General features: G+C 42.8%; 1 protein-coding gene across 12 annotated transcripts; it reads left to right on the top strand.

The window, feature by feature from the left end:
* Window positions 1–56,116: 56,116 nt before the first annotated feature.
* col13a1 (collagen, type XIII, alpha 1) lies at window positions 56,117–284,043 on the top strand. 12 transcript variants are annotated; one of them, XM_078530917.1, is made up of 40 exons: window positions 56,117–56,787; window positions 57,398–57,467; window positions 147,752–147,796; window positions 150,303–150,310; window positions 150,691–150,717; window positions 151,373–151,408; window positions 156,556–156,582; window positions 165,449–165,499; window positions 176,067–176,102; window positions 178,965–178,991; window positions 180,052–180,078; window positions 180,922–180,948; window positions 181,060–181,086; window positions 183,715–183,741; window positions 186,505–186,531; window positions 195,525–195,590; window positions 195,809–195,916; window positions 197,024–197,068; window positions 198,843–198,869; window positions 209,075–209,137; window positions 230,815–230,847; window positions 230,966–231,001; window positions 236,502–236,546; window positions 238,648–238,734; window positions 240,233–240,259; window positions 240,509–240,586; window positions 243,362–243,406; window positions 244,159–244,203; window positions 244,332–244,466; window positions 249,342–249,440; window positions 251,107–251,133; window positions 253,536–253,586; window positions 254,221–254,247; window positions 255,484–255,546; window positions 260,645–260,680; window positions 265,650–265,703; window positions 269,052–269,087; window positions 272,165–272,251; window positions 278,351–278,389; window positions 279,778–284,043. In XM_078530917.1, the coding sequence occupies exons 1-40, from the start codon at window positions 56,494–56,496 to the stop codon at window positions 279,778–279,780; spliced, it is 2,118 nt and encodes a 705-aa protein (XP_078387043.1). In that variant the 5' UTR covers window positions 56,117–56,493; the 3' UTR covers window positions 279,781–284,043. The 12 variants fall into 12 exon arrangements, with proteins under 12 accessions (XP_078387043.1, XP_078387041.1, XP_078387039.1 ...); XM_078530906.1 differs by lacking the exons at window positions 56,117–56,787; window positions 57,398–57,467; window positions 147,752–147,796; window positions 150,303–150,310; window positions 195,525–195,590 and adding exons at window positions 194,451–194,507; window positions 215,887–215,949; window positions 216,387–216,413; window positions 229,721–229,765 and having other exon boundaries at window positions 150,436–150,717; XM_078530904.1 differs by lacking the exons at window positions 56,117–56,787; window positions 57,398–57,467; window positions 147,752–147,796; window positions 150,303–150,310 and adding exons at window positions 215,887–215,949; window positions 216,387–216,413; window positions 229,721–229,765 and having other exon boundaries at window positions 150,437–150,717.
* The last annotated feature ends 4,315 nt before the right edge of the window (window positions 284,044–288,358 follow it).

The raw sequence follows: 288,358 nt of genomic DNA, 5'->3' as shown, positions 1-288,358 counted from the left end.
ACAATGGCACCTAAGAGTGATGAGTATGATCTGGTTGGATATAAAACCACATGTTCATCTCAATCTCGCTATATTTGTCAGCTTATACTGTGCCATTCTGATTTTTCCATTTGCCACTCCAGCCTTCTCTGAGTGAGGTGTTAAATGTGGACAGTTCTGTAACATGAACTCCCATCCATTTGGAACTGGCTTGAGGTTCCACAAACTCATTTCATCCCTTTTTGGCTTTCACAGGCAAAATTTTCAGCCCATCAGTCTGTGTTGGATTCAGAATTTGACAAAGTGAAAGAAAAGCGTGCTCACCCACTGAACTGCCAGTCTTGCTTTTGCATTTCATTGAATAATTTGATGGTAACTTCAAATTTAGAAGTCATAAAGTAACAACTGTGCAGAGTTTAAGAAGACTAAAAGCTGCTACACTTACAATCTGGAGCTCCCTCCCTAAACCGTATGTCTAGCAACTCTCCTCAGAACTTATCACTTTGACCAGTCCTTCTAATTCTTTCCAACTATTATTGAAGTGACAATTTCTATCTGTATAGACCATAAGACCATAAGATGTAGGAGCATAAGTAGGCTATTCGGCCCATTGAGTCTGTTCTGTCATTCAATGAGATCATGGCTGATCTGATAATCCTCAACTCCACTTTCCTGTCTTTTCCCCATAACCCTTGATTCCCTTACTGATTAAAAATCTGTCTATCTCAGCCTTCCCTCATAAGAAAATCCCTCCATAACAGGATCAACATAGTGAACTTTCTCTGGACTGCCTCCAATGCTAGTATATCTTTCCTTAGATAAGGGGACCAAAATTGTTCACAGTTTTCTCGGCATGGTCTAATTAGTGCCTTGTATAGTTTTAGCAAGACTTCCCTATTTTTATACTCCATTCCCTTTGACATAAAGGCCAACATTCTGGGCAGGATTTTATGCATCGGCGAGAACTCCTGATGTCACTGTGCCCCATTTAAATTTTCAGGAAGGCGGGGGTGCAGCGAAATTGGCTGTGTGCCCGCCGACCTGTCAATGGTCAATTGAGGCCATTGACAGATTCAGTTATGTAATTAAAGGACCTGCCCGTCGAACCTTGAGGTTGGCGGGCAGGCCAAGAGCCCCGGCGCGAACTAGAAAAAGCGTGAAACCTCATCCACAGGCGGAATGTGGTTTCATGTAGTTTTTTAAAATGTTTAATAAAGTTTTTGGGAAAATTATGGACATGTCCCAACTCATGTGACATTGTCACATGAGGGGACATGTTAGGGAAATTTTACAATTCTATTTTTAGGTTTTTAACATTTTGAGCCGATCTCCCTGAGGCTGCACTTAGCCTCAGGGAGATGAGTGCGCTCTTTCGTGTGCATGTGCGAAAGAGCGCACTCTCAATTTTGGGATCCCCCGCCCCTGTCTGCACAGGGTGCGCATAGCACTTCTGTGCAGACATCACACTGGGTGGGCCTTAATTGGCCCGCCCACGTAAAATGGCGCCGCACCTCTGATCGGGGGCATCGGGGGCACCAATTGGAAGCGCGTCTATGCGCGCCCACCCATCAACATCCCCCCGACCGGGGGGGGAAATTCAGCCCTCCATTTGCCTTCCCTATTACTTGTTGAACTTGTATGTTAGCTTTTTGGGATTCATGCACAAGGACTCCCAAATTCCTCTGCACTGCAGCCTTCTGCAGCCTCTCTCCAGTTAATATTCAGTTCCTCTATTCTTCCTGCCAAAATGCATAACCTTACATTTTCCCACATTATAATCCATCTGCCAAGTTTTTGCCCACTCACTTAAATGTCTATATTCCTCTGCAGGCTCCTTGTGTCATCCTCACCACTTGCCTTCCTACCTATTTTTGTGTCATCTGCAAACTTGGCGATAGTACATTCACTTTCCTCATCTAAGTCATTAATATATATTGTAAATAATTGTGGCTCCAGCACTGATCCCTGTGGCACTCCACTAGTTACAGGTTGCCGCCCTGAAAATGCCCCCTTTATCCCAACTCTCTGTCTTCTATTAGTTAGCCAATCCTCTATCCATGCTAATATACCAATCTCAATACCATGGGCTCTTATCTTATTAAGCAGCTTCATGTGTGGTACCTTATCAAACGCCTGTTGGGATCCAAGTATATTATATCTACTGGTTCCCCTTTATCTATCCTGCTTGTTACCACCTCAAAGAATTCTAATAAATTTGTTAGGCATGATATCCCCTTTATGAAGCTACACTGACTCTGCTTGATTAGGTTACATATTTCTAAATGCTAGTACATCCTTTATAATAGACTCTAACATTTTCCCAATGACAGATGTTAAGCTAACTGGCCTATAGTTACCTGTTTTTTGTCTCCCTCCATTTTTGAATAAGGGTGTTACATTGGCCGTTCTCCAATCCTCTGGAACTTTCCCAGAATCTAAGGATTCTTGGAAGATTACTACCAGTCCATCCACTATCTCTGTAGCTACTTCCTTTAATATCCTAGGATGCAACCCATCAGGTCCAAGAGACTTATCAGCCTTTAGCCCTGTTAGTTTCCCTAGTACTTTTTCTTGAGTGATAGTTATTGTATTTATTTCCTCCCCCCAACTTTTGCCCCTTGATTATTTAGTATTTTTGGAATGCTATTAGTATCTTCTACCATGAAGACTGAAGCAAAGTATTTATTCAACTCCTCTGCCATTTCCTGGTAAAACATCTTAAGACATCTACATTATAGGCATTATATGTATACAAGCTGTAGTTGGCCTGGCAGGTCACTAAGAATGGCATATACCTTGATTGAGTCATTGATGCATACCTCAGGCATGATTTAGTTGTTTGCAAAAATAGATTTCACTTTTCTGAATCTGCAAGACATGAGATGGACCAGAATCTTAAGACATGTTGTTCATGAACATTGATCCTGTTAATGTCCTGTCCTGCAGTCTTTCCTCATCAGATTTTCTTAGTTTTGTCTTTTTACTCTCCACAACTTCTCTTCCCTCCTTGTTCAGGTGCAGGAATTACGAACATCTAACCCTCAGGACTACAAATTGACAGCATTGTTGTGTTGAGGGTATTTCTAAGGTTTCTTGGTTTAGAGAGGGAGCATTAATCTATGCAACCAATCTCCCGGCACTTAGAGGGAAAGCTCTTTAGAAACAGCCAGCAAAGGATTTTGCTGTCAACTCTCACTTGTCAGTAGTTACTCAATGTTAAACTTCAATGAAGTTAGCACCAAGCTGCAGACATATACACTCATTTGCACATCATCTGATAGTTGCTGCTGTCTCTCATTCTCTCCTGCTAATTTGATTTCATGGTTCCTCCTAACTTAGAATTTAATGATATATTTAAGGCTTTGCATCATAAATGCTTTTCTTCAAATCAGGATAAATAAAAGTGAAAGCATTTCACAATGTACTAAGCTTCTCACAAATAAAAACCCATGAGTTAATTTTTTGCCAGAGTACATCAGTGTATTGAAATCATGGTGCGCACTTTACCACCAATAAATGTCAGAAAGCAGGGAGAGTAAAGGTCACCAGTACCATTATTATTCATGGATAATGAATAAAACATTGGGTAATAAATATAAATTGGACAGGTAGGCTGCAAAACAGCCTAATTGAGGAGTTCAACTGATGTGGTTACATTCTCACCAATATCAAGTGTATATAAAGTGACAGTTTCTGCTCAAACCATTCAACCGCAGATACAGATAATGTATCTGAAGGTATAAGGTTACTTAAATAAAAGTAAAATACTGCAGATGCTAGAAATCTGAAACAAAAACAAAAATTGCTGGAAAAACTCAGCAGGTCTGACAGCATCTGTGGAGAGAAAGACAGAGTTAACTGTCTCTGATACGTAACCGATACAGACTCGAAACGTTAACTTTGTCTTTCTCTCCACAGATGTTGTCAGGCCTGCTGAATTTTTCCAGCAATTTTTGTTTTTGTTGTGTAAGATTACTTGCTGCTTGAACTCAGGGATTTCAAGTTGGATTTTCTCTGGTTTCGCTGATCCCAGCATTCAGTGGAATTCAAGGCAATTAATCGGCAACTTTTAAAAGGAAACTCATACAGCCCGTCTCTGATTAAAAACTATAGTTTAGTAGTGTGACCTCTATGCTACTGATACATTTATTTTAATGGAATCATTCCGTTCATATCCCTGTCAGGTTTCCAAGCAATCAGATAACCACACAGGCAGTCTATTTGTTGGAGAAAGTTTATTCTCCAATTATCTCTGGTTTGTGGCTTGACATTCATATCAAATCCATCCATTTTGTTTTGCATGTCATTTTGAATGCCTCGCTGCAGAACAGTCCCTGGTACTGCTGGCTTACAATATTTGGCAGGGTAAAAGGATATGTTCAAAAGGGATGCACAGAAAAGCATCATGCCAAAAGCAGGAGGAGGAGTGGTTGAAGAAATCTGAAAGAAGTAAAAAAATAAATAAGAGAGATTAAAGTGTGTAAGGTACAGATAAAGAAGGAAGGAGTATCATCCTAAATGTGAGACATGCACATCCCTTCTTCTGCACACGCTCAGAATTGCGGACCTTATCTTTTTATCGGGCCTTATTCTCCATATTTCACTTTGTATTATCTTCATATTTGACTTCCTTTCAACACTAAAAACATAAAAGAAAGTCACCCAACAATTCCATAATTTCTTTCAGTTGTGTGCTCTGATTGATTATGTGGTAAATGTGGTTTTAATTGCAGATTATCATTGCAGTCTTTTTAAATAGAAATACTAAAGCAGTTGATGCAATCACCAAATACATGATTATGCTGTTTTATGTGGAATCAGTACCAGATTAAGATACAAATCTGTAGCCAGAGACAGAGTTAAGATTCTGTAGTGCAGGCTGATTGTCACTTTGAAACGATACAATATTGTTTCTGCCCTCTATCTTTTTTTAAGAGTCTTTTAATCATATTTTCAAGCTCTTATGTTTCCATATATTTTAAGAAACCATTGTACAATTTGATTACACAGTGTTTTCAGGACAACTACGTTGGTACAATAATGTTTCTTGTCACAGTTGCATTTGAATTTGAAGCAATGTGGGTTTTAATGATTGAAGCAATTAAACTTCTCCACCTCTTTTTCCTCATTAAAATCCATTCCTTTGACCAAGCTTTTGGTCACCTCCCTAATATCCATTTATGTCAGATTACACCTCTTTGAAGTACCTCTACACTGAAGACATTATACCAGTGGAAGTTAATCTTGTCATTGCTCTTAGAGATTCATTAGGGTCAAGAAACTGGCAAGGATGTATCCTGCTTGTTTGGGGACCTCTGGTTTGGACTTGCTTTCCTTGGTTGCCTATGGGTGAGAGGTGATTGCTGATCCATTTCCTGCTCCTGATGGGGGCGTTAGGAGTGGGGGTTGAGGTGAAGAATTTTATGCCAAATGAATTTTCACCACTGAGCTTTAGACTGCAAGGTATTTCTGTTGCTACATTCAAAGGCCTAAGATCAGCCATTGGGATAGATATGTTTTTGGAACCTGATGCCTGGTAGCCCAGGTGGAATTTGGGATCTGCATCAATTGTGAACATCAGATTCTCGTTTCCTCTGGTCGTTCCTAATAACCGATTATTTTGCTTCCATAAGTCAAAAACACCATGATCATCTTCAGCTATAGATGCTCCTCATTCCATATGGTGAGGGCAGTCAATTCATTAAACCTGTGCAGCTGATTACAATTAAATGAGTGTGGATTTTGATTTGGAATGACCAGACTATGGGCGGAATCATTCCAGAATTGCACTAAGTGCTGTAGCAGGCATGAAAAATGACATTTTACCTGCTGGCCACAATGGTGGGTTTTTGTGCCATATCGTCCACTTCCCAGACTCCTTCAACAGTACCTTCCAAACCCATGACCACCACCATCCAGGGCAAGGGCAGCAGATAGATGGGAACACCACCACCTGGAAGTTCCCCTCCAAGTCATTCACCATCCTGACTTGGAAATACATCGGCCGTTCCTTCACTGTCACTGGGTCAAAATCCTGGAACTCCCTCGCTAACAGCACTGTGGGTGTACCTACACCACATGGATTGCAGCAGTTCAAGAAGGCAGCTCACCACCACCTCCTCAAGGGCAACTAGGGATGGGCAATAAATGCTGGCCCAGCCAGCGAAGCCCACATCCCATGAATGAATAATAAAAAAAAATTTTAAAAACACAGCCACAGGAAATATGCTGTCTCACTGGCAGGCAGCCTCTGAATCGCCCGCCATGTCATTACCACACCGTTTCCTCACTCCGGGTGCCATATCTAAACAGCAGCCCAGGACTGCTCCAGTGAAGACATGACCCTAAAAGCCAAGAAGATTTCAGTGACCCGTCACTGGAATGCCTTTTTGAGGCCCGCCGTGATGTTCTCCGCCCCCACTCTGGCCGCAGGAGGTCCAGCAATCTCATCACTCCAGCTTGGGAGGCGATGGCAGTGGTGGTCAGTGCCAATGCTGCACAGAAGAGGTTGGCCATCCAGTGCAGAAAGAAGATGAATGATCTCATCTGTGTCACCAGGGTAAGACAACCATCTCATCACTCTAAACTCACACACTCACAAGGCCATCACACAGTCACTAGCATCTCACTCACTGCCAGCCCAAGAGACATCACCACTCACTCTCTCTCACTCACCCTCACATCTCCATTTGGCCTCATTTCCTTTGGAGACTGACTCCTCAGCCCTCAACATCTTGAGGCTACTTGTACAGATCAACGTGTGTCCCCACACACACCCTGGAATACCCCTCTTCCCCAGTACAGCCCTCGCCCTGCAGCGTCTTCCCTTGCCTGAGGCCACTTCTCTCCCTTCCCCAAGCAAACCCTAGCCCTGCAGCCTTTGAAAAGCCTGGCGCTGATGACCATGAGTGCTGCCCGAAGCAAGGTAGACAAACAAACCTCGAAGTCCTGAGCGAAGTGCAGTTCGCCAGGTGCACATCACTTATGTTCAGCTGTGGAACACGTCGGCACACAATCATGCCAACATATCTGGATAATCCAGCCTGGGGGGCATTTCATTAATATTTGATAGGATGTAAAGCAATTTGGGACATTGTGGGGTCATGAAAGGTGTTAAGTCATGCAAAGCTTTTCTTTCTTCAAATCTGAACAAATTGACGTTCATCAATTCAAACTCAACAGCTAGCATTTTACATTAGAAACATGATAATAATTCAAAAATTTGGAATAACATGGATTAGATCAGAATAGTCCTCTATACCTGTCAGTGTAAGATCTGAAATGAAAACCTAGTTGGATGTATCTGTGGAATAACACTGTATGTCTATAATTTGTATTACTGCATTAGACAACCTCTGCATCATTACAAAATTGTCCTTTCATTGTTTTGAACTCTTTCTGCATAGCATACGCTTTATTGATATATGGGTACATGATGTAATGGGGCATCAGGAAGTTAGAAAAACCACAACATTTTCTGGCAGCAAATTATAGAATAACAAAGGAATGTACCATTATTAGATGTTTCCTCACATTTGAATGCCCTCACACAGAAAAGCCACATGCTAAAGTTGTCACCAACTGGTGTGTGTAAAATCTTGATGTACTCCTACCTTTCAGGTTTTTGATTTGTTGCTTCCCGAGCCTGACTTAAAAAAAGAAACCAGTGGAAATGTGTGCAGAGCTTACATAGTTCAGGATTTTGTTATAGAATTCCGTGAGCATACTATTTTCCCTCCACAACCAAGACACCTCAAATGTCTGCCTCTTTGCAAATGTCTGGTGTTATTTCCCAAACAACGGTGCAACTATCATAAGTTTCTGCTACTTCTACCTTTCTGTACTTACAGAGAATAGAGAAAATGATTTCCAGGGTGTGCATGTTTCACTTTCTGTCATGGAACAATTTTATAGTTTACAAATTAACAAGGGACAGACTGTAAAGTGGTATGTAAGCTGAGGGAAAATTGTCACAAATCCATGGTTATTTTAAGACTTAAGCAGAAGCTTTTCCTTAACTGGGCAAAGTTTTATACAATGCCTTGAAGTCCCACACCCAAAAGAGGACTAAAACAGATCACAAACAAGCTCACTAAAATTATTCCAAGAATATCCATGTGGAGCCAAATATTTTTGACTTAAATCAATCCTTTGATTTTTAGCATTTTACCTGGCATTGGTTCAAAGAACCAACTTGGACTTCTCAAACCCTATAGTTACTATGCACGATGCTTTGACTGGATTTTGCCTTCTGGTTGTGCAAGTGCCATGTTAAGCAGTCATACAGCACAAAGAAAATCCATATAGAAATGCTTATATGGTTACAGCATTTTGCTAAGTAGCACAGAATACAGACGAGCTCAGTTGGCAGCGGTCTATATTATTTGCCCCTAAATGCCATTTTGACAATTAATATTGTTAGTCTGATAATACTCAGTTGTGCTCCTTTGCAGGATGCAAATATTTTTCTTATTCTGTTTCATACAACAACAACTTGTATTTATATCACACTTTTAGTGTAAGAAAATGTTCCAAGGTGTTTTACCGGAATGTTAGCAAACAAATTTAACACCAAGTCATATGAGGAGATGTTAGAAAAGGTGACCAAAAGCTTGTTCAAAGAAGTAGATTTTAGGAACTTCTTCAAGAAGGAAAGAGAGGTAAAGAGGCAGAGAGATTTATAGAGAGAATTACAAAGCTCAGTGTCCAGGCAGCTGAAGGTGCAGCCACCAGTCATGAAATGATTGAAATCTTGTATTGTTTTAGTGTTAAAATCAATGGAAATCTTTCACAGACTATTAATGGGGAAGTAAAAACATATTAACATATGAATTAGGAGCAGGAGAAGGCCCTCGGCCCCTCAAGCCTGCTCTGCCATTCAATAAGACCATGGCTGATCTGATTTTAACCTCAACCCCACATTCCTGCCTACCCCCTATAACCTTTCACCCCCCTTTTTAATCAATAATCTATCTAGCTCTGCCTTATAAGTATTCAAAGACTCTGCATCGCGGCCTTTTGAGGAAAGAATTCCAAAGACTAATGACCCTCTGAGAGAAAAAATTCTCCTCATCTCTGTCTTAAATCGGCAACCCCTTATCTTTAAACAGTGACCCCTAGTTCTAGATTCTCCCTCAAGAGGAAACACCCTCTCCACATCCACCCTGTTAAGACCCCTTAGGATCTTAAAAGTTTCAATCAAGTCACCTCTTACTCTTCTAAACTCCAATGGATCCTGTCCAACCTTTCTTCTTTAGACAACCCACCCATTCCTGGTATTAGTCTCGTAAACTTTCTCTGAACTGCTTTTAACACGTTTACAACTTTCCTTAAATAAGGGACCAGTACTGTGCAAAGCACTCCAGATGTGGTCTCACCAGTGCCCTGTACAACTGAAGCATAATTTTCCTACTGTTGTAATCGATTTCCCTCACAATAAATGATAACATTCCATTAGCTTTCCTAATTACCTGCTGTACCTGCATACTAGCCTTTTGTGATTAATGCACTAGGACACCCAAGTCCCTCTGAATCTCAGAGCCCTGCAATCTCTCACCATTTAGATAATAAGCTTTGTTTTTAATCATTGGAGAGACCAAACGCAAACTGGGCGACCGTTTTGCGGAACATCTGCGGTCTGTCCGCAAGAAAGACTCAAACCTCCCTGTCGCTTGCCATTTTAACACTCCACCCTGTTCTCTTGCCCACATGTCTGTCCTTGGCTTGCTGCATTGTTCCAGTGAAGCCCAACACAAACTGGAGGAACAGCACCTCATCTTCCGACTAGGCACTTTACAGCCTTCCGGGCTGAATATTGAATTCAACAACTTTAGATCTTAAACTCCCCCTCCCCCCATCCCCACCCCATTTCTCTCCCCCCCCACCCCCCGCTTTTTTTTCAATAATTTATATAGATTCTTCTTTCCCCACCTATTTCCATTATTTTTAAATCTAAAACTAAAACCTTGTTAGTCTTTCCACCCCACCCCCACTAGAGCTGTACTTTGAATATCCTGTCTTCCATTCTTAATTAGCACTTTTCTTAGACAAATGTCACCACCTTCAACACCTCTTTGACCCTTTTGTCTGTGACATCTTTTGATTATCTGCTCATCTCCACAATCACCACACCCTCAATGTCTCTCTCCCCACCCCCCCTCCCCCCCCCCCACCCACCTTAAACCAGTTTATATTTCTCCCTTCTTCTAACTATGCTTCAGTTCTGCCGAAGGGCCATGAAGGCTCGAAACGTTAACTGATTTCTTCTCCGCCAATGCTGCCAGACCTGCTGAGTTTTTCCAGGTAATTCTGTTTTTGTTTTGTTTTTAATCTTCCTGCCAAAATGGACAATTTCACATTTGCCCACATTATACTCCATTTTAGCCTGTCTTAATCAGTCGTAGATTATCAACTGTACACCATTCCAAGAAATAACTTGCTTTTAGATGGTACTTTTCGTGTTCCCAGGATATCCCAAAACGCTTTATAGTAAATTACTTTTTGAGGTGAAGTCAATGTTACTACATAGTCAAACACGGCAGATAATTGGCACACAGCAAAGTCTGAAAGACAGCAGTCAGATTGGCATATGATTAATCTATTGTTGGGATCCTTACACCCATCTAAAGAGACACACAGGACCTCAGTTTAAAATCTCATTGGAAATTTTAATTTTTAATCTAACAATGCAGCACTTCTCCTTTACTGGACTAACGTGCCAGCATGGATTATGTGCTTGAGTATAGAAGGTTAAGGGGTGATCTAATTGAGGTGTTTAAAGTGCACAAAGGTTTTATATATTAGATACAGAACAAGTATTTCCTCCGGTGGAAGGGGCCATAATCTTAAACTTAGAAGCAGAAGTGAAATCAGGAGGCAATGTTTCACATGCAGGGTAGTAGAAATATGAAATATGTTCCCTAAAAGGCTGTGAATGCTGGGACAATTGGACTTTCAATACTAAGATAGATTATTTTAGGTAAATGTATCAAGGGTTATGAAGCAAATACTGGTAAATGGAGTTGAAGTATAGATCTGCCAGTACCTAATTTAATAGCGGAGCAGCCGAGGGGCTGAATGGCTCCTCATGTATCTAATGTTTCTAATATTCAAGAGTGGTGTTTGAATCTTCTAACCTAGAGGCCCAAGATCTGCTCTGGGGCCAATCTGACTTTTTAATTCTCATATTTGGGACTTTCAACCTGAAAGTTACTTCAGAAGTAGAGCTGTAGTTACAGCTCAGCCACTATTCTGCATGTATGACACAACAGGAGGCAGGGCATGTGATATAAATTAAGACATTGGTGCTTTAAGGGTGGCTCATTGTTAGTATTCTTGCTACCGAGTTAGAAGGTCTGGGGTTCAAGCCCCATTACAGGTCTTGCTTTTAGGACCAATAAATTTGGTTTCATTTACATAATTGGCCTATGTTTTCCATTAAGAATAATAGTCAAGATGCCAGCACTCATGGGGGAGAATTTTTAGCTAGGCGTGCGCACGCACAACCAAGTGTAAAATAACATCAGGTGAGCGTCCCGACGTCACTGCGCACTCGCGCCTGCCAACTATTAAAAGGTCTATTAAGGCCATTAAAAAGTTTATTCAACAAAACTTTTCACTGCCCGTCCAACCTTACGGTTGACGGGCAGGCAAAAAGGCCAAGCGGCTTTTGCATTTTTTAGGAAACCTCATCCACGGGTGGGATGAAGTTTCCAACGGCAAATAAAAATAAAATCAGAATTTAAAAATTGAATTAATAACATGTCCCTGCTCATGTGACAGAGTCACATGAGGGGACATGTTTCATAACATTTTTAAAAGCTTTATTTTTTATTTTGAAAAATGTTCATCTCCCTAAGGCAGCTCCCTGTGCCTCAGGGAGATTTTTAAGTGGGCACCCATGCGTACGCACAAAATCACGCTCACCCTCCTCCTCCAACCCCCATACAGGCAGCACTGAGCGTTGCCGCTTGCGTTTCATGCTGGGCGGGCCTTAATTGGCCCATCAGTGTGAAATCACAGTCCGGCCCCGATCATGGGCAATGGTCAGCTTCCCGGGTGCCCTCACCCACCCCCACCGAGCCCGCCCAACAAGAGAAAAATCCTCCCCATGGCTTTAAGGAGTAACTCAGCAGCAATGTCCAGTGACCTCTTATGCGCAATTAAGCACAAAAATCTAGGCAGTTGCTATCTGAGTTAACCTGTTTCCAGGAACTGCGCTCTAATGATATCTCCCCAAGGGTCTCGGCACTGAAACACATGGGAATGCTGAAGTTGTAGAATTATAAAATACACCAACTTAACACATCAGCAAAGGTCAGGGCTTCACCATTCAAGTGTAGGTGAATTTTTAACAAACTTGTAAGTCTTGTTACCGCCAAACATCCTCTCTAGCCCTGAAAAATTTACCTTTGCAAGTGTGGAGTTCTATTCCTTCAGATTTTAATTGAACTTTCTGTCTCTTTCATCGCACTCTCTTAATCCTATCTTTCTTTTCTTCTCTTTATTTTGCTTTCTGTAGATGATCCTATAATGAATGAAATATTCCAGCTTACACTTCCTGGTTTAGACTCTGTAGGCTGGATTTTCATTTGTGGGTCCTGACCCCACCATCGGGAGGAAATGCAAGTCAGGACCCAAAGAGCAATTTTTGAGGAGACAACTAATTAAGGACAGACAGCAGGCCCCCAAGGCTGGAGGGTCAACCCAAGGCCCGACAGCACTGAGATGAGCAGCCCCATCATCACAGGGGATCCCTCCACTGGATGACTGGCAGCTGCAGGCTTGGCCCTGTGGCTATGGCAGGTGTGTGAATGAGTGGGGATTTACTAGCTGGATAGAATGCTGTCCCCTCTCAGTCTGCCATCCGGAGGCCGCCTCCATCCATCGGCTGTGTTTTGGTCTGAGTAGAGGGCCTGCATGTCAGCTTGTGCAGAGTGGCCTTAGTAGGCCCTTTAATTGGCCTAATTGGCTACCTACCACTTGTGGTGAGTAGCCATCACAATCCACCCTTGCCCCCCCACCCCCACCTTGATCCTGTTGGTGGTGGGAAATTGGGGACCCACATGCCTCAGGTCCCACCCCTGCAGCCAAATGTGTTTCGGTGAATATTCTTCAATCTGATTGGATAAGGAGACAGCCATTTATTACCCTGATAACACAGGTCCTAGACCCCCTGTATGAGGTGCCAGGTTGTTTTGTTTCTCCAATCACAGCAAGGCCCAGTTCAAAATTCCATAGAAAGTGTAATGAACGGTGAGCACCACTCATTCATCACTGGCTGCAAAATCTGGGCCATTGAGATTTTCTTTAGCAACCTCTAATATTTCAAAGAAGCAACAAATAGATTTTTAAGGACTCTGGTCCCATCAATTGCCAGAGTTCTTTGTTAGCAAACTAGTGTTTGTCTGTCCTGAAAACACACCCACAGATAGTGCCAGAGGGGAGATGTTGAAAGTAATTGCCATGGATAATCAGGGCCAAAGGTAACTCATTGGGTAAGTTTGGACATTGAAAGCCTATTAGCCTATTTGATTTTCTTCAACTCGAGTACCAATTATATGGTCTTCCTATTACAGCATCTAACCGTTTCTTAAATGAGACCAATATCCTGGCCTCAATCATCCCCTGGCAAGCACCCAAAGGTTTATCTAAAAATAAGCCTTTGTACTCAAAGGATTGTTTTTAAGTTGAGTTTTCATTTTTAAAAATTGTGTGATCTTCACATCAATTAAAAAATAAAGTTGTACCATTTCATCCTTTGCTGTTCTGGGTTGTTCCCCAAATTAAAAACATCTGGAGGTAACATTCAGCCTTCCAGCAACATTGTCACAAATGAGAAGATTGTATCCCATTTCTCCGAGGCCCTTTTATAATATTTTACCAAATATCACTTGATTTGGCATGCAATCCTCAAAGCAGTTAAGTCTCCTTAAGAGAGGATCTAGAAAGCATCTCCCAAAGAACAAAATCCCCAGCTTCTTACAGCCCAGATCCTAAGAGCTGCTTTTAGCTTCGATTTTCAGGCTGTGCAACTGAGGCAAACCAGAGAATCCAACTAAACTGAATTCACATTCCACATGTATCCTTTGCTTCAACCTGTCTTTCTCTTCCAGGTAATAATAAAAGCAAAAAAACTGTCAATGCTAGAGATCTGAAATAAAAACAGAAAATGCTGGAAAAACTCAGCAGGTCTGGCAGCATCTGCGCAGAAAACAACAGTTAACGTTTCGAGTCCAATATGACTCTTCTTCAGAACAGATACTCTTCAGATACTGTGCAGTCTTTGTGCTTCTTAAGTTTTTAATCCAGCTTTAATTCGTAATCTTCCATTTTGAGGAAACTATAACAAAATTGTTAGCACGCACATCACTTTCCATATGCCCATCTGTCCATTTTAAATACACTTGTCTGGGTGCCTCAGTTACAAGTTCTGCAATTTTGTTTCTTATTTTATGTAGCATTTGATAGGATACCAACTTACCATGTTCTACAATGCATAAGTTTAGCTCTATAATTCAATTATAATTTAGATCACCTAGTGTGCATGATGTCATACACATCTACAAAGAGAGGAGGGAAATACTTTGATGCAGACATTCTAGTTAAAAAGGAGTGCGAAGTATTAGATACAATAAGCAAAATGAGAGAGGAAGTCCGGGAGGGACTGACATCCTTGAAGGTGAATAAATCACCAGGGCCGGATGGATTGTATCCCAGGCTATTAAAGGAAGCCTGGGAGAAAATAACAAATGCTCTGAAGATCATTTTCCAATCCTCACTAGATACAGGCGAGGTACCGAGGATTGGGGGTCTGTGAACATTGTACCATTATTTAAAAAGGGTGCGTGGGGTAGGCCAGAAAATTATAGGCTGGTCAGTCTGACTTTGGTGGTGGGCAAATTATTGGAATCAGTTCAGATTCACAGAGAGCGGACCTGCTTGCGAAAGGGAGCAGCAGTCAGAGATTAAAAACCAGCAGCAGAGAGCCCCTTCAACCTGTTGTACCTGACAGAGCCAAAGTGTGATGTCACAGGAAAACAGGTAGGTGATTGATGGGTATCTCTTCCATGTCTCTTTTGATTGGCCAAGTGGTTTAAATCAGGAGACATTATTACAGCTGAAGAGTACAGTTAAGAAATTCACTTATAAAATATTTAACATCCAAATTAATTAATTAAATAGAATAGAGATGGCTGGGCAGGCGATATGTTGCTACTGTAGTATGTGGGAGCTGGTGGATGCCGGTGCAATCCACGATGACCACATCTGCAGCAAGTGTTGGCTGCTCAAGGAACTTCGGCTCAGAGTTGATGAGCTGGAGTCCGAGCTGCGGACACTGCGACACATCAGGGAGGGGGAGCGTTGCCTGGACACTGTGTTTCAGGAGACAGTCACACCCCTTAGATTAGTTACATTAAATTTGTCAGGGACAGGAGGGTGTGACTGTGAGTGAGGCAGGTATGGGGATCCAGAATTTTGCTTTGGAGGAGCCTCAGCTGGTGCCCTTGTCCAACAGGTATGAGGTTCTTGCTCCCGGTGTGGACGAGAGCACAGACTGCAGGGAGGATGAGCAAACTGACCACAGCAACATGGAACAGAGCGCCATTCAAGTGGGGGGAGAAAAGAGAAATGTCATAGTAATTGGGGATAACATAGTTAGGGAATAGATACTGTTCTTTCCAGCAACGACAGATAGTTCCGAAGGCTGTGTTGCCTATCTGGTGCCAAGGTTAAGGATATCTCTTCTGGACTGGAGAGGAACTTGGTGTGGGAGGGGAAGGATCGAGTTGTCATGCTCCATGTAGTTACCAACGGCATAGGCAGGACTAGGAAAGGGGTTATGCTGAGGGACCACGAGCAGCTCGGGGCTAAATTAAAAAGCAGAACCACAAATGTAATAATCTCTGGATTACCACCTGAGCCACAAGTAAATTGGCGTAGGGCAGATAAGATTAGAGGGGTAAATGCGTGGTTCAAAGATTGGTATGGGAGAAATGTGTTCCGATTCATGGGGCACTGGCACCAGTCCTGGGGAAGGAGAGAGCTGTTCCGTTGGGACAGGCTTCATTCAAACCATGCTGGGACCAGTGTCCTAGCGAATCCTATAACTAGGGTTGTGGATAGGATTTTAAACTAATTAGTTGGGGGGAGGGTTCAATTGAAAGGAAATTTTAAAAATCAAAAAGAAACAAGAGAGCAGAGGTGCAGGGTAGTGAAGAGGTGACCGATAATCAAAGTGTGACAGGAAGGGGCAGAAAATATAAGCAGAGGAGTGCAGCAGAAATTAGAACCAGAATGAATGATATGGTAAAAAGTCAAATCTGAAGGCTCTTTATCTGAATGCACGCAGCATTTGTAACAAGATAGATGAATTGATGGTACAGATAGAAACAAATGGATATGACTTGATAGCTATTACAGCGACGTGGTTGCAGGGTGACCAAGACTGGGAACTCGATATTCAAGGGTATTCGACGTTCCAGAAAAATAGGCAAAAAGGAAAAGGAGGTGGGGTAGCTTTGTTAATAAAGGAAGGTATCAGTGCAGTGGTGAATAGTGATATAGGTGCAACAGATCGTGATGTGGAACCAGTTTGTGTAGAATAAGGAATAGCATAGGGAAGAAGTCATGGTTGGGAGTCGTCCATAGGTCCCCAAAGAATTGCCTCACTGTAGGACAAAGTATAAACCAGGAAATAATGGAGGTGCGTAAGAAGGGCGCTACAATTGTCATGGGTGATTTAAATCTGCATATTGACTGGGCAAATCAGATTGGCAGGGGTAACATGGAAGACGAATTTGTAGAGTGCATCAGGGATTGCTTCTTAGAGCAATACATTGCAGGACCTACTGGGAACAGGCTATTTTATATCTAGCAATGTGTAATAAGGTGGGATTAATAAGAGATCTTGTAGTTAAGGATCCTCTAGGGGGTAGCGATCGCAACATGGTAGAATTTCAAATTCACTTTGAGGGCGAGCAACTTGGGTCTCAAACCAATGTCCTCAACTTAAATAAGGGAAATTACAGAGGTATGAAGAAAGAGCTGTCTAGAGCGGGATTTTCTGTACCCGCCCACCACTGGGATCTTCCAGTCCCGCCACAAGCCAATGGACTTCTGGCTGGGGCGCCGCCTCACCCACAGCGGGGCTGGAAAATCCCGGCCCTAAAGCGGGCTGGGAAAATAAACTAAGGGGAAGGCCAGTGGGTGAGCAGTGGCAGACGTTTAAGCAGATATTTCTTAACGCTCAGCAAAAATTTATCCCGGTCAAAAAGAAGGACTTGAGGAGAAGGATTAACCACCCATGGTTAACATAGGGGGTCAAGGAGGGTATCCAGTCAAAAACTAAGACATACAAAGCAGCAAAAACTAGTGGTAGGCCAGAGGATTGGGAATTTTTTAAGAACCAGCGGCGAATGACTAAAAAGCTAACAAAGAGGGAGAAAATTGATTATGAAAGTAAATTTGCAAGACATAAATAAACAAACAGCAAGAGTTTCTACAGGTATATAAAAAGAGAGAGACCTTTGGAGGATGCGACTGGAGAATTGATAATGGGGAACAGGGAAATGGCAGATAATTTAAACCAATATTTTGCATCGGTCTTCACGGTGTAGGATACTATAAACATCCTAAAGATATCAGATAAGCAAGGAGCTAATGGGAGGAAAGAACTTGTAACAGTCTCTATCACGAGGGACAAAGTATTTGAGAAACTAATGGGACTAAAGGCAGACATGTCGCCAGGACCTGATGGCCTCCATCCAAGGGTTTTAAAGGATGTGGCAGCAGAGACAGTGGAGGCATTGGTCAAAATATTCCAGAACTCACTGGATTCCAGGAGGGTTCCAACGGGTTGGAAATTTGCTAATGTGATGCCCCTGTTCAAGAAGGGAGGGAGACAAAATGCAGGAAACTATAGGCCAGTCAGCCTAACATCTGTTGTTGGGAAAATGCTAGAATCTATTATTATGGAAGAAATAGCAGGACATTTAGAAAAGCTTAACACAATCAAATAGAGTCAACATGGTTTTGTGAAAGGGAAATCATGTTTGACAAATTTGCTAGAGTTCTTTGAGGATATAGCAAGAAGAGTTGATAAAAGGGAGTCGGTAGATGTAGTGTATTTGGATTTCCAGAAGGCATTCGATAAGGTGCCACATAAAAGGTCATTGCACAAGATAGAAACTCACGATACTGAGGGTAATGTATTAGCATGGATTGAGGATTGGTTAACACAGAGAAGACAGAGAGTCAGGATTAATGGGTCTTTTTCAGGTTGGAAAGACGCAACTAGTGGAGTGCCACAAAGATCAGTCCTAGGGCCTCAATTATTTACTATCTATATTAATGACTTGGAGGAGGGGGCAGAGTGTAATTAATCCAAATTTGCTGATGATACAAAAATAGGTGGGAGGGCATGTTGTGATGAGGACATAAGGAATCTGCAAGTGGATATATACAGGTTGAGTGAGTGGGCAAAAACTTGGCAGATGGAGTTTAATGTAGGAAAGTGTGAGGTCATGCACTTTGGTAGGAAAAATCAAAAGGCAGACTGTTGCCTAAATGGAGAGAGACTCCAAAAAAGTGCAGCACAGAGGGATCTGGGTGTTCTTGTGCATGAAACACAAAAAGTTAGCATGCGGGTGCAGCAAGTAATTAAGAAGGCAAATGGAATTTTGGCCTGTATTGCTCAGGGGTTGGAGTTTAAAAATAGGGAAATCTTGTTACAGCTGTACAGGGTGTTGGTTTAGCCGCACCTGGAGTGCTGTGTACAGTTTTTGTCCCCGTATTTGAGAAACGTTATACTGGCATTGGGGGCAGTTCAAAAGAGATTCACTAGGCTGATTCCTGGGATGAAAGGGTTGACTTATCAAGAATGGCTAATAAGGTTAGGCCTTTATCCATTAGAATTTAGAAGAATGATGGATGATCTTATTGAAACGTACAAGATTCTGAGGGAGCTTGACAGGGTAGATGTTGGGAAGATGTTTCCACTAGTGGGGGAACCTTGAACTAGGGGACATTGTTACAGAATAAGGGGACACTCATTTAAAACTGAGATGCAAAGGAATTTCTTCTCTTAGAGGGTAGTGAATGTCTGGAATTCTCTACCCCAGAGAGTTGTGGAGGCTAAGTTACTGGAAGTGTTTAAAGAGGAGGTAGGTAGATTTTAAAAATATCGGGGAATTGAGGGCTATGAGGAGCTGTCACGAAAGAGGAGTTGAGGCCTGGGGCAGATCAGCCATGATCTTATTGAATAGCGGGGCAGGCTTGAGGGGCCAAATGGCCTAACCCTGCTTCTATTTCTTATGTTCTTATGAGAGACAGGATGAACTGTCACTTAAAAAAGCATAGATTGATCAGGCATAGTCAGCACAGTTTTTTTGGGAGAAGATTGCATCCTGCTAACTTAATGGAATTTTTTGAGGGAGTAACAAGGAGGATTGATGAGGGTAGTGCAGTGGATATTGTCTCCATGGATTTTAGTAAGGCATTTGACAAGGTCCCACATGGCAGCCTGGTCAGAAAAGTGAAATCACATGGGATACAGGGGATGGCGGCAATTGGATCCAAAATTGGCCCAGTGCCAGGAAACAAAGGGTCATGGTCGATGGATGTTTTTGCGAATGGAGAGTGGTTTCCAGTGGCGTTCCACAGGGCTCATTGTTGGGGCCCTTGCTGTTTGTCATATCTATTAATGATTTGGACTTAAATCAATGGTTTGGTTGAGTGGGTGGATAAGTGGCAAATTGAATTCAATCCGGAAAAGGGTGAGGTAATGCGTTTGGGGAGGGCAAACAAAGTAAGGGAATACTCAGTAAATGGGAGGTTATTGAGAGGGGTTGAGGAAGCGAGAGACCTTGGAGTGCATGTCCACAGGTTCCTGAAGGTGGCAGGACAGGTGGATTAGGCAGTAAAGAAATATGGAATGCTTTCCTTCATTGGACTGGAGATTGAATACAAAAGCAGGGATGTGATGCTGGAACTGTATAAAACACTGGTTAGACCACAGCTGGAATTTTGTGTACGGCTCCGGTCACCACATTACAGGAATGACATAATTGCTCTGGAGAGAGTACAGAGGAGATTTACAAGAATGTTGCCAGGGCTTGAAAATTGCAGCTATAAGGAAAGATTGGATAGGCTACGGTTGTTTTCCTTAGAACAGAGGAGGCTGAGGGGTGACCTAATTGAGGTGCACAAAATTATGAGGGGCCTAGATAGTGTAGACAGGAAAGACCTGATTCCCCCAGCTGAGGGATCAAATACTAGGATGCATATGATTAAGGTGATTGGTAGAAGGATCAGAGAGGACATGATTTTTTTTTCACCCAGAGATTGGTGGGCATCTGGAATTCACTGCCTGAATTGGTGATTGAGACTGAAATGCTCAACTCATTTAAAAGGTACCTGGATCTGCACCTGAAGTGCTGTAACCTGCAAGGCTACTGACCAGGGACTGGAAAGTGGGATTAAAATGAGCAACTAGTTTCTTTTAGTCCTCTTTTTTGGCCAGCACAGACACAATTGGGCTGAATGGCCTCTTTCTGTGCCATAACTTTTCTATGGTTCTATGGTCACTCCATAAAGCAGATGACAGAGAAGTCAGGTTGATTCATTGGTGAAATGTACCAAGCAAAATATTAAGATGTAGAATGTGTTTTTTTTCACTAAATGTCTTTTCTCCTACCAAATTAGCCACATGCAAACTATTATCAAATTTGTTCCAGCCCATCAGTAATGTGAGCTCAGACAGAATTTCTGCCAAAGTCATTGAGTAACCTAAGGCCTTGTGAAAAGCATTTAAAGATGGTTTCATTTATTTGTTCTTATTTTTTGCTTGTTTTACTCCCCAAAAAAGGTAATTTTTTGGTTCTTCTGTGATACCCAGCTTCTAGATGCTGTTTTCCAACTCCTTCCAACCTCCTTTTCAGAGAGGCTTAGAATTAACATGAGCTAACTCTTATCAGCTTGATTCGCTTTGTTCCACAGCTTCACCTTCTAACTGATGAGAGCTTCTGCTTTGCTTTATAATAATTTAATCTTTTGTGTCGCTTTCTCATTTCTGGCATTTGCTCTAAACAATTGCTGTGTGTGTGCAGTCAATATGTTGAGAAAAAAGTATAAAATGAGTTGAGTCCATTTAGACCATCCAATTGGCCTTCCCCATTGATGTGCAATCTATTTTGTCCTGGGCATTATACAAACCATTTAATCTTTTGACAGAAAGCAGAAGATCTTTCCAATAGAAATTGAAGTGGGTAGCTATGAGGGCACAGCTATTGGAACATAGGAACAGGAGGAGACCATTCAGCCCCTCAAGCCTGTTTCAACATTTAATTTGATTATAGCTCATCTATATATTAACTCTATCTACCCGCCTCCACTACTCTTGCCTAACAAAGTCTATCTATTACAATAATAAATTTTTCAATTGACTTAGCCTTTCGGGAGAGAATTCCATATTTCCACTACCTGTTGTGTAAAAAAAAGAGCCTCCTGACATTATCTTTGAATTGCCTAGCTTTCATTTTAAGGTTATGCCCTTTGTTTTGGACTCTCCTACCAGAGGAAATCATTTCTTCACATCTATCTTATCAATTCCTTTGAACATCTTAAACATTCAGTTAGATCACCCCTTCATTGTGTATATTCGTGGGAATTCAACATAGTCCATACAACTTTAACCATTTCAGCCCTGGTATCATTCTGGTAACAATATGATATAAACAGCATCATGCTCATGTCACAGCATCTAAAGTGTGCACCAGTGGATTAAAGGAGGAAAAGGGGAAAGTAAATGCAGGAAACGGCTCTCCCACATATTCATCGATGCAGCAATTGGGCCTCCGTATTCAACAACAGAACCCTATGTACCAAACACCTGACTATGAGTGAATGGGGAGACTGAAGTCACTCTCCCGAAACAGGAACAGTGAAAACAGGTTGTGCCTTTAGTTGCTTTTTCAACAGGTCAAGGCCGGTTCAGTAACTGCTTCAGAGAGCTATGACCAAATTAAAACTACAGTGGGGTCACTCAAAAAATATGTGTAATATGTGAATTTACTATTTTGTTTTTGCTTTGACCAGACTGTTGGTAGTTTTCTATCTTTTGATGTGAATCAGGTTGAAAAGATATTGCCAATCAATCCTCATGATGAAATGGTCATCAGTCTAGACTTGTACCTCTGAGAACCATGAAACTGACTCATCACACCATACATGCATTAGAGATGTATATATTTGCAATAGCTTGAAAGTTGTGATAAAATTCATCAGTACATGCAAGGCAAGAGGTTCATGTTTGTATTGTGCTTTTTTAATGATATTGGTATTGCCTGCATGAAATCAGGAGGCATTGGTCTCTTGGGAAATGAACAGTTATACTGATAATGGAATCAGTCTGTGTGCATGCATATATGTGAGTTTATATGCATGTATCTGTATGTCTCTGTGTGCGCGATTTGCGCATGTCTGTGTGTTGATGTGTATGCGGGGTTTATGTATGCACGTGTATGTTTGTGTGCAGTATGTATGTGTTCATGTAGGTGTTTGTATGCGTGTGGTTTGTGTGTGATGTATGTATGTGTACATGTTTGCGGTATGTGGTATCTTGCATGTTGGTTTCTGTATCAGCCCAATAGAAGCGTGAAAATCTGATAAGCATCTTTGTGTTAATTGTTGAGTCTGCTATTCTTACAAATGTATTCCTTCAGGAAATCTCATGCAATCTCATAGCGTCATTCATGCATTACTTTTGATCACTTGCCAACATCCTTATCAATCATGTGGCCCCAAATCTTTTCTTTGCCAGTTCCTAACATCACTGTATTTAAATATTCTAGATACCAGAAAAATAACATGAAATATATAAAAAGTTTTAGAACTTTACACATAGAAGTTCACAACATTTATATTCAGATGTCTTCCCCTCTCTTTTCTAATCCTTGGGAATGGATTCTTTTTACCTCCCTAGAACGGATAAAATCTTCCGTAAAAAATACAATGTTTTACAGTGACGGTAATACGGTTGACCAGATTTCACCCTGGCCAAATCAGTTAAAACAATGTTTATGTGTTGCAAAATTCAACGCCTTTAATGCCTCAGTCTAATGTCCTGCAACATATTATATATCCACAATCCACAGCGACAGGACTGCAGTCAGGGTGGCCGCATGTGGAGAATCAATCCTTGGATTCTGATTGCCAAAATGATTCCATATGGATGAATGTTTCTGATTTCTTTTGTTTGATAACTTTTTTCTGTAAATCTCCCCCAAAAATGAATCCTTTGCCCATCTTTTATTTTCATCGAATCTGTCATTTTCTATAATGACTAGATTTTCTATCATGCTCAGTGAAAAGGGGGTGCAGATTTCTATCTTAATTGCTAATAAAACAGAGATTACATCGATGTATAACTTCATAGGGTTCAAAAGTGGACCCTTTTTTTAGTGACATGGCTACAATAGTAGATATAGATGAGAAAAATGGGAGGAGGCTCGAGGGGGAGCATAAACACCAACATAGACTGGGTGGGCCGAATGGCTGTTTTAGTGCCGAATATCCTGTGTAATCCTATGTTAACACCGACAGATCTCCTCTGGCATTACTTGTGTTATCACAGAATCACAGAATCTTTACAGTGAAGAAGGAGGCCATTTGGCCCATCGAGTCTGCACTGGCTCCCTGAAATGGCATTCTACCTCGTCCCAATCTCCTACTTCATCCCTATAATTTTGAACATTTTTTTTCAGATAGCAATCCAATTCCCTTTTGAATACTTCAATTGAATCTGCCTCCACCACCCTCTCAGGAAGTTCGTTCCAGGCCCCAACCATCCTCTGGGTGAAAAAAATTTTCCTCACATCACTTTTACCCATCACCTGGAAGTTCCCCTCCAAGCCATTCACCATCCTGACATGGAAGTTTAACACTGTTAATTCACTGTCACTGGGTAAAAATCCTGGAACTCCCTCCCTACCAGCACTGTGGGTGTACCTACACCACATGAATTGCAGTGGTTCAAGAAGGCAGCTCACCACCACTTTTTCAAGGGGAAATTAGGGATGGGCAATAAATGCTGGCCTAGCCAGTGACACCCACATCCTGTAAATGATTAAAAAAAAAACCCCCGTCCAAACCCCGAGGATCTATCAAGTCTCCTCTCAGCGTTCTTTTCTCCAAGGAAAACAATCCCAACCTCTCCAATCTATCCTCATAGCTACAGTTCTTTATCGCTGGAATCATTCTTGTGAATCTCCTCTGTACTCTCCCCAATGCCTTCACGTCCTTCCACAAGTGTGGCGCTCAGAACTGGATGCAGTACTCCAGATGAGGCCTAACTAGTGTCTTATACAAGTTCAACATGACCTCCTTAATCTTGTACTCAATGCCCCTATTAATAAAGCCTAAGGTACTATATGCTTTATTAACTGCTCTCTCAACATGCCCTGCCATCTTCAATGACATATGTACATAAACACCGAGGTCCCTCTGTTCCTGCACCGCCGTTAGAGTTTCTCCCTTTATTTTATGCTGTTTCTCCATATTCTTCCTTCCAAAATGAATCACCTGCATTGAGTTTCATCTGCCACTTGTCTGCCCAATTCACCAACATGTCTATGTCCTTTTGAAGTTCAAGACTATCCTCATCATAGTTGACAAGGTTTCCAATCATTGCATCATCTGCAATTTTGAAATCATCTCCTGCACACCACAGTCTAAGTCATTCATGTATGTCAGAAAGAGCAAGGAACACTGACCCCTGGGGAATTCCACTACAAACATTCCTCCAATCTGAAAAACAACCATTTATCACTACTCTCTGTTTCCTGTCACTCAGCTAATTTCTTATCCGAGTGCCTACTTCCACTTTTATTCCATGAACTAGAATTTTGCTCACAAGTCTGTTGTGTGGCACTGTATCAAATGCCTTTTGAAAATCCATATACAGCACATCAACAGCATTGCCCTTATCAACCTTCTCTGTTACCTCCTCAAAAAACTCCAACAAGTTAGTTAAACATGATTTTCCCTTAATGAATCCATGCTGGCTTTCCTTAATTACCCTGCACTTGTCTAAGTGACTATTGATTTTGTCCCGAACTATAGTTTTAGAGGTTTCACTACCACTGAAGTCAAACTGATTAGTCTGTAGTTGCCAGGTTTACCCTTACACCTCTTTTTGAATAAGGGTGTAATATTCACAGTTCTCCAGTTCTCTGGCACCACCCCTGTGTCTAAGGAAGACTGGCAGATTATCACGAGTGCCTCTGCAATTTCCACTCTTCACTTCCCTCAGTACCCTTGGATGCATCTCATCCAGTCCCGGTACCTTAACAATTTTAAATAAAGATAGCCTTTCTAAAACCTTCTCCTTCTCAATTACAAATTCTTCTAATGTACCAATTACGTGCTCTCTCACCTCAGCCTGGGCAGCATCTTCTTCCTTTGTAAATGCAGATACAAAGTGCTCGCTTAATACCTCCGCTCTTTCTCCTGCCTCCATATGCAAGTCCCCTTTTCTATCCCTAATCTTTTTTTTTATTATTCATTCATGGGGATGAGGGCTTTGCTGGCTGGGCCAGCATTTATCGCCCGTCCCTAGTTGCCCTTGAGAAGGTGGTGGTGAGCTGCCTTCTTGAATCGCCGCAGTCCGTGTGGTGTAGGTACACCCACAGTGCTGTTAGGAAGGGAATTCCAGGATTTTGACCCAGTGACAGTGAAGGAACAGCCGATATATTTCCTAGCCAGGATGGTGAGTGACTTGGAGGGGAACTTCCAGGTGGCGGTGTTCCCATGTGTCTGCTGCCCTTGTCCTTCTAGATGGTAGTGATTGTGGGTTTGGAAGGTGCTGTCGAAGGAGCCTTGGTGAATTCCTGCATTTCATCTTGTAGATGGTACACACTGCTGCTACTGGTTGTCAGTGGTGGAAGGAGTGAATGTTTGTGGATGTGGTGCCAATCAAGCGGGCTGCTTTGTCCTGGAAAGTGTCAAGTTCCTTATTGTGAAAGCTGCACTCATCCAGGCAAGTGGGGAGCATTCCATCACACTCCTGACGTGTGCATTGTAGATGGTAAACAGGCTTTGGAGAGTCAGGAGATGAGTTACTTATTGCATGATTCCTAGCCTCTGATCTGCTCTTGTAGCTACAGTATTTATATGGCAATCCAGATCAGTTTCTGGTCAATGGTAACACCCAGGATGTTGATATTGGGGGATTCAGTGATGGTAATGCCATTGACTATGAAGGGGCGATGGTTGGATTTTCTCTTGTTGGAGATGATCATTGCCTGACACTTGTGTGGCACGAATGTTACTTCCCACTTGTCAGCCCAAGCGTCGATATTATCCAGGTCTTGCTGCATTTGGACATGGACTGCTTCAGTATCTGGGAAGTCGTGAATGGTGTTGAACATTGTGCAATCATCAGTGAACATCCCCACTTCTGACCTTATGATGGAAGGAAGGTTATTGATGAAGCAGCTGAAGATGGTTGGACCAAGGACACTACCCTGAGGAACTCCTGCAGTGATGTCCTGGAACTGAGATGACAGACCTTCAACAACCACAACCATCTTCCTTTGTGCTAGGTATGACTCCAGCCAGTGGAGAGTTTTCACCCTGATTCCCATTGACTCGTTTTGCTGCGGTTCCTTGATGCCACACTCGGTCAAATGCGGCCTTGATGTCAGGGGCAGTCACTATCACCTCACCTCTGGAGTTCAGCTCTTTTGACATGTTTGAAGCAAGGCTGTAATGAGGTCAGGAGCTCAATGGCCCTGGCGGAACCCAAACTGGGCATCAGTGAGCAGGTTATCACTAAGCAAGTGCTGCTTGATAGCACTGTTCGTAACCACTTCCATTACTTTACTGGTAATCGAGAGTAGACTGATGGGCGGTAATTGGCCAGGTTGGATTTGTCCTGCTTCTTGTGCACAGGACGTACCTGGGCAATTTTCCATGTAGCCGGATAGATGCCAGTGTTGTAGCTGTACTGGAACAGCTTGGCAAGTTCTGGAGCACAGGTCTTCAGTACTATTGCTGGAATATTGTCAGGACTCATAGCCTTCGCATTATCCAGTGCCTTCAGCTGTTTCTTGATATCATGTGGAGTGAATCGAATTGGCTGAAGACTGGCATCTGTGATGCTGGGGACCTCTGGAGGAGGCCAAGATGGATCATCCACTCAGCACTTCTGGCTGAAGATTGTAGACCATAAAACAATAAGATATAGGGGCAGAAGTAGGCCATTTGGCCCATGAAGTCTACTCTGCCATTCAATAAGATCATGGCTGATCCGATAGTCCTCAATTCCACTTTCCTGCCTTTTCCCCATAACCCTTGACTCCCTTACTGATTAAAAATCTGTTTATCTCAGCCTTGAATATACTTAACAACCCAGCTTCTACAGCCCTCTGCAGTAAAGAATTCCACAGATTAACTACCCTCTGAGAGAAGAAATTCCTCCTCATCTCTTACTTAAATGGGTGACCCCTTACTCTGAGATTATGCTCTCTGGTTCTAGACTCTCCCACAAGGGGAAACAACCTCTCAGCATCTACCCTGTCAAGCCCCCTAAGAATCTTATATATTTCAATAAGGTCACCTCTCATTCTTCTAAACTCCAATGAGTACAGGCCCAACCGACTCAACCTCTCCTCATAAGAAAAACCCTCCAAACCCAGGATCAACCGAGTAACCTTCTCTGGACTGCCTCCAACGCCAGTATATCTTTCCTTAGAGAAGGGGACCAATACTGTTCACAGTATTTTAGGTGTGGTCTAACTAGTGCCTTGTATAGTTTTAGCAAGACTTCCCTATTTTTATACTCCATTTCCTTTGAAATGAAGGCCAACATTCCATTTGCCTTCCCTATTACCTGTTGAACTTGTATGTTAGCTTTTTGGGATTCATGAACAAGGATTCTCAAATCCTTCTGTGCTGCAGCCTTTTGCAGTCTTTCTCCATTTAAATAATATTCAGCTGCTCTATTCTTCCTGCCAAAATGCATAACCTCACATTTTCCCACATTATATTCCATCTGCCATGTTTTGGTCCACTCACTTATCCCTCTGTAGACATTTTGTGTCATCCTCACTGCTTGCCTTCCCACCTATTTTTATGTCATCCGCAAACTTGGCGATAGTACATTCACTTCCTTCATCTAAGTCATTAATATATATTGTAAATAATTGTGGCCCCGGCGCTGATCCTTGTGGCACTCCACTAGTTACAGGTTGCCATCCTGAAAATGCCCCCCTTATCCCAACTTTCTGTTTTCTATTAGTTATCCAATCCTCTATCCATTCTAATATACTACCCCCAGTACCATGGGCTCTTAACTTATTAAGTGGCTTCATGTGTGGTAACTTATCAAACGCCTTTTGGCTTCAGTCTTATCTTTTGCACTGATGTGCTGGGCTACTCCATTATTGAGGATGGGAATATTTGGGGAGCCTCCTCCTCCAGTGAGTTGTTTAATTGTCCACCAGCATTCACGACTGGATGTGGCAGGACTGCAGACCTTACGTCTGATCCGTTGGTTGCGGGATCGCTTAACTCTGTCTTTCACTTGTTGCTTATGCTGTTTGGCACGGAAGTAGCCCTGTGTTATAGCTTCACCAGGTTGACACCTCATTTTTAGGTATGCCTAGTGCTGCTCTTGGCATGCCCTCCTGCACTCTTCATTGAACCAGGTCTGATCCCCTGGCTTGATGGTAATGGTAGAGTGGGGGATATGCTGGGCCATGAGGTTACAGATTGTGTTCGAGTACAATTCTGCTGCTGCTGATGGCCCACAGCGCCTCATGGATGCCCAGTCGAGTTGCTAGATCTGTTCAAAATCTATCCCTTTTAGCACAGTGGTATGCCACACCGCACGATGGAGGATATCCTCAATGAGAAGGCGGGACTTTGTCTCCACAACAACTGTGCAGTGGTCACTCCTACCGATGGTGTCATGGACAGATGTATCTGTGGCAAGCAGGTTGGTGAGGATGAGGTCAAGTATGTTTTTCCCTCTTGTTGGTTCCCTCACCACCTGCCGCAGCCCCAGTCTAGCAGCTATGTCATTTAGGGCTCGGCCAGCTCGGTCAGTGGTGGTGCTACCGAGCCACCCTTGGTGATGGACATTGAAGTCCCCCACCCAGAGTACATTCTGTACTCTTATCACCCTCAGTGCTTCCTCCAACTGGTGTTCAACATGGAGGAGCACTGACTCATCAGCTGAGGGAGGGCGGTACATGGTAATCAGCAGGAAGTTTCCTTGCTCATGTTTGACCTGATGCCATGAGACTTCATGGAGTCTGGAGTCGATGTTGAGGATTCCCAGGCCAATCCCTCTGGACTGTATACCACTGTGTCGCCACCCCTGCTGGGTATGTCCTGTCTCTGGATTACTAATTCCAACGACAATGCCACTACGCCATCGCCTCCCCGCAATCAGCCCTGCTTTTTCTTTTCCCACCCTTTTATTATTTATGTGCTTATAGAAGACCTTGGTATTCCCTTTTATATTTGCTGCCAGCCTCATTTCTAATAGGTTTTTTCACTTCCCCTCTGGTCCTTCTATATTCAGCCTGATTCTCCATTGTATTTTCTTCTTGACATCTGTCGTATCCGCTGGAGTTTAGAAGAGTAAGAGGCGACTTGATGGAAACATAGAGGGTGGAATCGTCCCCTCCCGCCAGTGTGGGGTTTATGGCAGGCAGGGGTGGACAATATGGTGGGAGGGGAAACATCAGTTTCCCGATAGCTAGAAATGACGGTGGGTACTTGCTGTCCCAGCCTTTATTGCGGGATAATGACAGGTCGCCATTGCCACCAAAAGCGGGATTATTGGCAGGGTTCAAACAATCACCCGACTGGAATTGTCCCCCTCCATCTGATAGCCTGGCCGACCAGTGGGAGTTCAGGCCGGCCCGAAACATGACCGGACCAATGTGCACACACATGTTGGGTCTTCCCGGATGGACAGCTGGAGCAGTTACAAGGTGCATGGCGATCGGATTGGGGGACAGGAGTGTTCATGGAGCACAGGGAGGGGAGGAGAGGGCAGACATAGTTGGGGCGGGTGAGGATGCCGGTGCGGGGGGTGTGATGTAAGCATGAAGCTTTGCCGGGGTCTCGGTTGGAGCGTTGGGGGAAGGGACCGGAGAGCAGTGCAAGGGCTGTGCAGGCATCGGGGACAGTGGGGGCATAGGGGAGCAGCAGGGGATGTTGCGGAGGAGGGGAACAGGGATTAGTGTGGAGGTGGGGCAGCCAGGGTTAGTGTGCCCACAGGCATTCAAACGAACAGGAGAAATAAAAATCAAGCGAAGCTCCATTAAGTGCAACTTTAAACACATTTACTAGCGTTTGACAACAATACAATGATAATGCACCTGTGCCACCAGAGTGAACTCAGAATTTCTTAATTTTCCTCACCCTACCACAACATCTCAGTGCTTCCCTGACATCCGCAGCAGAGGTGGAGGCAGCCTGCTGACCCCTATGCCCTCTTGTCTCTGATGGGTTTGACAGGTGGCCTCTGGAGGCTCGAGGCTTGGAGGGCTCTGGCTTTCTTTGGGTCTCCTGCTCTGGGGCAGGTGCACCCTCAGCAGTCCCAGAGGCTGGAGCTGATAGGGTCACAGACAGAGGGGACTTGGCATGGCTGGATACTATTGGAGAGTCCTGATTGGAGGTCCCGAGGTGTCCACTTTACATCCCTCCTCCATTTGGGTGCCTGAGGGCCCCTCCCTGACTCCTTGAGGAAAAGGGGCACCTGGAGGGAGGTTTATGTGCCCCATGACCCTTTCACGTAGCCACTGTAATAGCTCGCCCATGGTTACAGCAATGGAGAGCAGGTCTGCGCACATCTCCAGCAGAAACTGGGCATCCTACTGGACCAGGTTCTCTATGGCATCCGCCATCCTCCCCATGGAGACCTCAATGTTCATACATTTCAATGCCGCTACATCAGAGGGCAGGCAGACGGACTCCTCCGTCTCACGTACCACTCTGTTGGGCACCTCTGACACCTCTGCCTGATGTTCCCTGCCTCTCGCTGCATCTCCAGCATCTTGTCCAGGACCTCTCCCAGAGGCTCATCATCAGACTTGGACTTAGCAGATGCCTTTTCCCCAGCAGTCCTCCGAGTGCCGATGACCTTGGCTGTCCCTGCCTCCTCCTGCTGCAGACACATGACCATGGCAGTGACCACCATAGTGTAAGCCTAAACTAGTCCAATAACCCACCAAGGTGTGTGCCACTGGGCTGGCAGAGGGTGCAGGTGACTTGCTGTGACAGGTCTACATGGAGAAATTGTGATAGTCATTATCGTCCTCAGTCCCCTGTGGGCTGGGGCTGTGCTCAGGATGGGGGTCTGGCCTCACCCCTTTCCCCCTGTAATGGAAGGGAGAGCGAATGATTAGCTGTATGGGCAGCCTCCGACATTGCACACAGCCTCAGCCTCAGGTTTTGATGAGCCAAAGTTAAGCATACTTCCTCATTGGATGGCTGGGGAGGCTGACCTCGCTGTCGCCACAGGAATGGTCACAGTCCTTCCCTGCCAGTACTTTGTGAGGGGGGCGGAGATTGGGCATGGCCCCCTCCCATCTTCTCTCTTTCTCACGCCTGTTGTGCGCTAACTTGTCCTGTGTAACGAAAAGAGATGGTTAGTGAGCATTTGTGATGCAGGTGACATTTTGCATGCTGCCAGTCTCCCTGGGGCTGCCTGCGCCACTTCTGAACCGGCCACCGGGTTGGCAGTGGACCTGGCGGACAGCATGCCCCCCACCCCCGCCCCCTCCCACCCCTTCTCAGAGCTTCCCTTTCATGCCAGGCGGGCCTTAACTGGCCCATCAATGTGAGATCACATTCCAGCCCCGATCGCGGGTGTCAGTCAGCTTCCCGACTGCCCCCGCCTGACCCCGCCCGCCAAGGGCAAAACTCTGCCCTATGTTCACATGTAACACTTGAGATAGAAGGGGTGACTTGAACTTGAGCTGCAAAACAGGCGAAGAGCATGGCCATCACCTGTCCATTGTTATCACCATGATGCCTGAACCATATTAAGACTAGGGCCTAATTTACAAGCACATCACCTAAACCAAGGTTTTAAATAGCCACAATTACAACAAAATCCTATTTGATGCACTTTGTCAAATGGGCAAAATAGGCTAGATTTCTTCATAAGAAGATTACCAACAGTAATTAATAAAATCAATTAAAATTTGTTGAGGTAAAAATTCTTACTAAGCATTCGGCTTTCTTAAAACCAAATTAGATTGGAACTTGTCTTTTCATAAGTTAATTATCAATATGTTATTGATCTTTTTTAAAACCTCTCCAATTGGATTAATAAAACAATGTCATCTCTATTGTGTTTACTGATGGAAGGATTGCTCTCAATCCTTTTGTTGTCCTTCATATTTTTAGATTCTAAGTTGAGAAAAGGTTCCTGGGAGTGGAAATGTTTGAGAAAAGTCCAGAGATTGTGCAGTTTGGTCCTCACTTGTGTTCTGATACCTCACCGAAACCAGGTAACAGCTTTATAATCATGACCGCACAAAGATTTATCCAATGAGGGTTGTAAGATGTAAGTGTGCAATGAGGATGTATTTCATATAAATCGAATCAGCTCAAAGAAGTTATCCCACCATCAGTACAATGCTCAGATCCCTGACATCCCTACCGCATGGATTCAAGTGCTCTTTGTGATTTTGTGCATGTAAATCTAGTTTGTCTCCCATTCCACATTTAAGTTCCCCGTTTAACCTACACTATCTATATTGCATGCTGTTTATCTTCGTTTGCACCAAAATAATGCAATGCTTCTACAAATGTTTCTAAATAACATTGGTTGATGGCTGTGATTTTCCAAGATATTTTTGTATTAACACTCAGCAGAATCCTGCTCTGCAATTATCTCGGTTTACTAAATCAGCTACACCTTCATTGTGTTTAATGGAACACCCTCTCACTGTCTAGGTGGAGAGTAAAATTGCACTCTGGCAACATTTTGTTCCTGAAAAAAGGCCTCCTCTAATAGGTATGTGCCTTATATTGATTATTCTACTCATCTCTCCGTGTGTTTGTTTATATTGTGTGGTGAACATTTTCATAGTAAAAAAGGTCTTGGAAAACCCTAAAACCATCAGCACAATAATATATGGCTTTATTGGTCACACTTCCAAAACTCAGCACTGCTTTCCCTCTGAAATTTCAATCAGTAACTAATATACACAGTACCACCCTGATCAATGGCAGAAGGGGGCAGGGGGAGGATATGTGGCCACCTCTCCATTGATTGTCATTGTTATATGCAGAAATAATTTCAAACAATGATATACCTTTCCATCATATCTGAACAAATTTAATGAAAGGTAACATTCATTTTGATGCAAAGATGCAAAATTACTGTTGGGAATATTCTTGACAGGACATCAAAGTTGCAAACTACAATTTTCGAAATGCCATTTAGTGCAATTCCAATGCATTTGGGAGAACTTTTAAGTGCTTTTCATGTTCAGAGAGTTAAGATCCTTAAGACCACCAAAGAAGAAATATTTAATGTGGACCTTGCCACCTTCAGTTGTTCAAGTTTTGTAGCTTTTAATAAAGGAGCACAAACAATTCCTGGACCTGACAGAGTTTGAGATGAATGCCCTCTTATCTCTAGCCCTGTGTTTCAAGCAGCTATCCCATCGAAGTGTCTGCAGACATTTGTTTTCTTCTTTGATGAATAAAATGCATTAGTTCATTCTGATCTCCAGAGTGTCCCAGTACCACATCAATTAAATGGATATTTGTTTCGCATTGCTATGACTATATAGGACCAGAGCTTGAAGTCACCTTCCACATGATAAACGAGGATATATCAGATCCTCATCACTGTTCTTTAATGGAACACTTCACCTCACAAGAGAGATAATGCTTGTTGTTTGGGAGAAAGCCATAATTTGACCCTAACCCTTGCTCCCCACACTTGCCCCAAAATTCAGTGATTGGCTCTGTGCTTATGAACCACCCATAATTGTCTGCACTCCCACTCCGCTCATGGAAGATGAATTTGTGTAGGCGATGTGGGAACACTGAGAGGGAGAGAAGGGAATGTAGCAGAATTAATAGGTTAACCTGATCCTCTAAGTCTATTTTTCTCTCACGGAGGAATCTCAAATCCACACATGGTTACCTTTGTCTGTTCCTCCCACCTTAGGAAGGACATATTGGCCATGGAGGGAGTGCGATGTAGATTTACCAGAATGATCTCTGAACTCCACGGGTTAAATTACGAGAAGAGATTACACAAACTAGGGTTGCATTTCCTGCAATTTAGAAGGTTAAAGGGTGATTTGATCAAAGTTTTTAAGATATTAAGCGGAATCGATAGGGCAGTTGGAGTGAAACTATTTCCGCTGGTTGGAAAGTTTAGAACTAGGGAATGGATTAGAGACAGATCTTTCAGGAGTGAAAATAGCAAAACAGTTCTATATGCAAATGAAGGTAGAAGTTTGCATCTTTCTTCCCAAAATAGCAGCTGATGTGAGGCCAATTATTAATTTAAAATCTAAGATTGAGAGCGGTGGATATATGGAGTTAGGTCACAGATCAGCTATGGTCTCATTGAATGGCGGGACAGGCTTATGACTTGCTCCTGTTTCCATTCTTTTTCTATTTGGCTCCTTTTTGATATTTTTTTTTTGGGAACCACATGTTTGGTTTTGCTTTGTCAGTTGTCATAAATGTCCCCTCTGTATCCTGCAGTAACAACAGCAACAGTCATATTGTTGTCAAACTAGATCAAACAACATTCAATATTACATTTCCATGTAGCAAATGTGTTCAAAATAATTATATCAGTATGAGGAGGCCCATATTTCTACTGGGGATATCCAGTTTATGGAGTCACTGAGATACTTTGTAGTGTTCACTTGTATAGCAATCATTGATGTTTATGTTGATTAAAAATGGGCATGGTGCCAATTATCTCTGTATACACTGTAGCTAAAAACAATGGATAACATTGTTTAAATAAGAAGTCTTTGTTTTATTTATAAAAGAACTGGATGAGCCAGAAATGTTCAAACTCATGCCAAACATATATTTTTTATTTTAGTAATTATATGTTGCATGAGAAGCTTTTAACTTTACATTTTCAAATTGTTGTTTGCACCCACAGCAAAATATTACTCTCTAATGTTTGCAGTGAGATTACTTTCCTGAGATCAGTAACTATTATTAGTTACCGGTTATCACTCTGTGCTGCCATTCACAGAGAAAAGTAATAAATAAATTGAAGCGGTGGTGATTTTACGGTAAAATTACATAATATATATGATTTTAAATATAGGCCGCTCCACCAGAGCAAATGCAATGGAGGGGAACCAGAGCCCCAGGTAAGAGCACCTTTCTAACTATCAGGGACAGGGAGTGGTGCAGGATTTCCAAGGCAAAATGGCTCCCAAACCATTCAGCCTAAGGTCACATGGCCCAAAGGGGGACAAATTAAACTTTTTGGAGTCTTGTTTCCATCAGGAGCCATTTTCTCCCCAACCGAGGTCATCCATTGATATTCTTCTGGGAATAATCTTAGTCTAAGTATGATTCTGAGTCTTTCAAAATGGTCTTGAAGGGACTCCTGCCAGTTCTCAGCTGGAATCCTCTGGAAAACCTGAGAACAGCATCCCTCCCCCTCCCCCTCCCCTTCCCCTTCCTGCACCCCAGATTGTTCCTTCTTGACTTATGGGCCAGGATATTGAGGTCAGTGAGTGGGGGGCGGGGCCCGCTCACCAACATGTAAAATGACGCGGAATGACGTCAGGCGGAATTCCCAGAGTCATCCCGCGTCATTTCAATTTTCAGGTCGGTGGGGACGCAGCCAAATCAGCTGTGCGCCCGCCGATCTGTCAACGGCCGATTGAGGCCATTTAAAAAGTAATTGCAGTAGTTAAAGGACCTGCCCATCCAACCTTAAGGCTGGCGGGCAGGCCAGGAGCCCTTGCGGGAATTAGAAAAAGCGTGAAAACCTCATCCACAGGCGGGATGAGGTTTCATGTAGGGTTTTAAAAATTTAATAAAAGTTTGAATGAAAGTGATGGACATGTCTCAACTCATGTGACAGTGTCACATGAGGGGACACGTCAGGGAAATTTTAATTTTGTGCATTAACCATTTTTGAATTTGGCGCCGATCTCCCTCAGGCAGCGCTTAGCCTCAGGGAGATGAGTGCGCTCTTTCGTCACTATGGGCGGGCCTTAATTGGCCCCGGAGCATAAAATGGCAGCGCGCCCCCAATTGGGGGCACCAATCGGAGGCGCGCCTGCACGCGCCCATTCCTGCACTTCCCCACCCAACGGGAGGAAAATTCTTCCCCATGGGGGAACCTTCCCCAAACTGGAATCTAAAGGTACACCCTGAGCCAGGGACAATCCCACCCTAACTGAACTCTGGCCTAAAATCTGGGACTCCCACCTAGTCTCTCCATCCTCTCCGGCCCCAGGAATTTAGAAACCATGGTTTGTAAATACATAATGGATCTGTACATGGGGAAATTGGAGAATACATTTAACAATGAGGTTATATCACTGTGGCAGAATACTTTAAGGATTGTTGGGAATAAAGGGAATGATGGTTAAAAAAATAAAGGTGTAAAGCAAAAAATTAGAGTAAACTGTGGAGGGGAAGTATTTATACATTGAAATGATACATTTAAAGGATTTTATATAATTGTACTGACTTGAGAATAAAAGACAGAATTTAATGTGAAATAATATATAAGTAAGAATGTCTGTAAGATAATATTGGATGTATAAGTAATTGAATTCCTTCAGGTCATGTTTGCTAATATGCCTTTTGTTTTAATAAATGCAGCTATATCCCAGGGAAGGTTTCAAACCATACTTCAACTCCTTGTTATACCTCACCGTTGGCCTAAATTTCCCTTCTGACTGTTCAACAGCAGAGTGGTATTGTTTATAAACTTCTTTGATTTAACCCCTACTTCCAAAAAGATGGAACAGTAGCAACAAGTTCAAATGGGTTAGTATGTCCTTATTTACATATCACTTTTGCACTTTGATTTAAAACCTCTTTCTACAGACTCACAATTTACTGAGTGCAAAATCATTTGTTGTCTCTTATACTGTGGGCCAATGGAAGCTATCACATAAATATAAAGTCTTGTCAATCTGAACATTCAGATGTATGACAGGCTAGAGAAGAATTAGTGCTCTGTTTAATCCCCAAACTAATCAATTAGATAAACAGTTGTGGTCAGTGACCAACCAGACAAAGTAAGAATCTAAAAAACAGGCAGCGTGTCTGTATGTGATGTGGATTTGGCCATCGGGGAAATCTTTTAGAAAGGAACTCCCTTCTCAGGATAACTAAAAGTGAATCTGTCAATGAAGAGCTTCAGGGATGGACTGTTTCATCAACTGGAACTTCAGTTGTAGAATTAACTTATTTAGTGTTTAGATTAATTTATCTAGCATGGATTCATCCCTCACTGCAATGAATGCAATAGGTTTTGATAAATCATAAAGGATATTATCACAGTCCAGTGTAATATAGTACGCATGTATATTACACGTATATTACACTTCATAGCTAGCCGATGACTGCAACCACTAGCATCACACGTCCTGTATCAAAAACCTTCTCTCTTATGTGCTGTACTTTGCATATTACCTGCTGTGGAAAGTTGATTTGGTTAGAGACTCTTCTTGACCAGGAGTATTTAATTCATTTGAAACTGCAATTAAAAAGTTGCCTTTGCATGGAGTCACAGAGCTCCCTGATATAACGATGAAAGACATTGTGCTTTGCACTGCAGCATTTCTTTGAATATATTTCTCCTATTAATGCTGGTCTGTACCAGCTGGAGACACAGCGTATAGAATAACAACTCATACAGGCGGAATAATCCTGTTTAAACCTCAATGAAATTAAAACAAAATGAAGTGAGCATGGCTGAAAACAATATCATAGTTGTATTAAAGTGGGCCACCTGATGTTCACCGATGACTCAGTGGAGAAGAAATTGGACCTCATTGTGCTCATTATGGAGATAAAAAAGGTCAACTTCATAGGGCTATAAGCCATGCTCCAAGGATGCCTGAAAGAAGTCCACCCCATATAGATCAGGAGATTTTTCAGGTGTCCCTGGCCCTCCTGTTTCCTGGTGCTGGCTCTCTTCCATAAAGTGCTGAGAGGGTTAATGACTCCATTCTGAGATTGGTCTGCCCTAAAAGAAGCAGGCACTGCACCTGCTGCACTCTGCTTTCTTAGCACCAGATATCACAGCTGAAAAGAAAAGACAAACTTTCTATGGAGCCAGGAGGAATAGTAATACTTGTCCTGGTCGCACAGCAATTGTGAAGGTCACTGCTGGCGTGTGCTCAGTTCTTTACCACTCTCCTCCCCATCCCCTGGCCCCAATGCTTAGCTGTGATGGCTGCCGATGTATACTCAGACCCTGTCCAATCCATCCGACTCACAGCTCCCCTCTCCACAGCACTTTTCTGTGGTCATGGCTGGCCTGTGCTTGGTGTACTGTGCACCCCGCCTTGTCCTTCACCTTCCTCCATCCCACCACTCTACCTCCCCTGCTAGCCAGGTAGATAGTCCAATTTGGCTCTATCAACACAGATTGTTGGCAGTAAAGGCCCAATTATTCAGATCGAGCCTCAGTCCAAAATCTTTGCATGCCAGGATGCCCCCTACACCCACTGGTGCAGCAAAGGAGTGGGATACGGAAGAGTCAGAGTGACAGAGAGTTCAGAGAGGAGTGCTAGACTGGATAGGAAGATCGGACCGGTGGATGTCCTGAAGAGATTTAAACACAACAATGAGAATTTTGCATTTGAAGCATTGAGGAGCAAGTAGCCAATGTAGGGCAGTAAAGACAGGTGAGCTGGACTTGGTGCAGGATAGAATATAGGAAGCAGAGTTTTAGATGAGTTAAAGTTTACGTGGGTGGTGATTGGGAGGACAGACAAGATTGAAGGTGATAAATGCAAATTGAGGGTTTCAGCAGCACAGGCAGCAGCTGAGGCTGGTAATGGTAGGGAGGTGTCAGTAGCTGGTCTTGATTGAAAGTATATAGGTCGGAAGCTCAGTGTGGGTTGAATGACAAGTTGTAGACAATCCTATTTGATCACTCCAAGGTTATTCCGGTCAGATAAACTGGATGTGGCACTAATTTTCATTATGAATCAATTAATTTAAACAATTACTGAGGAGCATTTGTCTTTCAAATGGAAATGAATGAAGAGCTGAAGGATACTCCCACAGGATATAAAGGCAGTCAGTGTTATTTCAATCAGCAGTAAGGAATTCTTGCACAAACCAGCACTAAAAGCACATTTAGGAGAATAAAATACAAGCCAAACAGAATAATACAGGAAGGACCTACTAATTTCTGTAGCAGATACTGGCAAGAAAAGCAGGCCAGAACTATACTGAAGGAAAGGCATAATGAGAAACACTTTGAATATTCAGACTCTATTCACTTTCACCCACCCACAGCACTGCTCAGACATCCTGCTGTAAAATAACAAGAGCTGAGTCAGTGCTGGGTGGTTATTAGTATACTGTTGAAATAGTTACAAAACAACCAACCTGTGTGTTTTACCAACGTGTCACAATAGCTGTGCCAGCACAAAAACGCTACAAGGAAATGAATGACTGAGAATGATGTGGGATTCATTCAGAACTGTTCACACCCGACATGCCCTGGCTTCTTATCACAAGTCTTCATCTCACCTTTTGTGTAAAGACAGAGGTTCATTCAGGCAGCAATCAGAAATGTTGACACAAACTAAATCCAAGAACCATGTCAGGAATACTGTAGTAATAATGCACCCACCGTTACCATCACCTGTCAATTAGGAAGGCTCACTGCACAGATCCTCATTATGCCAGTATGCTGTTGGCAAATATTTTGATATGAATTCACCAACAACAATTTGACTTGAAGCAGTCCCTTAGGGTGGAATCATCCCCGATTTGCATTAAGTGCAGTAGCGGGAGGGAAAAGGATGTTTTACCCGTTGGCCACAATGACAGCTTTCCGCGCCATATTGCCCCATGGCGGGTGCATCACGCCTCATTAGTAACGCATTCAGTGGGCACACGCCGGCATGCTGGTGGGCAGGCTCAGATTTGCCTGGCACACCATGACCTCAGCACTTCTTTGCTCTGGGCGCCATATTTAAAGTGCACCCTACTTCATGTCTTCAGACCAGGACTGCTCCAGGCGATAGGTGGATCCAAATGCAAAGAAGACAGCAGCCCTCAAAGTTAGTAACGCCTCTCTGGGACGCCTGCTGAATGCAGGGGAAGGCCACAGCATTGTCCTCTACTGCCGCTCTAGCCGAAGGAGGTCCACCAGTGTCACCAATCTGGCCTGGGAGGCGATGGCAGCGGTGGTCAGTGCCACCGGAGCATAAAGGAGGTCAGCCATCCAGTGCAGGAAGAGGATGAATGATCTCATCCGTTCTGCCAGGGTAAGTCAACCACCTCATCACTCTCAACTCACACACTCACAAACCCATCATACTTCCATGGGGATCTCACACCTCAAGGGACAACACCACTAACTTTCACACACACCCTCACATCTCCATCAGGCTCATATCCTCTCCACTCACCACACAAACATTCCACGCAGTGCTTTGCGTCCTGCTCACACTCTCTCCATCTGTTTTCATGCAGAAGAAGCTGGCGCACAACAGCAGGGAGAGGTCCCAGACCTGCGGTGGACAGGTCCCAGACTGGGTGCAGGGGGGTGGTGGGTGGGGGTGGGGGCCACATTAGACCATGTGGAGTGTGCCATCACGCTGACTGGTGAGGACATGGACCGTGCCTGCGGTGACGGTGAGGTCGGTGGCGAACACCCACGTAAGGATCCTGTACCACACCTTCCTTTTCTCAACACAACTGTGAGTGCTCTCTCTCCTGGTTTTAACTCTGCTGTCATGCACTAATTATCTCTACTTTGGTTCACAGCGATCTCTACCAAGTGACCGACACCCTCAGCCAGCCAGTCCCTCAGCTCCATCCAACGTCCTCAGCTGCAGCCAAGAGGACACCTCCTCCATTGAAGAGCTGGAAATAATCAGCCTGGAAGACCTGTCACAGCGCTTACCCTCACCCTCCACCAGCGCGGAGACACACACCTCAGTGGGACCTAGAGCAGGCTCAGGCTCACAATCTGGTGGTTACCGCATGGGCACCTGTCTTGCAGCAGCAGAAAGCAGGTTCAGCCGAGTTCCTCGGCACTCAGAGGACTGCTGGAGAAAAGGCATCTGTGACGTCTGAGTCAGATGACAAACCTCTGGATTCGGCATTCCAAATTATAGTGGAGTTAGCAGAAGCTGGGGGAAAATCATGCAGAGCTGTTAGAAGCCCTCAACAGAGTGCGCGTGAGTCAGAGGAGTGCATCCGCCTGCTCCCTGGCGAAGTGGTGCCCAAATGTGTGCGTATGGAGGTCCCAATGGGAGGGAGGGTGGACGCCATGGAGACCTTGGTCCAGCAGAATGCAGGGATGCACGCAGACCTACACTTCATTGCAGTAGCCATGTGTGAGTTCCAGGAGTGCAAGAGGGAAAAGGGTCAACTTGACGTCCCTCCAGGTACTCCGTCCCCTCAAGGTGTCAGGGCCTCAGGCATCCAAAGGGAGGAGGAGTGGCAGCTGGACACCCCAGGTCATCCACTCAGGAATCTCAGAAGCTGCCCTCTTCCTCCGAGTTGTTAATATGGCAATCACCTTGTTAAAACCAATTGCTAGCTAAACGGGTGATGGGCATTGATTATCCCATCTAAATAGAATAAAAAGATACAGCTGGAACACTTCGTGTGGAAGCTACTTGGGAAGTCAGTAGCGCTGAGGAATTGTCTTGAAAATAAACCAGCTTGATCCAAAAGACAAGCCTGGATTAATTCTTCCACCACAATCTCTTATTGTGAGTAACACGAGTCCCCTTTGCCTGTGACCCCCTCAACCTTATCCTCTGTCACTGCAGAGGGAGCAGCTGGCCCACAGTAGGATAGCCAATGCAAGCTGGGGCTCTCAGGGCCTCAGCTGTCCAGAAGACCCAGGCTGCAGTCATCAGAGGCAACAGAGTCAACCACTGCACAGGCTGACTCCACCCCTGCTGCGGATGTCAGAACAACATCTGGAAGAAGTGGTAGACCTCAAAGTTAAGAATTTCTGATTACAAGTGGTTGCACGGGTGAACACATTTTGTCACTTTACAATCTGAAAATATATCCACTTTCACCGAGTAACGTGTAATGGTGTCTTTCAGCTTCACTTACAGGCCTCCCCCTGCATCCCCCCCACCTCCGGCTAGCAGTTCAGCTGCATGCAGCCAGACCATGAGTGATTCTGGGGGAAGAAATGTGTTTGGGGCAGGGCCTTTCGGAGCCTTGTGCAAGCATTCTGCCACGCACGCAGAACCTTCCTCCTTCACACTCCTCTCAATGTCCTGAGCATTTTCAATGCTGCCGGCTGGGGTTCTCTTTCAGTTGTTCATCTGACCTGCATCTCCACCCACCCACTGATCACACCCCCATGCAGCACCTATGCCCGCCCAACACCAGTGTCCGTTCATTTTCAATTTGAAATCATAGTTTCTTCTCAGCTCCCCTATCCTTTCCCCTCCCCCAGTCACCCATGTACTTTCCCCCATCACTATTGACTCCCTGGAATCGCTTTCCACCTCCCCACCATCACCTACCAACCCGAACCCTTGTCTTTCCAGGATGTCCAGGTGAACATGCACATTCCCTACCTTCCTGAGAATCCCACCCCCATCCACATCGATCTCCCTCCCACCCACAGGATCCATGTCTACCTCCGAGTCCCCACCAACCACCCTTGCCGTCCCTTCTACCGCTACCAACACAACATCACCCTCCCACCCTTATGACTCGCTTTGCCCCCTCTCATACTTACCATTCCCTCCCGACATGCCCACCCTCAGTTCATTCCCCAGGAAGCAGCCAATGACTCCACAGACCTCTCCCTTGTATGTTCACCCAGGCATTCCCCCCCCTTACTCCCTCCTCCCCCAAGACTCCTTCCCCCCACCTCCAAACTCCTTCCTCCCCCCGCACTCCTAACCTCACCCCACCCCCACCCCCGATACCAAATCCACCCCCCCACTACCCCCCCCCCCCCCCCCCCCCCCCCACACCGGTATCACCTTACTCTCCCACTCACAGCTGGACCTTCCTCTCCCCACCCCCCGCCCCCTCCGAAGATCACCCACAGCAGCCCATGGCCAAGACCATGATGTCCCGAAGCAGACCCCAGACATCAACAAAGACATCCCACCCAAGAGCTGCTTTGTGGCAGAGCGATGTCCATGAGGATCCACCCAGCACGCGATGCATGTGTTCCTCCAGGCTCCAGTAGCTGTCGGGCTCCAGTAACTTCTGCTCCTCGGATATCCGCGAGGCCCTAACGGTAAATCCCGACTTCTGCACCTCACACTTGTCAAGATGTATTCTGGGCCGGTGTGGTTTCCTGATGTTGGCGGTAAATTTGATGAGGGGGGATGATTCCAGTGAGCAGGCAAGATGATGAGATGCAAATGCATTGAAATTAGGTTTCTAACATTGGACGGCGGGAAAGGCCATTGGTGGGCGGAGTGGTCGATCGCAAACTGGTTTCACTATGGCGCAAAACCAACTTTTGGCCTTTTCGCCATATTGTCCAATCACACCCACCATGACGCCCGACGCCATCAGAGGTGGAAAATTCTGGTCTTAGCTTCCTCTTTCAACCCAGTGTCCCAGAAACAAGCGTGTTCACGTGAGAGCCATTGGTACTGTCTGCCGTCATAGGTTGCAGCACATGACCATTTGCTGAAAAGAGAGTAATGTACTTAAAATAATTCCATTGGTCAGTATAGGGTACATTCAGTAATCCTGCAGTCCCAACAGCAAGGCTGCACCTTAAGGAAGCATGGGTCAGGAGTATGGCAACAACATTGCTGGTTTGAGATTTCTTCAGCACCCCCTTGTAAATCCTATTGGATTACATGCAGGGGATGTGCCTGTAATGTGCTAGTCTCATTAAGGCCCCGGAAACAATGGCAATGAAGTGCTGAATTATAATACAGCAAGTGCCTGAGTAATGCTCCAGCTGCTGCAGGGGAGGGAGCCACAGGGAACATGCTGGTTCCTCTCTCTTAAAGTGGACATCTATTTTGTGCTGTTCTATGCTGTACTGCCAAATCTGAACTTGCTCACAGTGAATGCTTCTCTAGGTTAGTCATTGTGTGCTGTATCAGAGCTTGAGGCTCAATTAACTCTGTTTGCTGTGTTTCCAACATTGTAACGGAGACCACATGGGGAACTTTAAGCTGGAGCAGTGAATCGGTTTGGAAGTGGACAGCCGGTTAAAAGGGCTGAAATTAACGGCATATCGGGAAGCTGGGAGAAACCCGCCAATTTTCACCTTTAACTTTGGAGCATTGGGCTGTGAGAGGGAAAACCCTTTGGGAGAGGTGAGTTGCCAATTATAATCCATAGAGTGCTCCTTTAAACTGTTGTGATCTTGGATTTGAACTTTAACTATGTGCGCAGCTTTCCTGAGCTCCATGGCACTCGCCAGTGAAATCAAGGTGAGAGGATTGCGGGATTTGAGAGGGCTGAACAAATGATGGCCAAAAAGTACTCAGACATCACATTTACTTCCTTGTGCAAGTGAAAAGCTGTTGCTCACAGGTCCTGAGAGTGTGTTTTCACTGCTTTGAAGGTGATTTCCAAACTTTCTAGGTCATTTCTACAACTTTGGAATTTAGTGCCTCTGATCTACACTTCCCAGCTGTCAAACATCAGTGTAGCTTGGGTGCCACTAAGGCAGTTTTAGCTTGAACCTCAGATGAGGAGTAAGATCAGCAGAAACAGCAGCAGCAGGAGGCGCACTAGCAACAACAGGAGCAGCAACTTTCTCTTCAGCCAGCTACCACTCCACGGGAGAAAGGGGATGAGGGCAAAGCTCCAGTGCACAAGGCGTGATATATCCCCAACACAGGGATTACAGGCAGAAGATCGGCTTCCTGCACATGTCTGAGCACCAGTGCCTCAGAGGCTTAGGGTGGCATGTCAGGTGGTTGCTGACTTTGTAGCCTCTTGGATGAAGACCTCCTGCCAAGTGAACTAGCTGGGCATGCATTGCCGGTGGTCGTCAAAGTCACCATGGCCCTTACTTTCTTCACCTCTGTCTCTTTCCAGGGATCAGCAGGAGCTATTTGCAGAATCTTGAAATCTGCTGCTCACAAATGCATCTCACAGATGGCTGATGCTAGCCAAGGCTGGGACCTATGTGCACTTTGAAACTACTGAGACCAGTCGGAATGGGAAAGCCCTCAGCTTTTGGGTTCTGACTGGCTTCCCACAGATCCAGGGAGACATTGACTGTCCACATGTGGCAATCAAGGCACCTCCATATCACCCTGGAGTCTTCATCAATCACAAGGGCTTTCAGTCCATCAATTTGCAACTTGTGTGCAACCACAAAATGACCATCATTTTTGTTTTGCAAGATTCCTAGAGAGCTGCAATGATGCATTCATCATGCCCCCAGTCCAATGTCCCTGAACTCTTCACCGCTCAAAGCAGATTTAGCAGATGGTTCCTTGGAAAATTGATGACATCCATTCAGAGCTCCGACAATGATGCCCGAGAGAGAGAGAGAGACAACCAAAGTCACCTGACCATGCATGCTGTCATAGAGCAAGCATTCAGGATTCTCAGGATGCGTTTTAGGTGCCTGGACAGATCTGGGGGCACCATTCGGCGGACACCTGGACAATCTTTCAAGTTTCATCCTAGCAGGAATCCTTTAAATATTTCAGCTGAAACTGACTCATGTGGGTTGTCCTCACACCTCCTCGTTCTCATTGGTCGGAAAACCTGGAAGTCAAATGCAAATGCAGCAACTGCATTAAAAAGCTACTGATTAATGTGGTTCTGAAGCTTCCAGGTTCCCCAAGCACTCACAGCCTCCTCCGCCACTGCTTCTGCTGGTGCTGCTTCTTTCTTCCCTTCTCTTCCTCTCTTTTTTTCTCTCATTATCTTACTCTTGCTTTCTTTGTTTCTTTTTCTGACCATGAATGTGCAGCTGCTCAATGACCAGATGCAGACTCGTGTACATTATTGCCTAATGCCCTGAGCAAGCTAACCACTGCGTTGTAACGTGTGGTCAGCTCATTGTGCTACAGACACGAGCTTTCCCAAAAATCCCTCTGTGCTCGGGTCACATTCTCCCCCTGTATATTTGTAGAGGAGATTTTTTTGATTATTCAGAATTTAAATATGTGGTCAGAGGTTCACTGCTGTGGTCCTGTCTCTATTTGTTGAACAAAAGGGAAAAAACTGCCTGTAGTATCTTAAGTTTACTTTGAAGAAATTGAAACTAAATCTGCTTCAGCATCACAGACTTGTGGGGCACATTCAACTACAACTTGTTTCTATATAACACTTTTAGCTTAGTAAAACATTGCAAGGCACTTCACAAGAGCATAATCAGACAACAGTTCCCATTGAGGCAAAATACATTAGGACAGGTGCTCAGACAAAGAAGTAGGTTTTAAGCCAAGTCTTAAAGGAATTGAAAAAGGCAGAGAAGGAAATAGATTTGGGGAGGGAATTCCAGACTTTAGGGCCCAGACAGGGAGAGATGGTGGCATGGTGGTAATATCACCAGGCTGGTAATCCAGAGGCCCAGGCTGATGCTCTGGGGACATGGGTTCAAATCTGACCATGACAGCTGATGGAATTTAAATTCCATTAATAAAATCTGGAATTGAAAAGCTAGTCTCAGTAATAGTGATCATGAAACTGTCATTGATTGTAGTTAAAAACCCATCTGGTTCATTAATGCCCCTTTAGGGAAGGAAATCTGCCATCCTTTGTATGATCTACATGTGACTCCAGATACACAGAAATGTGGTTGACTTTAAATGCCCTCTGAAAAAGCCAAGCAAACCAGTCAGCCCAAGGGCAATTAGGGATGGGCAATAAATGGTGACCTTGCCAGTGGTATCCACATCCCGTGAAAAAATAAATTAAATAAAGACAGCTGAAGGCACAGCTGCCAGTGATGGAGTGAAGGAAGTGAGGGATAAGCAAGAAGCCAGAACAGGAGAAAAGCAGAAATCTCAAAGAGATATTGGGATGGAGGAGAATATAGAGGTAGGGAAGGGTGAGGTCTTGGAGGGATTTGAAAACAAAGATAGGGATTTTAAATTGGAAGCATTGCTGGACCAGGAGCCAGTGGAGGTCAGTGAGCACAGGGGTGATCAGTGAACAGGACTTGGTGCAAATTAGAATACGAGCAGTGAAGTTTTGGATAATTCTTGTATGATGCTGTAACTCTGAAAGCAAATGATGTGGAAGTCAGTCACACACGCCTGGAGGAGAGGGAAAGTGAGAGGTCCAAGCTGCTTTTATACACTGAACTGGTTCGCTTTGGCAAAAGTTCATTAAAGAAGGGTAGAGAAAGGAAGAAGGTGCAAAATGTGCCAAGATAAATAAATAGATCAGGTTAGAGAGGAAGCATTTTCTGCTAAGATTCTGTTCCTAAAAATCTGTAACAACCATAAATCTAATCAGTTGAGTTATTCATTCAATCAGCAAAAATTCCACACTGTCAAATATAGTCATGGAAAATTCTGCTGTCATCACGATAAACTGCCATCTCTAGACATGCGAGTGTGTGTGAGAAGGTGTCACACTGTATATCGGAGGGCAATGATAAAATTGTCTGTAGTCTGCAGACTTAGGATTTCTGTTGCTTCCTCAGATAGTGCAGCTATCAAGCTTTCATTTACACACGTCAGTGCCCATTTAGTGCGGTTATGTACAAATTCTCTCAAGACCTGCAGAATGTCTAGCATTACCTTATGAATCACACTAATAAATTAACACTTTAGATGCCCTGAGGTGACAGTTTTATGCTTGGAATCAATGTTATATGTGAGTGAGTGATATTCAACAGAAATTATTCTTCTCCCACTACTAAATAATAATAACTTTCAAATGAAAATATTTCAAATGTTCAACAACAACAGCTTATATCTATATATAGTACCTTTATCAAAGTAATACATCCCAAGGCAGTTCACAGTATTATCAAATAAAATATGACACCGAGACACATAAGAAGATCTTCAGTCAGAGGAAGTTTTTAAGGAGTGCCTTACAAGAGGAAAACAAAGTAGAGAAATGGAAAGATGTATGGAGGGAATTCTAGAGCTTATGGCCTAGGCAACTGAAAGATGGGCCACCAATGGCAGGGCGATTAAACTGGTGGAGGGGTACACATGTGGCCAGAATTAGATGAGCGCAGATATCTCAGAGGACTGTGGAGCTAAGAGATTGCAGAGATAGGGAGGAGTGAGGCTATGGGGGGGATTTGTAAAGAAGAATGAGATTTTTAAAATCAAGATATGGCTTGACCAGGAGCCAATGTAGGTCAGTGAGCACAGGGGTGGTAAGTGAACGGGCCTTGGTGCAAGTTAGGATGTGAGCAACAGAGCTTTGGATGGCCTCAGAAAGGTGCTGAGGTAGTTGTCAGCACACGTGTGAAAACTAATCCTGTGCTTTTGGATAACGTTGCCAAGGGGCAGAGTGTAAATGAGAAATAGGATGGGGCAAAAGACAGGTATTTGGGGGACATCAGAGATAACAGTAAGGGAGGAGGAAGAGAAGCCATTGCAAGTGATACTCTGGCTCCAGTTAGAAAGATAAGAATGGAACCAGGTCAGAGCATCCCACCCAGCTGGATGACTGGAGAGGTTCATTTATGATGTCTTTTTATATGTCACTGAGTTTTGATATCTCAATCACAAAATAGGTATAAGGAAAATGGATATCTTGAAATCATATTAAACTGAGTACTGAAATCAATTGCAGGTGGATTTAAAGGACTTCTATCTTTATTTGCTGCTATATCACTTTGCATAATATTATGTGAAAACTCTAAATATAGTTTATAGTCTGCTCCACATTTTCCTTTTAATTCACTTCTTGAAGTTCTTAGTTGCCACGATTCTATTGGTTTCCAGTTCTCATGTCCAATGGATATTCTTTATGTATAAGCCGAAGCTCTCAGTGTTGGTATGCTGGTCAATCATTAAAGGCATCATAATTATTGAATTTAATTCCCTCACTCTCACATTGTCTTTACAAAGTCTTCCCCAGCAAGGGCTTTGCTTCTCAATCATTAGCTCTCTGTGATTAGGAATTCATAAGCAATTTTTGTTATATTACAGCTTATGTGTGGAATGTGTGAAGTGTGAAGAACTGGTGCACCAGAATGCAGAGAGCTTACTTTTAAAAATATTGTTTTACACTATTCAAATACATTGTAACCTCAAGAGTTCCTTTGTTTCATTGTCCAAAGTTAATATTAGTCTACACTGATACCATTAGTGAAATAAATGACGTCAGCAATTTTATCTAAAACTTTTGTAGTTTCCTTCCTCTTAAAAGTACATCATTCTATAAACAGTCAATTTCATGTCCCCTCTTCTGAATGTTATGGTATGGAAATACATTCAAATGCAGTATCCCTTGCTTCATTCCTGACTGCATTAGTACAGCTGAATATTTTAATTGTTAATCAGTGTTGTTCAGACATGTAGATTCAATAAACCCTTTTGCACAATAATAAAGATGGGATATTCGGGCTGGTGTTAGATTAGGCCTATATTCTCTGGAGTTTAGGACAATAAGAGGTGATCTCACTGAAATGTATACAATTGACAGGTATATGCTGAGAGGCCATCTCTTTCAGCTGGAAAGTTTAGAACACAGAGTCATAATTTCACGATAAGGGGTCGACCATTTAGGACTTAGATAAGAAGAAATTTATTCACTCAGGGGATTGTGCATCTTTGGGATTCTCTGCCAGAGAAGGCTGCAGATGCTTAATCTTTGAGTATATTGAGAACTGAGATCAATATTATTTTAGACACTAAGGGGATCAAGGGTAGGAAAATGAAGTTGAGGTAGAAAATCTTATTGAAAGAACAGGTTTGAGTCGCTGCAAAGCCTACTCCTACTCCTATTTCTTATGTTCTTATGTTAACCCGTACAACTACAAAAAGCTTCAAATATGTCAGGGAGCCTGAACAGATCCAGTAATAAGTTTAAGCATTGCGATACATTGATCTCAACTTTATGACGGGGCCCCAAACTGAATCTTTGCATGGGGAACCTTGAACATATTCAAAAATATTGAACCCGCTTTTCCAGATATGAGATATAAAGGCAGCCAAATAAGATATCAGTGACCAAACATCAATATGATGCATGGAACTAAAATGGAGGAGGTTGAAGCTTGTTAGGAGTGCAGCTTGGGTATAATGCAGGATATTTGCTTTTTGTTCTATTTTCTTTCAAAGTTAAGTAGATTTCTTGACCAGCGATGAGTTACACAGCAGGTAGTCCCAATAAAATTTCTTCTAACCTTCTCCTTACCAGATTGAAGACAGTCACTACTTTGATGGACTAGTGTATTCTTCAGCTGACAAAACAAAAATAAATCAAAACATATAATTGGTCATACTCACCTTCTCTGCACAACAGAGAATTTGCTGTTGCTTTCAGTAAAAACCCAAAGCAATCATTATAGCAAGCTTGGCTACATTTTTACAGTTGTAAAGGAAAAACTTGTGTATACAGTGAACATAGGCAATGTCCATTTGTGCAGAGTGCACAAGACCAAAATTAGCACCACATTCTGTGTCAATCTGTTAATTAAATTCTGTTTACAACAGGCTAATTGTGTGATCATAAACCACACTATAGTTGGAGACCTTTTTGGGTTGGGTGGAGGGATGGTAGAAAATTAGTTATAACTCATTTTAATCCAAGGCTATGTGATTTTTTTTGATGAGCTGATTATGTGAACTAGTTTGACTGAGTTGTTTGACACTGGACTTGGCCTCTGCTTAGAAGCTTTGAATTTTTTTAACCCCAATGTTGAATGGATTCCAACACATAAAGCGTTAACCAATCAAGCACAACCAACACTACATTAACAAGGAAAATATACAAAATAATTTATGTATTGTCTCTTCATGAGTTACATTTTCTTCTTAATATTTCCATTGGGCATCAGGATGTTTTATAGCATGTGTAAAGTTATAGAAGTAACACTGAGCTGAACAGAAATATATGGATAATGCTTTCCTCAGACTTAAGTGTAACCAAATCATAATTCTTACCATTTTGAGCATTCCTCCCATAAGTATCAAGTTGAAAGGCGAATAACAAACAGAGAGAAGAGAAACAAGATTCTCATTAAGGGCTTGTTAACAGCTGTTGAAATCAGATGGAGGCAAACTTGTTCTACAACCCTCAGGGGAGAATTAAACCAAAAAGATTAATATATGTTTCTAGTTGAACCTGGCATTCATTTCCAAATGGAGGGCAAGCAGTCCACGTACCAATACAACACTGGTACAAACTCTGTTGTTCATTTGGATGCAGTATGGGTACAAACTGAGATTCTGCTCTTACTATAACACCTGCTGTACCCACATCCGATAGGCCTTGAATTTATGTCAGTTATTTGGACTTGAGTTTATGTCAAAATACTTGACTTAGGATTCATTTCAGTGAGCATTTCATTGATAACATTAGCAAATTGATCCATTACAAGTTAGCTTATCTTCAGCATGGCAATATTGTCACAGTATACAACTTTGATCAATGAAGCGAAGGGAACAACTCCCCGTAGTAATTGAAAATCATGTTTGAGCTGTTTGAATGTCAGAAATCTCATTTACATGGTGTAAAAGATTTTTCTGTATTTAATGAGTTAACAGTCATACACCAGCACAGCTAGGAAAATAATTACTAAAAGAAAAGCAATCTTACCAGATATGTTCTTAAGAAAGGTCTTCAAACTCCATAATGTTTAATCTCTGCTCTGCCATACGTTACCCTCTTCACACACAGGAATAGAAATAATCAGTGAGCAGTTCATTGCTACAGGCTGTTAAATATTTGTATCATCCTGGCTGTTATTATACAAATAGCTATCAACAGAATAAACATAAGCTATAATCATGATGCAGAATATGAAACATTGTTTTCTGTGCTTTTCAGTGTAATGAGTTGCCTTTGAATAGCTTTTGAATTTACAGTTCCTGTACGAAGACTATCTTAGGCCTTTTGCTAACTGTCTGGTATCATGGAGTATGAAAAGGGTTGGAAAAAATAGAACTTTGGTACATCCATCCAGCTCCATTATTAAGAAAATATCATATCCCATGATATTTTTCATATCCATCTACAAGAAGTTATCCAACTGCTTCATGAATTTGTTAATACGATCAGCTCCTATTGTCTCTCTTTGTGACTCATTCCATACATGAACCTCTCTCTGCATAAATCTAAATCTAAACTATCTGTTCATCCTTCCCTTGTTAAGTTTGAGGCTGTGCCCTCTTGTTTTAGAATCTGTGACTTTTGAAACACAGTTACTTACCTTATCTATTATCTTTAGGATTTTAAATATATCCTAATTAAATAGGTAGTTGTTTCTTTGGGCCAAGGGATGTCTGAAAGTCAAGTCTTTCTGCTAGGATTTACATAACCTGTGCAAGTTTTTAAATGGGTAACTTGTTATAAAATGGAAGCAGAGTATTCATTCTCAGATTCTCTCACCATGCTCTTGTGAGGCCAATCACAAAGCACAGTTGTTGATAGTTCTACAGAAACTTGGACCCAATCCCTACTCCTACTTCATGACCATGAGTTGCCCTTCAGGTGAAAATCAGAATGGAATAGAATTAAGATTTTCGAAGATTTTAATATAAAATATTCATGTGTATTTGCTCGAGCTTCAGGAGTTAAAATAAAACCAGATATCACATGGTACAATAAAACTCGATTATACAAGCTTGCTCTTTACCATGATACTGAGGGCCTGTTCTCAATCTTCCACAATCCCTATGGTCCAAAAAAAGTCACAATAAGTTCAAGAATTCCATCCTACTGGGAATATGCATCAGCTGCTTCTTGTTGCCATTGTGTCCTTAGACATCGTCTATGATGCTGCAATGCTACTGCACTATTGTAAATAAATAACAAAAAAAATGTCTTCTCCGCCGATGCTGCCAGACCTGCTGAGTTTTTCCAGGTATTTCTGTTTTTGTTTTGGATTTCCAGCATCTGCAGTTTTTTTTTTAAATTTTTTTTTTAACATGTTAACTTCTGCAGAGTATCAATTTGTCTATAGTGTTGTGGAGTGACATAATTCAGAAACTTTGCAATGCACTCATGGAGTTAGATGTTTATGATCTATTTGTGAGTCTCCAAATAGAATTAGGACTATTGATTCTGGCATGAATGCTAATTGGGAAAGGGAGTACAAGTCTGACTGATGTTGCACTAATGTATTTTTATCATCAGTATTCTTTTCCCATATCATATTAAGATAAGAATGGTTTGCTCCCAGTCATAGACTTTAATGGAAGCTGTGAACAAGATGAAAGATACCCCTGGAATGTTCAAGCATTGTCATACTACAGGTACTGACCTCATACTGGTAAGCGTATAGAGCAATGTGACCCAAGTTCTACTGCCAACTCCTATATTATTTTCTTTCTAGGAAGAACAGAACTCTGCACATATTTTCTTCTGCATGTGCAGAGTATTCTACTCACCAAGAAGAAAACAGTATCAGAGGACTAAACAGTGATAAATGTGACTCCACTGATCAACATGGGAGACTGTGCTAAGCCAGAAAGTTATAGGTCTTTTTAGTTCTGTTCTTACTTAACATCCAGGAGTCCATAAATATAGGATAAAGTTGGACTTGGACAAACATAAGTTGATCAGTATGGCTTTCTGAAAAGTAAGTTGAGCTTCACCAACATTTTAGAATTGTTTGACGATCTAACAGGGAGGTTAGATAAAAAAACCTTTAATTTATAATTTATGTTGATCTTCAGAAAGCATTTGGTACCACACAGAAACTTTGAGCACATGAAACTAAAGGAAATGTAGCCATAGACAGAGGGATATAATTGAACGAAAGAAGGGAAAGAACAGAATAAGACAAGCAGTATGATTGAAAAGATGTGCGGAGTGGCATATCAGAGTTCTATGCTGAAATCCATTGTATTTACAATTTACCTAAAGGACCTGTGCTTGGACTTTGGGGAAATAGTGAATATTGACTAAGGTTGTGGAAAAACTGTAGCACAATTTAGAAAGATGGGCAATAGATGCTAATAGATGTTCAATGCACAAAAAAATGATAAGTAAGAATATGAAAGAAAGCATACTTTAAATGGTAAAATTTTAAATGGAGCTAAGCAGAAGAATGGAATATAGACTACTAACAGTGGTAGCTCAAATAGTCAAGGTCATAAAATAAGACAGCAGAATCCTCAGTTTCATAACTAGAGGTGTTGAATCCAAAAGTTTGAATCTGTACAAGAGGCTAGTTAGGCCATAGTTTGAGTACTGGGTCCAGTTTTGGGCACCAGGTTTAAATTGAGATTAAGGGATTACCTGATTGAGATCTTCAAAGATTAGGAAGATTATGGTAAGGCAAATAGTGATAGATTGTTTCCACTGGTCAACCAGATAGCTAATAGGGACCTGAAATTTAAAATAAACCCAAAAACTATTAAATGACAAGAGTAGGGGAAAAAAATCTTCACATGAAGGCTGGTTATAATTTTCCACCACAATCCATTGCTGAAGCAGAGTCTGTTTGTTATTTTAATAGGGAATAAGATAGTGGCCTAAAAATTGAATATTAAACAGCACAGGGAGCAAGCTGGAGAGTGGGATTAGACAAGATAACTCATGCAGAAAAATAATGTAGACACTTGGGGGGGAAGGAGTTGAGGGTGCGGGGATGGGGCAAATGGCAGAAATAATGTGCTGTAATGTTCCATGGACATGATTGTTCCCAGGTGGTCCAATGGAGCGGCTCTGAGCTTGTTTGCTGATAACAGTCTCACATTTCTTCCCTAAGGAGCTTGAGGTGCCTTCACTGCCCAAAACACTGCAGAGTACACCACTGTGGCGTAACAAGCTTATTAGGGTTAATCTTTCAATTGGTCAATTAATAAGAAGCTCTCGGGAGCTGATGCCTACCGAAAGTACGCACAGGATACTGACAAAAAAATATAAATCAGGCCAGTACTTGTTTCAGTGCTGAAATCCAAGCAATGCCAACTTGGCGTCCACCCCTTCTATATCACCCTCCAATGTACACTGTATAAATGAACATAGAAAAAGGCAATCATTCAGATAAAGTCAGAGCTGCTGAGAAGTGTAAGTGGAAACACCTCCTCTACCTGTGCCCTAACAAACAATTTTAAAGACCTCTGTTGGGTTACCTCTCAGCCTTTTCTAGAGAAAGGAGCCCCAGCCTTTTCTAATAGCTGAAAGCTTTCCTTGGGATTATCCATTAAGCAGCCACTGTCCAGTAAAATCTCCGGGTGGTAGGAAGGCTATGCCAGGGGGACTGGGTTAAATAAAAAACAACCACCGCAAATAAATCTGAGCTGAAGAAAACCACCAACACACACAACCAGTTGTGGAAACAAGGTGCGGATAGCAAACAGAATTAATTTGGGTCACTTGCAGGCAAAACGTTAGGAAGCACTGCAATTTCCAGCATTTGGAGACTGTTATTCATTGGTGTCGAGTGAGCAGTCTGTTTCGGTCCATGTGTGAATTCGGGAGCTGCCAAATGGCTACGTTTCATCTTTGTGTGATATGGTCATGAGTGACAGTGTCGAAAGGGGTCGGGCGAAGCTGCGGCACTTTTAACGTTGGTTTCAGTTCCCTAAGTAAAGTGCTGCTGGTGTGTGTGTGTGTGTCCCAGTATTGCCTGTCTCTTATCCTTGTAACTCGGATTATAACGGTCCGTTTGACCCAGTGGGCTACATGTTCAGGAGCAGACTGCAGCATTTGAAATTTCTGCCCCGTGCTTGTTGGCCCTTTAAAAAGAAACTCTTCACAGCAGTTTAAAAATAATCGGATGTGTTTGGTGGGAGGAGGAGGGAAGGTGCACGTCACTCACGATCAAAGTGGAGATTCCGACCTGAAACCCGCCCTGTCACGTTGAAAAATAAATAAATTATGTTAAGCAGACGTATGGCTGGAAATAGCATTGATAAACCAGAGCAGTGAAGGACTGTGCTAGGTTCCCGTTAAGACTGGGGATGGTTTCATTGCTGACCCGTAACTACCATCTGTGTGGATCAGGCTGAGTGCACAGAGTTACTGTTCTTAGCAAGAGTTGTGGGAGACCTCAGACTTCAACTTTTCTGCTTCATTTCCAGTGTGTATCCAAGTGAACAACCGCGGCCGACGGGGAATCTATAAAGTTAGCCACTGTTTTTTTTTTTCCGTAGTTGTTTTCGGAGACATTTGCACGGCCAATTCCCCTGGATCAGCTCCCATGAGTTGAGGATTTTTACGGCGAGTCTCGGCTCCATAAGGCTGCGTGCGAGTTGAGCGACTATGGAAGGTTCTCCGAAGTCGACACGGGAGGCGAGTCGCCCGGCTTTCCGAAGGACCTGTAATGCATCTCAGATGTTCCAGCGCTGGCGACACTGTCCAGACATCTCTGGGGTCGTGTGCTGTCTCCTGTCAATTGTGTCTCTCGGGTTTTGCATTCTGGTGCATTACAGGACTTCAGATCTGCAAACTCGCGTCTCACATTTGGAGGCAGAAAGGCAGGCTTTCTCAACCCGGTTCTCAATGGACCAAATGGAACCGGCTATTTTTAACAGAGTAGATCAACTCCTGGACGAGGTTGGTGCAGTGACTGCCTTGCAAGAGTGTTAAAACTCCGAAACTGCAAGTATTCCTTGCAAGCTATCATTTATCATTGCATCGCATTGTTAGTGTGATTGCAAATTGTATATTTAATTACAGCTCGTAAATAAAAGATAATCTTTTCCGCCAAACCCTGAAGCGAAGTTAAACAAATACTTAGGTTTCCAGCAACTTGGTCCAAAACACATGCCCAACTATTTATTGCAAATACGCAAAAAAAAGAATTGCCTGGGCTTTTATTGTATCACAGTTGGCATCGGCTTAAAGAATATCGCACTGAAGCATTTCCACCTTCTGCCAAAAACACTTTCACTCCCTCCCCCCACCCCACCCCCCCAAAAAAAACCACTTTCTTAAATATATTGAGAGTACAGTGAAGCTCCCAGCCGCTGGGATTTTAAAGATCTGCTTATTTACAGCAACAAAATGCTAGCAGAACAATGATAGTTTAGTGACAGTTTTAACCGCTGTATGAAATTGCTATTCAGGTTATTTATTTGAGTGGCTGGTGGGGTTGCGGGGTGGGGGGGTTATTTGCTGCAAAACAGTGCGTGCAAAGCTCCAACTAGTATTTGTCTGATTCCAGAAACTGAAGGCACGTTTACCCAAGATTCGAGTGGTTCGCAGTGTTCCTGGTGGCTGTGTGTGTCCCCCAGGTAAGTGCTGACCAGGCATCCCACTTCCAATCAGCATCTCACCAGTAGCAGAGGGTCCCCTCCAAGGGGGTGAACTGAAGCACCCAGCGTTGTATCAGTGACACATTTATTACAATGAGGGTGAGGGAGGGCAGTACAGTCAGTTTCGAAGCTCCAGTTAAAGGTTTGGTGGTGAACTTTGGCTAAGGGGCGGCAAGCCCCTTTGAGGATCTCAATCAAATATTTGCACATCTTCCCAATTCCATCTATCATCAGCACACTGATGGATGAGGATAACCTTTTCACTGTGGCGTGGTAATAATATATTGCCAGAGAAAGTTGGGATAGATCCCTAATTGAATAATCACCTCCACATATATCACCAAATGCAAATGTTGCAAAGGCGCGACAGAAAAGACGAGAATATTTCGAAAAGCTGCAATAGCACCGAGAGGGTTAACATTTGATGTGGTGTAGGGTGTCTAGAGTTGGATTTAAGATTATAGTTGCGGAAAAGATTAAAGCGTTGGTTGCTGGCACGGTTGGAAATGCTATTCTAGCCCTCTTGCGACAGCAATCTATAAAATCTACCGCTGAAGCTATCTGTTACCTTACAGTAATTATCATCATTATATCAGCCGGACTTGCTGCACACAAAAGTACTCCCATTTTCACTGCTTTTACATCATATCTAATATGAAACACGATGGATTGTTTTTAATGGTCCATGTCATTGGAAGCAGAAAGTAAATTCTTATAAAACACAGAATGGAGGATTGCACTAACCACCCTCGTCCCTTCTTAATTTGTAAAGAAAACTTTAATTTGTAGTTTCCCAGAGAAGGTAGGGATAGGGATAGGCAATAAATGCTGGCCTAGCCAGCGACACCCACATCCCTTGAATGAATAAAAAGATGTCGTTAAGTATTTGCGCAGATGAATAGATTCACATTGCTGCTGCCTTCTTCCTCAAATCAGTTCTCCAGCTGGCTGCATGTGTTGCCGCTCAGGTCCTAAAGCCAGGCCTCCTCCTGTCTGGATGGGGCCCGAGGTGGTTCTCGACCGTAATGCCTGCAGGCGGCCTGGCCCGCTGCCTTCCAGAGGCCATCAGGGATCTGTTGGGAGATTGAGTGAGGAAGTAGACCAGGACTGGGATAATTCCAGAGTGTAAAGCAAGTCTCCCTCTCACTTCCCAAATAACTTCACATATTGGATTACTTTGAGGTATAACACAGTTTAAGTAGGCAAACTTCAAGAGTACTGGTTACAAATTAAAGACTTGCACTCCTACACATTAAAACAGCGACTTTTCGAAAGTACTTCATTGACTGTAAAGCACTTTGGGACATCCTGTAGTCCTGAAAGGCTACAGAAAGGCTATAGAAATGCAAGTCTTATCTTTTCCAGTAGTCGTCTGAACTTTTCTATTTTAAAATATCAGATTTAGGGTCTGTGAGTATGAGATGGCCAATAATAAATCCAAAATGAAATTGAGGAGAAACTTTCTTTATCCAGAGAGTGGTGATAATATGGTTTAGGTGAATAATAAAGGAAAGTTGGATAAGTACATGAGGGAGAAAGGAATAGAAGGTTATATGAGGTAAGGTGGGAGGAGGCTCCGGTGGACAAATGACCTGTTTTTGTGCTGTAAAAATCTGTCATTTAAAATAACGATGAAGGTTTGTAGACAGTAAAGGAAACATTTCCCGGGGCTGCAGAGAGGTGTGTGTTTTGGCGATGTATTATTAGATCATTAATTCTTTTCTAGAACAGTTCCCAATATGGGCTGGAATTTTACGGCCCGATCGCAGCAAGCAGCGAGCCATTCTAAACTCCATTGACTTCGGCAGGAATGTAAAATCCCGCTGGTCTAACTCTCCGTCCTTGGTAGGGATTTGAAACTACGCAATATCGGAAATATAGGTCATGTCTGATACAGTCTGAAAAGAAAGATGGGTTAACAGGTCATGGGACCAGCTTCTCAGAGATGGACAGAGAAAGTTGCTGAGACTGTTAAGAACATAAGAAATGGGAGCAGGACTAGACCACATGGCCCATTGAGCCTGCTCCGCCATTCAGTTCGATCATGGCTGATCTTGGGCTTCCACTCCATTTTTCTGCTCACTCCCTGAGATCTGTCTATCCCAGCCTTAAATGTATTCAACGATGGAGCATCCACAACCCTCTGGGGTAGAGAATTTCAAAGATTCACAACCCTTTGAGTGAAGAAATTTCTCCTCATCTCTGTCCTAAATGATCAGCCCCTTATCCTGAGACTGTGCCCCTGTGTTTTTGTTTCCATTGTTCGGGGAATCTATCTCTCAGCGTCCACCTTACCAAGCCCCTTCAGAATTTTGTAGGTTTCAGTGAGATCGCCTCTTGCTCTTCTAAACTCCAGAGAATATAATCCCAATTTATTCAGCCTCTCATAATAGGACAACACCCTCATCTCAAGGACCAATCTAGTGAACATTTGCTGTACCGCCTCCAATGCAAGTATATCCTTTCTTAAATATGGAGATCAAAGTTGCACACAGTACTTCAGATGTAGTCTCATCAAAACCATTTACAACCGATGCAAGATTTCTTTATTTCTGTACTCCAATCCCCTTGCAATAAAGGCCAACATGCCATTTGCCTTCCTATTTGCTTGCTGCACCTGCATGCTAACCTTTTGCATTCCTCATATAAGCACACTCAAGTCTCTTTGAACAACAACACTTACAAGTTTCTCACCTTTAAGAAATGTTCTGCTTTTTTATTCTTATGACCAAAGTGAATAACTTCACATTTCCCTAAATTATACTCCTTCTGTCATCTTGTTGCCCACTCACCGATCCTGTCTATATCTCTTTGCAGCCCCTCTGTGTCCTCCCCACAGCTTACCTTTCCACCTAGCTTGGTATCATCAGCAAACTTAGATACATTACTCTGTCTCTTCATCTAAATCGTCAATATAGATTGTAAATAGCTGAGGCCCCAGCACTGATCCTTGCGACACTCCACTATTCACTGCCTGCCAACTTGAAAAAGCCCTGTTTTTGCCCACTCTGTTTTCTATCCATTAACCATCCTCTATCCATGCTAATATATTACTCCCAACTCCATGAGCCCTTATTTTTCCTATTAACCTTTTGTGTGGCATCTTATTGAATGCCTTAGGTATACTCCTTCTATTGGTTCCCCTTTATCTACCCTACTAGTTACATACCCAAAAAAGTTTAATAAATTTGTCAACAGGATTTCCCTTTAGTAACACCATGCTGTCTTGTTCTAATCACACTATGCTTTTCTAAGTGCATTGTGAAGACTTCCTTAATATTAGATTCCAGCAGTTTCCCAACAACTGATGTTAGGCTAAATGGCCTGTAGTTCACTGCTTTCTCTCTCCCTCCTTTTTTGAAAAGAGGTGTAACATTTGCTAATTTCCAATCTAGTAGGACTGTTCTCGAATCTAAGGAATTTTGGAAGATCATAGTTAACATATCCATCATCTCTGCAGGTATCTCTTTTAGAACCCTAGGGTGTAGGCCATCAGGTCCTGGGAATTTGTTGGATTCTAGTCCCTTAAGTTTCACCAATATTTTATCTCTGCTGATATTAATTTCCCTAATTTCTTCACTCTTTTTAGCCCCTGGGTTATTATCTATTTCTGGTATGGAACTTGTGTTTCTACTGTGAAGACAGACACAAAATATTTGTTGAATGCCTCCATCAAATTCCTCATTCTCCATGATAATTTCTCCTGTCTCTGCTTCTAAGGGACCAACGTTTACTTTAGCTACCCTCTTCCTTTTTATATACTTATATAAGCTCTTACAATCTGTTTTATATTTTGGCTAGTTTACTCTCATATTCTACTTTTTCCCTTTTTATCAACTTTTTAGTGGTCTTGCTGAAAAAAGAGGCACGTCGAATCTTTTCATCTTGCACTCATCAGGACACTTTGCAAGAATCCCAATATAAGAGTACTAAGTATATTAGTATTCTTGTCCTGATGGGTGCAAGACAGAAAGCTTAGACATGTCTCTTTTGTCAGCAATACTCAAGTTCTGTACTACCAAAAAGACAATTTTTGGTGGTCCTTTGCTGGTTACTAAAACACTTTTGTGTTCGTGAAACTGAGCCATGAAACTGAGTTCAAGGAAAAGAGAACAACAAATGAAAATGAAATATACTGCTAGGTGATCTTCACTTACAGTCCTCACCTCTCTCCTTTAGCTTAGATCAGTCCTTGCTCTTTGCAGTGTTAGTGAAGAGTTTCTACCCACAGTGTTTAAACCTCCTTTTCCTCCAGGTGCTACCTGACTTGCCGTATATTTACAGCTCTTCTGTGTTTATGCTTTAGATTTGTATATTTTATCTCCTCAATGGTACTTTTTAAAAAAAGCATAGGAACAAAGTTGAGTTATTGGCTGTGTGTCATTCGAGAGTTGTGCTTTTCTGTATTGAAAGATTAAAATGTAAATTTACTAATATTTTGCCTGAAAAACACATGTTGACTGCGCTGATAAGGACCTCAGCAATAATTTTGTTTTGATACAGTTTATACAGTCCATTAGGTACACATCTGGGTTTTATTTTAATTTTTCCACCCACATTTGGATCTTGTGGAAGTAAGTATCATTGATGTCAGAAAAAATTACTTTAAACCCAGACCACATGACCACAGCCACTGATTGAATGAATACATGTGTGACCCAAGCGGTGGTTGTTGTGTTCACCCACAAGAAGTGAATTGGGAAGCAACAATTGCATTCTAAATCTACAGTGACAGATAAAGTAGACTTCTTCGGCAAGAGAAGTTGTAAAGCTGGTAAAATTGGCTTGTCTCAAGATTCACTATCTGCAGTAGAAAGCTGAAACCTGATGTATATCTGTATTATGATGGGGTGGTTTGGCAGATAGCTGATTGGAACTGAGTTAAATATTTATACCATACTAGAAATCTGGTTAGCCTTAGAGGAAGAAATTATTTTATTGCCCATCAGTCCTGTATGCAAATGTTCAACTTAATAAAATTAAAATTAATTACAAATATATCCTGTAATAATAATGTATAAGAAATGTATATTACTTTAAGTCCATTGCTAACATATTACACATTATGACATTTAATTTCTCTAAAGTTTTAACCATTGGAAAAATCTGTTTTCCTGTAGTGGATCTGGCAGAGTAAAGGCTGTAAATAATTCTCCTGTCAACAGCCAACTCACTTATTTTATAGGTGTTTAGTTTATTACATGGAAACTGGCCTGTAGCTTGGTTCTGTCAGGCAATGAAGGCCACTCGTTTACCTACATATTTCAGCATCATTTTAAACCAGTCCTAGTGATAACGATGCTCGAACCCAATTATCTGGGCACAGGATTCTAGTACAGCTGACTTTATTTGATCCCACTATTCTGGAATTAAGCTGGATATGTGAAGATTTTCCAGATTGGTCATGAGCTGCATTTGGAATTCCTCTCTTTGGTCGCACTTCTACCTAACTATATACCGCTGTGCTGGATCTACACAGCTTCACACTGAAAACAAACAAACTACTCAAAGTGCTGTGGATTCAGGAAGATTGAAATAAAATAGAAAATGCAGGAAATACTCAGCAGGCCTACAGCATCTGTGAAGAGAGAAACGGAGTTAATGGGCGGAACTGTCCCTGATTTGCACTAAGTGCGGTAGCAGGTGGGAAAAGAACGTTTTACCCGCTGGCTGCAATGGTGGCTTTTCACGCCATATCGTCCCAATCCCACCTCATTAATCGTGCATTCCTGGGAAACATGCCCTTTCCATGGTGGGCGGGCTCTCATTTGCCCACCACGCCATCACGTCGCCGCTTCATCATGGCAGGCGCCATATTTAAAGTGCAGCCATGCGCACACCTCTCAGTTCTTCCAGCCCAGGACTGCTGCACAGAAGAAGTGGTCCTAAAAGGCAAGAAGACTGCAGCCCTGCGATTCAGTAATACATCCCTGGAATGCCTTTTCGAGGCTGTGGAGACCCACCGTGTTGTCCTCTACCCCAGCCCTGGCTGCAGGAGATCCAGCAATCTCACCACTCTGGCTTGGTAGGCGATGGCACAGAAGAGGTTGGCCATCCAATGCAGTAAAAGGATGAATGATCTCATCTGTGCCACCAGGGTAAGGCAACCATCCCATTATTCTAATCTCACACACTCAAGCCCATCACACATCAGTAGCATCTCACTCACTGCCAATTCAAGGGACATCACCGCTCACACTCTCACACACAACCTCACATCTCCATCTGGCCTCGTCTCCTCTGGAGGCTGCCTCCTCAGCCCTCACCATCTTGAGGCCACTTGCACAGATCAACTTGTTCCCCCACACACACCGTGGGATACCCCGTTCCCCAGTACAGCCCTCACCCTGCAGCCTCTTCCCTTGCCTGAGACCATTTCTTCCACTTCCCAAGCAAGCCCTGGCCCTGCAGCCATTGAAAAGCCACCCCCGCCTTATGGCTGGTCTGGTAGGTAGAGACCTGCCCATGAGCCCCGCTAAAATGGGTGCTGCCTGCGAAGCCTGGCGCTGATGACTGCGAGTGCTGCCCGAAACAAGGTAGGCAAACAAACCTCGAAGTCCCGAGCAAATTGCAGCCCGCCAGGTGCACGTCGCGTATGTTCAGTCGTGAAACACATCAGCGTGATTGCTCGGACGATCCAGCGTGGGGGGTATGATTCCGGCAAGCTAGGCTTATAATGATATGGAGATGTATTATAATGGATTTCCAATGGTGGAAAATGCAGCCTGCCATTGATGGGCAGAGCAGATGATTTCAAACTGGTTCCGTAGCGTCATGAAATTGATTTTTGGATTCTCGCCATATTGTCCGTTCACACCGCCAAACACGCCTGCTGCCAATGGGCACGGAAGATTCCATTCAATGTCATAGGTCACTGAACCCAGTGTTCAGACAAAGAGCCACAGACCTAAACTCCGTTTCTCTCTCCACAGTTGCTTTCATACCTGCTGAATGTTTCCAGCATTTCTGTTTTTAAACCAGTGAGGACGTCACATTACCATCACAATACATTGTCAAAAAATTCTGCAACAAGCTCATATTCTAGAATAGCCAACATAACAGTCTCAGTCATACATATTTGTCAGAATTTTCAGTAGGCAATGCCTTGTGTGAGTACTTGTCCCTCTTGAAGTTTATTTAGTTGTTTGTGCTTCAACTTATGTCGGCATTGTCTTCATTCAATGCTTACAGTATTGCTGCACCATATGCGTGAAACCAGAATGTGGGGACTCACGACTATTTCCAGCCCTATATTATATTGGACAATGAAGGTACCACCATATGAGATCCTACAGCTACCTTTACTCATCAATAGTGGATTTATTGCACTTGCCTCTAATGGGAACAGCACTGTTAGGAAAGGTGCTGTCAGTGTGAATTATTTGAAGACTAAAGACAACCTCTGATTTTACTTTAAAATATAAACTGTCCTAAAGTCAGTTGATGCTGAGCTGATGGACAGACTACTTGCTTATCGTCAAGAAAAGATAACCTACTTTGTTTCTGATTGGCTAAGGAATTTTTTAAGGATTGCACTGTAATGGTGGAAACTTATTAGATACAGTAGGTTACATTTGGTTGTAAACACATAATGAATATGCTTCTTCCTTGTTTTCAAATTAAACTTGTGAATGATGACATTATGATTAACTTGTGTATATTTTGGAAACCGGGTATTGCTACACAAGAGCATAAAAATCCTCAACTTTCAGAATCCCAGAACTCTTTTTAAAATGTTCGTATACTTCTAAGAATCAACCAAGGCAGTTCTGCACCAAAAGATATCGCTTCAGAGAAATCTGTATACATGATTTCAACAGTTCAGAGTATTGAGAATTTCCGGTGGCACTCCTGAGAATTCAGGTCAAGAGTCTCTTGTAAGTTCTCAAGTTACCAGAAGCTCTTATCCAATTTTATCAGATTGTACTCACGAAGCAAAATCTTCTATGTTGATTTAAAATGCATAAAGAATTCCACAGTGATTGAAAAAAATGGCTGGTATGAATGGATATCACTATTAGCTAGTGCAAAAAAAAAATCTTATGAGGGTTTGTGTTACCTGGTCTCAACGGTAAGTTGGGTGTAAAGTGACTTTGGTTGTGACTGTTTTTCTCATGCTTTCAGTGTTTGTATAGAATGTCTCTTATTACCATGTGAGTGGCATATATCTAAGAAAATAATGAATTACTTTGCATTGCTTGAATGATTGGTTGAGCTAACAAGCTTAGAGTAATTAACTGCAGAAGTTGTGCCATGAGTCAGGTGTTATGGATTTAAGACCTACTCCAGGGTCGTGAGCACATAGTCTAGTTGGAAACTTCAGTGTAATAATGAGTAAGGGTGTGGGGCTAAACCAAAGCCCTGTCTGTATTTTCAAGTAGCTGTTAAAGATCCCACGGCACTATTTGAAGAAGAGCAAGGGAGTTGCCCTGTTGTCTGATCAACATTTATTCCTCAAGCAACATAATAATTAATTGGCTGTGAAGCACTTTGAGATGTTCAGAGGCAACTGTATAAATTTGAATCCTTTGTTATTAAATGAAGAATGAACAAGACCTTTAATATTGTGCCTTTCAAAGGTTGTAGACCTTAAGAATCTGGAACTGATTAAATCTGGGCTGAAATGGACACAGTCCAATTATGTTCTGTTACTAAATATAATAAATAACTCATTTCATTTCAATGCTCCTCCTTGCCCTGGAACTGCTTTTCTCTTTAACATCGAATTTCCAAAGTTCTTCTGCATTTTCTGAGTCTGCCCATACGGTCCTTGTCTCCCTTACGTCTTTCCTTTCTGCACTCATCCCCTAAATCACTGCTTGTTCTGACTTTCAATATTAGCCACGGCATCTGACTAGACCAGCTTGGCACTGAAGAGTTTTACTTGGATGTTTGCAACTAATGAGAGGAAAGCAGTTGGATGCAAAGTGCAGGGAAGAGTGTTAGCAGCTGAATAAATGATCAGATCAAGATGGGGAGGGATTAGGTACTGGTGTCCACACAGAAACAATTGCATTGCAAGTGTTCTTGATTGTATTCTTGGACATCTGTTGGTAGTATGTTTAACCCAAAACATGCACACATAAAATATATTTTCTTATGTGGTGTGTACATCGTCCCCCTTTCGTTCCTTGTTTTACTTCCCCGTTGAGTCACAGGAAGCCGAAACAACATTTGAGATACAAGTCAATATAGTGCCACATGCAGTGCTTGCTGTGCACTCCTTCAGTTGCAAGAGCAGTTGTGTTCATAAAAAGGATGAAAAGCAGTTGACATTTTGTTCTTTTTCTTTGAAAAGATCTAGCATAATTTCTTGCGCAAATCTTGCATATTTCCTGTATTTTAAAATGGTACAATCTCTATAGATTTTGTTCTGATGTGGCCTCCATATGCAGTTCCGTCTGTATTTGAAAACAATACTGAAGGTTGGATCCGGTGGGTGTGATCTGATAAAATTGGATAGAAAGTTCAGGTAACTCAAGAGTCTACTAGAGTTTAAAACTCTTGGCCCAGTGTTATGACCAATGTAATTGGTAAAACTGACTTATTTAAAAATCCCAGAGGGAAACTTTAAACAACTGTCATAACCTATAATTGTAAGTGTTATGTTTGAGGTGCGACTCTGAATTCAGGAATCAGACCACCAGTTCCCGCGGTTTTACATTAAACTAAATGAAACATTTTATTAATTTACACAGGTTAAAATATACTATATACATTCATAGCTTCATGACACCCAGGCAAGTTGTATTAATGACCAATGGAAAAATATTCTACAAAGTGTCCCATATCTGTGCTGAGTTAACCTGGTCAGCAATGCAGTGTGGACACAGCAGTTTGTCTCTGTCTCCGTTGACTAGGCGGGAAATAAATAATAATAATAAAATAATAGTGAAAGTAGGGAGCTGGATACATTTTCCCTCAACTATCTTTTTTTGGCCTGTGTATTTTTTGTCCAGTTCACACTGGCCATATGGTGACTGATCAAGCAGCGGTAAGCTGTAACATGTGCATGCGGCAATGTTTCACAGGTTGTAGCTGACTTTATCAGGATAGCAGCTGATGGAAGTTCATCTTGACTGTTCTAATCCCATCTCCACCCCTGTCACCCATCCAGTTTCCAAGCTGTGCCTTCTTGGCTCTATTCTACAAAGCTCTGATCTGTTGGGGTCTGCAGCAATGACCCCTTACAACGAACTTTTGACACATCCACTTTAAGCTAGGTCAGGTAGTGTCAAAATCTTCAAGTTAGTGCCTGTCCCTTTGGTGGGTTAAAGGGATTGTTACATTTCAGGCATCCACCTCAGCTAAAGTAACACAATGTAGGAGAATGGCACGATGTTTCAGTGATTATGCATGAAGGACAATTGGAACAAACATCGATAAACTGACTGCAGTGAAAACTTCCTATAAAATGTTCTTTAAGAATTAGGATGCTTCTAAAATATGCACCCTTTAAGCTTGTATACTTATTTCTGAATCAGAATAACTTTAAACTATTTTAAGAAAGTAAAATTAAAATTTTTTTTTGAAATTTGTTTCAAAATTATTTTTGTAGTTTTATTGCAGCTAGATTTTGCAATGCTAAAGATGTATAACTCAAAAATTACTTGGCAAAAACCCCAATAAAGACTTAAGTGTAGAAATTAGTTGGCATATTAACACATGAACACTCAGCTTATTAGTATGTCTGCTATTTTTAATGGAAGTGAACACGTCTGTTAAAATAGGAAATACAAGTATCATATGAACATGTTATGCATTCACATCCTATTTATGGCAAATAGTAATTTCTAAGCTTTTAAAACCTGATTTAATCAAATTTGCAAAAGCTTTTTCTTAAAAATAATTGTATTTCTTTGCAGTAACAGTATTTTCTCAAACAGACATTTATCTCCCAGCTTGGTTTGATTCTAGAAACAGAAGAAAACTTGAAACATATGATCTACAGTTTGCTTTTAAAACCCCTGGATCTAAATCCCCGTGTAGTGGTGCCATGATAAATATATTCAAGTCTAAATACTGAGAAAATACATGAACTGCCTCTAAATCTTGACTCTTTTAAACAGTGTAGTATGCTGGTTACTACAGATTGATTTGTTTGCTACATAACCAAAACTGATTACTACATGGAGGTGAAGACATTAGAATATTACATTTTCCCCTGAAAGTAGTGCTTTAGGGCTCAGTTTCAGGAATTCATTGACCTCCGCTGTTCGTGCCAGTTCTCTTGACATGATTGACAGGGATTCAGGGTAAGGAGCAGAGGTTAGTGGTGTTTGTAAATAAGGTCTCCACTTTCTAAGATAATAGTGCTGGGAAGAAAGTTTTCCTTAAAACTGTGGAATCCCTTTTGCCGCATTTTAGGAAAAGATTATTTTTGAAAGCAACTTCTCTTGCAGAAAATGGAAAGGAGTGGATAAGGATGGGTGAAGAGGGATTCTTTCAAATGGAAAAGGCAGAGACACCATATAGACTCACTGAGCAACTGCAGAGAGAGAATGGCAAGGAGTGGGGGAGGAAAAAAGAGTATGACCCTATTCGAGCAGCGTGGAAAAAAGATGAAATAGCAATGGAAAGGAAGTATCATCAGGGAACACCCTGTTAAAATAGGAGAGAGAGAAACCCCATGAGCTCTTGAAAAATTATAAATTTGCTTATAAAGATTGGTTTTATGATTTTTTTTATCTTTGTCCAAGCATTTTGTTACTCCTTGTAACCTAATATGCTTTTTTGGCTCAGCAACTGTTTTCCTCATGTCTTTGCAAAGTGCCTTGGGACATATTTCTGTGTTAAAAGTGCTGTGTCGTATTTTCTATTAAAAAAAGTGCACAAGGGAAATCTTCCCACCCCGAACATGAGCACTGAAGATCAGACTAGTGTGTAAATTCATGCAGGTTCTTACCTCATCCTACAGGTCTGTGTCGTCCTCAGAAGGTTACGGCTTAGCATCAATAACAGTTATTGTATGTTGTGTTTAATTTGCTGAATGGATTCCCACCAGAGTACATTGTCCTTGGCAGTTAGCTATAAAGCTGTTAACTTGAAAGTTATAAAGGTGTCATAAAATTTGTTACAGATACTATTGGACACTCAAAGTAATTCCTGTAACACAAGGGACAGTAGCTTGATGATAGTGGTTCTGTTGCATTTTTTGCTTTCAATTAGAACATGTTTTGAGCTTCACATGCATTGGTCACCATTCTGCATCCTACATATGTGAATTAAGAAGCAATAGTGAACTAATTTTGTCCCAAAGGGTCACTCCTGAAGCTGTTGCAGGGAGCGTTTCAGATTAGAGGCATAATAAATAACCATATGGACTGACCCACCTGTTTTCAGTAATCTATCAAGTGTGCAGTAGGCTCCTATCCTTTTAACAAGGACCTGTCAGTGACATGCCGCCAATACCAACTAGTACCAGTCATATGTATTGATGGTGATTGAATGGTGATGCTATCAATATTCAGGGCACCTGTTAGACATCACTCACCTAACAGATGCCATTAGCATTATTGTCATTCTTTTTGGTATTTTCAGTGCTTCATGGTATGCAATGCCACAGCAGTAAATAAAATGGTGTGCTCGTCTTCACAGGACAAAGTAGCCACGTTAACCATTTAGTCTTTAAATAGATGTCTAACGTAAGGTAAACCAACTATAATAATCAACAACAAAAAGCGTTGTTTTGTTGCTCGTTTCCTTTCCTTTTCCCGAACCAGTCTTACAGGTTGCTTCAGGCATCTAGTTTTGCATCAGAAGCACAGAGACATCTTTGGTTAAACACACTGGTATTCATTGATGCCCTTAAAATGGATAAGTTGAGTGTGGTACAGTGCTGCAAAGGTGATGGTACAGCTCAGGGGGCACTAACTTTACAGTGCAAGGAAAGAAAAGGAAGCAAATCCTGCACTCCTGATCCCACTACCTCGTGGGATGAGCTGCCGCATGTGCCCAAAGATGTGCAGGTTGAGCATCTGCCTCCTCAGCCACATGAAGATCTATGGCAGAAACTCACGACCCTGAGCAGACATCATCCTCAAATCGAGGAACGGCTGATGATGACAGTGAGAAGTGCGAGACCTCTGGAGGAGGCAGTCTTACGCTGCTTTGCCTTGACACTGCATAGTTCCCAGTGTAGTGACAAGCTTAGCATTCGGTCCACTTCAGCACTTCATAAACTTAAGGATACCTTACTGAAAAGTTCTGGGAAAGTGGTGCTCAGAGACACACATGTTAAGATTCACAGCTTGGGACTGAGGCTATGAAAGCATCTGTAAGCACATATGTACAGAGGTCCTATCTGGCTGTCAGAGTCAGATTTTCAGTCAGACATATAAATAAGGCTGAGGATTAACACGGTAGTTAACAATTTAAAATAATGGCCCTCAATACTCAGTAGGTGCTGATGTCATAAGGTGTTTAAATGTAAATTTATAATGGAAAAAATGTTTCCCCCTGTGTCATATTCTCAAAATAAAGACAATCTTGTTGTACTGGATTGTGGGGACATTTCTGAAATAATGTAAAATAGGATCTTATAAACTGGAGAGATCATACAACCGCTCCATTGGTTGCCCCCTCCATTCTTTCAGATGTTATCTTAAAGCTTTCCTCCTGCAGTTGTTGGCAAAATCCACTAATTCCATTTGCCTTCTTCGATCTCAGTTCATAGCTGTTATTTTTCACAATTTAAACTAATGGTATATTTTTTTGATGTGCAAAATCCCTTGCCAATGTAAGAAGTTGATTGGCTCATAGACCTTCCCCTTCCTCAACTTTAAATATGATCAAGAGAGGCTTTGTAGGATAATATTGCATACTTAGGGCAGGATTTTGACCTCGGCGTGTGAGTGCGCGTCCAACATGCTCGAGTGTGAAATAGCACACGATAGCATCGGGCAAGCGTCCCAACATCATCGCGCACTTGCATGATACTTTGGGTTGGCGGGCGGATGAGAGAGTCGGCAGCACGTCTGCTGACAATTAAGAGGCCTATTAAGGCCATTAAAGCAGCCATTGATGGTGATTTTTCACTGCCCGTCCAATGTTTTGGTTGCTGGGCAGGCGAATCGGCCAGGCGGCCTTTGCATTTTTGAGGAAACCTCATCCACGGGTGGGATGAGGTTTCTGTGATTAATTTTAAAAAAAGATTAAAACATCTTGAAAAAAATTTCATCTTAAAGTATGTTGAGGTGTCTCATTCTGACACGTGGACATTTTCTCCCAATTTTAAAGTCTGCTTTTATTGATTTTAAATTCATCAGCTCTCTGAGGCAGCTCTCTGCAGGGTGCTTTCCTTACGCGCTTCCCCGTGCCCATGCTGACTTCATGCTTGCCCTCCTCCCACCCCCACTCCGGCAGCGCTGAGCCTTTCAGCGCGCCTCTCACGCTGGCTGGCTGTTAATTGGCCAACCAGTGTAAAATCACAGTCGGGGACCAATCACAGTCGGGGGCCGATCGCGGTCGGGGGCCGATCACGGTCGGGGACCGATCACGGTCGGGGGCCGATCACGGTCGGGGGCCGATCACGGTCGGGGGCCGATCACGGTCGGGGGCCGATCGCGGTCGGGGACCGTTCGCGGTCGGGGGCCGATCACGGTCAGGAACCGATCACGGTCGGGGGCCGATCATGGTCGGGGACCGATTATGGTTGGGGGCCGATCGCGGTCGGGGGGCTGATCACGGTCGGGAACCAATCACGGTCGGGGGCCGATCGCGGTCGGGGGGCTGATCACGGTCGGGGACCAATTACGGTCGGGGGCCGATCGCGGTCGGGGGGGGCTGATCGCAGTCGGGGGGCTGATCACGGTCGGGGACCGATTACGGTCGGGGGCCGATTGCGGTCGGGGGCCGATTGCGGTCGGGGGCCGATTGCGGTCGGGGGGCTGATCGTGGTCGGCAGTCCGTTGCCCAGCCGCTCCTGGGCCCGCCGGCCCGAAAATTCTTCCATTAGATTTTTTATTATACGTTTAATATTTTAATAGCTGTTTACATAAAATACCAGGAAATGTTCTATTTGTAGCTAGGTTGATGAGGAAAGTTGACAAATAGATAACTTGCAAGATCCCTTGGGAGATGGAGTGGATTGGCTAAAATTCTTAATTGAGTGGATCTCTTATGGTCTGATTGGCCTTGCACATTTCTTGCTCAATGTCCTTTAGCTATCTGCTTTGACATTGGGACAAGTCGTACCTTAGGGGATCCTCAAGGCCATCAGATTTCTGTCAGTCAGGATCCAGCATCCCCATAAGGACAAGTTCTAACAAGTTCTGATTTTTGATGACTTACTAGAAAGTTGCCTCTGTTGCTGGATATTAACAAACATTTTAATGAAAAGTAGTGCTGTCTCCCTTTAGGCAGCTAATACTGTCTTTTGGAAGTTAGGGCCAGGTATGAGTGTGTACCCAAATTGCAGCGGTAATTTGTGAATGTATCCCTATTTACAGTGGACCTTGGGAGTGTGCCAGTGTTCATACAGAAAAGATATAAACCATTGCCTTAAGCCAAACTCTCAAACACCTGTAGAGATGATGCACCCTTTTCCAAGAAAGATTTATTGCTCCTTGGTTTCGATTCTATCAAATTTATCTGCAGAGGTCTAAAATAAACAAAACATAAATATCTTTTGTAGTTTAATATATGCTGTATATTTGCATGAGAAACAGAACATCTTTGAACTTCCTGGGAATTGTTATTTTGCATTTCAGCTAATAAAGGCAGGGTGGGTTTCGATGATGGCTGTATTGCTGTAGGGCACAAATTATAAATGGGCACCCATTCAAATATTTTACCTAAAAAATCATCAATTACCCCGATTCAGTTGTTTGACAATATAACAGCTAGCTATGCTTAAGCTTTTTCAGGCTGGTGAATTTCTTCTAAAACTATTACTGTTTTGCAATACAAACATTACTCTTTGTGGTTCTATTAAAGTGTGTACCTTATTCTCTGATAATATTGCTGTGAAACGAAATGTTATTGATCCCAGTAAGTTCTATTTTCAAATGTATGCTTGCATCTTTGGTATTCCTAATGTCTTGTGTGTGGAGTTCAGTAAAAGGAAGCATAGGCACAGACATCACTTACTCCTACTTGTGGGGATTATGTTGCTACAGTGTAATTCCTCATTCGATCTATACCTCCTACCTAGTAATGTGTGTACTTTTTAAAAAGGTGATTGTTATCCACTTTGTGTAAGCTCAACAAGTAGTGCATCTATTACAGAAGATTCAGCAGTGCTATTTCTCGAAGTGGTGCCATTTAGGCTGCACAAAACTAGCGCCAGAGAGGAGGGGAATGGTGATGTTGGGTGGGTCTGTGGTGATGGGGGGAAGTTGGTGGGGGAAGGGGGAGGGTGGAATGTGGTGGAGTGAGTTTGAAAGGTGATGTGCACCATCAAGCTGACCTTGACCACGCAGTACGTCAGTCAGTGAGACCCCTCGAGGTGGGAGGAGGGTCTTTTCAGGTGGGTGGAGTTCACGGTCAGCACATGTGGCTGACTAAAGGCTCCCTAATAATTATGAGGCGACTGGATGTCAAAGATACTCACTTGTGTTCTGCTCTCTGTGGTGAAGGCCACATTGCAGCAGGTTTGTTCCCGACTGACAGGTCTCATATCATCAAGATCTCCGCAAGGTGTGGAGCTACTGTTCACTCTGGGCCATTTACCATCAACTGCAGTTAGAGACAGGGATGGAGGGAGAGAGGGAGGTGGATGCCTCCAAGGGGCATGGCTGGTGGAGGGCAGCCAACTTGAATCTCCAAACCTCCATCCTCCCGGGTTAATGGCCATGGCTGACAAGAGGTTTGTTTTTCTATTCTGCGAAGGTAGTGGTCTCTCCCTATAGAGTCATGAGGGTAGTGGAGACAAGCGGAAAAGTCTCTGCGTGAGGCTTCTTGGATGTGGCTCTCATCACCCTGGTCAAAGAGCAATGTCTCCATACGTATTCATGTATGAACAGGAGGATTATCTATCTCTGGTTTTCCAGGATGTCCTTTACCTGGAAAGGGGGCGTGGAGTTGTCTTGTTGAGACAGAGGCCAGGTGAAGGCTTAGCACTTGTCTTTTTGCCTTGAGATGGAAGGAAACCTATAAAGGACAGAATGACTTAATGTATCACTTCAATTCATACACACATCCACTGAGGCGTCAATGCTGCAGGCTGCAAGCAACCCTGCTTTGGTAATGGCTCTCATCCATTTGAGGAGAAGGAGGGCTTATCGCAGATTGGCACAGGGCCAGGAAGAGCAAAGGCCTGGGCAGCAAGAGGCAGCGGGGTCTCTATAAGGTCAAGAGGCTAGCAAATGTGGACCACTGCAATGGCAAACATTGGCCCGACCATGGGTGTGTCACCAGCCACGTTCTTATCTAGGGGTGAGTGAAAGGCAGTGCTGGAGGCAGCCCTGTATGTCCCGGGATGTGGTTGCTCACATCCCTTAGCTTCTCCAGTACGAGCTCTGGCCACAAGAACTCTGGAGGAGTAATGTGGGGTTCCCGGCGTGCAGTAAGTGAAAGTGTCCAGGTGCCCTTTAAATGTGGCGCCAGGACCTTTGACCCCATAAGGTAACAGTGGGGCAGGTGCTGTCCTGCTTACCCTGCCACGCGATTGGCTGAGCTCCTGGCTAATGCATAATTAATGAGCTGAAAAGTGGAAGATTGCATATACTCACCTGCCCGGCCACCCAGCAGGAATCAAGCCAACTTTCCTGTCCACTACCAGACTTAGGCCGAAATCGTCTGGTCCTGCTGGCATCGGGGGCCATGGCGGGCGTGAGCAGACAATATGGCGAGAAGGCCAAAAATCAGTTTTATGCTGTTGTGAAACCAGTTTGTGATTGTCCCCTCCATCGTCAATGACGGGCCATGTTTCCCGCTGTTGCACTTTGAGAACCTAATTTCAATACTTATCATCTCATTATAAGCCGTGCTCACCATAATCATACCCCCCACACTGGATCATCTGGGCACTCCGACGTGTTTCACAACTGAACGTACACGACATGCACCTGGTGAGCTGCACTTCACTCGGGACTTCGAGGTTTGTTTGCCCACCTTGCTTCGGGCAGCACTTGAGGTCACCAGTGCCAGGCTTTGCAGCAGGCAGCACCACATCACTTTTAGGGAGGCTCACGGGCAGGTCTCTACCTACCAGATCAGCCATAAAGTGGACATGGTTTTTCAATGGCTATAGGCCTCCGGCTTGCTTGGGGAAGGGGGAGAAGTGGCCTCAGGCAAGGGAAGAGGCTGCAGGGCGAGGGCTGTACTGGGGAAGGAGGGTATCCCAGGGTGTGTGTGTGGGGGCACACGTTGATCAGTGCAAGTGGCCTCAAGATGGTGAGGGCTGAGGAGGCAGTCTCCAGAGGAGATGAGGCCAGATGGAGATGTGAGGGTGAGTGAGAGAGAGTGAGTGATGATGTCCCTTGAGCTGGCAGTGAGTGAGATGCCAGTGAATGTGTGATGGTCTTGTGAGTGTGTGAGTTTAGAGTGATGAGATGGTTGTCTTACCCTGGGGGCACAGATGAGATCATTCATCCTCTTTCCGCACTGGATGGCCAACCTCTTTTGTGCAGCGTTGGTACTGACCACCACTGCCACCGCCTCCCAAGCTGGAGCGGTGAGATTGCTGGACCTCCTGCAACCAGAGTGGGGGTGGAGGATATCACCAAAGGCCTCCAAAAGGCATCCCAGCGATGGGTCTGGAACTCTTCTTGGCTTTTAGGGCCATGTCTTCACTGGAGCAGTCCTGGGCTGCAAGCATTGAGAACTGTGTGTGCGGCTGCAGTTTAGATATGGCACCCGGAGTGAGGAAACGGTGTGGTAACGGTGTGGCAGGCGATTCAGAGGCCGCCCGCTAGCAAGTTTCCCGTGGCTGCATAATTAATGAGGCAGGAAGTAGCCGATAGGGCGGGAAAACCCGCCAATGTGGCCGGCAGGTAAAACGTCACTTTTCACACCCGCTGCCACACAGTGCAAATCTGGGACAATTCTGCCCTGGTCACCAGAATGGAAAATTCCGCCCCTTGTCTCAGTAGATTCTTCAGGCTGATTGGTTAACAAGACGCACCGTTCCTTATCTTGTCCACACAGGCCCCATATCTCCTGTAGAGGGCACTGCGCAGTTTTGGCCCTTTAATCACAGCAATTTCCAGTGCAAATCCCAGCCTGCAAACAAGTGCAGTTGGAATGAACGGCAAGCGCCATTTGTTCATCACTGATCACAAAATCCAGGCCACCGTGTTGATGTAACCTGAATCTGAGGGCTGACCTGGCCTGACCACAGAGTGAAGTGGAGTGAGATTCCTGGGAGAAGGGAATTTCACTCCATTTTGCTTTGGGATTAATTTGGGTTTACATCTAATTTACAGCGTAAATTCAGTACTGGTGTAAAAAAGCAAAACTGATCCTTGTCAGCACTAAACTTGCGCTGTAAACGTGCCCTTCCCATTGCTTGTGTGTCTTTGTGCACTTGCAGGCACGTGTATGCATTTGTACAAAATTAATTTGGAATTGCATTAATCTATCCAGAGATTTAAAATGCATTAAATTGCATCTTTGCACTTAGTATTTGCCTTGCCAATACCATTGTTGAAAATAACTGGATTATGTGTGGTGCCTTCTAATTGTCAAGAGAGATGCTGCTTGAATATGGTAATACGTACTCTGATTTGAAGGAAAACATGAGTATTTCCAGACCATACTTGGCATAAAGTAAAATTCACAACAGGGAGTTTTCAGAGGCTTGCGGTAAGATTAGTCTCTTGTTCAGATCACAACATTTTGAGGTTGTGGAAACTGGCAGACATGATGAATTTTTCAGTGAGATTTATCTATCCTGCTGTAACCTAAAGTTTTATTATCTAAAGATCTGAGGAAGTTATGAAAACTCGTGAAGCATATGATCAAACTTTTTATTTCTGTTTGTAAATTTCATTTACAGCCAGGTTATATTGATTGTGAAATGGACAACAGCAAGGTCAGAAAAAGTTCTAGCGATCATGAGCAATCTTTTTATAACTTACAGGTACAAACAGTGCACACTGCTTAAATTCAGCTTGTTTGTGTGTGCCTGTGTTAGATGCAGGATGTCCTAATCCTTTAATGAAGGTTGGTGTCCCCTGTACTTTTTCCTTCTGTACAATTTTCTCAATTGTCTATTTCATCTTTGTGTTTTTGATTCTAGGTGGCTCTAGGAACAAAAGGAGGCCCTTCAGCCCCTTGAATCTATTCTGCCATTCCAGCAAATCATGGCCGAACTGTATCTGAACTCCATCCTCCTGTCCATATTGGTTCCATATCCCTAATACTTATACCTCACAAAAAATATTTATCTTAGTTTTGAAATTTGACCTCCAGCTTCAACAGCTTTTTTGGGGGGGAGAAGTTCAGATTTCCACTACCCTTTTTTGCTTCTTGGCTTTACTATTGAATGTCTTGGGTCTAATTTTAAGATGATGCCCACTTGCCCGGCATTCCAAACCAGAAGAAATTGTTTCCCTGCATCTACCCCTTTCTCAAATTAAACACTTTGATTAGATCACCCCATCAACCATCTATACTCAGGAGAATACAAGCCAAGAATATGCAACTACTCCCTGGCATCATTCTGATGTACCCACTTAAATGCTAATATATCTTTGCAGAGTTTCAGTTCCCAATAATAAATGCAGTACTTCAGATGGGGTCTGACATAGATCTGTACAGCTGAAGTGTCTCTTCTTCACTTTCGAATTCCAATCCTGTTGAGATAACAACCGACATTCCATCAGTCTTTTAAATTACTTTTTTTAACCTGTCACCTAGCTTTTTGTGATTTCTATACTTGGACACCAAAATCCCTTTGTTCTTGTACAGTTCCTAGTTGTTCGCCATTAAGAAATTTCCTTCTCAGTTCAGTCCTCTCACACGTCCCCTCCTTGAACTCCATCTGCCATTGTTTTGCCCACTTGCTTAATTTGTCTAATTTGTCTATGTCCTTTTGTAACTTCCTGCCCCCATCAACTGCAGTGCTCTAAAGAAATAAAAATATCACTGCAATAATAAAAAATAATATATTTGGAAAGAACTGCCATTGAAAATACGTAGTCAGTATTAAAAAGCATTTCATAGTTTCCATGTTTTTAAAGCATTCCATCATCAGAACAACACTCTACTGAAACACGTTATCATATTACATGCGCATACCATTACTGTGACAGACAATGTATGACTGTCTTAGTCACTCTTACTCGGCAAGCACAAAGAAAACGTCTTTTTAAATTAGATACCAGATTTAAATTCAAAGAGCAGCCACATTTCTACTTTGAGATTTAATGCAAACCCTGCCTTGTCCAACAATAGCATACCATCTGACTGTGATCCTATATCAATTGAAATGCAAAAGATATGGGGAGTATCAGAACAGAAATGTCAGTTTATCTTACACAGATGTGCATACAAAATGCAGCAACCCAAGGTTAATTGGATTTTCAGTTGCCACTTTCAGTGCTGAATAACTGGGGCTTATTCTTAAACAAATTACCCGGCTGCTGAGAGTGGATTTCCAAATATGGTAATGGATGGGAGTGAGCTGGAGTTTTGTCATCTCCCATCCCTCAAGCTCTTTTTGTGGTTTTCGCAAAATCAGGAATTGATAACAATTAAACATGTAATTTTTATACTTCATCTTCTTTACCCTTTCCCATGCGTGGGTTGGCATTTCTTATACGTTTATAAAGATTTCATGGAATTGGCAGCTAAAGCACTGTTGATTTCCAGAAACAGAAGTATGAACCATGGAAGAAAAACTATCTAAACGCATGGCATCCAGATTTAACCTTTTCTTCATTTTCCTTTATAAAGATCCACCAACACAGCAAAAAGGTGCCTGTTAAAAATAAAATGCTTGCATTTCTCTAGCGCCTTTCACAGCCTTAGAGCATTCTAAAGTTCTTCACAGCCAATAAAGTACTCTTATAATCACTATGTGCAATATCTCATCTTACCCTAAAGATAGCATTCCTCCCGTACTGCATTAAATTGTTAGCAAGATTATGTGCTCATACCGCTGGAGCAGGACTTGAACAAACAACCTTCAGTTTTAGAGCATTACCCACTCAGCTAAGACTGACGTGATCATTGGAACCAGCTGAGCTTCAGATTCTAAAACTGCAGTGATCTCAAAAATGACCAATTTATGTGCTATTTGGGAAGTTGGGCCAGGATCTTTAGGTCAGAGGGGGGCGGGGCCTGCTCGCCAATGTGTAAAATGACGCGGGATGATGTTGGGCGGAACTCCCGCGTCATTTCAATTTTCAATCAGCGGGGGTGCAGCCGAATCAGCTGTGTGCCCGCCAACCTGTCAACGGCCTTTTGAGGCCATTTAAAAAGTAATTGAGATAATTAATGGACCTTCCCGTCCAACCTTAAGGTTGGCAGGCAGGCCGGGAGCCCTGGCGGGCTTCAGAAAAAGCATGAAACCTCATCCACGGGCGGGATGAGGTTTCATGAGGGTTTTTTAAATTTTAATAAATGTATGCTTTAGAGTGATGGACATGTCCCAACTCATGTGACAGTGTCACATGAGGGGACATGTCAGGGAAATTTTGTTTTTGCCACTTCACCATTTTTAAGTTTGGTGCCGATCTCCCTGAGGCAGCGCTTAGCCTCAGGGAGATGAATGCGCTCTTCTGCGCACATGCATGAAAGAGCCCACTCCTGGCTGAGGGATTACCACCCCACCCCCCACCTGCACAGGAAGCGCATAGCGCTTCCTGGCGGACGTCATGCTGGGAGGGCCCTAATTGGCGGTATGGTGCTGATCGGAGGCACGCGCACCTGCGCTCGCTCCTGCACTTCCTCCCCCCAACGGTGGGGATAATTCTTCCCTTGGTTGTTTTTCACAGTTTCTTTCTTTCTCAGTTTCAGTGACATGTGTTTTATTCACATGTTTATGACTGGCTGTTCCAATTGGTTATTCCAATATTGTGCCCGCATCCATAGGCAGATATCCATCCACACACTGACGCTCCCTCTGACTTGTGAAAGATCAATTTTATTTTGCTGGTGACTTAAATGAGAGGTGGTCTCATGCAAACATCCAAAATTCTTACAGGGCTTAACAGGGTAAGATACAGGAAGGTTGGTTTCCTTGGCTGGGAAGGGGGTCTGGAAGCAGAGGACACAGTGTCAGAATAAGAGGCAGGCCATTTAGGACTGAGATGAGGAGGAATTTCTTCACTCAGAGCATGGTGAATCTTTGCAATTCTCTACCCCAGCGGGCTCTGGAGGTTCTGTCACCAGACAGAGATTGATAGATTTCTACATATTAAAAGCATCAAGGGATACAGGGATAGTGCAGGAAAATGCTGTTGAAAGTAGAAGATCGGCCATGATCTCATTGAATGGCAGAGCAGGCTCGAAGGGCTGAATGGCCACTCCTGCTCCTATTTCTTATGTTCTCATGAAAAATTGTGCTAAAACAGAGCACCAGACATATTCAGCTCGCACAGTTTTATGGCTCACTGTGTGCTATTCGTACTTGGGGCAGAATTTTCCCGTTGGTGAGCAAGGGGCGGGGCCTGCTTGCCGACGCGTAAAATGACGCAGGGTGATGTCGGGGGGAACCGTCATCCTGCCCCATTTAAATTTTCAGGAAGGTGGGGGCACAGCCAAATCAGCTGTGCACCCGCCGACCTGTCAATGGCCAATTGAGGACATTGACAGGATCATTGAAACAATTAAAGGACCTGCTCGTCCAACCTTAAGGTTGGCAGGTCGGCCAGGAGCCCCGGCAGCAAATAGAGAAAACATGAAACCTCATCCACCGGCGGGATGAGGTTTCATGTAGGGTTTTAAAAAGTTTAATAAAGTTTTAGTGTAATTTATGAACCTGTCCCATCTCGTGTGACACTGTCACATGAGGGGGACATGTTAAGGATTTTGTTTCTATTTTTAATGTTTTTAAAAGTGTCAGCGATCTCCCTGAGGCAGCACTTAGCACTCTTGCGTTTGGGGAATCCCCCCCGCCTGCACAGGAAGTGCTTAGCGCTTCCCGCCGGATGTCACGCTGGGTGGGCCTTAATTGGCCCGCACACATAAAATGGCGGTGGGGCCCGTTTCTCCGGCGGGGATTGGCTCCCCGCCCGCCGGAGATTGGGCCCGCCCGCCCGCCCAGCAGGCAGAAAATTCTGCCCTTGGTTTCTATGTCATACTCATGTAGTAAGTAGCAGTCCCTTTGAAAAGAAATACAACTCTGAATAGCAGTCAGGCTCCTTGACACTATAATCAATGCTGTCTGAGGAGAGGAAATACAACTTGTCAGTTTACCTGGAGTCAGGCCGATGGGAACTGGCACACATTTTCTGTAATAGGAGCCTGCCAGCCTTTCTGCGGTACATATCTGTCATAGCGATTGCCTGGCTAGTTTATGACATATGAATGTGGGAGACTGGGTGGAAGGGAGGGGAAGAGAGTGTGGAATGCCTTTTAGGCAACCAGTGTTAACCTTGACATCTCTGATGACAGGAAAAGAGTTGGCTTCTGTCCTTCCTTCGCGATTAGTTTTCATGGCAGGTGCCAGACGATTGCCTTACTGAGGATGTGCTGTGCATGTTGGGGAAGCAGCCTGGAATGAAGCAGGGGATTTGCAGACCACAGCATATGCTAAAGGCATTGCAATTTCATAACTAAAGGCCTTGCTCATTCCACTTGATAAGGATCACTCTTTCTGATGCATATCCAAAACTGTGTTTGCAGCCCACACTTGTTAATGTTTAGATTACAGCCTGTTAGTAGCCAAGTTTATCCAGTGCCATTGCAGTTTACATGTTTTCAAAATCACTGTGTTAATAAATATATAACTAGGCCTTTAAATGCCAATATCTAACAAGAGACTTTGCATCATTTTCACTTTATATCTAAGGTTTTGTGCGTTATGACAAGTGCCTCCACATGGACACATCTTAAGTTTATTTTGAAGAAGGGTCTGAAGGCTCTGAAGAAGGGTCATACGAACTTGAAAGGTTAACTCTGTTTCTCTCTCCACAAATGCTGCCAGACCTGCTGAGGTTTTCCAGCATTTTCTGATTTTGATTATTTTCACTTGATTTGTAAGTTTCACATGTTGTGGAAGATAAACTACTGGGATCAAATAGCTTGAGGGAGAGAGAGAGAGAGCGAGAGCGAGAGAGAGCGAGCTTTTGGCACAACATCAGATGGTGTTTGCAAAATAAACAGCTATCATGAAAGCAGCTGAGGCACAGAGCATCCTCTATCCAAAGCTTTGTCTGTGTGAAACTCTATAGCCATTCGCTTTATAGAGAGGATCAATCGAAAAATACCTACTGTTAAAAACATGGCAAATCAAATTTATCCTGCGCTGATGGGAATTCAATATACTCTTAAAAAAGCTGGAGGTTATGTACGAGTTAATCCCACTCTTTACCTAAGTGACATTATCATAACAGATTTTGATTTTTTTTAGGTTGCCATCTTAAAATTCCCCCCTTGGAAAAGACTGAAGTGCTCCAATAGAAGGTGCTGATAATAACTTGTCAAGTGGGCTTGTGAATATAAGAATGCACCTTGTAATAAGTGTTCCCACTTTAGTTCTCCAGTTGTTGGCATTTCTCTAACTGGGCAGCTGAAGGAGGAATCGAGTCCCTGTTATAAGCGAGGCCTTAATACAATTTTACATTTGACCCCAGTGAGCCCTGCAGTGAGAAATTTTGATAACCAGGGGCAGAATTTTATGACCCGCGGGCGTAAAATTGCACAAGATGACATCGGGCGAGCGTCCTGACATCATCGCGCACTTGTTATTTCGCTCGGCAGGCGCGCGCTAAAGTCAGAAGCGTGCCCTCCGACAATTAAGAGGGCAATTCAGCCCATTAATGGCGAATTGTCTCCCATTTTCCGTGGCCTGTCTGACCTTACGGTTGGCGAACCGGCGAATCGGCCAGGCGGACTTTGCATTTTTCATCAAACCTCATCCAAGGGCAGGATGGAATTTTCATTATGAAATAAAATAAAAATAAACATCTGTGGACGGCATTTTTATTCGGTATATTTTAAGGTGCTTGATTGTGATACAGGGACATTTTTTGGCAGCTTTTTAAACCTTTATTTAACCATTTGAAGGCCTGCAGCTCCCTGAGGCTTCCCCCCACCCCAGCAGCGCTGAGCTTTTCAGAGCACGTTTGACGCTCGCTGCCCGTTAATCAGCCAGCCAGCGTGAAATCGCGGCCGGGGGCTGATCGCAGTCGGCAGTCCATTTCCCGACCGGCCCCGGGCCCACTGATCACACGCGTCTGCCAAGGGTAAAATTCAGGCCCAGGGTTCCAATAGTTTTAGAGTTGTTTGGCATTTTTATAGACTGAGATTATTCTTATTGCAAAATAGTTATAATTCCCAAACACTGGTCTGCAAATAATATAAACGGAAGTAACTTACATTTGCTGTGTACTTTAGACACTCCCACTAAAGATACAACTGGGGTAATCTCACAGTCAGTAAAATAAACAGAAATGACTTCTAGTCTGTGTGGAGGTACAGAAACCACTAGTTAAACACCAGAGTCAATGAACCCCATTTCGACAGTGATATGTTCTTGAAATGGTCTTAAAAATGTAGCTAAAACAGTCTGTAATGTACAATCAACCTTTTAACAATAGCCAGTGACCACTGAAATAGGGCTGCCCATCCATTTATACTGGTGAGTTTGTGCCAGAGTGAATTTGATATGGACTCCACTCTGGAGTGGCATTTCAGTATGCTACATTCTCACACCTCTTCCCACTGCCTTCCTTATGTAGTATTTACCTACTGATACAAAAATGTGTTCCCTATTATTGTGTCCATTATCATATGACACTGGACTCAAGTCAGTGTAAACACTGTTCTGGTCTGACAACATAAGAAGCATTTGATCTGTGTACAAGTTTTGAAGCGTCAATGGATGCCATATTTTGGTTTATTCCTCTCCTAATGTGTAGACAGAGGGAGTGAGATTAGGGCTAAGTACAGCTGGCCATGTGTCGGCATGTGCAGATGTGTGTGTCTGTAACTGACACTGATCCACGTGAAACCAGCAATCCCAGGCTCACGGTCAGCAGGCAGTGAGACAAAGGAAGTGTAAAACAGGACAGCTTTGTCACTAATTGATGTTTTGTCAATTACTTTTTCATTGAAGGATTTGTCAAGAAGTTAACAAATTAATCTGGAATTTCTTCACAACTAATGTGCAGGCAAAGCCATAAAATCCGATCCCCTGTTTAGTCACGGAACTTGCTTGATTTTTTTTGGCCCCTTCTAACACAAGCAACTATTTTAGTCCAATTTTAATGATGAGAATTTGTTGACCAGTTTTGAATGAATGCAGAGCCCCTTAATCCCACTCAGGTCCTTTCTCCTGTAGATCCCACTAAGGTTTTCTGGGTCTCTGCTCCTTTCCCCCTCTCCTCCTGTGAACAAAGGATGTAAATTAAGTGCAAAAATAGTGAGAATTGATTGCCTGCTGTAGGGAAAGGTCTCATAGGTTCACTATTTATAGCGAAATGGCAACTGTGAAAAGAATGTGTTTATGATTTTGCTACAGAAATCTATGAAGGAGCCATTCCCACTCTATACTTTGTTGTGTTCAAATTTAATCTCTGACTATATTGTAAAAACTGAGGAGTGTCTTTTTTTTGTGATGGAGGGGGTGTTGGTCAGAGAGAATTCACCAAATTGAGAGAAAATCATTTTTTTCTCAATAGCCTTTTTATCTTTGTAACCTCCTCCGATTGTACAGCCCCCACCCCTGCACTCTCCATTTCTCCGTCTCTGGTCTCTAGTTCATTCCCCTCTCAGTTCACCCCCTTGTTGGTAACTGTGCCTTCAGTTCTTATTTCTGGTTTTGACTTCTTTGCTTCTTCCCCTTCCTATTCATTGACTTTGACGAGTGTCGCCACTCTCCTTTTCTCCCTATCTCCTCCTCTCTCCCCCTTCCTTTAAGGTGCAATCAGCTAACTGGACACAAATTGGAGATTGTATCTGGGACCTTCCTGCTCTGTAAGCTTAAACTGCGCATTGCGTTAAGCAGCTGAATCACCAGGGATGTCTCAGGAAACATTTTCCTGAAGATGCTTAAGGACCCTTGTCTTAAAAAAGGAAAGACTTCTATAGCACAATCTCACGACATCCCAAAATGCTTCACAGGTAATGAAGTACTTACGAAATGTAACCATTGTTGTAATATATGAAATGCAACAGTCAATTTTGTGCAGCAAGATCCCACAAAGAGCAATGAGATAATGACCAGATAATTTTTCTTAGTAAGTTGGGTGAGGGATAAATATCATCCTGGACACTGGGGAGAATTCTGTGTCTATTCTTATCAAAATAGTGCAATGGGAACTTTCGCATCCATGTGAGAGGGCAAACAACATCTTATCCAGAAGATGGCATCTTTGACAGTGCCACGCTCCCTCAGTACTGCGCTGGGAGTGTCAGCCTACATTCTGTAAAATTTGTGGATTTCATGCAGAAGATTTTTAAGGATTTATCGTTACAGTTTAGTCAAACCTTTTCTGATAGGGTTTGACTAATGCATGAGCTTTGTCAATACTAAGTGATTGCTAATACTGAGGGAAGTGTTAGGAAATAGAATACCTGAGAAATTCATGCAAGGACTTCAGAGCATCTTTCAGAGGGTGAGAGAAAGAGAATACAAAGAAAGGTGCTGTAGGTCTAAGGGTTGGGCATTTGTGTTTGGCTGAAGTGTCCCGTGCAAGTTGCTCATTATTTCTACCACCAAATGGGCAGAGGAATTTTCAATTCACAGGTGTTTCTCATTACTGCTTATTTGACAGTGTTTGTACTTCATGTGTCAGCCCTGTAATTTTATACAGCTTATGGCCTTTGAGGTAGGTAAAGACGAGTCTTGCCTACATATTTATTCTTGCTTTTTAAACAAAGGATGGTTTGGCAGATTTCATCTTTCCAGTAAGCTGTCAAAATTTGCTTTGTTCCAAAAAAAAGATTTATCTTCAGGTATAATGGTCGCAATTTCACATTTTAGTTCAACGCTAGTTCATTGACACACACGATGTCTGCAGGCCAGAGTGTGCAGGCTGCAGACTCACACAGTGACACTATAATACCTCACTAAAAAAACACGAATACTTACTTTGTTCAGAGATAAAATGGTGAGGACCCTGATTGTCGTTTCCCACACTTTTGGAGGAATCGTCCCAGATTTGCACCAAGTGCGGTAATGGGCGGGTAAAATGGCGTTTTACCCACTAGCCACAATGGCGGGTTTTCACGCCGTATCGTTCCAGACCCACAGCATTATTTATGCATTCCCGGGAAGCACACCCTTTCCATGGCGGGCGGGCTCCCATTCGCCAGCCACGCCATCACCTCGCCGCTTCAGCACACCGGGCGCCATATTTAAAGTCCAGCCACATGCACACATCTCAGTGCTTCCAGCCCACTGCTGCATGGAAGACGCCCACAAAAGGCAAAAATACTGCAGCCCCCAGGTTTAGCAACGTGTCACTGGAACGCCTTTTGGATGCCATGGAGGCCCACTGCGATGTCCTCTACCCCCGCTCTAGCCACAGGATGGGCAGCGGTGTGACCAACCAGGCTTGGGAGGCAGTGACAGCTGCGGTCAGCGCCAATGCCCTTCAAAAGAGGACAGCCACCCAATGCCGCAAGAGGATGAATGCTCTCCTCCGTTCCACCAGGGTAAGTCACTCTTCTCACAATCTCAACTCACACACTCACAAACCCATCACACATTCACAGGGATCTCACTCATTGCCAATTCATGGGACATCACCATTCACTCTCTCACACACACCTTCATTATCCTCATCCCGTCCATGGGACCACTCACCACCCACACAGGCCAGGCATACTTATCATCTGGCCTGGCAGATGTCCTGCTTACACGCTCTCCATCTCTATCCATGCAGGACAAGCTGGCACACAACAAGATGGAGAGGTCACAGACCGGTGGCAGAATGCCCGAAATCAAGGTCCTCACAGACTTTGAAAACAGAGCCATCCAGCTGGCCGGCGAGGATCTGGACCGTTCCTGTGCTGACGGTGAGGTCGGTGCTGCTCAACCAAGTGAGGATCCAGCAGCGCAACATCCATCAGACAACCACGCCGTGAGTGATGTGTCCTCTTTCACAGGCCACTGCCATGCACTAATTTTCTCTCCTTGCTTCCACAGGCACATCTGGTAAACAGCCGACGGAGTCTCTGACCCAGGGCCTCCAAGCAAACCCCGAAGAAGCCACTGAAGATGAATTTGAAGGCACCCTCCCTGAAGTCCCATCACAGTGCTCACCTACACCCTCCACCAGCGCAGAGACACACACCTCGATTGGACCTATAGAATTAGAATAGCCTCGGGATCACAATCTGGGGAGCACATCGCACTTTCTGATCCACAGCAGACAGAGGCAGGGACTTCCCTTGCATCTGGCACTCGGAGGACTGCTGGAGGCCAGAGATTTGCTGAGCCCAAGTCAGATGATGAGCCTTTGGACTCGGTCATGTCACAGTTGCTGGAGCTGCAAAGGCAAGCTCAGGAACATCAGGAAGGGAAGTCCACTGCACTCCTCACATTGCAAGGCACGATGGGGGAGTCTGTCCGCCTTCAGGCTGAGGTGATAGCGCCGGCATTGCCAATGCACCGAGGTCAACACAGGTAGGATGGCGGCTGCCATGGAGACCTTGGTACAGGACTTCGCTCCTGCACTGCTGCACGGGCTCAACTCCACCGCTGATGCCATAGTTGGCCTCCAACAGTGTGTACAACAGTGTGAGGGGTGCTGGGCAGTTCGACCTCACTGCAGCTACCCCTTCTCCTCAAAGAGTCAGCCAGGGGCCCTCAGGCACCCATAGGAAGGAGGATCATCACGCATCCCATGCAACAAGGTGACTCTGGGAGTGTCCGGCCCATCCAAATCCCCTCTTCCTGTGACCCCAGCAGCTCCAGCTCCACAGGCTGAGGAGGGAGCCACTGCCACACAGCAGGACCCTGAAAGCAGGCTGGGGCCCTCCAGGTCTCGGCCCTCCAGAGGATGCCCGCCAACGTCATCACAGACAGGGCATCGCAGTCAGCAGGCTGCCTCCACCTCCAGTGTGGATGTCCGAGGAGCACCAAAACATAGCGGCAGGGTTAGGAAAGTTAAGAAAATCTAGCTGCTGGGCATGGGTGTCATTCACTTGTACATACTGTTCACTGTTGTCAATAAACTCCCAAGAATGTCTCCCTGCCTATGGCTCCTTGTTCTGATGAGCAGTATTCGTGTCACTCAGATGTGAAACCTTTCTGCACAAGATAAAGGCAGGTGTCTCAGTCCAGGGCCTCTTCCCTGTGCTTTGTGCAGCCTTCAGACCAAAGTGATGGTCCAGTCTCACACTCCCTGGACACATTACTGATGCCTGCACCTCGATGGTACTCGTCATTGCTGCCAGAATGTAGTGGGCAGGCGCCAGAGAGCTCCATCATTCTCTCTGTTTGCTCTCAGCACCTTTAAAGGTGGGGCTGGTCCCCCATCTCATCAGTATCTCTGACCAGTGACGCTGTGCTCCTGAAGGGCTCAGGTGCTGAAGGCTGACAAAGGATCAGATGCTTCTAAATTTTCATGGCTGTATCTCCATGATATGACCCTGATCACCAAGTGCAAGCGAGCTGCCCTCGGCCAGACAGGAGTCAGACATTCTCAGAGGCTATGTGAAGATCTGTGGAGTGTCCTCACTGCATGTGTCATAATCTTCCTCCAATCAAGCAACTATTAGGGCCTCCACTGTGTCTCCATGACAGGAGCATTCTCACAGAGGGTATTCGCGCTGCCATAAGCCAGACTGGAGTCAAATGTTCACAGATGCAATGTGAGGATCTATGGTGTCTCCTCACTGCATGTCTTCATCATCCTCCACAAATCTAGCAACTGTGAGGGCCTCCTGAGCACACCCACATTGTCTGGCCAGTGCAAGGGCCTCACCCCAATCATTGTCACCTTCGAGGACCTCCTCACCCTCATCCCTGTCGGCGTTCTCTTCATCTGAGAAGACCTCCAGCTCCTCCATCTCCTCCTCAGCCAGTTCCTCTCCCCGTTGCAGTGCCAGGTTGTAAAGGGCGCAGCAGACGACGATGATGCGTGACACCCTCTGTGGACTGTATTGCAGGCTCCACCAGCCTGATCCAGGCACCGGAACCTCATTTTCAGCATCCCGATGGTCTGCTCCACCAAATTGCGAGTTGCAGCATGAGCCTCATTATACCATCTCTCTGCTGCAGTCTGAGGCCATCGCATGGGTGTCATCAGCCACGGCCTCTGCGGGTAGCCCTTGTCCCCGAGGAGCCAAACCTGCAGCTTCTGTGGACCCTGGAAGATGTCAGGGATCTGTGACCAACTGAGAATGTAGGAGTCGTGGACACTCCCTGGAAACCGTGCGCACACCTGCAGGATGTGTTTGTGGTGGTCACACACCAGCTGCACATTCAGCAAATGGAATCCCTTGTGGTTGATGTAGTTGACCGTGTGTAGCGATGGAGATCTGAGCGCCATGTGAGTGCAGTCAATCGCACTCTGCACCTGTGGGAAACCTGAGATCTTCGCAAATCCAATCGATCTTGCATCCTGGCTTTCCTGATCCTGGGCAAAATGCATAAAGTTGTGTGCCCTCGCAAAGGTGGTATCCGTGACCTCATGGATGCATTTTTGGATGGAGGCTTGTGGTATCCCACAGAGGGCACCTGTGGAGCCTTGAAAGGAGCCACTGGCGTAGAAATTGAGCACCACGGTCTCTTCATGGCCACTGACAGTGGATGCCCTCCATGTCCCCATGGCACCAAATCCTGCAGCAGGTGGCAGATGTGACTGACCAGTTCCCTAGACATGCGCTGTCTTTGGCAACATTGGTTTTCGGTCATCTGCAGGAATGAAAGGCAGTGCATATAGACCCTGGGTGTCACTAAGCACCGACCAGCGATGGCTCACAGTACCTCTTCAGCAGCATGTGCAGGAGCTCCAACTTCCCTTTCTTCCTGAAGGTGCTGCTCCTCCATCTGCGCAGCCAGGAGCCTCAGTCACTCTCTTCTCAGTCGTCTCTGCTCTCTGTACACCATGAGGCATCCAGCTAGTTCACCAGGCTCCATGATCCTGATGTACTCTTCCTGCAGGATGAAAGAAAGAGGTACGTCGATTAGCTTGGGTATACTAAGAACCTGTCCTGGTTCATGTGAAGGCCCCTTAAAGCATCATGGAGAGTGCTGGCCACCACTTTGAATGGCCAGAGGTTAGTGCGCTGCTTGGCTGCCTGAAACCCCACCCACCTCCGCCCCACTCCACCTGACCGATTGGCGACAGCTTTGCACTGCATGCTGTGCTCTCAGCTCAGGGGCAGGCATTCTCCTAACCCACACTGCAAGGCTGCACTGTTAGCTTGAACCGTGGGGAACACTGGTCCAAACCGGGCTGATGACATTGTGAGGGGCTGTGAGTGTCCTCACCAGTGACTGCTCCATGGCCCAGCTTCAGAGAGGAGATTGTACAATGTGCCCAGTCGTCCAACTGTTCTGCAGTCCAATAAAACGCTCATTGGTTTGCAGTCTGTGCTTGAGGGGTGAAAAGCTTGGTGGCACTTTGATGCCTCTGTGTTGTTTGAGTGGGCAGGGAAGCCAGAGGCCCGACTCCAATCATATCAATGGCTGCGCCTGAACAGTCTCAGCTGCAGAGGGACGGTCACTTTGTATAAGGTGTCCCTAATGTGTGGCCGCTTCCCTCGCCCGCTCTGCCCCCTCAACCTGAATGCTTGTGCACTACATTCAACCTGAGGGCAGCCCTTGCCCACCCACCCACCCAACTCCCTGAAGGTTGAAGTCCAACAGGCGACCCGGGTCAGCGCTGTGCAACATTACTGTGTACTCACCTCCGAGTTCCCCTCAACATGCAGCCTGCCAAGTGCACGTCTTTCATATGCTGTTGTGAAACACGTCGGCGTGCTTTCCCACCGACGTGGGTGGACGATCCAGCCTGGGGGACCTGGGGGGTGCGGGGGGGTTGCAATTCCGGCGAGCAGGCCTAACAATAATATGCAGATGTGTGACAGTGAGGTTCCTGACGACCAATGGTGGGACATGCAGCCTGCCATCGGTGGGCTGAGCGGACAATCGCAAACTGGTTTCACACCATCATGAAACTGATCGCGCTATATTGTCCGCTCACGCCACCGAGCACACCCGACACCAGCAGGCACAGAAAATCCCGGCCTTTGTGTCGTTGGTTTTCCACGTTCGCACAACAAAGTGTCCATTGCAGTCGATTCCTGACAAACTCTGAACAAATCTAAATTGTCAAGACAAATACTTTCAGCACCAGTAAGGGATAGTGTAACACCCAGGAAAGGGCAAATAACTGACTGATTGAATGTGGTGTGTGTGGGATTCAATGCCTATCCGAAATTGAAGTTGATTTTTTTAGGCATTGTTGTCAGCACTGTTGATCAGTAAACCTGTGAATAGGACTGGTTATATCTCGAAGCATTTGACAATACCTGCAGAAATACTAATTACCTCCTTTGGCCAGTAATACTAACACTGATGTGTAAGGAAATGCTTCTTTTGTTCTATGCCTGGACGATGAGGTAGAACCTTTTCCTCATTGGAAAGTTGGTGCCCATCAATTCTGCCTGGTCTCAAGTTCTGTTTGTGATAATTAATTAATTATTGTCTGCTCCACATGAATTTAAGGTAAACATTAACACTGTGCTTTCTAGCTGTTTGCCTCCCTCCCAAATTTGATATTGTCTAATCCCAGTCATCCTAGGAGTGCAAATTCTGAACTGTTTTCAGTTCAAAGAGGTGAACAGCTGGTTCTGAGCAACATTCTGCTCAATTCAAGAACGTACCTGATCTTTTATTCTACTTTTATTCAACTTCAGCTAATTACTTACTCTCTACAAAACTTAGATTTGCTCATCAAATTCCCAGAATATCAGTATTGTTTAGTTTGTATTAGAAGTATGTCTTTTTGTGTGTGTTCCTATGTGTGTGTGTGTCTGTCTGTGTTTGTGTGTGTGTGTGTATCTGTGTGTCTCTGTGTATATCTCTGTGTGTATGACTATGTGTGTCCCTGTGTATGTTTTTGTGTGTGTGTGCATCTGTGTGCCTCTGTGTGTGTGTGTCTGCTTTTCTGTGTGTCTCTGTGTGTGTCTCTGTGTATGTTTCTGTGTGTGTGTCTCTGTGTATGTGTCTGTGTGTGTATCTTTGTGCATGTGCTTCTGTGTGTCTCTGTGTGTATCTATGTGTGTGTGTGTCTGCGTTTCTGTGTCTGTGTCTCTGTGTATGTTTCTGTGTGTATGTCTCTGTGTGTCTCTGTGTATGTGTGTGTGTGTGTGTGTGTATCCCTGTGTGTGTTTCTGTGTGTCTCTATGTTTTTCTGTGTGTCACTGTGTCTGTGCATATTTGTTAATGTATATATCTGCGTGTATGTCTTTGTCTGTGGCTGTGTGTATATTTCTATGTATGTTTGTGTGTGTGTGTCTCTGTGTATGTATCTATGTGTGTCTCTGTGTATGTTTGTGTATATCTCTATGTGTCCATCTCTGTATGTGTATTTTTATGTGTCTATGCGTGCATGACTCTATAAGTGTTTCTGTGTATGTGTGTCACTATGTGTGTCACTATGTGTCTCTGTGTGGATGTCTGTGTGTGTGGGTGTGTGTGTCTATATGTCCCTGAATGTGTCTGTGTGTGTGTCTCTATGTGAATGTCTGTGTGGGTGTATGTGTCTCTGTGTAAGTTTGTGTGTGTGTCTCTGTGACTCAGTGTATGTCTTTGTGTATGTTTCTGTGTATGTGTGAGTGTGTATCCCTGTGTATGGGTGTTTCAGTATTTCTGTATAACTTGCTCTTAGAGTTGAAGTTGTTGAACATGCAGGCTAGCAAGATCCCAGTTTCAATGCTGAATTAGCTGATATGAGGTGTAGCACGAACATAGGGGAGAACTTTTCCTATGGCAGGCAGGCTGGGCGGGAGCGGGCGGGGGCAGGTGCAGAGCCGATCGCCGCCTGCAATTGGCTGCGTGCCGCCATTTTATGCGGGTGGGCCAATTAAGGTCCGCCCAGCGTGATGCACGGCCAGTAGCGCTCAGCGCTACCTGTGCGGGTGCGGGGGGAAGAAGGAGAGTCGGGACCTGCGCTCTTTCGCACATGCGCGTGAAAGAGCGCAGCAATCTCCCTGAGGCATGGAGCTGCCTCAGGGAGATTGAATTAACCACAACAATTCTATTAAATGATGTTAAAATTTATTCAAACATGTGCCCTCGTGTGACAGTGTCACATGAGTTGGGACATGTTTGTAAAGGTGGGGAAATGATATTATTGATTTTATAAAAGTTTCAGGAAACGACATCCTGTCCGTAGATGAGGTTTCCTGAAAAACATGAAGGCCGCTTGGGCTTTTCGGTTGTCCACCAGCCTTAAGGTTGGACGGGCAGCGTTCTTAACTAGTTTAATCACATTTTTAATGGCCTTATTAGGCTGTTGACATTTCAGCGGGCATGCAGCCAACTCCGGTGCGCGCCCGCCGAACGAAATATCGAGATGATGCGCCCCGTCACACGCCCGATGTCATCGCGCATCATTTTATGTGTTGGCGTGTCGGCCCAGCCCCACATGCCGACCGGAAGATTCAGCCCATAGTGTCTTTGGGTTAGCAATAGAGAAGCCGTACTCTTGGCCAACTGCACGGTGATTCCACCTGGAGAGTAGAAATTAGGAGGGGATTGGCTAAGGCTCCCCAGTCAGCTGGAAATCAGGCACTGCCCGAGATCATAATGGACATTTGGGTAAATTGCTAGAAGGTAATTATGTGGAATTGTACCTCAGCCAATTCTAGATGAATTGAGTTTGTTTCACTTTATGAGCATCCATTTTACACTCGTTCTTACCACAGACTAAAATCCTCATCCAGCCCCTAAAAATGATTGAATGAGCTTCCAACTCCAAGTGAGGACATTTCAGTCTCTGGTCACATACTAACTTAAATGTCCAACCTCAGTGAATGACCATTTTTGTGACCACTTATTTTTGATTTTGGTGATGGAAAGGTCAACTACTTAAGTTTTACTGATTTATCCATGGAGCTTGAAAGTGTATTTCTGTATAAATTTCTGCAATCATTAAAAAGACTCAGCTGTTATATTGCATTGGAACTACGTCCTCCATCACTTTCTTTCCACATGCTATTTTATGAGTATTTCAGGCCATATAGGTCAAAGGCCTGCATTTCATCCACTGTTTATATTTGTTGCATGTAATTGCCACTTTATATCCTTAATTGTGTGAACTTATTCATGAGTTTCTCTAACATGTGTTCCTTTTATAATCGTTTCATTCAGCTTGTCTAAACACTGGCCCCTGGCTGGATATTGTTTGGGTTGGTATGGGATTAGGTTAAATACACAAGGAATCATCTATTTTCAAAGTAATGCTGTGCTCTCAGAGATTGTTGCAGTGAAAGGTGATCTTATCTACATCCAACTGTGCAGCACTAGCAAGAATTTCATTTGAGGATCTTGTCACCAACTTTGCTGCATTGATTTCCTATGATCAATGTAATATGGTCATGAAGACATAGGTTTCATGATTTGTTGGGCAGAGGTAGCAATATGTCCTGTACAGCTTACTTTCTGGAATAGGCGAGTATTAATTGCATGCATGATAATTGTGTTTCTGGAACCATATCTGAGTTAGATAGCTGCAGCTATATACTGTTACTTAGAATTATGTAGAATGTACAGCAGAGAAACAGGCCATTAAAACCAAATGATCCATACTGGCGTTTATGTTCCACACATGCCTCTTCTTACTCCTTATCCTCTTAGCCTATCCGTCCATTCCTTTCTCGCTCATGCATATCTAGCTTAACCTTAAAATACATGTATGCTGTTCACCTCAGCTACTCCTCATGGCAGTGAGCTCCATATTCTAACCACTCTCTGGGTAGATAAGTCTCTCCTGAATTTCCTTCTGGACTTGTCACTCACAGAGTTACAGAATCACAGTGCAGAAGAGGCCCTTCGGCCCATCAAGTCTGCACCGAAACGTGAGAAACACCTGACCTACCTACCTAATCCCATTTACCAGCACTTGGCCCATAGCCTTGAATGTTATGAGTAGGACTTGTGTAGGCATGGCTATTGCATGTAGCAGGTACAGGTCATTTATCAGGTGATGGAAAAAAATGCACGTTTCCTTTCTGCACAGTTAACAACAGTAACCTTACAGAAGGAGGCTAGATTCAGAAAAGACCTTTTAAGCAATTATTGAAACAAAAACCTAGGAAGTTAGAATTTCAGTGCACCAGAAAGTATATTCAGAGATTTTTTTATTTTACTGTTTATTCTTTTGCAATCAGCTTTATTTATTTATATAACATATTAATTAGGTGTCCAGAAGAAGACATTTATTTGGGCTGCATATGAAAAGGAAATTGTGTTTTTCCTGATTGCACCACACTGCCCAGTTTTGTGCTGAATGTGTATTTTTATTTTGCAAAACGTTTCAAACATTATTAATGCAGCATTTTGACATTGTGATGTAAATGGTGATCCAGGCCCAATTAAGTTTAACTTTCTCAGACCATAGAACATTACTGGGTTTTAATTTTCCTATGGGAAGTTGATCTTTTTACCTTAGGTTACATGCCACTGCTCCTTTTACAAAGTAAGATACTATCTTTCTGAGTCAAGATATATGGGCTGCACAAATTCTGCTTCATTCATGGTATAATCCATGAATTTTTGAAGAAGAAAATTGGCGGTCTCCCTGGTATAAGGAGAATTTTTAGATTGTACCTCTTAAACGAGAAATGTGATGACTGATAGAACCATTTAATACATTAATAACATTTATACTAACTATGTATGTGGGCCATGGCAAGTTGTTTCACCTTGTCCAGAGCAGTAGAACCATTAAAAGTTGTCTTTCCTACCTACTTAAAAAACAGCATTTATGTGGGTTTTCATTTTTAATATTTGAAAAAAAAAAGAGAAATTTGATAAGGAAAACGCTACATGATTTTTTTTGGAGAATTGGTGCCAGTAACAATTGTGCATCATTTCTTTCCAAAGGAAATCCTTCTATCTAATGTGTTTGGAGGATAAAGAGGACCAATAGAGCGATGCCAGGGTCTTGAGGCTCTTAGCCATCACTGGTACCTCCACACCAACATCTGCAGACAAAGGTAACCAAATCTCACTTTGAGATGTCTGTTGCAGACAGGAGCTCCTATTCTCAAAGCAAGCTATGAAGATATGTGAATACATTACTGACCACAACATCGAACATTTCCTCAGAGGCAGCCCAATATGTCATGTCCCTGATTGGTTGCACCCATATCATATCACCTATTTGACAATGACCGTTGCAAACCACCTTCACAGGAGAGGCAGATGCAGAGCTGTGCCATCTACTAGTAGGTGAGTTGCAGATACCAGGCTTGCACAGCCCATGTCAGTACTGTCCAGCTGTGGCATCCCACCCAGCTCCACTTCCATGAGACCTGCTGCGATGCCAATGCATAAGGATTAAGAAAAGGCCACTCTCCTCTTGACTATCAAATGCAGTAGCATCTCCATACTTTTGCAGTCTTTGAGCCAGTTACCATGTGTTAGGCTACGCTGGCACTTGCCAGCAAACTCATCCCTGCATGCTCATTTTTGCCCTTCCCATCATTTTTGCCATGCTACTTCTTATTCCTTTCCTCTTTCAACTTAGGTTGCTAATTTCCAACTTTTTGTCACCCAAGTCTTTTGCTTCCCTTTAATTGTTCCCACAATGGGAATGATTGGAGGGGTGATGGCGTAAGGGTATTGTTGCTGGACTCTAGTAATCCTAGAGTAATTCTCTGGGGACCTGGGTTCAAATCCTGCCACAGCAGATGGTGGGAATTTGAATTCAATAAAAATCTGGAATTAAAAAGTCTAAAGATGACCATAAGCTATTGTTGTACAAACCCATTCGGTTCATGAACGTCCTTTATGGGAGGAAATCTGCTATCTTTACCTGGTCTGGCCTACATGTGACTCCAGACTCTTAGAAATGTGGTTGACTCTTAACTGTCCTCGGAACAAGGGCAATGAGGGATGGGCAATAAATGCTGGCCTAGCCAGTGATGCCCACATCCCACGAATGATTTTTTAAAAAACCCTTTACATTCCAGCACATATGATTTTCCATCCTCCACCATTGTTGTGCTCCCTACACCATACATGTCTGTAGCTGATGAACTAACCTTGAGATCTTGGGTTCCCATTTGAATCCGTCTAAAGCCCACTTTAACCATTTGGGTCTACACTGCGCTCATACTGAAAACTCTGGAATGCCGTGTTGGGATATCATCATCTGTAGCCCTTTTTGACCACCTGAGAGGCTAACAACCTTAGGGTACCAAATGGAGGTCTTAGCATCAATATCCATGGAAAACAGTTGTGACCTTTGTGTGTGAAAAGTAATGTTTGGTGCTTCAATATTGCTATACCAATTTATATTCAACCCTTTAGCTTTATCTGCACGTCAATTTTCTTTGAGATTTTATGACCATCGGAGGCTTTTTTCAATTAAAATTAAATCTGTTTCAAATACCGCTGCCCTTACATATAGGAGCATTTCACATCTGATGTCCAGATTTTTTGTGGGAATAAATATGCTGAATTGCCTTTTTTCTAATGCCAAATGCCTCCCTATTGAAAAGCAAATTCATTTTTGTCTGTGAGCTTGGGTTTAGTGAGGCGCTGGGGCCTTTATTACTTTGCTACACTTAGTGAACAAAGCACAACGTCCCCAATGAGAGAGTGGTAGGATTCCCAACTCTGTTGGATGTAAAACAAAAATGAAAATACTTGGAAAAAACTCAGCAGGTCTGACAGCATCTACGGAGAGGAACACAGTTAACGTTTCGAGTCCGAATTACTCAAGAGTCATACGCGCTCGAAACGTTAACTGTTTTCCACTCCGCAGATGCTGCCAGACCTGCTGAGTTTTTCCAGGTATTTTTATTTATGGTTTGGATTTCCAGCATCCACAGTTTTTTGCTTTTATCTGTTGGATGTATTCCTGATTTCCTGCATCCAACTTCTCTACCTGGTCAAACAGCTTTCTTCGCCCCTCATCTCCAATATTATATAACTAATGAACAAAAGTATTCAAAGAAAATTAGGCAAAAAACACCCATTTTTAAATTAAGGCCACTATGATTTTTCTGCTGGGTTGCTCACAGCAGTGACCAGGAGATTAATCCTTAATTTTTGGAGTCTGCAGAAGGATTGGCAGCTTTGTGTATGTTGGAGCTGCTGCAAGAATGCAGACTTGGTGCTTTCATGTGCAACATAATTTTACTAGAAAATGCTGGATTCTAGTTGGGCCCCAAATTGTCATAATGGTTATATGAAGTGTGATTGGCCTTTGTCTTTTGCAATGAGACCAATTGCAATGTCACAGGTAACTAATCAGAAAGCTGCAGAATAACCATCAGTACTTGAGCTCATCCAAAACTTTGCACCAAGTTTTAATCACCCATCGCCCTGGTTCTCGCTAATGTACATTGGCACCTGGTCTAGCAATGCCTCAATTTTAAAATTCTCATCCCTGTTTTCACGACCTCACCCTTCCCCATTTCTGTAAGCTCCAGCAAGTCGTGTCAGCTGTGGATCAGTTGGTAGCGCTCTTCCCTCTGAGTCACAAGCTTCCAGGCTCAAGTCCCACTCCAGGGCTTAAGCACAAAAAATCATAGCTGACACTCCAGTGCAGTACTGAAGGGAGTGCTGCACTGTTGGAGGTGCTGCCTTTCACATGAGGTGTTAAATTGAAGTTCTTGTCTGCCTGGAGTTATCCCTGGGCCAGGGTTTTACAGCCCCGCTGCAGCGTGTCTCCCCCTGGCGGATGCAGTGAGCCATTTAAATCTCCATTTAATTCAGCAGCACCGTAATATCCTGCCTGGCCCTGGTGTCCTGACCAATATTTATCTCTCAGTCAACATCACTGAAAAAAAGCAAATGATCTGGTCATTATCACATTGCTGTCAGTGGGAGCTTGCTGTGTGCAAATTGGCTGCCAGGCTTCCTACATTACAACAAGGAGCTTTTAAACTACTTTACAACAATGATTACACTTGAAAAAGTACTTCACTGGCTGTAAAGTGCTTTGAGAAATGCAAGTCTTTGTTTTTTTCCTTTTTCGAGCTCTAGAACCCTCCGAGATCTCTGCATTCTTCCAATTCGAGCATCCCTGATTTTAATCACTCCACCATTGGTGGCTGTGCCTTCAGCTGCCTAGGCCCTAAGCTCTTAGACACTCCTTAAAACTAACATCTTTGACCAAACTTTTGGCTTTCTAGTATCACCTATAATGCTGCGGTGAAGCATCTTGATATGATTTACCATGTTAGAGGTGCTATATAAATCCAAGTTTTGTTTGTTCAGAACAAAGGAAAATAGACACAAAAGCTTCAATTCCCCACTGGAAATCCAACTAATTTTGGGTGGAATTTGTGAGGGAGGAAAAATTAGACAGGAGGCGAATAAAAGATTCACAACACACATCATTTGATATTACTTCAGACCGTGCTTACTAGAAAGAAATTTGCCAAATATTTTTCATGTGACCCTGGCAGAAAGTAAGACCTATATTTATACCACACCCTGCACAACTGCAGGACTTCCCAAGATAAAGGCAAAATACTGCAGATGCTGGAAATCTGAAACAAAAACAAAAAATGCTGGAAAAACTCAGCAGGTCTAACAGCATCTGTGGAGAAAAAGACAGCTAACGTTTCGAGTCCGTATGACTCTTCTTCAGACCTTTTTAGCTCTGAAGAAGAGTCATATGGACTCGAAACACTGACTTTCTCTCCACAGATGCTGTTAGACCTGCAGGACTTCCCAATGTGCTTTACAACTACTGAAGTGCTTTTGAAGTGTAGCCATTGTTGTCATGTAGTTTAATGACTCCTTGTGAGATTTGATAAAAGCAAGTGTGTTGTCCTGTTGGACCTGGGCTTGTTTTAAATTTTAAGGTAGATTCCATTCACTGTTTTTTAAACTTAAATCAAACCAGTCGCTAGTTTACTGGCTCACTGATAAGTGAAGCTTCCTTTGATAGAAGTGTGAATTACAGTGTGCACTTCAAATTGATTTAGCCAGCTAACTTGATACATCCTGTCATTTGGAACTGGGTAGGTGGCACATCAGCAGGTGTTTGCATCCCTGGGCAGCAGTCACAAATTGTTTAGTCAGGTAAGCTCCCAGATAATGTGACTTATGGCATCTAATGAGGCATTTTCCCTAATAACTGGATCAAAACTACTGATGTCTCCAATCTGTAAATAAATGAATTTATTTATGTGAAAGCAGCTTTACAGAAATATTGGGTAAATTTATGATATTTGTAGTCGCTAATGAGGGATTTCAGGAGAAACTTCTTTATTTACCCAGAGAGAGGTGAGAATGTGGAATTTGCTACCACAGGGAGTGGTTGAGATGCATGGCAAAGATGCATTTAAAACAGGAGAGAGAAAGGAGTCGAAGGATATGTTGATAGAGTTAGATGAAAGGGGTGGGGGAGGAGGCTCGAGTGGAGCATAAACACCACCAGAAAGTAGTTGGGTCAAATGGCTTATTTCTGTCTATAGACTCAATGTAAATTTTAAGCTGACTCATCAGATGGAAATCCCATGGGAACAGGGGGGGAACACTGGTTCCCTCCCCAATATTATCTCACACTGACTTCAGTGGAGAGTATCATCGGGCAGGGTGTAAAACCAGTGTTACCCGAAGGCTAAGTTAAAATTGCCCCAAGTTTGGAAATGTGTCTCGTAGCAGAGCAGAAATATTGCTTTGATTGCAATTGATCAGAAGTCTCTTCTTCGAAGGGAAATTTGGCTTCATGATGTGGAACTTTATGCTGCCAGTAAAAGCTTCAAAGATAATGAGGTCTGAAAGGTTCCAAGCTTAAATATAAGATTCCAAGGAGCTTAAGGGTGTGAGTAAGTGTATTTAAGGGAAACTTCTTTTATAAGTGACAAGGGATTGAATACTTCCCAGAACAATCGCTGGAACAGGGTCATGCTAACCCCTTGTTGCTTTCTAAAGGGTGCAACAGCAACTTGCTCCTTAACTGGACATTTTAACTGTCTGCATTTTGAAATATTAACTGGTTTTGTTGCTTTTAGAAGTTTAAGCCTGACTTGTAATTTTCCCACGTTCAAACTTATGGGAAATATGACTGAGGTATGAGCAAAATGCTGTGTACTATAGCTCTGTTCATGTAACAGATGGATAGCAGCTCCACCTCGCCCTCAGAGCTGAGCACAGATAGCAATGTGGTGAAGTAACATGACCAGACTGGTATCCCTTATTGTTTAAATACTTGGCCACTTTTAAAAGTAGGATTCTGGAGAGATTCCAAGCCCTGCTTCTACAGACTATTGAGCTTCACAGTCTCTCCATTTCCTTTACAGAGAACGTGAAGCACCATTAAATTTCAAATTAAATCTGGGCCAGAATTGTAAACACTAGGACTGAGCTTCTGTAGAATGTTTTTGCGAAGGTCCCACTATCAAATCAGCAGTGAGCCAAGAAATCTGTGTGCTGTATTCTATTAATCTCTTAAATATCATGTTCAAATATGGAAGGTCAGAAACTTTCTCACTCTAACTTCAGTGTTTACAAAATAAGGCTTGTACTTGAATCTAAATCTATTCAATGCCTAGTAATAAGTTTTCGTTGTGCAGTTGTGCTCCACACTTGCATCTTTGAAAAGTAGCTTAGGGTGTTGCAGTAGTGTAAAATATGAGGGATAATTACAGCCAAACATTTGTCACGGTTCAGCATTTGATGTAGGATCATTTTGTGATGGTAGTTTCTCACTACTTTAGCTCCACGCCAGTTTGCAATTTATATGAAGCCCACTTTTTAACTGCGATTTACAAGTTTGAAAAGAGTGCAGGTGCTCTTTTGGATTGCCTTTAGCCAGCTAATGTAGCAATGTGACAAGGAGCAATGGCCTAGGTGCTACACAGCCTCCTAAGTCCCCAAAATGGAGGGCAGGAAGCAATATCAGTATCATTTCAGTGTTTGCAAAAATAAGGCTTGTGTAAAATGTTGCACTTGCATCGAAATGTGTTGTATGGTGAGTAATCAGTTTTCTAACATTTGCAATGAGGTGTTTGGTCCAATATCCAGAGCTCCATGGACCTCTCTGTTGGCATGGACCCTGCGTGTTGTGGCAAGGGGAGGGCAACATCTAAAGATGGGTGCTCCTGAATTTCTAGGCATTTCTCTGTGCACTGTGGAATGTCCTATATTCCTATATTTCCATTCTGTGAATTTAGGAATGTAGGGCCTCTCACAAAGCACCAGGTACAAATCCTCTGCGCTTTGATGATTCTGCATAAACTCCTGTAGTATTTTGACATGGTCTGATCTGATTTATTTGCAACCTCTGACTTATTTCCAGTTATTATTTGTGTATGAAGCAGTATTGTAGGTGGCTGCAACCTAAAAGATATAAAAGCAGTTTATAAGTGGAAAATCTGCAGTTGGATACAACTTGCATCATTCATCCCATTCCATGTTAACCTGGGACCTACCTCTCCATGCAGAAAAGGCATCTTCCATTCAAGGAGAAAGGAAGATATAAAGGAATACTTAGTGTATGGAGTACCAATCCATCCTTAAAAATGTCTTTGTGCACTTGAGTAGTGCTCTGATCTTCACCTGCTCCCAGACAACGTATGTCAGGAAGGTGTTACAATGTTCCAATGTAACTTGAGCCTCATTTACCTGTCAGGGGTGGCTACTTTACCCATTGAGCCAGGACCACTCTATCTGCATTTTTTACAGCAGTAATTATCATCTTTTGCACACTTCCTGTCAGTACTGTAGCTCAGGCATATGTCAAAGTAACATGTGGAGAATCTGAAGTTGGGATGTTTTACAGGGCTGGGTGGACAAATAAGGTAGTAATTAATTAATTACGATTGGATTTTTTACTTTTCCTTTGACACCAGCTTCTCATTGTGTCAGTTTTTCAAAATGAGGGTAAAAGAGGAAAAGTTCTACATTACAGCAGAAATTCAAAAAACCTAATTCCTTATTGGAAAGGGGCGTTTTATATATAGAAATAAGACAAACATTTGATTTTATGCTGTGTACAGAATGCTTCTGTTCCATGCAGCGCAATGAGAAATAAGTTTTGTACACGGGTGTGCCAGATTTCAGCTTATTTTACATGACAGCTGACATAATTTTAAATGGACTGAAGTGACAGGAGAACGAGGTGGTGCCAGACAAAAAAGGGAGATGGTAATGTTTACTTTTTCCCTTTCTGCAATGAATAGGCTTTCTATTTTGTTGTGAACACATCTAAGTACAATAATTTTTCTTTTGTGTACCTGTCACCTTCAGTGGAAGCACATGGTTGTAGGCAGGACTGGGGAGTGACAGCAGAACAATAGGGGAGGTCAGTTCACTGAAAGCAGAGATCATCGGGGCACGAGCTAATTTTGTAGTCACTACTGGAAACACATCCTCCAACAGTTACGTTTTCTTTTTGTTTCCTAGTGTTTGTGGTGCGCTGGTAAACATTTGTGCAGGGGATTGAGTCGGCTGCATGTTCCAGGAATGGAATGTAACTAATTAGAAAAGTTTTTAAACATTTCAGCAATCAGTTTGTGGTGAATATATGTGAGATTGCAGGATTGAATGGAATAACCCAATAAGAACGTTTATACAAAGTGGTGAAGTAATTAATTTAATGCTAACAAATTAATTTCTTTTTACCATTGTTTTTACAAATTGCATTGTGCATTGGCAAAAGGTGGCATATTTGATTTATTATTGTTCCAGTTTGAGGGGTTTGTTGGATAGCTGTCTTTGATAGTCAACAAACTAATCATTGAAGCCTGTGAGAACTAAAACTGCTGACACTTAAGCCAATAATTTAAAAAAACTGTAAATGAGCTTTTTCCCCCCTCTTGAGAATCCGACCAGCAAAGACATTTGTTGCCCAGGTAAATCGAACAGCATGATCTTGACAGTGGTACAAACTAATATACAGTTGTATGCTCCTATATTATGCAGATATGATGGCCATTGCTATGTGATGCACAATATATAATATGTACAATTTGCACACTGCTATACAATGCAGGTTACAACAAATTGCATTTATATAGCACCTTCAATGTAGTACAAGGTTGACACTGAGCCAAAGAAAGAAGTTGCATTTATATGGAACCTTGCACGACTCAAGACATACCAAAGAGTTTGACAACCAATGACTACATTTTAAAGTAATTACTGTTGTAATGTAGGAAAGAAGGAAACATTAGGACATGTGACCAAAAACTTGATCAAAGGGATAGGTTTTAAGCAGCGTCTTAAAGAAGGGGAGAGGTAGAGAGATGAACAGGGTGAGAATTACACAGCTTAGGCTCTAGATAGCCCTAATAATATGCAATGTGCACTGTATAATGATATAATATGCAGCATAGTACAAAATGTGCCTTGCTATACAATGCGCTGTTACGTAATGACATATTACTATTCAATGCAACTACAAGTGCTAAACTTTAACGCTACATGGTTCTTGCAAGTCAGTTGTTACTTTTGGTCAGTAAAACTATTAGAACTTGGGTTTAGAACTGTATGCTTTGCAAGCATCTGGCTCCCATTTGGTCACTCCTAGACCTTTGATGAATCTCTGGCTGTGTGTACTGCAGTGGGGGATGGGATATGTTTGGAGGTAGGAGAGGTTGATCCAACCTATAGCTCCAATATCACTATGACCCCTGAATTCTAGTAACCTGGCTATCCAGTCCTACTTGTATGGGTGGGCCTGATTGAATTTTGTGGGCCGAGAGGTTTGGAAAGGACTGATTTTAGGACTGTTATTGGTTCTCTCCACACTGGCTCCATGTAATGCAAAAACCAAAGATCTGATTGTATCTACAACTTTAGATATCTGTAATGGGAAATCCACGCTCCCCAGGAAGACACAGTTAGGCACCCTTGCTGTACCTCAATGGTTTGGTGTTTATTAAAAGATATTGGGAATTAGGGGATGCAACGGTACTGGGAGGCAACTGAGCATCATTCAGGAATTCTCTATACGATAAAGTTTTGCAGACTTTGATGTGCAATATTTACCTAGAAGCTAGCTGCAGACAACTAATACTAATGGCAGTAGAATAGTCTGCTCAGATTCAGCTCATTCTTCTTGACCAGCTGGAGGGAACTTGTTGACTTCTGACATAGGGGAGAAATTAGATAGTTGTGCATGTGAGGCCCAGCAGGCACATTGTTAGAGGCCTAGGGGTGGGGAAGGGAAACTGCAGCGGTTCAACAAGGCAGCTCACCACCACCTACTCAAGGGCAATTAGGGATGGGCAAAACATGTTGGCCTAGCCAGCGAAGCCCAGATCCCATGAATGAATAAAACATTTCTAGTGTTCTGCTGTGCTTCAAAATGAAGCCAGCAAACAAATATCACATGCAAACCAAACTCTTTTCCTTCAGATTGAGAAGGAAGCTTGCTTTTTTGAGTTGAATAATTTGGCAACATGAGGTACTTTACATCATGAAATTGAGAGAGAGAGAATTGAATGATAATTTTTTTTTAAATTGGAAGAACTCCTCAATGATGTTTTGGCCAAAGCACTTCCCTAGAACATCAGTTTGCCTAAATGAATAAAGTAAAAGGGAGGGAGTGCTTTGGGGAAAAAAATGAATTTTGTGGCCTTTCCATTTTCATTTCTGTTCCTGATAGCAAGCTGTGGAAAAGCACTGCTGTTATTGTTCCAGAACTGGCTTTTTCGATGTGGGAGGATGGAAGAGAACTGCAGCTGTGTGTCCTCGCCCACCTGTGGCCTGACGCAGTTTCCAGGGGCTTGTGTTTGCCACGATAACTATCTCACAGCCTGTGTGGAAGGAGCCAGCTCTGACTGGATCTGGATTTACTATCTTAATGCTTTTAATTAGAACTGATTTCATTTCATTAAAGTGCAGTGTTCAAGAACAATTGGAATCATTTGGCAGAAATGTATTTGTTTCAAACTCAACAAAAGATGTGGTTTTCTGCTGCTTGGAAACAATGACCGAGAAATTTGAATTGCCCTGAAAACAGCTACAAAGACAACAGGAGTGACTGGCTCTGTGTGCCAATCTGTGCCAGGCTGGGGCCCGAGCCATATTCAATTTTAGTTAAATATCACTAGCAAGCTAGGAGGGCCAAATGGGTAACTCTCTGAAGTTCGCTGGTATTGGGGATGGGCTGGGGGAAGGGGTGAAACCGGGTGACTCTTAGCTCGGCCGGCAGGTCCGTTCTGGGGCACGTAGGGGCTGTGGGCGGTGATCCTAGCAGTGGAGGGGGGGCTTTGAATGCACCAGCAATGGTCCATTGAAATTCTCCGAGTTCGGGAAGTGTCTACCTGCTTCACCAGGGGCCAGAAAAATAAAACCTGAACATTTCCAGGGCCAGTTTTTGAGCAGGCACCTTTAATGACCGCTGGGTTAAGTTGCTGAACATCTGGTGCAGCCAATCGGAATGTGCATGGTGCAAGCTCCACCCATTTGTAACTGAATTTTGTATTCAGGTCCTACAACCAGCATGTTTCCAATTTGGATAATTAAGAAACCTAATAGCTGCTTCAGGGCTCCCTATAGGACCTGTTTGAAGATGGCGTCTAATGAAATTCCACCATTGCGCAGGTACACAGATTGCAATGTGAAATTCAGAACCCTAACATCAATTTTATTCCAGAAAAATGATGGGTTTTTTAGTTGAATTTCTCCTCGAATGATTTATGTAAAATTTCCAGATCTTTGATCTAAGCTGTATCTAAATTAAAAATAAGTTGCAACATGGGTAACTTCCATATGCCTTTTTTGGATCAGTATTAATTCCATATCACAAGTTGTATTGTGTTCTCCCACTCCCTCCTTCTTGCACCTTCTGGTCTTTATAAATGTACAACCTGCTCGGTGATTGATTTAAAGCTGGCTAGTTTTAATCTCAAAAACAAATACTTTACTAAACCATTTTAAGGCACAAGGGAGCTTAAACCTACTTCACATTGAATGTATTTCAGATTCTGTATTATTTCAATAAAATTGCTTGGAGTACAACCAAGTGTTAAATTATTTTAAATCTAAAGTTTTACCCAGTTCAGTTTATGAGTCATTGTGTCTGTTGCATTTCAGAACCAGCAAGTGCTTAATGGTGCTTTAAGTTGCTCTCAAGAAAACTTTGTAAAATCTTATTTGAGTGAGAATGGAAGATATGCAGCCATGTGTGATACTGCAGGTGGCTTTGTGCTGTTCTCCAGTCCAGACAGAATGGTCCTTGTTCTTCAGTGAGCACTCCAATGGAAACATGTGTCACAAGGGAGGCCTATCACTGAATCACACAACATAGATAAAATTGTGGTTTATCTTCCCTTGATCAGGATGTAAATGCGCTACATCCTTTTGTCACAATAGAATGAAAAGTAATTGTGAAAGATTCTTTTATAAATTGCTCTCTTGCTGCAGCACAGGTAACTTGCTATAAACAGCATATATATTCCAAATCCTATGTAATGGACTGAAATTGAACATTTGAAGTTATCAGGCTTAAGGCGGGGGTAGATAGCCCACAGGTTACACATTGACAGCTGCCTTAGCTATCCCCTTCATTGAGGTTGAAACGTAGTTGGTAAAAAGGCCTCTTACCTATTGGGAGAGATAATGATTTGAATCATTGTGCTATGTCTATCTCCTTTCCTCTCCCCTCCACTCCTGCTCCCCCACCGGAGACATGACCTTTTAGTTTGCAGAAAAGTTCCACAAGACATGCAGATAGTGTTAGCTGTAGGCTGTCTCATCAAGCCTTGCATTGACTAATTGATTATGGCACTCGCCATCCTCTCTCGCTCTTGGCTGTCATGTTCCGATTTGTCAATTCTTTCCCAACAAAGTAGAGCTGTTTGCTCAGACAATACTGAGTTAAGAATAAACGAGAACTCATATGGTCATATCGCTGCAAGCAGAGGTAAATGAGCCCACAGCTGACACTGTGCATTTAGATAAGCCACTTTGCCAGCCCCCAGCCAGAAATTTCAGGTCTCCTTGCGGGCGCAGAGAGATGCACAATGATGAACAAAATCATGGCTCCTCACATCTTCTGAAATGAGGAGGTCCTTTGCTGCAGATTTGATGTTGTGATGCTTGAGGTAGGCAACATTCCAGGGCATTGCTCATGGTTGGTTAGTCGCCCTGGCTCATTGATGGATGTTGCAGTGGTTACAGGCTAGGATTCTTCCCGTTCGATAACTCTGTAAGCCAATGTTGTAACTAGTAAGCAGGCAGCTTACTAGCACACTTTGCTGGTGAGCTGCACAGATTTAATTACCCAGATTCCAGTTGTGCCTCAGCAAACTCTTTGGAGAAGGTTGGGGGTGTGGAGGGCTTCCTGAGACTTCACTTATGTCAAGCTGTGTCTTCAAGCTGGCACCTTCCGTTCCCCCTCTGTAAACTTGAGTTTATCCAAAACTCTGCCCAATCGCCCATCACCCCTGTGCTCGCTGACCTATGTCAGCTCACGTTCCAGCAACATTTCGATTTTTAAAAAATTCTCATCCTTGTTTTCAAATCCCTCCATGGTTTCAGCCCTCCCTATCTCTGTAATCTCCTCTAGCTGTACAACCATCTGAGATCTCTGCACTCCTCCAATTCTGGCCTCCAGCACGCCCCCGATATTAATCGCTCCACCATTGGCTGCTCTGCCTTTAGCTGCCAGGCTCTGAGCTCAGAAATTCCTACCCTAAGCCCCTCCACCTCTCCGCCTCTCTCTCCTTCTTTAAGATACTCCTTAAAACACACCTTTTTGACCAATCTTTTGGTCACCTATGCTAATATCTCCTTGTGTATCTCAGGGTTAAATTTTATTTGCTAAGTGCTCCTTCGAAGCACCTTGGGGCATTTTATTATATTGAGGGTGCTATATAAATGAAATTGTTGTTGAATCTAAATCATTTGAGTTATCGCTATTCTCATTATTTGCACTGTTTATCTGATCCCTTGAAAATATACCCCCAGAAGCCCCCTGCCCTAACAGTGCCTGCTACCCAAAGGAAAACATTTTGTTGACTTATCCCACTGCATAATATGTTGTGTACAATTAAGTCAACAAATACAGGAAAATGCAGATGGGCAGAAACCTGACAACCTTGCAAATCTCCTCGGAAGCTGTTAGCAGAATCCACAGGATTGAGGCACCCCAGTTAGAATAGCTGAGCCCCTTTGTGCAGTCCACATCAGGGAAACTGAAACTCTTGTTTATATTGAACTCGCAATAGTTTTAGCTCAGACTCTTAATCAGTGATGGGTTTCTGAATGTCAGATAAGTGTCTGATTAAAAATAGTCATGAATAGCAAGTGACTTTTATTTGTTATTATTAAAATCATACAGCACAGAGGGAGCCTTTCGGCCCATCACACCTGTGCTGGCTCTTTGTAAGAGCTATCCAATTAATCTCACTTTCTTGCGCTTTCTTGATAGCTCTACAAATTTCTCTTTTTCAATATCTATTTCAATATCCTTGAATGTTATTAGTGAACCTGCTGCAAAGTCTCTATTAGGCAGTACATTCCAGATCAGAACAACTTGCTAGGTGGAAAAAAGCCCCTCTTATCTCCCCTCTCCATGATTTTTTTCCAAGTAGAGCTGTTGAAAATTGGATGAGCGTTACTGAGGCGATGCTGATGTTCAAAATTCACTTAGAAACAAATTGGTGGACATTTTAACCCCAGGCATCTGGCTGAAACTGGGCAGGTGAGCTGTTAAAATCTCCCAGGTTGAGGGTTGAATAATACAGGGTGGGAGCGGACCTCTCCCCCCACACCCCCTCCACTGCAACCCCCATCCCTCAACCCAACCTCCCCAACACCTCCCTCCACCTCCTCCCCCCTCCTCCCTCCCCAACCATCCCCCAGGCAGCAGCACAGCAAGGAGTGAGATTGACCTGACAGCCTGGCTTCAAAGGCCGGAACTCTCAGCCTGAACGCTCTGGTTTTTCTATAAGCCGCTGTGTCATGTCCTAAGGTCTGGCTGCTCAGCGTGGGTGACGAGGGCTCCGTTTAAAACAGGCTTGTCCAACCTTTTCACTTTTGGTGGGGGGGCCACATTTCCATTTTTTTCTCCCTCAAGGGGCCGACGAGCAAATTTCGGAAAGGTGAGGTTCGGCACAACTTTAAACTGAATTTCAAAAATAAGTTGAGGTACTAAGAAGCAATTGCTGAGCAAAAATAAAGCGATGTCTTAGCCATAAGATGTTAAGTTAAAAAGGAGTAATTAATAAAAAAGACCAGAGTGTGAAAGTGTGTGTCCAGCTCACTCACTCACCCTCACCCACTGTGAGAGGGTGTGTATGTGTTGGTGTGTGGTGGTGAGGGTAAGTGAGAAACCTGAGACTGGGAGTAAGGTAGACTCACTCCCCCACCCCCCAAGTACGCTCACTCACTCCCCGAGCCCCCGAAGCACACTTACTCACTCCCACGCACACACACACACACACGCGCGCACACTCCCTCACTCTCCCACACACACATGCGCACACTCTCACTCCCACACACACACGCACACTCTCTCACTCCCACACACACACGCACACTCTCTCACTCCCACACACACATGCGCACACTCTCACTCCCACACACACACGCACACTCTCTCACTCCCACACACACACGCACACATTCTCTCACTCCCACACACGCGCGCACACTCTCACTCTCCCACACACACACGCACACTCTCTCACTCCCACACACACACACGCGCACACACTCTCTCACTCCCACACACACACGCGCGCACACACTCTCTCACTCCCACACGCGCACACTCTCACTCCCACACACACACGCACACTCTCTCACTCCCACACACACACACGCACACTCTCTCACTCACACACACACACACTCTCTCACTCCCACACACACACACACACACTCTCTCACTCCCACACACACACACACACGCGCACACACTCTCTCACTCCCACACACACACACACACTCTCTCACTCCCACACACACACGCACACACACACTCACTCCCACACACACATACACGCGCGCACACACTCTCTCACTCTCCCACACACACACACGCACACTCTCTCACTCCCACACACACACACGCACACTCTCTCACTCCCACAAACACACACACGCACACTCTCTCACTCCCACACACACACACACACTCTCTCACTCCCACACACACACACACACACTCTCTCTCACTCTCCCACACACACACACGCACACTCTCACTCCCACACACACATGCGCACACACTCTCTCACTCCCACACACGTGTGCACACTCTCTCACTCCCCCACACACACACACACACACACACACACACACATGCACATTCTCTCTCACACACACACACACGCGCGGCAGTCAGTCTCTTTGCCTTGCCTCCCGTTCCCCCACTCGACCTGGGACTCCGCAGCATCCCTGCCCTCTGGGCCCCGCTCCCCAGCCCTGGTTGGAGGTGCCTGGGCGGCACTCCGGTGCACTCCAGCAGCACTGCCTCACTGGTGGAGCTGACCTGCCTTGCAGCTACGGGGTAGCTAAACGAGGGCTAAGTGGGACTTCCACCTGTAGAAACATGCTCTGGGAGGTTTCTTAGCTAAACAAAACAAACTTTATTTACACAAGAACTTCCGTGACTGCTTCCAGCCAGCCAATCAGCCAGCCCCTCGTTTAGCCACTTTTTCCTTGGAAACCCCGCCTTAGAATTTATTCCCCCATGCTAGCCACACATTGGTTGAACAAACCACGTGAACTGACCTTAAAGTGACAGTCACCACCACACCATCTCTCACTGGGGAAGAAGTCACGCCATCTGGAGCTGCCAGCCAATCTGTTGGCTGGCAGCTCCATCAGCCCTGGCAGCGCCAAGAGCACATCTTAACAGCTACTGGGACTGCAGGAGAAGGAGGAAGTGGGCCCATGAATTCCCGGAGTAGGAGAGTCCGAGGTCTTGTCAGGGAGGGTCTTGAGAGGGGGGGCAGTGTTGGGGGGAGGGTGTGGGTTTAAGGCTGCGGGTGGGTAGGAAGGAAGGGGGGTTTCAATATTAGGTTCGATCTTAATTAACCAGCAAGGATTCCCAGAGTTAAAATCCAGACCACAGTTTCAGGTAGGACATGCCGGGAAAAAAGAGAAAAGCTGAGCTTCTCAGATAATATGGGATTTTTTTTTGAATATATTTTACTGTTATCTAGTTCTTTTGCCCAAATCCTACATGAAAATTCCTCAGGCCCACACACACCAAAGTTAATTTGTTGTTCATTCCTCTGCTGTCCTTGGGAACAGGTCCCGTGTGCTGATAGTTTCACCCACTTTTGACCTGCTGAAATGTGTTAACCATCAGATTGGACAAAAGAGGGTCTGTAAGCCTGCAAATGTCATTCTGCTCTGTGTGATGGATACCTGCACCATGTCTTTTAGCATTAGCACTAAAACACGGGTTCGGTTTCCAGTGATGAGGTCTCAGATGGATCTTTTCAAAGAGTCTCTTGGAATGGTCAGTTTAAGTGGTTAGTAATCAAGCTGCAATAGACGTAATTGTGCAAATGACTGTTATGATCACTGACTGCTCTGAGTGTATGGCCTTTGGTGCGATTACTAGTTTGTGCTTTAGTATTAAGTACTCATGCAGACTATCTTATAAGTCACTGCACAGTCTACAGCTGATAATTCAATGTAATGTTTGCACTAAAAAAAAAAGAAAATTCTAATAATTTGTATTAAATAGTGTAACAGGCACAGCAAAGTGAGAATTTAGCACTGAAGTTAAATTATTAGATCGTTTGAATTAAACAGCTTTGATTGAAGAGGACTGGATTATACAGTGAGAGGCATACATCGTCTCTGACTTCACAAATACTGGTACTCATTTATCCTTTAAATAAATGGTTAAAAAAAAGTAACCTTTGATATACTTTGCTCATATCTCAGAATCACACTTAGCAGAGAAACCTTTGTGAATTACAAGATAAGACTGCAGCTACACTGCAACTTTTACATTGCTATGAATTAGGTTTCACATGGGCAGTGTTAACAGTGTTGGTATTACTCGAAGCTTATAGCATATAGAAGGAGAAATGAAACCTTTTGTAGCGACGAGTCTGGGTTACAGGCTGCAGCTTTCTGTTGATTTACATATGGATAATGTCATAGCAGGATTTGTATTGAATGTGATTTGCCTTGTCAGGATAATGCTGGAATCTCTGAAAACACAATCCAGCAAGATACAGTTGGTTTCTTTCCTCGCACCTCAACTATACGGACAAGTCTAGGAACTCCTGAATCTCAAAGCTGAGTCAATCACAGCAATGTGGTTGACTCTTAAATGCCCTCTGAACAAGGGCAGTTAGGGATAGGCAATAAATGCTGGCCCAGCCAGCAACACCCACATCTCCTGAATGAATACAAAAATACAACATAAAGGCAGTATAACTCCAGTGTGGCTATTGCGGAGAATTGAAGATAATCCACTCTGTCAATGCAGTTCAACCGCACCCTCACTTTAAGAAAATTATAGAGTTGGTCAATATTATAAGTTCAAAAAGCAGAGTTTCATTCAAAGTGTTACTGAAAAACACTTGTATTTTGCATATCAAAGATCAAAAATTTGGCTTCTCAAAACTCACTGTCTGATATCACATTCTGTGGCTAATATATATTTCCCTAATTTGGAACAGGTTGGTGGGGTTACTGTGGGTAGAAGACCCATTGACTAGGGTTCATAAATCCATCACAATCAAATGGAGAGGATACAGTGACATTGTTAGAAATTTGGGCAGGGAAAGGACCTGGTGATAGGCGGCAGTGGGCAAAGTGAGTGATAGTGAATAGACAGCCCATAAACAAAGACCCAGCGATCTCACATGGAGCTACACATCTCCTTTTCTTTTAATTTAAAAGTGATAATGGCATTGTAAAGTTTTGCTGACATGAGGAACATGAAGCAAAATTTTCCAGGTGTGGAACTGCTTGAAGTTATTTCATCTTTTGGCTATTTCTTTTTATTTCCCCATTGTTAGCAGTTTTTAAAGAACAGCCAATTTATTCCACACTATAGATATTGAAATAACAACACTTCTGTTCTTAATATTAGTTGATGTATTTCTGTTGTATGGGAACTAAAATACATCAGCGATTAAATTAAAACAAAATTTGTATGTGTACTTAAAGTAGGCATTTTCTAAGAGTTTTATGATTGATATATAGTCTTGGATAAATATTTGTGGTCTCGATGTTTGTGCAGCTTGTCAAGCTATAGAAAGCTTTTGCAGTAAGATGCTTGTCAGAATTACAGTCACAGGTTAAATATAAAGCTTGTTAACAGTGCTACTGTTTGTATTTTGAAGATTTGCTTATCATTGTATTTACAATTTACAACATTGATATATAATGTACTTATCTTCTCTTTTTAATGCAATGTGTGCTTTTTTTCCCCATATTGGCTGAGAAATGGATTGAAAAATCCTGACAAGGGGACCACGTCTCACCCTATTGTAGCTAACGTGACGACAGTTTATAAGCTGCACTGAACTTAAAATACATATCTGGAGATAATTAAGAGGCTTGTAATAGAATGCTGGAACATACGAGCATAAAAAATAGGAGCATGTGTAGGCCATACGGCCCCTCAGGCCTGCACCACTATTCAATAAGATCATGGCTACTCTTATGCCTCAACTCCATTTTTCTGACCTATCTCCATATCCTTTGATTCCCTTAGAACTCAAACAGAAATCAATCTCAGTCTTGAATAAACTCAGCAACTGAACATCCACACTTCTCTGGGCTTCACAACCCTCTGAGTGAAGAAATTTCTCCTCATCTCAGCCCTAAATGGCTGATCCCTTATCCTGAGGCTGTGCCCTCGAGAACTGAGCTCTCCAGTCTATAGCTGTTTGTGTGCTGCTGTTCACGTCACAATGTAAGCCAGCTGGGTTCCAGAGCACCAGCACACAAAACAAACCAAGCAGATCTGTAAAATGTAAATACGGTGTAAGGCGAAGAGGTCAGGTAGCTGTCGAGCATTCCAGGATATTAGTAACATGGTATGTATACTTGTAAAAGTTAAGAGGGGCATTATTTGTTTTGTTTTTTGTGTCTGTTATCAGGCATGTTTTGTCATGGTTGCAGATCCAAGGCCATTACTATTTGTTTCCCTCTCTTTACCCCTCTTGGGTCCCCTTCTCTATTCCTCACCCCACCCCTGTTGCTCAGTCATGCGATTTTTCATTTCTGTTTTGGACAGTTTACACCCCCGCCAAAAGAAAAACCATGCAAACTAATTACTATTCCTCTGCCTTCCTACTCTCCTGGTACGCTAGACTGTATCCCTCTTGAAGAGGCCCATAGATACCCCCATACCGGCATATCTCTGTTGGCCCATTAAAAGACTCAACACTGACTCCTCCGAAGCTACATACACAACTGCCCCATCCTCCCCTCTTACTGACCTTCCCATCCAGCACACGTTTTGGGGGCTAACCTCACTAAACTCCTTCTCATCTGCCTCACTTCACCCACCATTTCCCCCTTTGACTCTGCCAGTAATCAATCGCTCCCCCTCTGCATTTCTCTTCAGAATGCCCACTCCCTCATGAAGAAAGCCCCAGCCAACTGTGACCTTATTGAGGATGATTGCACTGACACCATAGTTTTGTCTGAAAGTTGCCAACACCTTGCCCATTAGCAAAACCACCCCCCTTCCCCCCCTACCCACCCTAGCTATACTTACACACGAATATACAAGTTAAGAGCAGGGGTAGGCCACTCAACTCTTCGAGCCTTCTCCACCATTCAACAAGATCATGGCTGATCTGAGTGTAGATTCCTGCCTACCCCAGGTAATCCTTCGCCCCCTTGTCTATCAAGAATCTTCCTCTGCTTTGAAAACATTCAAAGACTCTGCTTCCACTGCCTATTGAGGAAGGGAGTTCCAAAGACTCACTACCCTCTGAGAGAAAAAAATCTTTTTTCATCTCTGCCTTAAATGGGCAAACCCATATTTTTAAACAGTGACCCCTAGTTCTAGATTCTCCCACAAGAGGAAACATCCTCTCCACATCTATTCCGTCAAGACCCCTCAGGATCTTATCTGTTTCAATCAAGTCGCCTCTTACTCTTCTAAACCCCAGTGGATACAAGCCTAACCTGTCCAATCTTTCCTCATACCCCATTCCTGGTATCAGTCTGGTAAGCCTTGTCTGAACTGCTTCTAACACACTTACTTGCATCCTTCCTTAAATAAGGAGACCAGTACTGTACACAATACTCCAGATATGGTCTCACCAGTGTCCTGTACAACTGAACCATAACCTCCCTACTTTAATATTCAATTCTCCTCACAATAAATGATAACATTCTATGAGCTTTCCTAATTACTTGCTGTGCCTGCATACTAGCCTTTTGTGATTCATGCACTAGGACACCCAGATCCTTCTCCACCTGCCCCATCCAAACTGCGAGATCATGATCTGGCCCTTATCATCAAGTTACACCTTGATCTCCTCCCCTACTCTCTGGTTCCTTCCCCCCTTTGACCATCTTGTCTTGTTTCATCCTTCGGATCTATCTTTTAAAATCCTCATTGTCCACCGACGCACCAAACTCTATGTGCATTGAGAAATCCTCTCTCCTTTGCTGCCTCAACCTCGGTACAGAGTGACCTGATGCTCAGTGATTTCAGTCTTCATTTCAGCTCCCCTCACCCCCTTTCTAATTTCACTGCCTTCCTTTCCTCCCTAAGCCTTATCCATCTATAGGGATTTCAAGAGAAGGTGGAGTTTCCAATATGTTAACTTGACCATGAAATCTTAGAACCATAGAACCATAGAAAAGTTACAGCACAGGAGGCCATTTGGCCCATCTTGTCCATGCCAGCCCAAGGACTCCCAGGTGCCCTTTCTAATCCCACCTTCCTGCACCCGGCCCATAGCCCTGCAGTTTACAGCACTTTAGGTGCAGATCCAGGTACTTTTTAAAAGAGTTTAGAGTTTCTACCTCTACCACCAACTTGGGCAGCGAATTCCAGACACCCACTACCCTCTGCATAAAAAAGTTCTTCCTCATGTCCCCCCTACACCTTCTGCCACTTATCTTGAATCTATGTTCCATGGTTCTAGAATTCTCCACCAAGGGAAACAATTTTATCCTGTCCACTCTATCTATTCCCCTCATAATTTTGTACACCTCAATCAAGTCACTTCTCAGCCTTCTTGGTTCTAAGGAAAATAACTCCAACCTATCCAATCTCTCTTCGTAGCTACACTTTTCTAACCCTGGCAACATTCCTGTAAACCTCCTCTGCACTCTCTCCAGATTTTCTTCTGATTACTGCATTATTTGCTGCTCTTGAGCAATCATGTCATGAACTGTATTATGGGATATTGTGTGAACTCATGTTCTGCTTGAACCGACACAGGAGAAGCTTGTAGTTTGAATTCAGTCAGTCAACATTTGGAATTTTCTGTTATGTTTACAATGATGCCAACAGGAACACAGTGTGAAAATCTTAGTACACCGTGCACAGAACCAGTTTGGTAAGGTGTGAATATTAAATGCGGATAAAGGGTGAACATAGGAACGAGAGAAGGTCATTAGCCCCACCAGCCTGTTTGGTGAGATTCAACGCGATCACTGCTTATCTGTAAAGAACCTGGGCAAACCTTCACAGCTGAACTTGCTGCCTGACTATTGGCCACTGTATCTGGGCAACGTCATAGAGCCCAGGAGGCCTTTTGGCTCATCTCTGCTGGCTCTGAGTCATCCAATTAGTTCCCACTGCACTGTTTGTTCCCCACAGCGCTGCATTTTTTTATTTTTAGATATATCTATCTGCTTCTCTTTTCAAATTAGTAGTGTTTTTTTTGAAGTGTCAAAGAAAGTTGGTTCTGGGCCAAGTTTTAATTTCATCATGGATTTGGTAGATGGAAAACCATTTTAACAGTTTGATCTTGGTCCAGCTTTGGTGGAAAAACATTTTTCTCCTTTGTTTTATTTTCACTCTTGTCCCTTTAGATGTTTAGCCTCTGCTTTCTGTAAATGACTGGTGTATTCAGTAACTGGATGGTCAGATACAAAAGAATGGTCAGGCATAATTTGCTTAAGTTTCTTTGCCTGCGAGATGCATGTGACCTTGGCTCAGTACTCTTCCATCAGAAGTAAACTGAGATCTGAAGCTTGCCTTCAGTGAAACTCAAATAGAAATCGTGTCCAAAAATGTAATCAACTTTTTGTTTTGTTTAGCAAGCTTTCAAGATCCAACTCTTTCTTCATATGTGGCACAAGATCCAATGTGCAAATTGTAGGGCCTCTTGAATCATTATTATCTCTCACAGGTAAAATGTGGACTGTAAATATATAGAACAGCAAAATCATATAAGCCCAGAGTGCCTGGCACCAGTCCAACAACGTAGCCCTGGCTGAGTGAAAATCAGATGAGCAAACTATCCATTTATCCACTACTTCTTGTTACAGCACCATTTTAATTTATGATCATTATTACTGGCTCAAGATTACTTTGGATCGCCAACTAATAGTTCATCTGCAGAAATGAACAATCTACCAGTTGATTTGCCAGTTAAAACCTAATTGAATTCAATGTTTTTTCACTTTAACTGTTCAACTTATTGATCTCTTTTGAGTTTGGAAATGCTGCATAGATTATTACTTAGGAATTTTGGTTCTTGAAGATGTGAATGTACAGAGTTTTGATTTGTAAACTTAAGTATATATTCAACACTGAAACATAATGACAGGATCAAGCTGTACTATAATAATTACTTTACACATGAGGGTTATTGAGTTTCTTCCATCTGAGAAACATAATATCTTAGTGCTAAGGAATAGAAAAGGGGTAATTTAGAACAGTAGAAAAGGAAGATTTATATAACACATTTCATGACTTTGGGATTTTCCAAAGTGCTTTACAACCAATGAAGTGTCATCATTCTTATAATAGAAGAAACAGGGCAGCCAATTTGTGGTCAACAAGCTCCCACAAACAGAGATGTGATAAATGATCAGATAATTAGTTTTATTGATATTAGATAAGATATGATTAAGGAGAACAGTCCAACTTGAAATAATGCCATGGGTTCTTGTCCATCTATCCGAGAGGGCAGACAGAGCCTCGGTTTAATGTCTCATCTGAAACACGGCAGTTCCAACAGTGCAGCACTCCCTCAGTTACCGTAGTGGAGGGTGGAATCTTCCATTTTCAGCAGGTGTCTCGATCGCTGCCTGAAAAATCGTAAGGCACCCACGCTGACTCTTAGGAGGAAAGCCCACTATATCTTCTGCCCATCAGGCTCTTAAGAGGACAGCAGCAGGCCTTCCTCCTGACTGAGGACCCTGGATATGATGTCCCGCCCACCTAGAGGTGCCAGCCAATCAGGCGCCAGCAGTGCCATGGAGGAGGCTGTGGCACCTACTGGAACAACAGCAGCACCCCCACCAACTCCCATAGTCCCAGGATCACAGAACAACCCAGGAAAATGATAATTGCTGTTGGGTGGTGTTGGGTCATGGGGAGAGGGGTTCCATAGGGGTCAGCAGCAAGGTAACTGTCAGCGGCCAGCCCCCCTCGAGGGGTTAGAGTCCACAGGTTGAGGGGACCCCTCCCTCCAGCTGACACGTGGCCCCCACAGTTTTACTAATTGTGCAGCCTTGAGTCAGTAGTAGTTTTTGTTCTCCAAGCTCAAACATGTCATGATACATTTCATGACACACTGATGTACAAGATTTATTTAAATGCTGTTCATTTGTTGGCATTATTGTACCATTTTATAAATAGACATAAAAACTAAATGAGTACATTATTCTAATGACATTTCTCCTCTGTTCATTCTTGTTTTTATATATATGCTGGCTACATATCTTGCAAAGGCACCTGTTTCTCTTTCAATCAATTCGAATAGACAAAAACCACATTAGTTTTTCGATTGTTTGAAAACTTCTTTAAAATCTGATTTTTTTCAGTCAACCGAGTGATTAGTTTTGGGGGTTTGACTGGCAGAGTGACAGATCAAACTTCCCATTTACTTTTTTGTTACTCGGCATTGCAAACCACAAGACACGGTGGAGGTCGGAAGATCGACTGAAGTGGGTTATTTTAGTAATGTTTGGGGGAGGGGTGTATTGAAATGGATTAACAGACGGAGACAGAGTCATAAACCTAGGGCTGAGTCAGCAAATGTTAACTCAACTCCCTTACAGTGTCAACCTCAGTAACACTTGCTATCAGCACTTACTGATTAAAGAGAAATGCTTTGGCTGTTAGAAGGGGACAAATCAGAAGGGACAAATGTTGGCTACAGTTCTTTGTAACTTTTGGTTTTGTAGTGGATCTCAATTTATTAAAAATATCTCTCCTAACGAGCCATGGTAATCCAACTAATTCTGCCTGTTACCCCCCAGTCCCTCGAGTATAAACTAGAAAGCCTAACCTGTCCATAGAGCATTCCTTCGTCAGCTACTTCAACACGGGCGCTTGTTTAAATTGGGTTAGCATTTCTGCTCAAAGAGTACATCGAGCAGTGTCCTCTTAACTCCGTTCTCTTATATCGCTAACAGTAATTTCAAGGTTTATAACTCTTCTTGATATGTGATGAAAGACTGAAACACTGGTCCTCAATAAAATAACTTCATTTGCAAGCAAGCTGACAGCAGCTCCATATTATTGCTGAAAAGATAGTAACAGAGAATTTGGCTGTATTTCTGAAATGTGTCCATTTATCATTTTACATATAAATAGAACATCTTTGAAAGGTTGTTTGCTTGGAAATATAGCCGAAATAAATGTATGTGTAAATATCACTTGCAAGTTAGCTTCTGTAAGCTTTAAAAGTCTCTTTTGTGGAATTTTAAAAGAGGACATGGCAATTTAATTTTGTTTTTTTGCCAAAAGTTTCATGTGACAAAGCCGTTTACATTGTTTACGAGTTCCTGCGGCTTATCTGGCAAAGCAACGATTGACAAGTTAGTGAATTCCATCCAGAATTCATTCCCATAATCCAGGCTAATGCTTCAGTACAGTGCTGAAGAAGGTCCGCGTTGTCAGACATGCCATATTTTGGAAGAAATGTTCAGGGCGATGTAAAATTACTCAAAATAATATCATTTGAAGAGCAAGGATTGGCCTGGCCAACATTCTCCCCTCAATCTACATCACTAAGAAAATTAATTAGTTGGTTATTCATCTTGTCTGTTGGGATCTTGCTGTGTGCCATTGGTCCATGAGGCTACTCTGCGTGGCAGCAACTCTTCAACCTTCAAGAGTAATTCAGTGGTTGGGATTTATGCCGTTTTGTTTAAGGAGAATACCTCTCACAAGTACAAACAGCAAAATGGTATTTTTGTGATCATTCCAATTGTGTGTTTTGAAACCTTTTGCCTGGCAGTGGTGTGGCTGCATGTCCCCCTCCCAGGCTATTTCTAGTTGGGGGTGGTGGGGCTGGGTGGCAAAATGATCTGTAACTCCTTTTCCCGATAAGATGTATTTTGGCGAGGGTGAGCGGGGCCAAAGCAAAATTTGCTTTAGATTTCTGTGAGCTGTTTTTACTTATGCATGTCCATTATAGACAAGCTAGCTTAAAAAGATGTTGAAATTTAGTCAGTGGAAAAAAAACAAAAACGATATTCCATCAGACCCTAGTGGGTTTTAGTCCGACTTTATTTGGAACTTTAACTCTGTACTTTAAGCATAATTTTGCATTAATTTTGGAGAGAGACTTTAGAGTCTTTTCAGCATTCATTGGTCAACTGCCTGGATATTTTGATGCCTGTCTACCATTTCCTTTTGCTGAGATGTGAGAACACTTTAGGGACACTTAGCTTCATGTGCTGCAACAAAGCTTCAGCATGAGGGTCAGAGGAATGTTTAAAAGTTATTTTGGTTACCCTGGTCATGCCAAATACATTTTTCATTGGAGGCAGTGTGTACTTGAACCAGGCTGAGCTACAAGCTGAAATATCTCTGGTGGCAGGAGGTACTTTGCATATAAAAATGTGAACTTCCACATCTGTATGTATAGGTTTGAGAGGAAAGTGGGTGAAAAAGTGTGATTTGGTTATTAGGTTACAAACAAATGTTCACCATTCTGAAAGTTTCAGTAACACTGGCAACTTCCAACAAGGGCATGGGCTAAATTAGGTGAAAGTTCACAAACTGAAGACGTTTCAGTAACCAGCAAGTGGTTTGGAACAGAAATGTTCAATCAGGACTCATATTTGCCAGAGGTTGCTTTACAGAGCCTTCCCATTTGAACTTCATTCAACACCTTGGATTGTTACAAAAAATTGAATCATATTTTTTTATTGGTACAGACTTGGAAGGATTGCTAAATTTTGAAGGTGTGAGTAATCTGAATTAAGAGTTGCTGCTAAATACTGGTTTCCATCTGATGATGGTGAAACTGCCTTACTCTTGGTCTCAATAACAGTTTTAAACCATTGTCCCATGATGCTATCAAATACTGACTACTGAGACTAAAAAATGCTGACCACATTGATTGGAACACATTAACCAAATTTACTGCTAATTGTAATTCTTTGCAATTGTTCAGATTATAAAAGGAGTTTTGATGATGAGATTTTCTTTAACTTCATAACTAAACGTACATTATAGTTAAAAACATTCATCCGTGGACATGTAAACAAGAATCTGTTTTGCAGTTCTTGTGAGAACTTATACCTCTTGATTTGGATTGCAGCCACGTTACTTTAAACTCAGCAGTAGGCCCATAAAATCTACCCCATTGCAGAGATTTAAACTCATCATCCAGGCTGACATTTCAGTGAAGCACTGAGGGAGTGCTGCACTATCAGAGGTGCTGTTGTTTTGATGAGACGTTAAATCAAGGCTCTGTCTGCCTTCTCAGATAGATATAAAAGATCCAATAGTATTATTCGGCCAAAGAGCAGGGGATTTCTCCAAATGTTCCGGTCAAAATTCTTCAATCAACATCTATTAAAACAGGTTATTTGGTGACATCTTATTCCTGTTTGAGGCTCCTTGCTGCTGTAATTGCTCTAAATTGTAGTCATGACTACATTTAAAAAATGCTTAATTGGCTGTAAAGCAATTTGTTCTTCCTTGAAGCTATGAAAGGCACTATATAAAGCAAGTTCTTTATTTCTCCTTGGTCCATTCTAGTTTTATGTACAACCTTCATGGTCTTCACTAAAACATACTGATTACACCTTCATAAATTGGAGACCTCCCAGAAACAGCATCCATTGTAGTGGTAATCTTTGTTCTGTGGTTTGACAAGTGTCAGCTAACTCCTCAATTGAATGACAATAGCAGGTGTAGAGAGGATAAAAATGCCTCTGAGTTGTATTATTATCATTGAATTGTGAGGTTTAAGTGTGGAGTTGATTAATCTCACCCTGAGACTCGGAGTTTCTTGATACCTTTTAACCCCTTTCCTGTTACTTTAGTGTACACGAGCAGTTGGTGGTAATTGTGTGTGTTAAATATGTTACAAACTGGTGTAATGGGATCAGGCTTCTTGGTGAGACTCTTACTTGGATCAGGAGATCTTTGACTCTGGAGCCCGGTTTCATACCCTACTGAAGTTGCAGAGAGCAATTTTACATCGATCTTATTGAGGCCCAGGTAATGAAGCAGGAAAAGTAAATGACTTGAAGGCAGAACAAGTGGGCCATAATCAATTAGATTCACATTGGAAACAGATGAAGTAAAAGGACGAGTTCAAGATAAAGGATTGGAAATCAGCCAATTTCAAGGGGGATGAAAGGGAAACTAGCACACATTAATTGGCTTGGGAAAAAGACAGATGAAACAGCAGACAGATATTTAAATGCAAGATGGGTAAGTTACAGTTGAATCCATTCCTACTCAGTAAATGGGATTTGCCAAATACAAAAGCTCCACAAATAGAGAGGTTAAAGTAAAAATGATCCTGAAAAATAGGCATCATTTCCACTGGTTGTTGAATTGGTACCAAAGAGGCTCAGACTCCGAATTATCACCAGAATGAACAGGATAGTTTTGGGGAAATTATTTCTCAGGAGGACTATTCCATCATGCCATAACTAAATGCCACAAGCAACTGTTGAGGTAGACACCTGCACATTTACAAGAATAAGTATTTTATATTCTTTCTTTACAAAGAATAAAGTGATAGCACAGGGAAATGGATTAGAATGGATAGTATGGGTTAGAATGGCCTTGCACAGCACTGTAGACTTCTGATATTTTCCGGGATTCTTGTAAGAATTGTCAATTTATAAGCAACTTAGACCAGCCTTGTTGGGTCTCCCAGCAGGGGGACAGACCGTGTGTGGCAACTCAGTCTGCTGGGGCAGCTGTCTTTGTTTTGAGTGGGGATTAGCAACTAGGAAGGAGAAAGATGCCATTCCTTACTCAAACAGACCAACTGTCCACTGATGGCCCATCACAGATGTTAGCAGAGATTTGTGACCAGCCAGGAAGTTACCCCATCCATTAAAAGGTAGAATTTCCCTTTTGAAGCAGGAAAATCTGAAAGCAAATATTTCCAACACTCCTTTTGGATCATTTTTCTTGATAATGAGAGAACTTGCATTAATAAAATGCTTATTGATTATCCCAAAGCACCTCACACTTGATCAATGGCCCTAAAGTGCAATGGCTGTTATTATGTAGGCAAACACAGCAACTAATTTATGTATAGCAAATTCCAGAACAGTAAATGAGATGAATAACCAGTTAAAATTGTTCCAGGTGGCGTTGGTTGAAGAAATAATGTTGGCTGGGTCATCCTTATATGCATTGAGTAATTCCATGGATTGCGGTCCACCCTCAGACAGAGAGCCTCAGGTTAATGGCTTCTCACAAGCCTGGCACTTTAGAAGGTTAAGTGGTGATTTCATTAAGGGTTTTAGGACTTTTGAAAGGAATTGATAGGGTAAGTGGAGAGAAACTTTTTCTGCTGGTGAGGGAGTCTAGGACAAGCGTGCCTAACCTTCAAATCAGAGCCAGACCATTCAGGAGAAAAGCTGGGAAACATTTCTTCATGCAAACGGGGTAGAAATGTAGAACTCTCTTCCCAAAAAAAACAACTGATGCTAGATGAGTTAATCATTTTATATCTGATATTTGTAAGCAAAGGGTATATAAGGATATGAAGCCAAGGCAGGTAGATGGAGTTAAGATATAGGTCAGCTATAATCTCGTTGAATAGCAGAACAGGCTCAGGACTGAATGGCCTCCTCCTGTTCCCATGTTCCTATTTGTCAACAGTGTAATACATCAGAATCTCAGGGCTGAATTTTACTGAGGGCTGGGGGTTGCTCTGCTCACCTACCTCGGAAGAAAAGTCTGTAGAAAACTGACCGACTTTAAAGAAAGGCTGCCTTGTGGCGATATCACATTGTGGGGTGGCCTTAACAAGCTGAGGGTTGGACTTCTGCCTCTCAGTCAAAGGAAGTCCTGCCCATGAGAGCTGCCGGCCAATCTAATCGGCCCGCAGCTCTTGCAGTCTCAGCTGGCCACCTGACATATTTTATGTGCCCACCCCACTGAAACCACATCTGGGGGCAGGGTTAGGGGGGGCATAAAATCCAGCTCTCAGTCCAGATTGAATCTTGGCGTGTGCCTTGAATCCATAACTTTCTGACTTAGATCAATTCTGAACCCAACACTTGTAAAGTGAGATGAGTTTAAAGAAACAGTCAGAGCATTCTGATGTAACTATGCAGGATCAGGGGAAAGAACTGTTGTGTTTTTTTTTGACTGAAGTGGGTGTTGTGACTAAGAATGCCAAAATTTCTGATAGTGCTATCGCTATTGTCCATGACTTAGAACAGATGTACAAAGAACTGGGCAAAGCTAAATTAGGTAAACTGTTAAAAGACTAAGGGCAGAATTCTCCCATGCCCCCGTCGGCGGGATCGATGGCGGGCAGGGAGGGAGAATTCGGTGGGAGGTCCAAAAATCTGTTCCGTGCCAACGTGAAGTAACAGCGGGATCTTCCAATGCTGCCCGCTATGGTCGATTGCGATTCCTGCTGGAGGCTGGTGTGAAACCGATTTGCATCCCACTAATGGGATGCAGATGAAGGCCTGACCGGAATCACCTCCCCCCACGTCCAATTCCCCATGACGCCAGAGGGAAAACACCAACGTGGCATGCAAAAGTCGGGATTTACTGTAAGGGCCTTGGTCAGCTCACGGACATCCGTCAACAAGATGGAGGCCTCCAGCTATCGGAACCTGGAGCGTCACGTGGAATACAGGGTGGGCGGAACTTCATCCATGTGGCTCTTCCACAAAGCAGCTTCCAGAAGGTGGGAGCTCTCCATGCAGCAACCTCGCTCAGATTTCAGACCTTCTTCCAGGGACTTCATCACGTGATCGGATCCTCGAGCTGCATTTGGAAAGCAGCGGGAGGTATTGCTGGGTAACGAGGCACTGTTGTGGGCGGATAGGTTAAAGAAGGCTAGGAGATCACTGAAGATGTGGTAGGGGTGGTGGAGGCCTAGAGGGGGACAGAGGCATTTGGGGGTGCTGGAAAAGGGATTATAGGGGTGTAGCAAGGTGGCACAGGGAACAGAGGGGATAGGTGGGAAGGGCTGTGTTGGTTCCTGGGCTGGGGGTGGGGGTGGGGTTTATGTCCAGGTGTGAAGGGGGATGGTTATGTCCAGGTGTGAAGGGGCTTGGGGGTGTGTCCAGGTGTGAAGGGGCTTGGGGCGGTGTCCAGGTGTGAAGGGGCTCACGGGGAAGGGGTTAGTGGAGTCAACTGTTGACCTCTGGGGAGTGAACTCAGGGTAGGCATGGTACAAGGGAATGGTGAGGGTTAAAGGGGGCAGAGGGAACCGGTCGGATGGCAGGGTGAGGGTGCGATGGTGTTGTGTGAGGGGTCGTTGATGGGGATGCATAGATATACACGGACTTGGGGTTGGGCAGGACAATGTTTACAAGGGTGGGATTCTTAGAGAGGAAGGGAACGTGGACATTGCCAAAGCAAAAGGGAGTGGGTTGGAGGGTAACAGTGGGGAGGTCGAAGGTAATGCCAGGGGAGTCAATGGTAAAGGGGGAAAGGGCGTGGGTGACTTGGGGAGGGGAAATGGTGCTGGAGCACAGGAAGAATGCCACAACCACCATGCTGGTCTGGTCGAAGCTAAGCAGAGCTTCTTATTGGAGGTCCCGAGATGCTGCGTGGGACATGGGTCAGTGGGTGGGTGGAGATGCAGGTCATCTCAGTTGGACAGCTGAAAGGGAACCCCAGTAGGCAGTATTGACTATGCCAGGGACCTGGGACATGACTCTTTGATGGATGAAGGTCAGTGTGTGCTGGAGAGTGCTTGCACATGGCTCTCAAAAGCCTTGCCTCTTACCCTTCTCCCTGTGGACTCACTCAGAAGGCCGGGTCTCTGCAGGAGAGGCGGGGGTGGGGGGTGGCCTTTGTTAAGCCTTAAAAACCACACTAAAATAAGACAGTCGACATTATTGCACTGAAAGTGATTATATTTACACAACTTAGAATTGTGACAATCATTTGTTCACCTGTGCAACCAATTGTGGTCAAAGTTTCTTTATTTTTCGTAGCTTACTACTCCTTCACGATTCTCCCCAATATCCGCAGGGGGGCGGAGACAGCCTGCTGACTAGTTGGCCCTGTTGCCTTGGATGACTTTGGCAGCCATCCTCTGGAGAGCTGAGCCTGGAAGGCCCAAGCTTCCTTTGGCTGTCCTCCTGTGGGCCAGCTACTCTCTCTGTGGTCACAGAGGATGAGGCTGAAGGGGTCACAGGCAAAGGGAATTCGGAAGGTCCGGACAATGTCTGAGATCCCTGAGTAGATGACCCAGGAGTGCCCAGCTGCCACTCCTCCTCCTTTAGGGCACCTGAGTGCCTTGGCCTGACTCCTTGAGGAGAAGGGCACCAGGAGGGAGGTCGAGGTGCCACGTTTCCCTCTCCCACATGCCAACTGCAAAAGCTTCCCCATAGCTACCATGGTGGAGTGCAGGTCTGCGCACATCTCCAGCAGGATCTGTTGGACTGGTAACCCCATGCAATCTGACATCCTCCCCATGAAGACCTCGATGCGCGCAGAGGTCGGCAACACTTCATCAGAGAGCAGGCGGACGGACTTCTCCAACTTGCATGCCACTCTGTTGAGGGCCTCAAATTCCTCTGCCTGATGTTCTCTTACCTCTTGGTGACTTTCCATCATTAGCTGGAAGGCCGATTCCAGCGGCCCGTCAGTGGACCTTGCAGATGCCTCTTTCCCAGCTGTCCTCTGAGTGCCGATGAGCTCAGCTGACCCTGCCTCCTCCTGCTGTGGACACGTGTCCTTGCAATGACCACCAGATTGTGAGACCCTTCCTATGCTAGGGCTCATACCCACCGAGGTGTGTAGTGTCTGGGCTGGTGGAGGGTGCAGGTGTCTGCTGTGATGCCTCTACAGGTGCACATCTCTCTTCCTGTCCTCTGTCCTGGCTCCTCTCCGGGATAGGGCTCCTGCTGAGGCCTGACAGGGAGTCCTTAGTCTTGGACCTTGGCATCTTCCTGGTGCCACTTGTAAGTGAAAGAGGAGAGCGTGAGTGACAGGAGGGGCTACCTTCAACATGGAGGCAAACTTGGCCCTCAGGCTTCTATACCATACATGGATCCTTACTGGATGGAGGACAAAGTTCAAGCTCCCCATTGCCAAATGCCCAGTCCTGCTCCTTGCCTGCCAGCTGGGCTGCCCTCTCTTCAAATTCTGTGAGAGCCCTCAGATGTGGGCCTCGCCCCCAGTCTTCTCCCATTCTCGCTGTTTGTGCCTCAACTTCTCCTGCTCAAAGATAACAAAGATGGGTTTGAGAGGAATTGTATGCTGCATCTATTTGCACATTGCAGTTTCACGTCCATTTCTCATATTTCCACGCCTTGAGGTAGCCCACTGGATTGTGTGGGCATGGCAATACTGCTTTGCGAGTTATCCAGAAGGGTTGTGGGCTAGTTCTCTCCAGAGTGCTGAGCCTATCCACGTGCAAGCAGAAGGCTCAGAGAGCTATTTGATTTGCAGAGGTTGCTGGTGCGCTCTGCACCTGAGCCCATTCCCCCCTATCACACAGCATTGATCTCTGTAGGTGGAAGTGTGTAGGAGGCACAGTGGTCACTCTGCCGCAGAGTGGATGCACTGCAGTGGGGCTATGAGGCACGACTATGCCATTGCCACTGAGACCCTGGCACCCTGACATATTGGTCTCATTGTGGTTAATGCGAGCAGCTGAACTTTTACTTACCCTGTTGTTGTATGGCTGATCTGCCCTAGAGAGCCTGGGCACTTACAGCATCAGCCACCTGCACCCATGCAGGGTTAGTTTCCCTGCTCAGCCTTCTCCTCCGATCGGCTGGGTAGAGTACCTCCCTTCTGACATTGACAGGGATGAGGCGGGGACACAGGGAGGCGTCACTGAACTTGGGCACTGGACCTTCACCTCCCTTTCCAGATATCTCAGTGGGTAGTAGTGACAGTGAGGATCTCCAGGCGTCTTTTAAATTTGGCGCCCAGATATGATGGCGGGGAATCCAGCCCGCTCCTCCACGCTAGGCGATGGCAAACCGCCGACTGTATAATTAGTGACATTGCAAGATTCAGTGGGATTTCCCAGCGGCATGCACAGTTGGGAACACTCCCCGTCCCCACGACGGGACTTAGACCCGGACGGGAGAATCCCATCCGAAGTATTATTCAAATGGCAAAATTTAATATTATATAGTGTAAATGAGGATGCTGAGCTCGTTTCAGACCTGCACTCCCAAATTTGTTTGTCTAAACTGGAGCTTTCGATTTCCAGGCTTGAGAAGAATGGGACTGTTGGAGGCCACTTTAAAAAAAGCCAGGAAACTTCCAAAACATTGTCTTTTTTGTGTGGAGTGAGAAGGAGGAGAGGTCCCTCTGGCTCTTCAAAGCAATGACAGGCGAGTCTGGCCCACCCCTCGACATCCACCCACCCCCACCAACCCCAATCACCTCCCTACCCCACACTGATCACTTGCCTGTCCCGGATCACCTCCCCATCCCCTCCAGATAACAAGCACACCCCCCCAGACCCCAGTTCTTTGTCCCAGCACACTGTCGCCAAACACTGCTGGACTCGTGCCTGGAATGGGGAGCTGACAGATTTCGGCTCCAATGAATTTTAAATCCACTTTTAATTTCTTACTGATTTATATCATTTGTACCTAAAACTGTTGTGAAGAAGCTATCGGATAGCTTCTTCCTTTTCTAATTCTTGGCTTTTGATATTTTCAAGGAGATGGTGAAACCCATTCCACCATCACCACCAACTACCATCCCCCACAACCCCCACCGCAACTGTAAGGCCTGCACATCTGAACTTGTTCTCACATCTATACAAATGGCATTTTAAGTTGAGAGGCAGGCTAAATTGGTTTGATGTTCTGAAACTGTTATAAATAAGCACTATTTTATCTGATAACCTGTCAGTGCCATTTATACATGCTGGTTGTGTTTGTGTTTTTTAATTTTTTCATACAATCCCTTCAAGCTCTAAGTAAACCTAAACATATAATTTGCTTTACAGTTTTACACCTGTACATTTGAAGGGCTCACACAAGCCATCACTGAGTGTAAAAGTTAATTACATTTTTTATATTTGAACATTTGCACCACTGTTCCCTGAAATGGAGAGGATTGCGAAACTACAGTAAATAAAACCTTAGGAAAGTAATATGTTCTCAGGATGTGGGCAATGAGCTGCTGGCAAGGATACAATTATTGTCCATTTATTATTAGGGAACTGCAGAGAGGGAATTGACAGTTAACCATGCAGTGTGGGCTTAGAGTCATGCTTAGAGACAGACGAGGTAATGGTGACAAGTTGCTTTCTCAAAGGACATGAGTGAACCAGTTGTCTTTTACAGTAAGCCAGGAGTTATCATGGTGGTTTCTTTTTTCAAAGTCCCAGACTATTAATTACCAGATTTGTCAAATTCAATTTCACAGTAGTAACATTTAAACTGTCAGCCTCTGGCTTTGTCAGCCCAGTTATATAGACACTATAATGCTTCTGTACTGTACTTGAAGAGCATTATACCTCACGATTTGTACTTGACACTTAGCTTAGAAATAAAGCCCAAAGTGTGCTGGAGCTGACAATTGGTTTTTATTTTGGGTTTTTATTTTGAAACTCAGTTGCATTCAGAGACAGTGGCCCTGTGCTGAAATATCTTGAATTTTATTTTTCAAAGTTTGCAATGTGGAAATCTTTAGATTTTACTTTTAAAAGACAGGTTAATGTCATGGCAACAAACCAGGTCTGGCGTCACATCTATAACCAAACTATCAACCTGTCCTTTCTCTCTTTAGGTGCTTAGAAACCAGCATTGTGCCCGCAGCATTTTGCATTTTTATTTCAGATTTGCAGCAGCATTTCCTGTATATTCTCTAGATTTCCTTTCTAAAGAATCATGCAGTTCCAGAGCAGGATTCATAGATGCTATTCTTGTGCTGAAGAAGCAATTTTAGAAGCTGAGTTCTTATACAATCCGTTCATCATCCTTCACCCGCAATCCAGGAAGGAAACCTCTATATTGACGCATATTTTCACATCGCGCAGCAGCATTTCTTTCAATAGCGGACTTTCAGTAGTGGACTTGTCAGGCTGTTGGCCATTGTGTGCAGTGGCATCATTTACACTGTCCAGCTGGAATTCTGATTCTCCTGACCAGCCTAGGAGAGAATGTAAAAAGCTCGGCTGCCAACAGCTACATTCACAGTGTTTTGACAGGATGCACGGCACCTCTGGTATTCCCAACATTGGAATGAATTTGAGGGAAGTATAAGAAGTATCCAGGGTTGGGATTGTGGGTGAAGTGGTGCATGGTGTGAATGGTCCTGTTGTCCTTTATCAGACCGGTTTAATGTCACATTAGAGTTATATTCCAGATGGTCTCAACATAATGCAGTGTGGGATTACATGAAGTTCATACTGTTTGTCTGCTGAGTCAGGTTTGCCTTATTACAGACTGACTCAGCTTGGAACCGATGCTGAGGTTACACCCAGGGATCATTTGTGCACCCGACTTTTACAAAACCTTCCTTTGTCTCCAGGTGAACTTGCACACTGTTGTGGAAACCCAATCATTGATATTGTGTACAAATTTTTAAAATTCATTCTCAAGAGTAGAGCATCACTGGCTGGGCCAGCATTTAATGCTCATCTCTAATTGCCCTTGAGAAGGTGGTGGTGAGTCACTTTCTTGGCTGCTGCAATCCCTGTGGAGTAGGTACACCCACAGTGCTGTTAGGGAGGGGAATTCCAGGATTTTGACCCAGCGATGATGAAGGGTATCATAATGATGCTTTTCCACGATCTAATGCAAATTCTAATTTTGATGATTCAGTACAAAATAGAGAGTTGTATTATTTCTGAAATTTATTTGCCAATTTTGATGAACCAAAGAACCCTTGTGTAATTTTAAAACTAAATGTTCCTGATGTGATTTTTCTGACAGTCTCTTATAAATTGAGAAAGGAGTTCCAGAGTTGTGGATATGATGGAAGTGTTAGTCATGCAGTGTGTGTCTGCAGAATGTCTGGTGCATCGTAGAGGGCTTGGTATATTTGGGGGAACTTCCACTAATACTCAAGCTGGACGTGACCACAGACTTGTAACTGATATGAAAACCAGAAACTTATCTTCCATAAGTAAAATAACGTGGATGCTGGATATCTGAAATAAAAATAGAAAATGATGGAAATACTCAGCAGGTCAGGCAGCACCTGTGGAGAGAGAAACAGAGGGATGAATTTTATGGAGGGAGGGAACGTATTGCTTGCCCCCCGCCCGCCAGTAGAAAAGTTGGTCTTGAGCCAACTGATTTTTAAAAAAAGGCTGCCCTGCCGAGATAACATGCTGGGGTCAGCCTTAACAAGCTGAGTGTGGGACTTCCACCCCTCATGGAAAGGAAATCCAGCCCTTGAGAGCTGCCAGCAGCTGAATATTCTCAGCAGTGCCAGAACTCAGTAGCGGTTGCTGCTGGGAGTACAAGGAAGCCCACGAAGAAAGAATGGATGCGGGACTTACAAGTAAGTGCAGGTTGTTTGGTTGGGGAGAGATCGGGGGTCGCTAGGGAGAAGGGTGGGGCATCGGGTTCTGGAGGCCTGGGGGAAGGCACAAAAAGGGGGGAACCATCATTGGGTACAGGGCACTTCCCAAAGATGGTACCCCCTTCCTTCACACCTTTGAGCCCAAGGTCGTGAAAGAGCGAGCTGACTTCCTTTGTTCTACTTTCCCCTCCCCACCATATTATTGGGGCGGAGGAGAAATGAGGCCCTTAACAGACCATTAATTGGCCAGTTGAAGGCCTCAATAGGCCTAAGGGTAAGCAGGCTGGCTGATGCCTTACCCGCCCACTATATTATGGGGAACAGCCTGGGGGTGGGCGGGAAGACAGTGGGCTAGCCACCTGTTCTATTTTAAGTGCCACCCCACCTACAAAAATGCCAATGGGAGGGGGGGTGGGGTGGGGGCTGTAAAAATCCCTCCAGAGTTAATGTTTCAGTCACTGTTGTGATGAAAGGTGGTCAACCTGAAATGTTAATTTTGCTTTTATTTTCACAATTGCTGTCTTACCTGCTGAGTATTTCCAGTACTTTTTGTTTTTATTTTCCAATCTTTGCATTCTAGTATTTTGCAATTGCTTAACATGATGCCCAGAGCTGCCCTTTAATCACCTTCAAGTCTTCTCATGTCATTTACTGCAGTCTCGCTCTGATATCAGTAACTCCTATCCTCGGAGCTGCTTGGGAAATTACTTCCATGTTGGATGCAGCCTGAGGCAGCGCATGGTTTGCATTGTTCTTCTGTAACATTAAATCCATCTATTGCTACATATTCATCCACTAAACCATTTAGGACTTTTGTTTCCTGTGGTAACACATGAACACGGTTGGCTAGAGTTGGGGGTGGTTAGTTGGGGGTAGGTGTTGTAGATGTAGAATTGGTCTCAGGCAGGAGATGCAAAACAGGTAGAGTCCCATTCACTGACTCTAATATGACATGTCCAGCATTCAGTTGTGTTGATGTCAGTGGCTGATGGGATCCCTAAGTTTAACTCTCCAACCCATGTCTAATTTAACCCCCAGGAACTTCATATTAAAGTTGATTTGATAATGCTGTAGAATTGCACCTCATTCTTCCATTATTTATAATGGAAATGCAAGTATATGTTCACATTATTCTGCATGAATAAGAATTTTTTAGATATCTACACACACCATGGATTTGTCAACAGATATATGTATGTGAGGCCTGTCACACTGGTGCCACAGTGGATGCTGTTTTACACTTAAGGCATGTTGTGACAGTGTGCAAAGCGACATTACACCTAACTTGTGCCATAATCAGATTTACAAGATATATCTCAGTTACGAAGGAGAATATTCCATTTTCTGGCACTGCTGGTTTGATGTGTCCAATAACGTAAAGAAAGAGGTGTCCCCAGTTGGCTTATTAAAAGTTCAAAGCAAGGTAATAAAATAAAACTGTATGGTGCTGTAACTATTACTGCAATGATCTGCTCGTAATAGTCCCCTGTGGCACCACTCATTTCTCTACACTTTTTATTGGCACAGCAAGTCGTTCCCACTTTGTTTAGTGCTAACTGTGCATGTTCTGCATACCATGTTGTCTCACGCATCTCTTGTCTGCTGTATCTAGTGTGGTTTTTCGTGACCTTGTTCTAAATTTAAAGTGTCTGGTTCAAGGTAACTAGGTTGACTTACATGTTCCTGTTCCCATCTGGAGCCTAAGTATGAACAGTCCATGTTTGACAGTCCGACTAATGACAGATACCAAAAAATAATAGATTGTTTCTGCACTGCTTTAATTCAAAGACCAGCATAATGTTGCCCATTATAAGCACAGTTAGTGAACTTTTTGCCCACATTTGTAATTTCATCTAATGATCATCCTTATACAAATTTTCACTCTCCATGCTTCTTAGAAATATGTCTGGCTTCACATGCAGATAAGTTATTTACAAAAGCACTTGGGCTGTTGGTAATGAACAACATTAGATATAACCATTAGATGAAATATCCTAGTCAATGCTAAGACCAGAAGAAGCTGTAATTTTCAGAAAGTGCAGGGTACTTAAGAAACTTGAATATGTAATTCAACATTAAACCATCATTTTGTATAATTTAGGTTGCCTAAATACTCATGTTCTATTCTTAATTAGGGATAATATGCTCACTTACCAGGACTTGTCCTTAAAGTATTTTAGTTTGCAGGATCTAAAAATGTGCTTCCTAAACTAACATTTAAAGGGTTAATACTACATATTTTTTTTACTAGCTTATATTTTTCAATTTGGAAGTTTGAGGGATGACTTGATTGCAGTTTTTAGGATTTGGAAAGGAATTGAAAGGGTGGAAATAGAGAAACTTTTTCTGCTGGTGGGAGAGTCTAGGACAAGGGGACATAACCTTAAACTCAGAGCCAGGCCATTCAGGAGAGAAGTTAGGAAACACTTCTTCACACAAAGGGTGGGAAAAGTGTGCAACTCCCTCCCACACAAAACAGAAGATGCTAGCTCAATTAATAAATTTAGATCAGAGATCGATAAATTTTTGCTAGACAAAAAAAAAAAGGATATGGAGCCAAGATATATGGATGGAGTTAGAATACAGATAAGCCATGATCTCATTGAATGGTATAATAGGCTGAAAGAGCTGAATAGCCTTCTCAGTTTCAGTGTTCTTAATATTCCTTTTCACTCTACCATTACCATCAAGCCAAGGAAACAAACCTGGTTCAATTAAGAGTGTAGGAAGGCATGCCAGGAGCACCACCAGGCATACCTAAAAAAAGAGGTGTCAATCTGGTGAAGCTACAGCACAGGACTATTTGCATGCCAAAAGGCGTAAGCACGATGCAATAGACAGAATTAAGCGATCCCACAACCAAATGATCAGATCTAAGCTCTGCAGCCCTGCCACATCCGGTCATGAATGGTGGTGGACAATTAAACAGCTAACAGGAGGAGGAGGTTCCACAAATATCCCCATCCTCAGTCATGGGGAGCCTAGCACATCAGTGCAAAAGAAAAGGCTGCTGCATTTGCCACTGTCTTCAGCCAGAAGTGCCGAGTGGATGATCCATCATGGCTTCCTCCTGAGGTTCCCAGCATCACAGAGGCCAATCTTTTGCCAATTTGATTCACTCTTCATGTTATCAAGAAGCAGATGAAAGCACAGGATACTTCAAAGGCTACGGGCCCTGACAATATTTCAGCAATAGTATTGAAGACTTGTGCTCCAGAGCTTCCCTAGTTAAGCTGTTCCAAGACAGCTGCAACACTGGCATCTACATGACAATGCGGAAAAGTACCCAAGTATGTCCTGTTCACAAAAAGCAGGACAAAACAAATCCGGCCAATTATAGTCCCATCAGCTCCTTTTTATCATCATCAAAGTGATGGAAGAGGTCGTCAACAGTGTTATCAAGCGGCACTTACTTAGCAATAACCTGCTCACTGACGCTCTTTGGGTTTGGGTTCCGCCAGGGTCACTCAGCTCCTTACCTCATTACAGCCTTGCTGCAAACATGGACAAAAGAGCTGAACTCCAGAGGTGAGGTGAGAGTGACTGCCCTTGACATCAAGGCCGCATTTGACCGAGTGTGGCATCAAGGAGCCCTAGCAAAACTGGAGTCGATGGGAATCGGGCAAAACTGTCTGCCGATTGAGACATACCTAGCACAAAGGAAGATGTTTGTGGTTGTTGGAGGCTAATCATCTCAGTTCCAGGATACCACTGCAAGAGTTCCTCAGGGTAGTGTCCTAGGCTCAACCATTTTCAGCTGCTTCACTAATGACCTTCCCACGTTCCTAATGTCAGAAGTGGGAATGTTTGCTGTTGATTGCACAATGTTGTATGCCATTTGCAACTCCTGAGAAGCTGAAGCAGTCTGTGTCCATATGCAGCAAGACTTGGATAACATTTAGGCTTGGGCTGAAAAGTGGCGAGCAACATTCATGCCACACAAGCGCTAGGCAGTGACCATCTCCAACAAGAGAGAATTTAATCATCCCCCTTGACATTCAATGGCATTACCATCACTGAATCCCCCACTATCAACACCCTGGGGGTTACCATTGACCAGAAACTGAACTGGAACAACCATATAAGTACAAGAACAGATCAGAGAGTGGGAATTCTGCAGTAACTCACCTCCTAACTCCCCAAAGCTTGCCCACCATTTAAAAGTCAGGAGTGTGATGGAATACTCTCCACTTGCCTGAATGAGTGCAGCTCAAACTCAAAAAGCTTGGCACCATCCAGGACAAAGCAGTCCTTAAACATTCACCCCCTCCACCAATGACATACAGTGACAGCAATGTGTACCATCTACAAGGTGCACTACAGCAATCCACCAGTGCTCCTTTGACAGCTCGTCCAGCCACATGATCTACCACCTAGATGAACAAGGGCAGCAGGCGGATGGGAACACCACCTGCAAGTTCCCCTCCAAGTTACACACCATCCTGACTTGGGACTATATTGCTATTCCTTCATTTTGCTGGATCAAAATCCTGGAACTCGCTTCCTAAAAGCATTATGGGTGTACCTACACCACATGGACTGCACTAGTTCAAGAAGATGGTTCACCACCACTTTCTCAAGGGTAATTATAGATGGGTGACCAATGTTGGCCTTGCCAGCGATACCGACATTCCATGAAAGAATAAAAACTTCCGATGGGCAATTAACCTGCACCCGCAATGATCCAGTACTCTGATTTAAATCAGAAACTTCGGGTGGTTCTGACTCTCTTAGCAGAACAGTTAGCCAGGAAAAGTTAGAATGAAAACCACTTCTAACTCTTGGGTAACTGTGGTACCAACCCCCTTCTACTTTTAGGAATAATACGTGCCATCTCCTTCCTAAGAAAGGAAATTAAGCAACGCTATAAATACCTCTAAAATCCTCAATCCCCTTCTCAACCCCTTTTAAGGTATCAGTTGACCCTGAGTCAAATACATTCTCTGTAAGTCTATCCCACATGTCTATTATCCAATAGGGAATTTTCTACCTATGCTCGAGGCTTTTGAATTTTGTACTCATGTTCTTTATTCAGGACTCAGTCCAAGTTAAGTTGCTTGCTTTTTTTGGTGCTATCTGCTCTTTTTTGGATGTTATATAATTTTACAATTTTATATTAGAGTTGAAGCACACGCAGTGAATGTAAGCACAGTTTCTGATTTATATAGTGGAAGTAAAACCTAAAATTGATTCTTAATTGTTAGTTACTCAAAAGAAAGCCTGACAATGGAGTTCAGAACAATGTAATACTGGCTCTTCAAGTGGCTTCAAACTTTATCCATCTCTACCTAGCCCATTCCCACCCAATAAGGTTTTCAAGTTTAGAGTTGTGGTTTTAAGGTATTTCATATTCAAGTTGCATCATATTAAGTACAGTTTTGGTTTTTCATAATTATGGTGTCTTTAGTAGGTGCATTACCCATGTTCCAAGCTTCACAACACATTGTGCCCTCAAGGGATTACTGAGTTCTTGTGTACATAATATGATAGGGATCAAAATTCATTTTGACTTTTTGTGATATTTTATTGAAACTGTAGAGTAACCTTGTGTGAGATATGGTTTGGCAGTGAAACAGTTCTGGCATTGTATTAATTCTACCAAAGTACCTGCACAAAGCACATGTTCATCGCAAATACTTTGGTTAGAATAAGGGCATACGATTACGTAATATTGTATTCTTGTGATCCCTGCAGGTCCAATTTGATGACCTGAGTGAAGCAATGGATTGTGTGTGCCCGGGATAATACAATGAAGTAGCTGTTTCTTACAGAGATAAGAGTACTGAAGTCATGGTGCAAGAACCAGTAGAAATGAACAACAGTCATGCAGTTTTTAAGGTCAAAAATAAGAGAGAGAATGTCACTTAGTGTTAAACATTCAATTGCTTTTGGGATACTTTGAGCAGTGTGCTTTAATGGGCTGTGACACTTGAATTGATATTGATTCACTTACTAGAATCTCTGGTGCTTTCACCAATGTCAATATCATAAATTTCAGATTCTTACAGATTCTTCATTAAGAACGCTTTTACCACTCTAAGGTAACACTCAGCAGGTACCAGTGTTCTCAAGGTGGGTGTTCCCCCCTCCAGTAGCTACACAAGCCAAGCATCTGAATGCAGTGTTTTCCTTTGGTCTTTTTGATGTCACTGAACCATTTTCTGACATCCTGTTGGGCTCCCTTATTACGAAAGATCTCATTTGACCTCACAGAAACCTCCATTGTATGCTTTTCTCTGGGGTTTGGGGATCATGGTGGTCCTGAAAGTGGAGGGCCACCTTTTCAGACCTCCTCCGTGATCAAATTGACTTTCACTTCAGGAAATATTCCCTTTCTGTTGATGTGCAGTAAATTATGTGTATTCTTGGTTCACTGCTGTTTTAGCTTGATTAAACCAATCATCAAAAAATATACATTTGATTCAGCATTTTATGTGGAATTTGCCTTGAATATGTGCACACTTAACATTTCTCCCCTTCCTTCATCGCAGCATCAAATTTCATATTTAGTTTATTTTAGTGAAACCTCTATCCAATTATGAGGTTAGTTTTGGAACTTATTTAGGATGCTCTTTTCTGTAGTTGATTCTTGCAAAAAGTTTAGGTTTTGACCTAATTGATATAAAATCCAGTTAGATTAATAAATAAGGTAGTGTTAAAATTAACTTCTTGCTCACAATTTCATGCTGTTAGCAGAAATATTTTTCTGTGTTTAAATCAAAATTAGCGTCTTTAAAATTAAAATTTCGTTTCTGGTAGTTCTGTGAATCAGCCCAAATGAGAAATGAGATCTTGTTACTTAGCTGATAAAATCATGGAATTTCTCTGAAGTTGTCTGAAAGAACTATCCACCTAGCTCCAAATCCCTTTCCTTGTCCCCTTTAAACATGATTTTTCCCTTATGATTCAAAGGAAAATATTCTTATGTTGTTCAGATTATCTGCAGGGGTATTGAAATCTGAAAATCTTGCACCGTAAGACATATCCAGTAATGTTTTAACTACATCTTGCGCTTACTGTAGTGCAGTACTGAGGGTGTGCTGTTCTGTTGGAGGTGCCCCATAACTGAGGGCTAGTCTGCCCTCTCAGGTGACTGTGAAAGATGTTTTCTGATATTTCCACTCTGCAATGCCTGCAACCTATAACTGACCACTCTAATTTGTTTCAAAATAATGGAAATGCTATTCTCCATAACAGGTGAACATGTATGTAATGGTGACCGTGCATTATATCTTATATAGCTACTTCAACCTCTGGTAACTGCTATGTTAGTATTTGTGGCTTGTAATAGTTATGTTCAAGTTAGTGTTGTTGGGCTCTCAGTAACTGAGGATCATCCACTCTATTTTTCCCAAAATAACATCAGCAGTTGAACTGGCAAGTTTTTATTAATAGGTACTGCTTGACATGATGGGTGCCATCACTGTTACACTTTTTCCGTTAATAGTTCCTGAAACAATTGAAATATATTCATACATACAGAGACGAGACCCTTGTTTGATTATGTTCATGCTCTACATGAGCTTTCCTTCATCTCATATTATCACTATAGCCTCCATCTTGTGTTCGCATAGCTTCCCCTTTAATGTATCTATGCTGTTTGTCTCAATTACTCCATCTGGTAGAGAGTACCACATTCTCACCACTCTCTGGTCCACTAGTTCTGGTCTCCCCCACATCTGCTCTACATCTACCCTTGCAAACCCCTTCATAATTTTAAGGATCCTTATTAGGTTACTCCTCACATTTTTCTGGAGAAAGGAGCTTTGGTCTGTTCAATCTTTCCTGATAGTTATAGCCTCTCAGTCCTGAGAAATCTTTTTTGCATCTTCTCCATCTGTTATTATGGATTTGTCTTGGGATTCTTTGGTTTCTTACTGTAGAAGAGATCATGCTGGAGGTAATGGTCTTTCATTCAAAATACCTTTATATACATCACTATTTACAAGGATATAGAACATCAGGACATAGCTACAGCTCCTCTCCAAAACATCTTGTCTCAGTGAGTGACATCATTATGACATTGCTCCTTATGCACATGCTCAGTAGCTATTATTAGAGTTAACCCTTTACACTCCAGTGCCTCAATAACATTTCAATGGGAAGTCTTCTGCTGAGTCTGAGAATTCTTTGGCCTGTTGCTGTTGCGGTTCCTGCCTTGGCTTGATAGTTGAATATCTTTAAGTGCCTTTGCTACATGTTCAATTGTTTGTGGTGATTATGTTCAACAGCCATTCAGGCCCCTGCCCTTTTGGGACCAGTTCCAGTTCTTACTCAGCACCTGACCAAAGCCTCCTCCACAGCCAAGGCCAACTTGGATATTTCCACCTCTTCACGCTATAGTTGTTATTTTCTAGTGGCTCATTTCCCACTAAGTGAGTTAAAGGGTCAAGTTCCTAATTTCCTGTTTGTTCAGGTGCTAACCTGTGATTATTGTTACTGTGCAGTAATTGGTTGCCATTGGTAAATTAATTTGTGGTTCTTAGCTAGGCTGAAGTGAATGCACTTTAAGCTGCAGAAATGCTTACGGTATCTTAACCTTTGCCAATTTGAAAATAGCCCCATATATTACTGAACAAATTTTATACAGTAACCTTTTACTACTGAAATGTTGCTGTAAGCTCATAAGATTTTTTTTCCACAGAAAATCCTTTTCAGACATAACCTCTCTCATTTTTCAGTGAGGGGTGTAAAACCTTTCTGATGTGGTGTAGGATGTTCCCTATGTGTGTACGCAATGCATAAAAAAGCTGTTAATTTCATTGTGAAGAATGCATTTCCAATTTTGCCACACGTAGCATGCAGAGGAAATCCCCTCCTCTATTGTAAAAACAGAATGAAGTTACACATCTGCTATTTGTTTCAACAGGATTTTTCATGCAATTTTGTATCCTGGGTATTCAGGAATTTTCCGTGACACTACTGATGATTGCAAACACAGCTCCTGGTATTTTAACCCACAGAAAGCTTTGACCACCTTGACTTATAGAACTAGTCTACTAAATATTCATGAATAACATAGCAGAAATGTTGGAAAGTGATGATTTATTTAGAGCACCATTGTCTATTACATGGCCCAGGACTAACTTTGGCCCACAAATTCGCTTTGTCTGGCCATTAATCATTCAGTTGTGACTCAGTTGGTAGCACTGTCACTTCGGAATCACAAGGTTCTGAGTTGTTCAAGTCAAACTCTAGGGCTTCAGCAAGTATCAAGGCTGATACTGACGGTGTTGGAGGTGCTGCCTATTGGATGGGATGTTGAGTGGAATTTTCCATTCCCGCAAGCAATGGGAATCGTGGTGGGCAGGGGCACGTCATTTAGTGAGAGGCAAAGCATCTGTTTCCCAACGGCGGGATACACTGTTGAAATTTTGTTCTCCCGACTTTCAAGGAGGGTTAAAAGTGGTCGAGTTTCCTGATGAACAATGCCGGGAACCCAATTTGCATACATTAGCATCTCATGCATGTGTATTAGAGGGTGAAGTTGGTGGTGTTGACAGTGTTGTCCTGGGGGGAGAGCTCAGGGTACTGGTGATGGGAGGGAAAAGTCACAGTCAGAGGGAGGAGTGGGATGCAGTAGAGTGACAAGTCCAGGGTGAGAGTCTGGTAGGTGAAGGTCCCATCGGGTGGGTCGCAGAGGGGGACAAGACAGGGGGCCCGGATAACGGGAGGGGGCAGGATCAGGGTGGGCATGGGGACAGTAACAGGTATCGGCTCTGAGGGGAGGAAAGGCATGTGGAGGTGGACCGTGATGGAACCCAGGATAATGGGAGGAGGTTCAAGGGTGACAGAGAGGAGGGGAATGGTGATATTGGGTGGGTTCATGGTGATGGGGGGAAGTTGGTGGGTGACGGGGAGGGTGGAAGGCGGTGGAGTGAGTTTGAAAGGTGATGCGCACCATTTTTCCAAGCAGTTTAGTCAGTCAGTGAGACCCCTCGAGGTGGGAGGAGGGTCTTTGCGGGTGGGTGGAGTTGATGGCCAGCCTGTTAAACCGAGGCCCCTCTGCCTGCTCGGCTGGATGTAAAAGATCCCATGGCACTGTTTTGAAGAGGAGGGGAGTTAACTCTGGTGTCCTGGTCAATATTTGTCCCTCAATCAACATCACAAAAGCAGATTATTTGGTCATGTTCATATTGCTGCAGGTAGGAGTTTGCTGTGTGCAAATCGACAGCTGCATTTCCTACATTACAACAGGGACTGCGTTTCAAAACATACTTAAGTGGCTATAAAGTGCTTTGAGATGTCCAGCGCTCAGAAAAAGTGCCATATGAATGCAAGTCTTTTTTAATTTTTCTATATTTTTGGGAAGCTTGTGCACAAAGCTGATTTAGACTTTAGGGCAACTTCAGTTCCTTAAAGGCCCTAGGCCTGGAGGACTGGAATAGGTTTCTCCTGATTGGTGGATTTAGTCTAATTAGTGAGCAATCTTTTTTCCATCAGTCAGGATTCAATCTTTTCCCAGTTTTTCAGATCCAAGATGTTTAAAGCGTTAAGCCTGAATTTTTTTAGTTTTCACATTTTTAAAGAGGAAGGAGGGAAGACATGAGTATTTATTACATAGGTTAGGGATTTGAATGTGCGTGGGCCTTTGATATTTTGTCTGTGGTGTTTGATATTGTCTATGGAAGGGTTTTGATATTTTTGTATGCAACAGGCTGGGATGGTTTGTCGATGGAGGTTCGGACATGTATGTAGGGGATTAAATATTTGTGTACAGTGTTTGGATGGTTCATGTACAAGGTTTTAAATGTTTTTATGGGGGGGTCTTGGATTTTTGGGTATAAGATGGGTGTTTAAATTTTGTGCATTTTTGTGTATCATGTTTCTATGTAAACATCTACAGACCACTTTCTCGTTGTGACTTGCTACAGTTCCATTGGGTTGGGACAATCCTACTTTAAAGGGACAGTGGAGATAAAATTTGGGAAGGGAAGTTGGGTGGAGTAACTGATCCACTCCCACTCATTATGCATCCCGCCAATGTTGAATTTTCCCCTTGGTGAAAGTGCTTGGCAACTTTTTTCTTTGTGGAGGGAGTAGACTGATGCATTCTTTACATGACACTGATATCATGGGGTAGATTTTCATCTTTATTGCCTGAACGTTAAGCATGGACTGACTAGAGTGCAGAGAGGAAAATTTGAGGGGGGGAGGATTGTGTAACATAAGGGAAGGAGAATAAAGAATGTCCTTTTTCCAGGAATGAAGGCACACTAATTTCCAGGCCTTTAACACATCCCTTCCTAATTATTGAGTGGAAAATTAACACATCTTACTGGAAAAATATGATGTTTAGAGTATAGGATTATACCTAAATAATTATCTGAAATGTCAGGGGTATCTTAAAATTTATTAATCCACTATTTACTGTTGCAGGTATTTAAGTCTTATCCAGGAGAAGAGTTTGTCAGAAAACTTTTCTTATACAATATTAGTCTGGAGAAGAATTGTTCAGCCCCCGCTATTTATTCTTAACTGTGAATTTGTATTCATTCCTGTTGCTGACGATTGTGATACATTCAGTTTGACAGATGCTGTGTAGTGATGATGGAATTTCTTGAAACACCTTGTGAAAATATTTGTATCCAACACTTGAGCCTTGTGAAAACACTTTTGCTGCGTTTAGAAATGGGACAGATCAGTCTGTCAATTGTTACATTCCAGCAGTAAGACCAGACTGATTGAACTATTACATGCTCTGAAAACCATGAATGAACTGTTCATTATGTGGCCAAGTCATGGTTCATTGGACGTGCAATTCATACTTAGGTCATGTCAAGATGTGACCACATTAAAATTGCTAGCATTTAGCCAAAACTTGAAGGAATGTTTTATTGCAGTAGATACCTAACACTGTGAATGGTGATTTATTCATAGGAATAATAGAAGCCTATAAAATAAATAACACTTGCACTTTTCTAAAATAAATATTTGCTTAGCACCTCGAATTCAGTAATGCTGACAATGTTCACTGAATGATATGCACACAATCTAGGCGATGGTGATATTTGTTTCTGATAGGTTCCAGGTCCGGGTCAACCCTTAGCACAGGTTTTTGTAACAATCAATGCATGTGATTATTTTATAAGAGTGTGTGTGTATTTAAATGAGTACTTAAGGGTACCTTTAGAGTGCTGCACTTTGTTTCAATTAAATGCTGCTTTCATTTGCACTCAATTTGAAGGCAGCAAGATTTCTATTAATTACTGTTTGATGTGCTTGGGGGAGGCAATGTTTTGTATGCAACATTGAAAGATGCAGGTTTTAAAGATCCAAGATACTTTGAAAATGTAGATTACTTGTTTCTATTTCAAAATCAGGAGTATTTTTAAAGCTTATAATATAAAACTTCATTTATCTGAGAATAGGCCCACATCCAGACGGGTCATTCAATAACCCAAGGAAAGCATGGCCAGGATATTTCCTCTGTCGGGTGGGCTGGGAAGGCGGGTGCAGAGCCGATCACTGCCCGCGATCTGCTGCACGCCGCCATTTCACGCTGGGCGGGCCAATTAAGGCCCGCCCAGCGTAATACATGGCCAGTAGTGCTCAGCGCTACCTGTGCGGGCAGGGAGGAGGAGGGAGAGTCGGTGCGAAAGAGCGCAGCAATCTCCCTGAAACATGGAGCTGCCTCGGGGAGACTGAATGGATAACAAAACAGTTTAATAAATGATGTAAAATTTATTTAAACATGTCCCCTCACGTGACAGTGTCACACGAGTTGGGACATGTTTGTAAAGGTGGGAAAAATTATTTATTTATTTTATAAAAGCTTCAGGAAACCTCATCCCGCCCGTGGATGAGGTTTCCTGAAAAACGCAAAGGCTGCTTGGGCTTTTCGCCCGCCGCCAGCCTTAGGGTTGGACGGGCAGCGTTCTTAACAACTTTAATCAATCTCTTAATGGCCTTAATTGGCCGTTGACATTTCGGTGGGCTCACAGCCGACTCCGGCGTGCACCCGCCAAACGAAATATTGCGAAGGCGCGCGATGATGTCGGGACGCACAGCTGAGGTCATCGCGCGCTGTTTTACATGTCAGGCCCGCCCCTGCATGCCGACCGGAAAATTCAGCCCCATGAGTTAACTAGACACACTGAATCATTATATGTGGAAATGTGAAAGATAGATACATTCTTGTTGGTATTAAGAGCTCAAAGGCTCATAGTTTTAGAAGAGCTTTATGCATCTGCATTTAAACTTATGAGTTAGATCAGCATTAAAATCTAGTGCCCCATACCAAGGGCAACATTTTCCCCCCCCCATCGGGGGGGATGTGCGGGCGTGGGTGTGGGTGGGCGGGCAGGATCGGCGCGCCGCCATTTTACGTGGGCGGGCCAATTAAGGCCCGCCCAGCATGACGTCCACCAGGAAGCGCTATGCACTCCCTGTGCGGGCAGGGTTGTATTCCCTGAGCCGGGAGTGTGCTTTTTCACACATGCACGCGAAAGAGCGCACAGATCTCCCGGAGGCTAAGTGCTGCTTCGGGGAGATTGGTTCAGGTTTGAAACTTCAAATAAAGATGAGAAAAAAATTTCACTGCCATGTCCCCTCATGTGAGTTGGGACATGCCCATAACTTTTATTTTGAAATATCCTAAGATTTTCAAATCACTCACGAAACCTCATCCCGCCCACGGATGAGGTTTTCATGCTTTTTCAGAAGCCCGCCAGGGCTCCCGGCCTGCCCGCCAACCTTAAGGTTGGACGGGCTAGTCCATTAATGATTTCAATTAGTTTTTTAATGGCCGTAATAGGCCGTTGACAGGTGCCGCGGGGTGACATTGTGACACAAGCCTGACATCGCCCCGCGTCATTTTGCGCATCGGCGAGCGGGCCCCACTCCCCCGCTCATCGAACAGAAGATTCTGCCCCAAGTGACAAACAAGAAGATCTTTAAATGCAGTGGATTCTTAATTAAACTTTGTTTAAACCTTGACTCCAATTTGTGTTTTGATTGTCATATTAATAAATAGGATGTGGTACATGCATGCACAGGTAAACTTATTCACATTCCCAATTTGCTAACAGTTGCAGTAATGTCTGCTTACTATTTTCACACTAGGACCACCAGGAGAAAAGGGAAGACATGGTCGCAGAGGTGTTCCAGGTATGTGGCACAGAAAGTCTGAGGTATATCCTTAAAATGGTGAGCATGGTGGTCTTATTGCATCTGTTATAGAAAGGGAACCAAGAAACAAGTGAATTCTAGGGAAGCTATCCTGACTTATTTGGTACCAGATTTTGTGTCTCTACAGGGAACATGTTTGTTTGAGATACATTATTCACACAGCGTACTTATGAAGGAATAACTATTATGAAGCAATAAAATTGTATCTATTCTCTGTAATAGCTCATTGGATTAAAGATGTATCAGGAGCATGGATAAATGTTGCTGCGTTGTTATTTTAAGTCCCAAACTTCCAAAATGTATGAAGTCAAAAACTTACTTCTTGAATATAAAATAGGACTCAAAAGGTGTCAATTGTGCTTTTTAGTGTTAATTCAGTTCAGCTGTTGCTTCTGGTAGGCAGTTGGAGAAATCAGCACAGGAGTTACTTATGTGAATCTGTTATCAATTACACTCTATTAGTTACTGAAATGTGATTTATTTCCTTTGCAAGGTGTGAGCTAGTTGCTGAAATTGCACAAACTGTGCATAATTTGGATGTCTTTTTCCAGACTGAATCCATGAATACAGGGGTAAATGATTAGAGCCCCCTCCTCATCCTGTCAGAGGACAGCTAACTCCCAGGCCCTCTGCAGGCCTGGGTGAACAGTGGACACCACATTGTATTCCCTCAGTCTGGAGAAGTTTACTAGTTAAATTTATTAAACCAAATACTTTTTAAGTTGTTTTCCCCCTATTTATACAGCACTTTTTCCTACTCGGCTTCTGGGGGATTAATCGCAAATTCTTTGCTTTTTTTCACCTCATGACACACTGTGAGTTGAACTCAGTCTGGAGCACTTTAATTTCAGAAAAAAAATCACTTGTGTGACTTTTATTTGGCTAGCTTATTTAGTCACACAGTGATTTTTTTTCTCAAATTAAAGACCTGTCTTAAGTCATGGAGTTTTGCTGTTTGTTATCAAACCACATGATCTGGATTGTTTGCTGAATATATAAAGGACAATTGATCTATGTATAAGAGATTGAAATAAGAACTGCTGGTAGGGGTGATCTGGATTGTTATTGATGTCCAGGTCCCTGCTACAGATAACAGTACAGAAACCTGCCACTAAATGTGACTTCAGGTTTGCCATTGGAAAAGCTTCAGATGTCAACTGTGTGCATATTTGTCCAGGTGTGATTATCTGTCTAAGGTTCCAGAATGACATTGGTTTAAGCAGGTGTCAATCCAGTGCTGGGTGCATGGGACTCTGCAGCAAATGAACTATCCCCCCATTAGGGATAATTGGGTGCAATGTGCCAACCTCACTGAGAGAGGGAGAGTCATGACGTTGGCTTGAAGTGCCCACAGTGGTTTGAGTATTGGAATGACCTTCTGGCAGAATATTATAGGGAAGATGCAAGCTGGATCTGACCTCACACCAAAGTATCAGGTTATCAACTTTGGTCGCAGGAATGGAGGTGCCGAGTATTTCTTAAATGGTGAGGGATTGGGAGTGTTGATGCCCAAAGGGACCTGGGTGTCCTTGTTCATGAATCACTTAAAGCTAACATGCAGGAGCAGCAAGCAATTAGGAAGGCAAATGGTATGTTGGCCTTTATCGCAAGAGGATTTGAGTACAGGACTAAAGGTATCTTGCTTCAATTCTATAGAATCTTGGTTATACTGCACCTGGAGTATTGCGTACAGTTTTGGTCCCCTTACCTAAGGAAGGATATACTGGCCATAGAGGGAGTGCAGTGAAAGTTCACCAGGCTAATTCCTGGTATGGTAGGACCGTCCTGTGAGGAGAGATTGAGGAGTAAGAGCCTCTATTCTTTAGAGTTTTGAAGAATGAGAGGTGATCTCATTGAAACTTACAAAATTCTTACAGGGCTCAAGAGGGTAGATGGAGAAAAGATGTTTCCCCTGACTGGGCAGTATAGAACCAGGTACACAGTGTCAGAATAAAGGGCAAGCCATTTAGTACTGAGATGAGGAGAAACTTCTTCACTCAGAGACAGTGAATCTTTGGAATTCTCTACCTCAGAGGGCTGTGGAAGCTCAGTCATATTCAAGACAGAGCTTGGTAGATTTCTTGATGCCAATGACATCAAAGGACCTGGAGATAGCGCAAGAAAATGGCGTTGACGTAGACGATCAGCCCTGATCTAGTTGAATGTAGAGTAGGCTAGAGGGGCTGAATGGCCTACTCCTGCCCCTTTGTTCCTCTGTTCTAAATGAACTGGAGTGTCCTGCATCCTAAAATGCTGGCAGTATCAAGAAAACCAGATGACCTCAGTCTGGTCTCTCCTGCTTATACAAGCACAAACACTTCTCACTGCACAACCATCTGTTTGAATTGTAATTTAATTCATTTTTAGGACATGTAATTTGTTAATGGAAAGGTGAATTAAATTTGGGAGAAAACTTGTATTAATTCTATAAAGAACATTACAGCAGTATAACAGATTTTTCTTTTTTCTGTTCTTATGTTCACAGGACCAGCTGTAAGTACAAGAATGGCTAGTATTGCCTATGGGAACAGGTTGGGTTAAAAAAAACTGTTTTTTATCAGTAAGATTCTACACAGTGTAATGCGCTGTAGATATTAACTTGTTTCTGCTCAATCCTTCCAGTATCATCATAACCTTTCCTTAGTCCTTGTGGAATTTACATTTAATATTATTCTTGTAAATTATTTGTGTCAGTGATAAGCACCTATAATAATGGATGAAACGCTATCTTTTGCATCTTAGTTTACATTTTAACATCACACTTTCTTTTAAACAAAAGAGTAATAAACTTAGCTCTATTCCTTTGCTTATAGTGCTATGTATGTAATATGTTCATTTCTTTCCCCCTTGCTACTGATTTTTGTTCTTTTCAGGGACCTCCAGGAAGAGATGGCTTTCCGGTAATTAGTCTTTAACTGCACCCCTCTCTTGTCTTCTCCTAAAGCTGTGTTTGCACTCCTTTGCATTGTCCTATCATTCTTTCTCCCATTCCCTGCTGCATTGTGGAGCTTGCCTCTTATTAACTTTCTATCCACTCCCACTTGGTCTCATTTGCTCCATTTTTGCTTTTAACAAAACAGAAAAAAATAAAGGCTTTCTTAGGATGAGCAATCTCAAAGATTGACCTCCCAGACATTAAAACACACCTAATAGCCATCTCCTTTGTCATTCTAATCAACTGTTTCACCAACACTGCTCCCCAAAAGTATTACCTTGGCTCTCGCTACATTTGTTTTCAGGCTGTGGATGGAAACTTACTTAACTGGTGGTGTGGTTTTAGCATACAGTTGTCATAATTCCAGCTTTGTTTTGGGATAAGAGCTTTTTTCTGAGAGTTAATTCTTGGCCTAGCAGTCTGGTAGTTTGGTGTGTAAAGCACTAAAAAGCAGCATCTAATGGGAAGCCTTCATGCTTTTGTAAACAAGCATTAAATTCTGGAATGCTTGCTCTGTGATTTGGGGGCAAACGACTTTGCTGGATGTGCGGCTGAACATCTCTTTGGGTGAAATCGCAAAAACTCTTCCTTTGCAGTTCTGACTGTACATTGATTATTAGGGAAACAAAGGATCCATGGGCCTGCCAGGGAGAAGGGTAAGTTTACTTATTGCATTAATTTTAGCCTTGTGGTTACATAGACCTGATGCCTTGTGTTGCTTCGGAGGCACAATAAATGATCGTTTCAGCTGTTTATTAATGAACCGTCAAAGAAAATAATTTTAAAGCTGCAATATCCTTTCTTACACCTCAGCCCCCACCTTTCCTGGAAACGCCACATCTAAAATTGAGTTGAATTGAATTGCAATATTTTATCTGTATTAACAAGCACAGAATTAGTTTGTGTATATAACCTTTGGGGAAAAAAATTGCACCATTTTTAGAAGTGTCATGTTCTCCCTGAAGAATCATTGTATAAACATTTATAAAAGGTCAGAACAACATCTGGTTTACGGAGATGGATGTCTTTTGTTAAAGTGACATTGTGCAGCTTTTTTAAAATTTTAATTTCAGGATAATGCAGCCTTAAACCATTTATTTGACAGTGCAGCACTTAATTACACCTTTTTTGAGAGCATTTCGCACATTTTCCTGGCTCCAGCTTACAACATATTAATGGACCAATTCAACCAGGGCCACAAACTGAAATTTACATGCATCTATGCATTTTAAGATGAATGTAATGTTGACTTCAAGTGAGATTCTTATCTGGGTGAGATTTTTGTGAAATATACAAGGTTTCCTTGCTGTGATGCTTGACAGTTCTGATTTGTAATCTATTTTAAAACATGCTACTATCCTGCATTGCAACTTCTGCCTTTAAAGCATTGGTCAATTAAATGGGCTGTTTGGTGAACATTGCTCCCCTCCTAGCAAAACTGTATAAATGCATCAGCAAATAAGCTGGAATTGCAGCCAATTTGAAAGGCATGTACAGTGGAATAAAATTCACATTATGGAGTTTTTATTGTTTAATGTCTGTAAACAATGAAATCTTTTTGATCCCTGAACTTCTCGAATGTCACCAAGCAATTTCTTTGATATCTCATTATTTTTATACCTTCTGAAAACAAAAGGCTTATAACATAGTTTCCAATATTCATTTATAAATTCAAGGGGTAAAATACATGCGTAAAAACATGTAATTTTATCTATCTCTAACTAACATTACAGAAAAGTCAAGAGCAATGGGTAGGATCACTGCAGGTCATATTGTGGATATTTTCACTGCCCTCTAATACTGAACAGCCTCTTTAAAACTTTGCTGTGCAAATGCTGTAGGCTAACCTCATTGCCATGAGCCTGGTTTGATTCGTTATAATATTGTATGTAAGCAAAAGCACATGGAATACTTTAGTTCATAAGCACATTTATCACAAAGCTTTGGTATTTCGCAGAAATAAACAAACCCACTCCAACTCCCCCTTGCTTTAAAAGGAAACAAGTTCTAACTGTGTGTGGGCTGCAGCTCATTAAATGGGGAAATTCCAGGGGGGATCAACTAGGTTTTTAAGGTTAGTCTGCCACCACTATATCCCGGTGAGCGGTTGTGATGCAAGGAAGAACAAACACTGTTGCAGGCGTTCTTGCAACAGGCAGCAAGTTTTTGTAGTAATTATACTATTTTTAGAACAATCACTTTGAAAGTTTCCTTAGTCCTACTTGTTTTGGATCATTCTATTAGGGCGAGGAAGTGCTTGCAGTAGAACTTCCTGCCATTAGTGGCACATTTTCTCTTTTCTTTTTCTCCTTGAAGTAAGCCCAGGTTTTGGTGGACGGACCTCAAATGGGAATGACTCAAAAATCATTGATTTTTGCCGCCTGTAAATGCGGGTTATCACACACTGGCTCACAGAGAACTTAACCTATTAAAGTGCTCTAACTAATAAATTGTCACACTGTCCTGCCAAATTCCCAAATCAAAAGCACAGTTACAGGCAACCTAAAGTGTCACACTTCAGAGGGAAAATGCGCATCAAATATTATATTTTCAGGTATTTGAATCGTTTAAAGAGTAAGACCAATCAACTGGGCAGATAGAAGAATAACTGCACAAATGATTTACATAAGATTACAGGGTAGGAATTTGTCTTGAGCCGTGTAAGCATTGACTGCCTATTACATGCCCTGCTGGATATTTTATTCATTAACAGGACTGAATATCAGGCAGGACACAGAACAGGGAGCTAATGCAATGCCAGCCCCTTAACAAAATTACCCCTAAGTTTTGAACTAATTATGCTGAGGTTTTTTTTGTAAGATGTCATTTAGTTCACCAGTGCTGCAACCAAAGTTTGGTAAATTGATTGGGTCTCCCAGATATCCCTGAAATGGTGGACAAATATGCATGTGTGAGATGGTCAGGCCTGTTACGTGACAGCATTTCCATGATTGATCACTCACTGCACCACAAGCTCTTTTTCCAAATGATCTGCCACTCTCTGCAATCTGCGGAAGTGGTTTTGTTTTAGCTTGATGGAAACCAACTAGATGTTTAGTATATAAAGAAAGTAGAAAATGCAGTTCTGACAGCCCCTACAGAGAGAGAAACAGAGTTATCATTTCAGATTGATGATTTTTCATCTTAAGCTTTATGTTCTGATGAAACATCAGAACATCGACCTGAAACTTTGGGCAGGATTTTACAGTCCTACTGAAGTCATTGGCCCCACCCCTTCTGCGAAGGGGATGGAAAATTCCGCCCATTAACTGTTTCCCTCTCCATAGATGCTGTCTGACCTGCTGAGTATTTCCAGCACGTTCTCTTTTTATTTCAGATTTCCAGCATTTGCCATAATTTGTTTTTGCAAGTACTTAGTTTGCTGCATGAATCTGGCATTGTCAAACTTGAAGCTGAATTTTTCAGTGCTCTCCAATTTATAATGTGATAACTGTGGTTTGAAAAGCATGATTAATGCAGAGTTTGTTTGACATTCATTATATATTACTTGCTGGCTGTATGCTTATTACTATTAGCATGTAAATGCAAAGTTGTGAGCAGGTTTGAATTTATCAGATTTCATGTAAATTCTAGTCCTATAATCAGACTGAAAAAGTGAAGGGTTGGGTAACTCACCAAACCTTTGCACATCTACAGCAACAGCTTGCACTTATATAGCACCTTTAACATAGTAAAATGTCCCAAGGCACTTCAGAGGAGTGTAGCCAAACAAAGCACGTGCAAATAAGATGAGCAATGGCTTGGTCAAGGAGGAAGGTTTCAAGGAGCCTCTTAACAAAGGAGAGAGAGGTAGAGGGCAGGGAGGTTTTGGGTGGGAATTCCAGAGCTTGGGGCCCAGGCAGCTGAACATACAGCCAGGAAAAGTGATTAAAATCGGGGTGCTCAAGAGGCCCTCGGATTTAATCCAAATTAGGCCTGGAGGATGAAAACCTTTCTCTGCACTGACTTCAACTGAAACAAAATTGCACAGTTTCAACTCAGTGCTTAATTAGATTGACAATCTGAATGAACAGGACCTCCTGAGGTCAATAATAGAAATGTCTCACTGAGTTAGTCTGGTTGATATAGGGCAGTAATTTGGGGATACCACAGTTAGCCTCAGCACTGCCGGGCAAGGCTGAGAAAATCTGATCACTTCTCAGCTCTTGAGCTGAAAGTGAGTGTGTGGGTATCAAGGACATGATTCTATCCCTGCTGTGATATTTCCATGGTTGAATAGACTACCAACGCTCACTGTTAAGGTTCACAAACAAAGTATGACCACTTAAGTTGGAGGTGCTCTGAACCAAGTGGGGTCAATGCCTTTAGAAAATAATTGGCGGGAAAGGGATGAGGAGGCGCTGTAAAATGACAAGATAATTAAAAGTGAAGAAGCCCATTTGACTGGTCTGAATTTATCTCTGGAGAAACACCCTATATGACCCACCTCTCCCCCATTTCCATATCCAGTTGTTTCTTAAATGATTCCATGGTTTTTTTCATCTCCGCTACTCATTCCACAAATCAAGTATTGAGGCTCTTAGTGTGAAGAAGGGAAAGATACTGAAATGGCTGTTGGTTAGATATATTATTGAGGTCAGTAAAGGAATCCTAATACTTGATCGACAAGTGCAGGATCCTGATATTGGATATAAAGAAGAAAAATATCTTATTCCTGCACCCACATCTTTGTTGAATCTTTTAATGTGCATAACCTCCCAAAAAGACTGATTAAAAATTTATGGAAAGATACATGTTCGCAACTTTGCTTTAAGCATGGTGAGATTACACCCTAAATAATCAAGGAATAATCAAGGAAATTTTGGTACAACCTGAACCAGGAATTAAGGCCGCAGTTGCCTCAACATGTTTCATCTAATGGTAATTGATGTGAGTGTTAGCTTGCATTAGTGGATAGTGTACTTGCTTCTGAGTCAGAAGATCATGGGTTCAAGTCCCACTCCAGAATTTGGACACATAATCTAGGCTGATACTTCAGTACAATACTGAGGGAATGCTGCACCGTTGCAGGTTCTGCCCTTTGGATGACTTGCAAAACCAAAATCTTGTCTATCTACTCTGGTGAATGTTAAAAATTCCACGGTGATATTTGAGAAGACCAGGGAATTCTTCCCAGTGTTGTGGTCGACCTCCCTCTCTCAAATAACACCACCAAAATAAACAAGTAGACCCTTCAGCTGATTGCTGTTTGTTGGATCTTTTTCCGACTCTCCCACTACTGTATTTTGCAGGTCCATTGTGAGTCCCTCTCTCCCATCCTCCCTCCCTCCACCCAAGCATGCTTAGCATTACCATCCCCTGCTCCCTGGGCCCTCACCAATGACCAGCTCCTGCGCAATGCACTAGGGACTGAGGAACCAGGATTAGGATGCCTGTTGAAGTACTTTTGGTGCCTCCTGTTCGATAACATAACCAAAAAATTGGCCCTATGGGAGCAAACATGAGCTCGTTGTTTCACAGGGACACCCATTACTTAGTCCTGCCTCTGTGAAGTGCCTTGGGATGTTTTTTCCTACCTTAAAGGAGCTGTATTAATACAGGTTGTTTTATCTTTGTCCAGAATTAATGATTATGATGGGTATAACCTATTGCTGTGCTGCTTGCTTGATGTTTGTTGCAGGATGATCTAATGCATAAACACAGATTTTGGCTGCAGACATCTTTATGTAGATTGCTTTAGAGAGGTGCTGATAAGTACATTGTCTTTTATTTGGTCTAATACTAATCCTCTATTTATGTCTCTCCTTTACTTCTGCATGCTGTGTCTGCTGTGACTGCCCAGGGTCTAAAGGGGGAACCTGGTGAAGAGGTGAGTCATAGAAGAAAAAGGGAAGCATGTCATTAATTTATATTTCTGGCAGAATGTTAATAGGACTTCTAAACTCTTCCTTGTCTGAGTGACTGTCTATCAGTGTAGAACAGACATTTCATTCCAGCCAATCTTAAAATTGCAATTTCAAGCTGCGGCTTAACTCCAGTGGTTATGAAAAAAAATGAGAAATGTTTCAATTGGGATATAGTTCTGGAGTCAATATCAAACTAAATTATGTATCCCCTCAAGCAACAAATCTTTGTAATTCTTATTCTTTCATAATGCAATTATTACATGTCATTCTTTTTAATATTGAAATTAAATAAACAAACATGAAAGGAAATAAGTTTTTGTTTTGGCCATTATGTGGGTTTTCCCCAAGGCCCAGTGGATAAATGTAATGTAGGCTCCAGCACAGTCGACTTTTAAACAGGATTTTGCAACCAATGCTATTCCACCAAAGTTGTACTCAATGCTATCTCATTTCTTCCCTTATGGGTCTATCGTTTTAATTATTTGTTCATGACATGTGGGCATTGCTGGCAAGACCAGTTTTTATTACCCATCCCTAATTGCCCTTGAGAAGGTGATGGTGAGCTGCCTTCTTGAACCACTACAGTCACCCACAGTGCTGTTAGGGAGGGAGTTCCAGGATTTTGACCCAGCGCCAGTGAAGGAACGGTGATATATTTCCAAGTCAGGATAGTTTGTGACTTAGAGGGGAACGTCCAGGTGGTGGTGTTCCCATGTGTCTGCTGCCCTTGTCCTTCTAGATGGTTGAAGTCATGGGTTTGGAAGGTGCTGTCGATGGAGTCTTGGTGAATTGTTGCAGTGTGTCTTATAGGTGTACTTGATGGCTCATCTATTGGCTTTTATTTTTCCATCAACCAAGAGTTCCTAGATGCTCTGTTCTGAATCCCGCTGCTTTCCTTCCTCCTCTATTTATACCCTTTTTGAATGATTTCACTTTATCACCTTCTTTCAGTGCCCAAAACCTGGGTTCCTCTTGCAGGGAATTAGTACAACACTACATCCTGATATCCTTTGTGTCCTCCAATGGGACAATGTACTTTTCTCCTTTGAATTCTTTGAAGGCTGTTCCTTCATGTCTTTCACAGGTCCTATCACCTATGGCTTCACTGTTACTCATTTTTTGTTTCTTGATATTTTCCTTCAACCTGAAAGGAAATTTACTGAACCTGCTCCCCCAAAACTAGCTTTCTTCTTTTGCCAAACAACTCTTTAATTCTTTTTTAAAATATCCACAAGTATTCAAGATGGAACTATTTCGCCAATAGGTTGAAAGGCTAATTTAACACCTGACTCCCTCTCAGAATATAAAAATGCATTTCTGAGCTCTCTGTACTTATTGCCACCACCAGCAAATACACCATCCTATGTTCTGATCATTCTCCTTGAATTCAAGTCATGATGAAATCAAAGCAATTCTGAGGTTTTTGATGGGAAACTCATCCTGTCATTTGACAAGAAACTTTTGGCAAGTGGCCCAGAGTGCCTGTGGTATGGCATATTTGGTTGAGGAGCAAAAAAAATTTTATGAGGATGGTACAGTAATGACTTGTGGACAATACTGTCTTTTTGACTGGCAGTCTCGCTACAGGAGATGCACCACAAGAGGTCTGAAGGCCACATGGCCCATCCCACCTCCATTAAAGGCATAGGTATAAGTTGCAAGGAGAGAGGTCCTATGAGCCATTCCTCCAATTTTTCTTACCTTTCAAGTAATGCATGCATGTTGGCCTACAGCCTTATGAAGGCACTATGGCTGTTTCCTGAGAAATGAGCGCCAAAACACATATTAATATTTATCTGGTTATTTACCGCCTGAACAGTAATTTAAGTTCAAAACCTTTCCATTCGTGCAAGCCTGAGGTTGGAATTAAGATCCCTGCCTCTTACATGGATGCCACCCATAACATGCTGTAAGGAAGGGCTCTCTTGAATATAGCAATCTATACACTCTGTTCAACTATTTTTTATTCTTTCTCACGATGTAGGCGTTGCTGGTTAGGCCAGCATTTATTGCCCATCCCTAATTGACCTTGAGAAGGTGGTGGTGAGCTGCCTTCTTGAACCGCTGCAGTCCATGTGCTGTAGGTACATCCATAGAGCTGTTAGGAAGGGAGTTCCAGTATTTTGACCCAGCGACAGTGAAGGAACAGCGATATATTTCCTAGACAGGATGGTGAGTGGCTTGGAGGGGAACTTCCAGGTGGTGGTGTTCCCATGCATCTGCTGCCCTTGTCCTTCCAGGGGGTAGAGGTCGCAGGTTTGGAAGGTGCTGTGGAAGGAGCCTTGGTGCGTTGCTGCAGTGCATCTTGTAGATGGTACACACTGCTGCTACTGTGCATCAGTGGTGGAGGGAGTGAATGTTTGTGGATGGGGTGCCAACCAAACAGGCTGCTTTGTCCTGGATGGTGTCAAGCTGCTTGAGTGTTGTTGGAGCTGCACTCATCCAGGCAGGTGGAGAGTATTCCATCACACTTCTGACTTGTGCCTTGTAGATGCTGGACAGGCTTTGGGGAGTCAGAAGGTGAATTACTAGCCACAGAATTCCCAGCCTCTGACCTGCTCTTGTAGTCACAGTATTTATGTGGCTAGTCCAGTTCAGTTTCTGGTCAATGGAAACCCCCAGGATGTTGTTAGTAGGGGATTCAGCAATGGTAATGTTATTGAATGTCAAGAGGCATTCTTCTCTCGAGGCAATCTCCTCTCTTGTTTGAGATGGTCATTGCCTGGCACTTTCATGGCACGATACTTCAATTCAGCTGAAAACTTTAAGAACTACCTCACCTTTTGAGCAAAAGGTTTGTCACTAACTTTATATGTGAGTGCAGTGCAGGCTGAGTGACTTGGCAGATGATGTTATTGTTAGATTGGAAGGTCACCATGACATCAACGTTAGTACTGCGGTAACTTGCCTCTCCATGGGAAGATCTGCTCTAACCCAAATGTTACCCACAGGTCATTGTCCAACATTTGGAGCAATTCTGTGGCAGCCGGAAGGAGAGATGAACAAGACCTGTCCCGGGAGGTGTAATAAATTCCATAACAGAGTTCCTGTGGTAGTGAAAGGTGAAGGAAAAATGGTGTCCATGCTCCATTTGTTGGCCACCACAAGTCTCATTACCATACTAACTGTCTCCCAACCCCCATCAGTACTGCTAAGATACTTTAAATAGCACCATAAAAAGAGTAATGAAAGAAAATATCAGTAGGAAAAAACATGAAAATGTGTATCTTGGCAGCAGCAATTAAAACAAGAAGCAAACTTGAACAAAATAAAATAACTTGCCTTTAAGAAGATAATTTGAGCAGGTTTGATCTCAAGATCCACAATGAGCTCAGTTTATGTGGAAAAGATGTGTTTTGTTGGTTAAGACAATCCCAATTTCCCAACCAATTCCTACTGTCCATGAGATCTCTCATGCCAACAGCAGAGCCTTGGAATATTTGTCAATTGAATATAAAGAGCGGCATTGTCCCAGCTTTGCACTAAGCGAAGGTAAAACGACATTTTATCTGCTGGCCGGCATCCCAAAGTTGCCGCATTAATTATGCATTCCCGGAAAGCCTAGCGATTTCATGGCGGGCAGGCTCCAATTCATCCACCAGGCTGTCACCTCGCTGCTTCATCACACCGGGTGCCACAGTTAAAGTACAGCCGCACCCACACCTCTCAGCGCTCCTTGCCCAGGACTGCTGTAAGTAAGACATGGCCTTGAAAGGCAAGAAGACTGCAGCCCCCAGGTTTAGTGACACGTCCCTCAAGCACCTTTTGGATGCTGTGGAGGCCTGCTGTGATGTCCTCTACCTCCGCTCTGGCTGCAGGAGGGGCAGCAATGTTACCACTCCAGCTTGGGAGGCGGTGGCAGTGGTGGTCAGTGCCAACGCTGCGCAGAAGAGGTTGGCCATCCAGTGCAGAAAGAGGATGAATGATCTCATCCGTGCAACCAGGGTAAAGCAACCATCTCGTCACTCTCAACCCACACAGTCACAAGACCATCACACATTCACTGGCATCTCACTCACTTCCAGCTCAAGGGACATCACCACTCACTCTTTCACACGCACCCTCACATCTGCATCTGACCTTATCTGATCTGGAGACTGCCACCTCAGCCCTCACCATCTTGAGGCTACTTGTACAGATCAACATGTGCCCCTCTCACATGCTGGGATACCCCCCTTCCCCAGTACAGCCCTCAGCCTGCAGCCTCTTCTCGTGCCTGAGGCCACTTCTCCCCCTTCCCCAGGCAAGCCCTAGCCCTGCAGCCATACAGAGCCACGCCCACCTTATGGCTGACCTGATGGTAGAGACCTGCCCGTAAGCTCCCCTAAAAGTGCTATCTGCAAAGCCTGGTGCTGATGACCGCGAGTGCTGCCCGAAGCTAGATAGGCAATCAAACCTGCAGGTCCTGAGCAAAGTGCAGCTCGCCAGGTGCACTTCACTTATGTGCAGTTGTGAAACACGTCGTCGTGTTGGGCGGACAATCCATTGCGAGGGGATGAGTCCGGCGGGTTGACTTTACAATGATGTGCAGATGTATCATAATGAGTTTCTTGACACCCGATGGCTGGAAATGTGGCCCACCATTGACAAGCTGAGCGGCCGATCGCAAACAGGTTTCACAATGCCGTGAAACTGATTTCTGGCCTTCTCGCCATATTGTCCACTCACACTGCCAAGCATGCCCAACACCAGCGGGCATGGACAATTCCACCCAAAGAATCAATAAATATTTTAATTGTTGGCTGGGAATGACAAGAATTATATTTGACCATTCTGTCTGACTTGTCTTGGTAATTGTGTAGAGTGGGTAGAGGAAAGTGTGACATGTCCCTTCACAAGATGAATACCAGTCTGATTTAGAAAAACTTGGAGAATAGGTAATCTCAAAGACTGTGCATATTATTTTGGTCTTCCAAACTTCACCGAATCTTGGCATGAGCCCAATTCTAAGTTTGATCAAGTCAAGTCTAGTCTTTCAGCTTTGATTAATTCCACCCAAGTGGAAGTGTGTTCAGGATATAAGACAACCCACCTGGCCCAATGATAATTAAGTGAAGATTACGCAAAAGCTGTCTGTAAGCAATGGTTAATGCATTGAAGGGTTTGGATCAAACCATGAGTTTGAAGTAAACCACATTGGCATCAGTTCAAGCCTGAATTATAACATGCTGCAGACTTGTTTTTTTTGTGGCTAGTTTGATTTGTACTTGAGCAAATAGACTGGCGAAAAGCAAATCCCTTCAAGCACCATGCTTGAAAATGAGATCATCGTTGTCCGGAAATACAGTGCATCCAGAAAGTTTTCTTTTTTTGAAGCACACCTGGCAAAAAGATTATTAGTTGTATGACGAATGATTATTTATGCGCTGAAAATCCAAAAATGTTGGTCAAAAATAGTACCTCATGGTCAATTCATTCAAAAACTGACCTTTGAAATATTTCCGTTCACTAATTAGTGGTTGTTAATTAACTTAACCTATTGTGCAGACTTTTCATAATGCAGGATGTCACACTAACTTGTAACTACTTGATGTAAATTCAGGACCTAAACAATACTATCCCTGAAACCACAGCCATAATAAAACTGGGAAATGATGAAACAGAAGAAATATGTGTCTATCGATGTTTCATGGGTTGCACAATTCCAAGCTTGCAAAGATAAGATTTTTGATGTTGGTAGTTTCTTCTATTACTTCAACCTGTAGTTTTGTACAATAACTGGTGGTAATGCATTCAATCTCTCACAGCTCCAGCCGCCATACTGATGATGCTTGAACCCATAATGCCCCATTCTCTCCCAAAAACTACATAGTGAAAGAAATTTTTTTTTTTTAAAATAGCGTGAGCGCCAGCAAGTACTTGTGCTGCAACTGAGAGCAGGCTTGTTTGCCCATGTTGAAATTGCTGCAGGATGTTATCCAGGATTTGTACCAAGAGTTATAATATATACTTGGCACAATGTTTCCTGATAATTGACTCTGGATTATTCCTAGATTTATGTAATGTCAGTTATTTTAAACAGCCTCAGAAATAAGGGACATAGAATCCTTTCAAAAGTATTGCCATGATTGACCGACTGTTACGGGCTGCTTTAAAACTGGCTGAAGAAGAATAAAAACATACACTACATGTAAATGGTATTTCAGCTGTGCTTCAGGGATCGATTCTGTTGTGAACTGATGAAGCTTAATTCTCAACCTTTATGAAGCTATTTGAGCTCCATGTTTTAAATGATTCACTTCTTTATTTACTATGTAGAACTTAACAAATGATTATCAGATCTGAGCAATTTCACCAGACTTGAAATATTCCAGACATATAACCCATGATCTGGTTGTTTATATAAATGATGTTGGAAGCTGGAAATTGTGACACCATGTCCTGGTTTGCTCAAATTAAATAAAGAGTAGATCATGATGGGTCATGGCTGTCCTGGTCTTCAGATTCATATTACTGAGTAAAACATCTTATAGTGCAAACCGATAACTGCAAGTTAACACTGACTTATAACACCATTTTAGAAGTTGTTTAACCTGGTTTTGGGATGAGAACAAGATTCCAACCATTGTGCAACATAATCTAACAATAGATAATTTTGTTCTGTTGCTTTCCTTAAGGAACTTTTAGGTGAGGATTGTGTTCTAAAGCAAGTTAACTTAGACCATATTTGCACTTCACTTTGCTCTGTAGTGTGAATCTGGAGTCACAGCCCAATGCAGAGCAGGATTCCCCTCTTCATGAGAGTCCACATTACTAATTTTTTAGTCCAAATTGGATGATCCAAATCTAATCTACCTCAAGATTTAGCTATTGAAATACCCTGGGCATCTGACACCACGGTACCAAGTTGTGTGCTTACAGTGGAAACCTTAAAGAATCACCAAGGAGAAGTTTTGATAGTTACCAAACTAGGATGGTATTTAATATTAAAATATTAAATAATATTAAAAAGTAATCAGTGCAAAAGAGTTTCACTTATCATTACAAATAAAAATAGCTAAGTACGGACTGGTGTCTTTCCAATTGAACTACTAACCATTTAATTCAGCATTTGTTCACTGTCAGCTTCTCAGCTGGCAAAGGTATGAGAAATAAGTCTTCATCAAGCAAAATATGCACAGTTTACCTTTAAAAACCATAAATTGTTACCTCTTTCTAGAGCCAGCTTAGGCCTTGACTCTGGATTTACACAACAACTCAGCCTTGGTGGAAAGCCAGATCATTTTGTACAGACATTATGTTGTCGTGTGATTGCAGCCTTATTTTAACATATATGCACGCAATTTCAGATTTGTGACTTAGAAATTGGGAATAAAATCTCCTTTTGTCACGTGTTCTTGCCATACTGTCTACTGACCAGTTGAAAACAAAATCTACTTTGTTTAAAACATAAATCTATTACAATCATAAAATATAAATGAAGCATCAGCAGGTGTGGCAACTTATATAACCTACTACCAGATACAAACTCATTTCTTGGCCATCCAGTGGTAATAAGGTGCTAAAGTGCAATTAATATTTTTTCCATATCTAGAAATAAAATTAGGTAAAATGTCCATTTTGCTTTTGCGATGCTGCAATTAGATTGCATTTCAGAATCAATAGGTGAACCAGTTATAGAATTTCAGTTCACAATTCACATTCATTTGCACCATGTACATAGTCCTGTAATTAGGCATTTGATTTGGTGGATTTTTGATGCTCTTGAGATTTCATCCATAATATAAATCTTAGTTTACAAGATCTTCCAGTAGTTGAGATGGGAATGCATTATGTAGTATGACACACAACAGTACACATCAGGATGTTGCCAGGCCTAACTCCTGGCCCTTGCTGAGTCAGATTCACTTAGTTACATAGGAAGATGATAGAAGTACAAGTGATAACATTCTCCTTGGTATCTCCGGGCTGGAAAGGGGGAGGAAATTGGGTTTGAACCTCTAGTTGCTAACAAGCTGCTGGACATATCCATGTAATCGGGGCCAGGTAAAAACAGCAGGAGGCTTTGATGGGTTCCATGGTTCCTGATGATTCAAATGCTCTTTCAAAGAGCCATTACAGGCGTAACAGGCCAAATGGCTCACTTCTACGCTGTAAAATTCTAAGTAGAGTCATGGGAAGGTACTGAGTATAAAATTGGTGATTTGCCTTCGCAAGAAAGGAAAACAGAGAAAGGAGCAAGGTGACAAAGGGTTACTGAAACAAGCTCTAACATGTGTTTTACAAGCAGTCCTAGAACAACATAGCCACATGCCCAACTGTAAATTACTAGACAACTATCTTCATGGGTAATAGGTAGTAAATGCTATACATTGACCATGGGGAAGGCAAGCAAAAGAAGGGATTGAAAACTTTTAAAAGATTGTAAAAAAACAGTCAAATGCATTCTGGTTTGTAAACAGTCAAAAAGTACTTGAGCTGTATCTATTTTCAGGAAAAGACACCATTGTGTTCCTTGAGAGCCGGTCATGGAGGGTGAGGGGTATGATGAGTTGCCCACTATAGTGAATGTCATATGTCATACCTAATGCAGACCAGAGGAGCTTGGAGCTAAGTTAATGCTTCATGGAGATGCTTACATGGAGTTTGGAGTTTACCAGTATTGAAATTCTAACCTCTGTTGAGAGACCACAAACCATACCCTTTTAGGGCATGTAGTCAATTTAATTGGAATCTTGGCTAAGATAAATCACTAATAAATCTAAGCATCAGGTGGAAACAACTATCAGGAGACAGTACATGCAAAAGGAGATTCACAATAAGACGTAATCTATTTGTGTGGATTGTAATGGGTGCTTTTTCTGATTGCCTTTTCCCCTTCTACCACAGGGAGCTCCAGGAGATCCTGGCATCTCAATCATTGGACCCCGTGGCCCTCCTGTGAGTCCCATCATCTATTATTGATTCCTTGTTCCACATTGTGCTTGGTTGTGATGTGTTTGGACAGGAAATAGTGGAATATCTACCAGTGCAGCTGTTGACTGTTATGTAGCAGAAATGTAAACATAGCCATTGCTTTCTAGGTGTAAGAGTCTCATTGCATGCTGTTGTCATAAATTTTGTTTTCTTTTACTTATTCAATGGCTGTAACATAGTTTATTTGAGGAGGAGTAATTTATCTTGGTAATCTGTGCAGTATGAAAGATTTTAATAAAATCCAGATGTTTATTGGCATGCCAAGGACGTCAAGATATAATTGACTCTAACAGCCTTTTATATCATCCTAAATTATTTTTTGCTATGAATTCCTTAAAGGAACTGGGTCAAAATCCTGGAACTCCTTCCCTAACAGCACTGTGATTGTACCTATGCCACATGGACTACAGGGGTTATAGAAGGTAGCTCACCACCACCTTCTCAAGGGCAATTAATGATGGACAAAAAATACTGGCCTAGTCAACGACTCCCAAGGGTTTGATAGGGAAGACATAGAGAAGATGTTTCCACTTGCGGGGGAGACCAGAATTATGGGCCATAAATATAAGATAGTCACCAATAAATCCAATAGGGAATTCAGGAAAAACTTCTTTACTTCTTTTCTTGACTCTTCAATGCCCTCTGAACAAGGGCAATTAGGGATGAGCAATAAATGCTGGCCTAGCCAGTGACGCCCACATCCCATGAATGAATAAAAAAAGCCCAGAGAGTGGTGAGAATGGGGAACTCGCCACCACAAAAAGTAGTTGAGGCAAATGATATAAATGCATTTAAGGTGAAGCTAGATGAATATATAAGGGAAAAATGAATAGAAGGATAGACTGATAGGGTTAAATGAAAAAGGGTGAGAAGAAGCTCATGTGGAGCATTAACACCAGCATGGACCAGTTGGGCCAAATGATCCATTTCTGTGCTGCAAATCCCTCTATGGTTCCCTATTCCCTATCTCCGTAACCTCCTCCATCCCTATAGCTGCCTGAGGTCTCTGGTCTCTTCCAGTTATGACCACTTGCATATCTCTGATTTTAATCACTCCATTGTTGGCAGCCATGCCTTCAATTGCGTAGGCCTTAAACCTCTCCTCCAATCTACCCTCTCTCCCCTAAGATGCTCATTAAAACCTGCCACTTTGATCACTGTCCTAAATACTCTTTACGTTGCTCAGTGTCAAATTTAGTTTGGTAATGCTCACAAAGTGCTTTGGGATGTTTTACTATATTAATAGTGCTGTATAAATGCAAGTTGTTGATGGGGAGAAGGAGAAAATATTCATTCTTAGTATGTCCTGTCAAATGTTTTCTGATGAAAATTTTAACTATTGTTGGAAAGGTTCAGGATGGAAAAAAAACAGTGGGCAGAATTTTACTGCCCCTCTCGCCAGTGGGATTTTCCAGTCTTGCTGAAGTCACCAGGCTTTTGAACGGTTTGCTGTGTCTTCTGGCCCCGCCCCCGCTTCCACCCAGTGTTTTCTGCCATCGATTCCTAAAGTTATGTTTGTCTTTTGTGGGAAAGTGTAATTTTAGGGGCCAGCGAATTTTTAACTTTCTAACCTTATTGAGTAGAACAATAAAAATTGGATCAAAAATGGAACAAAATTTGGGAATGCACTTCCTTCTGATAATTAGCTGTAGCAAACAAGTAGGTTAAAGTATGAAGTGTTCATTGCTGCTTTATCCCCACCTATACTTACTTTGCTAAAATTAGTGGACGTAGGAAATCATAGTTCCTAGTTTTCAGACCTATAACTTGCACCGCATTAAACGAAACCAAACTTACTGGAAAACCTTCAAAGAAGAATTTAAATTAAATAAAGTGAGTTTTTGAGCAATCTGTTGATAATATAAGTGCTTTACGGTCATAATTAATTTACATTTGATAATACAGTTACCATCTGTCTCACAGTTGGCCGTATATTTACATGTTCCTTGAAGTTTCCAGCTAATGATATTTGCATTATACAAAACAATGTCGCCAAACATCTTAGTGAATTTTATTGTAAGTAAACAACTGGAAAACCGACACAACTTTCAAAGCTCTAGGGGCAGAATTTTTCACTGAGTGGGCGGGCGCATGCCCGATTCACTCGAGCGTAAAATAACGTGTGATGGTATCAGGTGAGCATCCTGGCGTCATCGCGCACTCGCGCAATATTTTGGTCGGCGGGCGCACACATAAGTCGGAGCCACGCCCGCCATCAATTACAAGGACAGATAAGGCCACTAAAAAGGCAATTAAGCTGTATTTTACGTTGGCCCCTGCGATTTTGTTCTAGTCGCACAGGCAGGTGGGCAGCTGACAATTTGCTAAAGGGCAGGATAAAAAGTGTGAGCAGTGAGGAGTTTTAGAGATAGTTTGCTGCTGGTTGATTATTGATACTTGGCAGCTTCATCTCTGTTCGGGGCTTCATTGTTAGCATTTCCAAGCTTCGTCTCAGGACTTATTGGTGTCGCCAAGGTCCCCGTAGGATTCAGACCATGTGGACCCTTCCAGGTATCAGACAGCCTTCTGTTACCCTGGAAATGGGGATTGTGGTCTCCACTGGTGCCATCCTCTCTGAGGAGGAAGAGAGGGACAGAAGAGAGAGCAGGCCAGGTGTCCCAATGCAGCTTCCAGGGGAGGGACCTGTGGGAGGAGAGGCGCAGGCACAAGGGACGCAGGGTCAGCAGGAAGTCCAAGGCGGAAGGGGCCGCAGAAGATGCCACTATCCTACTACCAGGGTTTACAGGCGAGATGCAGCTACCTCAATATGTCCAAGGTGCAATGCTGAAGGAGGCTCCGCCTCTCGAGGGAAACTGTGACCTCCATTTGTCAGGTGATTGGGCCTGAGATCAGCTCCAACTGTGCGGGTGGACCCCCCATGCCAGTGGCTCTGAAGGTCACAGCAGCCCTCAACTTCTACACCTCCAGCTCTTTCCAGGGGTCAGTGGGGGATCTGTGTGGAGTCTCCCAATCAGCTGTCCACGGTTGTGTGAAGCTGGTGACAGAAGCTCTGTTCAGGTGGGTACTGACCTTTATTCTTTATCATACGGACGAGGCCAGCCAGGCTGAGTGAGCCAGAGGCTTCGTGGCCATTGCTGGGTTCCCCCGTGTCCAGGGTGCAATCGCCTGCACACATGTGGCCATCAAGGCGCCAGCGGGTCAGCCCAGTGCCTTCGCCAACAGGAAGGGATTCCACTCCATGAATGTGCAGATAGTGCGTGACCACAGGATGCAGATTCTGCAAGTCTGTGCAAGGTACCCAGGCAGCTCCCATGACGCTTACATCCTGAGACTCTCCCAGGTGCCAAGGCTCTGCAGTGCACCAGCCCGACTGGATGGATGGCTGCTGGGTGACGAGGGCTATCCCATTGAAGAGGTGGCTCATGACACCTCTCCGCCACCCAAGAGCAGAGGCAGAACAGCGTTACAATAGGAGACATGCCTCCACATGGGGGTTATAGAAAGGACCATATTTCTTTTCAAGATGCACTTCTGATGCCTGGACCGTTCAGGGGGAGCATTACAATACCCCCCAGAGCGGGTGTCACTGATAGTGGTTGCATGCTGCGCTCTCCACAATCTGGCACTGGTAAAGGGGGAGCCACTGGAGAAAGAGGATCTTGACATAGCTGCACAGGCCACAGATGATGAGTCTATTAGTGAATCAGAAGAGGAGCACGGTGAGGAGAACACTGAGGACATGGAGGCAGACCTCGGAAACCTCTAGGGAGGCAGGGACACCTGGGATGCATTGATCCAACGCTCCTTCAACTAGGCTACCAAAGATCAGCTTCCACCTCACGCCAGGGCTGCCCCCTCCATCCCGGGATGTCTGAAATGACCCTTTCATTTGCACCCAAAGTCCACTTGATGTCTGTGCAACAAAGTATCTAGCCACTCACGTCCAGCATTACATACAGGCGTACCCTGCACCAGAAAGAAAAATGGTGACGCATACTTAGGCCATCAGAAGAACCAAGGCAAATTTAATGTTATTGTCACATTGAATGCATAATGACATTACCGTTACTGGTGTTGATGTCCACACCAGCAGACATATAAACCAAACATAAATGAACAGAAAGTCACCCGTGAATTGCCCCTCTTGTGCTCATGATGCCTTTAACTTAAGTTTGCGAGTGCTATGGCTTGGTGTCCCCTGCCCCTCTACTGGCACCAGCATTGGAGACAGCCTGCTGACTCTGCTATCTTGTTGGCTTTGATGATATTGGCAGTTGTCCTCTGGCCAGTGGAACCTGTGCTGGCCCCACCAGGGAGGGAACGGCCAGTGCCACGCCTGGCATTTCCCCAGTCACCACAGCCTCATCAGATGCCACGGTCACTGGCAGAGGGGCGCAGGAGCTGCCAGATCCTCCCACACATCTCGCTGGACATCCAGCATCTGCCGCCTAATAGATGACTCCAGAGGCTCATCATCTGCCATCGACTGAGCATCATCCTGGTCCCCAGCAGTCCTCCGACTGCCAGCGTCCTGGGCACTCTCTGCCTCTGCCTGCACCACAAACAAGTGTGATGTGCCCTCGCCAATGTGCACCGACATTCTAGCCACTGATCTAATGCCCACCAAGGTGCTGGTATCTGATCAGGTGCCGAGAGAGAATTTGACGCAAGTGCAAATGAAGCCGGGTGATCCTCCAGCGTCAGGGGTGGTCCTTCGGTGTCCAGACAGCGAGTGTGTGCGAGGAATCTAAAAGGGAGAACAAGGACATGTCATTAGTTAAAGTCATCACGCTGTCACTGTGCATGTCAGGCACCCTGGTGAGACAATGGAGATCTGCATCATGGTGCCATCGTCTTTCAATGATCAATGGGGTTCTCCAGGTTTGAGGCTCCCATCAATGAAGAGACTGCACTAGAATGTTTGCACAATCCGAAACTCTCACCTCTGTGCACTGCACTCTGACCTTCGTCTGGCACCCCCACCTCTCCACACCTGGTTGCACATGGAGCGTGCTGGCTCTCCAGCTCAAGGGCTTTCTGCTCGAACCTGATGAGCAGCAGCAGATTGGGTGGACCTCCGGCCGTACGTTACCTCTCTGCTTAGTTAAGGCTTGTCTTCTCCTGAAATGACAGAGGAGCATTGATTAGTCCACTCTCTACCTGCAGCACCATTGCAGCCTGGCCAACCCCACCTGAGGAACACCTCGCAGGGAACATCTGAGTTGTGGCCCTCGAGCTGCAAGGCACTCAGTCCAAGCAGTCAGGGCTCACCTCCTTGGCCAGTTCAGACGTCATTGACAGTTGGCACTCAGACTGTAGCACCCCTGGGGTCCACGGAGGGGAACGGCCACACCTTAACACTCCTGCACATTGACCCATGCCAACACGGTACTCACCCTTCCTGAGCACAGCAGGTCATTGAACCTCTTCTGGAACTGCACCCGTGTGCACTGCCCCACGTCATGGCTGCTAACCAGCGCTGCAACCACCTCCCATGCCCTCTTTGTGAGGTGCGGTGGCCTCCTTCTCCCACCTCTGGGGACAAGGGTGTCCCTCCCGGCAGCCACCTCCTGCAGGAGGACCGTGAGGCACTCGTCCAAAAAGCAGGGGGCTGAGTGCTTGCCCAACCTGCCCTCCCGCTTGGCGTCTCCAGCTGCACTCGACTCCATCACTTTGCTAACACAGAACAAACCTTCTTCCATGGCAGCCTTCCAGCGGCTGCCTGGGCCATTTTTAAACCTGCTGCCGGATCGCCATTGGACCTGGTGGCTGACAGGCCTCTGCTCCCACTCAGCTCTTCCCAACCAGTGAGGAGCTGTGTTTCATGCTGGGTGGCCTTAATTGGCACCAGTGTGAAATCACGGTCAGGGGCTGATCGCGGGCAGCAGCCTGTTTCCCAGCCGCTCCCAGGCCCACCAACTGCGCCCGCCTGCCAAACTCAAAATTCTGCCCGAGATTTTGTTCCTTTTTCTTGGATACATATGTAAACGTGTATGCATATTGTGTATATATCTTATACACACTCCTTTCAACCTTTTCATTAGATATCCCTATATCCGCGTTGTTCGTGTAAACTTGTCACACTGTGATTATGCCTTTCTGCCGGTAATGGCACTGTGAAATCTCAGCCCACCCCCCCCCGCAGTCTGTATGACAGAGTAACCCCTGCACTGAAACCCACCCTTACCTCAGGTTTTGTCAAAGTATTATACAAAAAATGAGAACCAGATGCATTGCTTCAGAATGGGGCTTGAACTACCCCTGCATGCACCGACCAATTGTAGCCCATCCTTTAACCTCCTTTACTTGTGCATCAAATCACAAGACACACAAAGAATGAGAAATGTGCAGTGGAAAGTGAATGAGTTAATGCTTTTTAAGGATTTTTAATAAGTGCATTTGTAAGTCCTTTTTAAAGGGGCAATAGATCAGAAGCTTAACTGAAAAAAGGACTGCTTGAGGGTCAAATAAAAAAGGTCAAAAAATATATTTACAAAATTTGTGAATGGCGTTTATACCATATAATTTTTATTCCAAAGCTTTTTTCTTGTTTAAAATGTTAGATTTTCCAGATTAATCAAATTTGGATCAATTCAGCTAACCAGGCCCATTGTAATGTGTAAATTGCCAACGTGATTCAGAACATTTTATGATGAACAAATGATTTGTGGCTAAATGCATCGCCACCTTAATGGTGCAGCAGACAATTAAAAGTCTGCCTATATTCAATCTGTACTTGGGTTTCCTTAAATCCAAAGAGCGTGGTGAATGTTGCCAAGCCTCTAAAGGAGTTGCTAAGAGTGGACATGTCAACGTGCCAGAAAAGGCATCATCCTTTTACAGATGAGAGGAAAGGATTTCATTTCTTTGATATGTTATTTCCGGTTTGAAAATACCATAAAGAATTGATTTATTTGTGGCGTTTTTCACTCTCATTGAGTTAAGTCAGGGCTGCAGAAATGTGACAACATAGTTTGACCATCTGGTTTTGCAGTTAGCCACCAGAAGCAGCGTGATAAACCATTGCTAATGAGGAACAGCTTGAAACCCAGTTACTTGTTCTTGCATTTTGCATTTGACAAATAACAAACAAGTAACAGGCCCTACTGTCTTCAAAGGAAGTTGCCTTTCTTCGGTAGCCTTAATTACAATGAATTTAAGCTGCCTTCAGTTATCATGGTGTAGTTGGAGGGAGATGGTTACACAGTGAGCCAGTCATTTGTAGAAAGTATTGCTTGAAGAATGTGTCTTTCACACAATATCCCATCTTTAAGAGCATTTTGAAAAGCCATTTTAATTATTTAATCTTACGTGATTATTTAAAGTCTCTGCAAAGAGCAATTGAAATGGGACTGATTTATCAATCCACTCAAATCCTTCAAAAGCCAAAATTCACTTAATTTTCATGCAATCTCTTGTTAGTAATTTGTAAAGTTGAGGCAAACTTGATACTTTTAGAAAGATTAGATTTCACAGAATTCTGTCACGATGCCAGAATTTTCCAGCCCCTCACGCCAGCGGGATCTTCCGGTCCGCCGATGTGAACGGAGATTTCAGTGGCTCGCTGGCCCCGCTGGGGGGGGAGGGGGCTGGAAGATTCTGCCCCATGTTGAGATTACAATACTGTAATATAACACTGAGCAAGGATAGTGGAATTATAACTTAACTATGCTGTCACACTAATGCCTACGACTGATTTCACATGGATATCTTTTGCACAATAAAGAGTGACAAGTCTTCCCTAATAGTTCAGCTGGTTCAGACCAGCAAAGCTTGAGGCTTGATTTCTCTGTGATGCGGAGTTAGTGTGAGCTCAGTTGCAGTGATGACAGGACGGTACAATTGGCCTTCGCACCCTGCGTTAGGTGGGCAAAATGAGCTGGTGCTTCTATTACTGAGTTCAGTGCTACTGGCCGGAATGCACATATCAAGCATGGCTTAGGTGTGATGCCTCCCTGCACTGAATAGTTTGCCAATGTGGCCTGTCTAAGCTTATGGATTTATGATTGCTTGGATGAGAGTTCTAGGTGTGATACCTTGTTGTTTAATTTTTAAAAACTTTTGAGAATAGCAGATCTTCTGTATGCTTCAAGAATGTACTTGAGTTTCTTTTGAACTAATGAAGGACCTATAACATGTGTCATGGCACGGGTTGAGATGTTGCACTCCACGTTACCTGTGTAGATCCTTGCATGGTAGGGGTGCAAGTAAAACATTTGTGTGAAAGCCCATGATTTTCCATCCATTAAATGACCCTTTAATGCTTTAAAATACCCTCAGTAAACTTGAGCTTTTCCAAAACTCAGCTCCCCATATCCTAACTTACACTAAGCCTCATTCACCCATCACCCCCTTTGCTCACTAACCCACAATGGTCCGGCAATGCCTCAATTTTAAAATTCTCATCCTTGTTTTCAAATCCTTCCATAACCTTGCCCTTGTTAATATTGCAGATGCTGTGACAATTGAGTGCATGCTCTAGTTGTGAGTAAGAGCAGCTGATACTAATTAGGAGAGGTGAGAGTGGCTGCCCTTGACATCAAGGCCGCATTTGACCGAGTGTGGCATCAAGGAGCCCTAGTAAAACTGTGTGGGAGGAGTTATGTGGAAGGGAAAAGTAGTCTGCACTTCTGTTATGCTGAGTTTTGTGAATAAATCTATGTTGAAAACAGACTGGCTCCGGCTTCTTTCTTTGCCAGATGGATGTTCATTGAATTAACAGTCCCTTCCTCCCTGTAACGTTCTCCACCCAACAATCCTCTGAGATCTCTGCACTCCATCAATTCCGGACTCCACACAGAGCCTGGATTTTAATTGCTCCACCATTGGCAGTCGCACCTCCAGCTGCCTAAGCTCTAAGCGCTTGAATTCCCTTCCAAAACCTCTCTGACTCTTGGCCTGTCTTTCCTCCTTTAAGATGCTCCTTCAAACCAACCTCTTTGACCAAACTTATGGTAATTTGCTCTAATATCTCCTTATGTGGCTCTGTGTCAAATTTTGCTTGATTATGCCCCTGTGAAATGGCTAGGGATCTTTTACTACAATAAAGGAGCTATATAAATACAAGTTGTTGTCGAAATAAGTAGAGATTCTGAGTTAAGTGATGTGTAGTGACTCCCGTTATTTATAAAGTTTTATGTGAATGATGTTAGTGCAGTTACTCCAGGCTTAAGTGTCTGAAAGAGTGAAGCTTCAGTTGAGTCATGTCAGCAGACTGGGGAGACAGCAAGTGAAGGACAGGCAATGATTTCATTCCATGGTGAGCCGGTGGCATTTATGATTCCAAGTGATTCATAGCTTCTGTTTTTCCTTGTTCTTTTTCCATCTTCAGTTAAATGCTTCATCTGGTCACTAAAACTCCAGCAATCAACAACAGTGAAGCTTCAATAAAAGCAAAACACTGCAGGTGCTGGAAACCTGAAATAAAAATAGAAAGTGCTGCTGAGTTTTTCTAGCACTTTCTGTTTTTATTTCAGAGTGAAGCTTCAACTCTATTGCCAGTATACTGAATGTTCACTTATATGAACTGTTTCCTGTATTGGTCTAGGAGTGACCATTGGAGAAATATGAATAAATGAGTTTACATTGAGCTGCTGAAGTACAGAAACCTGTAATGAATACAATGATAGTGAGGAGGGCCTTTGATGACATGTGCTGACCACAGTGTGTACAATTAGTCATTTGATAGTACAAAACTCGAGTATTGCTGAAAATAGAGGCAGGTTGAAGCTTTTCCTCTTGCACTCATCAGGACACTTCCAAGAATACCAATATAAGGGGAAAACAGTAACTTATACTGTATGTGAAGAGAATGCTGATTGGTTAGCAAGTGGACTCTGATTGGTAGAGGCGTTGCCATGAAGAATGCACCAGTGATCATAACAGACAGTTAACTGCCAAGCATTGTTTGAAATTTAAACCAGGCAAATTGACCCTGATTGGTCAATGCATTGCCCTGAAGAATGAGCCACAAAATAAGTGACAGCCATTCGCTGACTCATTCCTCAGGGTAATGCCTTGACCAATCAGGGCCAAGCTGCCTGGCTTAAATTTCAAAAGAAATGTTTGGCAGTTAACTGTCAGTTACAATCACTGTTGCATCCTTCATGGGAATGCCTCTACCAATCAGAGTTCACTTGCCAACCAGCCAGCATTCTCTTCACACACAGTATGAGTTGTTGTTTTCCCCTTATATCCGTATTCTTGCGAAGTGTCCTGATGAGTGCAAGAGGAAAAGCTTCGACATGTCTCTTTTTTCAGTGTGTACGATGGTGGAACTATTTTACATTGTAAAATCACTGACACAACTACTCCAATTACTCACTTTTTCACCTTTCTGCTACTATATATAGAATACATTAGGTCTGCCTCAAAGAAATTGTTTTTGCCTGCGCTTTGATACAAGTAAGTTGTGCGAATTCACTAATCGTTTAGCAAACCTTACTTGAGAAGAAAAATCGTAACTAGTAAAAAATAATGCCTTGCTTTGTACTATAATATATCACCAAGTACAAGGTGAGGAATTGGATTAATTTTTCTTCCCACTTGTGTTTTTTTATCTTTAATCTAGGGTCAGCCAGGAGCAAGAGGGTTCCCAGGATATCCGGTGTGTTGATGTTTGAGAGACTTTTTCCTTGGAATTTCTTTTGTTAATCATTCAGTAATATTTTAATAGCTTGCTTGGATAATCAAATCACTTCTTGGTTTATTTTTATAAGATCGACCAGCTTTCATGAATGAATGACCATGCTGAGAGGAATTAATTGTATATTTATGCCGCTGCTGGTGCTTTTGAGTTACAAGTACCTAAGTGGTACAAGCTGCTCGTCATGTATTCATACTGTTTGATCATTTCATTTGTGTCGCTGTAAACTAAGAAGCTAGCTCACTGCACTTAAAGCTATTTTCTAATGTTTTGGGGTTCTATTCTAATCAACTTCATTGAGCATCTATACTAAAGACTTTGCAACAATCATCCTTATTTAACACTCCTGTGAAGTGCCTTGGGACATTTTTCTACAATAAAGGCATTATATGAATGCAAGTTAAAATTATCCCTTTATTAATAGAAAGTTTATTGCAACATTGTGCAGGTTGTACGAAATGAAGGATGATTATGATTCTGCACTGCTGGCAGAGCAGGGGCTGGAAGGGACTGTAGATCAGAGACGGGGCTGATACACCATAGTCCACCCCACACTGCTGCCCACCATGGCTTCCATTAAGAATGTAGATGTGTAGTACCATTCCTATAATACACCACACTTCAACAACACAACAGATAAAAGCACTGATATTTTCCAGTATGTTTGCATTTACGATTTTAAACAGTCAATTTGTTTTTTCAATAGCACAAGGGAATGGAGGCTATTGATTTTAACTTGTCTATCTTAGTGGTAGGCGTAAAGAGGTGTGCACATATACAGTGCCTTTTTACCCCTCAGAAATGTCCCAAACCACTTTGCATGCGATGAGTTAATTTGATGCACCGTGATTCTTGTTATGCCATCAAAAGCAGCAACCATTTTGTGCTTAAAAGATAGAAGCAAAATGCTGTGCTTGCTGGAAATCTGAAACAAAAACAGAAAATGCTGGAAAAACTCAGCAGGTCGAACAGCATCTGTGGAGAGAGAAACACAGTTAACATTTTGAGTCCGAATGACTGAAAGCTCTGAAGAAGGATCAAACGGATTCAAAACGTTAACTCTGTTTCTGTCTCCACAGATGCTGTTAGATGCTTAGTCTTTCTAGCATTTACCATTTTGTGCTTGGCAGACACCAATGAGTTTAATGACTAGTTTTTGCTTTGTGAAGCTAGTTTGAGGAATGGAATGAAAAATCTGTTTCAGATTTCTAAACTCAACCTTAATGGCTGAAAACTAAACCTGCAATCTAAATTGATATGTGAAAGCTGGCTGTGGACATATCTAATAATACTTAACTTGGATTGCCCTAAAGTGCACCAACTCTTAAATGAAAGCTTACTAATGTGAGTCAGGACATTCTTTTGGCAAACATCTTTGACCTATATTATCAATGCTACAGAGCAATGTGAGAAACAACAAAATATATGGATTATAAAAGATACCGCAATTTATTGTAAGCGTAAGAACTGGAAGCGACAGAGTAAAGTATTCAAAGTAAATAGACTAATATTTGAGGGCCTTAAGATCAGCATAAAAAGAGCTAAGAGTTGAATGTGAAGCTCATCCTACATTTAAGAAAGAAAGTGAATGGTGGAAAAGTAGACCTGAAATCAATCAAAAGAGGATGAGGTTACTGAGCTGAATGGTCTCTCTGTTCCTGTTTTACTTATTCTTTAGCGATGTTCAGGCAAATAACACTCCGAATTTGTGAATTTATGAAAGATTTGAACTCTGTGTTGGGATAAACCGTTGGGAGCGTACCTTTATCACAGAGCTGTTACCGCACTTGATTGGATTGTAATGCTGCCATAATAATGAATGGTCTGCCATAGAGACGACTCTGTACAGCTTGTAAATCTTAGCCACTTGAGCTGGAGATATCAATGAAACATGGAGCCAGCTTTTGACTTATGATTCAGCTGCAGTCCAGACTCTGCAGCACACATGTATATAGATATATCTACGTGCATCTATATATATATATATATATATATATAATATATATATATATATATGCATCCAACAAATGGCTAATGAGAGCGTAAGCATGGGGATTAGTGAGTAAGTAATGTGGTTTGGAAAAGAATATTGTAGGCATATAGTAGCAAAGACTGTGGATTGCACAATTGAATACAAGAATCCTGTGTACACCTTGGGGTTTGTGGTTGGAGCATAATCCATTTCTTGAAGGAAAGCCTGTATTTATTACAAAATGTTGTGAATGGCACTGATTTTATATTTACCCCATCTGAAATGCAACAGCATTTCAAATATCTGCTCCTGTGCATTTCATTTACTCACACCTTCAGGAAGGTTTTAAATGAGAAGAAGTTGAGTGTGAGCTAAGTACCTGAGTTTGTGTCAAACTGGAAAAAATACATTTTAACAGTTCATGATGTCAAAACTGATTTACCATTTAACATATTGATTTCTTGCCAGCTGTGTTTTGCTCAATTTGCCAAGCTGCTTCCGTTTGTTTTTCTTTTATGGTGAACATATTGAAACAATAAAACTGACCAGGTTTGACCGTGCTTTACACACTTCACTACCAGCTGATGGGAGCCATTTAAAACTGCACCTTAACAAAACTGCTGATTGTTAAACAAGTCTTTAAAGGAGCATTGTTATCCTTTGCTTTGGTGTTTGTGCTACTAACTATACCATTGCTGAATTTTCATTTAACTTCTCATTTAATGAACTCACTGTCATGTTGATGTTTAAATCCTTTCTATGTTGGCTTCATTTCCTATTCAAGTGATTTCTGTGTTCTGAAACAGTTCATTCATATTTTTATATTCACTAATATTTAATTTATTTTGAAGGGACCGATAGGGTTGGATGGTAAATCCGTGAGTATTTTATGTAATTTTAAAATTTATTGCTATAAGATAATTTAATAATAACACATATCATCTTTCCCAGTATTTTACCTCAAATACCTTATCTGTCTATCATTTGTTTTCATAATGGAGTAGCTTGCGAGGCCACTTCAGAGGGCATTAGGGAAGTGAAATTGGTCTTTGAACATTGTGCTAAATGGACGAGAGTGAATGAGGAGCCTGTTTTACATCCAGCCTCATGTCAAGTTCCATTTTGCACTACAGCACCAGATCAATTTCCGCCCCTAAGAGCCAACCACATAATGTGGGATGGGAGTTACATGTAGGCCAGATCAGGTAGTGTGGCATAATAGTAAAACCAGTTGGGTTTCTGCATGTTTCTTTGCTCAATCCCACAACTTGCTGTGGTCATATTTGAACTCTCAGTCTCTGTGTTACTAGTCCACTGACATGCCTTGATATGGTCAAAATGCCCTCTGCTTGCAGTTCTCAGATTATCAGTGTTGTGATTTGTGGCCTTAATGGTACTTTAGTGTAAATACTGAGTCCTGTAAATGTCTGAACCCTTATCTTTGGGTGAATATAACTGATGAGATCAGAACAGTAGCTGTTATATGGCCATTATTGACACCAAAGAAAATTAGATGAGCAGCTGATCTGGTATCACTGAAGGTGAAAATTCCACAGAGGTCTGATCTGATTGAGTTTAGAATTGTTTGGTGGTTAAATGGGTTTTTCTCCCTTTTCAATTTTTATTTGGAGGACAGGCATCGTCGTTGGGGTTTTTATTAAGTGTACTAGTTAACAAAAGGTTATTGAAATTAGGAAACCATTAAATATGTGATTGTGGGTGTTATCACAAATGTAATAATGCAAAATCTGTCTATCTGTGCTCGTTGCTTGCATGTTCTAGATTTAAATAGAACAAAGCAATACTTGCATCAATAACATTTTTATCCAATTTTCACAAGGAGTTTGGGGTTGGGCAAGGGGAAGAAGTTAATAAATTTACAAATTAATTACTATTATCAATCCACTGTAGCTTATACATTTATTTCTGTCATTGCAGGGAAAAGCTGGTCCTAAAGGTGACATGGTAAGATTGGAAGCAAAAATGCGTATTTAAACAAAATCGCAAAGTGCTGGGAATAGACATCAGGACTATTAGCACCTGACAGATAAAACAGGTTAACATATCTGATGCAGACTTTGTCAGGCCTATTCAGTGTATGTCCAACACTTCCTATTTCAGATATCTAGGCATAACAGTTTTGCTTTAAATAAACTTGCATGGCATGTAAGTAAATATGGGAACATTTTATTGCAGGTGTAAGATATGAAATTATGTGGGCTACATTTTTCTAACTAGTGCTTCATGTGGTGGAAATATAAAATGGGTATTCAGCATTTGGTACGTGGCCAGCACCATTTTCTGTTCATTCCTTTATATAATAGACAGTAAATAATTCAGAAATGTTACTACTCCACCAAAATCCCTAATATTAGCTCCCATCAAGTGAAACTTGGCATTAGCAGCATTAAATAATAATATTTCATCCTATTAGCTAAAATTTTGAAACAGCTGTTGATGACGGAAACTATTATCAGAGCCTTTGAAAGGTATTTTGAAGTTTTTGAGAAGATCACCTTGAGTCAGCATAGAGTATATGGGTTGAATGGCCTCTGTGTTGTAACTATATATGTGACTCATTTTTTCAAAGCCAAATTTCACTTTTACCAGTTCCTTCCAAATGCTTGAATTTGGTTATAAATAACATTCCCTAGATCCTTCCTGCACTGTCTTCAGTTCTTGCACATCTTTGTGGCCATTCTATGCAAGATTGTAAAAATGCTCTTATATATTTTAAAGGGAGTAAAATTCACAATCCACAAAAAAAAAAGCCCTGACAGTTGTTTTATTCTTTTCCTTCTCACACAGGGTTTACCTGGCCCAAAAGGTGAAAAGGTAAGTGAGCCTTCCAGGATGAAATCTATGCAATCTGATAAGTTTTAAGACTATTCAGAATGTGAGCAAATTTCCTAATGTTTTCTAACTTTTTGTATTGATTTCCAAAAGGGAGACTCCGGGCAAAAAGGAGAAAAGGTAAGTTGTGATTCTGAATTAAACACATTTTAAACAATGAGATTTAAAGTTCTGCAAGGCTATAGTTGGAAGCCATTGATTAATACAGGTTGGTATTATAAAATATTCACAGATGATAACTTGAGTGGTAAAGGACATTGTGTGAGCATAGAAACATATGATGTTCCCCCACTGGCTAGTGTAACTGTATGTAACAGTAATTCAGACTCGATAATAAATGAAAGGGGATATAAGAGAAATGAGATTCTCCAGGGCATTCTCTACATCAGCCAGAGAAACAGTCAAGTTATTCTCTTGTTGTTTAAAGTTCCAGTTTATGGCTCTAAGTGGCAGCTTTACCTCCGGAGCAAAATTAACTTTGGTCTTTTTACATTCAGCACTTCATCTGTTATTTTGTCAGTGACTGTTACCTTTACCAACCAGAAATTGCAAAATTCCATATATTACTTGTAAAGTAAAATCAACTTGGAGGAAGCTGTCATTCACTGCACTTGTTCTTTAAAGAGGCAGAATTATTTTTGTACCTTCATGTTTGTTCAAACTTTCGATTTTGGTACTTGCTCGTCACACAAGACCTCCGCTTCAGTGAAGCAACGTCACAGGCAGCCTTTAGAATTAGGCTGAATATCTGAAAGGAATTCCTTGCAGAAGTCTGGGAATTCAAGAACTAGACCCTTGGGCGGAATTGTACGGCCCTGTTGCAGCAGGGGCGAGGCCAGAAGGAATGCGCCGAGTCGTTCAAAAGTCCATTGACTTCGGTGGGACCGGAAGATCCCACCTGCGGGATGGACTGTAAAATTCCGCCCCTTATTCCTTAATTTAAGCCACAGCTGTGTTGATACCTAGGGACTCGAGCAGTGGTGTATTGAACATGCCCTTGCATCACTGCAGGTTCTCCGATTACTAAACCTGCTCACCAGGAAAAACCTGTGGTTTTTTTAAACGATTTTTTCTATTATAACTCGATTTGAAAACAAATTGTACCTTTTAAAATGCACTGGCAACTCATGGGAGTAATTTGGCAACTGTACAGTCCTTGGAAGAATGTGGTGAGCAGGATGGGGAAGGGGATGGTAGAGAGAAGTATTTATATAGCTCCTTTGAATGAATTGCATTTGAATGTATTTGTTTTTTAGGCAAACTAAGGCATACACAACAAAGTTTCATAAACATCAATGAAATAAATGAGCAGTTAATGTACCTTTGGGGATGTTGATGGGGGGTAAACATTAGCCAGAACACCAGTGAAACTCTCCTGTGTGATTTCAGATAGTTCCATGGATTCTTTTTACAGCCACTTGAGAAGTTGGAATAGGACTTGGGTTTAACCTCTTACATGAAGGATAGAACCTTCAACAAATAGCAGTCCCTGACGTGCCAGCCTAGATTATGTGCTCAAATGCTGGAGTGAGGCAAGAACCCATGCCCTTCAGACTCAGAGGTGAGAGTGCTACCCACTGAGACAAGGCTGACATTTAAGCGGAAGGAGTTTAGCATTTGTGGAGGAGATTTAGACAAGAGTCTGGCCATGTTTGACAACATGTTTTAGTTATACCAGGATTGATTTTCCATGTAAAAATTGAATCAGTTGTGCCTGGTTTGGAATTTTTAACTTTTGTTTCAATCGCAGGTCCAAAATGCCTTCTGACCATAATACAAATGAATGAAAAGAGCCAATAGACACTGAGTTCAATTAAATATGCAAATAGTGTTTTTGTATCTGTGTGTGCTAACTCTCAGAAATCAGCCCAAAGATTCATAGACAAAGGACCTGATCCTCTTCACCAATACCTATAGAAACACAGAATCATAGAATGAGACAGCCCAGCCTAAGAAGGCCTTTCAGTTCATCATCATGCCTGTGACATTTCTTTGGTAGATCTATCCAATTAATTCCTCTCTCCTGCTCTTTCCCAATAGCTCTGTAAATGTTTTCCCTTCAAGCATTTATCCAATTCTCTTTTGAACGACATTAGTGAATTTGCTTCCACCTTTCCTACATACAGTACATTCCAGATCACAGCAACTCACTGTGGAAAACAAAGTTTCATCATGTTGTCTCTGCTTCTTTTGCCAATCACCTTAAATCTGTGTCCTCTGGTTACTGACCCTTCTGCCACTGAAAATAGCTTCTCTTTATTTACTCTATTAAAAACCTTTTATGATTTTAACAACTTTATCAAACTTCCCCTTAATCTACTCTGCTGCAAGGAGAACTCCACTGTTCCTTGACTGTTATGAATTCATAAAAAATGACAAAAGATTGAATGTGAAGAGATTTTGTACAGTGGAACTCTGCGCTGTTGTTAAAGCTTATGCATTTACCTGACCTGATTCTATTGCTTGAAAATTGTCACTGCCTTGAACTCGATTTAATGTTATACTACCTATCTTTGGTTATCATGTGTTGCTAATATACATATTCCTGGTTGCTCTCGATATTTCATTTCATTCCAAATACGGAAATGATACCAAAGGTTTGTTTCTGGTCTAAATTCTTATTTATTAATCTTAATAGCCATTCGATTGTTTTCACAATGACAGTGTGTCTTAACTTTTAAAGAGAATATCTCCTTTACTTTGCCATACCACAATGACATTTCAACATGATTCATTGTGTTTGCACAGGGTCTGAATGGTCCAAAGGGTGATAAGGTGAGCATGGGTTATTGTTGTCAGTATTATTGAGCGTATATAGATCTTATAAATGTTCCAACATGCCACCTTTGTACCTATTAGTTTGCAAATTTGAGGGAAGATATAAAGCGGAACTTTCAACTTCAGCAGGGATAAAGAATTGGCTGGCACTAAAATGACTTTGGTGGAAAGGAAAATCAGGCGAGAAACTTGACGTGAATAATGAAAACGGTGTATAACATGCAGCTGATCTGCAATCTGTCATTTTATACACTCTCCTACTTTGAAAGTATGCTAAATAACATTAGATCAGTCTTTCACTAGGAAACATAACCTCTGTAAAACTGATTCATAAACCTTAAGTTTAATTAAAGAGCCAGACAATTTCAGGGTCTTGAGATCCAAAAGTTTTTTTGTGGAGAGAAGACCTTGGAAGTCTGGTCTGTGGGACCTGTGGGCTAAACTAAAATATTATAGGTTTCATTTTCTTCTACTAGTGGGAATCACAAATAATTTGATAACTAGCTCAGAATCTGAATATTTTTCACACTGATCTTTCATGTTTGTCACCAAACACATTTTCCACACATGGATCTTGAATTCCTCCTTCAAAAATGTTGCAAGATTGAACATTTGAGTTAACCTTGTGACACCACTTGCACTTATCCACAATCAATACCCAGCAACCGTGATGCCATCTGCTTAGTTCCTGGTATTATGATTAAAAAGGAATAGTGCCAAATCAGGCTTCTGATCTTTAATTAAATAGATGTTAAATGGCTTTTTTTTAAAAAAAGTAAGTACTATATTTAACATTGGCCGTAATGTTCAGGATCTGTTGTAACTGTGTGATGGGAGTGATTTAGATGCACAGACACTTAAATTGGCTTACTGTCCAGAAGTGAAAATTGTTTTATGTACTTCAAAGGGTTAAACATTAGGTGGCTAATTATATCCCAGTGTTTGTTTAGTAAGTTTAGTTTTCATTGGATTTAAATTGCAGTTTAGGTCATAAAAGGATGCTGTCCCATATTTTCTTCCAATACACAACTAATCAGTCCATGACATTTCTTAATTTCCTGTTCCATTCAATGATTATTCAAACTTTTCTCTGATTTGCATGTGATAAACAATCTGCTTGAATTCTTTTCACACCTTGACACTGCACATTTTTCAAAATTCCCTGTAGTGTTAGTGTAGCCAGACAAAATCTGACTCAGACACGATCACCCCAGAGAAGCCAAGCTTTTACCATTAATAAAACGTCCCAGTGTTGCTGGCCTCAACATCAACCAAATAGATTACTTTCACTTCACACGAATCAATCAAATAATTGTAGAATGGTGGGGGGAGGGGGCACATTTCCATTTTTTCTCACAAAGGGACCGAGGGGCGAATTTCAGAACGATGAGGTTTGGCACCACTTTAAACATGAAATTCAAAATAAACTGAGATATAAAGAAAAGAGAAAACTTGCTGAGCAAAATTAAAGCAATGTCAAAGCAATAAGTTGATAATTAAAAAGAGTAATTAATAATTATACACCATTAGAGTGTGAGGGGCAGAGTCTGTTTGTCTGGCTCACTCCCGATCTCTTGATGCTCACTCCCTCACCCACTGTGTGAGTGGGTGTGATTGTGTATTGGTGTGTGGCGATAATTGTGAGTGGGAATCCTGAGACTGTGAGTGAGCCAGACACACCCCCACATTCTCTCTCTCTCTCTCTCACTCTGTCACACTCTCCCTCTCTCTCTTCCCCACACGCTCTCTCCCTCTCCCACGTTCTCTCTTTCTCTCTCTCTCTCGCACACAATCTCTCTCTCGCTCTCTCTCCCCCCCACACACACACTCTCTCTCTCCCACATTCGCTCTCCCTCTCTAAACCCCACACTCACTGTGCAGAATTTCCCAGCCCGGTCACATTGGGGGCGGGGCTGTAAAATGCGGTGAGCCATTCAAAAGACCATTGACTTCCCACTGGTGTAAAATTCCACCCACTCTCTCTCTCCCTCTCTCTCTCTCTCCCCCCTACACTCACTCACTCACTCTCTCTCTCCCAGCCCCCGGGCAGCGAGCCTATTCACCCTCGCCACGCAGCCCCCGCTTGCCCACACCATCACATCCAGCCTCTTCTGGCCCGGCACAGCAGCCTCCCCTCCCCATCCGGCACTGCACGACAGCCTCCCCCCCCTCCCTACCAATCCGGCAGCCAGCCTATCTATCTCTCTCTTTCCCCCCATCCCTCCCCCAACTTGTGAGCCTATCAGCAGCAACCACACAGAGGAACAGCCTGTGATTGGAGGAGCAGTTTCTTTCAGAACCTTCCACTCCACTTACCAGCATTTCGAAAACTACCTCTGGGGGCCACACTGGGGAGTTTTGTGGTCTACATTTGACCCATGTTGGACAAGCCGGCTGGAGAATAAAAACAGAAAGTATTGGAAAAACTCAGCAGGTCTGACACATCCCCTCCAGAGAAGCTGTCAGACCTGCTGAGTTTGTCCAGCACTAAATGTTTTTATTTCAGATCTCCAGCATCTGCAGTATTTTGCTTTTAGTCAAATAATTGTAGAAATGTTTTATCCTTATTTATAAAATCTACAATATCAAGTGGTACTTGTTGGATAATATTTATAGGCAGTTAAAAAAAATCTATCTCAGTTCAGGATTAGATGATTTTGAAACCTCATTGTAATATGTTAATCTTCTTCCCAGAACTTTAGAGGTAAAACATAAATGATGTATTTACACTGTGAATCTGATTAAACTTCCATTTTCTAGGGTCAACGTGGAGATTCTGCACTCACAGTAAGTAATCTGTCTCTTAAACTATATTTACTTACAGACCTAGTGGATATAACGAACAGTGTTTATATCCCGCCTTCTAATGTGATTTTTTTTACATTCTGAGATTTACTGAAAATTCAAGGTCCGAAAAATATTTATCCCTACATTTCATTTTATTTTATTAACAATTCAAGGACATGATAAAGATGTTTCCATCCGTCCACCTCATTCCGCTTTAGCTTTTCTGTCATAAATGCTTAAAGTTTTCAATAATTCATGTGTGCTCGCTATTAGTTTTCAAATGTTAATTTTAGTTAGAAAATTAACCCATCTTTCTCTTTCAACCTTCTAAAACTACTGGCTAAGTTACAAATTATCCAATAGTTTGGAAATTCAGGCATAATCCATGACTGCTGGTCAGTTTTTGATATTGGCTGCAGTAGCGATGTTGTCTATAATATGAATCCTGAGACCTCAGCTCTTCCACACTTTAGCATTTGATTTGTCATTGATTTGCAAATGGGTTCTAGTGCTGAGCGCTTTTAGACAATTCACCATGATTTTAAAAATCCTGCTTATGCACCTGCTGATTTTCATTTTCTCTATCATAAGTAAATAGAGAAAAACATATTCCCCAGGCAATCATCCACTAAAATAATATCCATGATTGGCAAGGTTTCTGTGGAATCACTCTACAAGGGCTCAATTAATCCGCATATTTCTGGGGCAGATTTCAGGTCAAATGTTTACTGTGGGAAACTTGGTCACTCCCAACTTATCAACACATAAGACGCTTTTTTAATACTCTGCGCAATGGGAAATGACTCTTTTTTGCACAGTCATAGCTTAACAGTGTTATATTTACAATTCAGGACAGAAGAAAAATACTGATTTGGCTTCCTCAGTGCTTCCTATAACCTGATGCAGGGCTCTGTTTCACTGTCTCGCTATTCCCTCTCCCTGTTAATGATTGGCCACATGATCATCTCACCATGCCCGCTATTTTTGCCGTTTCCCCAGTCTTAGTACCTACAACGTCCATTGCTATCTTGTGGACACCTACAGCCCATCAATAAAATCTAGCTGATTTTTTTTAAAAGGCAGTAGCTCCTCTTGGGGCAGATTTGTCAATAAAGAATTTGATTAACTGGAGCTAAAGATATGTGAAGTTGTCTTCATTGCCAATGCTGTGCCTGCAGCTTCTCAAACCAGAATAGAGATAACTTTGTACAGGGAGACAGATAGGGGCACTGCCTGGTAGCTACACAACAATCAGATTTAACTTGCAAAATCACCCTGATGGGGACTGAAAAGACTGATTATCCCAACTAACTTTGAGTGTCAGGCAGCCATGTTTAGCTGCAACTTTCCTCTCATTTCTTCTACTAGTTCCCATTCCCCATGCTGGCAGAAACATTGAGGAGGAAGGTTCAGTTTATTATTAACCTGCAGCTTTATATAATCTGCTTTGCATCTCATTGCTGGCTGATGAGAATTCAATTTCACCCTCCATTAGGCTACAACCTGGAATAACTTAGTAAACTGAGTGGTCTTAATCACATAGATTTGTGTTCAGGAAGCAGGAGCAACTCCTAGTTACCAGTCTCTTGAGTATAAATGTTACCGTACATACTTGTGTAAAAGTCAAGTTTTTGAGACCACATTTTTAGGCAAAATGTAGGGCGTCAACTTATAAGCGAGTAATGTTGTCAAGGGGTTGAAATCATTTCGCACTAGGGCTAACGGAGCATGCGTGACCCGATTGGCACCATTTTGGAGCGACCTCTTCTGCTCCCCAAGGCTCCATCTCACTCACCTCTTCCCTCCCCAACTCTCTCCCTCCCTCCCTCTCCACTTCCCTGCCTGATTCTCTCTCTCTCTCTCTCTCTCTCCCTACTTCCCTCCCTCACTCTCCCTCTCACTCAACTCTTACCTCTCCATGGGCAGAAGTTTACTTTCAGCATGTGGGTGCGCACCCGACGCGCCCGAGCGTAATATGACACAAGATGATGTCGGGCGTGCGATATTTTGTTCAGCGGGTGCGCGCCAGAGTCGGCTGTGTACCCACTGATAATTGAAAGGCCTATTAAGACCGTTAACAAGCTCATTAGAATCAAATTTATGCTGCCCGTCCAACCTTACAGCTGGCGGGCAGGTGAAAACGCCAAGCGGCCTTTACATTTTTTAGGAAACCTCATCCACCAGCGGGACGAGGTTTCCCAAAGCAAAATAAACATTAACTGAAAACTTCATTTTTGAATTAAAAACATGACACAGAGTCACATGAGGGGACATGTTTTTTAAAAGTTTTTATTGTCTTCTTTAATTTTTTTAAAAAGCGTTTCAGTCTCCCTGAGGTAGCTCCATGCCTGGGGGATTGAAGAGCTCTTTCACGTGCATGTGTGAACTGTGCGCCAGGCCCGCTCCCCCCCCTCAACCCACATAGGTAACGCTCAGCGCTACCGCTCACATCTCACCCAGGGTGGGCCTTAATTGGCCGCGTGAAGTCGCGGAGAGGAGCCGATTGCGGGCAGCTCCTGCCGAGCCCGCCCGACAAAGGAAAAATTCTGGCCCAAAATTCTTTCTCACTTGCCTCTTCCCTCCCTGACTCTATCCCTCCCTCCCTCCCCGACTCTATCCCTCCCTCCCTCCTCGACTCTATCCCTCCCTCCCTCCTCGACTCTATCCCTCCCTCTCTCTCCGCTTCCCTCCCCGACTCTATCCCTCCCTCCCTCCCTCTCCGATTCCCTCCCTGACTCTTTCTCTCACTTGACTCTTACCACCCCCACTCTCTCTGTCTCCCTCTCTCTCTCCGCCCTTCTGCCCAAGTCTCTCTCTCTTTCCACTTGCCTCCTCGACTCCCTCTCCCTCTCTCTCTCCGTTTCTCTCCCCGACTCTCTCTGTCTCCCTGCTTCCCTTCCCAACTATGTTTCTCTCTCTGTGTCCCTACCCAACCAACTCTCTCTCTCTCTCTCTGTCTCCCTCTCCGTGTCCCTCACCGGTTCTCTCTTTCTCTTTGCTTCCTCCCCTGACTCTCTCTCTCACTTGACTCTTTCCTCTCCCACTCTCTTTGTCTCCCTCTCTATCTCTGCCTTCCTGCCCAACTCTCTCTTTCTTTCTGCTTACCTCCTCAACTCTCTCTCTCTATCTCTCTTTCTCTCTGCTTCCCTCTCCAGTTCTCTCTCTATCTCTGCTTCCCTCCCTGACTGTCTATCTGTCTGTCTCTCTCTCTCTGTCTCTTCCCACTTCCCTCCCTGACTCTCTCAAGTTCCCTGCCAGACTCTCTCTTTCCACTTTCTTCCCTGACTCTTTCTTTCCCCACTTCCCTCCCTGACCCTCTCTCTCTCTCTGCTTCCCTGCTGATTCCCTCACTCTCTCTCCACTTCCCTGCCAGACTCTCTCTCTCTCCACTTTCCTCCCCGATTCTCTCTCTCTCCGCTTCCCTGCCTGACTCGCTTTCCACTTCCCTCCCCAACTCTCTCTCTCACTCTCTCTCCCTACTTCCCTACCCGACCCCCTCTCTCTCACTCTCCCTCTCCACTTCCCTCCCCAACTCTCTCTCTCTCTCTCCCTACTTTCCTACCCGACCCCCTCTCTCTCACTCTCTCTCTCCGCTTCCCTATCTGACTCTCTTGCTCCGCTTCCCTCCCCTACAAACTCTCTCTCTCTCTCTGCTTTCCTCACCTACTCTCTCTCCCCCTCTCTCCACTTTCCTATCTGACTCTCTCTCCCTCTCCACTTTCCTCCTTGACTTTCTTTCTCTCCACGTCCCTGCCTCTCTCTGTCTGTTCACTTCCCTGCCCGACTCTCTTTCTTGCCCCTTCCTTGCCCGACTCTCTTTCTTGCCCCTTCCTTGCCTGACTCTCCTGCCTGCAGCCTTTTTTAATTGCTTCCTCCCTCTCACCAGCCCTCTCCTGAGCCCTTACTCATTGCGAGGTTTCAGGAGAGAAGTTGCGAGTGAAAGAGTTGGTCAGGGAAGTGGCGAGTGAGAGGCAGTCAGTCAATGAGAGAAAGAGAGTCGGCTAGCGGGAGAGGCGGTGAACAGGTGGTAAGCAGAAAGAATCACAGAATTGTTACAGTGCAGAAGGAGGCCATTCAGCCCATCAAGTCTGCACCGGCTCTCCAAATGAACAATTCCCCTAATGCCATTCTCTTCCCTTCTTCCTGTAACTCTGCACATTCTTTTCAGGTAACAATCTAATTCCCTTTTGAATGTTTTAGTTGAACCTGCCTCCATCACACTGAGGCAGTGCATTCCAGACCCTGACCACTTGCTGCCTGAAAAAGTTTCCCCTCATGTCGCTTTTGCTTCTTTTGCTAATTACTTTAAACCTGTGCCCTCTCATTCTTGATCCTTTCATGAGTGGGAACAGTTTCTCCTTATCTACTTTGTCCAGACCCCTCATAATTTTGAATACCTCCATCAAATCTCCCCTCAGCCTTCTCTTCTCCAAGGAGAACAGTCCCAACCTCTCCAATCTATCTTCATATCTGAAGTTTCTCATTCCTGGAACCATTCTTGTAAACCTATTCTGCACACTGTCCAATGCCTTCACATCCTTCCTAAAGTGCGGCATCCAAAACTGGTCGCAATACTCCAGCTGAGGTCGAACAAAGGTCTTATACAAGATCAACATAACTCCCTTGCTCTTGTACTCTATGCCCCTATTAATAATGCCAAGGATATTGTATACTTTATTAACCACACTCTCAGCCTGTCCTGCCACCCGCGATGACTTATGCACATATACACCCAGGTCCCTCTGCTCCTGCACCCCCTTTAGAGTTGTAACCTTTATTTTATATTGTCTCTCCATGTTCTTCTTCACAAAATGTATCACCTCACATTTCTCCACACTGAACTTTAACTGCCACCTGCCTGCCCACTCCACCAACTTGTCTATGATCTTTTAAAGTTTGACACTGTCCTCCTCTCAGTTTACAATGCTTCCAAGTTTTGTATCATCCACAAATTTTCAAAATGTTCCCTGTACACCAAGGTTTAGATCATTATATATCAGGAAAAGCAAGGGTCCCAATACTGACCCCTGGGAGACTCCACTACAAACCTTCCTCCAGCCTGAAAAACATCCATTAACCATTATTCTCTATTTCCTGTCACTCAGCCAATTTTATATCCAAGTTGCTACTGTCCCCTTTATTCCATAAGCTATAACATTTTTCACAGGTCTGTTGTGTGGCACTGTATCGAATGCCTTTTGGAAGTCCATGTACACCACATCAAAGGCATTGCCCCATCATTGGCCCCATTATAACTACTTTATAATTCTTACACCTCTCTATAATCGCCTTGCAATTTGTTCCTCTGCTTCCTTCCTACTATTTGGTGATGTCTCAACTACACCAAGCAATGTAATTGCACATTTTTTGTTCCTTAGCTCTAGCCAAACAGATTCTGTCCTTGACCCCTCTGGGACATCTTCCTTCTCCAGCACTGCAATGCTCTCCTTAATAAATACCGCCACTCCTCCCCCTTTTCTTCCTTTCCCATCTTTCCTGACCACCTTATATCCAGGAGTATTTAACACCCAGTCCTGCTCTTCCTTGAGCCAAGTATCTATTGTAGCACAACATCATAATTCCACATGGCAATCTGCGCCTGGAACTCACCAGTCTAATTTACCACACTCCGTGCATTCACATACATGCACAATAACCCTGATTTAGACTTTATTACTTTCTCCCTTACCCTGACCCCACCAATCAACTTACTATTCTCTATCCTAGTGCAATCTACCCCAGTATTTTGTGCACCTTGGTGTTCCTCTCTGATATTTTCTCCTGATTCCCACACCCCTGCCGAGTTAGTTGAAATCCTCCCCATCAGCACTAAGAATTAGGAATTTTTGGCCAAAGGTCTGGGGTCAACTTGTATGCGAGATATACGACAAATTAAGGATTTTTTGGCCAAAATTCAGGGGTTGATGTAAACATGAGATTGACTATTACTCAAGTATATACAGTAAGCCTTAGCGATTTCTTAATAAGATTGACAAACAGAGTTTGCACCTAAATGTGTGGCATGCAACAGCACGGGAATGTTGAGTTTTACATTCTTTCTCTATCCTGTTTCTATCTTTGTTTTTTATTTACTTTTCTTGTTTCAAATAAAACTTGGACATCGGTTGTTTTTTCACAAATTGCGATGATTGGGAATCCTTCCATTTACTTATACTATCTCCTAATAGCTTTGTTTTAAGGAAAATGAAATTAAACTACCTCGGGGTTTCCTACAGAAGCTCCGGAGGTGAAAATATGATCGAAATTTCTCAATTGTGTTTGTTATATAAATGACTGAGTCCAGTTGTGTAATTTGTCTGTCAGAACATAGCTTCTATTATGCAAATATAAGTTATTTAAAGTTAATCTCCTATCCAACAGGCTAACCTAAAATGCCATTCTCTGTGGAAAGCAACATCAAGGATATGTTGATAGCACAGAAGAATTAAATCACATCTCATGACTCTGCACAGACTCATTACTAAGACACTAATAGTCTAAACTGACACCAGACTGCTAAGCAAACCATTTGGAAATCTTAGTCTGTGGCATGTCTGGTTGCTTTGTTAACAGGAATAGCTGAACTTCTGCTCACAGTGCTACTTTATTGCCCTTTTATGCATCAAAGCAGTTCTAAAAGCACTTACAAGTCGATTTGTTTGTTGCATAGTTCTTGTGGGATGATTTAGAGCCTTGCTTTTTGCCTGTAGTGCATTAGGATGGTGTCAATTGAAACAGTCTTAATTTTGACTCCAATTGCATGAAGCATTTGCAGTGGAAAAGCTGCCTTCAAGGCTTGTATTTTTGATATTTATCAAAAGAAACCATGTTTAAAAGTGCTGTTGCATAAATAAATGATCTTCATGATTCAAATTCCAATATTTAGTATCATTTACTGTAAATAGAGTCAGCATCAATCTAAATAGTCTTAATCTACCCAGGCCTTCTTCAGTATATCAAAGTGAAAACAACCCAAGTTCAAGGAATTGAGCGACCAAACATTTTTTAACTTATTGGGAATACTGATGAGAGTCAAGTAAAAAGTCTGAATGATGCACCTGGAATATCTGCTGGAGAGACAGACCATTGTTTAAATTCCATCTCAGCTTCACATCAACAGTAAAGATATGACCATAAACTCATCTAAATTCAAAGAAACTGTATATCCATTTCTTTCCTATCTAGGTTGAAATTTAAAAGATTCTCCTGGGAAAATCAGTATAAAATTCTATGTATCTCCTATTTTTTTCTGCATGTTTTCTTTGTTTAAGATTTTCTCTATGCTTCAGTTGAAACATTTTGGTTGGGGTCACTTTGTAGATGCAGCTTTCTGTATGAGTAGGGTTCACAAGAGATTGTACGTTCTTTCAGGATAACCTCCCAAGTTCACAGCTGCAGGAGATTTTACAGTTCACATCTAAAAGCTCTGAAATTATTTTGTTATGTAGCAATGGGGAGTATGAATTCACACTTCTCATTATTTTCTGTCCATTCCAATGGATGGAAAAATCATATCAAGTACATGTTCTAATTCCCAATCTGTCCTCCTGATAGGCAAGGCCTCTGGCTGGGAGTAAAAATCCTGTGTCAAGCTCTTACCTTATCACTTTCCAGTGTGTCTTGACAGTCTTGCATTCCTGCTGCCCTGCGGTACTTGGGTCTGTGAGGGACTGTACCCTCTATCTCTGTCACAAAGACCTGCAGGACCGTGCAGATCTACAGTGCATGACCTTAAAACAAATCGTTTGTAAAAAGGTTACATAAAAATCTACAATTAGATTGACGGTGAGTACCCATTTTTTTTTTAAAGTACCTATTTTAAGGATGTAGTGTATATTTTTTTGGAGGGAGCAGATGAAGGGGTATGATTCTGTCTGCCTGTGGATAGAATCACTTAGTTTCTATGTTGCATTCTGTAGGAGTTCCCTGGGACTTCACTAGCAGCACTGCGGCTAAATCAGATCCTGACTGTGAAGGTTTGTGGGTGCTTTCACTGTCGTTATGGTCAGTCTTACAACAGAGTGTCTTGTGTCCTTTCAAAGTAGCTCAAAATTGTCTTTTGTTACTGGCTGGCTCCTGAACGAGCCCAGAAAAATTCCTGTTCCCTACCCAATTTGGATATTTGCCTGTAATATTCATATAGTTTATTTGACTTGATTAGTTGCATTCTGAACTGAAGTTTGATCTAATTAGTAGGTTTGCCAATTCTCATTGGACCTATTCCTGGAAATTTCATCACGGGATTTTGTGCTGCCAACTATCATTCCCCACACTCCTGCCATTGGACGCCCAACATGTCCATTTTGCTGCAGCCAATCGCCAAGCAAACTGATGTTCATTACTTAATTGGATGTTTCTTAACTGTTAGATAAACATTCCCCATGTCCAATATTTTTATAGCTAATAAACAAAAGTGTTCAAAGACATTTTTGTTAAAATGACAATATTTAACGCCCCAATCATTTTTCTCCTGGGTTATCACTCACAGCGGTGTCCTGGAGATTAACCTTCAATATCATCCTGGAGTCTTCAGGAATTAAAGGTTGGAAACCTTATTAATCAGTATTGCTCAGTTTCAGCTGGGAAAGTCCACATATTTTCTAAACACAAAACTTATTCTGAAATCACAGTTCACTTTGTTATAAGACTGGGTCTTATTTCTCTCTATTTAAAGCCAGCAACAAATTCTGAGGGTAGTCCTTTGGTGAAAAAAACAGTTTGACTTTAATTTTTGTTTTATTTTCCTATAACATTTGACACACGATGGAAGACTTTATATTTTCCTTTCACCAACTACACACCCCTGTAAGATTATTTCTGTTGCTGGCTTTCACTCTGGCATCGAGCTCTGCTGCTTTTCTCAATATTCTTGTCTTTTTTCCCCTCCCTCCTCTATCCGTCCCCCTCCCTTCCAAAAAAAACCACACCAAACATCATCTCATGATCTTTGGCTTTGTATTGACCTGTGACCTCTGGCTCACCTACCTGTTCAGTTTACTCCACCTCGACTGAAAATACTGCCACCTGCTGACCAGTTCATCAGACGCCTCTACCTCAAGGTAAATGCCTTTTCTGCTGCCAGCACCACTTTGTTCTTTCCTGTATACCTATTCCTCTCCCCTCCCAATCTAATAACCTATTCTTTGGTTATGAAATATGCTTTTTGGCTGCTCTACTTAATATCAATTACTTGCTCCTTTAACTGGTGAACAAATTGCGAACCAATTGTTCTAAATATTGTCTTTACGGAACTTGGTGGCTTCTGATTCAATCCCAGGGTGAACAAGGACAAGCCAATAGCAACTGCTCTCCAGGGCCACCTGGACCTCCAGGGCCTAAAGGACCCCCTGGCTATTCGGGAAAAGCAGGCACTGATGGGTTACCGGTAAGTTTCAGCTGTGTCCATTTCTCTGTTCTGTATGTGAAAAATGTCAACATTAGCCTGGCAGATTCATCACCACAATGGGTTTGAGGAACTAACCATCTTTAGGCTTTCTCCTGTTGACCTACTTATTGCCTCAATATCTTAATCTAAGATGTTTAAGAACCCCTGTAAGCAGTGCCACAATTACTTCAGTGATGTCAAAAAGTGCTGGCAGTGTTGATCACAACTGCAGACAAAATGACTTCAAAACTGTTTCCAAATAGTAATTATGTTCCATGGGGCATTTAATCACTCCCCTGATGGCAGATGTTCCTTCAGCTGCCTAGGCCCTAAACTCATGAATTCCCTCCCTAAACTTTTCCACCTCTCTATCTCTCTCCTCCTTTAAAATGGTCCTTAAAATCTACCTCCTGGACCAAGTTTTTGGTCATCTCTACTAATGTCTCCTTATGTGGCTCAGTGTCAAATTTTGTTAATGTTCCTGTGAAGCGCCTTGGGACGTCTCACTACATTAAAGGTGCTATATAAATGCAAGCTATTATAGATAAATACAATTGGTCATGCCGGAAAGGGAACCAGAGAGAGATAGAGAAAGGAGAGAGGGAGGTCGATGATGAGAGAAGGATTCATGTACAGGATGAACTCCATTATCATCCACTACAGTCACAGTGGGAGGACCTGCTCAATGTGAGCCAGGCACGGCTGAGAAAGAGACCAGCGATCAACCAATAGGCAGCTGTGAAGTGGTTCCGGAGTGGGGATTGCTGAATAACTGTTGTTTCTTGGTGAAGAAATCACTGTGCAAAACTGTACAACTGCTGAAAAGTGTTTATCTTGAGCACTAGCAGAATGGCCCACTGCTTGATAAAGTTTATTTTCCATGAACTCAGTCTGTGTGCCTGATAAACTATGAAAGCTTGCGTTTTATAGTGATTTTTTTTGCAGCAGTTGAGAGATTACAAAGGGACATTGTGGAAGGGAGCAATAATCAAAGTGGAAAATAATAAATGTCTAAATGCTGAATTTAGTCAGTTCATTTCAACCTCATGGCCACATAGTGATAAATCTGTAACTCTGGACACATAACAACTGAGTTCTTATTTCTAGGGGAAACCTGGAGATCCGGGGAAACCTGGAAGAGATGGAATCAGGGTAGGTAATTAAAATGACTTTTCTACATAAATTACCTGGTCAAAAGCACATTGTTTATGCAATAGGCTTTTTTCTGGATCCTCCCCTCCCCATATCCATTATGCAAATTACCAGGCGTTGCAGCAGTTCTGTCGGTTTAGCCCTGGCGCATTGGACACTGGAGTACAGTCAGTTTGGACAGCAAGAGGTTTACTGCTTTTTCTCTGGGTGTCTTTTCTCAGCTCAGCTGAGACTGGCAATGTGCCACATGTTGGATTGCAGATGGTGGAGGGACCATGGTGCAGCACACCAGGCGCCTACTGGCCTGAAAGCTGACTGGTGTGGATGCAATAACCTGGACTGCACCATAGAGTCCCTTTAGGGTAACAACTAAGGTTAAATCTTCAAGCACATTGCCCACAAGTTTCCAATCGGCGTCACAAGCAGCTCAGGTATTTCACCACAATTAAAAATCTTTCTGTAAAGTGGAATGAATCATTATGCAGATTGCATTCTCACGCTACTAAAGAAAAACAGAAATCCACAAAAAGCTTTTGATGCTTTATTACCCTTTATACAGTAAAACCTGAATTGTAGAAATCCATAAAGCACCAGTGTTACCAAACGCACTGTGAAAATGCGAATGAAACTCCATTCACAGACTGTCAACAGCCATGTACCAGTTTTGTGTTAAAAACATAAACCCTTTTAAAGTAAAATCTGCCTTCTGCCTGTCACCTTTGCTGATTTTAAATCTTAAGCATTATTTACCAACATTGGCAATTTAGCATTGATACTTTGACTTGATCAGGTGCATGGGAAAGATGGTAGGAATCTGACCCTGAGAGATAACAGGCAATCACATTATTAAAAAAAGGAGTTTAATGCAGCACAGTTAATCTTAAACTAGCTCTAACTCTTCACAAAGGGGTATCTTTTACCTATATGTGATCCTGCTGGGAGAGCAGAGTGGGATAGCACGTGTTTTATAAGTGGATTGGCAGCCCATTTGCGCACAGCAAGGTCCCACAAACAACAGTGAGCTGACTGGCCCATTATTCTATTTGGGTTATGTTGATTGCAGGCCGAATGCTGACCGGGACACCAGGAAGGTTTCCATGGTCATTGGCTTCAAAAAAATAGTGGCATGACATCTCATACAGTCCGCGTGAAAAACATATGTACATACGAATTAGGAGTAGGCTATTCGGCCCCTCGAGCCTGCTCCGCCATTCAATAAGATCATGGCTGACCTGATTGTCGCCTCAACCCCGCATTCCACCTACCCACAATAACCTTTGACTCCCTTGTTAGTCAAGAATCTATCTACCTCTGCCTTAAAAATATTCATTGACCCTGTCTCTGCCATTCTCTGGGGAAGAGAGTTCCAAAGGTTCACAACCCTCTAAGAGGATTTTTCTTTCTCTCATCTCCATCTTAAATGGGAGACCCCTTATTTTTAAACTATGTCCCCTGGTTCTAGTAAAGCTGATAAAAACCTTAATTTAAAACATCTGACAGACGTCTCCTCTGACAATGCATCATTGACTCAGTGCTCTGCTGAAATGTCACCTGGATTAACTACCCAGGTCTTAGATTGGAGGTTATGGGACTTGAACCCACAACCTTCCAACTCAGACAAAAGTGCTATCACAGGACATACGGTTGTAAAATTTATTTCAAACCAGTACCTAAGTATCCTTTCTCTGAGCCAATTCAAAACTTCAAAAGACAGGTTTGAATAGGATCTAAGCAGAAGGACCAGAATCTTATCATTGTCTTTTTAATTTCTCAGGGTCCATCTGGAATGCCTGGACCAAAGGTAATTAACAACGCCTGTTATAATATCTGTAACTACATAAATAATTTTAATTTATGAGGTCTAGGTAGATCTGTAAAATTAAGAACTATTTTTAGCACTTCCTTTGACATGTGGCTTTAGTTCAAAAGCAGAGTGAAAGGCATCTGCTCACCATTAGGATAACAGCTTCTTGCCTTGACCTGGTGTCTATGCAGTAGGGTTTTACTATAACTCACAAAGCTAGCTTAGCTCTTAACTTAGTTCTGCTCTTAGAGTTGCTGGAGCTCAGTAATGTGAATGGAGAAAATGGGAAGATTTCCTGGTGCAGCCGTGTAAACGTGTCCAGACTTACAGGGAATGGTTTCTGAACTTTAAGTGCAATCATTGAATCGCCTGGGCAGAATGGCCTGTTTCTGTGCTGTACAATCTCTGTACTTCTATGTAAGGCACTTTGCAGGAGAATATACACAGAAAGTATTTTCAAAGAGTTACTCGCATAAGTTGAAAACCATGGGGCGGAACTTTCCATTTTGGAATCCAAGTGAGGTGCTGGGTGGGAAAGTCGGTGCGATTCCGGCTTGGCGGCAGGATGGATTTTCGTGCTGAATTTTCCACTTTTCAGCTCATTAATTATGCATCAATGAGGAGCTCGTTGAATCCTGTCTCAGGGCCAGCAGGGATTCGCCTGCCCCATTGTTACCTCATGGGGTTGAAGGTCCTGGTGCCATCTTTAAATGGCACTCGCCACAGACATTCACTCACTGCAGGCCAGGTGTGTTGTGAACTTCTGCATTACCGTGGCGACCAAACGAGACAAACCCTTGGCTCCACGGTTCAGTGAGGCCTCCCTGGGGATTCACCTCCAGGCCGTCCAGGAAAGGCATGAGGTCCTCTGTCCGAGGGCTGAGAACAGGAGATCCTCTCAACTGACCACGCCAGCCCAAGAGGAGGTTGCCAGGGTGGTTGGCGCCCATGGCACACAAAAAAGGACTGCTCTGCATTGCAGGAAATGAATGAATGATCTGATGCACTCTGCGGGGTAAGTGAAACTTCTACTCACTCCAAACTCACGCTCTCATAAGAGCATCAGGCAATTTACAGGTTAGAGTCGACAGGGATGTCACACACTACCAGCAGACGGGACGTCAGCACTCTGCGTCTGCCAACCACTTCAAGATCACCATCTCATGTAAGATCCTGCACAAACTGCATCTTAATCCCTTACTGGGGAGGGCTCAGCACACACAACAGGCGTGCATGGTTTCTGAAATGTTCTTTCATCCCTAGTGCCCAGTCAATCCATCTGTCTTTATACAGGACAAGGTTGCCTGCAACTGATGGGAGAGAACGAAGACTGGAGTGGGGGGCCCCAGAGTTGAGGATAGTCTCCTCCCACGAGGAGCAAGCAGCAGAGCTCACTGGCGAGGACCGAGATCACTCCTACGCAGAAGGCGAGATTGGCCTTCCTCAACAAGCCAGTGAAGATCCATCCAGTATACATTGACCACATGGGGACAATGACTGTGAGTGACCTATAATGTAAGAGCCTGCCTAGTCAATCACTAATTAGCTCTTCTCTTTACTCCAGCCACCAGCAAGAAAAGGCGGAGGAAGAAGCTGAGGTCCTCAGCTCCAGTCCGCAGAGGACCTCAGATAAGGAGCAGAGGAAGCATCCGAGGAAAACCCGTCATTGTGTTCACTTGCAACCTCCACCAGCGCAGATACACTCACCTAGAGTAGGCTCGGTGTCACCACATCGCAGACAGATGTCCATGGCAGGCAGAGGCAGTGACAGCCGAGGTCTCTGACACTCGGAGGACTGCCGAAGACCAGGCACCTGCTGAGTCCAATTCCAATGACGAACCCCTGCAATCGGCCTTGGAGGCGCAGAGACAGGCAGGGGGACATCAGGCAGAGTTGTCAGCGGCCATCAGCAGACTGGACTGAAGGTTGGAGGAGACCATCCACGTTCTGCCTGATGTCATGGCTCTGGCGTGCGATCGCATCACTCTCCATGAGAAGGTTGGCAGCTGCCTTGGAGACCCAGGGCCAGCAGTTCCTGCTGGATTTGTACTTGGATGTTTACACCATCGCTCCAGCCATGGGTGTATTCCAGCAGTGGCTAGGCGAGGGGGGTATGGGGCACCTCGACCTCCCTCCAGGTCCCCTTCTCCTTAGGGAGTCAGGGAGGAGCCCTCGGGCACCCAAAGGGAGGAGGAGTGCCAGCCAGACACCCCTGGGTATCCACCCAGGATACTCCAAGGCTGTCTTGCTGCTCCAAATCCCCTCTGCCCCGTGACCCCATAAATTCCAGCACATCAGGCCAAGTAGGGAGCACCTACCCCAGAGCAGGAGACTCTTACAGACCAGGGCCATCCAGGCCTCGGGCCTCCAAAGTCATCTCAGACAAGAGGGTGTAGCAGTCAGCAAGCTGCCTCCACCTCTGCTGTGGGTGGCAGGGCTGCACCTAGACGCAGTGGTAAGGTTATGACAACTAAGAAGTTTTGAATGCACAATGGTGGTATGGGTGTTTGTTCACTGTACACAATCTGCATTATTGTAAATATATTTCACATTTATCCCTCTCCAAGTCTCAGCTATTGAATGACTAATCAATGTGATGCAAGGTCCCATGTTCATTCAAGGGTACAAAATGAACCCCCCCCCTCACAATTATCTCCCATCTTGTCCCTCAGTTCCATTCAGTCTGACTCAACCTCATGACAGTGAATCACCTTTAGTTCTGCATAAGAGACATGAACAAAGGCATTTCCTGTCTGAAAATGATGCCTGGACGAGACACATTGTAACCCTTGCATCTCAGGCAGTCATTATGTGACCTCATGAGAATTGTTCATCAATGTTAGTGATTATCCTGGTGCTGTCGCACCGAAGTCTGTAGTTTGTGTATGTTATAAGTATTTGTCTCAACCAACATGGAGCCTCTTCAGCCAAGGGCACTTTGCAATGATGTTTATTTTATGACTGCAAGTTTTTGGGAAAATAATATTCATCATTGAGCACCATAGCCTTTCATGCCTCCCTGCAGCGTTATTTTATTTCCGCATTTAAGGCTGACTTAGGGCTCATAGTCCATCTGACAAAGGCCAATCGTTTCTATGTCGAGGACTGTAATGTTATGAAAACGATGCTCCAGCATGTCTCTTGTGTGCTCATCAGGACCTATGAAGGGAAGAAGTTGACATTGACTGCTGTGTCAAACCTGACTGGGCTACGTCTCTCCCAGATGCCAAGGCAATGCAGGACATAAACTTGGCAGGCTTCCGTCGCATGCGGGGTGTTGAGTGTTTGTCAAAAATCACATGATGGTCCTGCTGAACCACTTTCTGTGAGGACAATGATAACATAACTCACAGCTTTGGGTACAAGCTGTTGTGCTACTGATCACTGTGTCCTGATGTCCAGTGACATCTGGAGGCTCAGTATCAAGATGCAGCCTCTGCATTGATCATGCTGGTGTTTGAAGGGATGGTGTGGATGTAGCTAACTCTTGACACGGTCAAGCACTAACCATTGACAAATGTTTTTCATCTTAGAGCCGCCGTGCTAAGCTGCTGTCAGATTGGCATGAGTGAATCAATGTGTGCAATTGCGTTTCAGCCTCTTGAAAGATGCCATGGCCACTGACTTGTTGACTCCATGGTTGAAAGGACTGCACTGTGCAGTTGTTTAAGGATGTGTGCTTGTGTAGTGCTAAGCACATTCCACAGTGGCCACATGGTCCCTAGGCTACTGTGCCTTCCAACGATGACCCCATCATTAGGGTTGAAGGTGATTTATGCTGATCATTGTGAGATTGATGACCTTTCGTGATATGTTGAGGATGACAATGAAAGTGTTGTGTTGCCTGTATTGAAGCATGAAGAGAACTGCAATCATAACTCCTCTTCATCTTATTCCACCTGGAATCTTGTAGCTATGAGGTTGTTACGAGCGCACCTGCCACACCGTGCCCATGCAATGGCATCCTCATGTGGCTCGTCTGAATCCGCGCCCTCTTCAGATTTATCCCCTTCAACATCCTCCTCATCTGAGGAGTCAGCTGGCTCTTCCATGTCTCCCGGTGGCAACACACCACTCCCTTTGCAGTGCTAGGCTGTGCAGGGCACAGCAAACAATGATGATACGGGACACTCTCTGCACTGAATATTGGAGAGCCCCACCTGATTGGTTAAAACATCTGAAACGCATCTTTAAGAGGCCAATACTTTACTCTATTAAGGACCTTGTGGCTGAATGTGCAGCATTGTATCTCTTCTCGATGTACTCTGTAGACAATGAACAGGAGTCATTGACTTCTTGTCACCAAGGAACCAGTCCTCTGATCATCGAGGTCCCTCAAATATCTCTGGCTCAAAATATACGAGTCGTGTGAGCTCCCTGGGTACCTAGTACAAACATGATTTGATCACAAATTAGCTCAACGTTCCGAGAGTCAAATCTTGGCACCCGGCACTTGTGGTCACAGCGGATCCCACAGCTCTGGCAGCCTGGCTTGCTTCATCCGTACAGAACTACGCATAACGGTGAGCTTTATTGAAAAGGTCATCTCCACCTTCCTTATACATTTGTGTGTCGTCGATTGTGAGATTCTGCCAAGGTCCTCAGTGGAGCCCTGGAAGGACCCATGGGCAAAAAAGTTCAGCGTGGCGGTAACCATCAAAGTAACCAGCGTTGGATACCTCCAAGTCCTTGTGGCATGAGTTCCTCACAGAGAATGTGGCAAATATGAGCTAACACATGTCTAGATATGCAAAGGTGCTTGTGGCACCATCTTTCACTCATCTCCATGCATGAGCTGCATCTACTGTGGACTCTTGGTCGCGCCAAACGACTTTATGGAACTGGCCCTTCCTTGTCAGCATCTGTGCCTTCCTCGGGTACCGCTGGCTCTTGTTCCTCAGGACAACGGTCTTCCCTGGGATGTGCCAATCAGTGACAGGCCCTTTTTCTCCTCATTCTAAACAAAGCTATCAAGAAGGCTGCATTGCCTGCAGCCTGCATTCTCCACTTCTTGTATCTGTGAACGGATACCATTGAGCAATCAATGGTAGTTCCTGTGGAATGGTCTCGCTCCATATAGAAGGCAGGAATGCAGTCTCTAGCCCTCTGCTTTCTCTCAGTCTGCACATCACATACCAAGACCACCCCTTGCAGGCTGGTATCGTCCTGGAGGATGACACATGGTTGAGCTTTCCTCTCACATGTGACTGTGCATTCACAATGAGGGTCTTAATTAGGGTCAAAAGACCCAAGTCCTAGGATCCACAGTCAGCCTTGTGTTGGTTGTCCTCCAGTGGCCTTGACAATAACTATTGATACTCAATCCTTCCACTTAGTCCTGAAGGCAAGCATGGTGCCTTGAGTGCCATGACCAGGGCACTGGGAACATGCCAGCTTGTAGAGCCCATGCTGCCTGTGCTCAGCAAACGTGGACATTGATGTTTTGATCCAACATCCATTCTGATATGCCTCTGTAAGGATCAGATCCCAATTAAGACCATATGTACCGCATCACCTAAACATAACGGACTCTCGCCTGAATGTGCACTATTATAAAGGAGACAAGCTCATTCATTGTGCATGAGACCCTTGAGTCCAGCACTCAGCTGAGCCATGCCTGATCCATGGTTTGAGCAGGACAGTTCTAGGATGCCCCTTCAATCAGCCAAGAATTGCTGTGCTGAACTCCTCGCACACACCCTGAGAGCCGTCTCAGATGGATTTTTTTCTAGCTTGTTTTTCAAACTGTGTCATTATAAGATGAGCTTGAAAATTGTGCTGCTGACTTTCGTCTGGGAGAACATCTTCCAACCTCCCCCATCACCCGCCAGGTTCCTCTCATCCTCCTCCATACTCATCGCATTCTAGTTCCCCTTCCTCCTATCACTATTGAGCCTATCCCTGTTACCCTTGACCACATCATTATCCATGTGGATATTCCTGTTCTCCACCCAAACCCTTTAATATTGATGTCCCCGTGCTTTTGTTGACCTGACCCCGTCCCTTCTCAAGGCCACATGCGCCCTGACTTTCCAGGATAACCCTCGCCATGACACCATCCAATACCGCCCATGACTTTTCAGCTACCGACTTCTTGGATACAGATGCCTACGCTGACCGTGACTGTGCCCACTGCCTCACGATACCATGACTCGAACCCTGTTAAGACGCGGCAGATGATGTGTGCCAGGCAGACCAAATTCACGAGGGAAACTTGGACGCGCTATCACAACGATTTTGCAATTTGTATTTATTGCAAGGTGCATGCACTGAATTCAGAAGTAATAAGTCCACCGAGACCTTTAGAGATTTAAAAAAATTAAAATTAAAATATTTATTAACACAATAAAAGATGTCAAGCGCATACATAGGGCAGAATTTTGCCCTTGGCGGGGATGCTCGGCAGGGGCTGTTGAGAAGCTGACCGCTGCCTGCGATCGGCACTGCACCACAATTTTAAGCAGGTGGGCCAATTAAGGCCCGCCCAGCGTGGAACGTGAGTGGCAGGGCTCAGCGCTCAGCGCTGCCTGTGCAGGCAGGGGGAGGAGGGTGAGCCGGGCCAACGCAAACTTCCCGCATGCGTGGGAAAGAGCGCCTCAAAATCCCTGAGGCACGGAGCTGCAACAGGGAGATGAAGCTCTGTTTCAAAAAAGTAATGAACAAAATAAAAATGTCATAAAACAGGTCCCCTCATGTGACCGTGTCGAGGGAGAACTCCTGGCCATAAGGCTACAATTACTACCATAATAACACCTAAAATTCCTAATTAACCTGACTCCAAGTTACAACCCTCTTTAAGCAATTCCAAATGGCATTTCCCTAACTTCATTAAACAGCAGACTTACAAACAAATGCTGGAGGCTTCATTAAGGCTATTTCACACGCTCCTGTTAGATCTCACATGGCTTTCTGACACACAAACTTTCATTCTTCTTTATAAATGTTTCTCTCTTTTTAATATGTAAATTCTATTGTTTCATATGTCTTTGAAATTGTATCTTCCTCACAATATCAAAACTTTCATGGTTTGCCAATATTGCCAGTAACCTTTCGGAAAGTTAAATACATTCCTTAGTCTTGCTTATCTGGCTAATTGTAAACATACTGGGATTCCCTTTGAAATCCAAATATCCCTTCATTTATCTAAAAATGCAAATCCCCTTCACACCTTACATGCTAAGCCAGCATCCATGTTTACTCGTTAGCATGTAAAGCACCCAGCTTCTTTTGATGATTTAAACCTGTGTTTGACTCCAAATGTAATTAAATCACACAAAGACCTAACTATACTTACCCCCATAAACCTACTTCACAATAAACCAGAAAAATTATTATACTTTCATGACAACCTCTTGGACCAAATTTCTTATGTGACTGTCCATGGCCTGTGCACCATACTGTGCATGACCGTCACTGCCCAGGGAGGCCTTCCCCTGCCCAGGATCAGGACAAGACATGTCTGCCATGCAGAGCCCTCTAACATGGCCAACACAGTCCCAGCACTGTCTCTTCAGTGTGCCCCCGACAGCATGGCCCTTGTCCCAGTACAGTATTTCACTACTCCACTCTGTTCCTTGACCACCCTCTAGTCCTGCCTCTGTTTCACCCTCCCTTCCCTTGTTTCCCATCACCACCCCCCTCAGCCCTGCCTCAGTCTTCCTCCTCTCCTCCCATGTTGTACAATCCCGCCCCCTACCCCTCACCAGTCCTGTCTCTGTCTCCCCACTGGTATTGTCTGCCGTGTCCTGTCTTGGTGCAGCTTGTGATACGGACACCCGAAATCTCGCAGCAACACTCTTTATGGTAGGTGAAAGCAGCCTCTACTGACCTTGAAACCATTGATGAACTGGAGCTTGCCAGCTGCAGAGCCACTTATATACAGTCAGGAAACAGACTTCTAATTATCCGCTGGCAGGGAACTTAATCCAGAGGGGAACGTAATTTTGGCGAGTTGGCCTTTTAATGAGCATTCATGAGATGCAAATGAATGCAGATGTGGTTCCTGACATGGATCAGCAGGAAACTTGGCCTACCTTTAACCCCCCATCAAAGTAGGGAGAACAAAGTTCAAACTAATTTCCCAAGGGCGGGAAACTGACTTTTTCCATTAAGCCATGATTCCCGCCGCTGGTGGAATTGGAAAATTCTGCCCCGTGTTATTTTTCCTTTCTGAACCTGTCAAATGATTCAAGTTTTTCTGGACAATAAAGGTAGAAGGTGAAAATAGTTCGTACGTTTCAGAAAAATTAATTCCTCTTCAGAAAACCAAATGAGCGCTTTTTCAGGAGGACAATGCTCTCACCAACCCAAACACAAGCTAAAGAGGATGCTTAAAAGGAAGTTCCATGAGCAGCAAAGGAAAATGTGCCAAATAGCAACATCCCCTCTATTCGATGACAGATCTTACAGCCTGCCAAGCTTGGAGGTATTTACAAGAAAACCACATAGTGTTCAAATTGCTGTAGAGTAATCATCAGCCTAACTCCTTTTGTTTAAATTGCTTAAACACACCCTTTTCTAATTAATTAAAAATAAAATTTTTGAACACAATATGGCAGTGTGAGATGCTAAGCATTACCACAGTAGACTCCCTCAGTTCTCACAAGTCAAGCAGGGTCTGCTCTTTTATTGGTTTTAAAGACATCACAAAGTGCTTCACAGCCAGTGGAGTAATTTGGAAGTGTAGTCACTGTTGTAATGTAGGGAGCACAGCAGCCAATTCACGCACAACAGCAATGAAATAGATGACTGGATCAGCTGTTTTAAGTGTTGGTTGTGGGATAAATGAGTAAACAGCAATTTACAAGTACTTATTATAATGCAAATTACAAACACTTATTAAATTGGAAACAATAATATAAGAAAATGTTAAAAGATGTGAACGCAGAGAAGAGTTCATGAACTGACCTAGCCAGCTCCAACTCCAGATCATCGCAATCACAAATGTTAAGCATGTTAATGCCATGTTAAAGAATGAATGCCCTTAGCTTGATATGGAAATAGCTTTATTGCTACCACTGTTCGCGTGAATTGTCTGAGATGTAGCTCATTTCATAAAGCTACATCCTCAACTGTGTCTCGCCCCTTTGGTCAGGTTGAATGGAAGCAGTTATTCTCCAATTAGAGAAAACAATCTAAAAAGACTAAGTTCAGTTGAGCATGAAGTGAAGGTTTTCTTTGGACTTTGTATACAATCACAATATGTAGCCCTATGTGTAAAATACATCATTCTTATTAACAGTAAAGAACATATGAGGTAAATACTTTTATGAACAAGATGTATATTTTGCAAAGGCAAAGTTGTAGCTTTTTGAAGTATGCGGGGATCTTTTTCTTGTTTAAGCCTTTTTCCTTAAATGTGTATAACTTCAATAAACTTTAGAAAGTGAACAAAACTCAGGAAATACCATTTGATTCAAAATACTTCGCTGACGTCGGCGTGAGGTGTACTGGTAAATAATGTGATCCATGTTTTATTTTTGAAAGATCAGAATGCCATTCCAAATATTTCAAATTATTTTTTCCATGAGTTTCTGACAATCCAGGTGGAAAGATGAGCATAGTTTTACAACAACAACTTGCACTTATAGAACAAAACATAGCAAAACAACCCGAGGTGCTACGCAAGAGCGTAACCAGAAAAATTTGACACCAGCCCACCTAAAGAGATATGGGGACAGGCAACCTAAAGTTTGATCAAACAAGTACTTTTTAAGCGGCAACTTGAAGAAGGAGAGAGGCATATGGAATAAACTCCAAAAATTGGGGCCACCGCTAATGATGGAGTGAAGCAAATCATGAGACATCTTCAGTAATTTTAAATGTTATACCCTTGGGAGGGAAGTGACCACATGATGCCAAGCCGTTGAGATGCATTTCTTTTGTTGGTGCCCATAGCAGAGCCTCCCTTAGGGTCTCTGAGCTGTAATTTTAAACAGACAACTCCAATAAACCGACTGAGATTGGGGCAGCACAAAACAAATCAGTTCAGGAAATGGAACAGCATGAACTTTTAAAGGCCTTGCCAGGAAGCTGTGCGACAGTTGACTTTAACGGGAGAACTTGTTTATGTAACAGAGGGAACCGCTGACCTAGTTTAATACTCCGTGAAAAGTTACATCAGCGGTGTTTCTCTTAAATAATGTTTCTAGTAATGTTTCTCCTAAATAATGAAAACAAACACACTCCTTTTATTGTTTCAGGGAGAACCAGGAATAACAGGACTGCAGGGAAAACCAGGAATGCCAGGGCTCCCAGGAAGAAAGGTTAGATAAACTCTCTTGCAGCTGTGGGTGATCCCTTTTACAGAGTCTCCGGTACAGGGAATGATTGAATGAATCTATCACCTTGAGACTGGGGATCGAGGCAGCTCCATAGGCTTATGCTGCCTGCACACCACGCACAATAAAATGTGACTGGCAGAATGGATACCAGGGAGAGAATTTTCCCTCCCCCCAACCTTAAGGTTGGACGGGCAGCTCAGTTTATTGGTTTAATTAGTTTTTAAATAGCCTTAATAGACCCAGCCCGCCGAACTGAAAATCTAAATGACATTCGCTGACGTCGGGATGCACGCCTGACGTCACCCCGCGTCATTTTATACCTCGGCGAGCGGACCCCACCCCAGCCGAGCCGAAAATTCTGGCCCAGATATTGCAGACATTTCCAGGTTTTTTATTTGTGATGTTCATGATGTTGAAGTGGTTGGTATATAAAAGAAACAGAGAAAGCTACAGCACAGGGCACATAGTCAAAATGCTTCAGTGTTAAATTGCAACCTTGTAAAAATAACTTGGTAACTAGCTTTTTAAAAATTCTTTCACGGGATGTGGGCGTCGCTGGCAAGGCCAGTATTTATTGCCCATTCCTAATTACCCTTGAGAAGGTGGTGGTGGTGAGCTTCTTGAACCGCTGCAATCAATGGTGTGGGTACACCCACAGTACTGCTAACATGCCAATGGTTTGCTAGTAAATAAGTGGGTTAGGTTATTGACCACTCACTATAGTCACATTGGTTTTCTGAGATTCTTTTATAAGGGTGAAATCTATTTAATTATAATGTACATTTGGTCTCCTTAAAGGAATTGCATATTTTTAAAATGGAGAAAGTTCAGAGTTTGTACAATATCTAGCTATTCCTGCAGAGACTTAGCCCAAGAACACAGTTTGTCTGGGAATGTTGCTGATTATATCAGCCTGTGCTATTCCCAGACTGTAAGCAAACCACTTAAAATGCGTTGGCTCTTTCACATTTAATTGCAGAATTATTTTATTATGGTTTATTGTAAACAGAACTGTAAAGCAATCCAACTGTAGTGGGGCTATTAATAATGCTTTAAGCTGAATGCTCAGTATTGCTTCCATCCATTATGTTGCTGACTAAAGCTGCGACTCAGTTGACTTTTATTGCTCATTCTTTCACTTGAGGCGTTAGAATAATTTCCTCTTGGAATTTGTGTAAATTTTGATATTGAGGATAAGCTACATTGAGGATCTGGGTTTTTAACATTTAATCCTTTGATAGGTTCAGAAATTTATGAACCAGACATGTTCTCATATTTGTGAACTGCTCTTTAAATGGACCATAACAATATTAAGTGACTTAGCTAACAACAGGGGTGTTGTTGAGTTGGTGGGTGTTGATGGGGAGGGTGGGGAGAGGTGGATCTTCTGCACAGGGCAAAAGCTGAATAAAATCAGAAGTACTTGGAAACATATTATTATTTATTGCATAATAGAACTGTTTATTGTAAAAGAGTATGAACTTCCCAGAGTGTTGCCAACTTTTGGAACATGCCTTATAAAGAAGTTGGCATTTGAAAATGTAAAGTATATAGATCTTATGAAGCCCACAAGGAGAGAGGGGGAGAGAGAGGCTGGAGGAGGGAGAGAAAGGGAGAGAGGATTGTAGGTCCCTCTGGGTATTGGTTTCAATGTGTCAAGTCAGATTTCTAAGTTTTTTTGTGTTTTGTCAACTTGTTAACACTTGATTCCTGTTGCTGTGTGATAAATATAACCTATTTTCCTTTGGGCAACAAGTCTGTATTTTATAATTTATTAGATGAAGTCCCCAGGGGTGGATTAAAGGTCAGCTGGAACATGTTTAATCTCTCAAAAAACCTGATGTTAATTCACTTGAGTTTTAGTATTAGTAGCCTTGCCTAGAGAAAGTCCATCGTTAAATCTTAAATAATTTACTTGAGGTAAACAGGCATTAAAATGTACAATGATGTCCCATTGTACAGGGATTACAAAAGCAACTTGCTTCAGATATAGCAGAAGCATTACAGAAACAAAGATAATAAGCATACAGCTTTTCCACTTGTGAGGAAAATAAAGTTGAGACTTTTCCAGACAGAGTTTGAGTAAACGCCAGTGTGATCCATGGAGAGTTGCACTAGTATGTTGTGATTATGTTACAACCACAATAACTTGTCTGCTAGCTCGATTGGAATGAATTTGGTGAGATGAAGTTAGGTGGGTGGAGGTTGGTATGGAACATATGCAGCAGCATAGACTGGCAGGACCAAATGGCCTGTTTCAGTGCTGTACATTCTAAGTAATTTGAGACTACAAGATTGCAGGTCTAGTTGCCAAGTATCTGGCAGACAAGGCAGCTATCTCCCCATCTCACCTGGCTTCTAGTGTGATCTGTATCAGCCATGTATGTGTATTCAGGACTGAGCTCTTGTCTTGTCAGCTCAACTAAGACAACTAAGATTTGTCCACTGATTGGATAAGAGATTCCAACATCACAATGCCATCAACAATACTGAACACTTGACACTGCTTTACAGAAAAGTTTATTGTCCATAGGATGATAACCAATAACAAACCTTCTTTGTAAGCTTGTTTTTGCTCTAACTTTATCATTAAACTCGATTTTAATGATATATTGGCTTTGAAAGGAGTGCAGAACCTCCTGAGTGTTACCAGGGCTTGAAGCATTAGATTATGAGGAGAGATTACATAAACGATTATCGAAGGTTAAGGGATGATTTGACTGAGGTTTTTTAGGATTTTGAAAGGAATTGATAGGTTAGGTAGAAACTTTCTTCACTGGTTGGGGAGTCTAGGACAAGGGGACATAACCTTAAACTAAGAGCCAGGCCATTCAGGAGAGAAGTTAGGAAACACTCCTTCACACAAAGGGTGGGAGAAGTGTGCAACTCCCTCCCACAAAAAGCAGTAGATGGTAGCTCAATTAATAAATTTAAATCTCCAATCGACAGATTTTTGCTAAACAAGCATATTAAAGATGTGAAGCCAAGGTGGGTAGATGGAGATAGTTTACAGATCGTCTATGATCTCATTGAATGGCATAACAGGCTCGGGGTGGGGAAGATGAATGTCCTCCTCCTGTTTCTACGTTCACCTGAAATTCCTGGGGGCCCCTTCATCCGAGCCCTTGGTCAGGGATGCCATCCATGTAGCGATGGAGTCATGTGTATAGATGGGGTGACCACCCCCCCCCCCCCCCACCCCCCTGCCACCCCCCCAACCCCACTGGTGCTGGTAGGGGTCTGTCAGTAGTTCCTGCCCGGTCTGATCCAGCCTTATAAAGTGGAGTGGGGGCCACCGAGGAGCAGCTGAGGCTCTGAAAAAATAAATATCCCATGGACGAGATTTCTGGGGTGGCAGGGTTGAGCATCCCACTGCCGAAGAATTCGCTGTGAAACTGGGCCTCGCTTCGAGGGCTTCCCTGCAACCAGTTAATGCATGGAGGAGCATTAATTGGCTCAGGGCGAGACGTGCACCCCGACCTGGGATGCGAGGATCCTCCTCCGAGAGGTGCCGGACAATCTGATTGGCCGGAAGCTCTCTGATCCCACTAGCACCACCAGGAATGATGGTCACTGCTGGGACTGCATCCAATTCCTGAAGAAGACGCAGGAGCAGAATGACAGGTAAGTTAGGGGTTTCTCGGTGGAGCCAGGAGAGGGGTCAGGGTGCAAAGGCCAGTTGGGGAGGGTGCATTAATTGGCTACTTAAGGATTTTAGTTAGTGCAGGGTTGCGGTGGGGGGAGGGAGGGGAGTGCCTAAGGCCTCACCCACCGCATGTTAAATCATGGCCAGGTTGGGGGTGGGCAGGTAGCTGGCGGGAAAGGCACACACCCAATTTTATGGGCCTCCCTGCCTGCATGCCCACCCGCAGGGCATTGTAAAATTTTGCCCTTTGGAACCATTCTACACTAAGCAGAGGTAATAGATGCCCTCTGGGATTGATAGCTCATTCTAATGAAAGTATCAATCTTTCAGAAGATCTCAAAGTTCAAGTTCTGCTGAAGCCTTTTAAGGGCTTAAAGGAAGTGAAGCCCATGACCCCTCTTCCCCTCCCCACCCACGTATTTACCCATTTAGATGGGATATCCCCTCTTATTGCTCATTAAATTCCCACAAGAATTTAAACATCCAGTCTAAATGAAGCAGAATCTTGACAGATCTTGGGTTCCATCCTTATTACAGGATGGAAATCGATCTCCCAGCCCCTCCAGTCCCAGGAATTTCAGCAAATATTTGTTTAACTGGAAACATTTGGGTTGTTGAAGTTGAACCTGTAAAATTACAGCCATTAATGAACGTATGCAGTGTTATTGGGCACTTAGCTGGTGCAAATGACTATTTAAGTTCTCCTAAATAAATAGCCTGTAAACCAAGGCTTAATGCATTGGAGAGTAAACCTGAGGTGATGAATATCAGACCTCACAATCGGAAAAAGAAATGTTTATACATGTCCTACTACAGTCAATAAATTTGAGCATCCATCTTTTCCCTGTAAAGTATCCAGCTGGAAAACCTATTCTCTTATATATCCAAAGTCTATATTGTGCATTTCCAAGTGAAGTCGTTTTAAATTTCATTTCATTGCTTGTCGCAAGGGGAATAACATACCTGGTTTAAAAAATGAGATTCTTCTAACAAGTGGTGCTATCCAAGAAATCCACTGCACATAAATTCTTAAGCTTCATGCAGTAATTACAATGCAAATTTGATATTTGTAAGGATATCTTCAAGTGCCACTTAAATGGAATGGTTGACGTTAGTGTGACTGCCATAGCTGGGAAACTCTTTCCCCACAGTAACACATGTAGTATGAATGCATTTAAGTGGGAGCTGGATAAACACATGAGGGAGAAGGGAATGAATGGCAGGATATGGTGAGAGGCGAGATGAAGTAAGCTGGGAGAAGGCTCATGTGAAACATTAACTCCAGACTGGACTCCTCGGGCCAATTGGCCCATTTCTGTGCTGTAAGTACTATGTGATATAATACTTAACATTACCACTTTGAGAGTAACACCACTATGTACTTTTTATTTTTTTTTTATATGGACCTGTGGTGTATCTGCAATCTGTCAGAGCTCTGTGATAGTCTGTTGTTAGTTACAACGAAATTAGTCAGTAGCCTTAGCGTGCCAAACATGAAACCTAGTCAGTGTGGAGCTAATTTGTTTAATTTGTAGTGGGATTATCACTGAATACAAGTGCCCTTTTACCTTTTTACTTTCCGCTCTGTAATCACAAGAGTGTCATGTTCTTTGGAAAATTCTCTCCAACTCTCTAATCCTATTATTTAAAAAAAACAGCATTTTTATCTGGGGCTTATATTGTAGAACCAAATCAAACCAAAGAACAAGTTCATTTGCATTGACTTGTTCATACCCAGAGGCAGTTTGGCTTTTTGGAATTAAATTATGTATAATTTTACTTTGTTTCTAGAAAGCGACATTATAATAGTTTCCAAGTGTTTGTTAATTCTTTCAAGAATTATGACTTCAGCAGAAATGGTTACAGTTGGATCATAAATAGTGTGAAGGATTAGACATATTTACAGAAATATCAGCTTTTCTTTTACACACAGCACAGAACTATTGGGATTGGATAGAACTACATAGAATTTACAGCACAGAAACAGGCCATTCAGCCCAACTAGTCTTTGCTCCTCCCACCATTCCTTATCTAATCCTATGGGGAGAATTTTCTCCCTGTCAGGCAGGCTGGTTGGCGGCGGGCACGGAGCTCCACCCTGCCACTTTACTTAGGCAGGCCAATTAAGGCCTGCCCAGCGTGACGCACAGCTGGTAGTGCTCAGTGCTACCTGTGCGGGCAAGGGGGAAGGAAAGCGAGTTGGAGCCTGTGCGTGCGATAGAGTGCAGAAATCTCCCTGAGGCACGGAGCTGCCTCAGGGAGATGAAGTTCACGTTGAAATATTTGAATAAAGAAAGATAAAAATTATTTAGACATGTCCCCTCATGTGACAGTGTCACATGAGCTGGGACCTGTTTATGAAATGTGAATAAGTTATTTATAGATTTTACTGAACCTTCAGGAAACCTCATCCTGCCCGTGGATGAGGTTTCCTGAAAAATGCGAAGGCCGCTTGGGCTTTTCGCCTGCCGCCCCCAGCCTTAAGGTTGGACGGGCAGTGTTGATAATTAGTTTAATTGGGTTTTTAATGGCCTTAACAGGCCTCTGACAGTTCGACGGGCGTGCAGCTACCTCTGGTGCACACCCGACGAGCGAAAGATCTGAATGACGCAGTGATGTCGGGATGCACGCCCAATGTCACCACGCATCATTTTATGGCCTGCCCCCACACGCCGATCTGAAAATTCTCCCCTATATCATTTAATTCCTTTTTCCCTCGTGCTTATATAGCTTCCCTTTAAATTTGCCTGTGATATTTATGTCAGTCACTCCCTGTGGTGGCAATTCTTGCCACTCTCTGAGTAAAGAGGCTTCTGCCGAATTCCCTATTGTATTTATTCATGACTATCTTATATTGATGATCCCTAGTTCTGAGTGAAAATGCTTTCTCTATGTCAACCCTATTGAAACCCTTCAGAATTATAAGGATCTCTATTAAATCACCCCTCAGTCTTCTCCTTTCTAGAATTCTTTATGCCTTTTCTCTCAAGGTATAAATTCTGTCTATTTTTCCCCTCACTGCTGTGTGCTCTCTAGATGTGTTCCTCAATCTTCTCTCTTTTTACTTTTCTCTCCTTTCTCTCAGGGAGAGGTTGGTGAACTTGGACTTCCTGGTCCAGCTGGCCTGCCTGGATCTGTAGGGCGTAAGGTAAAAGTGGAGGAATGGTCTGCTCGTTCGATATACCAAATTATTAACAATTAATTACTCATTATTATTGGGAAGCGCTAAACCATCTTTTTTTAATAGAAAATAAAATCTCCTAACAAAGAGTGGTATCATTGTCAAGTTTGAGTAGCCACATCATCGTTAAAAGGTTTCAATTTTCATTGAATGAAGCAGTAATAGTCTTTAGGTTTTTATTTTAAAGATGTTGAATTCAGATCCTTAAAGTTTTTAGGCTGGTTAAGCTAAAGTGTCAGTTGTCAACTTGTGTGTGTGATTGTTATCTCTGCAGTTTGAAAGATGCTGAACTCTAAATTGTACATGATACATTAGCTGTCCTCATTCTCTTTCCTGCTTCTGTCTGCATTCTATATGGTGACTTACCTCTGCTTTCCTTCTGGCTTTCCTATTTCTGTTAACAGGGAGACCGAGGAGACATTGGACAGAAGGTAATCAAATAGAGCCATGTCTCTCATTTCACCCTTAATCTGTTTTGCCTGCCTTAATCTGTTTTGTCCCGTTTTGCTTAATCTGCCTTGTTTAATCAATTAACCTTTCTACCAATCTGAACCAAATTAATCAATTTCGTATGCAAGTAGACCCATTAAAAAGAGAGCATTTATTGTGCTGTAAGTGTTAACTTTTCATGTTTCAGTATAATTGGGATTTATGCATGTGCACCCATGAGATGCATAATAAAATTCACAAGTACTCTCCCCAAATAATTTTTCTATACATTATTGTGCTAAAATTGCAATCTGTACATTGTTTTTGCAAGTGCTGTTTTTTTTCTGCCGGATTTCAGTTGAGAGAATGCAACATGTACATTGTCTGAAGCTTAGCACTATCTCTTCCCTGCTATGATACGGGAGGTGATATGTGCCAGGCTGACCAAATTTGGCCACGCTATCACAGCAGTTTTACAATTTGTATTTATTACGAGAAGATTTGTGTACTGAATTCAGAAGTAGTGAGTCCACTAACACCTTTAGTGATTTTTAAAAATTAAATTAAAATATTTATTAACAAAAGAAAAGAATTCGAACATATATGTAAGATTACAGTTACTTGATATAACAAATCCCAAAATTCCTAATTAACCTGACTGCCAACTGCACACCCCTTTAAGGCAACGGTTCAAAATAGATTTTAAATTTAAATAGGCAATCCAGCAAGGTTACTGCAGCACCCACTCGACAGTGGAATTCCAAAGGCTTTTAATACAACTTTAATTGCTGGAGCAGTACTTCTTCAGAGAGTGGCGAGAGCTCCTTCCAAGTCTGTGTCACATGGTGTACCTTTCAAGATTTTACACAGCCTTCCATCCTTCTTTATATATGTTTCTTTCTCTTTAATGTGTAAAATCCCATTGTTCTATGTCTTTGGAAATTTACTTTTCCCATAATATCTTCCATGTTGTCAATATGGCCCTCTTTCTTTTAGGGAATATAAATGTATTCCTTTGCTTCATTTACCTTGTCAGTTGTAAACATTACACCATCCCTTTGAAAATCAAATAACCCCTTCACTTATCTAAAAATGCAAATTCCATTCACACCTTATCTGTGGAACCCTCATCCTAGCTTATCCATCTCCATTTCAAAAGTCTGCTTTACACCTAATTCCTTTGATAATTTCAATCTTGCAGTCTATCTGACTCTAATTCAATTAAATCAGTCACACAGACAGAACTATCCACACTCACACCCATAAGCCTACGATAATATTATGGAAAAAATATGATAGTTCCATGACATCCCCTTCGTCCATGCCTTTGCAATGCCGCTGCTCATGTGATAGAGTCTACTCCATTAATTCAGTCTTTTCCTAACTTTAAAAATGGAATAATTTATTCAGTAATAAGCAAATTTAATACATCGCAGGCTTATATTGCACAGTTTCAATTCAAGTTAACAGATAATTCAAATTAAGAAACCTTAGAACCAAGAGGAGTTGGCTATATTTTGCTTTGAAGCAATTTCTTTAATGAAAATAATCTGTTTTGGAGCACTGATTTTGAAACTCAAGTCATCTAATCAAAAAGTTGCAGTATTCCTCGAGGTGCAAAGACTTGAAGGATGAAGATACACAGCATGTCAGTCAGTAATTAACAGAAGCAGGGAGATCAACATTTTAGGAACAAATTGCATCATTTCCTTTGTCAGATTTCATCATGTTGCCTGGATGTAAAATCATTGTCGCCAGATTTTGATTTCCAGTGATACTGAGAGAAAGCTCATTACCTCCTGGGGAGATGCTTTAGAGTCATGCGAGGTGGTAGGGGAAAGGGGCAAGGTTATGGGTGGGGGTGGGGGGGATGGGGTGGGGTGGGGAATGGGAAAAGTCCAGGCCTAGAGAATTCTCCTGCTCCTCCTGCCTTTTCACAGAAAAGCTTTCCCCTTAGCTAGGAGAGGCACTTGTTTCTATGGAACGGCTAGCAGACCTGATGGAATGGCCAGGATGGATTCACCGCTCAGACACTGATAAAATCCAACCCTGACCCTTTGACATGGACCATCAATAACATAAACTCACGAGGCCCCCTCTACCAGCTTTGGGAGGGCAACTCATCCACTTGCAAAACAACATGGGTAAAAATGGGGAATGGGTTGAAAGGGTAGACAATGGGGTAGTAGTAATGTCAGTAGAATAGTATTGCAGAGGCCCGGGCTAATGGTCTGGTGACATGGGTTCAAATCCCACCATGGCAGCTGGTAGAATTTAAATTCAATTCATAAAATCTGGAATTGAAAAGTAGTCTCAGTAATGGGTGCCCATGAAAATATAGTTGATTGTTGTAAAAACCCATCTGATTCACTTTTGTCCTTTTAGGGGAGGAAATCTGCTGTCCTTATCCAGCCTACATGTGGCTCCAGAGCCTCAGCAACGTGATTGACTCTCAACTGTCCTCTGAAGTGGCCTAGCAAGCCACTCGGTTCAAGGACAATTAGGGATGGGCAATAAATGCTGGCCTTGCCAGCGATGCCCACATCCCATGAAAGAATAAAGAGAAAAAAATTGGAGGGGCAAAGAATCCGTTTGTTTTTTGAGTACCAGCCCACCCCGTTTCCAGTTAATATCGACCCCAAAACTTGGCCCTTCTGCAGCAGGCCGGCAATCTATGATGGCAGCTTCAGAACTGGGCAGCGAATGGAGACTCTATTGTTCTAGGTCGCCATGTCAAAGATTCATCTTTCCTCCTTCAGACGTTGACTGACCTGCTGTGCGTTTTCTAGGGGCTTCCTTTTGCAACAATGTATTTTCATTGCAGCAATCGGGTGTTCCAAGTACAGATGTGACGATTGAAGAATAATTGTCTCTCATGTCCCCAAATGGAAGGATGTGGCTGCTTTTCACTCCTCCTTCACTTAAACTTTCATCGCTTCCGCCCCCCCACAGGGAGAACCAGGTGAAGCGGGTCGTGCAGGTGATAAAGGAGAAAAGGTAGTTTTATGATTATTTCGGATACTTTTGTTTTATTGCAAGTGTGCAGGTTTATAAATGGCCTCCAGAGTCACTGCAAATACTGCTTTAAGAAGTAGGACAGCAAATCTGTCATTTTCACCATTCCTGTTAATCAACTGGAAACAGATGTTTTGTAGCAAGACTCATTTACTAGAAGAATTATACCAGATTGAACATGTTGAGAACGATATGAGATTTCATGTAACCTTTTAGTATGACACTGATTTATACCGGACCATTGCTAGTCTTTAAACAACAAAGCTTTCTTATGAAATTCCTTTGTCAACTATTTAAACATTAATTAATTTTTAATTGATTCATTCTTCCATTTATACAACGGACAAAGGAAGTCCTTACAAACAATTGGTGTTCATCTTTTTATTCATTCACGGGGTGTGGGCTTCGCTGGCTGGGCCAACATTTACTGTCCTTCCATAATTGCCCTTGAGAAGGTGGCAATTATCACTTGATGTAAAGTGGAAATGGTGAAACTTCGCTGATATTAATTGTAGAGTTTTAAGTGCTAAAAATTTTATATTATGCATTTTTATAAGAACTTGGAGTTGGGATTTTTTTAAACTGAAAACCATGGCCTTTCCTGTGTTGGTTAAGGATTCTTTTGCCTTGACACATGAGCGTGAAGGTAACATAATCCAGTCGTTGATTTTCAAAGAGAATGTCCAGCCACTGCTTATGATTTCAGGTGTCAGCCTTGGCTCAGTGGGTAGCACTCTTATCCCTGAATCGGCAGGCCCTGGGTTCAAGCCCCACTGCAGAGACTTAACCCTATAACCAAGGCTGACACTTCCAGTGCAGGACTATGGGAGTGCTGCACTGTTGGAGATGCCATCTTTTGAATGAAACCTTAAAGCAAAGCACTATCTGCCCTCTCAGAACATACGAATTAGGAGCAGGAGTAGGCCACTCGGCCCCTTGAGTCTGTTCTGCCATTCAATAAGATCATGGCTGATCTTATTGTAAACTCAACTCCATATTCTCTGCATAAAGAAGAACTTGTCCTGGTTAACATTTCTCCCTTAGTGCGTCACTAAAGCAGACTATCTGCTCAATTTTCTCAGTTGTTTATGGAAGCTTGCTGGACGTAAATTGGTGGCATGGACAGAATTTTCACCCATTGGGGGGGTTGTGCGGGGGCGGGCGGGAGCGGGCGCGAACCCAATCGGCGCCCCCAACTGGGTCCGCGCCGCCATTTTTCATGGGTGGGCCAATTAAGGCATGCCCAGAAGCGCTGTGCGCTCCCTGTGCAGGCAGGGGGGGTTCCCTGAATTGGGACCTGCGCTCTTTCGTGCATGCATGCGAAAAAACGCGGAAAATCTCCCTGAGGCACCTCTGTGCCTCAGGGAGATTAGTTAAAGTTTTTAAAAGCTAAATACAGAAGAGAAAATATTATAAGACATATCCCCTCATGTGACATGTCAAGGAACATTAATGGAAAACTTTATTTAATTTATAAACACTTCATGAAACCTCATCCCGCCCGTGGATGAGGTTTCATGAAAAATGCGAAGGCCACCTGGGTGCTTTGCCTGCCTGTCAACCTTAAGGTTGGACGGGCAGCTCATTTAACTATTTTAATTAGTTGTTAACAGGCTTTAATAGGCCTTTGACAGTTCAGCGGGTGCGCAGCTGAGTCGGCTAAAATCTAAATAACCCACGGTGATGTCGGGACACCCGCGTCACTTTACACGTCAGCGAGTGGGCCCCAGCCCCCGCTCACCGACCGGAAAATTTTTCCCCATGTTTCCCTACATTATAATACACTTCAAAAATGCTTCATTGGCCGTGAAGCACTTTGGGGCATTCTAAGATCATGAAAGGTTCTACATGAATGCAAGTCCTCTCTTTCATTTAGTCAACGGTGTTTGATTAATTCCTCAGAATCATATGGTCACCTGGAACTACTCTTATTATAGAAGATGTATAACCAACCCAGCTGTTATTGAGGTTGATCACTAGCTCTCAATTGCCGATAGTTTGAGTGAATTGCATTTGCCATTATTCCAGGTCTTTGAAATTCTAAATGCAGATGGTCTTATTGTCCTACAATGGCATCTACTATCTACATCATAATCAATAATGGTTATCCGATTTCAGAATGTCCTATTAGCAAGACCCTTGTCTATTGTAGGGACTTTACTCTCATATGGAGATATGAGAACTCGGGGAATAGCTTGAAATTTGAGTTAACAATTTAGATCCAGAGATGTTACATTTATTGCTTTACAACAGTGACTACGCTGTGAAAGTGAATTGGCTGTAAAGTGCTCTGGGATGTCTGGAGGTTATAAACGGTGCTATAGAAATGCAAATTCTTTCTTTCCAACCTGGGCTCAGAGTAAATATGGCCAATTTTCGGTCTTGTTTCAGCTACCTAATTGACCACGTGAAGCTAAATGCCTGAATCACTCTGGTGAGCTGGAGTTTGATGTGTTCCTAAGTGAAATTATTTGTCTCAAAAATGGATTTAAAATATCTATGAAAATTAACGCTAGTTTTATCTAGATTTATTTAGTAATTTCATCCTGAGCTGTTTGATCTCAGTGCGATATCTTATGAGAGGTCACCAGTAAACATTGGTATCCTATACTATGCCTAGTGTGAATAGTTGGCCCCACAGCATACAATCCCATTTACTTCATGTATGAAATTAAGTTCTGATTCAATTGGAAGCCCATTCTTGTCTATAGATAATTTGTTCATTTAGCAATAGTAAAGTGTATTTTTTTCCCTTCATTTATGGACTGAGTATCACTGGCAAGAACAGCATTTTTTGTCCATCCTAATTGCCTTTGAGAAGGTGCTGGTGAACCGCCTTCTTGAACTGCTGGAGTCCATCAAGTGCAGGTACAGTGCTATTAGGGAGGGAGTTCCAGCAACACTGAAGGAATGGCGACATGGTCCAAGTCAGGAGATTTGGGGTTTGAAAATTTCTGCTGATTGAGGTTTGGCGAGTTGTTGCAGTGCATCTTGTATATGGTACACACTGCTACCACCGTGGGCCAATGGTGGAAGGAGTGAATGTTTAAGGTGGTGGATGTGGTGCCAATCAAACAAGCTGCATTGTCCTGGATGGTGTCGACCTTCTTGAGTATTGTTAGATCTGCACTCATCCAGGCAAAATGGAGAGTATTCCAACACTCTCCTGACTTCTGTCTTGTAAATGATGGACAGGCTTTGAGGAGTCAGGAGGTGAATTACTCGCTGCAGAATTCCCAACCTCTGACCTGCTTTTACAGCAACAGTATATAAAGGCTGGTCCAGTAAAGTATTTGGTCAATGGTGACCACCCCCCCCGCCACCACCAGGATGTTGATGGTGGTGGATTCAATGATGGAAATGCTGTTGAATGTCAAGGGAGAGGGTTAGATTCTCTCTTGTTGGTCATTGCCTGGCACTTGTGCAGCACAAATCTAACTTATTGAAAAGAGGTTCAAATGTGAGCAAGTACATCCAGGATTCTTACCAAAAATTTTTTAAAAGAGAAAGCACAGATTTGGAAACTTAAGTGCATTGTGTGACAAAAGGTTTAATTTAATTTGGAATAGATTCTCCTGTTCTTCCACCCTAGATTTCCCTCTATATGTTCAGGTGATTGAATAGACCCATACACAGCAACAGAGAAACTTGACTGGACATTCGTCTGAAATATTTTACCCTTGCTGCACAATGGACAAGTGGAACCCTAAGGAAACACCATGGGCAGAATTTTCCCTGCGTTGGGAAGGGTGGGGGAAGTTCAGGAGCAGACGCATGCAGGCGCATCTCTGATTGGCACCCCCGATCGGGGGCGCGCCGCCATTTTACGTGGGCAGGCCAATTAAGGCCCGCCCAGCATGACGTCCGCCAGGAAGCGCTTTGTGCTCCCTGTGCGGATGGGGGGGGCTGGGATTCCCTAAGCCGAGAATGCGCTCTTTGACGCATGCACACGAAAGAGTGCATTCATCTCCCTGAGGCTAAGTGCAGTCTCAGGGAGATCGGTGCCAAATTCAAAAATGTTAAAAATAGAAAAATAAAATTTCCCTGACATGTCCCCTCATGTGACACTGTCACAGTTGGGACATGTCCATCACTTTTAGTTAAACTTCTATTAAATTTTTGAAAACCTACATGAAACCTCATCCCGCCAGTGGATGAGGTTTCATGCTTTCTCTGAGGCCGCCAGGGCTCCCGGCCTGCTCGCTAACCTTAAGGTTGGGTTGGCAGGTCCTTTAACTACTGCAATTACTTTTTAAATGGCCTCAATTGGCCATTGACAGGTCGACGGGCGCATAACTGGTTCGGCTGCACCCCCGCCGACCTGAAAATTGGAATGACACGAGGTGACATCGAGAATTCCGCCCGACGTCATCCCACATCATTTTACCCCCCGCACATCGAATGGGAAATCTTGCCCCATGTGTAATTATTTTGAATTATGATTAGAATTTGTAAGCTGAAATTCAGCTCCTTACAAAACAATAGGACTTGGCACCTGAATTATAACCTGTCTGGTGTTGACGTGCATTTTAATAAATTTCAGTAATGTTGCGTTTTTGAAGTTTGGCCCTTTTATGCGTATGTTCTAAGAGTGCCATCTGCTGGTCCCTCTTGAGTTTGGGTTGGTTCGTTGATGCAATTTTTAAAAACCAAACATCTATCGGCAACTTGGCCTTCAGCTGTCTCGGCCCAACACTCTTCAATTTCCATCCCAAATGCCTCTGCCTCTCCGCCTACATTACGATCTCCTTTAAAACCAGAATCTTTAGCCAAACTTTTGGTCACCCCATCTAATCTCTCCTTTGGCTCAGTGCCTGTTCCTCCGTGAAGTGTCTTGGCATGTTTTTCTTAAATGTGCTCTAGTTGGTGATTTTTTTTTTAAATTCCTCATCAAGATCTTTCAAGTGATTTTATGCATATTTCTCTATTTATAGTTTTTTTGTCATTAAATAATGTAATTCTAAGCACTTCCATGGAGGAACTGTTCAGAAACTTGACATTATTAATATAATAATTGGTAACTACTGTAATTGTACCTTTCTGTATGAGAAATAATTGTTACCAATGAGTTGCTTTGCATCTTCAGAACGAAATATGTCCAACAAATTACACAAAAGTTAAATCTGTTAGAAACCTGTTTTTCATCGAGATTCAATCTGACCAATTTCTGATAATCTATGCCAAAATTCCATGATCAAGAAAATAATCTGACATAACATAGAATTGTACCAATTTAAATAATAATATCACCTTTGGGAACGTCTTGTTATGGCATGTTGAATGGTTGCCCGTTTCACTTCTCTGAGCCTCAGTTATAACACAGCTTAAAATCTGTCGCTGTTCAACCATGCAAAATAGTTGACGCAGAGAACAACGCAAATCCCAAACCTTCAGTCAAAATATCTCAGACTAATTACATTGGCACCAATATTATAGTCAAGCACTTCAATGCTGGTGGTCTGATAATTCACTATGACTCCCAGCCAGAATCTTGGAATGTCAAGTCCCAGAATTATCCTTCTGGTTGCCTTCAGCTTGGAAAGTTTTTGTAAACTTTTCTCCAGGCCGGGATTTATAGGTGTAGGTTAATGGTATTGAAAAATGGCAGGGTGAATTATAAGTGCGGTCTCGTTCCCCATTTATGGGATAAAATTATGCCAACAGGAGTGAAAAGGTTGAACTTCCAAAATACATAAACCCTCACAACCCTTTAGCACCACACAATGGGTTGTTCAAATCTTGATGTATTTAAATATTTTTTGTTGTTCTTGTAGCTATACAAACAAAATGACCAAAAATATACAAAACCTCCAGATGTATGTATCATATGTAACCGTGTTTAAAAACCACACCAAAGATCCAAATATGAACATGCACTGTAAAAACTCTTCCCCATGAATCAACCAGCTGAAGCATTGTCCCCCTAAGCAGCTTAAATGGATATGCATATGGTGAGAGAAAACTCTTCACATTCATTCTAACCATTGTATCTAGGCATTGTTCCACATTAAACAGCTGCAGGGCATTGCTAATGCAAGAACAAAGTGTTGTGGATGCTGGAAATCTGGAATCAAAACAGAATAGGCTGGAAACACTCAGCAGGTCTGGCAACATCTGTAGAGGGAGAAAAGTTAACGTCTCAAGTCTGTGACCTTTCACCAGACCAGAGAAAAAAGTAGATGTAATATTCTTGAATTTCCAAAAGGCATTCAATTAAGCACCACACAAAAGAGGCTGCAAAGAGATACAGACAAGATAAGTGAATGGGCAACAAGGTGGCTGATAGAGTATAATGTGAGTAACTGTAAGGTTATTCACTTTGGTCATAAGAATAGAAAAGCAAAATATTTTTTAAAAAGTGTGAAGCTTGTAAATGTTGATGTTCAGGGAGACTTGGGTGTACTCAAACAAGAAAACAAAAAGTTAGCATGCTGATGCAACAAGCAAAAAAGAAGTGCCACATTGTACTTTATTGCAAGGGGATTGGAGTACAAGGATAAAGAAGTCTTGCTACAATTGCACAGGACTTTGGTGAGACCACACCTGGAATACCGTGTGTAGTTTTGGTCTCCACATTTAAGAAAGGACATACTTGCACTGGAGGCGGTACAGCAAATGTTCACTAGATTGGACCCTGGGATGAGAGGGTTGTCCTATGATGAGAGGCTGAGTAAATTGGACCTATAGTCCCAGGAATTTGGAAGAATGAGAGGTGACCTCATTGAAATATACAAGGTTCTGAAGGGGCTTGACAGACTAGACACTGCAAAGTTGCTTCCTCAGGCTGGGGAATCTAGAACACGGGGGCACAGTCTCAGGATAAGTGATGGATCATTTAGGATTGAGATGAGGAGAAATTTCTTCACTCAAAGGGTTGTTATTCTTTAGAATTCTCTACCCCACAGGGTTGTGAATGCTGTACAATTGAATACATTTAAGGCTGGGATGGACAGGGTTATTGGTCCATCAGGGAATCAAGGGATATGGAGAATGGGCGAAAAAGTAGAGTTGAAGCCAAAGATCAGCTGTAATCGTATTGAATGGTGGAGTAGGCTCGATAGACCATGTAGTCTATTCCTGCTCTCATTTCTTATGTTGTTATGCTCCCCCTTCAGCTGCTGATTGGACAGCCAGCCCTCTCCCTGACCTTTAGACCATAAGACGTAGGAGCAGAAGTATGCCATTCGGCCCATCATGTCTGCTTCGCCATTCAATGAGATCATGGCTGATCTGATAATCATTTGGCTGCAGCTTTAAAAATTCAGTGAGCATGCTTTAAGGACACCGTACAGGATCAGGACCTGGAACTATCCCCCATTTCCACTTCCCAACCGCTGATTTAAAACCAAGCCCAGAGAATCCTTTTGGGAAAATAAGCACCATCACTCGCCACTCCTGACTAAATGGTGCAAGTTTACAGAATGCATTGACCTCAACTTTTGTGCAGTCGCAGCTCTGCTGTTTGCACTTTTTCCAATATTCTTAGCATTCACAAAAAAAGCTTTTCTTTAACCTCTGAACATTACAAAATAAGATTAATCATTAACACCCTTTGAGCATGTTGTTACTTAGAAAAACTAAGATTTATTTCTTTTTCCACTTTAAATCTTGGTGAAGAAATTTTAAGCTGATGTATTTTGAACATGTTCTTAAGTAGGTAATATTCCAAACAAATCTGTTAGCTATTATCTCTAGAAGTATCTAACTATAGATAGATGATGTTAATTAACAGGTTGACTATAACACAGTCTAGTAATCAAAAGGTTACAACTCTGCCTCAAACGGTTTTATCATCAGCAAAATAACTATTTAAAGCTAAACATCCTGGCGTTAGTAATCTGCTGTTAGATCCTCATGGTCCAACTCAATAGTGGTCTATAACATATTTATACATGCAATGATTAAGTCATCATTTTTCTATTTTAAGAACCGGAACTTGGAATAGTTTGTTTGAAGTAGCATTTTAATCTTGATAAATGATGAGTGACAGTAAGCTGGAGATTAAAGTTCCAGCTTTCCAGTGCCAGTGAGATGGATGTTTGTAATCAAAATGATTTTTAGCAAGAATGACTGTACTTTCAAGAGTGAATGTGTGTTTGCAGTTTCATATTTAATGGTTTATTAAATGTAAGCTTTCCCATTTGCCTATGAAATGGATGCTATTCCACACATAGGTGGACATTTTGGGAAATCAAAACTCAAGCTGTCGAGGTATCGTATTTATTCTGCTGGCCGTTGGTGGTCATCAGTTGAACCGTACAGCCCGTGAAGTTCGTGGGTTCAATCCATAGTCTGTGCCATTAACTGAACTTGAGAGCAGCAGTAGCAGTTTGACTTGGTGTTCCCAACATCAGGAGTGGGAACTCGGCGCAGATTCCCAGTCCCATTTGCTGCCCAATTAGCCCGTTGAAAGGTGCCCCTTGTGAACTTTAGATGACAAAGACTGAGCTTGTCTGGGGTACCCGCTGCATGGAATAACTCTGCCAGCGCTCATTGTCCAGGCACACACAAAGATAGTGGCAGCAGATGATGTTCAGGACATTTCTCTGTGTCAATGATGAATAATTGCTTTCTGGACAGAGGGAAGCTAAGAGAAAGAAATGGGGGCAGTGAGGAGCAAAATCATGTTGTAAACCGTTGGCCACTGCTTCCTAAAAGACTAATTGATTGTTCTTCTCACTGAAATAACACTAAAGAGATCCTACTGGAAGGGCAACACTGGAAACAATGGGCTGAAGTTACAAGCCCTGGGTGGGCGCGTTTCTGGTGGGGGTCACGTAAAATGGAGTGGGCGCCCATCCCTCCACCTTCCCACACATCCCTGAGCTCTCCCCCATAATAAGGTGGGGGTAGGCAGGCGTTGAATTCAGCAGCCCGCTGAATATTTAAGAGTCAATTAGGCCTGTTATCAAGCCAGTTGACCCTGATAACACGCTGCCCACACCAGAAAACATTTGGTGTGGGCAGCTGGGTGGGAACAGGAAGCCCAATTTTTAAAACAACTTTAATGTTTAAAGGGTGGGAAGAAGAGGGGTATCACTCTTCAGGAGCTGCCCTTGGCTGATCATGGGCTGGAGCCCCCCTTAGGCTGAACCCCCTCTTCCTTGCTATCTACTCCCTAAAACCCACCTCATTCTGCCCCCGCTCCCCTCTACCTAACCTACCCAAACCCTCCTGGTCCAAGACCCCAGACTTAGCTGTTCTGGGGATCCAACCCCTTCAGTGGCCACTGATGCCTTCCTGGTATTGCTGGTTCTGATATTGGCCGGCAGCTCCAAAGGGCTGATCTTGGGCAGAAGTTCCACTCTGCCCTCACTGGTCCGCCCCGCAGCGCTTTATGGCTGCAGGGCTGGTCGGTGTGGAGCAAGTGGAAATAATTCCAAAAGTAACCCATGGTGAGACTGGCTAGGTAGGGGATTTGGTGGAGACACCAAGGTCCAGCAAGATTCACTGATCGACATCACTTCAGCAACATGGATGAATGCACCCATTGTATTACTACTCTTAGAAATCAGGGATCAAATCAAAATTCAATTCAAGTGTCAACAGCAAGCAGCCATTAATCAGGAGAGAAAGAGGAAAGAAAGAACTTGCGTTTAAATTTATTGCACCTTGACACATCCTCAGGGCATCGGCACAAGTTGCTTCACAGCTGACGATTTCCTTTTTGAAGTTCAGGCACAGGGCAGCTATTTTGCCTCTAAACAGTTTTACAGACAATAGAGAGGACCAAAGTAGTCTTTGTGTCATTGTGACCTGAACTGATTTTAGTCCTTTGAGTCTACCTTATGTCCAAAACATTGACATTGTAATCGGTTAAATAAAGTCGAGGTGGAACTCATGCAGAATTCTAACCTAACAGTGGAGCCTTAATCTTCTATCCCAGTACTGAATTGGCTGGTTTCATGACATCTGTCATGGAACTGGTTAATTTTGAATGAACTTGACCTTCAGACTTGATTCTGAAAAACCAATGATCATACACACAAAATTTAACCTTCAAGAGAAAAGTTGCCATTTAATGTAGTTTACATATATGGTCGGAAACTGTCTAAGCCAATAACATCATCAGTTACTGAAGTGATTCATTATTAGTGATTAATATGGAAATTAAACATGTATTTGCAGCACATGTTTCCAACTAAGATGGTCTTATCCCTTCTCTTTCATTCCTATCATCTTCCTTCCCTGTTCCCTATCATTGTCTCTCCTCATTCCCATCCTTCCTTTCAGTATTTCTTTATGATATATTCCAGTTACTTTGTACATTTCTCTGCTTTCCTGTTTTCCATAGGGGGAGATAGGAAGACCTGGTATGCCAGGAAAATCAGGAGCAAAGGTATCCCTCACTCTCAGATTTCCCGCCATAACTTGTTCACACACTAATGAAGTGATGAAAACTCAAAACTCTTCAAAGTTAAAGCACTTTTCACTTGTGTTAATCCAGTGTAAGGTCTATTAATATTTTGAAGCAGTTACAAGCAGACTACTACTTTATTGTTTCAATCTTTTCTTAAAAGTTTGGAGTAGTTGTAAGGCGACATTAAAAAATTATAGAGTGTTTAAGATGTTGGAATGTTGGAGAGAGTTTGCCAAGATCTTGCCAGACTAACTGAAGCATGATCCTAGCTAATCGATCCTATAATGGCTCTAGTTACAGGCAACCAATTTACTGCCACTCCTGAATTCCCATGAAGTTTGGTGTTTGAAGTGATTATTGAAAATCATTCTTGTGGCATCCTATTAAAATTATCTTCTTTAAAAGCACTACATTTCAAACACTTAAGATCTGACTTATGCAGATAGATGATGAAATATGTTTAAAAATGAAATTGGTCAATAAAGCTGATTACAAGTGCTAAACAAGAGACTTCATTTTTGTGGAGAATAACAGGGCAGCAGAATACAAACTGATGTTTCCATCTCCCACTTTCATTATTGCCCTGAATATTACAATGACATTGCTGTTACAAGTTCCACCTCTTCTGCTTTACTTCCCATCCTCCAAATCCCAACTAGCTAGCCAAAATCCTTGGACTGTTTCCAACGAATTAGCCCAAAACTCATAGAATCTAAGGATGCGTATTGTTTTTTGGACCCCTTTTCTCCAGGAATTTATGAGGTATAACCAGCATTACTGATTGATTCTGAGGGAGCATGTTAACAATAAGGCATAATCTGTACTATCCAATTTAATACCTCTTTCTGGTAGCTCACTTTACAACAAATGTACAGGGTTGCCACTTAAGATCAGTTTCTGACTAAAATATTAACCAGTGTCACAGAATTATTTACTAATGTTTCAATAACTCAGCTTCATCTCTTATGTCCTTCCATTTACTTTGTGCTGATTTCTGACTCATGCTATTTCCAATGTTCAATCATTAGGGGTCACTTACTTCAACTGTTCCTGGGTTAAAGGTTAGTCACATTGCAGCACATTCATTAAACCACATTATTCTTCTCTTTTAATTTGCTTCCATCTTTGCCTCTATTCATTTCTCACCTATTTTCCCCTCATGCTTTCTGCTGGACACAGGGAGAGCCAGGACAGACTGGACCAACTGGACAAAAGGTAGATCTCCATATTTTTTCACGTGGTGTTAATTTATTTATTTCCTTGTGATGCCTTTTCCGATTGGACTGTTCTTTGTGCACTGAGCTCATCGCCTAACAATGCAGTAACAGCAGAGTGATTGTATTGTATCATAACTGACCAGTTTTAACCAGCATTTACTGAATGTTTTTTTATTAGGTCAGTTGAAGCTTACTCTTTTATTTTAAAAATTCCACTCTTTCCTTCACTTCCCCTCCACCACTGTCTTCTCCCCAACCACCTACTCACCCTACCTCTCCAAATCACTCACTTGTGTAATGTCTACCTTCAACAGTTTGGAATGCTTTTACTTCTTTACAATTGTGCATGCAAGCCTTTGTTCAGTCCCAAATTTGATCATTCTTGTTATGGCTGAGAGCTGGCCTAAGTCTGTTACTCAAAATTCAGCAATGGAGATTGAAGTGTTAGCCTAGGCTAGGATGCAAGTCTTTAACTGCAGGGATGACATGAGGAAAAGCTCTTTTTTTTACACAGCAAGTGGTTAGGATCTGGAATGCGTTGTCTGAGAGTGTCATGGAGACAGATTCAATTGTGACTTTCAAAAGGGAATTGGATGATTATCTGAAAAGATTGTTAAAAATGCAAGGCTACGGGGAAAAGTCAGCGGAGTGGACTTAGCTGGGTAGCTCTTACAGAGAGTCAGCACGGACCCAGTGGGCCAAAGGGCCTCATGCTATGCTATAACCATTCCATAATCTATGATTCTAGTCTAGGTATGATATTGAGAACTCGGAGAGAAGCAATCAAACCACTCGATTCGACATTTATGGCAATGGTATTTGAACAGCTGATGATATTTGAATTTGAAAGCCTTTCTTGTTGTTTAACATTCATAATTTAATATGTTTTATAGTCAGCACTGCTCTACATAATGACCTGTAAGAGTTTTTTTGCAGAATCCCTGATAAATCATGAAAAATTAAAAACAGATGGATATAATGAGATAATCCAGTAAGTGTCAGAACTGACAGCTTCATCATATAACAATGTGAACTCTTGGAGCTTGTAGGAGAAAATAGACCCAACTCCCCGCATCACAATGACCCGACCTCACCACCTGACTCACCCTGACCTGACCCAACCTTCCCACCTACCTCCATACCCACCTGCCACTCTACCCACCTGCCACTCTATCTACCTGCCATCCTACCTGCCTACCACTCTACCCACCTAACACCTTACCTGCCTACCACCTACCCACCTGCCACTCTACCCACCTACTGGCCTGCCACTCTATCTACCTGCCATCCTACCTGCATGCCACCCTACCCACCTAACACCCTACCCACCTACCACTCTACCCATCTAACACCCTACCTGCCTACCACCTACCTGCCTGCCACTCTACCCGCCTGCCACTCTATCTACCTGCCACCCTACCCACCTATCACCTCACCCACCTGCCACCTTACCCACTTACCTCACCCGCCCTATCCCTCACCCACATTCACATTCACCCATTCACTCCGACACTCAAACCCTAACACACTGAAAAGCTGTTTAAACACCCCAGTGCTTTCCAGTGAACACGGAACCAGAATAACAGTAACTGGTGCTGTTAAAAAGGGGCGTGGCTCGTCTACACCTGATGATCCAGCGCAACGAGAAAGCGGTTGGATTGAAGGTTAGCTCCGCATTTTTGAAGAAGCCAGTCTTGGAAACCCTGGCCAAAAATGCAGAGCTGCGGCCTGGTGCAGAAAAGTAGGAGCAGAGTGTCAACCCGCCGGTGATTGCCTCTCCTCTGAAAAGATTCAGGCCAGCATCACCTGATCACTCATGGTCTGATTAAGGCTGCACTTGGTGAGTTAGATATAGGGTGCTGTTCTCAGCCTGGCCTCCATATTACAGGAAGGGCATAGGGGCACTGGAGATGGTATAAAAAAACAGATTGGTTAGAATGTGGAACCTGCTATCACATTGATTGGTTGAAACACCAAACAGATGCATTTAAGCAGAAGCAAAATAGAAGGATATGTTGATTGGGTGAAATTAAGTAAGGTATGTAGATGCTTGTGTGGAGCATACACACCAACATGGATCAGTTTGGCTGAATGCCGTGTTTCTGTGCTGTAAATACTATGTAATACTATGTATGCAATTTCATATGAATTCTCATATGTATGCATTTTGCTTCATAGATTTTAGCATAAAGACTTACTATAATTATAATTTCCACTTTGAATATAGATTGAGAGTTGAATGTATTCTAGAGTCAGGTGAATCTGTAGCAAAGAAACTATTCTGTGTGTTTGTTGTGTTGTAGTTTGAATTCTGGTAATGGACTTTGCAATTTGGAAGCTTTAGAATGCATGAAATTATTGCTCAAGTTTTAAACATCACAGTTAGTCCCTGCACACCGTGTGTTTTTTAAGTGCATGCAGGTGTAATTTATCACATTCTGATATCATAGTCACAACAAATAGTATTTGACACGTGTCCTGGACTCATTAGCTGATCAGGTTCATTTCGAGAAAAGAATTCTACTTTCAGTGTAATGTGTGTACTCTTTCCCTGTAAGAAATGGCCCTGGAGTGGAAAAATGCTATGGATATTATCATGTTTAGAATTGTTGTTGCTGGCATTGTGTTTCTTGCCGATAACTTTATATTATAACAATGTATTAATACATAATAGTATAATATGATTGGTATAAAATAATATTGTTGTAGTGTTGAGCTCTAAAGCAGGATTCACATCTGCACTTGACAAATTTCCACTCTGTACACATCCTTTGGCTCACATGCTGCTGTCACCTGAGGCTAACTTAGCTGTGGCAAGTATGGATCAGCTTCTATAGATCTAAAGTATTGCAGGAGATTTATTTGCACAGAGCATTGCTTCCCACACTGGAGTTCCATCAGGCTCAAAAATACCACTTTCAGCGCAGTAGTGAAAAATTGCAATTAGTCTTTTAAACTTGAAATGTTTAAACCTCAATCAGAGAGAACTTTATTTTTATATGACCAATGGGAATCAACTGCTTTAAATATATATATCAAATTCTGACCTTCAGTAGGCATTTGATAAAGCTCCCCATAAGTGTCTTATCATGAAGTGAGGACTTGTGGAACTAATGGAAAACAAGCTAATCCGATGAAGAGTTGTGCAGGTCCTGTTGCTCCCACTAATAATTGAATAGGTTATTATTTATAATATAATGTTATTAATAATGGAAAATTTCACAATTCCAAACCATGTAACCAGGTGCAAGTAGAAGTGAGTAAGAAATAGTAGATGAATTTTAGTATTGCTGAAAAAGAGACATGTCAAAGCTTTTTGTCTTGAACTCATCAGGACACTTTGCAAGAATACCAATATAAGGGGAAACCAGCAATGTACACTGTATGAGAAGAGATTGCTGATTGGTTGGCAAGTGGACTCTGATTGGTGGAGGTGTTGCCATGGAGAATGCATCAGTGATGGTGACTGACAGTTAACTGCTGAGCATTGTTTGAAATTTAAACCAGGCAGCTTGACCCTGATTGGTCAGGGCATTGCCCTGAGGAATGAATCAGCGAATGGCTGTCACTTATTTTGTTTAGCTGAAACAGACGCAATGTGTGCACATCTTTCTGTCTGCAAAGAACAGGGCCCTGTGTATTAATATATGTAGCTTACAGTACAGTCAAATGCGGCACACTGTGAACCCAACTGACAATCTTAAATTAATTGTCAGTATAATTCTTATCACACTGAAGATTATTTAGCAAATGTTGTCCAACTGCAGAATCACATCTAATGTTGGACACTGTGTTCTGAGTTTTGCAAGCACGGGCTGGTTGAGTACAATCTGTACCTTGCCTGCTGTGAACAGCGGAATGGACTTGTTATTTGATATGATCTGCCAGTCTTTGGGACATATGGCCTACATACCTAGCATTACACTGGCACTGAAATTCATACACACATTACTCATTCTTTTTGGCTTGATAGCAGCATCCTGTTAGTGGCCAATACCACTCATTTGCTGCTGCATCCTAGCAGCATGAAACAGCTAGCTTCACCTGTTGCTCAAATTTTGGTGATACCTTACCCTTGCAGGGTAATCTGAGGCAGACTGGGCACCAGCCCATTCATGAGTATGCGCGATGTACCACCACCCCCATCCCTCCTTGAGTATTCCCCTGACACCCCACCCTCCCTGAATACGCCCCACATCCCAAATATCCATGGGATCCCCCAATCCTCCATGGAACTGCCCAACTACAGCCCCAGCCGCTCCCCCACCCCCACCCCCACAACTCCTCTGACTGCACTCGCCACTCCCCGACTGTGCTCCCAACCCCTCGACTGCCCTCCCCACACCTCACCCCCCTCCCACTGATCACACTCCCCCACATTGTCTACCCACCCCACCTCCCCTCCCACTGTCAACCTGCAACCTCCCACAATGGTCCACCTGCTTCCCCCCCACCACCCATTGGCCGCCTTGCTCCCCACTGGCCATCCAACCCCACCCTAACCCATCCTACCCACCACATCCCCCAGATGTGCCCACTTACCTTACAAACTTACCTTCTCCCTGGCTTCTCATTGGCTGTACCTATAAGCTTACCTGCTTTACGGCAGCTAGTGCCATAAAAAAATGGGGCGTGTCCTCATCTCTGACTCTGCAGCCCTGGACAGAAGGCCACGGGAACTCACCTGCGCTACACAGATCTTGCTCAGCCTGAATCGGAAGGTCGGGCGAGGGAGCAGTGGCTGGATTTCAGGGAAAGGAACTATGAGGGAAGTGGCAATCCGACTCAATTGCCACTCCACCAAAAGTTACAGCCTGTCATTTTACCGCTATGTAATATCATTGTGAGTAACTAGTAGCTGCTCGATCAACTATTTCTGATGCTAGATCATCAATGGCAAACTGATGAGACACAACAGGTGGGTAAAGGCACTGGCTTGTGTTACAGCTCATCAATTGGAGAGGGCTTCTAACTTTAAGGAGGATAAGTTTTTTTTTATTCATTCACAGGATTTGGGTATCACTGGGCTAACATTTATTACCCATCCCTGATTGCCCTTAACTGAGTGGCTTTCTAGATTCTTCTGTAAAGAAAATGAGTAAACCAGATACATTTTTATGACAATGGTCACTATTACTGATATTAGCTCTTTAATTCCATATTTAGTTAATTAACGAAATTTGAATTCCCCAACAACCACAGTGGGGTTTGAACTTGTGTCTCTAAGATTATTGGTATAGGCTTCTTGATTGCCGGTCAAATAACATAACCACTATACTACCATACCCTGTATGTCTCAATATAATGACTAGAAATATTACAATTCGTTCTTACTGTGTTTCCTGTGGCTCCTTATTTTTTGTTTTTGCAAAAGGTTCAAGATTTTTCTCATTTAGAATAAGTCTCTAATTTTCTCATGAATTGAAAAGTTGCTAATCAGACATACAAAAATAGAAAATGACTCAATTGCTACCATGTGTGTATTTTATATTGTGCAGGGTGAAAGTGGTATGCCAGGGAAAGATGGTACAGTTGGACAGAAAGTAAGTCTACTCTCTGACATGGGGAAAAATTTTCCCCCCATTGGGGGGAAGTGCGGGAGCGGGCGCGCCGCCATTTTACGTGGGTGGGCCAATTAAGGCCCACCCAGCGTGATGTCCGCCTATGCGCTCCCTGTGCGGGCGGGGGGGATTCCCTCAGCCGGGAGTGCACTCTTTCATGCATGCGCGCGAAAGAGCGCACAGATTTCCCTGAGGTTAAGTGCTACCTCAGGGAGATCAGCTCCAATTTAAAACTTTTAATAAACATGTTTAAAAATTTTCCCTGACATGTCCCCTTACGTGACACTGTCACATGAGTTGGGACATGTCCATAAGTTTTATTTAAACCTTTCTTAAAAATTTAAATACCCTCATGAAACCTCATCCCGCCCATGGATGAGGTTTCATGCTTTTTCTGAAGCCCGCCAGGGCTCCCGGCCTGCCAGCCATAGGGTTGAACGGGCAGGTCCATTAATGACAATTAGTTTTTCAATGGCCTCAATAGGCCGTTGACAGGTCGGCGGGTGCGCAGCTGACTCAGCTGGGCCCTCGACAACCTGAAAATGGAAATGACGCGGGCTGACGTCTGGAGTTCTACCCGACGTCATCCCACATCATTTTATGTGTCAGCGAGCGGGCCCCGGCCCCGCCCCCCGCTCGCCGATTGGAAGATCCTGCCCATGGTCTTGTATCGAATAGATGAGATAAACTGCTCTAGTTTGGGGTATGGAGTCCACTTGAAATTTTTAAATATTCAAATATTGATATAAATTATTCATTCACACTTCTCTGACAAACCTGTATTTGTGGAGCAGGATATGTCAAGCCATTTCTACACTTCATGAGGTATAGCCTCTGGACTGTTATGTCTGGAATCTCCCTGTGCTCTGGGTTTGCCCCTTTCCCCACCTCTTTTTCATTTCCATTCTGCCCCTCAGTAACATCCAAAGACAGGGTGGTGTTACGACCACCAGCTCTCTCACCCTGCCTCCGTTGGCAGACTGTCGATAATCCAGTCCTGGCTGAGCCTCTTTTACCTTTCATTTAAAGATTGGAAACACTAAAGTAATTGTCTTCAGCCCCCAGCACAAGCTCCATTCCCTTGCCACCAATTCATCCCTAGCCCCTGATTCGGGTTGCAACAATCTGTTCACAACCTCAACATCCTTTCTGACCCTGAGCTAAGTTTCCCACCCCACATCCTCTCCAAGGCAAGGAGCACCTATTTTCACCTCTATAACATGGCCTGTTTTTATCCCAGTCTCAGCTTTTCTGCCGCTGAAACCCTCAACCATGTTGTTATTAGTTCTGGACTCGACTGTTCCAATGTTCTCATGGTAACCTCCTATCTTCCATCCTCCAAAAACTTCAGCTGTTCCAAAACTCTACTCCCCCCAAATCCCAACTTGCACAAAGTCCCGTTCACCCATCATCCCTGTGCACTTTGACCTACATTGATTCCTGGTCCATCAATGCCTCAATTTTGAGATTCTCATCCCTCTGTTCAAGTCCCAAAGTGGCCTACCCCCTCCCTATCTCTGTAACCTCCTCTAGCCCTACCATCCTCCGAGGTATCTCCATTCCTCCAACCCTGAGCTATTGTCCGTGCTCCACCCTTCGCCCCACTATTAGCAGCTGTACCTTCAGCTGTCTAGGCCCTAAGAGCCAGAAGTCCCTCTCTAAACGTGTCTGCCTCTTGCATCTTTTAAGACCATCCTTAAAACCTGATTCTTTTGCCAAGTTTTTAGTTACCCATCCTAATATCAACACTTTTGGCTCAATTTTTGTTTGATAATGTTCTGTGAAGGGACTTGGAGAATTTTCCTTTGTTTAAGGCACTACATAAATGCAAGTTTTTGTTGCCTATAATTTCTTTGGGTCAGATAATTAAATGCATCACTGATTTGGTAACTGTACAACCCAGCATATTAATTATTTTGAGAGTATTTAGCATTGATATCTATAATCTGTAATTTGTGCAAACATCTTCTTAACTCTTAAATAGAAGATTAATGACTGTGAGTTTAATAACCTGTATCTGACCATGAAGAAACCTATGTCAGTCTATTGCTGTTTCATGTGACAATATGGTCTTGTTAAATAGGGTGAAACAGGAGACTCAGGATCAAATGCTGGTGGAATTAAGGGTGAACCAGGTCTCCCAGGTTTACCTGGACCTCCAGGACCAAAGGTTGGTGTCTCTTTATTTGTTTATTAATCCATATAATTCTGGTGAATTCTTGTTGTCGAGATTTGGCGATTTAAAATGGTGCAATCAAACACTTCAGATTTCTGTCACTTGTGACAATTTTAGAAAGCAAGAAAGACTTGAATTTATATAGCACCTTTCACAACCTAAGGACACCCCAAAGTGCTTTACAAACAACATCATACTTTTGAAATGTAGTCACTCTTGTAATTTGGAAAAGCAGTAGCTAAATTGCTTACAGTAAGCTCCCACAAACAGTAATGAGATAATGACCAAATCATCTCTTCTTTATTGATGTTGGTTGAGGGATAAATATTAGCCAGGATACTGGGAAAAACTCCCCTGTTCTTCTTCAGAAATACTGCCAGGTGATCTTTTATGTATAACTGAGAGAGCAGATCAGCCCTGTGTTTAACGTTTTATCTGAAGAACGACACCTCTGACAATGCAGCACTCATTCAGTACTGCACCTGCGACAGTGCAGCGTTCGTTCAGTACTGCCTCTGTGACAATGCAGCACTCATTCAGTACAGCCCCTTCAATAATGCAGCACTCATTCAGTACAGCCCCTTCAACAATGCAGCACTCATTCTGTACAGCCCCTTCGACAGTGCAGCACTCATTCAGTACAGCCCCTTCGACAGTGCAGCACTCATTCAGTACAGCCCCTGCGACAGTGCAGCACTCCCTCAGAATTACACTGGAGTGTTGACCTAAATGTTGTGCTCAAATCGATGGAGGGGACTCAATCCTGCAACTGACTGACTTAGAGGTAGGAATGGTGCCCACTGAGCTATGCTCAGGACATCGCTGCTATTGATGGGGTCAGGCTGGGTGGTGGGGGCATGGAGGGGAACACTTAATTCTGACAACTCATAAAATTGACCTCCATTGCCACAGCTCCATTCCCCACCCAGAAGATGCAGGAAGAGGGTACAGAGCTGTTGGATGGTGAGGATCGGGGGTGCCTTTGGATGCCCTCTGACTTTGAGAGGGTTTCCGGGGGAAGAAGGAATTTCAGGGGAGTCTCTGGGAGTGGAGGGGGTTTCAGCAGAGTCAGACGAGCGTGGTTTTCAAGGGAGTTTCCAGGAGGAGGATGTTTCTGGAGGGTCTCTGGGAGGGAGGTGGGATTTCAGGAGGGTCTCGAGAAATGGAGGATGGTTTCTGGAGTAGGGAAAAACACAACTTTTGGCGTGGAGTACCAGAGGAACAGTCTTGCTCATCCTGGCCTCATAATGAAATTTATTTGGCTTGCCTGAGGGTCCTCCTTATCCTTCCCACCAGGTTCCTACCTGCTTCAGTTTACCCATTCAGACAGCGCTTTCAGTTGAACCAGGGTCCACAATACTGTATTTGTGAAAAGAATATAGGGGGGGGGGGTTGTTGTTAAGGACATTAATTTTTGTGCCAACTCTAAATTTTGTGTAAATAGATTAATAACCAGGATCTCAGAAAAGGTATGTTCTGGAATTTCTTGCAGGGTGAAGCTGGAGTGTTAGGACCACGGGTAAGTTGAATTTTGGTTTGATGCTCTTTTTGGAAACGTTAGTTTGCTTTAATAATTAATTCTGTAGTGGTAATACAAGCTGCTGCTTTGTTGTGCTTATGCATCGTTGTTACGATATAAATTATCCTTTAGTTTACACAGATGATGAACATAATGAGCTTCAGTTCTGCACTGTGCATGAACACATTCTTGTACCTGGCTTGCTGGTTCTAGTAACAGGTTGTTTAATCGATTGTGTCTGATCTGTAGGGTCCACCAGGTCCCAAAGGTGAACCAGGAAAAACTGAGATAATTGACTACAATGGTAACATCAACGACGCACTCCAGGTACACATTAATCAAAGAGCTACATCACTCACTGAGGCTTTTCTACCAAACATATTAGAATTCTGTTAAAGAAATAGCCCAAATGTTGTAAGTGTAGGAGATGTTGTGCATTAACACTGTAACTCCTGCGAACACAAGATGGCCAATCTGCACATGAGCAGTGGCCCACGCATGCGCCTAACGCCAATGACATCATTCCACAGCCTCTGCGCGTGCGTGAGAAGCTTCTATATCTGTGTGGACACACTGCCTGCAGTGAGTATGGTTGGAGGTTTAGGTTTAGCCTGAAGAACAATAAAGCTATCTATTAATTAATTAGGGACAGGGACAAATATCCTTCCAAATTCCAAAGTTGAGCCAGTCAAACTCAGTAACAATAGAATGCGCTGGCAAACTGGGCACAGCTCTGGCTCATGTATGAAGTTGTTGAGTCTGCCAGAGAGGATAAGATGAATCCCAATCTCCCATGGTTAAAACTCACCCCTAAGGAGACCCTTAGAAGTTGCGTGAAATCTAAAGAACCCAAATCAAGCATCAATGGCACACAGAGGACTTTGAAGATTATTTAGTTGATCAAGAACCATTAAAATACTGTGTGTGAAAGACCCTTTATTTCATGACAGGATTTCAAGCCTGCTATTAGGTTTTGTGTTTAAATTACACTCCCATGAAGTTATATGCTCCATTTAAAAATAAAGTACTGAAACAAAGGTAGCCAGTGTTCTTTCTGACCACTTTACTGGCCTGCTGCTAACTCAAATAATAAAAATTTCAAATACAAGAAATCTGAAATAAAGCCAAAATATTGAAAACACATCGGGCAGAATTCTGCCCTTGTGGGTGGGCTCAGCGTGGGGCGGTCGGGAAGCCGACTGCCGCTCACGATGGCACCAGGCCGCGATTTCACAGTGACGGGCCAATTAAGGCCCACCCAGCGTGAAACGCAAGGGGCAGAGCACGGCGCTGCCTGTGCGGGGGGTCGGGGGGAGGGCGAGCGGGCGCATGCGTCCGAGCGAGCGCTTCATAATCTCCCTGAGGCTCAGAGCTGCCTGAGGGAGATGAAGCATTGTTTAAAAAAAGAAAATAACGAAAATAAAAATGTTAGAAAACTTGTCCCCGCTCGTGTAACTCTGTCAGACGAACAGGGACGTGTTATTAATTCAATTGTAAAACTTTTATTTTGTTTTTATTTGCTTTTGGAAACCTCATCCCGCCCGTTCGGACTCGAAACGTTAACTGTATTCCTGTCCGCAGATGCTGTCAGACCTGCTATCAGACCTGCATATTTTCCAGATATGTTTGTTTTTGTTTTGGATTTCCAGCATCCGCAGTTTTTTGCTTTTATCTTTAAGTTTGTGTTTGCACACACCTGATAGTCGCCCAAATTTAGCTCCACAGGCTGGCATTATAAAACATTAATGTTTTCGTTAAAATTTTAAGTTGTCTGTACAAAGCATGATACATTGGACGTGTTTGTGCAGCACATTTAACATTGGCGCCAGGTTTAAAATAAAGAGGAGGTGATTTAAGATTTCTGCCTTTCTTCTTAAAAGATATCGGTGTAGTCATTATTCACAAAGGTAATTAATTCAAGTTCTGAACTGAGAATTGTAACATCTTTAAAAAGGGTGTGCCTTTGACTGTTGCCTAAACAGGGGTGAAAACACAGCTGGCCCCATTTCTGGTCCTGGCCGTTGCTGACACCATCGCTCGCTGTGACATAAGGGAGTAATGGAATCCACTGCGCACGCCTGGCATTGACTGCAGCATTGGCAGTAAACGCAACTGTGCATTAAAGGACAAATGTTAAAATCTTCCTTGGGCCCATCTGTGCTGACTCTTTGAAAGAGCTATTTAATTAGACCCACCCCCCCCTGCTCTTTTCTCTTAGCCCAGAAAATTCTTCCTTTTCAAGTATTTATCCAATTCCCTTTTAAAAGTTATTGTTGAATCTGCTTCTACTGCCCTTTTTGGCAGCACATAGTACATCGTAAATCTCTGTGCGTAAATGTGTTATTTCAATTTGGTATAAATTAAATGATATCAGAAGCTGCTTTCCTCTTGTAAATTGTACCGGGTGTGGGGGTGGGGTATAGCTTGATTGTCCTCTACCCTATTCCCAAATTGCACCTGAGAAATGGGTGCAATGGATAGGAAGAACAGACACTAACATACTTTCCTCCCATTCTTCTCCTGATGTCATTGCACCAAAACAGTCTCTATGACTTTCCTGGTGTCTTGTGCCCATGGTGCACGTTTACTGTAATTGAACAGTAAAGGCGGCTGCATCAGGATCCTCTACCAGCACTGGCCCTCGGAATGGACTGGGTCTGCTGCTGACAAGTTTGGGTTTCATTCAGTGAGCTCTGATTGGCCTCCCAATAGTCAGAATCCAACCCAATCTCCTGCCTCTCAATCATTTATTGAAACAGCTGTCCATCTCTCTGTCGAATCCTCCTTATCTGTTCTAACCAAGCATTTCAGTAGCAGCCAAGAGCCTGACAACAGCTGAAAACAGGATTCCAGTATTAGATTTCACCCTCAGTGGCACCAGACAATAATCCCATAACATTTGGGTTTGGGTATTTAAAGGAACTAATAATGCACATGGGCTATAATTAGGGTTCAGTCCAAAACACACTTTATGATCTCAGAACACAGCACCTGACCTACTTTCCTTTAGATATCTTTTTGCCAGTTTTTGTTTATCTTATAAGTGACGCTTATTGTCCTTTTCTGTGCAGTTTCACATTGTCCTGTATCATTTATATTTAGGGTCCACCGGGGGTTCCAGGAATGCCAGGACTTCCAGGCCAGAAGGTAAGGTCTTTGCCTATTTGGATGACTCAGAGGGAATGAAATCCATCATGGGATATAGCAAATTGTCAGTCCGTTAATCTGGATTGACGAAGTGCCAACAATAAATTTGCATTTGTGTGTCTTTAATGTAGTAAAGTATCTCAAGACAGGAGTGATATCAGACAAAAGCTGACACCAAACTACATAAAGTGATATTAGGGCAGTTGAAGTTTAGCTTAATTTTACAAAGCATCCAAAGGAGCAAAACAAGATAGACGGAGAAGTTTAGGAAGGGATCTTCAGGGCTGAGGCAGCTGAAGGCATGGCTACTAATAGTGAAAATTGCAAATGCTTAAGAGGCCAGAATTGGAGGAACACAGATATGCCGGAGGGTTGCAGCGCTGGAGGAGATTAAAGAGATAGAGAGGGGCAAGGCCATGGGAGATTTGAGGATAAGGATGAGAATTTGAAATCATGACTCCCAAATCGCTTCCATCCACTTTGTTCTATTGTACCCCAAGAAAGAGTTCGCCCACAAGGTCTTGAAACTTATTCCTTAGCTTTCCAGGTGGGGAGAAGGTATTTATAACAGCAAATAAAAATGCCCTTCCTCCTGCCCATTGTTGGGTTTGTTGCATGTTAACACTCGAGTGTGGACATTTACAATATGAAATTGCTGAAATGTTGTAAAATGGAAATTTGAGTAGAATTATCGTATTGTTAGCATTGCCCAAGTGGAATGTACATCTTGACACAGGATTATCTATTTGTAGGGTGAAATCGGCTTGCCAGGGGTACCTGGACTTGATGGGGAGAAGGTAATTAGTTCTTATTTCTCTTAAAGAATGAATGCAGTTGCGTTATGTGGTAAAGTTCCTATTATCAGACCGGAGTGTCTGGTTTTGGACATAATAACTTTCCTGGGTGCTGTGCTTTGTTATTCCAGGGCTCTCGTGGTAAAAATGGTGATGTTGGACCTCCCAGCCCAGAAGGACCACCAGGACCCAAAGGAGAGACAGGAATTATGGGATTCCCAGGACCCAAAGGAGATAAAGGAGATATTGGACTGACAGGACCTCCCGTATGTTTAATGTGTTATTTCTGACAGAAGACACTGGATTAATAAACCCATTTTATAAATATGTGTACCTTGTTACACACTTTAGCCATCTGTCCTTTCCATTTAATTTTTTCTTGTTGTATCCATAAACTAAGATGTTTCCCTGACAATTATGTCATCGCTCATGCAAACCTTTGCCTGCACAATATAGATTAATTTACTTACTGGCTTGATCTATTTACCTAACAACTGTATTGGAAATCTGTCTTACATAAGACTGTATCAAGACGATCGTATGTCAATATTGGACTGATTATGGCCTGAATTTTACGTTCCAAGTTCGGGCGTGTGCCCGACCTGAAGGTGCGTAAAATAGCGCGAAAAGATGTCAGACTTACGTCCCAACATCATTGCGCACACGTGCAATATTGAGGTTAGCGGGCATGCGCGGGATTCAGAGCAGCGCCCGCCAACAATTAAAGGGCCAATTAAGGCCATTAAAAAGCCAATTGTCAGTGATTTTACGTTGCCTGTGTGATTTTTAGCTCATCACACGGGCAAAACGGGTGGGCGGATTTCACATTTTTATCATTTCCTCATCCACGGGTGGGATAAAAGGCCCTGGGAGCAGCAGCACTTTCTCTGTCATTGCCAGTCCTTTGCTGTGTGATGCCAGTTTCTTGGCAACTCGTTTGATTGTCCAGCCTGCCTTTCAGCATCTCAGGTCCTCATCTTGCCTGGAAGGTTCCCCTGAGCATTGCAGCACGGAGCTCCTTCATTTTCAAGGCACTGGTCCTCTGCATCTCATCTAATGGGGACAGTGTATTCTGCCAGTGGACCCTCCTCTGAAGAGGAAGAGAGGAGCGGGGAGAAGAGGAGGACAAGTGGGCATGGGCAGCATCCCAGGGACAGACCTTTAAGAGGAGAGGCAGGGGCTCAGTTGGTGCAGGGCCAACAGGGAGGCCAAGGCAGGAGGGCATGCCAAAGACGCCACTACCCAGTGTCTAGAGTGTTCAGGCAGCGCTCCAACTACCTCCAGATGTCCAAGGTCCAGTGCCCCGGCTCTCCAGGAACACATTGACAGCAATATGTCATACGATAGGTCCGGAAATCGCCTCCAACTGCATTGGCAGACACCCCATGCTGGTTGCTTTGAAGGTCACAGTGACTCTCAGCTTCTGTTCTTTTCAGGGCTCAGTGGGGGATCTGTGGGGCATTTCTCAATCAGCTGTACACAATTGTGACCGATGCTATCTTTAGACACGTCCGCATGTTCATCCACTTCCAGACGGACGAGGTGAGCCAGGCTGAGAGAGCACGCGGCTTCACTACGATGGCTGGGATCCCCTACGTCCAAGGTATAATAGATGCACTGACGTGGTCACCAAGGCGCCACAGGTGAGCCGGGAGCTTTTGTACAGAAAGGGGTTCCACTCAATGAGTGTTCAGACCGTCTGTGACCACAGGACACAGATTCTCCAAGCTTGTGCCCATTACCCTGGGAGCTCACACAATGCTTACATCTTGTAGCATTCACAGGTACCAAGGCTGTTCATGGCTCCTGCCCGAGTGGATGGATGGCTCCTGGGTGACAAGGGCTGTCCCTTGAAGAGATGGCTGATGACCTCACTCCATCACCCAAGTACTGAGGCCGAGGAGAGGTACAACAGGAGTCAGGTCTCCACAAGGGCGGTGGCAAAGAGGACCATCAGACTGCGCATCGCTTCAGATGCCTGGAGCGGTCAGGGGGAGCGTTGCAGTATCCTCCAGAGCGTGTCTCCCTCATAGTTATCGTATGCTGCACCCTGCACAACCTGACTCAGGCGAGAGGGGACCCACTGGAGGCTGAGGAAAGCGAGGCAGCTCCACAGGCCACAGAAGATGACTCAAGTGATGCAGGGTGAGGACCTCGAGGCAGAGGGCTGGAGCCCTCATGGAGGCAGGGACACCATGGATGCTTTGATCCAGTGAACCTTCTGCTAGGCATCTAAGACATCGATGTCTCATCAAGCCAATGGCACTGTCTCCTTTGCTAACAATCAGTAACTGAGAACCCAGCCCAGTACGCCAGCACCACACAACCCCAGACTTTTATAAGCCTGTGCTGCATCAGCACCTACTCAAACCATCCAGCCAACTCAGCTCATTCAAGTCAAATAAATGTTTATGGTTCTTAACTTGGACAAACAAAGAACAAACAAAGTGTCCGTCCCTAACACAAGAGTAAAAAAAAATGCAAAAAATGTCACCCATGACACATCCCTGCTGGGCTTAAGGTGGCTTCAGTTTATGTCTGCGGGTGCTGCGTCTTGGTGCCCGCCCCTCACTGACAGTGGTGTTGGAGGCAGCTGCTGACTCTGCTGTCCTGGTGGCCCTGATGACCTTGGCGATTGTCCTCTGGCCACCAGAGCCTGAGTAGGCTCCGCCTGGGAGGGTGCATCCAGCCCCATAGCTGGTCACTTCTCAGTTATCGTGGCATCATCAAATGCAGCGGCCACTGACAGAGGGGCAGAGGAGCTGGTGCCCTCATCCAGAGCCCCCTGAGAGAAGCCAAGAGAGATGACAGGCAGCTTGTCCACCAGCATGAGGTACGTTTGTACCTCTCTGCTCACCATTGATGGACGGAGACCTAGCAGGCAGACTAGGTGCCTCATCCATCTCTATGTCACTGCCCGTGTGAGGGCTTGCAGGTCCGAGCACAACCCCAGGAACCCCTGAGTCTGCTCCTGAAGCTGCCTCTCCATGAGAGTCACCACTCTCTCAATGGAGGAGGCTGTGTGCTCGGTGTTAAGGATCAACGCAGAACTCAGGCTCTGCATTGACTCCTTCATGACGGAGACCATGGCATGCAGACCCTTATGGATCTCCGCCAGTTCTCCCCGCACATCCCGCTGGACATCCAGCATCTGCCGCCTGACGGGTAACTCCAGAGGCTCATCATCTGCCTCGGACACAGCACGGTCCTGGTCTCCAGCTATGTTCTCACTGTCGACTCCCTGGGCCCTCTCTGCCTCTGCCAGCTCCTCAAGCAAGTGTGATGTGCCCGCACTGCTGTGCATTACCCGTGGAGCTGAATACCTAATGCCCACTGACGTGTGAGTATCTGCGCTGGTGCCTGGTTCAGAGAGACAGTGTGAAGCTGGTGCAGGTGTGATGTTTTCCCCAGAGCTCAATGGGAGGTTCTCAGGGTCACCAGCAGCTCCTGTGGATGGTGCACCTGCGGGAGGAAGGCAAAAGATCAGTACATTCAATCATCAAGGTCACTATGCGTGCTGGGCGGGCTGAGGAGACAGTGGTGACCTGCTGCACGGTGCAAACTGCATTGGGCTCTCTGGCTATGACAGTTCAGTTTCTGATGAGAGGAGCCCGTTGTGTTTCCAGTACCCACCACACACACATCGGTCACCTGCACACTTACCTACACCCGAGACCCCTGCCTCACCACGACCGGGGGAGTGAGCTGGCCGGTGGCATTCCAGCTCCAGTGCATCACTCTCGTGCTTAGTGAGGAAGCACAGATTTGGCTCCTCCACCTGTTCTGCGGCGCTTCGCGGTGTTATGACTGCTCTTCTCCCGACAGGGAAAATATCCTCCTTATTGCTCCGTCTCCCTGAAGGTCCTTTCCTGGTTCCTGCCCGCCCTCCCACCCGGGCATTAGGCAGGCCGTGTCACTGTGACACATCTCACCCTGCAATGCACTGAGGCCAGTCGTGCTGACATCCCAGCCTTGGCAGGGCAGGGCTTCAGTGCCAGTTGGCATACACATTCTTAGACCCCTGAACGTTCTGAGAAACAGGCACCCGACTAAAGTTCTCCATGCAGGTTCATGCCATTTCTGCACTTACCCTTGCTGACCGTAGCAGATCGTGGAATCTTTTGCGACACTGAATCCACGTGTCCACTGACCTGGGCAGTGGCCTCTGTCCAGGCCTTAGTCAGGTGGGGCGTCTCTGGGCATTAGGATATGCCACCCAGCACTGACCTCCTCCTCCAGCACTCCCAGGCACTCATCTGAGAAACAGGGGGGCAGAGTGCCCACCCAACTTGCCCTCCTGCCTTCCGTGACCTCCAGGTGCTGACACCTTGACTGCAAACCAGGATACATAGATTCAAGATAAGTGGCAGAAGGTGTAGGGGGGACATGAGGAAGAACATGTTTACGCAGAGGGTAGTGGGTGTCTGGAATTCGCTGCCCAAGTTGGTGGTAGAGGCAGAAACTCTAAACTCTTTTAAAAAGTACCTGGATCGGCACCTAAAGTGCTGTAAGCTGCAGGGCTATGGGCCGGGTGCAGGAAGGTGGGATTAGAAAGGGCACCTGGGTGTCCTCAGGCTGGCATGGACAAGATGGGCTGAATGGCCTCCTTCTGTGCTGTAAGTTTTCAATGGTTCTATGGTTCTATGATTCTATCTTGAGCATCTTCCAGACAGCTCCCTCAGCCTCCCCCACAACCCCTGGCACCCTTTAGGGAGCTGCCTCTTCCATTTTGAACACCCCTCCGGGTCCCCATTTGACTTGGCGTCCGATGCATTCCCACCCCCGCGCACAGAGTACACGTGCGGCGGCCGCGTTTCCTGCTGGTCGGGCCTTAATTGGCCACCCAGTGTGAGATCGCTTTCGCAGCGCAATCTTGGCCGGGAGAGGGTTTTACATCCGCTGCCGGCCACCCTGACCTCGGCCGCACCCCGAGGGTAAAATTCAGGCCTATGTGTAACCAGCTGCCATTGTGCAACAGACACAATAAAACTTAAAATTACTTCATCCAAAATTATTCCAAATTGCTTTTGATCATTTTTGCTCCATTTAGAAACAATCCAAATCTCAAAAGCTTAAATAAGTATTTGAAGTATCCATCAATGTTATGCTGTAATTTTATTTTGTATTTAATGAACATTTAGGGTCTAGATGGGCCCACGGGTGAAAAAGGAGAAAGGGGGGAACCAGGATTGCAAGGCCCACCCGGACTGCCAGGTCCCGTAGGTCTTCCTGGCTCAACTGTAAGTATTTGAAGGGACGCCCAGTTCCTTTTGTTTGACACAATGGGAGTGGAATTGGTTTCGGTGTTAACAAACGGTAGATGGATGATGAATTAGCTGCCGATTTTACACCCCTCCCACTTTACACTCCACCCTGTTTCACACCCAGGCCCGTTTCACATCCACCTGTTTTCTTTATCATTGAAGTCAATAGAACAATAATCAGGCTGGTGTAGAACAGACTCCCTATTCGCCATTTCCCACTTTGTGCTTCCTCCCAAGACCACCTTCACCCCCCAGTGACAAATCCATATTAATACTGTACAGAAGGCCAGCCAGCTGTGTGTCCTTCCAGATCACACTGAAGCACAATGAGAGTAATGTTCTCTATTAATCAAAAGAATATTTTTTCTGCTACGTTGCTTCAGCAGAGGGTTAGATTTTCCTCTTTTAAGATATTTTATGCCATGTTTGGTGTTGATGGGTCTTAGACTGAAATGTGAGTATCTTCTTTACACCAAATGTTCCTCTCTCATTCATATATTCATCTATCCCATTCATGTAATTTGAGATGAAGGGTTTAGATCTATCTTAAGACTAGATGTGGGATGTGAAATCTTTAAGTAAAGTTTAAAGAGAAGTGGACTTTAAGGCCTTTCATAGCTAAGGAAGGAATGGAATCAATCCCAGAGGCCAACCATTGCATCCAGGGCAAAGCAACCTGTTTGATTGGCACCCCATCCACCACCTTCAACATTCACTCCCTCCACCACCAACACACAGTGGCAGCAGTGTGTACTATCTACAGGATACACTGCAGCTACTCACCGAAGCTTGCTCAACAGCACCTTCCAAACCCACGATCTCTACCCCCTAGAAGGACAAGGGCAGCAGATGCAGGGGAACACCATCACCTGGAAGTTCCTCTCCAAGCCATTCACCATCCTGACTTGGAACTACATCACCATTCCTTCACTGTCACTGGGTCAAAACACTGGAACTCCCTTCCTAACAGCACTGTATTCCTGCAACATGTGGATGTGGTGGTTCAAGCCCACCACCTTGTCAAGGGTAATTAGGGATGGGCAATAAATGGGCCTAGCCAGCAATGCCCACATCCCATAAAAATAAATTTTACAAAACTAATAAAGTATTAATGGAGTATCCCACAGACCAGACTCTCAATAATCCCAGCAGCTCATATTTACAACGTGGTTATTGTGGCTTCCTTGCAGATAAAAATGGAAGAATGAAGGCAGCAGATGCCTGGGAACACCACCGCCTGCAACATCCCTCCAAACCACACACCATCCCGATTGGAACTATATCACTGTTCCTTCATTGTTGCTGGTTCAGAATCCTGGAACTCTCTCCCTAATAGCACTGTGGGTGTATCTAGACCAGATAGACTGTCATGATTCAAGAAGGTGGCTCACCAAAATCTTCTCGAGGGCAATTAGGAATGGGCAATAAATCTGGCCTTGCTAGCAATGCCCACCTCCTGTGGAAGAATAAAAAAAAATGAAGTGGGCAATTTCTGTTTTGTATGTACTCTCCTTATTCTGAAACTCACAATGGAAGGTTGGCTTCCCTCCTGCTGGTAACTATTGATGCAAATGGATTACTCCAATGGGCAAAACAATTTCCATATAGACTGATTGGAATTTATTTTTGTCTTTAATTTCAGGCAGATAAAGGAGAGAAGGGTGATGCGGTAAGGAACATTTGCATTTATTTTCTATGTACAAGTCAAATATTGAACAGTGCAATCCTTAGACCATAAGAGGTAAGTGCAGAAGTAGGCTATTCGGCCCACTGAGTCTGCTCTGCCATTCAATGAAATCATGGCTGATCTGATAATCTTCAACTCCATTTTCCTGCCTTTTCCCCATCACCTTTGATCACCTTACTGATTAAAAATGTCCATCTCAGCCTTGAATATACTTAACGACCCAGCCTCTACAGCCCTCTGTGGTAAAGAATTCCACAGATTCACTACCCTCTGAGAGAAGAAATTCCTCCTCATATCTGTTTTAAATGGGCACCCCCTTACTCTGAGATTATGCCCTCTGGTCCTAGACTCTCCCACAAGGGGAAACAACCTCTCTGCATCTACCCTGTCAAGCCCCCCAAGAACCTTATACGTTTCAATAAGGTCGCCTCTCATTCTTCTATACTTCAATGAGTACAGGCCCAACCGACTCAACCTCTCCTCATAAGAACATCCCTCCATACCTGGGATCAACCTAGTGAACCTTCTCTGGACTGCCTCCAATGCCAGTATATATTTCCTTAGATAAGGGGACCAAAACTGTTCACAGTATTCTAGGTGTGGTCTAACTAGTGCCTTGTAGAGTTTTAGCAAGACTTCCCCATTTTTATACTCCAATCCCTTTGAAATAAAGGCCAACATTCCATTTGCCTTCCCTATTACCTGTTCAACTTGTATGTTAGCTTTTTGGGATTCATGCACAGGGACCCCCAAATCCCTCTGTGCTGCAGCTTTCTGCAGTCTTTCTCCATTTAAATAACATTCAGCTCTTCTGTTCTTCCTGCCAAGGTGAGTAACCTCACACTTTCCCACATTATATTCCATCTATCAAGTTTTTGTCCACTTACTGAACCTGTCTATATCCCTCTGTAGACTCTTTGCGTCATCCTCACCACTTGCCTTCCCACCTATTTTTGTGTCATCCACAAACTTGCCGATAGTACATTCATTTCCCTCATCCAAGTCATTAATATATATTGTAAATAATTGTGGCCCCAGCACTGATCCCTGTGGCACTCCACTAGTTACAGGTTGCCATGTGATTTTAGTAAGTGCTGAATGTGGCTTCAGGCCCTTCCTTTATGAATTTAAAATTACAGGTTAGCACAACACTCAAGAAGCTTGACACTATCCAGGACAAAGCAGCCCGCTTGATTGGCACCACATCCACAAACATTCACTCCCTCCACCACTGACGCACAGTAGCAGCAGTGTGTAACATCGACAAGATGCATTGCAGGAATTCACCAAAGCCCCTTCTACAGCACCTTCCAAACCCACGAACACTACCATCTAGAAGGACAAGGGCAGTAGATAGATGGGAACAGCACCACCTGGAAGTTCCCCTCCAGGTCATTCACCGTCCTGACTTGGAAATATATCGCTGTTCCTTCACTGTCACTGGGTCAAAATCCTGGAACTCCCTCCCTAATAGCACTGTGGGTGTACCTACACCACATGGACTACAGTGGTTCAAGAAGGCAGCTCACCACCATCCTCTCAAGGGCAACTAGGGATGGGCAATAAACGCTGGCATAGCCAGCGAAGCCCATATGTTGTGAATGAATGAATTAAAAGGAATCATTTAGTGTTCAGAAGTTATCGCTGCAGCAGTGAATTCTAGGCTTGCATTCTATTACCAGGATGACATGTTAGAAATGCTTTAAGTGTTTTAAATTTCTATATTTCGCTGATTCAAAGTACTTAAACATTTCCACTGTCAGAGAGCTGCAATATATTGTCCAAAGCAGCAGCCAGTGTACGTTCTTAAGAAGTTCAAATTATTGCCGCAAAATCACAGCACAATTAATGGGTAAAATGAGAGAATACTGAATGGCTGTGAACTTGAGCAGTGTGAATATTCGCATTTAAACACCTTTTGAAAGATCCCCCATCCAATTAGTTCCACTCCCACAGCCCTACGTCTTTTTCTCCTTAAAACATTTATCTAATTCCCTTTCGAAAGTTATAATTGAATCTGCAGGCAATGCACTCAAGATCTCAATGAGCCATGAAATGCAGACTCAGATTAAACTTGTCATAAACGAGATATCAAATATATTACTTGAAAGCTTTGAAAAAAAATGAGCAAGCATGTATACGACTGGATAATTCCAAGCATTGCTGAATAATATGCACTTTAGTAGTTTTAAATGTCTTACTGTAGTTTACGCACCGCACTCTAAGGAATTTGCACCCGATTATCATAAATCTTTTGGAGTTGAAGTATCTCAACTGCCATTTCTTAAATCAGTCTGATTGTACAACACTGTCTACATTGTTCCATTAATTATTTGCAAAGGTTGTCTTGTGTATGTACTGAGGGATGTTGGTTATTTTTATAGGTTAGTGGTCCTCCCGGACCACCAGGGCCAGAGGGGCCTCCAGGTCCAATGGTAAGGTTTCAATCTCTTCACATTACCAGGAAACCAGTATTGTATGAAAGACTCCAACCAAGAGGAAGTTAATATACAGTCTTACAGCTAAGCGGGGAAAGGTGCAGGGGGTTAGTGTTGAGCTCATAAAAAGTTTAATTTTAAAATTGTTAGGGGTTGATTCTTCATGTAGCTGGACTTTTCCGACAAAAGATGTAAACTTAGATTTAACCTGCATCCTCTGATGGTGCTCTAGGAACTCCTGCAGTTTGCTGCCTAGTGGAAAGAAATAACTTGCACTTTTATAACACTTTTCAACACAGGCTGTTCCAAAGCAATAATTTTGAAACAGTCGCTATTTTATAATGAAAACGTCTAGTTCACATGCACATAGATCACTTACATATAGAACACATGAATGAATCACACGTATTAGATCTCTCTTAATGAATATGCCAGGTTGCTTTAAGTGAATCATATATTGAATCTAAGTGATCACAAAAATAAACTGTTTATAAAATATTGCAAATAGTATTATTTTTAAAACCCAAAATGTCTCAAGTTATCCTATCAGAATATGCAAGTAAGCAGAGGTATTATCTGCATGAAATGTCATTTTATATTTAAAGTTGGGTTTCTGATCTGTTTTGCCCAGGGACCGCATGGCCTTCCAGGAACAAAGGTAACCTTAACTACACTCAAACTACCTTTAAATTACACATTACGCAGGGGATGGAGATTTGTTTGGTGCCTTTCTTCACTCTAATCTTTTCCCTACACCTATGTTGGTTAAAATTTGTAGACTGCTGTGATTTGTAATATGTCCTTCAATATCGTGCATTCATGCTTTACAAAATCTGAAATGAGAACAATTTCTCACTGACCTCAAATAAGAAACAAGCTGTTCTGTCCATCGCCTTGGAGTGGTTTTGTTCCCTGTAAATGGGGAGATCTTTGGCTAGAAGTCCATAAGCTTTCATCTTCCCCATGGCTTCAACACTCAGCTTTTATTCCCATCCCCAGTTTATGTGAATCCATGGACCAGCTGTTTCAACATGTCAGTAGTGATCAATGTTAGAGACTCTTATAACCTTGTTTAACAAGATTTTAGTAAAGCCCTTCACCATGTTTGCACTTGTAATATGTGCTGTCCTCAGTCTTTGTTCCAATTTGTTTTGCTTCATCGTTGTTTTAAGTTCTTGATCCTGGAAGGCTAGTTATTAAACACTGAATATGATGGCCCTGAAACATTTTTGACAGGCTAAGGTTGTAATATCCTTAAACATTAGGAATTGTTTTCGTCTTTACTTTATCAGTGTCTACCCAACCCAACAAATTTCAATAGGAAAAGCAGAGTGCTGACTTAATCTGTCTGTCCAGTCCTGTGCCAGATGTATCTGGCCAATAACAGCTTCTCCCACTCACTCCACCCTGGTTTCAGTTAACTGTCAACTTTTCCACATAACCAGGTCATTTTCAGTCTCCCTGGTTTCCACTCAGATGCTGTATCCACATCTGGTGCATTGTTCCAGAGTCTGGAACACATGGGCTGAGCCAGCCGAGAGGCTTATGCCTCACAAATTGGTTTACTGCCAGCTGCCATGTTCTTGCCATTACACCTTCTTCAAGTTTTCCTTTTCAACTGAGGCAACTTTCAAAGGCATTTGAACTTAGTTTAAGGTGTTACCTTGACCCTGGCATTAACTTATTGATGTTAATCAGGCTGGTTTTAAAATAAAATCTGTCAAAAATTGATGCTATCAAATTTGCAGCCACTAAGATAGGTGACTGGATCAAAAGGGTTATATACAATAACATATTACTTACTAATGGAATTGATAAACAATATACCTTAATGTATATATGATACGGATGACATTGTGGAAAGTAATATGCTATTATTTTGTCATTGGTGCAGGGCGATCCTGGATCAGATGGTGTAAAAGGTGATCGAGGTGACCGAGGTCCCCTGGGACTGCCTGTAAGTTACATCTTCTGCTGCAAGTGTCGGATCTCATTTCTGGCATGTTCTTGCATTTGGGATTTCAGGGCATGAGAGTGTATATAACATATACTTCAAATTAGATTAACCCTCAAAGAGCTAGTAATGTTGAAAGCATCCAACGATAATATGTGTGTGAATGCACGTCAGGCTCAAGTTTCTAAAATTCTGTAAATAAAAATCATGTACAGCAAGGTGACCAGATCCAGAGGTGAACATCTGCCCACTCAGGTTACCAACCCATATTTGAATTCAATGCCCTGTAGGGAAAACTGGAACGGTCCTTTTTATTCTGTAGAAATGTGGGCCCCGTCCTTCAACCTGTGAGTTATTTAAGTGGTGCAAACCATGAATAACTTAGCAAGGCTCACACCTACCCTTTTAACAAAACTAAAGTAGGAAAAATAAAACATGCACTTTTCACAGAGAGAATGGAAGGCAGTGGGGTTGCAGAGAAAAGAGGTGGGAGGGCAAAGACAAGAGCCTTGCAGATGAGAGGAAACTGGAAAAACATGAGCAGATGGACAAGAAAAGCCAAGCAGCCAGTTCCAAGTCCCACCCCCAGGGAATGTTTCCAGGCTTTTCTAACAGAACTATTGTGTTTAAAGTACAAACGTAAGCTGAAACTTTGTGAATTAGTGTCCCCAACATAAATAAGCGTAAATATGGCACGTGTCAGATTTGGGACAGAAAGAAAAAAAAAATGATGGTCCGGGACAAAGTGTGACAATGTTTTAACCTTTGCACTGTCCACATGCTCAGCTGCAGAGGCTTCAATGTTTGGATCTACAAGAACTGCTATGAATTCACTTGGCCAAATATAATCCAGCTACTTGTGCATTCCCAATATTATTTTTAGAACACTTATCTTCTTAAAAAGTTAGATAAATTGAAAATCTCAAAAAAAGAACATGGCACTGAATCCTGGAATTAATGAGAGGGGAATAGTTTCTTTAATTCCCAATGACCAGATTTCTGTTGGTGGAGAGAGCTATCAAAATTTAAAATGACTAACTTTTCCTCCTATCACTTGTGGCTATCTGTAAAGCTGTCATTTCAATTAAATAAGAACACCACCAGAGATAAGTACAGGAGGAGGCCATTCAGCCCCTTGATCCTGCTATTCACCTCAACTCCACCATCCCATACTGTCCCTATACAGAATATCCTTAGTGTTCAAAAATCTGTTGAGCCCAGTCTTGAATATAGTTAATGACTGAGCATCCACAGCTCTCTGGCATACAGAATTGCAAAGGTGGACAACCCTCTGAAAGAAGCAATTTCTCCTTAACTCAATCCTAAATGCTTGAGCCCCTATCTTGAGTCCATAACCCCTTATTCGAGACTCTCCAGCTAAGGGAAACAGCAATTACCCCGTGAAACCTGTCAAGAATTTTGTACATTTTAATGAGATCACCTCTCATTCTTCTAAATTCCATGGACTATAGACCCATTCTACTCAACCTATTTGTAATATTAATCTCAATAACCGTGGAGAAAGATCTCTCCTCATTAAAAGACTGTCATTGGAGCTATGGAATAGGTGGGTGGAAATACAAGCACAACTTAAACTTTTGAATATTTAAGACAGTATTAAAAAAGCAGGGAAGTTCACAAGAATGGACTAAATATTCAATGCTGAAATGTTGTAGTATAAGACCCAAGTGTTATGGTAACCATTTTCCTCCTACATTAGATATTTTACTGTCCATTAAAGGAATTATATAATGGACAGAAAACATTGCCATGTCATCAACATTGGCATAATTCATTGTTAATCAAATTTACATGTATCATAATTCACTTTCAATCACGTGCCATGCTGGTCAGACTCACTCCCTACTAATTGTAAAGATTTGCCATCAGATTTTTCCAACTAGTACTTGTGTTAGTTTCAGAACTTTCCTGCTGCCAGATAGAAATGTAAAACAGGTAACTCTACAACTGTGACAGTGGTTTCATTACCACTTATGCTACGTAGAATTAAAATTCTCCATAGCCAACGAGCTTGAAATACTCAACCGTATGGTTTGTTTTTCTAAGAACGTTCTTGTGTGCTGACAGATATGTCAAGTCCTCATCTCTCTCAACGTTATGTCATCACCTTTCATTGAGTTATGCCAACACATGTCCCTTTTCACTGCTACACTCATCTCTTCCCCACTGTTCTTTCCACTTCTAACACTTCATACACCGTCCAGGGTGCTTCTGGCTTTGACGGACAGCCTGGACCACTGGTGAGTTCTGTACATCCATTCTCCTCGATCGTTCATGCCTGCTACACTGCTGTTGGACTGCATTATGAATTTAATATTGCTGGATTACATGCCTGCACAGTGGACTGTTTCCATTATAAACGAAGCATGAGAAATATGCCAATGCATGCGACTGCTTATTTAACCTTTTGGTCAAACATTTGTATTAGGAACTGCTTAAGTAATGTGACTGTTCAATGGGTACAAATATTTTAGCCACAGTGTTGTAATTCTGGTAAATTAACAAATGTAGGAGGTCAAAATTTAGTCCCTTATTATTTTTCAAAACAAGGTGTTATACTGAACAGTACCCAATCTTGGTTCTATGTTTGATATTTTCAAATGTCCTACATTTTCATATACCAAAGCAATCTGTGGTTCATAGTAAATCTATTCTGTCTTAGTAGGTCTGAAGCATTTAATGTTGATGCGTAACTTGGGCCCATGACCTTAGAGTTATACTGACCAAAGCAGACCCTTAAAATTACAGGGGAACATGTCTCCTCACTGAATAATTTGGTACAATGATTATCGAATCATTGGAGTGAAATTCCAATTCAGTGGAAATAAAATTGGGCAGCTGATTCTCTATCACTTGTTTTGCATCACTGCCTGAGATGAATGTCACCTCTGTTAAGATTTTTTTAGATTGCTTGACATGTCTCATCTCTGGAAGCCCATCACCTTGTTTAATAGTCTCCAGCTGAGGACATAGAGATATTGACACCTGTTTGTACAGTCTCTGTTTGCTAAATTATAGAGTGCATATTCTCTCCCTGTGGGGACACATTCCATTTACATAAGGTAGCATAGCTGATGGTTGGCAGAGCCAAATTATTAGGGGCCCCCAAGTGTGTAGAGATGCACTCCAGGAGGCAAACCAGCTAAAACTGTGGAACTTATCAGAACAGGTCACTTGAGCTTGTCCGACCAGGACTAGTCTATCCAGTAGGTACAAGATTCCTTAGATGAGAGCAAGGAAAGTCCCAGCTTCCAGTGAATGGTCTATCCCTCAGGAGCAGGGCTAGCTGGTTGATCATCAATGTTGTCCTGGAGTACTAAGGTTATAGGTCATTATCTACTCTGAGTGCTGCCTTGGATTCAGACTTCCATCACCAACTGCATCATCTGGGAGCTACCTCAATTCCAAAAAGACCCCACCTTCTTCCCTAGTCTCCATCTAAAGAGGATAGCCACTAGCTCAATAGACAACTGTGGTTTTGAGCCCTCGCCAGGTGCTCACCAAGTGACCACATAATGGATATACCCACCATATCCCATAGACTTGTAGTTCCAACAGTTGGAGATGCAGAACTTCAGTAGTAGCTAATTTCCTGTCTGAATGCCAGTCATGGAACATCTTTGTGTGTGTGTGTGTGCATGTCTGTCTGTCTCCCTCCTCACAGCCAGCCTCCAGGAACATCTGTCAGCAGCTGTTGGATAAATTCTAAGCTTTCTCATCACATTAGGGCAAAAACTTGCCTTCAGCGGGGCAGAGGCACCTAACAAGACAGTTTCCACTGTGCCAGGTGCTTGGATCCAGACATTCACATCCAATCACACTTAATCTAAGTCCTGAATCGAACAATTGGCAATTAATGAAGCTGGTTGTGAAAGCTTTGTAGTACATTGACACAGAGTAATTGTGCATTAATAACTTTAGATCGTAGCCTTAGAAGTAAGTGTCGTTAACCCAAAGATACAGATACTTCCTGTAATGTAGTTAGTATGTCCCTTTCTGAGGTTTACTAGATTTTAACAGTAGATTTCGCTTTCTCAGTTGACAATCTTCACATTATACATTATTCAATTAAGCAAAATATACCTAGGGATGGCCACAGAGCTGTAAATTCGATACTCATTTCCCCATGAAGTTATACAGTAAGTCTTTAATATATTTGCTAAGATAGCGAAAAGATAAAACTGAGACAATTCATTGACTTTCCTATGCCTATGTTGTCAAAATTTCAGAACCTCCTGTCATTTGTACCTGCACACAACTCTGACAAAACCCTCTTTTATTGCTGCACTGTGACTGTTTAAATTCACCTGTGGTACCTAAAGAGCTAATCTAATTTTCATGCAGGTAGTTAATATAGAAAAGAGGGCCACAATAAAAAACAATATTCCCACCCATGTAAAGCTCATTTAAGCTGCCATCACCTCTTTGCTGATGTTGATCACTTTCCTTTCATTCATTCACCTAAAACATAGACCTTTCAGAGAAAACATACATCAGATTATAAGATTTATTTTTGCCTCATGATACAAAAGAAGTGTCATGTCATGGAATGGTAGGATGGAGTCTCCCCTGATACAGCTTTGCTGAATTCAGCTGTGCCATCACTGGGGGCAGTGGGGGTGGGAATAGAGTGAAAATCCAAGAAAGAGAGAAGGAAATTGGAGGGCATAATACCTTAAGCCATTGCCTCATGCTTCCATTTGTACAACAAACTGATAATTGGCCTACAGAGTGAATATCACTGAGTCCTATTCACTCCATTGGATTAAACCCAGGATTATGTCACCAACTGAAATGCCCCAGTCCTACTAAGAGAGTGCTACTTACTTTTCTTTAGGCTGAGCAACTGGTCCATGTACTGTTCTCTGAATGAGCAAAGTGTTCTCCTGCTCTAACACTGGGCCTTCTTTGTATACGGTATTGTTGTATACGGTATTGTTGTATATGGTATTGTTGTATACAGTATTGTTGTATACTGTGTTGTATATGGTATTGTTGCGTACAGTATTGTATATGGTATTCTTGCTAGATAATGGGAGTAGATAGTGTGATGTTCTTAAATATATTCATTTCTATGTAGGGTGTACCAGGGCCAGCGGGACCAAAAGGAGAAAGGGTAAGAGTGAGACAAAATGTGGGGCGATGGACGAAAATGGTTTTAATTTCAAGCTTATATGAATGCTACTTGGAAACAGATAGCAGTAATAGTCTAATGAAAATGCCTACAAGCAATATTTTATTTCCAAATGACTTTATGTACAAATATTTTGGGGTTGTACCGTGACAGACGGAACATCAAGCCTTACGATTTGATGAGCCGCTCTGCAACAGATGGGAAGTTAATGAATTAAGTTGGAAATAATGAATGTAGTGACCATTTGCCCCATGAATAACACTACATTGCAGGTCTGATACCAGATTAATCCTGTACAAATACTTCTTTAATAATGTCCACAAAACCACTACATTTGTTCCAGTGAAGCAATCAGAACTTCAATATAATGCAACCTTCTTCTGTTTTGACACAACTACTGATACAAGCATCAAGCCAAATTCACAGAGGTTCTTGTGCAGCCTCCTGTGGACACAGCCATTACTGGCAACTCTGCTAGACTGGAGCCCAAGGCCTTCCATTGTTCACTTGAGACTTTGTGGCCATTTTCTGGCTTAGTTCTGACCAGACTGGTTAAGTTCAATGATGTTGTTGATTTCACTACAGCCCTTAGTCCATCAAAACGATAAAGAGAGAGAGGGGGAGAGAACAAGTGAACTCCATGCACAGACAAACATGATGGGTCTGTCCCCCTCTCTCATTGCGCGCCCTCTCTCTCTTTCTCTCCCTCTTCACTCTCTCCTCTCCTTGCTTTTTCTACTCTCTCCACTCTCCATCTCCTCCCTCCCCCTCTTTCTCCTTGCTCTCCTCCTCACTTTCTCCACACTCTGTCTCTCCATGAATGGAGAGATGAAGGTGTCTTGTTCCCATAAATAATGGGTGTAGAGTTTTTGCTTTGGGCGTAATCGGCAATCTGAGTGTACACTGCAACTGAAATTGCATTGGTTTTCCCAAAGTGAAGTTTATTGTTGAAGTTTCTGCTCAAGCTCATTTACATAATACAAATGTAAAGTCTTCTATGAAGCAGCACAATCAGACAGCGTAATAGAATGTAATTGTTTCATTAAAAGTTTCATTGAGATATTTAAGAGTCGTAACTTGGTGCAGTTTAATTAATACAGCTGAAAGTTGGTTTACGAAAAAAAAAAGCATTGCTGATGAGAATCTTTAGTCCTTCGCCTGTGAATTTTAAATCCCTGAAAAAGACGAGGAATGAAGTATACTGAACCATTTATTAGTTTGATTAGTAAAGTATTTTTTAATATTTAAAAACTTTTAATATGTTTCGATTAGTGCCTTTGCGCTTAAGAAAAGATTAGCTTAATTTGAAGAGCCTCCTCGAATGGCCACAGACAGAAACTCACCAGGCTAATTAATTCAAAGGGCAGAATTTTCCCCTCGTCGGGGGGGAAATTGGTGGGCTGGCGCGTGTGGGCGCGCTTCCGATCGGCGCTCCCAATCGGAGGCGCGGCGCCATTTTACGTGGGCGGGCCAATTAAGGACCACCCAGCGTGACGTCCGCAGGGAAGTGTTATGCACTCCCTGTGTGGGCGGGGTGGGGGGAATCCCTAAAATTGAGAGTGCGCTGTTTTGTGCATGCGCATGAAAGAGCGCACTCATCTTCCTGAGGCTAAGTGCAGCCTCAGGGAGATCGGCAATACTTTCAACAATATTAAAAATAGAAAAAAAAAAAATTCCCTTACATGTCCCCTCATGTGACAATGTCACATGAGTTGGGACATGTTCATAATTTCCATAACAACTTTATTAAATTTTTAAAAACCTTACATGAAACCTCATCCCACTGGTGGATGAGGTTTCATGTTTTTTCTATTTGCCACCGGGACTCCTGGCCTGCCTGCCAACCTTAAGGTTGGACGGGCAGGTCCGTTAATTGTTTAAATGATCCTGTCAATGGCCTCAATTGGCCATTAACAGGTCGGCGGGCGCGCAGCTGATTTTGCTGCACCCCCTCCTTCCTGAAAATTTTAATGTGGCGGGATGACGTTGGGAGTTCCACCCGATGTCATCCCGCATCATTTTACACATCGGCGAGTGGACCCTGCCCCTTGCTCGCTGCCCCCGCCCCCTGATCGCCGACCCTGCCCCCTGCTCACCAACCCCGCCCCCTGCTCACCGACGGTAAAATCCTGCCCAATATGTGGGCAGGATCACTTTCGGTGTGTTGTTTTTAAAGCAGCAAAAAAATCACAAAAACTTGACTTATTTAATTTGTGCATAAGTTTCCTCAATCTATTTTGGTGCTTTGGCCAATCAGATGAATTGCTCTGGAAAGATCAGTAGAAACTCTAGGTCGATGTATTCTTGAAGACTGGCAGAAACATTTATGAGTTGAGAATGGTTCTGAGTAAAAAAGATGCTTGAGTGTCTGGAGATGTTACCTGCACCCAGCCATGAGAGAGTGTATAATGGGCAAGGAAGAGACATGAGCTGTGTGGGTGGTAGTGGATCTATATCGGTACCAGATATTTAACTTAACCTGGGCCATCTTTGTGAAGCCCTTAAACTTTTTTTCTGTACTGTGTGGGTCTGCTTGTTATGATGGCGATTGCACTAAACTGTTAAACAGCATTGAGAGTGGGTGATGCGTGCAAGAATATTTCAGTGGTAGAAGTAGGCAGGCTTGGTAACAGACTAAATTTGGGGTTTGAAGCACATCCTTGGGTAGAACAAGACGAGGGTTTATATACTCTGGTTGAATCTGGTTGAATTTCAGGTGCAGGGTCTCTTAGGTAAACAACGTGGCTTCAGTCTTGCCAACATTGAGTATCAGAAATCACTGACTTATTCATGATTTGATCTCAGATAAGAACTCAGACAACACAATCACAATCCTGAACAATGGGTGGTGGTGGGGAGGTGTAAAGCTGATTAACATTGGCACACACATGGCTTTGTACAATGTTGCCAAGTGAAAGTATGCATGGAAAATAGGAGACAACTACACTGAAGATAACAATGCAGCATAAGAGAAGCTGTTCTGGCACCACTGGGAATGGAGGTCAGTGGTATGTGGGTGAAGCAGAGAGGAGAATCAGTGGATATGCATGATAAAGTCAACTGTACCAAAACTCAAAGAGAAAATGAAGAGGAGAAGAGGAGCAACTCATTCTAGTCTTGATGACCACAGAAGTCTCAATGCTGTGGACAGGGTGGAAACTAAACTGAAGGAATCTGAGCTTCGAGGGGTGAGAGAGATGGTCATAGTGTTGTGTGAGGGTGACACATTTCAGAACCTTGCAGAGATTGGGAGATTATAGATGGGAGGAGCAATTGGGGAGGCCACCTGTCAACAGTTGTTTTTAAGTAATGAGGTGACCCCAGGATTTTTGGTAAATGGGGTAACAGTACTGTACCAGAAAGAAGCTGAACGCTGGGTCCGGAGTTGAATCAGGAGGTGAGTCAATAGAGCGGGTGAAGGAATCCAGTGGCAGGTTTCATTGAGGAGCTGAGCATTGAAAGTGTGGAGTTTGGAAAGAAGGAAGTTTCCCATTTGTAATTTCACGATCGGGAATACTTAACTGAGGGCACAGAGGAAAGTTGCAGGCTCACTGTAGTCAGATTCAGCAGACACAGAATCATCAACCAACCAGACTCCTAAAACATGCCAAGGGAATTTTTGTTACAAAGATCTGTGGGGATTTAAATCTGATCAGCATTTTGTTTAATATTCACCGTTCATTTCCCACTGTTCTTATTTTTAAAGCACCATTGTGATAGTTAAGAAAGATATAATTGCAGTTTAAAAGTTTTGAATTTTTGCTGAAAGTGAATACATTTGGATGCAACTGGTTAAAAGTGATTTTCATATTTTCCAGGTGCTATCATGTGTATTTTTTCTAAACAACTGGTTTTGTGTAATTACTGCTTTGTACTCCCCTTCCCAAGCTTCCTGCCTTTCTGAAGATGCAGACTCAGGCTAGGATATAATTTCACATATCTGGGAATTCCCCTAACCCTAGCCTAACTGACTGTCCTTGACATGAGCTGAGACAGTGGAGGGGGTCATTGTAAACACCTACGCTGGGCAATAAACCTGCAGCATTGGATGTTTACACTCTATCCATTATTTGCTTCAGTAGAGAGTGAAATCAGGCAGGAGTGTAAAACCAGAGTTGCACCCAATCCTGTGGGACCCCCAATGAGTGGATTACAATAAAACTAACCCCAATGTGCCAATGTGGCATCCCTTTGTGGAGACCATCATACACACAAATGTGGACATAGACACACTCAAACACAAACATACAGACATTCAAACACGCACACACTCATTCGTTTACTTATTTTCTAGCAAGAGGCATTGAATAATGATCTTATGTTATGAATAATTATGTTCTTATAGACAGATTTTTAATCAGTAACGGGTTGAAAGGTTATGGGGAGAGGGCAGGAAATTGGAGTTGAGGCCGAAATGAGATCAGCCATGATCGTATTGAATAGCGGGGCAGGCTCGAGGGGCTGAATTTCCTATTCCTGCTCCTAGTTCTTATGTCCTTATGATGTGGAATGGAAACTCTGGCATACTTTTTCCTTTACCTGACCCTGGTACCTAAACCGCTGACGTCACATAATTAGGCAAAGAGAGAGGATAAAGGCCAAGTGGTTTTGATCAATCTGTCTCAGTTCCACTTACATTAGGTCACTTATCAACTGAACCATTGAGGAGCTAAAATGTTTATTCGTTAATGAAATACATGCATCTTGTGATTAGGAATGCAGTGTTAGCTATCTGTACTTATTCACTACATGGCATAACCTTCAGTGTGTTTACTCTCCATCTGTGCTGCTGCAAAACTGAATGCATCCAATATTCTTCCAAATGAGGCAGCAGTGCCATTGGCATTTTTATAGTCATTGTGACTTTAATGGAAGAGTTTAGCACCAATAATGTATTGAGTAGAGGCATCATTTACTTTGAATATTTATATAACTTTGGTATTTGTTTTAGGGCGATAAAGGAGATCCTGGATATGCAGGACCAATTGGACCACGGGGATTACCTGTAAGGAAGCTAGTTAATATTTTGTTTTTTGAGACTAACATAGACGGTGAGATTGGGGTGTGTTCAGGGCCATTGAGGGCACTGAGTTGAGCGTAAAATTGTGCTGGTTGTAAATCAGGATCCTGACCCAAGCACAACTCATTCTCACCGGGTGTGTTAGATTAAAATTACATTTGGCTCTTGCCATGTGTTGGAAGTGCTGTATATTCTACCTCATGATAATGTAATCAGTGGGGAAATAGCTGTGGATTTCAGAAAGGTGGACAACTCAGTCCCAGACATGTGGAAGCACACTGAAAGCTGTTTGGTGCCCAGGGTCTGTGTTTACCTTATTCAGAGAGTTGAAGACAATTCCCAGCTCCCCGCCCCAGTACTAAAATTCATTATTTTATTTTATATTGTATTATTTTATCCCAGTCTGTAAGTTATTTTCTTCCCTTCTTCATGTTCCCTGCCGTATTATACTAATACCAAAGAGTATAGGACATGCCCAATTCTCTCACTATCTGTGCTACTTGATGTGCCATTAGGAGGAACACCTCCAGTATGGGCTCCCTGAAGAACTCTCTTGCCTCTTTTTAGCACCTTTCCCAGCCCGCCCCACTGGGATTGGAACACATTGGACCTGAACTTCCGTAGAGTGGCAATCAGAGGCAGATTGCCACCTCGCTCCTAGTTCCTTACCTCAAAATCCTTTCTCGACCAACCTTCCGGCTCAGGCCAGGTGAGAATGTGTAGTGCAGCCAGCTCCTGAGGCCTACGGTCATGCACTGCAGAGTCAGACACAAGATGGTCACGCCCTCTTTTAAATGGCACTAGCTGCCGTAAATCAGGTACGTTTACAGGTCCAGCCATTTTCAAGCCAGGGAGAAGGTAGTTTTGTCAGTTAAGTGGGTAGGATTTGATGTGGGGGATGGGGGAGGTCAGAACAATAGCTACCCAGAAGCTGTAAGTGGTTTTACTTCTAACTTTTTCTGGGTAACTATTGCTGTAAGACAGTCAGAACCATCCGAAGTTTAGGATTTAAATTGCATTTTCAGATGGTTCCCAGTGCAGGGCAGTTGCCCATCGGAAGTTTGAACTTCCCGTGCAATCCTTACCTAAGAACCTCCAATGGGGGATTCCCCAGTGCATTTTTGGATACCCCCTAGATACACTGCCCTACAGCTTGGAAGTTATGAGCCATTTTGTTCAAATTGTTGCAAACCAAGCATAGTGCTTACATGTTAGTTCCAACGTGGTATTGGACCAACAGGAAACATTCAATGGGGAACAAAAACAGAATTACCTGGAAAAACTCAGCAGGTCTGGCAGCATCGGTGGAGAAGAAATCAGTTGACATTTCGAGTCCTCATGACCCTTCGGCAGAACTGAGTATAGTTAGGAGAGAGGTGAAATATAAGCTGGTTTCAGGTGGGGGGGTGGGGGGAGAGAGAAGTTGAGGGTGGGGTGGTTTAGGGATAAGCAAGCAGTGATAGGAGCAGAGAATCAGAAGATGTCACAGACAAAAGGATCAAAGAGGTGTTGAAGGTGGTGATATTATCTAAGAAAAGTGCTAATTAAGAATGGATGGCAGGATACTCAAGGTACAGCTCTAGTGGGGGTGGGGTGGAAAGACTAACAAAGTTTTAGTTTTAGATTTAAAAATAATGGAAATAGGTGGGAAAAGAAGAATCTATATAAATTATTGAAAAAAAAAAGGTGGGGGGGAAGAAACGGGGTGGGGATGGGGGGAGGGGGAGTTTAAGATCTAAAGTTGTTGAATTCAATATTCAGCCCGGAAGGCTGTAAAGTGCCTAGTTTCCAGGTAATTCTGTTTTTGTTTTGGATTTCCAGCATCCGCAGTAGCTTTTAGCTTTTTGTTTTTAACATTCAATGGGGAACTTTTGTAGCAATGCAGACAGTGAAAAAGTGATCTCTGATCTGTGGTGTTTTGATTGGCTGGTGTCCCATCCTGTGATGTTCTAATTGGCTGGTACCTCACACCCTGTAGAGTTCTGATTGGCTGGTATCTTTCACCATGTGTTGCTGAATAGCCAATATCACATTGGCAAAACCACAACATAGAACATGACTTTGTCTCAGCAACAATACACATATATACACATGAGGTTATATGTAGTACTTCATCTGTACAGCACCCTGGGTTCATCACTACCAAGGGCAGAATCTTCCGCTCCCACCAGCAGTGGGAAGCCTGGCGGGCGGGGGAACTTTTGACATGAGGCCTAAAATCAGTTTCCCGCCGGCAGGATGAACTTTAGGAATTAAGTTCTCGGGATTTTAATGTCAGGAAGCCCATTTGCTTCCATTATCACGTCACACATGCTCATTAAAAGGCCACCTCACCGGAATTAAGATCCCCCTCCAAATTAAGTTCCCCGGCAGTCAGAAAGGAGAATGTTCACATTTACAACTGCATGTTAGTGGCATGCACCGGGCAAGCTTCACTTCTTGCACAGCTTTGAGGTCCGTAGACATTGCTTTCACCTTCTTGGGGATGGCTCATAACTTCGCTCATATCGGGTGCTGGTAGCAAAAGCTGCGTCAAGGATGGAAACGGGAGGCAGGTGAAGGCTGCGAGGAGTGGATGGGATAGTGCAGGCTGTCTGGGTGACCTTTCAGTACAGCACCCTGAACTTCAACCCCACGAGCCAACAGCGGGGGTGGCAACCTCCTGCCTGGCCCAGTGCAAGAATCAGCGAGCACCTCGCAGATGCATGTTTAATGAGCTGAACAGTCCAAGGTCACATGTGTTCAGCCGGCCCACCCACCCAGTAGGAATCACTCCCCCCACCGAACTTAGACTTCAGAAAGGAAAATTCCGCCCCAAATATCCTCTTAGCCCCCCTCAGCCAAGGTGATGCCAATCACAAAAGCAAAATACTGCAGACACTGGAAATCTGAAATGCAAACGGAAAATGCTAGAAATACTCAACAGATCTGGCAACATCTGTGTAGAGAGAAATAGAGCCAACATTTTAAGTTGTGACCCTTCATCAGATCAGTTCTAATGAAAGATCATGACCTAAAACATTAACTTCGATGCTAATCATACCTCCCATCCAACTCTCCCCAATATGTACTGACAATTCCTTTATAAATCTGCAGGTTCACATAAATGGGCTCTTGTTATTGTTGCAAGGATAAGATAACCAGTATCTCATTCCCAGCAAGGATCTGCACTGGAAGGGACAGGAGTTGAGGAATTGGGGCTGTAACCAGTCCCTTTAAGTACAGTTGTCCACCGGCTATCAGTGAATTTATCCTGCAGTTTTTTTCTCTGAAGACTAAGCACTTTGATCATAGTAACCAAACCAGAAAACCATGCAATGTTGTCTTTTGCAGGGTTCACTAGGACCAAAGGGTGAAAAGGGAAGCCGGGTAAGGATGTTTGGCTGTCTGCATGCCTCCTTTAATTCTACATTCATTTTAATTTGCATGGTATCTTCAAGAAAAGGTTAAATCTAGGGGCCATATTTTCCTCTCGGTATTACTTTTGACAGAAAGCAGATTTCAGTAAAAGAGGAGCAGGGTGTCAAGTAAGCCATAGAGGCATTACATCTGCTTTGTGTGAAATATCCTCTGTGGCAATAATTAGGGAAGAAACGATTTACTTGCTTGATTTTATCAAGGGCAGGTTAAAGGCCAATCAACAAAGAGCTCAACAGAATTGCACTGAGATAATGGGCTGAATAGAGAGTCCTGAACTCTGTAAGATTCTGAAGTATTACTAACACTTGTGAATAATACAGAATGTGTGCAGTGGCCATTGCTGAGTATGTCAGTGTGACAGGAGAAGAGAGAGGTTTCAGAATGAAGTGGCCATAATTTACAGGACACATTACTCAGATGGTGTGTGTATCGGAGCCAACTCTGCTACATGGATACGACAGTGACAGTGCATGTTGAGGTTAGGGTTTGCAGGGAGACAATGACTAAGGTGGGGTTCTTGGTTCACAAAGACCTGGAGGGCAGGTTACCATCTGTATAGCACAGTGAAAGTCACCATTGCCCTCAACTTTTACCCAAGGGGACTTCAAAGCAGCCAGAGGGGATATCACAGAGGTCACTGTATCATTAAGGAGATAAATGAAGCTTTCATTCACCGCCCAATCAATGCACACTCCAACAATAACTGCCTGTAGCTGCAGGAGTGACATCTGAAGTTTACCAAAGCGGTCGTCCATGCCCAATCAGTCATGAACCTACTAACAATTCACTGGTAAATCTGCATAGATAGGGCTGTAACTCCATTCACATATAAATAGTATGTGACCACTGCCAGAAAATACTGCACACTTTCTTTACTTTTATTTTTAATTTTATTTTTTGTATACTTTTATTCTGGGGTTTACAAATGTGACACTGTCCTTTAAAAATAAAGGAAGGATAGATGTCTTGCCATCTTGGAGAAATGGATTGCAAGGTGCAAATATTGCTGATAACATGTCAGCAAAGCCACAAACCCCAATAGACAGCAACTACAGAAGGTGGATGAACCAGGGCACTCATTCGGCTGATGTTTTGGAATCTAAAGCAATGGAATTGGTTTTGACCCTGTGTGGGTTTTAGGTGAGCAAGGAGGCCAGGTGGGTGTAAAATTCACTCACTGGCCTACATTCCAGACCAAAGGGTAATTCAACTCTCGGGCCTTATTTAAATACAGCCACTTCAAGATGAGGCACGATCAGTTGATAATCATACTTCTCCATCTAAATGCTGAATTATGAACGAATAAACCTGTGTACACAGCAGGTGTATTCACTCACACTGTCCTAACATTTAAAGGCAAACTTGGAGGGGCTGAACTCCGAGACCGGAGCCTTGTTAAATGGGAGTTAAGTCAGGGGAAGGCCAGGCTGGGTTCTTTGACTTGCACCGATATCTAGCCAGATTCTGTCCTGAGTCTAGACCGCTGGGTAGTGCTTTATATTGGATTATGTACATAAACAGATTTTGGACCATTCACACAAGCAGAGATCATTGGTTATTTTAGGAGAGTTAAAGGAATCATGATTGGCCAACTTTTGCCATTTCAACTAATGAAATAGTGGCACAAAATTGTCAGAACCAGGATTACATGCAGTGCTGCTTAGATTGCAGGGTATTAATATCTTTGGAAAAAGGCTCTTGACACTTTATATTTGAAAAGGAGGAAAATATAGCCCTCAGTGTGTTGTGAATAAATCATCCAGCAGTAAATTGGTGATGATTTCAATTAGTTTCATGATAGAGTTTAATATAATAATTGATGATAAGTAATGTTCCTAACCTTGGAGGTACAACTTGCACTTATTAAAAAGGTAGATTTAACTTTGTAAAATAGCTGGTTGATTTAAACAAAAATATTCTTTTACTCAAATTGTAAAGTTGAATACATTGATCTTTGCTAAAAGTGTAAACTCACTGGGCGAGATTTTCAGCACCCGCCAACCGCTGGGATCATCCAGTCCCACCACAAGTCAATGTTCTTCTAGCTGGAGCACCGCCTCGTCCGTGGGGGGGGCACCGCCTCGTCCGTAGGGGGGCACCGCCTCGTCCGTGGGGGGGGCACCGCCTCGTCCGTGGGGGGGCACCGCCTCACCCGCATCGGGGGCAGAGAATCCCGGCCAGTGAATTGCTACAGAAATGCAGATGAAAATATTGCTGCTTTTGATGTGTGTATCATTTTTGTCGCTGTTTAAATGATGCTGCGCTGTTTCCTTTTTGCTTTGCATTTTCTCCTGTGTTCTTATTCCTTCCGACAGGTCTGCCTTACCCCCTTCATCCCCTCCTCCTGTTCTGCATTAATCCCAGATTATCCTTCTCGCTCCTTACTCAAACAGCATCACCTTCTCTTCCTGACAATGATCCTAATGTGTGAGCCATTCCTTTTCTACTCAATCTGCAAGCCTCCCAGCCTCCCGTAATATTTATTGCGACCCTGGACTTTAATTCATTATGCGATTCAGTTTAATGTTTGTGATGAGATCGTAAGCGTTAGTGAATTCGCTGCTGTAAATTTTTTTTAATGCCAAAATAATTGAGAACAGGGAATTGATTCTGTTTTTTAATTGTGCACTCAGATCCTTAAACTTTTTTAAGGAAATTATTTTTGTTTAAAATATATTTTGTGAAAAAAGAAGTACAATTGAATCTTAAAGACAGAAAAAATCAGGCTAGCCTTTTGAAGCACTGATGCACTGTATAAATCTTTTGTAGACACTGCATGTTTAAGCAGTCAGTCTGTTACCAGACACCATCTCCAGTGCAAGTGCTGGCATAGCTTCATTGGCATTCCTATGAAAAAACTTAGTTGATACTGGAGTTTACAGTAAGGCTTAAATTTCCTAACAATTTATTCAGTCCAGTCCAAAAACGTTTTATATGAAGTTCAGTATAATAAATGGTAAATGTTACTTCAACTTTTTCCCCCCTTTTTGCTAAAGTTTCTTGACTAATAAAGATATTGTTTGCAGGGGGAGAAGGGAAAGAGAGGCTCTAAAGGGCCTAAAGGGGATAAGGGAGACCAAGGAGTGCCCGGATTAGATGCACCTTGTCCATTGGTATGTTCTCATGATGTAATTGAAAATGTCGGATATTGTAATGGAAAAATAAGGGAGGAACAAGAATATCAGCCCAAAAGTTCCACTAAAATGGACTCCATCACAGCAGACCTGAAGACTACTTTTACACAAGAGATGTGGAATCACCTCACCCTCACTTGGATCCAGCATCTGTCCACCACCAATGAAGTAATGCTCTGTAATTCCACATTACTACAGGAGCTAAACAGACAAATGCAAAGTGTGGTTCTGGAGGAGTTCAGAGCCACATCTGATGATGTAGGCTTCACTTACCAAGGTTTGCTCATTATCCAGTGACAGAAATCAGTTGGAATTTCATTGCTTGCATCTTCATTCCCAACAGTCAAAGAGCATTTCTAACTTTTGCATTTCCCACTGAGAGTCTGACAGTGAGGCTGAGAGTTTCATTTGTGATTCTCAGTGAGCGTCAAAGAAAATAAGCCATGCTGGACCGGGTCACTTTCTAGTGATGCGCCACTTTGTTGCACGTTAACTTTGTTTGTTCCGAAGTCCTCCCTCCTTTCTCCATCTATGTGAAAGTCAATTCAAGATGCATTTGTATTAACCAAGTCAGTTCGTTTTGTAAACAGGGATTCCGAGGCTTTAAAGGAGAGAAAGGTGAACCGGGCTTACCCGGCCTGGATGGGCTTGACGCCCCTTGCCCATTGGTATGGTGTTATCACCCTTCCCTTCCTGCATGTTAATCATTGTAATCCAGCTTCATGCATGCTAGTGAACTAACAACTCCAAGTGCAATCTGGATAAGGAAAAGCGCTATTCCCACATAGTCATCCAAACTCCTTCACAACCAGTAACAAATATGCTTACTAATGTAATCTGATATTCTTGATGTAGTTATTTGTTGCAATTATGAATTTTTCTACATGTTCAGACACACTTTATATAAAATATTGCTCACGTTGGCAATGGCAATTTAGAAGTTTTTACAGAGCAACATAAATCAATCATATCTCCTTTACCATATAACACAAAACAAGAATAGCTCAGGGAGCACAAATTGTAGACAAAATATATACCAATTAAAACTAACTTACATAAGAAGAAACTAATATAAAGTTGCCTTCCACAAATTAGACCTGCCAGTAATTATACTCACTGGTTGTGAGATTCCTGCATTTCACACTTGAAAAGACACATTTCTGATCAATGTCTGAGAAGTGGTTATGGTTGAAAACATCTATTATAAAACTCCTGTTGGATAGCTGCAATGGGCAGTTTGTAATATAAGATGTGCAATATTATAGGATATCTTTTGCGAGAGGCTTCTGCATTGCTGTATGATGGCGAAGATTAATCTTTCTATAGGTGATAGTATGTACTTTATAGGGGGTGACAGTGGTGTAATGGTAATGTCACTGGGCTAATAATCCAGAGAGCCAGGCCAATGCTCTGTGGGAAACAAAAGCAAAAATACCTGAAAAAACTCAGCATCTGCGGAGAGGAGCACAGTTAACGTTTCGAGTCCAAATGACCCTTCAACAGAACTAAGTAAATATAGAAGAGAGGTGAAATATAAGCTGGTTTAAGGGGGGGTGGGACAAGTAGAGCTGGATAGAGGGCCAGTGATAGGTGGAGATAACCAAAAGATGTCATAGACAAAAGGACAAAGAGGTGTTGAAGGTGGTGATATTATCTAAAGGAATGTGCTAATTAAGGGTAGAAAACAGGACAAGCAAGGTACAGATAGCCCTAGTGGGGGTGGGGTTGGGTGAAGGAATCAAAAAAGGCTAAAAGGTAGAGATAAAACAATGGATGGAAATACATTTAAAAATAATGGAAGTAGGTGGGAAAAGAAAAATCTATATAAATTATTGGAAAAAGGGGGGGGAATCGGAAAGGGGGTGGGGATGGAGGAGAGAGTTCATGATCTAAAATTGTTGAACTCAATATTCAGTCCGGAAGGCTGTAAAGTGCCTAGTCGGAAGATGAGTAAAAAATGCTGGCCTAGCCAATGACACCCACAACCCATGAACTAATTTTTAAAAAATGTCCTTTAGGGAAGGAAATCAGCCATCCTTACCTGGATTGGCCTACATGTGACTGCAGATCCACAGCAATGTGGTTGACTTTTAAGTGTCCTCAGTTCAAGGGTAATTAGGTACGGACAACAAATGCTGGCCTTGCTGGTGACACCCGCATCACATGAAAGAATACATTTTTAAAAACTCTACTTCCCCATTTTTTGCCAGCCAAACTTTGGCATTTCTGCAACAACAAAAAAAACCCACAAATATTTTGGCTTCAAAATGTTGTCACGGGGCAAGTTAAATTCATAACTTAAGAAAATCAGTGAATTTGAATGGTTGGCTTTCCATGAGATCTTTATCAGTCACGCACGGATACACCCTGGGCTACACTTAATCCTCGACCAACATCTAAAAACTGCTCACTTAGCTCATTGCTGTTTGTGGGAGCTTGCTGTGCACAAATTAGTTGCTAGAATTTCCTGCAGTACAACAATGACTACACTTCAAAAGAACTTCTTTGAATGTAAGTTGCTATTGACCATCCTGAGATTGTGACAGGCTCTACATAAATGCAATTTATTTCCATCCTACCAGAGTTAAACAATGCTAACCAAATCCTACACAAGAGTTCACTATTTTCGTTTTAGTGGCTTTCTCCTTCCTTGCTATATCAAAAACCAGACTCTCCCATCAAACCTCCTGTACTTATTTAATGCTGCTGCAGTAAATGTCCTTGCAGAATCCTCCTTTATTTATTATATTGATGCTCCTTTTTTTCCTTTTCAAAACTGAATCAGAATTAACATCACTTCCTTCCTACCCTGCCTTCCTACCCTGCCTTCTCTGCCAATTTCCTAAACCCTGCCCTGAATGCACTACAACAGAGTACCAATGGGTTAATATTCAAATTAGATCTATGCCTAAATAAATTCATCTTTTTTTAGTGTGTCTTTGAGAAATCAAATTATTTTTAATACGAAGCGTGACCTAAGAATCCTATTTGAAATGTATAACATTTCATTTAGTACATATGTGAAGTGTACAGGTCCTGTTCTTTTAATATTACTATATCATTGCAAAAAGGTTTTACCAAAACATTTATACTGAGCATGAGCATTAGTTTTAAAGCTTGCTTATAGTTCTTGTGTTTGGAAACTTTATTTTAAAAAAAAGCATGTTGCATACAGTTTGTGTCCAGTTATAAATAAATGTACTTTTTAATTGGTGTCAATGGGGTACAATAATCTTTCTTTGCATGATTAAAGAAATGCCATCAACCAGGGGTAGGTGATCTACTTGTTTAGTCTCAGGAAACTGGCAAAGCAGTGAGTGGGTTCAAGACACCTGGCAGAGCTCCCTGAGCGTTAGAGGGAAAGTCTCGCTTTTCAATGTTGCAACAGTTTTCACAGTATCTTGTGTGCTGTCTGAAAGGGCTGATGCCGTTGATTTTTGCTTGGTTATTGTATGGAGTTGAAGCTTGAACCAACTTTTGCCACAATAATTACTTTGTTCTATGAATGTCAGTAGCTGCATAATGTTAGTAATGTTAGCATTTGAACACTCAATGACCTCCTCCCTCTAGTTTCCAGCCATAATGTTAACCCATTTTGAACAATAGCAGATAGAGGAATGTTAAAACAAAGTGCTAAACATTCATCCACTCATGCCACCATCCAATTTCAAGACTATTCTCCATTCCAATAAAAAGTTTTAGGCTGAAGTTTTAAATGAAAACCATACAGCAGGAATAAAGCTGGTTTTGTTATTTTAACAGGGTGGAGTTTGGGATTTATAGCATTAATATGGGTAAACATCAAGGGAAAAGCAGAGAGGACACTGGGAGGTCAGCATACCCTTACCTGCTGTTGAGTCTGCCTGCTCCCTGCTTAATAGCTTCAAGAGCAGCAGTCCTGTTCATGGCATGGAGAAGGCGCGGACATGATGGGCCAAATGGCCTCCTGTACTGTAAACGTCTGTGAGTCTAAGGCCATCTTCTATTCAGCTTCAATAGAGTAATGCATGAAGATTAGCAACTACAGATTGTTATTTAGCATTATCTACAGTGATAGTATGTTTACCAAATCAAATGTCACATTCAAATTTAGGGGGCTGAATCTTCCGGTTGGTGTGCAGGGGCAGACCCGACACGCTGACGCATAAAATGAAACGCAGTGACATCAGGCATGCGTCCCAACGTCATCGCGCATCATTTCAATATTTCGTTCGGCGGGCGCGCACTGGCCGCACTGCCAAAGGCCTATTAAGGCCATTAAAAAAGTGATTAAACCTGTTAAGAACGCTGCCCGTCCAAACTTAAGGTTGGCGGGCAGGAGAAGAGCCCAGGCGGCCTTCGCGTTTTTCAGGAAACCTCATCCACGGGCGGGATGTGGTTTCCTTACGCTTTTATAAAATAAATAAATAAAATTTCCTAATTTCACAAACATGTCCCAGCTCATGTGACACTGTCACATGAGGGGACATGTTTAAATAAATTTTTACTTTATTTATTAAAAAGTTGTGTAATCCATGCAGTCTCCCTGAGGCACCTGTGATTTCTGCGCTGTCTCGCGTGCATGCGCGAAAGAGCACAGGCCCGGACTCTCCCTCCTCTCCCGCCCGCACAGGTGGCGCTGAGTGCTACTGGCCACATGTTACGCTGGGCGGGCTTTAATTGGCCCGCCCATGTAAAATGGCAGCGCACAGCCAATCGCGGGCGGCGATTGGCTCTGCGCCTGCCCCAGCCTACCCGCCATGGGAAAAATTCTCCCCATGAAGTTGAATACGCCGGCCCGTGTCTACAGTCAACTTTGTGTTAAAGATTGAATTCCTTGCACTGACTTCAGATTTCTAGAATTTCCCATTAACAGCCCTTGAGGTCCACTTGACTTTTCTTTTAAAAAAATTTCATGAAGGCACAAATCCGTTCAAAATGAATCAAATTAATGAGGATCTCAAATACTAGCAGATTCTTTTTAAGTCTCTGAAGTTGAGGGCTAGAGGAGTAGACACTGCCAGTTTGATTGAAGGAAGGTGACAGGTGATTCAGAGATTTAAAATGCAAAGAAAGCTTTGAGGAAAAGCTGAGATAATAAAGCTTGTTTTCGTTGGAAGGAAAAAGATAGAGATGCAACATAATCCATGTCTTTAAAATGTCGAGGAGCTTGGAGATTGTGGATGTAATCACATTATTAATTAGAGGGCTTGAGTACAATATTGGCAAGCTTTAACTAAGGCTAGAGATTTTAGTTCTCATTGCAGAATCATAGGATAGATGGCCATAAAAAACAACCTGATGCCATATTTATTACTCCTTTGTTTTAAAAATTGGACAAAATATATTGTCATGCAAGGGATCAAAGATTGAGAGGTAAGCATTGACACTGAGAAACAAGTTACAAAAAGCACTATGGTTCCATGTTGGCACCAATGGAGTTTAATCTATGAATATCAACCAGTCAGGATTAGTGCAGTTCATAATATTAGATTTACCCTGATGGAATTTTCAATCTATTGTCTTCACAAATCAAGGTGAATTTTCAGGGCTTCTTATTCAAGTTTTGCCTTGCCCGAGAAGATGGTAAGTTTCTCAGCAATAGAAGAGTGAGATTTCATCAAAGGCATTTAGATATTGACATGTGTTCCAGCACAAAATTCCAAATGTGGAACTAAATTTATGCAACAGCATTTCTCCCCCAACACCAAATGCATCTTTTTTTTTACATTTAATTTTTCCAAAAAATGTGACGTTAATTCCATCCCTGTCAACTATTAGACTGATGACATTGCAGTGAACACTGGATCAGAAAAGTCCTTTGGGGTTTAATTCCCAGCATTGTTTAAAATACAAAAAAAAATATGTGGCAGTTGAGTAGCTACAACTCCACAGGCTTTCAGGCCTCATTGAAACAGCCTCTTTTTTTCTTGCTGTTACTACAGTCAGTTTTCATTGCACATAAGATATTTATCAAGAGGGAATGAGAAACATGGGAGGGAACAGGAGGCATAAAAGGTCATGTGAATGAGGGGATAGAATTGGATTAAAAAAAAGTGGAAATATATATATATATAACCTCTGTGCTTCAAATTGTAGGGTGAAGATGGTTTACCTGTGCAGGGTTGTTGGAATAAAGTAAGTAAAATTGAAATGATTTGAAATTCTGAACAGTTTAAGTACGCTGATGTGTAGCATGTAATGTGTCTTCAGATTGACTGGAAGCCACTAGTGTGGTAATTACTAAGCCTGTTCCTAGTGTAACCAAATGCTGCAGGATAAGCCCATTATTGGAAGGCATTACTGCAGTATTGCTTTAGAAGTTTGATTTCTGCAATGGTTCTTTCGTTACCAATTTATTCATTACTAATCATAAATACTGTGCTGGCTTTAACAGTGCTACTTTGATTGTTACAACCCCCACCCCGAGCATTTTTCACCAGGGACCTGTATAAATGACTCTACCATTTAATCCTGAGATTAGGCTGTAAAATTCCTCTCAATTAAAATTAAGTTTACACACTTGTAAAAACGCGAATGAATTATTAAATGCACATTGAACCAGAAGTCACCCAGCATTGTATCTGAAAGAACCTATGGCAGTAACTGAAAAACATGAACAACCTCAAGCTTCAAAATACGTGCAGTTAACCTTATAACATACATGTACAATGTGAGATGGTAGAATCTGGGTCAACACACTCCAGGACAAAATACATTTGTTTGCAAATTGGGCTTTAATTAGGATTACACAAGTTGAAGTAACTACTCCAAAATGTCATCAGATCATCATACAACCTTATCAATGGCAGTTGTAAAGTGTTAATATACCTTGATCATTAAAACTGAGCCACTAGATTTTAAAAACAAAATAATGCTTGTAAATAATGGTTTAGCGCAGAATTTGCTTCTTATCAGCTTTATTTCCAGAATGAGAATAATCTATTTCATATAAACTTAAGTTATCAGCCTAAAAATTATGCTACATGATATTACAATGCCAATATTCAATACACACCTATGAAATTATCATGATAATGGGCTATTAACCCACTTATTTTAAGTAGGGCACCGTGTTCATTTCAAAGGGAAGCTGGATGTCATTTAAATACAATAAAATTATATAGCCTAATATAATTCATAAATTTTGACTTTTATTCTCTCTAGCTGAGGTGCCCAGGCAGTATAATCTGAAAATAATACTTGGAATGAGTCTGGAGGGCAGAGAACATTGTTTTGGTAAAGAAAGAGGAGACAACAGTGTGTTTGACTGATGTGAAGAGATAATGTACAGGGCATGAGGAAGGAGCACATAAATTTAAAAAAGGATCAAATTGAATCAACTTTAATAGCAAAATATAAAAGTGATTAATGTGTGAGACTGGCCTCCTTACTCCCCAACATTAGGGAATATAATACTGATCAAATTCAAATCCCTCTCTAATTGGTTACTGACCTGTTCCATAATGGCTTGGTAAAAGTGCTAAAGTTTGAACTAACATAACTTTACTTTGTTCTTTTTGCAGTGATGATGATCTAACCTCAGAATGGAGTGTGTACATAGAATATTTATTTTTATACAGTTTTTTGCAATTATAAAAGTTATCTTTTTTAAAAAATGATTGCATATTTTAATAAGTTCACATTTTGTATAGATTGTATTAAATTCCGTGTTGTCTGCCACTGTCCTTGCACCTGTGTGTATTCATCTACTAATTTTGTTGCATAATACAGCAGTATTATTTGCATGATATTTGTGCAGAATATAAAAAGCCACTGTTGCATTGTAACTTATTGTATTATATGGATTGGGCAATACTTCATTGCAGACTTGGTTATTTTAAGTCAATTCCCCAGGCCACCAGTTGCAAAATGTATGTAGCCCTGCCATGGCTTTATTGTCTCTCCTTGCTTATATAATACTTGTTGCACAAGTGTGCATAAACCCTCGTGCCTTAAGTGCCAGCAAAACAATCCAACTAGTTTACCACAAGTTGCTGCTAATGGAAATTGAGAAGGGACATCTGCATTCAGTAAGCACCAAAAAACTACAAAGAACGTTTAACTTGTTAAATTCTTGAATATGTGTTGATGCCAAATATCTGAACTTGTATCAGATAATCACAGATTGTGCCCAGGAACAACAATAAAAATGCCACACTGTGGCCTTAGCATTTTCACACTAGGTATGGTTAACGACCAAGAAAAACAAAGTTACACAAACCCGAGAGCTACTCTAAATCCATAACTATGGCAACTCTCGGTAAGAGTTGCGTGGTGAGGTTTTAGCTGATGAAACTGCGGGCGATATGGCTCCTGACAGACACCAATCTCCTCTCACTGAAGTCGATTTTTAATAGTTTGGATAGTGAAAGGTGTCAACGAAGACTTTTACCCTCTGACAGGTTCAATAAAATTAAGGCTTTCTGTTTGTTTTGAACTATAATGATACAGAGAAATTTCATTAACACTGTTTACAGCTTTTTAGATTTAATATACTAAATCTAAACTTTTTTCTATATATATATATAAAACCAATTTTTGGGCTGCAAAGCCTGTGTTACCAAAGGTATTTTACTTCAGCTTCCATAGAATCATAATACGCCACTCTCCACATAAATGAATCCCCACATCCCTTGTACCGTTCTAATAAATCTCATCTGCAGCCTCTCCAATGCCTTGACATCTTTCCTAAAATGTGATGCCCAGAATCGGGCACAATACTCAAGCTGGGCCCTTAGTCATGTTTTATAAAGGTTCAGCATAATTTCCTTGTTCTTGTACCCAATGCCTCTATTAATAAAGCCAAGGATCCTGTATGCTTTTCCTTGTAACTACATTTTCTCCAAAACTTACCATTGGCGATATTAGCATAAAATAAATGTATTTGTATTGCATTTCTTTACAATTTTATCACAAACATTAGCAAGTTCATTTTAATTTATTTCAATGCAGGTTATGCCTATGGTAAACTGCAGACATTGGAATGTTAATCTGTTAATGTGCACTAAAGCTATTTCCAGGCTAATGGTTAGTTTTGGAGTACTTCCTTCTGAAACTCATATTTGCTTTGCCGCATTATCTGATCCCAGGTCCCTTCAGTGCCCTCTGCAAAATAACATGGCCTGTAAGTTTAATTCTAGTTGTTATCCTGTAAATACAGTAAAGACCTGACAGGACAGACCACACAATTGGATCAGCAGAAAGCTGAAACTTTGTAGATTTTTTCTACATAAAGTACACAATTCAACAAAGTGCACGAGTCAGGATTTGTCACCGGGCAGTTTCTAAACTTGTGTGCATGTTTCTAGACCTGGTACCGCATGTGCTATGTGTGTGCAGGCTTTGCTCATGAGTGCCACCTGAAGCAATGAGTTCTGAATCGATGTATTTACCACTGCCAGGGCCAGACACCATGGCTTAATGCTAAAAAGTAACGAAGCTGGCCAACACTGGGAATGATTTGAAATGGCTGCAGAGAAACCTTCCATGACTCCTCGTCAAAAAATGTTTGACACAAAAAAATATTGGAGGAACGGAGCGCTGAGAGTTTTCTAGTTTCAGAAGGTCACTTCTACTCTAGAGCAGCAGCCTGTGTGCTGTGGTCGCTGAGATCTCTGGATTGAGCCACATTCTTCATCACACTTCCAGGTGGTGCGTGAAAAGCAGCAAAATGTGCGCGCGCGCATTTTGACTGCGGAACTGAGGGGTCTTTTTTAATCCGGACGTGGGCCTCGTTCTTTCAGTACGAGCAGGATCGATCTGTTGAGCAGTTTTATATATTTTTATACATTTGGTGGATCACTAACTAAAGGCTACCATCACTGTGTATTTTTCTTTTCTCTTCCTTCTGTAAGAGTAACAAATAAACACACTGCCACAAACGAAATGATTCCTTTTAACAGATGTAATTTAGAGAACTGACCAGAACTGCTGGCAGTTTTCATCATTAATTTTTGAATGGTGATGTATCAGTTAGTTCATCTGAGTAAATAATTAGCATCATCACCTTTCTTTGAATAAAAACATGATTTGTCGCTTTCCCTGCATTTTTGAATGAGTTTTTTGGGGGGAGGGAGAGAATAATTTATTATCCACCCCAGGTTTTAGTTCTGTAAAAGACCCCATAACCTGTTTTTCAAATAATTGCATTTAAGTTTAAAAAAGGTCAGGTTTTTTTTTTAACTTTATTTACAAATCAAGACCTTCATCTATCAGGCTGACACCAGTGTTTGATTTTATATATATCCAGGGCACAGTAATCAATGCAAAAATCCTTTTTCTAAGGGGCTATAGGACAAATGATGCTGTTCATACCAACCTTACAATGGAAGCAATCAATGTTTGTTGCTGCATAGCCCCGAACTTTAAACAAAGTACAACTGGTCTACAGAACAAAAGTTTTAATTTTTAATGGCCTATGAAGAACATATTTTGAATCCACTACTGCATGCTTAATAATTATGAAAATTAGTTATTTTTAACAGGCAAGATCTATCTGGCACATGCCTTTTTGATTATAGCTGTGTGAGGCATCCAGTCATTCCTATTTAATTGACAATTTTAGTTTTTCTAAGTCATTGCAGTGTTATATAAAATATAGTCATTAAATTCCATTTTGCAGTAATTCCATGTAAAACCATAATCATAGAGTGATACAGCACAGAAGGAGGCCATTCAGCCCATGTGCCTGTACTGGCTCTTTGATAGAGCTAATCAGCATAACTTCCACCAACCAAACACTTTAACAACTAGCGCTGTAGTCTGAGCTCTCTCCATGAACCTGTTCTAGCAAGTCGGTTGGTTGAATTTTACACTTGCAAGGATATATATATATATATATATATATATAATTTTACTGCACTTGAAAACTAAAAAAAAGTTTAAATTGTTGTAAAAATTACTATTTCAGTTTTTGTAATAAATGAATCTCAAGAAGCAGTGACTTCTGATAATGTACCGTCTCTTTATCCAACACATTTTCATTACTTTGTAGAATGCTTTCACATTCTGAAAAAGATTTTTTTTTAACCTTCTTCTATTGCTCCAAATATCATTTGGGAGTTCCCAAACAACAACTTTATTGTTACAGGAGTCATTATTTAGAATTGGGGATAGAATCTTCACCATGGCTGCAGAAATTATCTGAGCTATGCCATCATTTTTAATGACCAGTTTAAATTGCAACATATAATTTTGCATTTATGATGCTTAACTTATTTTAAAGCTTTTGATTTTAATTAAAAATATTTGTTGAAGCGTATCCATCAGCATTAACAATTTCAAAAAAATTACAAAAATTTTATATTGAGATTCGTTTTTGTAGCATAAGATGTATGATACTATAAAATACTTGTAAATGAACTTGTATTATATTTTTTGAGTTTATTATGTGAGGGAGATCAGTGAGTATGACTCCAATTTCCAGTTTATTTTCTGAATGTTAACATTGTTTGCTGACGCATTCTATTTGCAGAATGTTCACATTTACTAATGGCATGTAATATCTTTGACTGTATGTATCACCTTTTTAAGAAACCCGTTTTTTTCAAAAACACTGATATCATTTTGTCTGATGTAACTTGCTGTGCCTGTGCCTTTAGTGCAGGTAACTTTCCTGCTTTGTGTGGGATTCCACAGCTGATCTGAAAGCATCATTTATTTTCCCCTGCAAAACTGTAAAGGATTTTTTGCTTCTACAGTGGATAATCTGTGGCTTAAGACAGCATTTGGCTTCTCTGTTTTGTCTCTGTTATATCTGCTGTACAGAACATAAAATTTTCAAAGTGAAATTCTGCTTTGTAGTTTGTTTATTGACGAAGATAAACAGAGATAGGTGTAGGTCCTTTGTTGGCATTGCAGGAGCACAGTGTGCAGACCTACTGCCTTTCATTCCCTGGGAGGGAGACTCAATGGGCAGAATCTTGTGCTCTTGGTGGCGAGCTTGGAGGTGGGAAGGGCATGTAATCGGGCAGGATGGTGGCATACCAGAATCCTGCTGCTTTCCTGCCTCTGCTAGAATTAAGGGCAGGATGAGGTTTCTAAAATCAAATACAAATGAAATAAAAACTTCAATATTTAATGAAAAACATGTACCTGCTTACGTGAGGGGGCATGTTTCATTAATTCTTTCTGCTCGTTAACAATTTTTTCAATATATTCTTCATCTCCCTGAGGCAGCTCCGTCCCTCAAGGAGATTGAAGCACCCTTTTGGTGTGCATGTGCGATGTGTGCGTTCACCCGGCTCGCATTCCCCTCCCTGCCTGCGCGGGCAGCGCTCAGCACTGCCGCTCGCGTATCACGCTGGGCGGGTCTTAATCGGCCCGTCCGCAGGCAGCGGTCAGCTTCCCGACTGCCAATGCTGATCCCCCACGCCAAGGGCAAAATTCTGACCTAGGTGTTTACCCTCAAAATTTGCCCGTGTCTGTGCTGTTTGTCAGGAAGAGAAAACTGGCACTGAAATCTTCAAATTGAGGAAGAAATGACCAGTGTCCTCTCAATGGAAATTTACAATTGGAATTTCTGACCTTATGAGGATCATATGAATCTGAAAGAAAGTGACAAATTGCTAAATTTATTTTGCACCATCATTGGCAGCATTGTAGGCATTGATCAAACACGAGACATTTAACCGAATGGTCTTAGAAAAAGAAAGACTTGCATTCCTATAGCACCTTCCACAACCTCAGGCCTCCCCAAAGCGCTTTGCAGCCAACGCAATACTTTAAAAGTGCAGTCACTGTTGTAGGAAATGGGGCAGCCAATTTGCGCACAGCAAGCTCCCACAAACAACAATGTGATAATGACCAGGTGTGTGTGTGTGTGCGTGACGTTGATTGAGAAATAAATATTTGCCAGGTCCCCATGGATAGCTCCCCCTGCTCTTCTTTGAAATAGTGCTGTGGGCTACAGTGCATCAATTTAATATTAAGCTTAGTGCAGTATATCTTCTCTCTACACTTCTCACTGTCTCAAAATCAAGATCCCTGAATCATGGAATACGCAACCTAATATTGTCCCCTCTTCTATATCATTACCTCCCAGGACCTCAAGGGTGTGAAAACTTTTTCCTCTCTGCCTTTCCTCCTTTTACCAATTACCATGTTTAATCCCCTAGCTTTGTGTCAACTGAGTTTCTCTTTTAAACTTTGCTGACTGCGCTGATTCAGTTTAGATAGTTAACTCTGGGAGAGGGGTGGGGGATGCAACACCCCACAGAGAAACCAAGTTTTATGACAACTAGAAATCTTTACGGCCAATTTCAAGGCTCTCTCTGAGAAAAGGTCAAATTTTCTTGCAAAATTTCAAAGCCAGTAATGATTACAATATGGGAATAACATCCCACCATTGCTGGTACATAGCTCACAATTCACTTACATAATCTGTTTTATCAGAAAATCTAAAGCTCCAATTCATTTCAACGTATGTCAGATACTCCCTCGATCCACATTGACAAGTAATCCCTTTGAGACTGTCTCTGTCTCTTGGTGTGGAGGAAGGAAGCTGTAGACTTGTCAGAAAAATTGAGATAAATGTAAAAAAGAAACTGATGTGCTCAGACTTAAAAGAGTCTGAAAAAACTTGCAAGTCCCATAATGGGTATTTAATATGACACTGACTGTCCTTGCAGTGAATTGCTCAATGTTTTATGTTTGGTGAGAGGGATGTAAACATTCATGTTAACTCGGGAAAGGAATTAAACTGCTGAATTTTGTCAAGTTGATCTTCAAAAGATGAATACTGAAAAACAATGGATACATTTCCTAGGAGTTGAAATAGGGACCAGACTATATAATGATGATGCGTGTTTACAGGTACAGGATACTGTCATAGGTTGAAGTATTTTAACTTCCAAAGATTGTTCTCTCTAAATAAGAAGGGCTTGTTGAGGCAATTTTGAAAGCTGTTCCTTCTAATTAATCATTTGAAACTTTGTTCCAGCAAGCTTTCTGTAATTGTTACTGGTAAGTGTGCACAAAGCTTCACTGACAGGAAAGTTTATTTTTACACAAAGTAGTTATAATCTGGAACATGCTGCCTGAAAGGATGGTGGAAGCAGATTCAATAATAACTTACAAAAGGGAATTGGATAAATATATATATGAAGGAGAAACAATTGTTGGATTGTGGGAAAGAGCAGGGGCTTGGGACTAAGTGGTTCACTGCACGTCCTCTGCTGTGACTTGTAGTATGACTGTGGCTGAGTGCAGTCAGAAAGAACACTAATTCTACAGTGAGGAGCTCAATATTGTCCTACCTGATATCACCGTCATTGCTTCTTGTCAAAATTTCCCATAATTTGCTTGTGATGGCACAAGGCCATATTTCTGTTAATGTTGGTTCTGAAGCAAATTGGACACATTTCAGTTTACAAACAATCTAGTAAAAGTGACATTCAAGGAACCACAATCTTTGAATTCTTCAGCAGGCTTAGCTGCTTGAGAACAATGTTTTGTCACCATCCTCTCCTCATAGTCCTCATGACAAACTTTGCAGACAACAGAAAATATCTGCAGATTTTCAGGATATGTATTTCATGTAGATATCCACAGGTATTCCCTAAATTTTGAATAAGTAGGGACTGTAGAGGAACAAAGAGACTTGGGGTCCAAGTACTCAAATCATTAAAACCAGTGGACAGGTACACAAAGCAAACAAAAAGGCCGGTGGAATGTTGTCCTTTATCTCAAAGAGGATTGGGATACACAGGAAAGGAAGTTATGCCTCACTTATACAAAGCCTTAATCAGACCCTCTCTAAGAATAATAATAATAGTAATAATAAGTCGGGAAGCCGACCGCTGCCCACGATCGTGGCCGGAAGGCGATTTCACACTGATGGGCCAATTAAGACCTGCCCAGCATAAAACACAAGCGGCAGCGCAGCCTGTGCAGGGGGTGGGGAAAGCACAAACTTCACGCATGCGTGCAAGTGCGCACCTGAAAATCTTCCTGAGGCACAGAGCTGCCTCAGGGAGATGAATAGTTTTCAAAAATAATAATAAAAATTTGAAAAATGTTATAAAACATGTCCCCTCATGTGACCCTGTCATACAAGTTAGGGACATATCATACGTGAAATTTTTCAAAAATTATTTTATTTTGATTTGCTTTTGGAAACCTCATCCCGCCCATGGATGAGGTTTCCAAAAAAATGCAAAGGCCACACGACCTTGTCGCATGCCTGTCAACTGTAAGGTTGGACGGCCAGCGAAAAGTTTAAGTTAATTGATACTTTAATGGCCTTAATAGGCCTTTTAATTGTTGGTGGGAGCGCTGCCAATTCCCACGCGCGCCCGCTAACGGAACTATCACGCGACCAGGGACACTCGCCCGACATCATTTCGCGCTCGAGCGGGTCGAGTGCGCGCCCACCTGCCGAGGTGAAAATTTTGCCCACTGTGTTCAGTTTTGGGCAATGAACTTCAGAAAGGGTATAATGTACTGGCCTTAGAGGGGGTGCAGTGTAGACTGCAGATGTTGATAAGGTAGCTAAGGAGAAACTATTTCCTCTGTTGGGGGGGAATCAAGGGGACATCATCTTTGGAACTGAGCCAGTCCATTCAAGAGCAAGATTCAGAAACACTTCTTTGACAAAAGGATTAGTAGAAATTTGGAACTTCCTCCATCAAAAGGCTGTGGAAGCTGGTGCAATGAGAGTTTTCCCCAAGACTGAGTTAGATTTTTCTTAGGGATGGGTATCATGGAATATGGAGGTAAGGCGAATATATGGAACTAAGGTGCAGATCTGCCTTGATCTAACTGAATGGCAGAGCAGAGCTAAAGGGGCTGAATGGCCCCCTCCTGGTCCCATGTGATTTGGCTCCAATAGAACTTGCAGTGCTTTTATGTGCTTTTAACTGCAGTTGAATTGGTCTGCAATAATTGAATCGTTACTGAATCATAAGCTGTTAAGGATTTAGAATTGGCTTAAGGTAGAAAATAAAAACATTGAACTGGGTAATTTTTTAAATTGTAGATATATGGAATAAAAATTTTCAAAGTTAAGCTATTAGCACTGTACCATGACAATGATTGGTTGCCAAATGCATAACAATTTAATGCTTTGAACCCAAGTCAGCTAAAACCAAAATAGAACTCCTGTTT

The sequence above is a fragment of the Cetorhinus maximus genome, chromosome 27 (assembly GCF_964194155.1).
Source record: "Cetorhinus maximus chromosome 27, sCetMax3.hap1.1, whole genome shotgun sequence".
Classification (NCBI taxonomy): Eukaryota; Metazoa; Chordata; class Chondrichthyes; order Lamniformes; family Cetorhinidae; genus Cetorhinus; species Cetorhinus maximus.
This window is presented reverse-complemented; position numbering and strand designations above follow the sequence as displayed.

Bases quoted from the DNA above. Each gene is read 5' to 3' on its own strand.
- col13a1 (XM_078530917.1), top strand. From the start codon at position 56,494: ATGGAAGGTTCTCCGAAGTCGACACGGGAGGCGAGTCGCCCGGCTTTC. The intron at 195,591-195,808 runs GTAAATGCCTTT...ATTCAATCCCAG, and splicing joins TCAGACGCCTCTACCTCAAG to GGTGAACAAGGACAAGCCAA. The intron at 244,204-244,331 runs GTAATTAGTTCT...TTGTTATTCCAG, and splicing joins CTGGACTTGATGGGGAGAAG to GGCTCTCGTGGTAAAAATGG.